This window comes from Dermochelys coriacea, chromosome 9 (assembly GCF_009764565.3).
Source record: "Dermochelys coriacea isolate rDerCor1 chromosome 9, rDerCor1.pri.v4, whole genome shotgun sequence".
In the NCBI taxonomy this organism is placed as follows: Eukaryota; Metazoa; Chordata; order Testudines; family Dermochelyidae; genus Dermochelys; species Dermochelys coriacea.
In genome coordinates, this window is record NC_050076.1 from 84,354,041 (window position 1) to 84,571,085 (window position 217,045).

General features: G+C 40.8%; 2 protein-coding genes and 1 long non-coding RNA gene across 12 annotated transcripts; 1 reads left to right on the top strand and 2 right to left on the bottom strand.

Annotated features, from left to right (window-relative positions):
• Positions 1-13,438: 13,438 nt before the first annotated feature.
• Positions 13,439-17,076, bottom strand: LOC122455859. Its single transcript, XR_006274361.1, has 2 exons — positions 16,739-17,076; positions 13,439-13,584 (listed from the first exon to the last, which is right to left on the bottom strand). It is a non-coding gene; the product is annotated as an uncharacterized LOC122455859 (long non-coding RNA).
• A 28,302-nt stretch (positions 17,077-45,378) lies between these two features.
• FGF16 (fibroblast growth factor 16) lies at positions 45,379-60,862 on the top strand. Its single transcript, XM_038416842.2, has 4 exons — positions 45,379-46,410; positions 53,915-54,018; positions 59,873-60,114; positions 60,455-60,862. Exons 1-4 carry the CDS (start codon positions 46,137-46,139, stop codon positions 60,516-60,518), a joined length of 684 nt encoding a protein of 227 aa, XP_038272770.2. The 5' UTR covers positions 45,379-46,136; the 3' UTR covers positions 60,519-60,862.
• A 5,522-nt stretch (positions 60,863-66,384) lies between these two features.
• Positions 66,385-206,326, bottom strand: ATRX (ATRX chromatin remodeler). 10 transcript variants are annotated; one of them, XM_043492948.1, is made up of 36 exons: positions 206,106-206,243; positions 196,162-196,304; positions 188,817-188,929; positions 182,517-182,572; positions 179,818-179,870; positions 178,739-178,863; positions 177,617-177,736; positions 164,716-164,825; positions 162,039-162,106; positions 158,081-161,022; positions 152,284-152,356; positions 145,618-145,748; positions 143,985-144,164; positions 139,284-139,377; positions 138,160-138,268; positions 134,167-134,346; positions 133,298-133,439; positions 132,928-133,037; positions 130,691-130,837; positions 130,265-130,442; positions 126,377-126,514; positions 125,506-125,681; positions 123,733-123,850; positions 118,343-118,473; positions 117,914-118,002; positions 117,558-117,730; positions 109,141-109,294; positions 108,703-108,806; positions 104,920-105,028; positions 97,262-97,439; positions 95,725-95,919; positions 75,821-75,970; positions 72,018-72,143; positions 71,244-71,339; positions 70,520-70,648; positions 66,385-69,374 (listed from the first exon to the last, which is right to left on the bottom strand). In XM_043492948.1, the coding sequence occupies exons 2-36, from the start codon at positions 196,209-196,211 to the stop codon at positions 69,102-69,104; spliced, it is 7,320 nt and encodes a 2,439-aa protein (XP_043348883.1). In that variant the 5' UTR covers positions 196,212-196,304; positions 206,106-206,243; the 3' UTR covers positions 66,385-69,101. The 10 variants fall into 10 exon arrangements, 9 of the variants coding, with proteins under 9 accessions (XP_043348883.1, XP_043348882.1, XP_038271103.1 ...); XM_043492947.1 differs by lacking the exon at positions 206,106-206,243 and adding an exon at positions 197,493-197,589; XM_038415175.2 differs by lacking the exon at positions 196,162-196,304 and having other exon boundaries at positions 206,106-206,326.
• Positions 206,327-217,045: the final 10,719 nt, after the last annotated feature.

The following is a 217,045-nucleotide window of genomic DNA, read 5'->3' on the forward strand; positions in this document are numbered from 1 at the left end:
TACTGGATTAAAAGTAATAGAAATAAACAAACTACTCCTTGATATTGTTTTATTATATTTTGGATCAGATGTATTACAAATGCAGAGATAGTAAACAAGAGATGATATTGTTTAAGCCTAAGGAATGTTTGATAATAATTAGTCTCTGTGTCAGGGTAAAGAATCAAATATTATACCCATGTGTCTTCTATGCAAAGTTTGAGATTGTGTTTTGGCAGATATATTTGTAATTTGTTTCCCTACAACTCACATAGACCTTGCATGTTCTTGTCCCTTTTTCAAACACACACACACACACCTGCTAAAAGAATCCTTTACCTAGAGAATTTTTTTCAAACTTACCTAAATGTGATAAACACTGGAGGACTGTTGAGCCCTTATTACTGACGAAGGGGACCTCATGTGGAAAGATGGGTTTTGTGCTGCGTTCTGAATAGCCAGTCTTTGTACATATTGGGTAAAATTTTCAAAAGCACTTTGATGACTAAGGAGCCCAAGTCCCATTGAATGGCTGGTACAAAATATAGTAACACACAGAAGAATAATTTATGTTACAAAGATAAAGACCATTTCCATCCTATGTGCTACCAGATTGAAGCCTGACTGTTATTGGTGAAGAATGTTGGCAAGGTCAGGCAGAGACAACCTGTGCCTGCTGACAGAGGAGACAGAGGGAGGGCAGCCGGCTTCGGCAGTGTTACCGAACATGCTTAGTCCATGTGAACATGCTCAGTACAAGCAAAGCAACAAATCTGGAGGGGGGAGGGGTGTGACCCCACATGACCCCCTCACACATCACCTCTGAAATCTTATTGAATCTTGGTCATCATGTTTTTGGGTGATTTTACCCTAGAAAATGGGGTTGGCAAGGCAACTGACATCAAGGGTTGATTTTAACTCAAACCTTTCCATAAAGCCCATGAGATAAGGTCATGAACTATTCTTATGAACTTAGTCCCTACCAAATTGTCATAGTCAGATTGATGGAGGTTAATGGCTATGGAGTTTGTATTTTCCTAATCAATCCAGTGTCTATATTTATGTTTTCAGTTTCTGATCACTTATGTGCATTATGGTAGTGCCTAGAGTCCTCAACTGGGATCAGAATCCCACTATGCTAGACACTTTACAAACACCTAATAATGAACAGTCCATATCAATAGTCATTTTAAACCTAAGAAGATTTTAGGTGAGAGTCAGGAAAGTGCTGGTTCAATACTTTCATTTTTGAAGGGAAAAATATTCTTTAAAGGAGAATAAAACTCAACTTTTTCCCCCATAGACTGAAATCTCTCTCCCAGGCAGCACCAAAAAAAGAGGGTTTAGGGGGAGGTTTTGGTATTCTGTACCACCCAGTGCCTGCCCACTTCTAGGCTTGATTACCACAATAAATCAGAAAACCTGTGTGTTTTACAGGCTTTCCTTCCATTACAGCTGTTGCTCTGGTTAACATCTTCTGAATCATCCAATTCATCAGGATCACATGCATAGGGTTTTAATCCTTTGATTTTTTTAAGTTACTTTGTTCTGAATTTTTCGCTTCATCCCCTCACTGACAGAGGAACTGGATAAAGATAAATAATTCAGAAAATCGTTGTTTTTCTTCTCTGCTTTTTATTTTGGAGGGGGAATAGGGTAGTTCTCCATTTCACGGGTCTTTAATAGCATCACTCAACGCTGACGTTGCAGCATGAAATTCAAAGAGAGTGTAAACCAGTGCTGAACTTCTGAAATACAGTTAGCCCTATTGTGTTCTCAAAGTCATTAAAATGGTATCTTTGACAAATGTTTATTAAATAGATCAACCGCCTGGTTGTTATTGCAGGGCCCTCCATCACTGCTATGCCCTTCAGTGCTAATTTCTGTACAAAGAGCAAAACTGGGAATTGAGTTACAACTGAAGTGTAATTACTACATAAATTATACCAAGTGTCAAGGATGGGAAAGGGAACTGGGGGCCTGAATTGGTTCAAGGGATTGCTAATGGACTATACAGTCATTCACCTGTTCAAATCCAACCCATGCTTAGGTACAAGAACTAAGAGGATATGAGGGAGATACGTTGCCCCACAACTCTGCACTGTCTCTCTCAATGTGGCTGTAGGATAATTGCACTCCCAAGTCCTGGTTCCTTTATTGTTTGTTACTACTTCACTGACCCTAGGTCAGTAGCAACTGAAAGGGGTTAGTATTTGATGACTGTACAGTGGCATGTGTGCAGTGAATTTGCCAGTCTCGGTCAAGTTCCCAGAGTCCAAATTACTTAGAACAAAAACAATTACAACAAAAATCAAAAAACTAGATAGCAAGCTCAGAAGCAAGGCCAAGAACTGAGTGGGCCATGAGAACCTAGCTTCTAAGTCAGGGTTGAAGCAATATGAAGGATAACATGCATTGCACTGTCTGTGCATTGTGAACTGAGATTTAAATTTAATAATTTCAATGCATGTTGTAAGCCCTTTGGGGCAGTGAATCTCTTATAGTACATTATCTAGCACACTGGAATCCTAGTCCTGGATGGGGCCTCTAAACACCACTATAATACAATTTAAAAAAAATACTTAAGACAATTTCAGTCTCCAGTGGTTTCAGTCCAACCCCTTTCCATAAGCACTAAATTCACACAAAAATAAAAATTATAAAAAAATACCTACGAATGATGACTGAACCCCAAAAGTCTCCAAGGTTTTGATGTTTATCTGAAATTCTGTTCTGAAAGTCATGCCAGACGTATCATAGGGCTCTACGGAGATTTCTGGAATTCTCTTTTTTTCCCAAATCAGAACTGTCTTTAGAACAGAAGGTTTTTGAATAAATCTAGATTACTTATGAAACCATTAAAGAGCTTTGATACAGAAGGGACACCCTTCCATATTTTAAACACCTAAATTTGTATAATTTTTGCTATTCACCATTGTAACATCCTGTAAGAAGGGTGAAAATACCACTTTTCCCCACCCCCTGCTTTGGTCCTTTCTAACCCTATTCCCCCCATAATGAAAAGACCTTATGGATTTCCAAGAAAGTAGTTTATTGACCAGTAAAATAGATTCAAGAATTGAATCTGAGGTTACCAAATGAAAAAGTATCTGTCTAGCCATATTATGTCAGAGGGATTAACAGAAACACTTGAATTTTGTTCCTAAAAATAGGATTTAACATTTTGTTTCAAATCAATTTCCCAACGACTATATAGGAATATTTGGATCTGAAAAGAAGAATCTATGGAAACAACAAAAGTACAACTTCTGGCCGCCTTCTTTAAAAAAAAAAATGGAAGAAAAGAGAAACCACACACAAAGCTTCCTTGAAAAATCTGTTTGGTATTTGTTAGAGAAAGATTTAAAGAGCAGTTTTCAATTGGATTTATCTGACGTACTGTGAAGGCATATAAAATACTTAGTATTAAAAGGCTTTGAGTTCTTGCCCTGCATTGGCATAGCTGCCAAGCATAAATCTCACTATTAATGGAAAACACTAAAATAATAAGCTTGAACAGACAGAATTTCATGAAGATCCAGCAAGAATCAAACAATGAAGTTTTAGATTATTCCCTATGAATTAGGGCCCTACAAGCAAAGATATCTGAAGCAGCAGGAATAAGTATAGGATCCAATCTGGCAAAATGTTGAAGTCAACGAGGCGCAGCTCATAAGAGGAATTCAGCACTTTCCAGGATCAGGCCTGCAGTCAGAGCAAATGCCGAGTGAACAATTTCCTTGAACTGATGAAGCCTGTCAGCTTTTGTATAGAGATCATTTTCATTAGTAAGGTAAGTGAAATAGTGAATAAAAACATCAACAGAATCAATTATCCCCACAGTATTTGGCATTTATAGATCACCTAGCAATAAACGATTGACAAGTGTTTTACAAACATTGGTTTCTTAAGCCTGATGTGCCTAAGAGTTGGGTATCATTATGCCCATTTGTAAGATGAGTAAGCTGAGGTATTGAAAAATTAATATCAGCATTTTCAAAACAGGTGCCTTCAAAAAGACATCTAAATAAATGGCCTGAATTCCAAAGATTCTAAGCATCCACAGTGCCAGAGACTTGAAGTACTAATAATATGAGTAGTCCCATTAAAACAACTGAAATTACATGCGTTAGTAAGCACTTACAGCAAATAGTGTTTGTAGTATCAGACTGTAAGGTCCCTAACTTTGAAAAGTGAGCCAGTGGCAAACTGAAGAACAGAACTCAAAAATCCCTTGCTCTGACTACTAGAAAATGCTGCCGATTTTGTTAGAACGAAATTAACCCAAAGTCAGAACAAATGAAAATCTTAAATGAAAGACTTTAAAAATAAATAAATAATAAATAATAATTTCATGTAGGGCTGGGAAAACTTCCACCACGTTGGTCTTCATTAGTGAGAAGGGACAGATCCTCAGCTGGTGGAGTCAGAACTAGGCCATTTTACATCAGCTAGAATCTGGCCCAAAATGTACACATTACAGGTGGATGGATAGATTGTTACCTCTGCTGAGTCTCTATGTCCTCCTGAAACAGCATTTATCAGATGCTGATCAAGTAGGTTAACATTTCACAAAAGAAAGACTGCAAAGAAATTAAGAGTTGGGCAACTGAAGTGGCATTGCTCAGAAAACAGGCCACTGTCCATTAGAATTGCTAATTGAAAAAATACCCCAACAGCAACACATCCCTGAATCCTGGGTTTTAAAAATAGGATTTGGACAAGGTAAAGGTCACTATTATTCTCCACTAAACAGAAAAGACTTTTTACTTTTAAGTCTATATTTAGACTTCATGGGAAAGTTGTGTTGTAACTTGAAGAAAATTGCCAAACTTTCAATATAATTTGGAGAATAGCACAATCTTTATCCAGGTCTGGTCTGAACACATGTTATGATTTTAACAAGTGCTTAGCATTGGAAAAGTTATCATTCACAGCAAACTTTTAGTACCATTGGAACAGATGTTTCAAAATATGTAAGGAAACAGATCATTGTAAAAGAGACATCAAAAGTTTTACCTTGAAGCTCTCAAAAGATGTCCAAGTATAACAGGGAAAAGTATATTGAGGCTCTACCGCCTACCTCCATACCCACTGCCCTGTGGGACCGTTTATTTTGCAGTCTTCCATTAAAATCATAGGGTCCTTAAATCCCCAGTGGACAATGGGTCCTCATCACAACTTTGTACACTTGGCAATGTTTGTTCCAAGGAAATAAAGGGCTGAGTTAGCTCAGACTGAATTTCCTTTCACTTCTCCAGAGTAAAGTCTTTCCAGCTCAGGGTTAAGCTAGTTGGCAATGCATGGGGAAAATGGATTGCTGTCATCTGCACTGTACATGGTTTGTGAACAAAAGACTTCAGCTTCTAGGGCTCCTGCGGCTCTTTAAACAGTCACTCCCTAAATGAAAATTGCCTGAAATCAGACCTTCAGATAGGAACCTCTTCAACACTGGGGCTGAGAAGTTTGGATTTAAATCCCCATATTGAAAGAAACTGCCTTTGTTTTTCTGGTTTCTTATCAGATCCAAATCCAGAAGGAACCCAATTCTAGAACCAGATATGATGTGCCCGACCCTCATGACAAGTTTTTACAAGATTTCAGCACCATTCAAGATGGAGGAAGTATCACAAAAGTGGTTTTGTCCTTGTCCTGCCATCTTGGGCCAAAATTTTGAGAGAACTAAAGGTAAGTTTTCACCGTCATACAATTCCAATCCTAACCTAGATTCAGCCTGAACTCCCAAATCTTAACTCAATATAGATCTGAACACCACCTCTGTCCTATTTCTGCACACTTGAGGACCCTTTGCATTGGATATCAGTAGGATTTGAACCTGGGCCTTTCAATACTGCAACACAGAACTCCTACCCTTTAGGCAATAGGAGTACCTTGATTACTCGGTAGCAGTAGTAGGAAGTTATCCTCTAGTTTAACATTATTATTAATGACTCTTCATAAACAATTGATTCTCCCCAAAACACTTTTGTTAATAGAGGGTACCAATAGGTATAAATATTACCATCCAAAAGTCTCCAGCTCCATTTCCAAAGACAGTTTCAATTTTCCAGACAGACAGGGATGACATATGCTGATGACAATCAGACAAGTACCACCTGTGGGGTCCTGCAGTCACCTCTCCAGCCAACATAAGCATAGCTTTGATGGTATCTAAGGGAAGCTGCATGCATCTGATCTTGATCTGCCCTGTGTTTGAGGTTTCAGAAGCAGCATGCAAAAAACAGTGAATATTGCAGGGTGCTGGGATTAAATAGGAAATATCCTTCATAAGCAGCCTGGTCTCCCTCGTCAAAGGAAAAAAAAAAGAAAACTTACATGTTTCATCTGACATACACAATGTTTTCCCCATTTCCAGAGGGTAAACTGAGTCACAAAGAAATATAGCGATTTCCCCAAGGTCATGCAGTGAGAAACTGCATCTCTAGACTGTCAGAACTCTAATCACTAGATCATGCTGCATGTCTTCTCTTAACAACTCTTTTTAAATTAAATGCAAAATAAAAATCATACTCCTCATTATCTGATTATGCTGTGCAAACAAGCAAATGTTACTGTGTGTAGATTTGCTGGATCATGACTTGAAAACTGCAGCACTTAGAAATACTTGTCTTTTCCGTTTCCAGTTGTGTTTGGTTCCAGCTAGCTGTTAAACTCCATAGTTTAAGTACATTATTTGTTGATGTGGGAGATACTGTTCTTACACAGCAATAGCCTGTGTAAGACTCCTGGCTGCCATCCCAATGACGAGGTGGATCCTCCTCTGCTGGCTACGCCTAACACCTGTTAAGGGACACTGACCTCATAACTAGGGGGTACATTGAGTCCTGGCTCCAACACTCTTTAAGCAAGGCTGTTCTTGCTGTGGTGTGGGGAGTGCTATTAAATCCAACACACAACAATTTATCTGAAGAATACTCAGAATAAAGAGTCAAGAGTCATTGCGTAACTAAATTGTGAGTTTGTCCAAGGACAAACCTTGGTTAATGGTTATGAATAACTGCTGATTTTTTTGTACCGTTGTAGTACTTTTGTCAGTTAAAAATCTCACTTTTTTGTGTGCAAAATGAAATTACTAGACATCAATGAAAAGGAAAACTCATCAGGCACTGGACTGCTGAAATGTCAGAAGTTTAGGCTCTTATTCAAAAATGAAAGGGATGCACATACATTTGCTGCCATAGAACCCATTTAATAGTTCCTCTTAATCACAGTAACGTCTAGTTAGCTGGGATGACTGCCAGTGAAGAGATTCAGTGCAATGCCTCTCAGTGGAGAAAGGTGGTGGTTTGACAGAACTGCATGAGCAGTGGTACTGTAAACTTCCCCCTCCCATCTTCCTCACATGCCTGAGTTCTATTTTGGAGGAACTACCTCTAGTGATAAAAGTAGTTCAGCTTCCATGGCCTAAGGCTCCTTAGCCTCCCAGATGCAACTATCAACAGGAGGGCAAACTGTGATAGTATCTTCCCTGCCCCCTCCAAATGATCCCCATTTGTTCCCTGGTAAAAGAATGTGGTGAGCAACACATTTCACATAATGCACAGAAAAGCCATTACACAGTTATGATTTGTCATCAACAGCTTTGGACCTGGGCTCAGACCAGTGACCTTAGGGTGACATATGAGCTAGAACTAGACCATGGGGAAAAAGTGACTCTAAAAATCTTAAATAGTTCTATTTTGAAGTAAGTTCTTATGTATCAGACACTGTATTCTGCTGTTGAAAGGCATACTGGCCTTGAGGCTTGCAATTACGTCCAAAATTAGCAAATCAGCAGCATAGAGATCCAATCTCAGTTTTCATCGCACCATTCCCAAGCCAGGTATATAGTGCCAAAGCTTCAAAGTAACTATGTCTCAGACTTATCAAACGAGGAGAAAGTAGTTACACACCAAAGGGCCTGTTCACTAAACAGTGGCTTATATGGATCAGCCAACCATGTAAGGGTCTATTTTTCTTCTTGCTTCAGTGGCAGAAATGTTGCATTACAAAGTCCCTGAATATTGGTCATGTGCCATTTAGGTGGGGTTCAGAATAGAATGGGATTAATTCATTTAGTTTAATTTCAAACCTACTTTGAATATTGTAAATTAGAAGATTTGACTCAAATGGTTTATACAAAATGTTATAAAGTTCACATTTTGCTTAGCAGAGACAGTGAGAAATAGAACAGAGAGCAGCAAATGGAACAAAACCGCACAATCTTATACAAAGCAGACTACTTTGGACAAAAAGAAAAGGAGTACTTGTGGCACCTTAGAGACTAAAATTTATTAGAGCATAAGCTTTCGTGAGCTACAGCTCACTTCATCAGATGAAGTGAGCTGTAGCTCACGAAAGCTTATGCTCTAATAAATTTGTTAGTCTCTAAGGTGCCACAAGTACTCCTTTTCTTTTTGCGAATACAGACTAACACGGCTGCTACTATGAAACCTACTTTGGACAAGTCAAACTTTTGCAGGATTCCTCTATCCCTCATACAGAGAACAAGATGCCTTTGGAATTTTTTTTTTAACAAATCATCCTTGAATTTTTGAATCACATTTGAAGGGAAAAAATAGATTTGAACTAGGAGAAACAGATCTATAAACTCAGAACCGAAAAACTGCAAGGCCTTCAGGGCAGGGACTATACCTCTCATTTGTGCTTATACCCACCATATCTTTTTTCAGTTTTCAAAGGATACTACCTGCATCTTTACTCACAAAATACATTAACTGCTGCTGTTTTGTTTCACGAGAGACCACATAAAAGACCCTGCTGTTGCTGACCTTTTAGTAAAAGGCTGCACTCGTTCACATACATCCCTAAAACTGTCATACCCGATTCCCAACCCTCTCTACTTCTGCTTTTCTTGTGATAATAAAATTGCAGCTTATTGTAGGTTTGATACACAAGTTAGGTGCAGTTTTCAGAGGACCTCAATGCAGCTTCTAAAATCTGCAAGACTAACATTGCACCTCCAAGTTTGCATGTGATTTTGTTCATCCACAAACTCAGTTTGTGAATAAAAAATGCATTTGTCATTCCACATCAGGCACAAAGACATCTTCCTACCTAACTCACATACATAAATGCCATTTGCACACATGAATATAAAACATGGGGCATTCCAAACTGCTCATCCATAAATATTTGGTACGCTGCTTTGAGGCTGCTTTTGAAAATATGGCCCTGTACATCTATGCTGTGGTTTGGAAATTTATTTAACACACACCATATAGATAGCATATAGCATGGTTTCACTTACCACATTAAAATGTAAATCAAAACGTAATCCTCGCCAGAGCCCCAAGCTAGGCTAGCTACTGCAGCATCATGTTCAAAAAGAGTTAAAAACAGATATGCTAGAAGCCTACTTGGCAACCTGTTTGAGCATAAAGAAAAGGAGTACTTGTGGCACCTTAGAGACTAACAAATTTATTAGAGCATAAGCTTTCGTGAGCTACAGCTCACTTCATCGGATGCATTTATGAAGTGAGCTGTAGCTCACGAAAGCTTATGCTCAAATAAATTTGTTAGTCTCTAAGGTGCCACAAGTACTCCTTTTCTTTTTTGCGAATACAGACTAACACGGCTGCTACTCTGAAACCTGTTTGAGCATAGTTTGTGCTCCAGGACAGACAGGTGTTTTACAGAATTAAACATAGATCATGTCTCAAATAAGACAGAATGAGGGTCCAGGGGTCCAAGGAGGGGAACAGGCTAGGGAAACCATATAGGGCAGAAGGGCATGAAGAGGAATCCATCCCACCCCACTCCTACCCCCCTTGAACTCCTGTTCCCACATCCCACTCTGGCCCTCACCTCTCTGCCAGCAAGGTCTTCCAGCCAGACCTCTTCCTGTCTCCTCACAGCGGCACCACACAGGCATGAGGCCCGCTCAGGGGAGCGTGAAGATAAGTTAGTCTCTTTGTCCTCAGTATTGGCCCCACAGCAGCTGCTGCTCCTGGTGGCCAGGAGGCCATACTGCAAGGGAGTCGCTGCAGCCCTGCACAGGCTCACAGGGCAATCTCACAGAATATCCCAGGTAGTCAGTTGCATTTTCTTATTTTCCAAGGCCATACCTGTATTGCTAGCTCTTGTGATTTTAATCGCAGCTCTAGCTATTTGGGGGTGTGTCACAGGGTCTGCACAAGTTTCCACTCTCTCGTGCCTGTGCCCTGTGTTGGCTGGTTAAATAAATAGAGTCCCCACACCGCCTTCGATGCTTCACCCTTGTGTCTTTATGTACAGTGCAACAGTGTTATCCCCCTTCCCCCCCCCCCCCCAACAGCTATCCCCAGTCAGACCCTTCCCAGAGTCTGCTGGCCCATGGGGCTCCTTTCCTTGGGTGAGGAGACAGAGATGTAACCCTCCTATCCCCTCCCAGGAAAGCCTCCTCACTGAGCTTTCCTCAGGGCTTTTATATCCCTCTCATCCTCAGCCCAGCTGTCACTATTTAACTCAACTCATAGCAGTGAGCCAGCCCTTGTTAGGGCCTGCAGCTGGGCTCTCTGCTGACTGCCTGGGCCCCTGCACCTGGCCTCCCTACCAGAAAGCAGGGCTTAGCCAGCAATTTAGCAGGGCATTCAAGGGGTTTACCCCTGTCCTGCCATAGGGTGTTTTACACTTGTTGAAATGACATGAGTAGGGTTGCCAACTTTCTGATTGCATAAAACCGAACACCCTTGCCCCACCTTCCCCAAGGCCCTGCCACTGCCCCACCCCTTCTCTGAGGCCACGCCCCCACTCACTCCACCACCCCCCTCCTTCCATCACTCACTCTCACTCACTTTCACTGGGCTGGGGTGTGGTCTCCAGGGTGGGGCCTGAAATGAGAGGTGAGGGCTCTGACTGGGAGTGCAAACTCCGGCATGGGGCCAGGGATGAGGGGTTTGGGGTGCAGGAGGAGCTCTAGGCTGGGGCCGAGTGGTTTGGAGTGCAAGAGTGGGTTCACGGCTGGGGCAGGGGGTTGGGTTGCGGGCTCTGGGAGGGGATTCTGACCTGGGCTCAGGGCTGGAGCCAGGGGTTGCGGTGCAGGTGAGGGTTTGGACTCCATCCAGGTGACCCTTACCTCAGGGAGTAATGACAGAGAGAGAGAGAGAAATGCATTTAGAGTCTGATCTCCAATTATCATAGGTGCTCGAACTAGGCATGCTGCCGCATCCCCTAGTTTGAAGTGGTTTCCATTATATACAGGCTTTACAGTTTGGTTCAATGGCTCTCAGAACCCGCACTATAAAAATTGTTCCAGCACTTCAGCCAGTCATCACAGAAAATGACCACTTGTTTTGAAATGCACAAGAATTAGCACTTTCCTGTTAAAATTTTCTTCATTTGCATTACGCAAGGCTTCTTTCTCATTTGATGGGTTATTTAGTTAGAGTATATAAAATGTAAATGTTGGCTATTACATTATAACAGGATACACATGAGTGAAAACAAAGAATGCCAGTAGTTTTCACCAAATACATTCAACAATCACAAACAAATGGGCCTGGTTTCAAGCTGCGAGTTTGTCAGTTCTCAGCCAATGCCTAGACTTTAACCAGAGCTGGCACTTGTCTTATCAGCATCTCATAGTTATATTTCCAGAATTTGGCAAAACTTTTCTTTTTCAGTTTACATTGTAAGTGACTAAAAAAATTTTATGCCCAGACCCTGCTCTTAACTACCCTGCCATAAATCTGGAGCAGATCAATCGATTTCAAGAGATCAGGTGATCAATCAAGAGACTTCTGCAATTTGATGGCAAAAAAATATATATATATATCCACATACCACTTGTTTGAGAGTATAATTCTGGCAAATCCAAACCCTATCTTTACTTCAACCTTGAACCCTAAATGCTAGTCTAAATCTAATCCAGATCCAGCCTCCCTCAAGCTATCTCGCTTACTAAATGACAGTATGATTATACGTGTACAGAGCATTCAGATACTCCGGTGAAGGGTGCTACATAAGTGCAAATTTTCATCACTGGCTAAATGTTCTATGTGGTACAATGCACGGAATGGAGATAGTGCTTGCCCTGAAGTGTTTATAGTCTAAAAGAGAAGAGATATGACATACACGGGGGCTAGAGGAATAATCTAGAGTTACAGAAATATGTTTTTGATTGGTTGGTTCACTTCTTATTGACCCTGCAGAATAAGTGAGCCTTAAGGAAGGTTTTGAAAGAAGGAAGGGAGTGGCTTGGAACACTGGAATAAGAAGAGCTTTCCATGCCTGGAGAAAGTAACAGAGATGGGAGCTGAAGAAGGAGAGCAATGGAGCATTGAAGCTGGAGGAGTGGAGAAAGCAGAAGATATGTGGGATAGTGATGCAAGACGAATCAAGAATTCAATGCATGCTAATGATGCATTAAGAGTTGTATAGGTTGGTCAGCAGGCCCTAAAGGATTGAGGCTTTAGAAATAAAAGTTAAAGTATAAAACAATTAACATGTAAATTTCCATCAAAACCACATTTTTGAAAGAGCACAAAGATTAAAACCTTAGACCAGAGTTACATATACATTAATGACTACACGTATAAAAGAACACAAGTCCCACAGGTTAGACATCCCAAGTACTAATTTTCTGGCTACTGCAATTACATTAGTATTATGCTGTAGAAAGACTTTCCTTCATAATTCAAGAATTTCAAAAACTGGTCGGTTTGTGGAGTTGGGACCTGTTCTTTCCAGTTGTTTCTATTTGAAGAAATTATTAGCACAACCATTGTGAGGAAGAGATAAACATAAGAATACTATGCACTTTAGTTAATATAAGTTCAGAAAGCAGAGAAACAGATCGGGTCAACACTGCAGTCTGGATTTGTTTGTTTTTATCCATAATAATGATTAATATTATGGCCCCACCCTACATTGAGGGTAAAAAACACAATCCTCTCCCAAGAAGTGACTCAGCGTCTTCACTCCCAGCTATCTGTGAGATTCCTTGGAAAGAATTTGAGGTCCTTAATATTCAGCTGTTTCATCCCAAAAAAAAACCTGTCAGACCTTTCAGAGCTGCAGAAGAGTAAATGCTTTATCACTATTCCACACCTGTCTTTGTGCCTCATAATTACCACTGCAATTCTGCAGCAGAGAAAACATCTCTTAGTTTCTGATTGTACTTCTAATATTCTTTAACATCTTTACCAAGAATCAGATAGACAGAAAGTTCAGAATATTAAGAGACAAATAAATGAACCATGGGTTTGAGACAAAAAGTGCATTAAAGTCAGTGGGAAGACTCCCATTGATTTAAGCAGGTTTTGGATTGGGCCTTTTTCTTTCTTGGTGGTTGATTTTCCACTAATCATGTAGCTTTTAGTCACTTGCATGGGACCACTCTCGAATGAGTGGAATTAAGCCCCATATTCTGTCATCACATTTTCTCCCCCTCACAGAAGTGACTTTAATATATTAATTGGAACTTTCACAGTATTTATGTCTGAAGGGGTTGACTCACCGCTGTCATCTCCTTGTGGCTGTGTGTGATGTAGCAGCTTTATCCCTGCTGGGTGTCTCCTGTTGACAGCTGCTGCTTGACCCGCCTCTTCCTGTGACTCAGCTTCCAGCCAGTTCACTTGAAAGTCTCTCCCTTTCCAGGGCAATCTGTGAATAAAAGACAAAGGGAATTAATGCAAATAAACAAAGTTAATAAGAAAGAGGAAAATTATTCTTTGTCAAGGTGCATCAGCATGAGGCCCTCTCTTCCCTAAAGGCAGTGGTCATTTGGGAAGCTCCTGCCTTCTGGAGCCGAGGACTGAAGGTCTGTTTTCTTCCCTGGTCTACCAACAAGTGAGCTGCTCTGCTCCCCTTTTAAGCTCCCCCTACAGCTTCTGCATTCCTTGAAGGTGTGGCAGGGTAGAGCTGCCTGCACCCAGAACAGATCTTTAACCACTTCTTGTCCCGTGTGGAGTTTGTATATCTCCATAATGCCTTACACAGCAACAAAGGGCTATATGATGTTCTTTTCCTCTATCTTTTAAAGGTTCTGCATCTATAGCCCCTATTAAACACAATGTTCATATCCACAACTGGTTCCTCTAACTCATTGTACTTTAAAATGGAGAAAGGCTGTTGTCCCCTGTGTTCGAACTTAAGTCGCTTCATAAAGCAATTCTGATTTTCTACTGAGCTCTCTAGTAGGCCAGTGAAGAGTCAGAGAGTTATATAGACATTGTAGTAACAGTTTCTCTTGATCCACTCAGCTACAAAGCTCTGTAAAGCAAAGCAGTTTAAGATCACTTAAAATGTCCCACAGATGAATGCAGGTTTTTTGGTTTGTTTTTTTTGCTGAAACAGAAAAATAGAAAGACTATGAGACCAATTCTACTCTCACTTACACCAATGTAGATCAGGAGTAACGCTACTGAAGTAAATGGTGTTATACATGTGTAAAACTGGTGTACTTAAGAGGAGAGTCAGCCCCCAAATCTTGGTTATTTGGAGCTAACTGAGGCACACTTTAATGCCTGATTGCACATGAAGTTGCCATCTGCCACATATTGTATACCAGTATTAAGCCATATTGCTTCTGAAAAGCAAAAGCACTTGCTAGCATAGGTTTTAGCCAAAGGATTTCAGATAACTACACTTGATAAAAGGACTGACTCTTCAACAATAATCAGCAAATCCACATTTGTAGAATTGTTAGCCCTTTCATATAAGATTTGGCTGCACAGGTAACTCTATTCATTAAGTTGGGCTGTCTAGCAGCTAGCCCAAACCTAAAGCAATTTCTATCCAAATTAACATAAGCCGAGTCCTCAGACTAGATAGAATATTTACGTACGTTTTGGATAGGATTCTGCAGATGGTAGGAGGATTGTACAAACACTGTGGTGTTAATCATCAGTGGTTAGCATTGTTTGAAGCGTTGTCAGGTTACTAGTAGTTGGCAATGCTAAAGAAATGTACAGAACTAAAAATTCTCTTTTTTTGGGGGGGCGGGAGGGAGGGAAGGTCTCCTACCTTCCAGAAATTACATGTACTGGTTGGAACTCTGGCTGTGTAATTATGAGTCATAATAAACCATGCAAGTACAAGCAGTCGTTATGGGTGTCTTCAAGTTACTGGCAGCCGGTCTGCTTGAATTTCTTCACTTTGCATGTACGTTTCACAGATGCCTCCTCCAGTTCTTTGAATTTCTAAGAGTTCTTAGAGTTAAGACACTTGCCAGTAGAATACTTATTATATTCTGCCTTATTTTACATTTTGAAGGAAAATAAGCTAATTAACAGCCCTCTTTCTGAGCTTGTTCAAGAAAGAAATGCCAGATTAGTCAGATGTCATATCTGCTTTTAAGGTAGATATCATGAATCAGGCAGCATGCAGTGTTGTTGTAGCAGGCAGATCATTCCCACATCCAAAGAAACTGTTCCTGTCTCGCGTGTAAATAATGGGCTAAATTAATCCCTTCTTTAACTCCAGTGAAGTGATCAGAGGTGGCTCTTTTCTTCCTTTCACACTACACTTTTTAAATGTAGAAATGTCTTTAGAGGGAGACACACTCCAAACAATCAAACTACCCAGAAATATTTAAAAGTAAAAGCCAACTAGGATACATTTGATCAAGAGAGGGCATGGCATGGCACCAGAATGAACATACAACTTGAGTCATTAGCACAGCAGCTTATTCAACTTGAAAGATAAAATTCATAAATAAACTAAGAATCAGCTTAAACAATACCTCCTCTTGAATGCCAGTGTTTTAAAGTGACTGTTACAGGTTGCTCTACTCACTACTGGGTGGCATCCCTTCTAGTGATTAGCTCCACCCAGTTCAGCTCCCCCTTTCTTCTCTTCCACTGTTGCAACTCTCCTCCAGCTCACAGAGTCACAGTACAGTGTCTTCGTGACTCAGCTCTCCGGTCAGGTCACACTGTGATTCCCCTTCTAGGGAAAAAGAAAAAGGAGGACTTGTGGCACCTTAGAGACTAACAAATTTATTTGAGCATAAGCTTTCGTGAGCTACAGCTTACTTGTCTTTCAAAGTCTCTCTGCACAAGCAGTCCTCACACCTGTTTCCCTGACTCCCACAGTGACTCAGGCAGTCTTCCCATTGACTGTCCCAAGCAATACCACTCTGCAGTGGATGGTAGGGAAACTCAGGCCCACCCTTTACTCTGGGTTCCAGTCCAGGACCCGGATGTGAGCATTTAAAATCTGATCCTTCACCAGCTTAACTTTACAGAAGCAAACCAGTTTGCGCACAGGGAAGCTTCCTTCTAATTAGTGCCCTCCACATAACCTAAATGTCCCCTGTGTTTGCAGCTTAATTGGCTGATTGGGCCTATCCAGCCTAATTCATCCTTTTCAAGGCCAGAATGGGGAGCACACCGCATCACAGTGATCACACAAAGCAATGTGATATTAATATTACAGAATCTGGAAAAAAGCAGACCAGTTAACATTGCCAACCTATAATATCTCAACATTCCCTTATATATGCAATTGCGACGTTAAGAGCACTCATTACAATGCCCACAACATCCATCATCCCATACCAAATGAGCAAGTATCAGTCCTATTGACATGTCATCTTGTACCTAAGAAATAATTCACATTACATGCTTCATTGACATAAATGGGTTTTGAACAGAGAAGTATGTGTGTTGCAAAGTTTGGATATGGATTTCAAAAACTTCAAAGCTCCGAAGCGTTCAGATTAGTGGCAGGGTCCGGGCTGATTAATTTCACTTGCTTTTGAAATCCTCAAATAAATTATTTATTTTTACTTTATTATTAGAAAGAGAAATATCACCTCTAGTCATGCCCTCTATCTATCTGTGCTTTTGTCTTCTTGTCATCAGACATAGGACACATTTTTGCAAACATTTTTATCACTTTCTCTTCAAATTACAGAATACCATGGAGGCTGCAAGGTTTCAAAACATAGCTGAGAAGGAAGTTGTTTTAAGGCCAGCCAAGTTGTGATACTTTATTTAATCTTTCACAGGGGTGAGCTCATCTTCCATTACCAAACTAATACTATAATCAAGACAAGTCCTTGTTCTAGGGAGGCTATGGCTGACGCATTCCTTCCTGCTGCCTTAAGGCCCTGATCCTGCTGTCATTGAATTCAATGAGAAAAACTTAATGAGGCAGCATCCTGCCCTAAATTATAATCTCTGCAATATTTAGAAAAAAAATATCAAAAAGAAACAGCTGCTTTCTACTTTATCTGAAAATTAGCTCCAGAAATAATGGAATGAGGAAGGAAATCAGGCTGGTGTAGTTGATAAAGGATCCCCAGGAGCTCCAATTCAAATCTTAGCTCCAGTGCAAACTTCTAATGAGTTTATTCCTCTGATTTCCACTATGGCCCACTTTGCAATAAACTCAGCAGAGCTGCCCCAATAACAGAACAGGATAATGAAGTTCAGGATATCTTCCAGATTAAGGCTTTAATCTGGCAGTCTATGAGGAATTTGCACTGCAGATCTTTCCACCTGATTTGTGGATGTAGTTTCCAGGTTTTCCCAAACAAACACTCACCAATCTGCACAGAGACAAATATGGTTGTAATTAACAAGCTCATTTTACTGTATATAAATCAGGAAAAGGGAGAAATTTTGTTAAATGAAGACAACTATCAAAGGAATTATTTTGCTTCCAATTAGGTAAATAAGAAGTAAACCTTTTCAATGACTGGCTTCCATTAGTTTTAACTCAATGCTCTAGTTTGTTTTGTGGAAGCCTGCAGATGGTCCTTTGTTAGTGCTGAGCTTAGTGCAATAGCTAATTTAAAACTCACTTCTGTACTCCATAGATTTTTGTCTTCCTTTTAACTAAAATGATTTTCTAGTACATCTTGGTCTTCTCTGACAGCTGTTGCTGTTTAACTTCTGATCATTTTGCTGAGCACATACACTCTGCAAAGATACATGATTGCGAGCAAGGTTTATAACCTGGAAATAAAACAAAACTACTGGCACTTTGAAAACAGTTGATTTTTTCTTAAAAAAAACCATTAACTGGACATATCCTACTTTCCTGTGTTAGTCTTTAGTAGTTACTTAGCTCACAGTTACATTTGATACATGTTTTCCCCCCCATTTCATCTTTTTAGTCTTATCTATTGTGACAAAGCTCTGTCCTTGCCTCCGTGGGTCCCGCATTTCCTGGCAGATTTCGCTAGCCTCACTGTGACCCTTCATGTAACCCTTCTTTCTCTAGAGACAAGGGTCACAGTCTACTGAGCCATTTTCATCATAAGCCAGCGAGGGAGGTGAGGAGAAGTCATCCTCCCTTGCACAGTCTCTGTTGTCTCCCAGTCTCAGTGATTAATCAGGGGCAAAGGTCGGGGGGGTGGAGAGCCCGGGCCCAACCTCTACTCTGGGCTCCAGCCCAGGGACCCTAATAGCATCAGCTATGGTAGCTGACCTTTTAGAAACATGACATGTACAATTCTCTGGGCTACTTCCCCCACAGCAGCCTTCACTTCCTCAAGCTCCACTTCACCCTTACCTCAGGGCCTCCTTCCTTGTACCTGATATGGTGTGTACTACTCAGCCTCTCCAACCACGCAACTTCTTCCCACAGCTCCTGACATGCACTCCCACCTGACTGACTGGAAGGCTTTTAACTAGTTTCAGCCAGCCCCTGATTGGCTTCAGGTGTCCCAATCAACCTAGCCTTCTCCCTGCCTTCTGGAAAGTTCTTAATTGGCCCCAGGTGTCTTAATTGACCTGGAGCAGCTTCCATTTCACTGATCCTGGTACTAGGGATTTGTTTAGCCTGGAGTGAATCTCTCTCTCTCTCTCTCCCACTGCTCTTCCATAGCCTTCTAGCTTGGAGGGAGGTGGGAAGCTGCTACTCCTGCTGCTAGGCCCTCAGCTCTCCCTGCTGCTCCAACTGCTCCCTTGGCTGGGCCAGACAACCCCCGTTCTCTGCTATCTGGTTGCTGGACCCCCCACTCTTGGGTGCTGCTACTGCTCCAACTGCAGCCCCGGGGGGGGCTGCTAGCCCACTCCCCAGAGAGGAGGAGTGAGGGACCCCAGCCACTGCTGTTGTGGACACCACCACCTGAGAAGGTCCTTTATGCCTCCCTGGACCACCACCTGGAGTTCCTGGAGCTGCTGCTACTGCTGCTGCTGTGGAGTCTGCTGGCTGGAGCTGCTGAAGCCTGAGGAGGAGAACAAGAGGACCATCTACCAGTGGGGGAGCACCTAGAGACTTTGCAGACCACCGTGGAGGGGGCCCTAAGACTAAGTAACTTTGTGCTCTTGTGGTGGAGGTTTTGACTGTGTTTCCAGGGACACAGGGGGTGTGGCGTGGAGCTGCCCCCCAATCCATCTGCGTGTCCCCCCCAACCCCCACCACTGCTACCACCACCGCTGCCCCCTCCACCACCCCCACCGGCTGTATACCATCTGCCTCAGCTCCTGCCTCTGGACTCAGCTTCTTGCTTTGTTTGCCATGCCCTATTACCACCCTTTGGGCCAGAAGCAGCAGCCAGCTTAAAAAAAAGACTTGTGAAAGTGCATGTGGGCACATGTGCCCCCCCCGGACTGCCTACACCCCAGCTTTGCCCTTTACTACCTGCCCCATTTGCCACTTATAGCTTTGCCCCCCCTTTTGCCCCAGCCCCGCTTACTAGCTTCAGTTTGTTTGCCTGCCCCACCCATTTCCTTCTGCAGACTTTGTTTGTTTGCCCCGCCCCAGCCTCTGAAGCTAGCCCCTTGGTTTCCCTGTTCTACCCCCAGACCGCTTAGCCCCTCGCTCCATGTGCCCATGCCCCCTCCCATGCGCTTGTGCAATTCCCCTTTTTAGTTGCAACCCTCTTCACTGCACCTTCGATGTTGTTGAATCCCCCCCCCCCCGTAGTGCACCAAGAGGAGCCGGAATTTCCACCTTGTGTCGGTGACTGACCCCTAACCCCTGATTGCCCCCCGTCCAGCCCACCACTTTTGGCGCCCTCCTCCCCTGCCTGCAGCCTAGCGGGGAGGAGTGGTCGACCTGCTTCCCCTCTCCCCTCCTCCTTTTGGTGTCCCCCTTTCCTCCTTGCTCATGATGGCGGGGGATGAGACGGGTGAGACCTCTCCAGTAGCCCGAGCTCTCCCTCCCCCGCCTACCCCTCTGTCACCCCCCCAAGCTTCTACGTCCGCTGCCAAACCATCTGCCATCGCCCCCGCTGGGGCACCAGCAGCGACGGGCACCGGGGTGACCTCCACTGCTGCCACGTCTATCACACCCTCAGATTTGGGGGGAGTCCTCCCAGCCGGCGGGAAGGGCCAGGGGAAGAAGAAGGGGAAGGGCCCCGCTAAAAAGACCAGGCCCTCCATGGCAGGGGCTGCCCCCAGTGCCCCGGCCCCATCTCCAGCTGGGGCGCCCCTCCCCGCTGTTCCCTCCACCAGCTCTGCAGGTGTCCCTCCCCCGGCCCCTAGAGCATACGCCCAGGTGGCGGCAGCCCCCCCGTCTGCCGCTACATCATTTCTCCAGCCCACCGCCTCCGCTACCATCTATAGCGGCCGGGGCCCCTTTCCCACCATGACCAGGAAGCACGGCGTCCGTTGCCTCCTGGTGCCCGCCTCACCCCACGTGGAAACCTATGTGCGGGCGTTGGCGAGGGTGGTGGGGCCCACGGCCATTGTGGCGGCCTCCAAAATGTATGGCAAGGTCGTCTTCTTCCTAGCATCGGAGGCCGCCGCCCAGGAGGCGGTGGAGAAGGGCCTGACGGTGGGGGGCGTGTTCGTCCCTTTAGAGCCACTAGAGGACCTGGGCGTCCGCCTGGTCCTGACCTCCGTCCCTCCCTTTCTCCCCAATGCCGCCCTGTTACCCGCCCTTTCTACCTTGGGGAAGCCCATCTCTGTCATCAGCCCTCTCCCGTTGGGCTGCAAAGACCCCGCCCTCCGTCACGTCCTCTCCTTCCGCCGGCAAGTGCAGCTTCAACTGCCGCCGGCGGCGCGCGACGGAGAGGCGCTGGAGGGGTCCTTCCTAGTCCCCTACCAGGGGACCCCTTACAGGGTACATTATTCCACGGGGGAGGCCCGGTGCTACCTCTGCCGGGCGATGGGGCACGTCCGGAGGGACTGCCCCCTGGCCCGGGAAGGAGGGGCATCCAGGACCCCCGAGCCCCGGCAGGACACCGGCCCCGTCATCTCCGACGCCCCTGGCTGCCCGGCACCCGAAACCGCCCCTCCTCCTTCACAATCCACCATTGCTCCCGCTCAGGCCCAAGGGGCACCTCCCCCACTATGCCCAGACGAGCGGGAGAACCCCGCCCCCGCTGCTTGCAATCTGGCGGGGCCTGTGGAGGAGGGTGCGACAGGGACACCGCCAAGTATGGGAGAGGGCCCGCCCCAAGGGGAATCTTCCCTCCCTTGTGCTGCCCCACCGTTACCCCCTCGAGTCCCTGAGCCATCGCCTCTGCCCCCTGCCACAACCCCTGCTAGCCAGCCCCCAGATGATGCCATGGAGGGCTGGGCCCTAATCCAGGGGAAGCGGGGCAAGCGGAAGGCTCGAGCTCCGCTCCTCCCATCTGACGCGGAGGCCCCCCGGAAGACCAGGAAGGGGGGCACCGATGCCGAGCCTTCCGCTCTACCCACGGGTGTGTTCCACCCACCAAAGCCGGCTGTGGAAGACGTGGCAGCACTGGAAGACGGTATCTCCCCTCCACGGGAGTCCCTCCCCTCCAAGACCCCCGAGGCACCATTTGAAACCCCAGTGTGCCCCGAAGTAACCGTCGCGTCAGGTACCGGCGGGGAGAATCCCGGGGTAGCGGAAAACAATTTCCGCTCTATATATGAGGAGATCGAGGCCCTGGGTCTGACCCCGGTCACCCAAGGGGAGGACGATCCTATGCCAGCGGGCCTCGATCTGGGCGACTTCTTTCCAGCCCCCCTTTCCCCATACTCCCTCCCCCTAACCGTTGCTTCTGCTCCCACCTCCGAGGAGCCCCTGGACTCCTCCATCAACCCGGCTGCAGAAGGCACCCTGCTGAGAGCCACCGAGCCAGTTGAGGCGACGGCCAGTGCCACGCGGCTGGAACCTGAGTCACCAGGGGCATCCCTCGCTGGTGAGGAGCATTCGACCTCCTTTCCGGGAGAGGACCCTACAGAAGAAAGTCCACCTCCTGATGCCGTGGCTGCCAAATCCACCAGACAGCTTGCGCCCGGCATCGGTGAGAGCCCTCTCTCGACCCAGACTCTCACCTCTACCCCTGCCCCTGCCCTTCTCCCGCCCACCTCCCGAGATATTATTGCCACCCCTGGGACAGTCTCCTTCCCCTTTCCAACAGATGACTCCCAGGGAATGGCCTTTGTGTTTGCCCGTCCCGACCCACCAGGGGCTGCTATCCTCCCTCCGCCGCCCCCTATCGCCCCAGCATTCAGGTCAACCCATCAAGAGCCCCGTCGGGGGTCCGCACCCTGTCTGCCCGTCCCGCTGGGCCAGGGGGCTGTACCAAGGGCCCCATCGGGAAGCAACCAGACCATAACCCCAGCCCCCCATGCGCTGCGAGAGGAGTTGCGGGAGTTCCTAGAAGACGTCCGTGGCTCCCGCAACAAAGTCCAGCTTGCCCTCCAGCGATGGGGGGACTTTAATCAAATCCTCCGGGCCGCAAGGGCCCTCATGGGGGAGGGGAAAAGGACCGGGAGACAGGGCGCCGCGGCCTACCAGCGGGTCCGCCACTTCCGTGACTCCTTACTCACCTACGGGGTGGGTCACGGACTGCTACGCGGCCCGCCGGGAGCCACGAGCATCCCTGCCGGCGAGGATCCCCCCCAGCCCTCCTCATGGCACCCTTTACCATCGCAACATTGAACACCCGTGGCTGTAAGATGGGTCTCCGCAGGTCCCAGGTGCTCTCCTTCCTTCGAGAGGGGAGGTACTCTGTGGTTTTCCTGCAGGAGACCCATACGGATCCGACCGCCGAAGACAGCTGGCGGCTGGATTGGGGGGACAGGGTCTACTTTAGCCACCTCACAGTTCATACGGGTGGAGTGGCGACCCTGTTCTCCCCCGACCTACGGCCCGAGGTGCTGGGGGTCGCCGAGGCTGTGCCGGGTCGCCTGCTGCACCTCCGGGTCCACATGGAGGGGCTCGTAATCAACCTCGTCAACATCTATGCCCCAGCAGCGAGCCCGGAGCGGCTGCAATTCTATCAGCAGGCATCCGCCTTCCTCGGCACCTTGGATCCTCAGGAGTGCCTGGTCCTGGGAGGGGACTTTAACATCACCCTTGAGGAACGGGACCGCTCGGGGACCGAGAAGAGCCCGGCCACCGTCGCCGTCCTCCAGGAGATAGTCGAACACCACTCCCTGGTGGACGTCTGGCGCGACCACCACCCGGATGACACTTCCACGTTCACCTTTGTCCGGGTGGAGGCCCATCGGTCGCGCCACTCCCGGTTGGACCGCATTTATTTATCACGCTTTCATCTTACACGAGCCCACTCCTCCAGCATCCGGCCGGCCCCATTTTCGGACCATCACATAGCCACCGTGACAGCCTCCCTCTGCGCGGAGAGGCCGGGGCCGGCCTATTGGCATTTTAACAACAGCTTGCTGGAGGATGCGGGCTTCGTGGCGTCCTTCCGGGAGTTCTGGCTGGCCTGGCGAGGGCAGCGGCGTGCCTTTCCCTCGGCACGGCGGTGGTGGGACGTAGGGAAGGTGCGCGCCCGGCTCTTCTGCCGTGACTACACCCGGGGCACCAGCCGACGGAGGGATGCAGCGATAGAGCAGTTGGAACGGGAGGTCTTAGAGCTGGAGAGGCGTCTGGCCGCCAGCCCCGAGGATCCACCCCTCTCCGGAGCGTGCCGGGAGAAGCGGGAGGAGCTCCGGAGCCTCGAGGACCATCGGGCCCGGGGTGCCTTTGTTCGATCCCGCATCCGTCTCCTTCGGGAGATGGATTGCGGCTCCCGCTTCTTCTACGCCCTGGAAAAAAAGAGGGGGGCTAAGAAACATATCATCTGCCTACTGACTGAGGATGGCACCCCCCTCACGGATCCGGTGGAGATGTGCGAGAGGGCGAGAGCCTTCTACGCAAGCCTTTTCTCCCCGGAGCCGACCGATCCTAACGCTTGCAGAGTGCTGTGGGAGGAGCTCCCGACGGTCAGCGTGGGCGACCGAGACCGGCTAGAGCTGCCTCTCACTCTGGCCGAGTTCTCGGAAGCCCTCCGTCGCATGCCCACCAATAAATCTCCGGGCATGGACGGGCTGACCGTGGAGTTCTACCGTGTGTTCTGGGACGTCCTGGGCCCAGACCTAGTCACCGTCTGGGCCGAGTCTTTGCAGAGCGGGGTCCTCCCTCTTTCGTGCAGGCGAGCCGTGCTCGCCTTATTGCCGAAGAAGGGGGACCTCCGCGATTTACGAAATTGGCGTCCCGTCTCGCTCCTCAGCACGGACTACAAAATCGTGGCAAAAGCCATCTCCCTGAGGCTAGGGTCCGTGCTGGCGGACGTGGTCCACCCAGACCAGACCTACACCGTCCCGGGCCGCAGTATCTTCGACAACCTCTATCTGGTCCGGGACCTATTGGAACTTGGGTGTAGGGATGGTCTGTCGTTCGCCCTCCTGTCTTTAGATCAGGAGAAGGCGTTCGACAGGATGGATCACGGGTATCTAATGAGCACTCTGCAGGCATTTGGCTTCGGACGCAGGTTTGTGAACTTTCTCCGGGTGCTGTACGCTTCCGCAGAGTGTCTGGTAAGACTCAACTGGACCCTGACCGAACCGGTCAACTTCGGGCGAGGAGTACGGCAGGGGTGCCCCCTCTCAGGCCAGCTCTACGCTCTGGCGATCGAGCCCTTCCTCTGTCTCCTCCGAAGGAGGTTGACAGGGTTGGTGCTGAGGGAGCCGGAGCTGCGGCTGGTCCTGTCGGCGTATGCTGATGACGTGCTCCTCATGGTCCAGGACCCGGGCGACTTGGTGCGAGTGGAGGCTTGCCAGGCCATCTATTCAGCAGCCTCCTCCGCGCGGGTCAACTGGGTCAAGAGCTCTGGCTTGGTGGTAGGGGACTGGCGGCAGGCGAGCCCCCGCCCACCCGCGCTTCAAGCCATCCGGTGGAGCACGGGTCCGCTGCTCTATCTGGGCGTTTACCTTTCTGCCACGCATCCCTCTCCGCCGGAGAACTGGCAGAATTTAGAGGGCGGGGTGATAGAGCGGCTCCGGAAATGGACAGGACTGCTCCGGTGCCTCTCCCTTCGAGGGAGAGCGTTAGTGCTTAATCAACTAGTCCTGTCCATGCTTTGGTACCGGCTCAACACCCTGGTCCCAGCCCCGGCTTTCCTGACCAACCTGCGGACATCGATTCTGGAGTTCTTTTGGTCAGGACTGCACTGGGTCCCTGCAGGGGTTCTCCATCTACCTGTGGAGGAGGGAGGGCAGGGCCTCAAATGTCTGCTTACTCAGGTCCATGTCTTCCGCCTCCAGACCCTGCAGAGGCTCCTTTATGGTGCAGGTAGTCCGGCGTGGAGCATACTGGCGCACGCCTTCCTGCGCCGCTTCCGAGGGCTCCGATACGACCGGCAGCTCCTTTATCTCCATCCGAGAGGTCTTCCGCGAGACCTCTCCGGGCTGCCGGTCTTCTACCAGGACCTCCTCCGGACCTGGAAACTCTTTACAACGAGCAGGTCCGTGGCGGCCACCGAGGGGGCAGATCTCCTCGCGGAGCCCCTGCTACACAACCCCCAGCTCCGTTTGCAGGTGGCGGAGTCCCGCTCGGTGCACCAGAGGTTGGTCCTGGCAGAGGTCACAAGAGTCGGAGACCTCCTGGACTATGACCGGGGAGACTGGCTGGATCCCCTAACCTTCGCTCAGCGCATGGGGCTTTCCAGACCTTGTACTCCCCGATGCATACTTCAGGAGGTGAAGGCCGCTTTGCCGCCCGCTGCTCGGGTTTATCTCGACCGGGTCCTGCACGAGGGCACGCCCCGCCCACCCACTACCCCAGGCCCGCCGGACCTTTTAATTGGACCCCTCCTCCGTGGACCCAATCGATCCCTTCACCCCTTCACTAGAAGCCGGCTGCACGAGATGCAGCCGGTCTGTTTTCAAACCGCGCCAAGAAAACATCTCTACACGCTCGTGTTCCACACCCTTCACGCCCGCACCCTCGTGTCCCGCCCCGATACAAAATGGCGGGACCTCCTGCCACCTTTAGAGGGTGAAGAGCCCCGGTGGGCCAGCCTATATTCCATCTTAGTCCCAAAGCCCGCCGGGGATGTCAGTTGGCGGCTCCTTCACGGAGCCGTGAGCACGGGCGTGTACTTGGCGCGGCTCACCACAATCACGGACACCTGCCCCTTTTGCGGCGTGAGGGATACCCTGGCACATGTCTACCTGGAGTGTGCCAGGCTGCAGCCCCTATTCCGGCTCCTCACCAATATCTTACTAGGTTTTTGGTTGCACTTCTCCCCTCACCTTCTCATTTATGCACTCCCTATCCGTGGCACCACAAAGTCACGGGATCTCCTGGTCAACCTCCTCCTGGCCCTAGCTAAAATGGCCATCTACAAAACCAGAGTGAGGAGGTTGGCCGATGGAGTCTCCTGTGACTGTGGGGCCTATTTCCGATCCTCGGTCCGTTCACGTATCTGGGCAGAGTTCCTCTGGGCGGCGTCCTCTGACTCCCTTGACGCCTTTGAGGAGCAGTGGGCGCTGTCCGGGGTTCTCTGCTCGGTGTCCCCATCCGGTTCCCTTCTTTTGACCCTTTGACTGCACTCCTGTCCCTGTTATTTTATTAGTTGTCCCCCGGAATTTTTTGGGCATCTAGGTCCTGTGGATCCCCCTTTTAGGCTGGGGGGGATCCTTTAGCAGTGGACGGGCTTCGCCCGCCCAATTCCCGGATCCCAATAAGACTACTCTTCCATAGCCATCTGGCCTTGCCCCATCACACTAGAAGTCACCTACTACAGGACAGGCCCAACAAAGAAAATAACAGAACGCCACGAGCCATCACCTTCAGCCCCCAACTAAAACCTCTCCAATGCATCATCAAGGATCTACAACCTATCCTGAAGGACGACCCATCACTCTCACAGATCTTGGGAGACAGACCAGTCCTTGCTTACAGACAGCCCCCCAATCTGAAGCAAATACTCACCAGCAACCACACACCACACAACAGAACCCATAACCCAGGAACCTATCCTTGCAACAAAGCCCGTTGCCAACTCTGTCCACATATCTATTCAGGGGATACCATCATAGGGCCTAATCACATCAGCCACACTATCAGAGGCTCGTTCACCTGCGCATCTACCAATGTGATATATGCCATCATGTGCCAGCAATGCCCCTCTGCCATGTACATTGGCCAAACTGGACAGTCTCTACGTAAAAGAATGAATGGACACAAATCAGACGTCAAGAATTATAACATTCAAAAACCAGTTGGAGAACACTTCAATCTCTCTGGTCACTCGATCACAGACCTAAGAGTGGCTATACTTCAACAAAAAAGCTTCAAAAACAGACTCCAACGAGAGACTGCTGAATTGGAATTAATTTGCAAACTGGATACAATTAACTTAGGCTTGAATAGAGACTGGGAATGGATGAGTCATTACACAAAGTAAAACTATTTCCCCATGGTATTTCTCCCCCCCCACCCCACCCCCCACTGTTCCTCTGATATTCTTGTTAACTGCTGGAATTAGCCTACCTTGCTTGTCACCATGAAAGGTTTTCCTCCTTCCCCCCCCTGCTGCTGGTGATGGCTTATCTTAAGTGATCACTCTCCTTACAGTGTGTATGATAAACCCATTGTTTCATGTTCTCTGTGTGTGTATATAAATCTCTCCTCTGTTTTTTCCACCAAATGCATCCGATGAAGTGAGCTGTAGCTCATGAAAGCTTATGCTCTAATAAATTTGTTAGTCTCTAAGGTGCCACAAGTACTCCTTTTCATTATGGTTAAGTGATATGACAGGTCTCACAAGCTAAGGACAGTCATGTCTAGCCAGTATTTGAAGAAGGGCAGACCTCCAAGAAGCACTGGAGGATATCATAGAAAATGGTACAAGCTATTCAGTGTGCGGCACTCTGCCCTCTGATTCAGTACTGAACAAAAAAGTGCTGCTACAGGTGTCATCTTTAAGAGCAGATGTACAATAATGGCCCTGACCACTTATGGTCACTAATACAATATAATGTTATTTTGTATACCATCTTTCATACAACCTCCATCTCAAAATGCTTTACAGAACTAAACAAACAAAAAAGATGATCCCAGATCACTTTTTGCAAATGGGAGACAATTCCAAAGTGTTAATTAAATTGCATTTGGAATAATTAAGTCTTCTTAAACTTGCCTTCTTAAACTTTACCCCTTTAGTTTTATTTTAATAAAGTATTCTAAATCACTACATAGTTATTACATATGAGCAAGACTAGGCAAGGTTGCAGGGGTGGGGGATAGCAGGAGAAACAACAAACAAAAAAACCCAGCTAAAAAAAGTCAATGGCCTTTGAGTCAGCAATGTTCCATTTGCTAAGACCTCCAGAGAGCCCAACACAAAAACCAACCATCAAGACTGCATGCACCATTCACCACAGACATACAAGGGGTTGTCTTGGATGCCCCAGGCATGGATGGTCTTGGCACAGAAAATATGTCACATCTGAACCTGTTAAGCTGGCTCCAGAGGTGGCATGAGAGCCCAAAGCCAGGTAGTAATGCATCTGGTCTGATGATGATCTGGCAGTTCCTGGTAGTGGCAGAGGCTTGTTCCCATTCTGCCCACCATTGTAAGCTGATGACATTATTAGCTAGATGGAAAGTATACAACATTATCCAGACAGAATTTCTGCTATGCAGTCGGTGGAAAGGTGCATCCCATATATCCCTGAAATGTGTCATTTTCTGTACCTTAGTGATCAGTTTGTTGGCTGCATTCAGACACTGGATATTAGGTGGAGGATTATTGGCTAGGACTGGGAACCATAAAGTTTGTTGTTGGCTTTGGTGTGCCTGTGATAATTCTTATGGTATGAGTAAGACATGGTGCGTCTACTAGTCTAGCATGGGCAGAAATTAACCAAATTGGGGCATATTATTCACCAACTGAATAGCAGAGAGCAAGCCCCAAACTATACAGTGTTGGCACATTTGCTCCCCAGATAGACCCCACTAATTTGTTCAGGAGAATTTTGCTCCTGATCTTTTGAATAACTTTAGTAAGTTGGTATTTGTATGCAAGTGTGCAATTTAGGGGGACCCCTAAATACAGCATCTTTGTATCCTGTGCCAAAAAGATAAGCTCAAGCTGGCTCTGAGCATGGTGTCAGTGAACGCATGTTGGCACAGTTTTGGATGTACCTGGTTTCAATCATCATTTCTTGCAATAGTCACCTATGGCAACCACATATCACAGTTCAGGTTCTCTTCAATCTTTTAGAAATCATGGTCTCTTAAGGCCAGATTTCATTGTGTATGTGAGCCGCCTGGAGATGGTGTTTGGTACGTTATTGGTTAATACATTATATAAATAAAGCTGGTGCCAGCACAGAGTCTTGCAGGAGTCTGTTCTTCTGGAATCTCCAGGTGCTGGTTTTGTGGCCCAGAGCCACCTGAAAATCTCTACTTTGGCACATCAGCTCAGTTGCCATGACAACCCATTTTAAAGAACTGCTGACATCTTGTACAGCAGACCAGTGTGCCAGATGGTGTCATAGGCTGCACTAAGGTCAAAAGAGACAGTTCTAATTTTCTGCATCTGTTGAAATGTACTGTCAATGTTCATAGGAAGTGCTATCACTGGATCACGGGGGCTTCAGTTTGTTCAGAAACCTGCCTGATCATCATGCAAAAGTTGTTCTATCTTGAGCATAATTCTCTGTAGGATCATCTGCTTGTAGGAGTTTGTAGCTATAATTCAGAAGTGATATTTGGGCAATAGTTGGCTACTAAAAACAGTGGGCTTTACCAAGTTTTGGTAAAGTTATAACTTCAGATTTTCACCATATCTTGGGTATCATGTTCTTCTGTATGATGCGGGTCAGGAAGGTCACCACCACGAAGTCCATCCCATGTGGGTGCCAAAAATAAACTACACACGATATCTGGACAAAAAAATGTGCAGGCCTCCTTAAACAGGAAGAAAAATCCAGCGATCAAGAAATAGACAACCATCTCCTAGAGAGCCTGAATGTAGCCCAAAGAGCACACTGGAGAAAAGCAATCTTGGAAGTGGATATGTCAAGATTTATCATGAAAGCCTGGACACTCATCAGGAAGTTTAGTGCAGCAAAAATCCAGAAGATATGTAGCAAAAAAGATCTTCTTTTCTCCCATCCTGAACTGCTAGGAACTGAGTGCTGTTAAACAACTCCTGAATTACCACACAAAGGTGACTGTATTTCAGAGGTGACTGGTGTGATATGTCTTTGTAGGTGTAAATTGCTTATGGATTGATCTAGATCAGGGGTGGGCAAACTATGGCCCATGGGCAGGGTCTGGATTTTAAGCCAGCGCTCTAGCTCCCACTCAGGAGCAGGGTCTGGGGCTTGCTCTGCTCCAGCGCTTCAGTCGGGGAGCAAGATCAGGGGCCGCTCTATGCAGTTCCCAGAAGTAGTGGCCTGGCATGGCCCCCATCCGGTGCTCCAGCCGGGGAGCAGGGTCGGGGGCTGCTCCATGCCGCTTCCGGAAGCGGGAGCATGGCCCCACTCTGGCTCCTACGTGTAGGGGCAGCCAGGGGGCTCCACTTTGCACACTGCCCCCACCCCAAGTGCCACCCCCGCAGCTCCCATTGGCTGGGACCTGCGGCCAATAGGAGTTGCAGGGGTGGCACCTGTGGACAGGGCAGCACACAGAGCCGTCTGGCAATGCTTCCGCATAGGAGGCAGAGTTGGGACATGGCTGCTGCTTCCGGGAGCTGCTTGAGGTAAGCACTATCCAGAGCCTGCACCTCTGAACCTCTCCCCATGCCCCAACCCCTGCCCCAGCCTCCGAACCCCTCAGTCACAGCCCGGAGCAACCTCCTGCACCTCAAACTCCTCATCCCCAGCCCCACCACAGAGCCCGCACCCCCAGCCGGCATAATTACCACTCCACATTCCCCCGTCCCAGCCCAGAGCCCCCTCCCGTACCCTGAACTTCTCATTTCTGGCCCCACCCCAGAGCCCCCAACCCCAACCAGAGCCCTCACTCCCTCCCACACCCCCAATCCCAATTTTGTGAGCATTCATGGCCAGCCATACAATTTCTACTCTCAGTTGCGGCCCTCGGGCCATAAAGTTTGCCCACCCCTGATCTAGCTGAAGCTATTATTGTGTTAATTAACATAACCAAGGCTGTCACACTTAATGAAATGATTCGACTTCATTACTTATTGTGTTCTGTAACTCCACAGTGTGGACCCAAACAGCCTATTATTAAACATTAGTTCTCTTCTCCAGCTTACATTACATGGGATGAAGTAAGAGGGATTGTTTTACCAAAAGGAGAGCACAGTAAGAATTTTTGGATGTTATTTTGCAGCTACATTCTATTTGGTTAAATCCCCATTTATTTAGTTAGATTAGTACCAATTTTTCAAGGCTCTGTCACACAGCTGTTTAGTACTGGGTTTGGAAATCTGTGCTGAGCCTCAAGAAGCTAGTGCCCTGACAATTTCTGCCTTACAGAGGCAAGCTGAGACATGCCCTTTGTGCGGCACCTGCTGAGGGCATGGCACCTTTTACTGCTTTCATAACATGGAACAGGAATTGGGCCCCAAGGGGATACTGCAGCTATAGTTATTTGTTACCAATTAACTTGTTTCCTGTGGGAGTTATGAGCAGGCCAACTGAGAAAAATTTGGGGCCCTGTTGGCTGGGGCCCTCCCTCCCGCCGTCCCCCCATTTCATCCCAGTTACAACTTTTTGCGGGGCAGGACCCTGGTACATTTGTCTTCCCTTCCCCCCCCCCATCCTCGTCAGCCCTGGCTATGAGGAGGACATCTTGTGAATGGAAAGATTCATGCTTTAAGTTGTGCAAAACTTTATGATATTAATTAAATACTATGTAAGTACATTATTTTATACTCTCATCATGCTTTTCATCATACACCCCAAAACTCTTTACAAAGGTCGGATAAAAGTATCATTATCCCCCATTTTACTGATGGGCCAACAGAGGCACAGACTAGCTTGACCATGATCACATAACAAGTCAGTTGAAGAGTCCATAAGAAAACCCAGGTCTCCTGACTCATCATACTATGCTCCGTCAGCTTGACCACAGTTGCCTCGGTTTGTCCAGGTACAAAAATTCAAGAACTTATTTTAACATATCTTACAAAGGGGTATTGGAAATATTAATTCTTGAAAATGTTCTGAGTTTTAGAATGTATATCCCTCCTTTGTGAATTACCAATAGCTCATTTGAAAACTCTATATGATGCATCATCCAACATAATCCATTGGCAGCATCTGCAGCAACAATAAGATATTCCTTTTATAATTAACTCTAAGAAGGGGAGGGGGGGGAAATCATTAGTAATATAAAAATGCCTGAAATAAAAATTGTCCACTAAATACATTATGTAATGCTCAAAGAATATTTCATACAGGCTGCACACATGATGTAGCAAATACCTACGAAGTGTTAACCTCTGCTACTGTAATAAAACTGTCAGCCCTGATTATTTAAAAGGTGACTACCTGCAGGCTTTGCTTTCATTCTTTCTTGTAATTAGTACATCCCACATGCCTGAGCTGACTGGCTAATGCTCCATTGTGCTCTGTGCATATTGCACTTGGCTCCTGCTCATGATTCATCAGCCATGCAGAGACAAAAGTTTGGCTTCCCTTTTCTGAATAGTGATTTATTCCCAAGGGCATCCCTCTGCAGTCAAATAAAATTAATGTAGGCATTCTTCATCAGAGCAGAGATAATGCCCTAAACATCAATCAGTGCTCCAGCTAATACAAAGGATCATTGTCGTGATAAAAGACACACATGATACAACTCTGTTTCAGTTGAGTTTGCCACATCCTATGGATATTATATTGCATGGTCTTTTGTTTCAAATCCTGTCTGTCCTTATCCACCCCATTCCCCTTTTTGAGATAAAGATTTCCTGTATTCTGTTTTTGGGCCTGATCTTGTGATGGCCCAAGCAACTTCAACTTCCACTTGACTTTATGTCTAGCCAGTGTTTATTTTCTTCATCATTGAGAAAAGAAATATAGTCAATCCCTAAATTAGAATGAAACAATTAATACTGTTTTCACCTCATGGCAAGAAGTGGGAGTAAAGAAGCTGTATGCTTCCATTAAAGAATAAGCATGAAATAAAGTGGGCTAGGTTCTGAGTTCAGTTTATATGGTGTAAATCTGGAGTAATCCCATTCACTTCAATGGAGTTACTCCAGATCTACACTAGAGTTACTCAGCTTTGTCTATATTACAGGGAAAAGTCTATCTAAGTTACGCAATTTGAGTTACGTGAATAGCATAACTCAAGTCAACGTAGCTTAGATCTGCCTACCGCGGGGTCCACACTACACGTTGTTGATGGGAGACATTCTCCTGTCGACTATCTTTACTCTTCTCGATCTGGTGGAGTACAAAGAGTCGATGGGAGAGCGATCTGCGGTCGATTTAGCGGGTCTTCACTAGACCCGCTAAATCAACCACTGATGCATCGATCGCTACACATTGATCCCCCAGTAAGTGTAGACAATACCTGAGTTCACAATCTGGCCTGTCATACACACTCTAAGGGTTTTAAAGTTTAAGGGAACTTTTGCTGATTTAACTGTTAATATCAAGAGCTCCTTTAGACTCTAAATATGTTCTAAAATAAGCATCACATTATCTTTGAGTTTAAAACTTTTATCTTACTTTTGTCATTTTGATTCTTTAATGGTCTGTGGATTAATTAGTTTAGACAATTTGCTTTTAAAAACCCACAATTTTTGCATTTTTACATAAAGAGGGATGCCAGGATTTAATGCTGTACATATGAGCCATTGCCCACAATGAAGTTCTTCACTCTAATCTACACTGAAGGTTGCTGTTGCATATTCCATACTGGTTTTGCATTAGGAGCAGAATCACAATAGTTTACACTTATATAGGGCCTTTTACTTAAGGATCTCAGAGCACTTTACAAGGATGGGTAAATATTATTACTTTATCTCCATTTTAAATATGGGATAAACAGAAGTACAGAGAGTTTAAATGACTTGCACAAGGTAAAACATCAAGTTAGTGGCAGAATCAGAAATAAAACCCAGATCTTCCAACTCCCAAGCCCCTGTTCTAACCACTAAGTTGCATTATCCCTTGTATGTACATGCAGTTGAGATCTGTCATGCTGAGAGAATTTTTCTATTATTTAAACTAATAAGCCACATTGGGATTTTGTTCTTTTTTATTATACACACACACACACACACACACACACACACACACACACACAAGCATGCGCACACACCCACACGCGTGCTGTCCTCCCAACACCTTCCATCCCAAACCTTTAGGGAGCTCTTACATGTCACAAGAGAATAAATGCCTGAGACATTATCTTCCCATACTGAGAGTTCAGAGAATTTGCATGACATCATGGGCATGACCCCCTCACTAATCACATTATATGCTGTTTAACTTAACACTGCTAAGCTTTGTCTGATAACATTGTAAATACCATTTTATTGTAAATTAGATTATTCAAACCTCCTTGGCGTTTAGGTCAGTTCTTGTGTGAGGTCCTTGCTCTTCCTCCCCCTTCCCCCCGCCCTGAATTAAATCTTTTGGTCTGTGAGCCAGGGCATTTCTTCAGCAGGAAGCACAATAAGAAAAGAAGTCTAGGCTATTATCTGCTTCTAACTCAGCACTGCTGATTGCATTTTGTGTATGGACAGAAGAACGCATGCATCTGTTCTTTTTCCCTTTCTTCTCTTGGAATAAAATCAGTAGGTTTTGTTTTCTTTCTTATAGCTGGCTGGGTCTCATTACAATCTTCCTGTGAGGTACTGTATACCTGAGACCCTATCATTTCCTTCTACCAAACCTAGACCTAGCTATTCCAGTTAGGCATCATTGTGCTGTTATCGAGCCTGTTTGCAAAGTAATGTGTCAACATGCTACTTTTTTTTGTTTTGTTTGCATTTGTTTTTGTTTTCCATAAGGAAAGGAAATGGTGCAGACTAAGATAAATCATCATCCCAACATCAGTCACAAGTCACAGCTGTCACTACATCATGTATAAAGCATGGCAATGTTTCCAAGGATATGTCTACACAGCATTTTGGACCAAGCGTCTCAGTCGACACTCTTCAGCTAACAGAACTAGCTTTCTAAAAATAGCTGCAACTTCAAAGCGCTATCTATACAGCTGTTTTTAGAACACTAGCATCACTCTAGGAGCACAAGTCCATTGACCTAGGCTGGGAAATTCACTCCTGCTGGGTCCAAAATGCCATGTCGATAAGCCAAGTGTCTGGAAAGGGGCAAGGATTACTTTCACTTTCAATTTTTGGTACATTTATTGTGAGGTTGAGGGAGACACAATGGGAGGTTTCTAATCTAGAGGAGTCCCCAGCAACAGGATTTTTCCATCATGTTCCGATATGACTATCTGAGAAGATCCTCCTCTTCTCCTTCCCTTATTGAAGTCTGTTGTAAGTGAATTTTGCGGTTTTCAGGAGTGGACTAGGAGTTAAGATTCCTGGGTTCTAGCTCAGCTGTGCCACTGACTCTGTGTCTAAGTTAACATGAGCTCTGACTTGGGTATTGCTCCTAAGCCTCCTCCTGTCCACATACAAAACGCTCTCTCCCAACTTTGGTGGTCCTTTCAACCCAGCTTATCTGAGGCTCGAGGGTCAAACCCAAGTGAGACTTTAATTCCAGATGGTACATCACCCACTTCTCAGTACTGAGATTCCTCCAATGCCTTCCCACAATTGTGTGTGTGCCCAGAAGGACAGACTATTGTCCCACAGTTGACTGGGGAAGAATCATATAGCTGCTCAGCTTACTGCAGCATAAGATGTACCCCCAGAAGTCCTAGCAGACACTCAAGGGGGAGGACACCACAAGTATTGGCACAGTAACTAAGGGAGGGCTTTGCGGTGTGGCTGCTCACAAACAGGGTAGGCTAACCTTGGGTGCCAATCACTCAACTCCGCTCTGCTGGGAAGACATACCCTGTGTGTCCTTGGCTAAATCACTAAACTTTTCTGTTCCTAAATTTTCCAATCTGTAAAAAAGTGATAATAATGCATAGCCATCTCTAAGAGATGTTGTAAGACCTAGTTAAACATTTGTAAAACATTTTCGGATCTTGAAACTCCCCTCTAAAAGTCTAGTCATTACTGCATGCTGAATTTATTCCAGCCTTGATGATTGTACATTCATTTGGCCATTTGTTCTGACCTAGTTATTCCTCCCTCCCCGCCCCCAAATTTCTTTTTAAAAGATGTGTAAGAATGATCGCAGAAACTGGAATCCAGCACACACAGTTATGACCTTGTATGATGTAACAGCGATACATGGTATCAGCATTTGTCATTAGTGTGGCACCCCATATTTAAAAAAAAAATGCCTGTTAATTAATGGTCACTTAAAACTCATGTACTTTTCACCATTTCTGCGATTCATTCTCTTCTTGAATTTCACTTAGGCAGGACAGTGAAACTATGTGAGATTATTTAATTTTAAATTTCTACTCAGGTTCACTTTCTGGTTCTCATAAATTAGTCCAATGCTGTAGTGTTGGGGTTTGCAACACAGCAAATGAATTTTTATATTAAGACTATTTAAATGAAGAACAATGTTTCCTGAAATTATTTTTAATTAATTTTGTAAAATTTTTCTTTTGTAACAAAACTTGACTTTTAGGTTTTCATTATCTAAGAGTAGCTCTGTAAATCTCCATCATATAGCAGTCAAAGAGAAACCTTGTGTAAGTAAAATGAGAAATATTTGGTCCCATTGCATAGAATGTAGATTTTCCTTTGAACTGAAGCACTGCACTTTGTTCTTTGTCCCCTTTTCCCAACCCAAATTTTGTCCTTAAACTGAAGTGGGGGTGTTTTTTTTTTTCCAAATTTGGCTTCAGCGGAACACTTTTAAGGGCAATACAGGATTCAGTCTTAAATTAAATTCTCTATCCACTTGTCTGGTAGTATACACATTACTCTGCAACTGAGAAAGTTTGTGTCAACGTATTCATTTCTAATTAATATTTATTAGGACCCCAGTTCAGCAATGCACTTAATTTTAAGCTTGTACTTAAGTCCTATTGAAATGTAGTTTCATTTAAGTCAATGCAACTTAAAGTACGTGCTTATGTGCTATGCTGTATCAGGGCTTAGAACTGAACAGCGCTGTGAAGAGTCTACATTTGTAAATAATGCAGCGTCATTGATTGATGCTTGGTTATGCTTACCATTCAGTATGACACAAAAAGAAAATAGTTTTGAATAAGTGCAATTTTAATTGTTCCATTATTATTCCCAGTTAGGAGCCCTTGGCCATTTTGCAGGCCAGGGTGGAAAATGTTTTCAGACTACCTCACCCCAAAATGGCATAGGAAAAAAAAAGGCAGTACAGAGCCCCTTGGAAATTGGTGCCCATGGCAACTGCTCTGCTCATCCACCCCTAGAACTGGCCCTGAATAAAGAATTCTCCCCCAAACCATAGTGGGAGGTAACGACCCTCCTGGACGTTACAAATTGACTTCACTCACTTGTATTGTCAGATGAGATATAGCGAAATATTTGCATTATTATTTCTTCTTAGCTTCTCTTTCCCATTTTTAAAAAGCTCTACTAAGATGAGCCTCGTGTCATAAAAGAATTCATCTTACACTAATTTTTCACTGTTCTGAAAAGGAACTTATCACATCTTGCAAGGGGCTCGATCTGGACTTTATTGGGAGTAGAAACAACTTGCAAGATCAAGCCCTCAGTGTAGGACAAAGCTGCAGGGCCTCCACGGAATACCTCCCTCCCTATCCATTGGCTGTTTTCGGGTCTCAGCACAGGCATGCTTGTTTGGGTTGGCTTTTCATATCTATTTAACTCCCCTCTGCACAGATATGGTGCTGGGGCAGAGTGGGAGCTGGGCATTTGATTACTTGCCATTAATGGTTTAAACACAGATTTATTTTAGTTTCAAAAGTGCCCAGGTGCCTTTTTAGCAGTGGGAATGCAATACATTATTTAAAGAAATTTAGTAAAGAAAAGAACTCTCACATTATTTAGAATTCTAGAAAGGAATGTACTTAATAATTAGCAAAACCAAGAATCCTATTTACAGAGTTTTAAAAAACATCTTCCTTAGTATAAATGTGTCACCTTGTAATTATCTGGGCCAATCCTCCGTGAATGCATGTGAGCAATTTTACTCATGTGAAAACAATGAGGAGTACTTGTGGCACCTTAGAGACTAACACATTTATTTGGGCATAAGCTTTCGTGGGCTAAAACCCACTTCATCAGATGCATGGAGTGGAAAATACAGTAGGAAGATATATATACATAGTACGTGAAATATATACATAGTACTCATGTGGAATGTTTGCAAGGTTTAGCCCAAAAACTGCAGTGTCATAAGCGTAAGATCAAATTAACCTGCAGAACTGAAAAGCTCAGAGAAGACTGCAGATGCCCACACATGCTTGTACGTACACATGCTCTCAACTGTAAAGGCATACAAACTCAAACATGTATGTTCACATCCCAGCATGCATTCTCACTCTCCTTCCCCTGTCCCCCCATGCTCATTAATAAATGAAAAAGGAAAGCTGGGAAAGATTTTTAAAAAAAAACAAACATGCTCTTTGATTCCTTTCCTCCTTGAGCTGCGAGGATCACTTAACAGAGACATTATCATCTGCATAATGTACAGGTCAAGAAAGAATAAATGGCTTATTACCCTGCCTTAAAAATCACATAAGCCAAAGCAATAGGTGAGCAATGACAAAATATGCTTGTATTTTTGTGTCATTGCACAATGAATATAAGCCTAACAGTACAACCACAATGACAGAGAATCATGAAAATAGAAACTGCAGTGTCTCTGTTAATTCCTTCCTAGCAGGAGGTTTCCTGTTGCCCAAGATCTCTGAGCAGCAAGTTGCCAACTTGGCCATAGAGCAATGCAATGTTAGCCTTCCAGATTTTTAGCTTCGTTCAGTCTCTGCCATTTCTGGGTCCCGCAAAGAACGCCAGTTCTGACTCCCAATCCTTTGCCTTAATGGCAACACCATCTATCAACTAATATATTTACTGTACAGACATGCTCCCAATAGGCATTTCTATGCATATCTGAAATAGGAAAGGATAGAAACTTAAGCAGAAAAGAAGAGTAACAATCATACAGGGCAACAGTCATCTTATTTGCATTGGAATAGAACTTTCTTTATGTTTCTCTGGGATTTCCTCATGTATTCTCTCACCTGCAGAGAAATTAGGATTTTAAATTCTGTTTCGTTATATGTCATGAATATTAGCAATAAGGTCAGGTGAACCCACTCAAAGAACTAGATCCAGTCTTGCCCCAGATTCCATCTTTAAACCAAAACATCTGGGTGAGCGAGAACTTCTTAACTTGATGCACTAAGATTGGGTATTAAAGTAACCATCAGCTTTGCTGAATGTGGCAACACTCACAAGCATCTGCACAACACAAGCCAAAACTCCTCAAGTCTTGCCCTAGCATACAACAAGGCCTAGGGTAAAACTTGAGGTCAGGGGCAACCTTACACACAAACCAACCAAACAACCTCTTGAGGCCCTGTTTCGCTGGGACTCCTGCAACCTATGCATGCTTTGCAACTCCGAGGCTATCCTTCTCCCTCTTCAGCAGTGAAATCAGAGAGGGAACTGACTCACTTGTAATTCAGCACTCTCTGCAGCAGTTTAGGTCCTCATGTGTCATGAGACACCCTACTAGAATGGATTATTTGAGGCTCTCCCTTCTTAGTTGTTACTAGGTTTAGTCAAGAAACTGGAGGGGATTTTACCAGGACACTACACTGCCATCCACCAACACTACCCCAGCTTGAGCAAGTTAACAATGAACCACAGCTACATTGGCCTGGTATTATGCCATAAACTCATAGTAGGTAGATATGTGAGTTACATACAGAGGGAAAGCAAAGAAGATAAATTTTCTCCTTTGTCAGAGCATAAAAGCCAGTGCACATATTCTACCAGGAAATAGTTACAAGATTGGATGTAGACTGGTACAACGAGGAAAGAAGATACAGTTTTTTCTTTAATATCACCAGCTTCTGAACTCAGGCCACTGGCAGGTAAAAACATCCTACACAAGTCTCCAAAGTCAGGACATATCAAAGTGCTAAATCACATTTTTAAACGCCTTTAAGCAACAGAGCTCTGCATGTTTATTCAACTCCTCCTCACAGCCATAATTCAGATACTAGAACAAAGGGGTCACACTTTTACGGTGGGCTTGTCTACATGGGGAAATTTTCCAGCATAACTATAGTGGTATAATTATACCAGTAAATTTCCCAGTGTAGACAAGCCTGGCCTATTAACACAAAAGGCAGTGGGTCTGTTACTTGAATTATCAAGGCTCATGTTATTCTAACACGGATACCACTAAAACACTTAGAAATGGAGCCCACTGTAACATGCAGTGCTCTCCTTGAGTAAAGAAGCATGCCCTTTTCCTGATTGAGATTCTCATACCACACTAATTATCAAGGGATTGGAGCAGGGGAGTTTGGATATACAGATCAAAATTCTTTAGGCTCCTGAGGTGTATTAGCTTGAGTGCCTCAAGCCAGATTCTTAAATCCACATTTACCCACCTAAATAAGAAGCCTGATTTTCAGAGGTGCTGAGCACTTGCAACTCCCAAATAGAGTGGAACTAAGAAGGAGCTGTCATTCATAGAGTGCCTCCTTCACGAGGATATAGATTTCCTAGTCACCAGGTAGCAATAATTCCTCTTCACAGGGGAGATAATAATATCATGGCTTCTGAATGAGCTGTGCTACCTGGCGAGTTGAGTTTCCTAAATGTTAATGCCACTATTTTAAAACTTATCCATGTCTGGGTGCCTAAATAAATGAGAGTGTGGGCGCTCATCACCTGTGAAAATCAGGCCACTTAATTAGGTGCCTAGTTACAGATTTGTCTCCTAAACTTAGGCACCCAAATGTGACAGGTTTAGCATTGGATTCTAATCCTGGCTCTGCCACCAACTCTAACCATAATTAAATAAAATATGAGGTACTCACCTTGTTCATGTCATGTACATCAATAGGACTCCTTCCGTAAGTAAAGTCCCTAGGATTCCTTGGGGCAGGGGCTGTATTTTTGTTTTGTGTTTGTAGAGGACCTAGCACAATAGAGTCCTCATTTGAGATTGGAGCTTTTAAATGATACCGCAATAATTACACTCATAAATTAAACAACAAATTGAATCAAGGTCAATTAAAGGATTTAATAAAATCTCCCCATTAAGAAAATGTGTTTATTCACTACTTCACAGAATGGGGTTGTGAGTCTTAATTCAGAAAAAATGTGTACAGTGCACTCAGATCCTTGGATGGGAGGTGCTAGAGAGGTGAAGGTATTATTATAATACAGTGAAAAGGGTCTCCACGATGTTTCCTTATTCTCTAAATTGTCTTGTTCCTCATATATCTGATTTCTTATATGTGGCCATAGCTATCAATGGTATTAAAAAAATGTTTATCCAGGCCTAGGTAGGGTTGCCAACCCTCCAGGATTGGCCTGGTGTCTTCAGGAGTTAAAGATTATGTCATGTGATAAAATCTCTAGGAAAAGATCTAACCAAAACTGGCAACCCTACCTGGATTCTTTATCAATGACATTGTCTTGGGCAGAGGATTTACAGTATAAGGGTGTGATTATTTTATTTATTTTACTCTTTTCTAACTAATTTATAAGTCTATAAATATATCAGAGGGATAAATACAGGAGAGGGAGAGGAATTATTTAAGCTCAGCACCAATGTGGACACAAGAACAAAATGGGTATAAACTGGCCACCAGGAAGTTTAGACTTGAAATTAGACGAAGGTTTCTAACCATCAGAGGAGTGAAGTTTTGGAATAGCCTTCCAAGGGAAGCAGTGGGGGCAAAAGATCTATCTGGTTTTAAGATTCTACTCGATAAGTTTATGGAGGAGATGGTATGATGGGATAATGGGATTTTAGTAAGTAATTGATCTTTAAATATTCAGGGTAAATAGGACTAATCCCCTGAGATGGGATATTAGATGGATGGGATCTGAGTTACCCAGGAAAGAATTTTCTTTAGTATCTGGTTGGTGAATCTTGCCCATATGTTCAGGGTTTAGCTGATCGCCATATTTGCGGTCGGGAAGGAATTTTCCTCCAGGGCAGATTGGAGAGGCCCTGGAGGTTTTTCGCCTCCCTCTGTAGCATGGGGCACGGGTCACTTGAGGGAGGCTTCTCTGCTCCTTGAAGTCTTTAAACCACGATTTGAGGACTTAAATAGCTCAGACATAGGTGAGGTTTTTCATAGGAGTGGGTGGGTGAGATTCTGTGGCCTGCGCTGTGCAGGAGGTCAGACTAGATGATCAGAATGGACCCTTCTGACCTTAGTATCTATGAATCTATAACTCTGACCCCCTGTCCTGCAATTTGTTGCAGATGGGTGCAGTCCTGTGCCTGTGAAGAGTCAATTGCAGGATCAAAGCCTTTGATTTTACAATCAGTAGGTGAGATATCAAATGTTGCTGTTGCCTATGAACAGTAATTATTTAACAAATAAATGTAATTAGGAGTTTTACTACTGGGCTAAATGTGCATTCCCACAATAGATGGTAATTGCTCTGAAAGATCCATTATGCTCAAATGAATATAAATATTGCGGCAAACTTGTTTAAATAGAAAGAGATTAATTTGGCTGTAATCACTCCAATTCTCCCAGTAGACAATATACACTTCAATCAATGCATAAACCTGGGGGAAACTAGATGGATTATAACATATATGCAACGTATTATATAGAATTATAGTTTTCCCCTGTATTGTGGCACATGTTGTATATAATTTTCTCCTGCATTTTAAGAAATAAATTAATACAAAATTATATTCTATACAATACATGGGAAAATAGCTAACTGTGTGTTCCTCCTTTAAAGACATCAATCCAGACCCTCAAATTTAAATTATATATATTTTGTAACACTGCAGGAAACAAATTTCTCTACTCTTTTTTCATCCTCTTAGCAAAAAACAGGAAATTAAAGACAAAAAAGGAAGTGAAAGCTACCTTCCCATCACTCTATTGTGCCTAAACATCCTGCATTGTTTTAGTGGGCTATATAATTTCCTACAGACCATATTGCAGACACTGCAAAAGCTAATCATAATCACCAGAGTTAAGAGAGGAATGTCAGCCTGGGCTGGGGATTTCCCTGCTTTTGTTTTACATTAAACATGTAGGTTTGTGTTTTTTATTAAATACTGGATTTTACTGTAATGTAATTGAACCCTAGTACCCCTAGTCAGTTTCCTGAATGCTCCTCTAGTCCTCCTTTTGATTTGGTTTAAGGATATTGGACCTGATCCAAAGCCCCTTGAAGTCCATGGAAAGAGAAGCCTATTACCTTTGGTGGGGTATGGATCAGGCCCATTATGAAGGAGTCTCTCTCTCTCCTTTTTCTAATATATCTAGGCCCTGACTCTTTAAACACTTACTTCCAGAAATAAGAGGAAATCCTGGCCCCAGTTAAATCAGTGACAAAACTCCTATTAACTTCAGTGGGACCAAGATTTCACTCACAGTGTTCTCCATTGTGAGTATCCCTGTTGACTGTTAGCATTACACCTAGTAGAGTTTGCACTATTAGACCTTAATGATTATTTAACTTGATAGGGTTTGTTTTTATCTTGGACTTTTGCCATTTTCACCCTGTACAGTCTATTCTTCAGTCATCCACCAACAGAATTTTTTGCCCACCAAGAGATAATTTCTCCAATGTAAGAACAGACAGTGAAAGGCAATTGTTAAATTTCTGTTACATTCCAGGAAGATATTTAAAAAAAAATCCTTTTATGCTTCAAATATCACTGTTAACATCAGCCCAAATTCCAGTCATCCACTGACAGCCATATCTCTTGGACACAATAGCCCTCATTTAAAACCTGTTTCTACCTCTGCTCCAGACAAAAACTTGGGCTGTTATTTCACTTTTATTGTTAGTGATTTATTATATTTCACATAAGAAAAGACGAGTCTAGGGAGGCGTAGAGCAGCAGACTGCCAATCAGGACTCCTGGCTTCTGTTCCTCTTGTTTTTTGTCCTTCAGCAAGTCGCTGCACCACTTTGTGCCTTGGTTTACCCCTCCATACAATGGGGATAATGCTCCCCTCCCCTCACAGCGATGTTGGGAGGTTCTAGTCATGTCTGTTAAGGGGTGTGATGGGCTTGGCTGGACAGTGGGAGGGGAAGGACAAAGTGTTGTTGGAAGGAATTATTTTCCTCGGAAAAGCTGACATTAAATAGTGGGGGGGGGGTTGGTTGACGGGGGGGGAGTTGTTTTAGGGACATTAATCTCCCAGCATTTTCAGCTCCCTGTAGCTATTGTTTTTAATCCCCTTTGCTGTGTCTCCATGGCAGGCTGTCTGCTTCCCCTGGCTCTAAGCGCTGCCCTGCTGCTCTCCAGCGGGCGGCGGTAGAGAGCAGATCGCCTTGACCCTCCCCACTCCAAGCCGACTTGGGGAGGGGGACGGCGAGGTCCCCGCACCACACACAGGCCAAGTGGAAGGACAGGAGCGCTGCTACCAAGCAATACAGCGAGCGACAGCGCCTTCTAGTGGTCAAGAGCACACACACTCCTTGCCTTTGGGAGTCCTCTGCTGTCTGCCCGTGCAGCCCAGAAAGTGGGGGTGGTAGGGCTAAAGCGGGGGGACGGAGAGGGAAAAGGAGCTCTGAAAAAATGTCCATTTTATTGCATCAAAGCAGGGTTCAAGCTCTCCTCCTGTGCAGTTTTTTTTTCCACGCATTTTCTGGTCCCCATGTCTCCCTGTGCCTGACTCTGTCTGTCTGCAGCTCGCCCCGCAGCTGCTGTTACAGATACAGTGTCACAGGGCAAGAGAGAGCTAGGAAACACCTGTTTCCAACATGAAAAAGGTGGGGAGAAAGCCCACAACAGGCTTGGAAACTCCTTCCATATATTCTTCTCTCAAGTGGCTTGTAAAATCAAGTAATAAAATCTGAAGTATCATTTTTCAAAAAGATCTCTTTCAGTTTTTACATATTTAGCTGAAAAATGCTTCTAAAGTTTTCTCCTTACATGTTATCTTCCCTCCCCCACTACCACTATGTCTGTTGTGCAGGGCAAAAAATTACAGATGGGTCTAATGTTGCAAAAAAAGTGTCTGAAATGTATTCCCCTTCCAAACCCCAACCTCAGCCCCACAAAATAAAACCTTTGACTGAAATACAGATTTCTGAATAGGAAAGGGTTTTTAATGTGATTAATTTAGGGTGGGTGTGAAAAATAGGAGATGGGGGATGGGAAAGTTGGTTTCTTTGTGAAAGTAGTATGCTTGGTATAACTAAACAGACACACTGAACTGAAGGAAGGGGAAAGACAAACTGCTACACGCGCACAAAGTGTTTTGGATAGCCAGCAGCAATGCGCAGTCTGTGTATCAGTAGGGTTGCATACACAGGGCTCCATGATTTCATCAGCAGTTTTACAAGAACCTGCCAAAAACTGTTATGCCTCAGTGCAATGTGTAGCCTTTTCCTGCCATTTTTTCATAATAAAAGAGGGAGTGAAGCTTTTTTTCCCTCTTCTCTCTCTCTCTCTCTCTTTAAAAAAAAAAAGCCAAATGGATCAGAGAAGAAGAAAAAGAAAAAAAAAAAAAAGCAATAGCCAAAGGGGATGCCAGTGAGGTGTGGCTTGCATTTAAATATCCAATATGTCAATGTAAGGGGAGTGTGTATGTATATAAAGTGCAGTTTGCATCTGATAGCTGGACATATCCAGCTATGAAAGGCAAGAGGAGATCAATGCAAAGGAAAAACAATACTTTTATTCAAAGCAAGGTCAGGCGTTCAAATCAGACACTGTGAGAGGGTAGAGAAGTTACTTGAAGGCAGCCAAGCTCACAGCTGGTTAGTTATATATAATACACTCACACACACACATTTTTTTAAAAGACCAGCAATTTTTTATTGTTTGCACGGACATTCACTATTCTCACTCTTTCACACATACACACACGCTCTCTCTGCTATTGCGATGGCTGAGGTAGGGGGCTTTCTTGGATCTCTGGATTTGGATTTGCATGGATTTTCCTCCTCTCTTGGGAATGTTGCTTTAGCTGATTCTCCTGGTTTTTTGAATGAGAGATTGGGACAGATTGAAGGAAGGCTCCAGAGGGGATCTCCCACTGACTTTGCCCACCTTAAAGGTATCCTCAGGCGGAGGCAGCTTTACTGCAGGACGGGCTTCCATCTGGAAATCTTCCCCAATGGCACGGTGCATGGCACCAGGCAGGACCACAGCAGATTCGGTAAGAAAGGGGCTTATATTCTTTATCACTGATTTTTCCTTATACGTGTGGGAGCTGCTGGGGGGGGGGGGGGGAGAGAGAATGCAAGGGCGGGGTGTTCCAGTCTCGCTTTTCCACTGATTGCTTAGGGTCTGGTCTGAGTTTCCTGCTGTCCCAGACAAAGCAGGTTGAGGATCCTGAGTTCACCTCCATTTGCCTCCACATTCTTTTTGCATGTGCCAAATATGCTTTTTGCACTTCTTCCCCCTGCGTTTGAGCAGAAGACAAGCTCCGCATTCTTTGCATTGCTACAGGCGTATCAGGGAATCTTCTCTGCCTGCCTGGTCCGACTGGGGTTCACGGATTCAAACGCCAAATCAAGATTCCCACACTGGGAAGCGGAGGAAGGAGGGGGAGAGATGCAGTGAGGATTCTGGGGAGAGATCTGTCCTGCCTGAACACAGCCAGGGAAACTGGGGAGGGTGCAAAAGCTTTTGTGGGCGCAGGTTAATCCCTAGGGGTTTCGGTGCCTGGCTCCGAGTCCTTTCCTGGCGGTGAGACAGTAGGTGAGGGCACCTTATCTTGCGGAAAAGTTCCCTGGAGTCGTGCAGAAGAATAGCGAGTCACCTTGTTAACACTGTTTACAGCCTTAAAATCCCGAACTTGGTTAGCTTCCAAACCACGTGTTTGCCTCGGCTCATTCCTGTTTCTTTTCGACCTTTTATAAAATTCCTCATTGAACACGATGCAATGCATCCTTGTGATCTCCCCCCCCCCCGAAAGTGAGGGGTTGACCCCCTTTTCTCCCCCCTCCAAGTGGGAGAGTTGTCTCCACATCTTCCCCCATCCAAGAAACAGGTGTCTTTTCTCTGCTCAATACACGGGATGGCTCTGAGGCTGCCTGTTTTCTTTATGAACTTGTTCAAAGAGCCCAGCCGCCTGTCTCACATGCAAAACTAATTACACTATTAATATAAATCATCCCTGGAATGGATATAATTAGAATTCTAAACAAATGCGCTCACTCCCCAGAAATTTGGGCATTTTTATTTTCAATTTCCTATTCTACCAGTGCTAAGTCATTCTGCAGGTGCACAAAAACATGATTTTTTTTAAAAAAGCAACTTGCTGGCTACTTCAGCTCTTTTGGAACCTCTGAAGCACAGCGCAGCTCTAAAGGCAAAAGAAAGAAGAGACAGCACTCTGGGAAAACAAACAAAAACAAATCTTGTGGGTTTTTTGCCTTTGCAGAGTTTGTGGGCTAAAGTCCTTTCTTTTGCCTTACTTCCATAGCCATTAAGAATGTCCCCAAAGCAGAATCAGCAGGGCAGAAAGATTTTTTTTTGAGAAAATATTTGGTGACCTTAACCTTCAGAAGGAGGAAAAATGAAATGAGAATAGACAGAACATTGCTGATTTACCTAGCATCCAGGGCAAAGATGGAAAAGACTTCAGAGTCTGTATTAGTATCACAGAAACTCACAGATCTCTAATGAGACTGTTATGTAATCTTTGAAAAATGCATCTCAAGCCACAGGCACAGAAGTACAGTAAGTCTGAACAGAGTTAAGAAAAACTCCTGCTACTTTGGCAAATTGTGCAGGTGTCTGTGTAAACTATCAACAAGTCCCAAGTTGGTAATCTCAAGTGTACAGTCAGCAGGTTGCAAGAAACATTCTTGTGACTTTTTGTGGCTTGCAATAATTTAATTCCTCACTGAAAGGATTTCTATTCTGTCTTCTAAGCTTTGTTACTCATACATTTGATCTGAGAAATAATAGTTTATGAATATTTTTGTTGTTGTTTGAAGGCAAGGATTTTGAAGTGATTGGAATCAAACAAAAAAACCAAAACCCCTGACTGTATACCGTACCTTGCATAAACACCAGGTGCAGGTAGCATGTCCTTGCCTAAATCAACAAAAAAGTCATAACCCACAGGTCAGAGTAAGGTAGTAATAGGCTCATGGGGCAAGTGCTCTTTAATTACCTCCCGAAAGACACATACCTTTTCCCTTTCATCTCACAGCATGTGATGGGTTCCCATATTAAGAGGAACTGAAAGAAAGTCCTTTGTATCTATTGTATATTTTTTATCTACTTCTGCCACTTTATTGCTACTTTTCTGCTCACTTTTTACACATCTTTAGACAAATAAACTATCAGCATCTAATGACAGAACCTCACCCAGTTCCACTTTTTGAAGCTTAAGATAAAATAAATTTGTCCCTAAACAAAGTTTGGAAACTGCAGATATTAAAACAAGCAAATACGTTTCATTAGTTTTGCAAGGTTAAGATTAAGAGTTAATCATAGTATGTGTGCAATAAATTGAAACGTTAGCATTCCATAAGTGTTTTACTAGTCGGCATCCAGCTACGTAAACTAGACCAGACGTCAGATATAAAATATTACAGATTTCTCCTTCGGGGTTTTCCCAAAGGCAGCGTAAAATAAATAGTTATTTGTTATAATTGCAGGGCAAGACCCCAGAGGATTACACTGGAATCCTCATGTTCAGATAAAGTTGGACTGAGCTTAGCTGCAACAGAGACGCGAAGTAATAATGTATTGGCACACTGTATTCACCATCTGCATTCAGTAGCCATGAATATTTAAATTCCAATGTAACTGGTCTGGTTTCCATTAGAATTTCATGTACCAATGCATTCCTGAATTTTGCTTGCACCAGTCAGAAGACAATGAATTATTACAGAAATAGGCAAACTACACAATTCTTGGGAAGTGGAAAAGCATGGTGAAGGACCTAGATTACAGCCAAAGATGGGGTTTACTTTAGGGTACTAAGTTTAATGTGGCCAGATTTAGAAACTCCTGAGATTTGGGTGCTAGCTTGACAGGACCCATAGACTGGGAAGGTGCACCCTGACCTCCTAAGCAGATAATTAGATCCACTCCAAGGATAACACTCTGGGACACCACAGCCATGGCATCTATCCAACTGCAGCTGGAATAAGGGGTGGAACTGGACTTGTTATCTATCTCATAATGTTGGATGGGGTTCAGGAAAAAGTGTACTGTGTCTGCACCATCCTCTATTGATCCATCCCCAAAGTGCAGAGTCTAAATCTGTACAAGACTTAAAAGTTTTCTTTAAAGTAAGACAACAAAGCAAAATGCTATCAGAGTAATATGATGGGGAGCTCCTAGCCTCTGGGGGCAAAGGGAGGGAGGCCTAGTGTGGGATTCAAGAGATATGTCCATAGGAAATAAAGAAGGTAACAGGGTCATATTTATGGAGAATACTGTAGCCTATAGGTTGAAGCACATTCCTCTTTGAATAGGATTAGCTCAGGATCCTGGAGAAAGACTCTCCAGGATTTGTAGAGCAAAGCTAGGTCTCATGTTGGAGAAGTTCCCAGATGTCAGCCAAAACTAGTAGCCCTACCTAAAGAATCATAGATGAAACTGGAAGAATTTGAAACCATATCTCAGTTATTACTGGTCTACCAAGACCTTTTCCTATACCAAAGAAATGGATGATTAGCAGAAATCTGGAAGGGATTTTGAATTGATATCAGTTCCCCAGGGAGAAACACTCCTTATGTGAAAGCTAGACCTACTGGGGAACTCCTTGCAACCAGGGATCAATTCTCTTCTGACTTATGCCAGTTTTACACTAGTGTTACTCCACTGACTTCAACAAAGTTACAGGTAATCTAATCTACAAGTGTAGCTTTAACGTGGCTTGTGTGGTGATGGCGCAGTACTGGGAGAGAGCTCGCCCAGCGCTCTAAAAAAACCCCACCTCCACGAGTGGTGTAGCTCCCAGTGCTGGGAGCGCGGCTCCCAGTTCTAGTGACTGTCTACACTGGCGCTTTTACAGTGCTGAAACTTGCACTCAAGGGGGTGTTTTTTCACACCCCTGAGTGAGAAAGTTGCCCTGCTGTAAATTGCCAGTGTAGACAAGCCCTGAAAAAAGAATCAGGCTGTCGAAGTTTAGACTTAAGAGTAATAAGGACAGCAAACAGAACTCCCCCAGGCACGGATCTAAAAAGTCTGTATTGAAGTGTTTTTGTTTTTTTTTTGAGGGGAAGCTAGTGAAATCTGTAGAGGAAGCTCCTCTGAAGACTTTGACATTCATACTTTAGTGCACCTGTTCCCAAACAGTTGTTGAGGTTTTTAGCTGAAGCTTTAGGTTTGTAGAGATCAGTACAACATCTGATATTTCTACACCCAGGCACATGGATATAGTTGTGCAAAAAGAGACAGGTGCAGCCAGCTGAACAGTTCCTTAAACATTCATTTAGTAATGTAACAGTGAGTGGGATCTGGCCATTAAAAAGGAGGCTAGAAGATTATTCATCCCTTCAGTATTTACTTCATCCAGCAATAGTTCTAGTTAAATCTCTCTGAATATTATGTAGAGGGGCTCAAAGAGCAAGCAGAATGAATAATCAAGCAACAAAAGAAGAGACAAGTGTTGGAAAAGAAAATCACGTACTTCCATAAACACACCCCACTACAGTTAGAAAGTAAATTCTTGATCTAACCCCAGTGGCCACTCCCTGTGCTGGTGGAGATCAGAGGCATAAAGCTGCAATTTTGTCTAGCAATTGGAGTGAGTTAAGGACAAGATGGATGTCTGCCCACATTTTTTTTCAGCCTTCACTCTCTCTCCTGACTTTTGTGGGTTTAAGTTACACTCTTAATGTTATTTCAACATAGTTGTCTTTGGTTCGCTTCTCTAAGTGCCACTCGAATGATCAGAAAAGAAGAATATTACAAGTGACATTGTCAGAAGAGTTTGTCATGAGTATACCAGAAGAGAGTTAAGTGCCTGCAAAAATAGAGGTAGACATCTACCCCAGAGTAGGATAAGTATTTGTTTACCCATCCATTTTGGAAAGGAGAAGGAGAGTTTAGTGCGTAAGATGCTAGTCTATGACTTGGGAAATTATGGTTCAATTCCCAGCTGTGTTATAGTCTTCCTGTTGTACCTTGGACAAGTCACTTAGACTTTCTGTGCTTCACTTCCCCATCTGTAAAGCGGGGGTAATAGTACATCTCTCACAAGGGTGTTATGAGGCACTTAGATGCTATGGAAATGGGGGGGTGGTATAAGTACTTAAGATAGATTCACGGTTCTCAAACATTTTCAGGCATTTCTCACTCAGATAAAAATGAATCTTACTGGGTGAGAAAGAGGCTCCTAGTTTCTAAGATAGTGCTATATTCCTATTCCCTTATGTGAGCATCTCATTCAGACTTTGCCCAGTCAATTTAAAACTCCCTCCCACCCTTTTATTTATTAATCCCCTTGGCCTCATGTCCCATCCCAAATGTTGCTGATTGTGAAACTGCAAGAGGATAAATGTGCTCAACACAAATGCAATAAACCCCCAAAGTATTATAAATTGGTGAACTGAATTTGTTGCTTCAGCAACAAAAAAATAGAATAAATAAAAATAGTCTCATTCAGTATGGTCTCTACATCTAGGAAAGGGATTCTTATGGATTAAAGGTCAGTATGTACAATAAGAAAACAAAATGGTGTAGCATAACAGTTATATAGCCCTTTACACCCGGACATCTTAAAGCGCTTTGCAAAGGAACAGAGGTTAAGTAACTTGCCCCACGTTACAGAATTAGCGACTTACAGAGGAAGAAATAGAAGCTAGGCCTCGACTCCCAGTTCACTGGATCGTGCCACCTCCCAGAAAACATATCAGTAGTGAGCAGAAAACCTCCGCAGTCTAGAGCACAAGCCAGTCTGTGTCCAATGGGCCTTCTAAAAAGCCCCCCGCCCACCCTTGCTGAGTACCAAAGGCCTGTTCTTAAAGAGTCCCCTGTATTGCCCCAGACTGTCTGACTGAGACTTTTGTCTAAGGTAGGAGTTAACTCCCTGCTTGCTAGAAAACAAGCACTGGTAATTTCTGGATCCTGCCACATATCCCTTTGTAGAAAGCACAGAATGTAAGGAAACAATTTGTATTCTTCCATTTTTTTGTACTAGAGTCACAACAAGGTGACTCACTTCAGTGGCAGAAGCGAGTCTGGGGTCATAGGAAGGATAGGTTTTCCCAAACGGAATATAGCTGCAGATTTAACCCTCTAGAAAATGTGTGTGCCAATCCATTAAGAACATTTAGGTCAAGATTTAAAAAAAAACAGAAGTCTACATTTTGGCTCTGAAGTCCATATTTCAACTCCTAAATAAGTGACTGGTTTCCAAAAGTGCTCAACACCCAGCAGCTCTTGCTGACTTTATTGGAAGTTGGATCGGGTCCCCGGTATGTTAGTCAATAGGGTGGAGAGATTAAATTGGGACTACATTCACAGCTAGCAAATGTAACAGAAGGGCACTAAGCTGCCAGTCTTATAGCTGCTGGTGGAATAATTCTAACACCACACAAGTGTCAAGGCACGAGCTGGGAAGTAAAACCAAAAAACAGCTTATCTGTGGGAGCAAAATTTAAGTTAAACTAGGAAGTCTACCTTATTGCCACTAGTTTAGCTGCCAGCATAGCTGAGTGAGAAGGCTACCCACCCTATGATTGAGGGAGTGGAGGGAAAGTGGGACATCTGTCCTATATTTAGCCATACCGTCCTTGTTATATGAGCGATGCACCGGACATACTGGAAGGTACATTTCCAAAGAGTCAAAAGCAGGTGCAGCTGGAGGGATGGGTTTCAAGCCACGCAACTCCCAGTAAAGTCAGCAGGTGGTAGATGACCGAACTCACCCCACGTGGTGCCTTGAGAATTCCGGGGCACACGCACATGAGGAGCCGTGTGAGGTAACGTGAGCGGGGTGCGGGAGGTGTGCTCATCCCGGGCTGGACGTTCTAGGAGCTGTGGTAATAGATTCAGAGCTGTATGAAAGGTTAGAAGGAGGGAGATGTTCTGTCAGTGGAAATCTCTCTCCCATCAGTTTAAACAGAAGCTTGGACTGGGGGAGTGAACACACTCTTCTCTTCCATGCCATAGCTCCCAGTGAATTCGTTGAGATGCCTGCGCGCGCACACACACGCAGACACAAGTACATAACCAACCTCTGAACCAAGAGAGAGGGAAATCGTCCGTAGCCCTGCCATGCCGTCCCTGCAAACCTCCAAAGGGGTTTCCGCTGAGCCAGTCCCCTCAGACTGTCCACAAACAGAAAGCATGGTGGGGATCATCACCACCTAACTTTCAGTGGATAATAAACATTGTTCCTGTAGAGCCTTCCAGAATGTTAAGGACAGTTATCAGACCAGGCCCAAAATACTCACCTGTCCCATCCTGCAGGGACTGGTAAGGAAACTAATGATACTTTACTAATAAAGGATTACTCTCCCTGAGGAAGTTAAACTTTGTAAGGCTATCGTAATGCTTCACAGGTGAGGATTTCAGAGTGCAAGTCAGTGGGTTACATTTGTGTGAGCAAGAGGAGAGTCAGGGCCCATAGAAACGCCCTGTAAACAAAGAGCTCTTCCAACAGGCCGGGGAAGGCTGATTTATTTTTGTCACTTGTACCTGGTGTCAGTTCTGTTCTCTGAATGATCTGTATTCCTCTTCTTTAGGGATTCTGGAGTTCATTAGCCTGGCGGTGGGGCTGGTTAGTATCCGTGGGGTGGATTCAGGACTCTACCTCGGAATGAATGAGAGAGGCGAGCTGTATGGGTCGGTAAGTTTGAGGTTTCATAATCATTGTAATACTATAAAACTTGCACAGTGCCTTCCGAGAGCTGGGCTAGCCTGCGTACTGCCCACATAACGTACGAGAGTCCAACAGGGTCACCACATAAGCTGCCAGCCTTCCCTAAGTACATGGTCATCTGCAAGCCTGTTACAACCAATCAAATGACTCTGTACTGCATCTGTGGATGTCATGTAGCTCCACCCATATCAATTATTCCATTGTTGTCATAGTTGTCATAGTTCAACCAAAGTTGAAGTAGAAAAAAGCAGAGAGAGAGACCAACCCAAGCTCTAACAAAACCTGACAAATATTTGGGATAAAGAAAACAGACAAGAACATGATGGGTATACAGCTTTTATTATTAGCCTTTGTTTGGGAGCTTTGTGTGGCTCACTTGTGGTTCTGCCATTCAGGGATATTGTGGTGATCATAAACTAAAGGCCAGGCAATAAATTATAGCACACCATCAGGGTGTGTGTTTGTGTTCTCTCATCTGAACAGTGTGTCACTTTGAATGATCTGGGTTCACACAGGAATATATATTTACATCTGCAGATGCATACATTTATATTATAGCTTTTCAATAATGAAAGCTGTACTTAAAGCTATGGTGGGACTTTCATTACAACTCCTGTGTTCTCATAACATTCTAAAAAATGCCCCTTTGGCATTGACATTTTCCATGCTTGGTCTCATCCCATTGGAAAGTCACTTCAGCCTGTTTAAAATTGATGAAGAAGAGAGACTTGTTTTGCTTACCAATAACTCCAAAATAGCTGAAAAATCCCTCCAAACAATGCCTGTAAATGGTTCTTACAGAGGAATCAGGCCTTGGTAGCACTGATTTGGAGACAGGGAAGGATAGAAAGTTCTGTGATTGAAAAATCCTTTGGCACAGACATCAGCTAAGACTTTTAGTAGAAGTTAATGAAGCTCCACCCCCTTTGTGACATTCCCATAGTATAGTGTCTCTGCCTGATGAAACAGGTCCCTGGGCTGCGGCAGAATCGAGACTGTAAATGTCTTACTAAAATACACCCAGCACAATCCATCAAAATTAGACTGAGTCTACATGAGAAAACTGCATCAATTTTAACTTAAATCAGGTTTTAAACTGATTCGTTAAACCAGTGCAAATCTCTTTGTGGATGCTCCAGATGATAACCTAACCCCGATTGAAGTCAATAGCAAAATTGCCATTGACTTCAATATGGCCAGGGTTTCAGCCTTTAATTTCAGTTTAAGAGTGTGTTCTTTCAGTTCAGGAATTGGTTTGAGCTAATTGACTTAAACTAAAGCAAAATAAATCCCCTTCAGGCATTTTCTATACACACAAATTTGCACTGGTTTAGTTAAAACAATGCAAACCCATGTGTGGACACACTTATATTTCTGTTTAAAAGGAGCTTATTTCAGTATAATTTAAATCCATTCCTAATCAATTTAACCCAAATTGAAGTTAAGTGCCTTCAAACAAACAGGACAACCCAGCTTTTTACACTATTGAACCAAATCATTTTAGAATCACACTGTACATTAAACTGGTGTAATCCGGATGTATAAACCTTCATAGAAAACCAGCCCCCACACACTACCACTTGCACAAACCCCATTTCTCTTCATGAGGTGTGAACTTCAAAGCCTAAGAGAGATAATTTAACTGCTTCTGTGCATAGGTATTTTCCCCTTTTCCCCCTCACATCCTTTAAAATACTCCTCCAAATAAAATCCCCCAAAATTTAAATGCAGAGAGCTATGTGTTAAGTTTAAACATTTAAATTACACATTTTAGTAAAATTAATTCACCTATATTGCATATATTTAACTGACTGATAAGCTATTAACTGCATGTCTAAATATATAGGGCATGTGCAATGTAGGCGATACAGGGTTTATGATATGGTGATGCTCAAACCTTAGCCTTGTTTCTCAAAATCAAAACCTGCCACATCATCATTATTATGAACTATTTAAATCATCCTAGTGAGCAAAAGCCTCCATTAGGATTGGGGCCCCATTATGCTAGTATGCATCCCTGCACACACTCTCTGCCCTGAAGACTTATCTAATTTGAAATAAAATGCACCAAATGAGTATAACAAATAAAAGGAGGAAAGAGGAGAGCAACAATGATCAGTTCACACATTTATGTAGGTTAGTGATGAGCAGGACTCAATGGTTCCAAATTACTGGCAGTTTGGGTTGTTGGTTTTTTTCTTTTATAACCTATACATTAATAATTATCCACTGCCTTCAAGTGTCATAGAATATCAGGGTTGGAAGGGATCTCAGGAGGTCATCTAGTCCAACCCCCTGCTCAAAGCAGGGCCAATCTCCAATTTTTGCCCCAGATCCTTAAATGGCCCCCTCAAGGATTGAACTCACAATCCTGGGTTTAGCAGGCCAATGCTCAAACCACTCCCTCTGCCTTCAAGCTACTGAGCTATCCCTCCCCACTTCAACCTACCCCACCTTAGATGGTTGATTTTTGCTAAGCATCTTGGTAGAAGCGAGGATAGTATATCAATGTCCTTTGTGGCATTACACATGCATAGAGTAGGGCAAAAGGAAGAAAGCTTCTTCTCTCGACTGATGTGCCGCATGTTCACAGATTAGGAAGACAGCCCAGAAGGATGGAATGTGCAGTTACACTTGTTGTAAAAGGCATATGCAGAGCCCTCAGGGGGTAATGTCTAGGGAAACATTATGAGATCCTGTTGGAGTCTATTGGCATATAAGTACTGAGAAAAATGTTGGCTGAAAAATTTAAACCACACAATAGCAGGGACCCTAAATCTGCATTCTTGTCACTCTTGTTTTTCATTTGGTATTAATTTAATTTTAATTTAATTTAAACAACAGTTATACCAGATAACAAAAAATGAGATTGTACTTCAGGAAGTAGTAGGGCTTGCTTCTGAAAAGAGTTCAGCTACTACAACTCCTATTGAAGTCAGTAGGAGTTGGGTGCTCACCATCTCTTGGTGTCAGAACCTTAAGCTGTACTATTGAAATGTAGGAAACTAACCTGCATTCTGCTTGTTTTGCTTTGAAGTGATGAACTTGCCATTTTAAAGCAACAGACAGTCCCACAAACTACAGAATCCATTAATTTCATGCCACAGAAATGTCAATATAATTGCATTTAATCGTAGATGGTAACAAGAGTTAATTTCAGTACAATATTATTGGAATTTTCCTTTCTGTCACCACAGACCAGTGCATTAGAAAATGTTCTTCATACTGGCCAGGTGGCTGTAACAGCAGTATCATCAAGCCCAAATGTTAAAAAACATGAGAATTTAAAACAAATAACACATAAAATATTTTTGTATTAATTTTATTTGGCTTCAGGGTCACATTTGCAAGCTTTTCTCTGCAATCATGAAGGCTAGAAACTTTCTTTAAAAAAATAATAAAAAGAAGGTGAAAACAGATTCTCTTGTAATCATAGGATTCCAAGAGCTAGGGCTTTAAGAAAAGTACCAAATATTGGAAGAGATGTCAACACTTTGACCAGGATTCCCTTATTAAAAGGTATAACAGTATTCTACAGTAAAGGCCCATTAAATGATCTCTTGTACTGGCTTTAGGGCCATATTTTGGGACGTGGCTGTAGAACAGTCTTTTGTAAGGGTTCAGTAAGGAAATCATTTTTCTCTGTGCTAGTCTTGCATAAATTTGTGTGTGTGAATTTAACAGCCCCAAAGATCAAAGCCACCTACTCCCTCAGCGCTTTCATTTTTTCTCCATTTAATAAATCTGTATGTTGCTAAATGTAGAAGGTTGATTGCAATCTTTCTGTGACAGATCTAACCTGTCCTTTTGCAGTTAGCAATATACTACTCTCCAGGCAACGCTGTCAACTTGGTGCATGTCACTTGCACGTTGTTTAACGTCAATGCCAGCAGCCAAAAGCCCCAAGATGCTGTTATGGCAGACAGATATCAATGGGAGAGAGGGAGGCCCCAGGTGTCCCCTATGTCCTAGTCACTCCAGTGACTCTGTGTCACCCTGAGAATTTCCCTGTGCTGAGATGATCCTCTGATGGCTGATTACACTGGCTCCATGCCAGACTAGAACAGCCTCCCAGTAGCAGTTGTGGGAGCAAACAACTTAAATAGTTTTAAGAGAGAGCTGGACAAATTCCTGGAGGGCAATTGCATGATGGGGTTGCTTGTGATGGTTGGGCAGAGGCTCAGCAGTCCGAGGGCTCACTTCCAGTTTATCTCTTATGTTCCTAAACCTCATGCTTCAGGGTTTTAGTGGACCACCAGCAGGAGTCAGGAAGGGATTCCCCCAATGTATTCTGGGAGGTGTTTTTTTTTTAAATCTCCTTCCTCTGAAGCATCAGGATGGCCACAGCTGGAGATAGGACACTGGAAGGGGGGACTGGGGCTCTGAAGTGACACCGAGTATTTGTGCTCTCAGGTGCTTAGCTGGCTATTTCTTGCTCACTGTCTAACTCGGGGTAGTCAAATAGGCAGACCGCAGGCCAAATCTGGAGTGCCACATTCTTTTGCATGGACCCCAAAATCTCTTTTTATTTACTTATTTTTTCAATTATTATTTTCTCTGGAGTCTGGACCTTGATTATACCTTGAGCAAGAAATTTGGACCTTGACAAAAAATAATTGACTACCCCAGGTCTAACTGATCAGCATATGTGGTATTGGGAGGAATTTCCCCCCAGGTCAGATTGGCAGTGACCTTTGGGGGGGGGTTGCTTTCTGCACCAAGTGGGTACAAGTTACTTGCAAGGATTATCTGGGTATATCTCACTTAATCATTTCCCTGGGACCTCAGTCCTTGTTATTCTCTGCCTGGGGCACACAACACTCTAGTCTCCTGTGGGCTGTAATACTTTGGTCACATTCGGATTGTTGGGTTTAATGTGCAGGTGTTGGGAGTGGACTGTGATATATAGGAGGTTCAGACTAAAGGATCAAGTGGTACCTTCTGGCCTTTGACCCTATGACTAAGATTTGGCTGGCAGTGTGGGCACACAGCAGCCACACTATGCTCCGGGATCTGGGCCCCAGTTCCCATTACAAACCATTATTGGTTGGTGTCATGGCTGTAGGACAATACTATGCAGCTGAGCACAAAGACCTTTTTCCATTATGTTTATGGCCTCAGACCACAGTTCTCTGGCTTTTCCAAAGATTATAGTCCTTTCATTATTGTATTTTATATGGTTGTGTGTTCTGAGAGTTCAAAGTGCATTTCAGGGTTATTTAAACCTTTGAAATTAACTGCCCCCTTTTCCACTTTTAATCACTGGTCAGCTAGAAATATCTGTACCTTTGACAAGTCTTGTGCTTAAGGTAATGGGCAAAATTGGATCTCCTTGTAGCAGCCCTTAATGCTGTGTATCATGCAGCATACAAAGCACAGTGATGCCATCTTAGGCCTGAGTCTTTCCCTGCGTTAAAGATGTAGCAAAGCTGCAACAGTCAAATACAGATCTCAAACACTCCTTATTCCAGGGATGTTCAGGTTTTGAGTTTTGGTTCACCCTATTTTTAAAACAGCAAAATTCAGATCCAGATCTCAGGTTGGATTTTGCTGCCTTCCCTCTCAAAGTTCAAGGGTATTTGAATTGGGGTTTTTATAATATTGGGCTTAGCTCTAGAATTAATGAATGGGAAATGAAGCATGTTGCAAGGGTGTACTTTACAATGAGCAGCAGCCAGCCTCAGGGGAGCCAAAATTAGGAAGCCAAGAAAGTTCAGGAAATTGAGGTGCAACATGAGGAGGAAATGCAATCTATAAAGAATTACAAGTATAAAGTTCATGCATGTGTCTTTTCTCTCTTTCTCGTCACTCCCCAACACAGAAAAAACTTACGAGGGAGTGCGTTTTCCGAGAGCAGTTTGAAGAAAACTGGTACAACACCTATGCCTCGACCCTCTACAAACATTCTGACTCTGAGAGACAGTATTATGTGGCTTTGAACAAGGATGGCTCACCTCGTGAAGGATATAGGACTAAGAGACACCAGAAGTTCACTCATTTTTTACCCAGACCCGTGGACCCTGCTAAAATACCTGCAACGTACAGAGATCTTTTCCACTATAGGTGATATTTCCTGCCGCTGTCCAATCAATGTACATACTTGGGTTCCCAAGCTTTTTCCTGGAGCACTATATTAATAGTCATTCCATCATTCCTATAAACTTAGATAACATAGAAAAGCACTTACCTTGAATTCAACACTGCCGTTCCTCATTGTTTAAAGTGTATATCAAAGCTGGGTTATTTGTGGGGGTGGGGGATAGGGTATGGGGAGGGAGCCCTCCGTATAATCTTTCATTTTCATTCACTGTCTTTACCTGGAGGTTATGAAAGAGGTGGAATATTCACATGCAATGATGATTCAAAACAAAAAAACAAACGAACCCCAACAACTTGATTACAGGAAAGAAAAAGACCACAGAACTGATACAGATGCTGCTGGTAAGCTTGGAATGGTTACGTTTTAAGAAGATGCCCTTCAAATGGTACCCTGTTGAAGTGGCCCTGGAATTTGCAACATGGATTATTATGGACTGGTTTTGATGTGTGTTTTTTTTCCTGCTGTTGAGGATGGGAGTGAGGGTGGGAAACATTATTAAGATGTAAGCATGGATACTGTGCATAAGGACAAAACTATTTATAAAATGTATATGATATTTATTTTATATATTTATTTATTTCAAAATAATTTTATTTTTAATGAGAGATGTTATGACCGGATTTTCATCAGGAAGAATAAGGTCCTACTGAAACAGGAAAAAAAAAGAGTTTTAAGAGCTTATTGGCAATAAAGTTGTCTTTATATTGTGGATTTCTTACTTTGTTTTGTTCGCTTACCATGAGAACGAACATTACAGTGTTTTGGGTTGAGGTGGAGGCAAAGAAACCATGAGAACCCTGTGACGGGCAGCACAAATCCATAAAACCGAGTGCTAATGAAAGGTGGCACTCAAAGGCAGCACATGATCAGGTCAAGATAAAGTTTTGTTGGGGGCAAAACTCCCAATGAATTCAGTGGAGCCAGGATTTCACTCAGACATTTCTCAGTTGCAGTAATATAGGCAAAATAAAACGATACGCTGGGAAAGATTTAGCTCCAAAAAGACTTCCAACAGAGGCACAAGGATGAGGAGCTCTCATTCATAACTGAAGTTAAGGCGAAACGATGTTCAACGCATCTTTACCACTTTTAGCATTTTAGCACTCCGTGCTTTGCGTCTTCAAAGTACTTTACAAATGTTAAACTAACCAATGCTGCAGGATAGCAAAGAGCTTGAAGGAATTCAAAGGAGTTTGGACAGATATGCGGTATTTACCCATATAGTGTTAATGAGGACTCCGGTACACATGACAGGATTCAGGAGTGATTACAGGTCCATTCTAAAAACTAAACAGAACACTGAGCAACCTTCCTGACTAACGAACCAGCCCAGCATTAATGCTGCAAAAAATAGTCAAACATGAGCACAGGCAGAGACATTGCAGAGAGAAAACACATAGCAAAACCTAAAACAGTCATTCTGGAGTATTTGGAAACATTTACTTTATCATAGTAATGACAATTTCAGCAATGGGCATTGCTGGAAGAATAACCTGTGTCCAGCATTAACATCTCAAGAAATGGGCAGCTCCTTCCCAGTCAACCTTCATTGCTACTGCTAAAAGGCCCTAATTCTGGGAAGCACTGGAGCACATGCTATTCTGACATGCTTTCGTGAATCAGCACCAACTCTGAAGGGTGCCCTCTGTGAAAACCGCCTTATGGGATGCTTTGTTAATTTTGTCCCATCGATTCCATGTCAAATGTGCTCAGTCTTCAAGTTAAGACTCTGATTTAGCACAGCACTTAACTATGATTAAATGCTGCACTGAAGAGAGCTGAACTTATTGGCTCATGGGCTAAAAGGTGGTTTTTCTACCTGCCAGACCTGCAAACTCAGCCTGAGCTCTGGAAAATTAAGTTAGTCTCTCTCTAGCTCTTGTCCCCCACCTGCACTATCACTGATAAAAGTTTTACAGTACAAATTGCCCAGTATCTTCTAAGCCCTTGATATCACCTGTTCAGTATTATACCCTCAACTGATGGAGAGTAAATTAACAAATTCTGCTGATTAAGCTCAAGATTCCAGCTCCCTTTCTCTTCAGTTGTATGGCCTCTATAGGGCTAACAGTCCAATTGATATTCTGACATTGACATTGGCAAGTTTGACTCTGAATACACATAGGGAGCAGGTCTGTTGAATAAGAACGTGCCATTTTTACATGGGCACTTTGTAGAGTTCACCTGCACTTTAAATCCAAAGAGCTAATAATGTCTGAGACACTTATGTCTCCATATGTAAAAGAAAATCAAGACCTGTAGCTTTAAAAATGTTTTGCTTGCAACCTCATCTTTAAGTGTTGTTTTTCAGTTTTGCCTTTAAGGAGCTGTATGAATAGCTATGGGGAAGCACAAACTCCTGTAGGTCTTAGCCTGCCACCCTTACTTGATTCCCAGGATAGTTTTACCAAAATAACGATGGTCAGATCAGCTGCTTCATGTGTATTATATTGTTAACACAGCTCTGTCTGACACACACAGGTTTTTTATCTAGTATCATTTCCCCTTCTTGACAATCTTGCCAGTTCCTTGCAACAGTACTCTGCTCTCCCAAACATTTCTGTCCTTGCAGCCGAGGGTACGCAATGCAACCACCACTATGGACAGCAGACTTCAAGTGGCAAGGTAAAGATTAAAAGAGCTTTACCCGAATGAGCTCGACATGAAGGAATTTTATCGAGTGTTTGAAATAAATTGTTTTTTTCCTTTATTCTCTGAGTCATCATTGAAACATCTAAGTCTCAGTACCTATATCAGAAGTCAGAGTCAGGCTCATTTATGAAAAGTGTAATAAGATGGACCTTTTACACTTGTAAATGTGTTGGAAATGCTCGTATTTTACATTGTGTCAATAGTTCCTATATCTTGTAGTCCTTTTGACAAGAATTGCAGATGGATTCTGAAATTAGTACAGTAGAGCAGCATGAAAGGCACTGGGTGAAATGTTTTTCCTACAATCATATAATTTCCATAATGAAAATTCCACACACCAATTACATTGACAGACAAGTTCCAAGGTTGCTGTGTAGCCCCTGGTCCACAGGAAAAAATGTTCGCAATGCTTCAACTTGAAACTTGTTTTGAATTAGTGAAAGAAAAAATAAATGTATACTGTATTTTTGTTTATATTGTTTCCTTATGTTGAAAGTTTAAATTTCTCATCTTAAAATCTCTCTGTAAAATAAGGCAGCTGGGTGGATGTCATCAGATGGGGGCTCCTTTCTCACTGCTCCATTTGAGCAAAGTCCTGAAGAAACCCATCTGGACAGTTACAGGTGCTACCGATAAACCTTAAAGAGTTTATTCCTGCTGAAGAGAGCTTCAGTATCAAGTGCCTCCCCCAACTAATGCTATTTTGCATGTAGAACACAACAGATTTGAAAATATTATAGTACCATGTAAGGAAAATGCTGTATTTTACATTTACAGGAGTAAATGACAGCACAGAGAGGTTAAAGTACTTGTTCAGTCACCCAGGAAGTAACAATTCCCAGTTCTGTTCCCTAATCACAAGACCACCTGCCCTTCTGCACCGATTTTAGCCTCACTTGGTTCAAAGGGAGCTGCATTTCAGAGGGTAGGGCTCTTCCCTGTAGGTTAGGGAGTGATAGAAGAGCCTTGCAGTCACAGTAGCCCCTGTTGCTATTCTCCTTCTGCTTCATAGGGGGCATCAGCCAATAGATTCATATAGCTAGGCTCCATAGCACCCAGAGAATACAGACCCACAGCCTATGCTCCAGAAAAATCTGCCTTCTAACCCTAACCTGTGCAGCAGAAAGGCACCAGTTCCATTGCGTGGGGGGCTGCACATTACCCTAACACAGTTGCTAATTTCTCTAGAATCCTTAATTCTAGAGTCACATGAATTGATCTTACACTGTTCCCCTGCACTTCTGACTCGCATGCATTTTAGCACCACTCTGAAAAACCGGTTGACTTCCCCTTTTTCTGCTAATTGCTGAAGAGCTGGACTTTTCACTGTACAGCTGTCTGGAGGTTTTAAACTCCTCACATTAGGTGATTTGGTCTACCCATACTGACTGACTCTTCGGCAGGCACAAGTAGTAATGGCTGAGGTGGTCCTGGATGGTGGAAAAATAACAGGACTGAAGGAGGGCAAAGTCTATGCATGGTATTGCAATTATTTCAACTCCAAGTCTGATCTGCTTCAGTACAGTTTAGGAATAAATTAATCCTGATGTCAAGCAAACTCAACTCCAAGGAGAGTGGAACTATTGAGGTCACAGGATACATCATGAGCAGAAGAATGGGGATGATGTGGACCATATAAATACTTATATGCATGTAGCTGTGTCGGTTACAGGATATTAGAGACAAGGTGGGTGAGGTAATGTCTTTTATTGGACCAACTAACTCCTATGCTAACTACTTAAGCTAAACAATCTGTTCCACCTTGCATTTTGCTTTGGCTGGGAGTTGCTTTCCCAGATCTTAAGAAGAGCTCTGTATGGCTTGAAAGCTCATCGCTCTCACCAACAGAAGTTGGTTCAATAAAAGATATTACCTCACCCACCTTGTCTCTCATATAAATATTTATTATCATAGGACCTAGGAATCCCAGTTACAGACTAGGACACCTTTGTGCTAGGCACTGAATAAACACAGAACAAAAGGACTTACAATCTAAATATAACACGAGACAGCCATGGCTACCTACAGGTGGTGGAGTACAAGGAAACAATGAGACAATATTGATTTGCATGACAGGCATGTGGTCTCTGCACACCAACAGCTTTTGTGTTTGTTTTATAGTTGTGATGGCAAAGGAGTTTTTAGGAGTAATACTTACAGTATGTACAGCACAGCCTTCCAAAGTTTTACTCACCTACAGCAAGTAACTGATTTTGAAAGGTTACACTTTTTTTCCCCATCATGGAGGGAAGAGGGTGAGGGATGTAGATTTTGTGCCTGTGTTGGCAGGTTTGCATAAAAGATTTGCAAGGCAGGCTTAATGCAAGATTTAAGAGTTTCAGATTTCTTCTTAACTACATCCCCAAAAAATTACCAAAATGCAACAAGCAGCATCAGCAGATCAATATGCTAGGTACAGCAGACACGCTTCCACCTGCTGTGCTGTTAACATGGATAGACAAGAGTCAGAAGAAAATTAAGATATACATTGTGTAATTCTTTGCTGTAATAAGTAGTAATTGTTATTGGATTAGGCTTTGATTAAAGTCACATGGATCACTTAATAGTTAATAGTTGGTATGTAATAAAACATGACTCTATATTTGCAGTCATCAAAACAAATATGAAAAACATACAACTTTAAATACCAAACTTAGAGGCCTAATACTAAGGGGGGGTTTGGGAGCCTGCAGCTCCCATGAAGTCAGTGAGTTTCAGGTGTTCAGCACCTCTTAGCATCAAGTACTTTATCTGCTACACTTCCCCCAAACTCAGTTTGAAAAATGTCTCTTTATATTACAATTTAGTTTATCTGATGTTGGGCAAAAGAGATCACTCTTGCACTCAGATCAAAGTCCCAGGAAGCTGTAATAGTTCCATTTGCAGAGATTCTTTAGGTCAGTGGTTCTCAAAGCTAGTCTGCCGCTTGTTCAGGGAAAGCCCCTGGTGCGCCGGACCGGATTATTTACCTGCTGCATCCGCAGGTTCGGCCAATTGCAGCTCCCACTGGCTCCAGGCCAATGGCGGCTGCGAGAAGCGGCGCAGGCCAAGGGACGTGCAGGCTGCCCTTCCCACAGCCCCCATTGGCCTGGAGCGATGAACTGCAGCCAGTGAGAGCTGCGATCAGCCGAACCTGCGGACGCGGCAGGTAAACAAACCCGTCTGGTCCGCTGGGGCTTCCCCTGAACAAGCAGTGGGCAGGCTTTGAGAACCACTGCTTTAGATGATGCATCATGAAAGGAGGTTGCAGTATTTTCTTTTCCAGCATCTGTGGAACTGACCAGGGTGGTGGTCATATGGCACACCACAGATTCTGAGTGTCAAACGAATCTCTGGAGAATCGCCAAAGGCAGGGGCTATTTATGTACAAGCGAATACTTCTGGAACTATCTCCTGGGTCCCCTATAAGTATTTTTCCTGAATCCTAAACTAAAAATGTGAAGAGAGAGATTATACCAGAGAGATGTCAGTTAAAGCACCACTCACAACTGTTAGTTTGTTATTTCTCAAATGACGAATTCCTCATGCACTGTAAACAACGTGGATCTAACAGCGTGTTAAAAATGCAGCACCACACACGCTTATGTATTTTGGTCACTTTATTAAATGAGATATTAAATAGTTTAAGTTTCAACTACTAAACAGCACTTTGAATGGTGAAAACACAGATAGTATATTGTCATACTTGAATGCTGCTTTTCTTTAAAAACACATTTCCAGTCCTTATATATATATTACAAAACAGCCTTATAGGAAGAGGTGACATCTTTTCTACAGTACTTAAGATATTTAATACAGAACTGAAAAGCCGTCTAACAGAAACAAAGGCAAGTCTTCACAGCTGTATGATTTCAGCAGCCAAAGCTGGTTGATGGACTGAAACATTACTATACAACTGGGACAAAACATATACAATATCACAATACTAAGCAAAAACGCTTTACATCCAAAGGAATAAACAGGTTACAAAATGTGGAGAATTTAGCAGGCAAAACTGTATTACAAGCAACATTTTTATTCGTCATCTTAAGCCATTTCAACTAGTTAAAACATCTAAAACAAATATAAAAATGAGCCTTTTATTACCTTATTGATGTAATGTTCTGTCTTTAAATATTTGTTAAAGCTTCATGTTATACACACATTATGTAGCTAAAATGTCAAGTGAGGAACATGTATACAAAGTGGTCCAAGTTTTATTTCAATGCTGCTTATCTTTGATTAATCTTCTTATGCATTAGTCTTCTGTTTTCCATAGTTTTGTCCACGGTGGAAAAAATGTGCCTTTAAATGTTGCCTAAAACTTCCACATTTAAGTCTTTGAGCGAGTTATCGTAGAACTCCATTGAAAATTCCCAGGTCTGGTAGAACACATTTGTCTTATTCACGACATGCAGGAATATCAGTGACAGTTACCCAGAGTACATTTGCATTCAAATGCTTGTCTCACAAAGTCTATTTTTTTTTAACTTCTTCTAAAATGAATGCACCTTTTCTGGCTCCCCTCCCCCCTCAAATTAAATAAATCTGATTACGAAGCTGGCAAAGGCTTAGAACATAGAGGGTTTTCTTGCGATGTCTTGTAAAAGGAAAAAATCCAAATCAACAATTTTGTTAGCTGGTTTTGCAGCAGATCTAACAAATTCTACACATATCACAAACCAAAATTCAATCCCCAAATGAAATATCTCACAAGATTTGTATATTTTAGATGTGGAAACACTTGTCTTTTGAGGACATAAAAACTCAAAAAAGTCCTTCAAGAGTAATTCAAGAAGCCAAAACACTTCTAGTTGATGTCAGCAAGTCATGTGAGTACAGCGATATCTACAGCAAATCCCTCCATCCAGCTTTCGTTTCTCAAAAATTCTGTTTTCAATACCTGATACAGCATCACCTCAAATATTCCTGTCATTTAATTTGTCTCTCGCATTCTAAAAACGTTTTCCTTTAAAAATAGTATCAGCCAAACTATATGCAAAGAAAAGTCGTGTGTGTGTGTGTGTGTGTGTGTGTAACTGGATTATCATAAGCACAGAAAATGTGTTACTATCCCATTAAAATGTTGGGAACGTAGGTATTAATGACATGTAACCAATCAGAAATGTACCTTGGTCTAGATTATTTTAAAAAAAAAAAAAAATCTAAGAATCAAGGTCTTTTTGGACTAATTTATATTCTTACAAAAATGAAAGAAGGGGTAGGGAGAAGAACATGGTAGGCAGAGATCCTTATCTATACAAGGAGAATTATTTCACAATTCTGGCAGAACTGGAAATTGTTAAAGCACATTCAGTGTATGAATTTAAAGTTGGCAATGGTTCTGCCATTGTGATGTTGTTTATAAAACAGGGAGTGACCCTAAGAACCACCACTATCTTAACCTCCAAAATACCAGTAATTTGATTTGTTTGGTCCCTATCCCATTGCCAGCAAACGGAAGAGACACTACTAGCACCAGCATCAAGGAGTTAACAGAAATGTGCTTTGTATCAGAGTCAGCAAACAATGAAATAATGTGTGAAGGATACAAAGCTGTAAATTTAAATTTACCAGTTATTCCATCACATAAAACTGAAAATAAAAAGTGGCAGAAGACTGGAGAAGAAAAAATTCTCTACTCAAGTCATGATTTAAGGCTGTATACACGGTTTCTATATAACTGCATGACAACGTTTCAGAGCCGTATTATTTAAGAATATTGCACTCAATTTTGTCTCAAGAGAATTTTCAGTTCCTATGTTTTATTCTGCACAGATGATATAGCATGACTCCAGACTTCAGTCAAAAGGAAACAATATCATTTTTCTCTGTTTTATCAAACTCATTAATTTCAAGAAATGGGTAAGTAGAAAAGTATTCCATAATTTGAGGAATCAACTCTAATCAAGAACTCAGCTGTGTACATTTTATATACAGAATACTGAAACATACAGATCTGTATTCTTTCCTAAGTTTCTCATGTTTGATGATGGTTTTATGGCTACTAAAAACAAGCATAGGACTCTAGACAGTAAACCTGTGGAGCTGCTACTACTATGGAAGGGCTTGTTTTCACTGAAAACAGTTTGATATCTCCTGTATTCAACACATGTAAGAAGATTCTAGGCAACATCACTGACATGAGAGGAAAAAAATGTTACATCCTATTTAAACACAGCTGAAACACTAATATGGAACATGGCATTTAAGGGATCCAAACTATTTATGCAGTTGAGTTCTGTTAAGCCATTGATTCCTAAAAAAATAAAAGAGTTCTCTCTCTGATTTTAACAATCCATTTAGTGCAAAATCACATTTATTTCCCTTGGGAAGGTCCTGGATTTTTGCTTCTCATTGGGGGTGGGGCACGCTGCAATGGCGGTGGCTGCATACCACCAGAAACTGCCTGATACATTCCTCTCATATCTATCTGCTGGTAGGTGGAAGGGTTCATGATTAAATTTGGAGGCTTTGGCATCATGAGATGACTCATTGCTGCTTGTTGGTAAGACATTTGCTGCTGCTGCTGCTGATTGTACTGCTGCTGTAGCCTTCTGTTCATAAGTATCCGCTGAACACAACTGATTAACTGTGCGGAGGGAAAGTGGAGCTGTTACAAGCGCACGGTCTGTCTTAATGCAGCAAGCATCAAATTTAGAGTTAAGAATCAATCTGTCAGGGGTACCATGGCTGAAGAAAAAAGCATTATTGTTATCACCATCACTAACGTGATGGCATTCACAAGCTGATTACAGGAGAACCAGTTAGTAACAACACCATTTAGGACTAAGTTCTCCTAATGACTTGCCTATTGCATTGCAGGCAGCATTTATGTTAGTTGCCATGGTGACATGCACTATACTGTGAAATTACTCCCATGTATTAGTTACAGCACTTGTTGTCAGATACTATTTAACATCCCTTTGAAAATCCCACAAGTTGATTGTCACTAAATGTTTATTTGCCCAACACCAAAGGAGAAAATACTTCCGGTTGGAGTAGCACCTATTGGGAAAGTTTCAAATTTCTCAAGATTACTTAGAAAGTCCTAATGAGTTATGTGGTTTTAAGTTATGTGCATTCTGCATAAAATAATTCCTTAGTGCCAGGAGTTAGAACTTTCCAGTACAAAGCCTGTGAATGGTAAAGGAACACACCAGGAAAGGGTGATGAGAAAGGTTTCAGAAAGAGCATTGGCATGGATTATTTTGGTTTCTGACTTGTTTTAAGGAAGATTTAATGCACGGAGGAGTACTGTTGATTTGTTTTCCCATAGAACTAAACTGCTGCAATCAGAACTATCCTGAAGAGATGCAAGTTCCTATATATGATTAGAAATTTAACATCTTTAAGGAGACTGGGTATTGTGTAAAGGTCATTGTATGCTACGTGCCTATTACCACTTTAGTATTTGGTTTTCCTTAAGACACTTAGTCTTCAAGCACTTCAAATACATGAATTAATAGCAGAATTCAGGAGATGGAATTTGCAATCTACTTTACACGACATCTCCCTAAATGAGCAATGCTAGTCCAAAACATTGTACGACTCAGCACTTTCTGGTGCGGAGGAGGAGCAAAACACACTGTTGGTAATTACTGGGCTCAAGGGATTTATAAGAAGCTGGCATTCTACAAAAACATCTTTAATATCATGTTCTAGTCCAGGTTGGTATCACTCATGCAGCCCAATCCAAATAAACATAACTATCTAACAGACATTCAGAATTCTTACCATCTGTTGTTTTGTCAAGACATCATTGTAGATGGCTTCTCGGCGCTTAACATCAAGCTCCTGGCTTGCCTGTCTGCTTAGGGCCAAGGCCTGCACTTGGGTCTCTGTCAGGGTCAGATTTTCCTTCCACTGAAAAGGAAAAAAATACATTTTATTAGTCACTCTGATAGAAAAGTAAGGGTAATCAAGTTCTCACAATTTTTTCAAGAGCTAGATTAATAGAGTTGGCATTGACTGACTGCCCAGTTTCCAGTAAATATTCTGGGGAAGTACAGTTTTATAACTATAATCAGAAGTTATTAGATCTTTATATTGCCAATAAAAACATGTTTTTCTAAATTTTCTTTTAAAAGGGGAAAATGTATGGAGAAGAAAATGGGGAAAAAATACTCAGCTGAGCCAATCAGTCTCATTTGCAGGGAGCCAACATTTTCACTGTCTGCTAAATACTGACATGGAGCTATGGACCAAATTGTTGGCACTATAAGATTCTACTATGCACACAGGTGCTATTACCCCACTACATCATTAATTAGCTGTTATTACAAATTGTGGTAACAGAAATCAGCACTAATTAAAAATACTGCTTTATTAATGAAGAAGAAATAATATGACAATTAACTGTATGACTATTTATAATCAGTAGTCACTTATTTGCTTGACACTGCTTCTTAACATTTTTCCAGCTCCTGACCAAATATGGATTAATATCTGTTTTACTTACTATAGTTGAAATTATATCTTCAAGGGGCTGAATTCTCACTGCAGTCACACTGTTGGTTGCTTCCACAACTTTTTCTCTTCCTTGATTAATGAGATCCTGAGAGAACAGCAGACAATGAATTATAAAGAATAGGTGCAAAGCAAGAGATTAAGTTGTCCACACATTTAGAAATGCTTTTCTCCATCTCCAATTTATGTAACTATATTTGAAACTTTTTTACACAAGTGAACACACAGAGTTGCGTAATAGGATGGAAATAAATTCACACACAATTAGACTTTGGAGGTAAGTAAATGAACAGAAAATACAAATAAGTCAACTGAAAACGATCTGCTCACTCAGTGCTTTTTAGATCAGAACTGTGTTAAACCTAAGTGACAAATTTTGCAACTAACAAACTTTTTGCAGTTGGTATTGTAAAATTATTACAATTGTCACATTCACACTCACTGTGACTGTGTTCAACGTTACTTCTTGTTTTAAATTATACTAGTACATTCCTAATATTATACATATGCTACAGTGATCAGCTTCCTATAATCAGAATACACTGTTGCTACAAGCATTTCAATATGCACACACAAGTTAATAGATTTCAACTAAACAGACATATCATAAACCTACTTTTCAAGAATGTTACATTCAACTAGAAGGTATTAATTATCACGATATTAAAAAAATTTCAGTAATTACTGATTTGTAACTTAATTTGAATATCTGAGACATGCTCAAAGCAATGTAGATACACTGTGCCATTTGGATTTCACTACGTACCTCTAGCTGTTGATTACTCATTGCCGACAATGCTCCCAAATTGAACGGAATATATGGAGTTTGAGAGTTGAAATTGATAGGGGGCATATTAGTCCCAGCTGGCATATTGAAGCGCATGGTCAGACCCTTAAAAACAAAAATTGTATTTAGGAATGTTCATAGTCGCTAAACCTAAGTGCTATAGCATGCCACTGCTGTCAATTCCAGGAAAGAATTGTACACACACAAACAAAACACACACTACAAGATAAATCAAAGATCCTCTAGATAAAGTTTTAACCCTTAGAAGTGTAACCATCTGAGTGTATTGAAAATTCTTTCCAAAGCATGGAATCAAAATGATTAAGTTTCCAACTACTCAGAGAAGCCTCAGTATGTGTCTTGAGATTTGAGTCTTGTTCATCTATAATTATTTGGTATAAACACAGTAAGAGAAGAAAATCCTAACAATGTCTTCCATTTGTCTAGTGATACATACTACACTAATGTAAGAGTGTGTATGTGATATGTATATAATCTGACAAAACACATTGTTTAAGGTTTATATGATAACTGATTTTTAAGCACATGCTGAAGTACTGCCATATGGATACAGTAGTACACGTTTGTCTAGCCAGACACCATTACAGATACATCAGCAACAGAGCAAGGACTTCAAAAATGAATTAATCAAATACAGAAAAACGAGCTGAACAGGGTTAGCCTGACTTGATAGAAATGCAGTATGCAGAGTTTTATTCATTGGAAGAAAGAAATACAAGACCCCTTGCAAGGAATAATTCTCAAATACACAAGTCTATTGTTGAAATAAAAGTCAAAAATACCAGTTAAATCACAAAAGTTATTGAAGCAGAAAAATAATTCCCCAAAATATTCAAACAAATTATACCACAAAGCAACTGAGAGGCATGTCAGATTACACAAAGCCATTAGGATATTCTGGCAAACCTATATTTCCAAAATGTAGGGACACCAATGCCTAAATAGGCATAGTGTAACCACCAATGTTCCTTATTAAAACAAATAATCCCACCCTCTGCAAAAAGCAAAAGACGAATACTTTTGCTGTAAATAAATTTGAATTACAGACACCAATACAGTAAAACCTTTCCTTTCGGATTGTTAAAAAAGCAGCTATGCCAAGCAGGTATAAAGCTATGCCTTTGCAAACAACTAGGTCTTCATAAATCAACCCTATATAATTTTATCTTGGATATCACAGAATCAATCCTGAATAGGTATTATTCTTTTTCTCTTAATCAGAGTCTGATCTGAAGTGGTTAACTTTCTCTCAGATTTCAAAATCTGGTATTTATATAATGAAGTTGGACAACTCTGAGGATGCTTCTTTCAGACTCTAGATGTATATAAACTGTTGCTCTGTTTTAGGAAGGGTATGATTTAAGTATTAAGAATAGTGACAATGTGCATTAATTAGTAACATTAGGAGCTGGTAACTAGCCAGGTGTATTAATAGCACTTTCAGCTTTGCCATAAACCATCCTGTGTTTGTTAAGGATTATCATATACTGTAATTCACATATAGCCTAATTTTTTAAAATTGAAAAAATGTCTTTTTACTACAGAATTCCTATTAAATACCAATGAACATAGAATTCTCAAAATTTTGGTAGGAATTACTCAACAATCTTCCAAAAAAATCTAAATTTTGCAGGGCTTCACATTTCAAAAAAAAATAGAGAAAACAGATTTTCAATTGCTTGATCATTCCAGTCCTTAGATTCTAACCCCCATGCATAGAGCCCCGCACGATACAAAATTTAGAACTACAGATATAAATTGGTATCCACAGAGCTGAAGGAACCACACTACCAAAAGTAGCAGCATGTCGGGCCGCTGGCAGCTCCTCCAGCATAGCAGTGACTTCCCCCCCCCCCCCAACCCACCCACTGGAGTGGGCACTAGGGTCACTGGCAGCTGTCCCTGGTCATGCTAGTGTGTACAAGCAGCTTGCAAGCTCCCAGACAGGAGTTGCACATCACACAGGGTTGTGCTCATGCATGATGTTCTTGTATCCTTCAGGCAGGTTGTTTTGTCTACTGGAAATGGTACTACTTTACACATTTTTAAAATAAATGGCATGAGCTATTATGCACTATACAAGATGATAAAACTGGAAAAAGACATTTCTAACAGGAAAAGAATTATTGAGAAGCCTTTCCCACCGCCCAGGCACGAATGAAAGGGTTTCTTGGGTATTTTTGTTCTAGGTCCTGTCCATAATTAAGTTTGGAAGACACATGAAATATAGTAAATTAAGGGGTTTTAATCCCTTTTGAGAGGGGACGAGACTCATAGGACATTTTCCTCTGATCATACTCCCCCACCCAGATGGGGTATGGTGTTCTTTCGTGAGAACTTTTGTCCTCAGGACAAGAAATTAAAAAAAACCAATTAGAAACAGATGACAGAAACAAGAAACAGTTCAAGACACGAGTTCATGGTCCATTTCTGGCCCTACACAACTTCATATAGATGACTGTTAAACTTGTATCTCCACTTGGAGCCATCCAGATGTTTTAGTGTCGTATCTCACACAGTACTTTGGTTCCCTCAGAGAAATTACATTGCTACCAAAAATCTCCAGCTACTCTTCATATCTGTGAACTCCTGAAATTCTCTCTGAGTCAGATGCCCACTTAAAATCTTCAGCAACTTTCCATATTTCCCACTTTGCGAATTCAAAAGAGAAAATATCTTAGTTATCAGATCTGATCACCCAGGTCCAACATCTTTCAGGCATTTTTCACTTCTGCTGCCTTTACATCCTTTAGAGGAGTACTCTAGCAACAATACTCCTATTTACACCAAACAAACCAATATTTAAGTTCTTATTCTCCTTGTATAGTATGATAATGGAGCTTAGTTTCAGTTTTCTCCGTTCTCCCACTGAATTAAGTGAAATGTAATTATTTTCAAGACTTTTGAACTAAGTCACAGATTTATAAGCATATTTTAAGAACAAAGATTTGTATTCTCTTAAACATTACAAAGTTCGTTCTACTTATTGCAATGACCATTCCCACTAAAACTTTGTCTTTCTGTCCATAATTCAAACCAAAGTAATTACATTACCATCAATAAATACATCCCTTTTTGACAGTTTATAAAATCCTTGTTATGCACCTAATTGCCTTCTCCCACTTTTTTAATCTAGTAATTCCTGGGTTTTAATTAAAAAAAACAAACAAACAAACAAACAAAACAAAAAAACCGTCTCTAGTTTAAGAATCTAGGACTTTGGGAATGAATGAACTGCAAACTCTCTGGCCAATTCCAGTATTTACTTATGCCTCAACTGGATTATATTTTCTGGGGTTGGGGGAGAGGCGGAGGGCTTGTTTTGAAATGAGATGCCCATTTTTCCATTAAAAAAATCTCAAAAGGTAGAGATTTTCCATACATTTTCAGAATGAAGTATACTAAAGAATGTCAGCTGGATGTATAATATAAAATGTGAAAACTACAAAGCTAATTATTAATAAAAAAAGTAACAAACACTAAGTAAAAATATCTTGAAGCAAATACATACAAAAGTCCAGCACCAAAACAGCATCTATCTTTTCATTTTTCATAGTCTGTTTAGCTTTTATATAGGAGATATTTAAAATGACCATTTTATATAATATTACTCAGATGCCCATTTTCAAGCCTGTAATAGAGCTATTTCTACAAAGATTCATTATGCTTACAGAACAATTATAATTTTTTTTTAAACTGTTTTTTTTTTTTCTTTTTAAACACACTTGACACCCACTTTACATTAGGGCAGGCATCTTTACCTTTTTTTCAGCTTCATATTCTGCCCAAGCTGCCTTCCTTTCCTCTTCGGTCAATTCTTCTTCCTCTTTATGGTCTAGGAGGGAATCATGCTCATGATAGCCCACTATATGTTCTTTGTGGATCTGAAGCAATTCTGCCAGAATTGTATCCTGTTTAAATGAAAAAGTAGCAAGAAATGAAGGTCACTTATTAAATATTTTTATCTGTAATAGTGCTACAGTATATTTTTGTTGAGCATGTGCAAGTCATATTTCTTTGACCTGACTTTCACAATAGAGCTCAAAGCACTTCATATATAAACAAAACTAAAAGAAATTAAACAAAAACAAATGCAGTTTTCCTGATGGGAAAGGTAATGGAAAAACAACCTCATGCAACAGATAGTCAAATCACTTAGTTCACCACTACAATATACCCAGATTCCACAATGACTGATGCAGTATAGAACCTAAATAGAATGAAATGTGCCAAATAATTGCTTCTTTAAGAGATGCTTGCACCCTGCCCCTGACGGGAGGCTATGATAATCTCCCTTGGTGATGAGGTAGAACCTCCCTGTTGGATTTTATGAGTTGGAAAGTATTTGAGTCTAAATTGCATGTTTCAACCTGAAACTCCAGGAACAGTTTCACTAATATATCACCAATAGCCCCTGGAGGAGGCCACCTTTTTCAAAATGGCAAGATGCATGTGTTGAGATATGTAGTCTCCACACCTCTATATTAAAACGTCACATGTCTGGGTTCCATGTGCTGGATTTGGCCAACAGGCCATGCTTTCGACACTCACTTTCTATACCATACTAATACTTTTACACTTTTATAATAACTAAAATATTTAAATGACCTCAGTTGCAAATTGTTTTATTCAAAGTCCTGAATATTAAAGGTCCCATGGAGCTGTGTTAAAAACTATTACTATTTTTCAAAAATCAGTCACTAACCTAAAAAGCCCTAATTTATTAATTAAGCAAATAAAAAAGAGAGAACGTGGCAGGTAACTAACGTATTTAGGTGCTATTGTCCTTGATAGGAATACAGATGCCACGTAATGAGATCATGTTATCTCAATTAAAAATGAAATAAAAACAAATGAAGGGGAAAAGAATGGTTGGAACGAAGCTGCTTGTATCTTAAAGTTAAAGGCTTAGCAGTCTTCATTTTTACTGAGTCAACATTTCCTTCTCCATGGGCACCCAGATGATGATGTTTGGTGTTGAAATGAAAGCAATGCCTCTAAGGATCAACAGAAACAAGGCCTGTGAAATTGCTAGATCCCGCTCCTGTTGGGATCACGAAGTGCAGACTGTGTTCCTACTCTGAAGAGCTCACAGTCTATATAAACCTAAGATGGGAGAAAGGGAAACAAATATAAGTAGAAGGTACGGCATTGATCCACAGAGAAAAAGTGACTTGTAGCCAAGATCACACAGGGAGCCCGTAGCAGAACCAGGAAGCGAACCCCGATATCCTGAATCTCAGTCCAATTCCTTAATCACAAGTGACAACTATCTGCTTCTACACTTTATACTGCTACACAGGCAAAAAACAAACCATAATTTTGAGTATTAAAGCAGTTAACATCTCTTTGTTTCATCCTTGTCCTATCAACTTGTCTCTTCATGTGGGAGCCACCACATTCTCCTTCAGCCCCTCAGGAGCAAACTCTGCGATATATCCGTGTGACTAAAGGGCACATGAATCAAATAATAGGATTTAGCGGAAGAGAAAGGATGTGGTAATAGGATACACAGAAAACATTTAAGGGAGGTGGGGGAAAGTCCAGAAGAGATTACAAAATTAAGTTAACACAATAAAAGCTTTCTCAACATACTGTAGCTGTACGCAAGTGTGTGGAGGGTTCTTATACATGTATGTGCATTAGTTTCCATGGTAACACTATTACTGAAAACAATAATGGAATATAATCCACACTCACTTGGCCAGCACAGTCATCAAAATGTGGTTTAAATTACATCCAACTGTGTATGTTTGTTTTTCTTTGTCTAAACTTTATTTTGTATTAAATAAAGCAATGACGATTGAAAGCTAAGATACCGCCATTACATTTTCTTAAATGTTTTTACACTGAAAAACTAATTAATTCAATTTTATGTGAAATTCAGCAAAAAAGTTTATTGATTTGAATTAGTATACTCTGAAATTTAAAAAAAAAAAAAGCATTTAGCAATATGGTTTATAGGTTTTTAAAACGATACTGAAATGCAATTTTGGTGCTGAACTGAAAATTTGCTGGAAAATGTTTCCAAACGTCAAAAATGTTTCTCCCAGTTGTCATTTTCAACTTTTCATGGAACTAAATGCAACAGAAGAATTACATCTAAAAGAAGACTAACCCAGGAGGGCACACAACCTATATACTGAGTCATAAAATAAAGACCTTTTCTCAACCAATTCAGTGACTGCTAGAAAAGGAGCAGTGAAATTTACTATTCTGGAGTTAGCAGCTGTTTAAGAATCCATAATTTTTCTCTTTTTAGACTACAGTGAAAAAGCAAACACTTGCTAAATCCCAGACAACTAACGCTCATATATTGCAAACTACTGCTAAAGAGATACTATGCCCAACTCAATCAGAACTATTAGTTTTATCTGATTTTCCAACCTGCATTAAATGACCTTAACTCAGCCAATCCTACATTTAACAACATAAATACTGTGGTATTAAGGCAGGAGTAGTCAATAGGTGGACCGTGGGCAAATCCAGACTGCCAGATGCTTTCAAACAGACCCCAAAATCTTTTGATGTACTTACTATAATCATTTTTTATTATTTTCTTTGGAGTCTGGATCTTGACTATATCTTGACAAAAAATAATTGACTACCCCCAGATTAAGGCATTGCTTACTTTTGCTGATAGGGGGGTGCTGCTGGTGATATTGGGGACATGACAACAACAAGAATAAATGATAGGGTACTGGATGCTACTGGGGACACTGTATCTGAGGCAGACACACTGCCTCTAGGAGCACAGGCTTAAGCAGTACCTCTCCCCACCTGGCCTTTGGTCTGCTCCTGCAACACCTCTTTGGGGAGTCTAGTGCCACTGGCCATAAGAGGTAAAATGACAACTGCTTGAACTTGTCACTTCGAACATACCTGTTACAAAATGAAGAAGCCAAGCCAACAATTGGGGAAAAATATTTTGAGAGTTACTTTAACATGCGCTAAATCAGGGGTTCTCAACCTTTTTCTTTCTGAGCGCCCCCCCCCATGACCCAACATGCTATAAGGCATAGTTTGACTTCTATTTTGGGGGGGCAGGGCCCAGCGGGGCTTGGGTGGGGTCAGGGAAGAGAGCACCACCTCCATCTCCTGACTCATCTTCTCAGCAGACCATCTGGCCTGTTTCGGTTGGGAGGGGCACACAACCAAAAATTATAACTCAAAGGGGGGAGGGGCTCAGCTCAAAAAGTTTGAAAATTGCTCAGGGTGCAGGCAGGGGGCAGCTCAGGGTGGAGGTAGATAGGGTTTCGGCCCCACGGAGGATGCTGGGGCTCAGGGCTTCAGCCCCGTGGCTCCCGGCTTCAGCCCCACGGCCCCTGTAAAAGGGCTTGTGGCCCAACAGGGGGCTGTGAACCCCCCACCACTGAGAATTGTTGCGCTAAATCTTTCCCCAAGCACATCATCCTATGGGAGTTCAGTGTAAAAATTTGTGGGAATCTATTTAAAAACACTATAATAGTACTCATAAGTCAATTTATTTAAAGCACCCACCTCCATTGCTGAAAAGCCCAACGCAAAGCAAAACATAACATCTGAAATATAATAAAAACATAGTAAACTGAGAGAGTTCTGTTTAAACTATCTCTTCCAAGGAAAGATAATAGCTCCAGTGTGCTTCTAACCTTATAATCTGCTGTTCTACAAAACTAAAAACTCTTTGAAGTGCCTAAAACGTCAGTCTGGATTAGATAACTAGTCACCAGCATAACAGAAATCTACACAAAGCCCACTGTATATACAGTAATTATTTCTATACTTACATCATCTAAATTTGAATCACTGATTAATCAGCCATAGTGCACCTTGTATGCTTTTCTTGGACTGACAGAGATAATTTTTAATACAGTCTTATTGGCAAAGATGCAGAAATAGTGGATTAATAAAAATCTACTTTTAATCAGTGAAAGTTAAGGCTAATTTAACAATTTTTGTGTACTTGTATACAGAACTTTTTAATAAATAAATAGCCTTTTAAACACAAAAATCAAGAACTGAATCTGCCTTCCTCATGTTCCTTTTCTTGTAATAGCACTATTAAAAAATAAACTAGTATCTAAATAACAAGATTCCAACAACGTTATTTTCTGCGTCACTCTGAAGCCACAAATGTCAACTGAGTCAGTGTAAAGCAAAGGTCCCCAAACTGTGGGATGTGCCCCCGCCCGCCCAGGAGGGCACAGCTAGGGCCCGGGCCAGTCCACACAGGGGGAGGGGGGCCCCACCCAGCTCTGCTCCTGCCCCTGGCCACATGTGCCGGCTCCACTCCTGGCCATGGCCCCAGCTGTAGCACCATCCTTTGCCCCTTTACCCCGTCTGCATCCCGCTCTCCCGGAGCTGTGGCCCCGCTCCCCAGGGTGTGTGGGGCAGATGGATGGGACATGGACAGGAGTAAGAGGTAGAGTGCGAGGTAAAAAGTTTGGGGACCACTGTTGTAAAGTGATGGACACAGCTAGAAGCATGGCTGAGAGCTCTTTTTGTTTAGAGTATCACCAGGTTCAATCATCAATGCATGCTGAGAACACAAGACTGATTTTGGTTTTGTGGAGGTTGGAATATGACAGTTGATCAGGAAAGATGGGAGTAACAGCTATGTGAGGCAAGAGGTGACTGTGCCTCCAGCCAAGGGGCAGCTCTGTGTACAAACTAGAAATACTGCTCACTACAAACACAGCGCATAGAAACAAGAGCTCAATTTTTAGCTTTTTTTTTTAACACATGAATTTATTAATTATACCTGTGTGACAGCGGGGGCTTTCAGCAACTAGTGTGAAATTAAAATTCTAGCAATAGTGCTCTGCCTTACAGAGAACCTGGACTTCAGAAAAGCAGACTTTGACTCCGTCAGGGAACTGATGGGCAGGATCCCCTGGGAGAATAACATGAGGGGGAAAGGAGTTGGCTGTATTTTAAAGAATCCCTACTGAGGTTACAGGGACAAACCATCCCGATGTGTAGAAAGAATAGCAAATATGGCAGGCGACCAGCTTGGCTTAACAGTGAAATCCTTGCTGATCTTAAACACAAAAAAGAAGCTTACAAGAAATGGAAGATTGGACAAATGACCAGGGAAGAGTATAAAAATATTGCTTGGGCATGCAGTAGTGAAATCAGGAAGGCCAAATCACACCTGGAGTTGCAGCTAGCAAGAGATGTTAAGAGTAACAAGAAGGGTTTCTTCAGGTATGTTAGCAACAAGAAGAAAGTCAAGGGAAGTGTGGGCCCCTTACTGAATGAGGGAGGCAACCTAGTGACAGAGGATGTGGAAAAAGCTAATGTACTCAATGCTTTTTTTTGCCTTTGTCTTCACGAACAAGGTCAGCTCCCAGACTACTGCACTGGGCAGCACAGCATGGGGAGGAGGTGACCAGCCCTTTGTGGAGAAAGAAGTGGTTCGGGAATATTTAGAAAAGCTGGACGAGCACAAGTCCATGGGGCCGGATGCACTGCATCCGAGAGTGCTAAAGGAGTTGGCGGATGTGATTGCAGAGCCATTGGCCATTATCTTTGAAAACTCATGACGATCGGGGGAAGTCCTGGACAACTGGAAAAAGGCTAATGTAGTGCCCATCTTTAAAAAAGGGAAGGAGGAGGATCCTGGGAACTACAGGCCAGTCAGCCTCACCTCAGTCCCTGGAAAAAATCATGGAGCAGGTCCTCAAGGAATGAATTCTGAAGCACTTAGAGAAGAGGAAAGTGATCAGGAACAGTCAGCATGGATTCACCAAGGGCAAGTCATGCCTGACTAATCTAATTGCCTTCTATGACGAGATAACTGTCTCTGTGGATGAAGGGAAAGCAGTGGACGTGTTGTTCCTTGACTTTAGCAAAGCTTTTGACACGGCCTCCCACAGTACTCTTGTCAGCAAGTTAAAGAAGTATGGGCTGGATGAATGGACTATAAGGTGGATAGAAAGTTGGCTAGATTGTCGGGCTCAACTGGTAGCAATCAATGGCTCTATGTCTAGTTGGCAGCCGGTATCAAGTGGAGTGCCCCCAGGGTCAGTCCTCGGGTCGATTTTGTTCAATATCTTCATAAATGATCTGGGGATGGTGTGGATTGCACCCTCAGCAATTGCACCTTCAGATGACACTAAACTGGGAGGAGAGGTAGATACGCTGGAGGGTAGGGATAGGATACAGAGGGCCCTAGACAAATTAGAGAGTTGGGCCAAAATAAATCTGATGAGATTCAACAAGGACAAGTGCAAAGTCCTGCACTTAGGATGAAAGAATCCCATGCACCGCTATAGACTAGGGACCGAATGGCTCGGCAGCAGTTCTGCAGAAAAGGACCTAGGGGTTACGGTGGACGAGAAGCTGGATATGAGTCAACAGTGTGCCCTTGTTGCCAAGAAGGTCAATGGCATTTTGGGATGTATAAGTAGGGGCATTGCCAGCAGATCGAGGGACGTGATCGTTCCTCTCTATTCGACATTGGTGAGGCCTCATCTGGAGTATTGTGTCCAATTTTGGGCCCCACACTACAAGAAGGATGTGGAAAAATTGGAAAGAATCCAGCGGAGGGCAACAAAAACGATTAGGGGGCTGGAGCACATGACTTATAAGGAGAAGCTGAGAGAACTGGGATTGTTTAGTCTACAGAAGAGAAGAATGAAGGGGGGATTTGCTGGCCGCTTTCAACTACCTGAAAGGGGGTTCCAAAGAGGATGGATCTAGACTGTTCTCAGTGGTAGCAGATGACAGAACAAGGAGTAATGGTCTCAAGTTGCAGTGGGGGAGGTTTACGTTGGATATTAGGAAAAACTTTTTCACTAGGAGGGTGGTGAAACACTGGAATGCGTTACCTAGGGAGGTGGTGGAATCTCCTTCCTTAGAACTTTTTAAGGTCAGGCTTGACAAAGCCCTGGCTGGGATGATTTAGTTGGGGATTGGTCCTGCTTTGAGCAGGGGGTTGGACGAGATGACCTCCTGAGGTCCCTTCCAACTCTGAGATTCTATGATTCTATGAACCAGACTCTCAATCCTCAAGCTGACTAGGAGTACTGAACCGTCAATGTATGCATTCCTTGGAAAACACATTATACCACAACAGCAGCCTGCCTGTGAGATAAAAAGGTAGTACTGATGGGGACTGAAGAAGAATATAGTCCCCCAACTATAGTCCACCAAAAATTGCATAGTAGCTACATGTTAATTCTTTTGAAGGTGACAATAGTTACACAATCACTAGCATACATACTATATCATAAACAAAACACAAGAAAGTTCTAGCAGTCATGCCATCTTTAATCCAAAACAAACACAAATTGCTATGCAACAGTTAGGTCAGTACTGTTAAGTGCTAATCAAAAAGAAGATGTAGCAGTATAATTATATTTTAAAAAAGAAATATTAATGGGCATTAACAGTCTAAATACTTTTAAAAATCCAGCCTTATGTAAATAAGCAGTTCAAATACCATGCTCACCACAGTATTTATTTGCACACACCAGTGAACTGAAAATTTATGTTCTGGGCAATTTCTTAATATTCTCCCTGTAGTGACATCTGCCTCTAATCTTTCTTTATTATATTTCATACCAAGGATCCGAGCCTTCAAACCCTTATGTGATTAAAGGTGGTAAAATGAGGCTATGAGTGTAAGTCTGACCTTTTTCTAGTAGCACTTTACAACTATAACTATAGCTCAACTAAGTTTTTTGTCCTGAATTTCTATGATTTTTGTAGGAGCAATATGTTTTTGGATTACACATATAGATCTCATGAAATTGAAGCCAGTTGAATTTTTAAAACAATTCAAATTACACAATCACTTGGATGATTTCTTAAAAAAAATCCAAAAGACTAAAAATTTTGAGACAAATTTCCACCTCCTTCCAGTTAACCTTTGAATCATGTAAATGTTGCTAGCTATGTTAATGAAACATACATGTTATATATGCAAATTTTGCATAAATATTTCCAATGCCAAGTATATGCCTAGAAGCAGTGGTTATATTTCAAGTTGTGTCATTGCTTTTGTTTAGTGAGAAGGCTAAAAATGTACACAAGTTATGACAAATGCCTTGATATCCATCAATACAGAAATCTGTAAGGTGGCTTTTCCCCTGTTCAGTATCTGATTAGAAGAACTACTTGTCTTGCCTTTGTGAAAGTTTTGTGATTTTTCTTCATTTTTACATAATCTAAATGATGATAAAATTTTGCACAATAGAGCATGTGTACACTGCAAAAAATAACCAACAGCGAGTCTTGTAGTCAGGGTCAACTGACTCAGGTTTGAGCTATGGGGCTAAAAATATCCACGTAGATGTTCAGGATCGCGCCGGAGCCTGGTTCCGAGGACCATCCCCCTCACTGGGTTTCAGAGTCCAGGCTCCAGCCCAAGCCTGAATGTGTACACTGCTAATTTTAGCTCTGTAGTATGATCCCCAGTCAGTTGACTCAGGTTCTGAGTGTTGCTGGCATGGGTTCTTTTTAACAGCATAAAAATCCCCATTGTTGATAGATGTTCGGCTGCATGAGTTCTTTTAGCATGGTGTCCCAACTCTGTGCAGACAGCAGATTTTGACTCACCTGCCCAATAAATTCAGACTCGGTTTTTAGCGAAGGAACTTGGTCAGGTTTATTGCCGATGAAGCATAGTGCTAATGCCATGGCTCAATGGTTATAGGTACACTAACACATGTATGCTTGAGATAATGGCCTGGCTCATTGAATGGCAGGACTTTCCATTTTCCCCTCGGCCAGACAAAGACACTTCCTCTGAGATACATTTTTATACACACACATACAAACTAGTTATGTGTTGCCCCCTTGACGTGGCTAATTACTGCCCTCTGACGTACCTAGAGACCACTCTCTGACTTAGCTAACCACCACCCATTACCTTGTACCTGTTGGTTTGATTAAAACATTTCTATCCCTCATGCTGTTATCCTGACCTTATTTTTAAAACGGGTCAGTGTGTTTTTGTTACCTTTGGGAATGTATTGGTATTGAGGTGCTCTGGTACCACCCTTCTGGAATGTGTCTGTGTGCGAGCTTTGTGCCTAGCACCTTTTAGGAATGTGTGGTTTTGCAATATCAGCCCTATTTTTGCCAAATTCTGTGAGCAGGCCCTGCCTAGCTCACAGCCGGACTTTGCTTTATATCAGCAAAGCTTTGACCACTACTTGAGCCCAGGCCTCACCTCATACCAGGCCTCTGATACAAGGGCTTATGTCTCAGGCCCTCTTACTGCTACACGCATAATGCCCCCAAATATTGCTCTTTATTTGGAAGCAATATTGTTATATTAGAAAAATCTGACATTAAAACATTCCTTGTAACACTGATGTTTTGTACTTTTATTATTGACGATCTCTTAAAATGCAACACCCGAGTAATGAGATATTGTAAAAACAGTATGGTGAAAACAGTATTTAATGTATTTAACTACTAGTAAAATTTTACATGGCATAATGTTTAAAAATGTAAATGTTAGCTATATACAGATTACTTTTGCTAATTGCCAGGCAAATGTATATACTCCTGCTTTTTTCCCCATGTGGATCTGGCACATAAACTGTCTGTCTGTCTCTGTGTGTGTGTGTGTGCGCGCATGTGTGTAGATATACATCTCAAATGTAGAGCACAAAAAACAAGCCAAAAATTCACAGACATTGAGAATATCAGAAAACAGGCAATTTTTGTTTATCTAACATATAAAGTCTTTAATTATAAAATTTCCAAAAGCACCAGAAAAATCTTATCATATTTAAAGCAAAAGAATTTACAAACAAATCAGCTGCTCAAATCAAAAGTTAGAGGCGCTAAAGATAAAGTTTATATAGGAAGTCTAGACTCAATTTAACTATGGAGTTCTGAACAATTCCTTCCTAATGTAAGCAACTCCTCCTGGCAGAGATGGAAAAGCCCTGCTATTGGGCTTTATGAAGTCAACAAGTGTGCTGGGTCTGCACTCAACTAGCAAGTAACCTTTTCATGAGGAGACCTGAGAGAGAGAAAGATGGTTAATCTATGTTTAGATGGTTGTAGAGGAAGATGGAAGAGAAAACACACCATCCAATTCACAATCTACCCCCTTTAAAGAACTAGCCTTCAGGGTCTGACTATATATTCACTTAGATTCCAAAATCCATGTTTTCAACTTTCGGTCATGTATTAGGGTTTTGGGGGTGGGGGAAGGGAAGGGGGTTTTGTTTTTCTGGATTCTAGCTGTAGTTCCACATATTGCTTCTAGTACATTTGCATGAGTGCTGGTGCATTTCTTGCCAATACCAAGCATTACAGAGGCAAAAGTTCCTTATCCTACCATCTGCATGGTAATAAAATTGCACAATGATATCATTGTTCAGCAAACTATTCTTTGAAGAAATAAAAGCTGAAGGGGCCTGAACACAAGGGGGAAAATTATACCCCAAACTTGTAAAAAAACAAAACTAAAGCCTCACGTTAGCTTACATGCCTATCTTGCTTTTCTGATAATTACAAAGGAACAGTTCTGTCTTTGTAAGAAAGCTATAGGCAGTTCAGTGTCAAAAAGAAGGAATGCAGGTAAATGTCTGTAATAGGTTACTGGCCTTTGTTCCCTACTAAAGGCTGTAGAGATCAGATCGTGTATGCTAAATTTATCAGGAACAAAATAACTAATTATGCAACATGACTGACCAAGATTTTCCTCTCTGATTACTGTGCAATTCATGATTATAATAAAATGTTTTCCTAAATATAATTAATATTAGATGCCTCTTACTTCTGTTTTGATTTTTGCAAAACACCGACGCATGAACCAGATATTGAATTTGTCTCATTGTTAATATTGCAGGTATTACAATTATAAAGCCAGAAATAGGTATTGCTATTAAAATTACACTGAAATAAGGACACTACCAATATAGCAGGAAGGTAACAAAGAAACTGTAATGCTAGCAAAGTACCTGAATTCAAATTATTAAAGAAAGAATTACAGAATCCTAAAAATATAGGTCTCGGAAGGACCTCGAGAGATCATCTAGTCCAGTCCCCTGCACTGCAGTAGGACTAAGTATTATCTAGACCATCCCTGACAGGTATTTGTGTAACCCAGTAATGGGCAACCTGTGACCTGTCAGGGTAATCCGCTCACGGGCTGCGAGACAGTTTGTTTATATTGATCATCCGCAGGCACAGCTGCCTACAGCTCCCAGTGGCTGCACCTGTGGACAGTCAATGTAAACAAACTATCCTGCGGCCCACCAGAGGATTACCCTGACAGGCTGCGGGTTGCCCACTACTGATCTAACCTGTTCTTAAAAACCTCCAAAGATTCCACAACATCCTTGTAATAAGAGGCCCTGAAACATAAACCCTTCCATCAGAGGCCTGGTCTGAGGCCTAAAGCCTGAACGAAAGTACTTCCAGGCATTACTAAGCAAAGCTGGGCTGTGAGCCAGAGGCAAGCCCTAATTACAGAACTTGGCAAGAAAAGGGTTCCTAGAAAGCACACACTAATAATATAAGTAGTAATAAGAGGAATGTGTGCCAAGATGGCACCTTGACATCCCAACACGAGGACACTTCACAGATATAACAAGGAACAGCCAGGTGCATCCCAAAGACAGGGTCAAAAGAACAGCATGATGGACAGATCTGTTTGTTTGAACCAACATGATCAAAGTGGGAGACAGCATCCTAATGAGTCAAGGGGCTGTACCTCAATGTGTCAGTAGGGATGAGTAATCTATCCTGAAACTGTATAAAAACAGGTCCGGGAGCGCATATCTTTGTCCAGCCTAGGGGGCAGTGGAGTGTCCTGCCACTGACTGAGCTGTGTCCATTGCCGGGGGGGCACATTTTCGTAGTATGTCCTGTAGAGTCTATAGGAAACTATTACTGTGCTTCGTTGGACAATAAACCTGGCCGGGTGCCTTTATACCTTAATAGAGTCTGTGGCCTTTGGGGGTTCTCTCAGGACCTGCTGTGTCAGCTATCTGCGCAGAGCTGGGGCAGCACACAGAGGGAACAGACACGCAGCCGACTGTTATCATCAAACCAGAGCAGAGCACCTCACCAGTAGCTACTAACAACACTCCTTAGGTAATTTGTTCCAGTGCTTAACTACCCTTACTGTTAGGAAGTTTTTCCTAATGCGTAACCTAAATCTCCCTTGCTGGCATTAAGCCCATTACTTCCTGTCCTGTCCTCAGCGGATAAGGAGAACAATTTATCACCCTCCTCTCTATAACAACTTTTTATGGCCTCCCCTCAGTCTTCTATTCTTCAGACTAAACAAAAAATTTTTTCAATCTTCCCCAGTAGGTTGTGCTTTCTAGACTTTTATCATTTTTGTTGCTCTCCTCTAGACTTTCCTCAATTTGTTCACATCTGTCCCAAGTGTGCTGCCCAGAACTGGACACAATATTCCAGTTGAGGCCTGCTGAGTAGAGTGGAAAAATTACTTCTCATGTCTTGCTTACAACATTCCTGGTGATACATCCCAGATTGACGTTCATTTTTTTGCAACAGTATTGTACTGTTGACTCAGAGTTTGTGATACACAATAGCCCCCCCGATCCTTTTTCTGCAGTATTCCTTCCTAGGCAGTCGTATCCCATTTTGTATTTGTGCAAATTATTGTTCCTTCCTAAATGTAGTACTTTGCATTTGTCCTTATGGAATTTCATCCGATTTATTTCAGACAATTTCTTCTGTTTGTCAAAATCATTTTAAATTCTAATCCTGTCCTCCAAAGCACTTGCAACTCCTCCCATCTTGGTATTATCTGCAAATTTTGTAAGTGTACTCTCTCTGCCATTATCAAAATCACTGAGGAAGATACTGAATAGAACCAAACCCAGGAAAGATCCTTGCAGGACCTCACTCAATATGCCCTTCCTGCTTAACTGTGGACCATTGATATTTACTTTGGTTATGGTTTTCCAATCAGTTGTGCATCCATCTTATAGTTGGTTTGTTTAGGCTGTATTTCCCTAATTTGCTTATGAGAAGGTCGTGTGAGATTGTATCAAAAGTCTTATGAAATAAAGTTGATAAATATCACATTTACTCCCTCCCTCCCCCCATCCACAAGACTTGTTACCTTGTCAAAGAAGGATATTAGGTTGGTTTGACATGATTTGTTCTTGACAAATCCATGTTGACTGTTACTTATATTATCCTCTAGGAGCTTGCAAATTCATTGTTTGATTATCTTTCTGGGTACCAAAGTTAGCTGACTGGCCTATAATTCCCTGGGTTGTCTTTATTTCCCTTTTTATAGACAGGTTCTATATTTGTCCTTTTCTGCTGATGGGCTCTCTCCTCTCCTCCACACATTCTAAGAGCTCTAACACCTGAGAGATCTCTTCAGCCAGTTCCTTAAGTATTCTAGGATGTATTTCATCAGGCCTACCGACTTGAAGACATCTAGCCTATCAAAGTAATTCTTAACTTGTTCTTTCCCTATTTTAGCTTCTGATCCTACCCCCTTTTCATGGACATTTGTTAGTCATCCGATAACTGCTAACCTTTTAGGTGAAAAGTGAAACAAAAATGACATTTAAAACTCCGGCCATTGCTGCATTTTCTGTTAATTGTCTTTCCCTCCTCATTGAGTAATGGGCCAACCCTTTCCTTAGACTTCCTCTTGCTTTTCATGAACAATAAATTCACAGAACACCAAAAAGAAAAGGAGTACTTGTGGCACCTTAGAGACTAATATTAGAAGGAAAACTGGTGAAATTACAATAATTAGGAAGCATAGTTATTACGATTGAAGGCTGGTGCATCCTAATTTTGTATAGATTTATGTTGATGTTTGTCTTTATGTTAAAGATGCCTAGAGCCTGAGATGTACCTTATTTTAAGAAGTGTCTAATTCAAAAAAGACAGCCAACAATGACATTTATATGTAAAATGTATGGATCAAGAAGCAGTCAAAATGGTTATTGGACTACTCAAGGATCTGTAGGTAAAATAACTCAGTGCTGGAAAGGATGGAACCAAAAATAATCAATCAATTAACAGTGAAGAAATAAATACAACTAAAAAAAGCGAAGTGAACTGAAGCCAAAAGAATTAAAGTAAAACTCCAGGGATTCATCTTCAATTTTTTCCATAGTAAACAAAACAAAACAAAAAAGAATGAAAAATATTTCACGTATACAATCCCCTAATATAAAACTGTACCTGAGAAATACCTGATGAAGTTGGAATATTCTGATTGATGTTAGAACCAGTCACAAATATCAAAAGAGGTTGCCAACTTATGATGGCAAAGTAGGACAGGAACAAAATCACTCTCCATTAGTTTTAATGAGAGAAAACAATTCAGTTTGAATCTTAAGTGATTTTTTTTCTCCCATGTGTAGTTTTGTTTTCTTTAACTATATATATTTTTGTAGGCAGACAGTGTCCCGGACTTTCAAGAGATGACAAGTAATTTGCATGCCCGTATCTGATGGTCCTGTAAAAGTCTTCTTTCCTTGCACACCTTAGCCCAATCCTCCTCGCCCTCTCCAGTGCTAGGCTGCTTGACTAAGTCCCAAAATTCTACTCATTGTAAATTTATAGCTACTTCCAGTTATTCACTGACCCTACAGCAAGGGTTTTGGGGTTGTGGCTGCTGATTTTGGAAGAGCAAAATATAGACTGTTCATTGGTGGGAAGAAGAGTGGTGGTTGAGGAATGCTATGAGAATAATGCAACATGCAGGCAAGGAACCTGGCACGTGTGAGAAAGATTAAGCAGAGGAGTATAAGGAAATAGCTGGTTTTGGAGGAGCATCCAGTTTGGAGAAAAGAGATCATCTGATTATGGAAAAAAAAATACAAAGTTAAGGCATAAAACAAAGCTACAGAAAAAATTATTGCAGAATCCAAAGTAGCTAAAAGTAGCAAACTGCCCAATTTCTCCCACTGAATCTAATGAAGATGGAATTTGATTCTGTCCTAATTTATGGACAGAAAAATGTCTTGCTCCATGTTCAAAGTAATTTTTCTTTTTTATGTTTAATTTTGAAATAAAGTGTCAAATTAATTGTACTTGAAAAAATATACAATTGTGAAATCATGGAAATACCCACAAGTTGTTTTTTAAGAAGGACTTGCACAAAAACTGATTTAAAAAAAAAGGTTTCTACTCCTCAAAACTTCACATTTTAAAACAGGTTTGTAAGGTTTCAGCATAAACTGACCCATGATACAAAGAGACAGTGGGTATCATCTATGCCAGGGGATCTCAATCTTTCTTTCTCAGCCGCACCCCCCCAAACATGCTATAAAAACTCCATGACCCACCTGTGCCACAACAACTATTTTTCTGCATATAAAAGCCAGGGCCGACGTTAGGGAGTACCAAGCTGGGCAATTGCTTGGGGTCCCATGTCACAGGGGGGTTCCACAAACCTAAGTTGCTCAGGCTTCAGCCCTGGTTGACAAGGCTCAAGGCCTCGGGCTTGAGCTTTCTGCCCCAGTGAATCTAACACTGGCCCTGCTTGGCGGACCCCCTGAAACCCGCTTGCAGCACCACAGGGGACCCCGGGACACTGACTGAGAACTGCTGATCTATGCCACACAGTGCTGATTGAAAACATACATTAAAAGTTATACACCTCCTTTGACAGATTCATGATTTGTGCAAGTTTGTGTCCACTGTGCAAGGCAATAAGTGTCTCCAGGGAGGTTCTGAGGACTCTTAATTCCCAACTTCAGTAGGGGCTGAGGGAACTCAGCACCTCACATGACTGGACCTTAAGCTATCCTACCCAAAAATCTAGTTGAGGAGGAGGGAGAAAAGGAAAGAGAAAGGACAGATGCATTACACGTTAACAGATCAACACTATTCTCAGTTAGTGTTGTGAGGATACAGGAAACAGCACACAAGAAATTATTCTGTGCAAGCCAAAAGTAGAAGCTGCTAAAACAAGGAGATAATTTGTTGATAATGTATAGCCTCTCAAGTGAAAAGTTATAAATACTTAGAAGTTTGTACATAGCATATAATGAAGTTTACATCCTTAAAAGAACACCAGACTGGCAACTGGACTGGAAAGAGAACCAAGGAACAGCCAAGCAGAATTACAATATTCAGAGATTTTCTTTTTTCTAGCAGGGGGGACTTGTGTATGAGCAGGAATTCACCCCCTGGCCCATCTGTCTCTATCTGGATGATAGGAAGATAACTAATGTGTGAAGTTTAATATTTAAAACTAAATGTTGACACATATTGTTCTGAATATTAAAACCAGCCCTGAATGAGGATGAAAACTGTTTGCTCTCAAGAAAGACTGCCTCAGCAAGCAATCTACTCACATATAAAATAATTAAAAAACCTAAACAAATAATTGAAATTAAATGTTTTCAATAAATGAATGTTTAAAGTCTTGTGCTGAGTTAAATCAGTACAACTTTCCTTTGAAATTGATTTTTAAGACATCTCTAGTTCCACATCCCATACGCTGAATGGGATATGTTTACCTGTTGCGTAAAGGTGGATAACCTAACTCCTGTTCAGTCTGTCTCTTCACAACTTGCCTATCATCACTTTAGTGGGATGAGGAATTTAGTTGATGTTTGCAAATTTTTTCTGAAGTATTATATCAGTTTGTCAACTTGTATGTGTGTTTTTTTTCTACACTCATATCTCTCTGTCAAGATATCCATTCTAATGACACAGACTTTTTATTTAAGCAAATCTATATTTTTGGAATTTATTTCCAACATTTAACTCCTTAGTGGTATTTTAATATTCACAACGGATAGACTCTTGTGAGCATTAATAAAATTGTACGTTAGAAAAGATGCAACTTTCAGAGTACGATTACTACAGAAGATGGTTTGCTCAAAATTCCAAAATCGCTAATCATAATCAGATCATTTCATGAAGACCAAAACCAGTCCAAATTTTACTGAAGAGCATTTTGATACATTATGAAGAAGTACTCTTAAGAATATACAAATATTCTGAGATGCATCAACTATTCTTTGTGGAGCTATCAACATACAGTAAATAAAATCAAAATAGGATAATATATTAACTTTAAAAATAATTTTCTTTTAAAGCAGATGTTAATTCTAAACTGGAGAAACAAATTAAATAACGAGAGAATTTAATTCACTGACAAAGTTACAATAAAACCACTATTAAGAAAATGATCTATGACTTACTGCTTGAACTGAAAAACCTCATAATAAGAAGGGTTTAGATAGAGTCAATAAAGTTTGTTTTCAAGTGTTTTAAAATGACCATGCTATAGTGGCTCTGTACTGGGCTAACATCGCCTAAAGTCCTCTGACAGCTGCATGGCACTCTAGGTGGTCTAGTAAAAATCCATCTAAAAAAATATAGTGTCTGGCCTAACAATTCAAGGAAAACCAGTCTGGTGTTTAACAATAATGAATCATATTCTAGTAACCTAAAAATAGATTCTTTAAAATGGAGAATATGCCATCTTTCATTGAAAAAGAAACAGGGTCACGATAAAGCAGGAGAAAAGCATTTCTCCCCCTCTAGACAGTTTACAATCAATTAAATACAACAGCAACCAAATCATTTAGAAATATCTATATTTTCCTCACATGTATGCTCGGAACATTTGCTCTTTAATTGCTTAAACAAATTTAAATTAATACCAAATTACATGATTTTGACATCATTTCTACGCTGTTGTATTCTTTTCAGGGTCTTATAGTGCCTTCATTACTGTATTCAGAGTAGCAGCCGTGTTAGTCTGTATTCGCAAAAAGAAAAGGAGTACTTGTGACACCTTAGAGACTAACAAATTTATTAGAGCATAAGCTTTCGTGAGCTACAGCTCACTTCATCGGATGCATCCGATGAAGTGAGCTGTAGCTCACGAAAGCTTATGCTCTAATAAATTTGTTAGTCTCTAAGGTGCCACAAGTACTCCTTTTCTTTTCATTACTGTAGTATCTCAGTGCCTAACAGAAATATATTAAGTTAAATGAGTAGCTTCTACCATGTGTGGTTTCTTTCTTTCTCCCTTCCTTTCCTCATGAATTGCATGGGAATAAAAAAAATTAAAAAATAAAAAATTAAATAGTACTTATTTTATTTGTTAATATTAGCAAATGCAAAGTCAAAAGAATGCGTCTTGCACTTGGTGGTGGGGTTTGTGGTGGTTCTTAGGTCCTGCAGAAGTTTGGTCCACTTTGTTTCAGTATTATGAAACCATTCAATACTAATTCAGCTGAAACTGAAAAAAAACCTACCTAAAAAAGCCCTAAATATTTTCCCCAACGGCCAACTACAAAAGTCTTACAAATAAAACAAAGAAATATGATCACTTTACTAAATAAAGAACCTACTTAAGTTATTTTATACATGGAAATGTGAAGTTGTATGAAATTATTGTTATATTAAGTGAAAGACTTAATTTCACAACAGGTTGGTTACTCAGAAATTAACCTTTATCAGACTACATTTAATGTTAAATTTATTTTTATTAACTGTGAACTTAAATATACTACAAACAGTAGCTATCTTACACTTACCTTATTTTCAAATCTGTTTTGCAAACAATGAATAAAACAAGGGCTCTGTGTATTTATGGCTATAACACATTGTCTTTACTTGAAGTTACTGTAAGACTGACATAGATTGACTTAAACCAGGGGTGGGCAAACCTTTTGGCCCGAGAACCACATTGGGATGCAAAACTATATGGAGGGCCGGGGTAGGGAAGTCTGTGCCCCCCAAACAGCCTGGCCCCGGTCCCCTATTCACCCCCTCCCACTTCCAGCCCGCTGACTGTCCCCCTCAGAACCCCCAACCCATCTAACCCCCCTGCTCCTTGTCCCCTGACTGCCCCTCCTGGGATCTCCCACCCCAAACCGCCCCCCCCCCGGGATCCCACCGCCTATCCAGCCGCCCCTGCTCCCTGACTGCCCCAACCTATCCACACCCCCGCCCCGACAGGCCCCCCCATCCAACCCCCCCCGTTCCCCGACCACCCCAGAACCTCCGCCCCATCCAACCGCCCCCTGCTCCCTGACTGACCCCCAGGAACTCCCGCCCCAACCGCTCCCTGACTGCCTCCCAGCATCCCCTACCCAACCCCCCCCACCGCCTCACCATGCCGCTCAGAGCGGCAGGAGCCTGCTGCCCGCGCGGCAGCGACATAACTGCGTGGGTGAGGGAAGGGCGGGGGAGGGGCTGGGGGTGAGCCTTCTGGGCCAGGAGCTCAGGGGCTGGGCAGAATGGTCCCGCAGGCTGGATGTGGCCCGTGGGCTGCAGTTTGCCCACCGATGACTTAAACCCTGAAGAACAAGGTTTAATAGCCGCTAAAAATTTATCATTCAGTGTGATAACTCTGTACATTCCTGACATCCATGTAAATATCCAATCCCTTTTTGAATCTTGGCCTCAATGACTTCTTCTGGCAACAAGTTCCACAGTTTAATCACATGTTGCGGGAAAAAGCCTTCCCTTTTTTTGGTATGAATTTCCAACCTTTTCAGTGAATTAAAGGTCCCCTTGATCTTGTGTTGAGGGTCAGGAGGAACAGAAGATCCATTTACCTTCTCTATATCATTCATTATCTTGTATACTTTTATCATGTCCCCTCTTATTTGTTTCCCTTTAAAAGTAAACAATCCCAATCTTTTCATAACACTCTTTCCCTCCTAAGAAAGAGAGCACTGTCCACTTAAACAGGCTTAAAGATTTATGAAAGATTTATGAATTATGTTACCTTTGGCAGCATGGGTGTATCCCTCTTCTTTTTCTTTTCTGAATTAGGGTCATCCAGCAAGTCCGGCTCAAAGGTATAGAGCTCTGTAAGCTCATTCATGGTAAAGTGACGCTCAACCTGCTGCTGGTCAACTACTCGGAAAGACAGTGACTGTTTTGTTACTTGACGATCATATATCTTGTCCTCCATTGTTCCCTAAAAAAACCCCAAATATTTGTTTTTATAAATCTAAACACACAAATGGGATCAAGTTATTCTGTCACTGAGAAAAAAAGCAATGGTAAGAACAACATTATTATATCATTAACGTTTGTTCAAAAAGCTAAAGAACTTTACTCCAATACATCTCCTGTAGTTTGCTAAATTGTTTAAAAATGAATGTAGTCCCTGAATGAAACACCACAAAGGAACATGAATTGCCAATGCAACTTATGGTGCATGTCTATTTATTAGAGTAATCAATATATTTTAACTTCTTTAGCTCCCTGAAGAAATCAGCTTTTGCACAACCTCCCTAAATTGTAGTTTTTAAAATATTAATATGAAAAAAATTGATAATTCTGTTGCATTGTTCACCTTATTTTAAGTTAAACAAAAACCACACTAAATAAGAAACAGATGGGTTACATTCAATGACAGCTTTAAAAAAAAAAAAACTTAGGGGACACGGGACTAGGCTCAACTGAACATGAGTTCTGGTGTGATATGGTGGGTAAGAAAATGTGATCCTTGAATGTATAAGCAGGAGAATAGAGAGCAGACGTAGGGAGTAGTACTGGCATTCTATATAGATTAAATGAAAATAGCACGTGTAGTTCTGGTGTTCACAATTTTAAAAAGGATGTTAAACTGAAAATGATTCAGATAAAAGCTACAAGAATGATTTAAGATCTGGAAAAACTATCTTACAGTAAGAGACTAAAGAAGTTCAAGCTATTAAGATAAATAATTAGAAGATTAAGATATGAATTGAAGACCTATAAGTACCTAAATTGGAAAAAATTCTTGTAGTAGAGGGCCTTGAATCTATCAGAAAAAAGGCACAAGATCCAATGGCTTGAAGCTGGAGCTAGACAAATTCAGACTAAAAATAAGGCACATATTTTTAAAACAGTGAGGTTAAACAAAAACAGGAACAAATTACCTATGGATATGGTGGATTCTCCATCACTTGGGAGTCTTTAAATCAGGACTGGACATCTTTCTAAAAGATATGCTCTGGCTCAACCAAAAGCTGTGAACTTGATGCAGGAATCATGAGTGAAAATCTACGGTATGTATTATGTTGTAGGTCAGACTAGCTGATCTTAATGGACCCTTCTGGACTTAATATACACATTTTTTTTCTTTTCTAATGGTCTGACAATCTTAAACCCCAATTCTGCTATCTGATCTACACCAGTGGACCCCTTTTCCTGTGTAGCCCCCCCACTGACTTCAAAAAGAGTCCATAAGGATGAAAGGGTCTGTCTTTACAGATAAGACATCAGGATCTGAGCCTGAAAGGATGAATGAGAAGCATCCAAATCATACGTACCTGAGCCAAGAACCTGTACACAAACACAGGTTTGTTCTGCCCAAAGCGGTAAACCCTAAAGATACTCTGAATATCATAGGATGGATTCCAAGAGGCATCAAAGATAATCACTCTATTAGCAGCCACCAGATTAATTCCAAGGGATCCTGCCTTAGTGGAAATAATAAACAAACGGCCTCTGGAACAACAAAAAATAAATTATGAAATGTAATATTTTACAAACTGACTTCTCTTACCTTGGGTTCCTTAACTATTATAAACATGAAGTTTTTGAAATGCTGTAACCTAAATTCTCTGGGGTCCTATTATGAATTATTCATAAATTATAATGATTCAAAATCTTTTAAAACCATGAAGTTGTAAAATTTGTATCTTATGTTCTAAATAAAAGGGCAAAGCTGCTAACCAGCTGTCAGAACTACAGGACAAGGACTTTAAGAAGTCATTTGTTACCAAGAATTGTTCTGAGAGAAAAAAAAAATCTTTTCTTTAGACATTTGAATTCAGGATCAAATGTAAGAAAATTAGTTATGCCAAGTTAAACCATCATTTAAAATGAATACATGCTGGTTGGTGTCATTGGAACTATTATCTGGAAAGCAGACTTTAAAAATTCCTTGGCATGAAACTGTTTCTAGGACATTTTTTATAAAATAATGCACCTTTGTTTCTTTACATGTCACTATCACCCAAGATTAACTTTAAATTAACAATGCAAAAAACTCATGTAAAGTTAAGATTGACATTTTAAAAAATACAAAATGCAGGGATTTTAAAGTTATAACAACAGTAATTGTACCTTTTTGCAAGTGTGTAATATTTTTATTACCGCATAAGTTTTAACTTGCAACTTAGCACGTAAGTAATGCCAGAATTTGGGGAATACAACTTAAAAGTCATTGATTAGTGCAGTTTTAACACTGCATGAATTAAGTTTATTCCATTTATTGCTTTTTAAATATACAATTGGCTGCATTACAGATATTAATTTGAATGTTGACATGTGTATTTGGGAAAATTCATGAAACAAAAGAGCTTCAATTAATATGTACAATTGCATATTATATATACACACACACACACGCACACACACGTATGTCTATCTATTTATCTGAGAGTAGAGGTAGTTCATGAGGCACCAGGGCTTGGTGATGCACTTTCTGCCTTTACTCCAGATATGAACTTCCAGTGCTTTATGGAAACTCTGAATCCTTATTAAATTAAATTAAACCACCATAATGCCTAATTCAACTATGTTAACTAAACAGATGGACCCACAGAGACCATCATCAACATACCTGAAAAACTCATCTTGAATGAAGTGGACATTGAGACAGGTCAGACCCAGAAAAGCAGTAATTTGGTAAATTTTCCATTCTCAATCCTGAAAGTTCCCCAAGTCCAAGACATTTGGGATGTAGTGAGCAGGAAGAAAATATTAGAGAGAGGAAGACATAAGTAGGATAGAAGCAAACTGTTTCCCCTTGCCTAAAATGGTATTAATCTATTTTGAGACAACATTGTTTGGAGACACTTTTCTGTCTGTACTGATATATAAAAGTATCCATGGATGACAAGGTGGTAGCTTCACAGATTTCCTCTGTGGTAGCTGATGTTCTTTCTGACCAGGATGTGATTTTGGAATAAGTTGAATCATGGTTTGTTTTTTTTCCCTCTCTCTCTTCTGGAATCAGTCTATCTGTGGCTTAATATGCTTCAGTGATACATTATTTGATCCACCTAGTCACAGAGTATTTGGATGCATTCAAGGCTAGACATTTAGGGTAAATGGAAATGAACAAAGATGATGTTTTTCTATACTGATCAGTTCCACTTAAGAATATTTTAACTGCTGTTCTGACATATGCTGTACTTATCCTGTCAGGTGTTGAAGATTCAAAGTAAATGAAGACAAAACGATTTCCTACGAGTTAACCTTGATTACCAATAACTACTTTGTTATCACAGAAGATACAGTAAGAAGATGTGTATTCCTAAAAGCAGAGATTTCCAAGACTGTTCTTGCCAACCTGGTTACAACCAAGAAGGAAGTTTTCATGGAAAAGAAAAAAAAAGGGCATTTCAAGCCACTGGATGGTTCATAAGAACTTGTACCACTCTGGGCCAATTCTAGATAAGAAAGATACACCTAATGGTTGGTTTGGACAGTTATACTACTATAAGCTACTTTGATGATATGAGGTATTTAGATGAGCATGAGTTTATGGCCTAGTTTAACACCGAGATATAAGACGCTGTGGAAGGAAATCTAAGACTCAAGTCAAGGCCACTGAAAAGAACTCCAAAAAGAGCTGGAATGCCTGATTTCCTGGTGCTGATTTTTGTATGTTAACATCCTTACGGGCATTCTGTTCAAAAGCTTGCAAAGGCAGAGAATATGACAGCCTGAATGAGGTTAAAAGAGTATACTTTAGAGAAGTATCCCATTTTGTTTAGGTCTTGCTACTCAAAGCAAAAGTTTTAGGCTTGGTCAGTCTGGATCAGAATGCAGGAGCAGACATCTACCTAATGGAAAGACAGAGCAGAGACTTTTGCAACTTTTCCACTAGTCTAAATACCTTCTTGGCCAATTTGCAGTGACAAGAATGATAGATTTCAGGAGTAGCAGCCGTGTTAGTCTGTATCCGCAAAAAGAAAAGGAGTACTTGTAGCACCTTAGAGACTAACAAATTTATTTGAGCATAAGCTTTCATGAGCTACAGCTCACTTCATCGGATGCATGCAGTGGAAAATACAGTGGGGAGATTTATATACACAGAGAACATGAAACAAGAGATGTTACCATACACACTGTAACAAAAGTGATCAGGTAAGGTGAGCTATTACCAGCAGGAGAGCGGGGGAGAAAAACCTTTTGTAGTGATAATCAAGGTGGGCCATTTCTAGCAGTTGACAAGAATGTGTGAGGAATAGATAGATGTTTCCTCTTTCATCTAATAAATCACTTTCTTCCTAGTGGCAGAAGGGGAGGGGGGGGAGAGAAGGAAAGAAACCAGTCTAGCTATCTGAGAGTCAGTGTGGCCTCAGTAATTTGTGGTCTGCTTCCCTGGTGAAGAAAAGCCACACCTCTGAGTTTCACCTGGATGCATATACTTGAACCTGGCTCTATGGATACCAGAAAGAATACTTCCTGATTCAGGGAGCATATAGAATATTGATGGTCTGCAGATAGTTTAACCAGTCTGGTTATGTGTTCAGTGACTTCTTTACATGGATCATTTTAACGGAGACCAGCTGAACTTCTGTCCAGGAAAACATCTGTATTGTTTCAGCATTTAGACTTGAAACTTTTGTATGTCACTACTGATTTATATATGCCACAGTTGTGGGGTTTCTTTTTTTGTCTGAACTAGGACATACTCTTTCCTTTGGCACTAATAAAATGCTGAAGAGCCAGCCTAACTCTATCTAGATCTTTCTGCCTCTGACCTTTTTATCTACTCTTTGCATTTTGATGGTCCATGTGTGCTCCGCAATCTGAAATATTGGTATCACTAGACAAGATTTCAGGGACTGGATAGTGGAAGGAGGATCCTGCCACCATATGGGTTTTTCTATCACCATGGAACCATAGATTTTAAGGGCCAGAAGTAACCACTAGATCATCTAATCTGACTTAACGTATATCACAAGCTGCCAACCCCACCCAGCACCCCCATACTAACCCCAACAACCAAAATTAGACCAAAGTATTACTGCCCACAGCAGACTAGACTACTATGTGCTACAGGCAAAGAATAGGAGGGAATACCAAAGAATACCATGCCCAAAGCCCCTGCAATTGCAGGGAAATGATTAACCGTGGAATTGTCATTCTTCTCTTTCCTTTACATCATCTCGTATTGGGAATAGGCCCCTAGAGGAATCCCTGAAGTTCTGTCATGTACTGTCATGTCTCTTGAACACGAATTACTCCTCAGACAGAAGATAAATGCAGGTGACAATAGATGGATGACCTTCGGTTCTGTAACACCTTCCAGAATACTTTTCAATCTCTACTGTTTCAGGAAGACTCTAGTTCTCCTTGGCTCTCCCTAGGTGGATGATCCTCCTGAAGAACAGCTAAGTTTACCAGGAACCCTTACGCTTGAAGTACAGAGAGGATCCTTAATGTAATTTCCTCTGTGGCCCCTCAAAACGATGCTATGATGAGTCTGCCTTTAATGAATGGGTATAGATAAATCCCTAGACTCCTTCAGTAAGTTAGTGTAACTAAATGGCTTTGTGAATACCAAAGGAGCAGAGAATAGATTGAAAGATAATGTTATTTATTAAAATTGGTGATTTTTTGTAGGCAAAATGAAGCAACTGGTAAAAATAGGGCCTGACTAGAAAATGCACGTAAGGTTCTGTTGAGTCCGTGAAGTCTTCCGAAGAGATTCCAATGGTAGCAAAAGCTAGAGTCTCCATTCTCAATTGTTTTCTTCGTCAACCTTTTCACTCTCTTGAGCTTGATCTCCTCTAGTTCTTTTTCATGCTTAGAAAAATCTGGAACAATACTTTGGAAGTGCTTGCTATTTCTTGAGGATGGAGAGACGCTGATGAAGGTGCTCAAAGTTCAAGAGTAACTAAGTATTCATCTTGCACTATCGCCGGTATCCTCCTGTCTGAAGCTGATTAAAATTAGATGTCTGAGAAGTGGAACAGCCTGTCGCTAAACCAATTTGTGGATGGAAGTAATCCTAGTTGGGTTAATACATTAATATTTGGATTGGAAAGAGGGACTGGACCCATTCTCTGATCTGGACTTCCACTTGGCATCCCTTTTCTGGTATTTTTTGGGGGGAGTGCAGGGGGGTAGGAATGAAAGGAGCTTATGCCCTTATACAAGGTTGTAGTCGTCCTTGACCTTCATTGGACTTCTCACCAGCCAGAATTCTATCTGCAAATTTTGAGGCACAGAGGATTTCCTTTGAATAGTTATCTGCTACTCAGGAACTAAGCTAGAGTCAATGCCAGGTCACTGCATTTGCTTCCATGGCTCTTGTTGCCAGCCTCCTGATGTCCCATGGATCTATTCACTATGAACACTCTACTTAACATATCACTTGAATCAATCATGGCTCTGGGAGTTAAGGATTTGTAGGTCATCTGCAGCATGTGGTTGCCCTGTAAGCCCTTACAGGCTGCTGAAATAACTTCAAGGTTCCCTCTGTGGATGGTTTCTATTTTTCCATCTAGGGAAGAAAACCCCCTCACAACAGATATTGACATATAATTTAACTTTGATGCCACTGATGCATGCGTCTTAGAGAGTTTAAAAAGAGAATATTTGTGTTCTAGATCCTGTAGATTTTCAAAACTGAGGCAGAGACTTTGGCATGAAAGCAGGAGTGTGGTCACGCTACAACGGCCTCACTGAGAAATCTGAACAGCCTCCCACATATGCAAGAAACATGACATGGCTCAAATGTTTCAGACTGGGGCAGTGTCAGGATCCAGAAATGTAAGCTTCCTGTATATTTGATATGCAATTTTCAAACATGTAATAAAAAAATTCAGACAGAAGTTCCATAACTGCTATTGTTACAAATAAAACTTAAGATGACTAAATTAGACTGGAGGAAAAAAAAAATCCGTTTTTCAGTTTGCTTTATTCATCTGATAAAAAACTTAGTGTATGGCTGGTTTCACTGTATAGCCAGTCTTCTTCCCCCTGTTTGTGTAGGCCTTTCCAATTGTAACAAAAGGAGAGAAATTTTAATAAAGAGGAAAATATAATTATAAAACCAAAACCAAATTGACAGAGAAATTGAGGGACAGGTTTCAGCCATATGGTTTGAAGTTTATATTTCAAACCTATCCACACACAACAAGGGGCCTGGAAAAACAAAACAAAACAAAAACAAAAAAGCCAGCTAGAATTTTACTAGAATTTCTCCACAAAAAACAATGTCAACAATCATGAAAAATATCAGCCAACAACTGTTATATGCATCTGAAAATAATCTTTTCCAACCATAACTAAATTATCCATGAAACAGTGCTACAGAAAGAGAACATTTATATTTATGAAAATTCAAAATTGTACACAAATAGCTGTGAAAATGCAATACAAAGCATACCTGTAACACTGAGAACTGTTTATTGGAGAAAACCTAACCTTGTTGAGGAGATATAAGGAATAACCTTTTCATTCACTTTAGAACTAATTTAGTAAATAAATATTAGTGAGATGCATTTATTGTCAGGTTAATGGGCCAATGCTGCAACAGAGTGATTCCCATTTGTTCCATTCAGAAGTTGGCTGAATATATTCAACATGTGCAAGGGATAGTAAGCTTGCCACATCAAAGGACAAGGCATGTGGCATAGAGTAAACCCTATAATCAACCAACTTAATAGGAAACCTTTAACAAAATGACAGAAGTCCTTTCTTCTCAAATAAAATCCCAACATCAAATGCATTTCTCCTCATTAAGGGCGGAACCACACACTATCAAACTCACAAGTCAAAACTAAAAGTTGATTTTCATTATTTCACTGATTTAACTCAAAGTTAAGAAAAATCAATAAGAAAGCTTATTTTGCTACCCCTTATTTAATTCATTAATTTTTGCAGCCTGGTCATCTGCATGTTTAGTGTAAATAGTTGTCTTTAAAATTCATTCACATTTGGCCAGTATTGAGAAAGAGTGTCTAGAGACAAACTACATTACTAATTTAAATGTTAGCAGGTTGGTGCAGTGGCCTTGCACATGCATAGTTTACATTACACACACACACACAAAATTCTCTCCTGGGTAAGACTAAAATTCCCAGACAAAAATTACATGAAAATAGAGTTAATGTTAAGAGTACATATTAGTAATGTAGGGTAATGTACATTATATGGATTTTGCAATTATCCCAAAGCCAGGTGTATATACCCATGAAATTCAGAGTTAATATTAAACTTAAAAGAAAACAAAAAAACTAAGGTACAAAAATACATAGTTAGGGTACTGAAATACCTTAACTCTGCCATACAGTGGCATCATGTAATAATCTCATGACTGAAGTTTAACATCCCCATGAGGTGCAGTGGTATCAATATTTTTTTACACAGGGGGAGCTGAGGCAAAGAGACTAAAGGCAAAATTGTCAGCTAATTCTGGGTGCTCAATTTGAGATACCTAGAGCCTACTATTTCAGCATAATTAGCATTTAATATCACTTTATATGTTCAGAACAGAATTCCCATTCATCTCTGTTGCAATTCTGAGTGCTCAGCACTGCTGCAAATCAAACCCCAGGTGTCTCAAGTTGGATACTAAGAAAATGAAGGAACACACTGGCCAACTGTGAAAGTTTTAGTTTACATGACTTGCCTATAATCAGAGGCAGACACCCGACATAGAAAATTTCAATTTAAGCAAAGTTATAAGCAACTGAAAACAGGATCTCGTAACAGAAAGTGCTGGGACACTTAGCTATAAAATATTACATACATACACACACACTACAGAGGAAGAAGGGGCAACAGTACAGGTACAAAACCTATGTAAAATATCTTTAAAAATAATTAAAGTTCTATCACTGGGAGGATATTTTGGTATCTGCACTATCTTAAAAAGAGTTCATAAGTTAGTATAAGTACAAAACAGATGTAGGAAGAAAAGAGATAGGAAATAAAAAGCTACACAGAATGATCTTACCTCACATTAGTTTCATCATTAAATTCTTCAGCCCATTTCTTTCTTGACTGAGCCGTGGTTGAACCATCTAAACGATAGTAGTCAATATTTCTGAACCATTTTCCTTCACCTAGAAATTTGAAGGTAAGGTGATTAAATGACACCAGCACAATATGAAAATATTAGCAGCACAATAATTTAAATACTGATCATTCAGGGCCAGATTGAGACTAAAAGTTAAGGGAGCAATCATGCAACCTCACATGAACCTGCTATTTTATAACAATCAAAATATTTTACTCCCAAGGAACTTGATCTCTATGATGTCCGTGCCCCAAAGTATATGTGCACAAATAAATGAAGAACTCATAAGGGGGTACCTGCCATTGATGCTCGTCTCAGTTGAGCTGTGAAAATGATGCAGTGTAACCTGAATTATGAAATATAATCCACAGAAGGATTACAGAAAAGAGTGGTAATCATAATTTGGGACAGTAAGTATCCAAAGCCTTTACTCTAATAGTTCATATCTTTTGTGATACTCCCCAATCCTCAGGTAGCCTTGCCCAAAATAAGAAGTGCAGAATTAGAGTTAACCAAGAATGAAATAAAATTTATTTTCTGAATAGGATTCTACCCCCTATGTAGGGTCCAGCAGTATTGTATTCTTCCCAAGAAAAAGTCTCAATTTTAAAAAAAATGAACTAAGTGAAACTTCTACAAGCAGCTTTACACAGCTTGCAATTTAGAGAGATTTATTAAGATTTATACACTGAGGGAAAGCTTTAATTGCAATATTTTCAGTAATCTTTAGTTAGCTCTTCTAAGATTTGCGTGTTTCCCAGCCTCCTTTGTCATATCAAATTTCTAGAGGTCTGGACACATTTGCAACAAAATCAATCGAGTTTCTTGTTTAACCTCAGTGCAAAAGTTAATTGTAAAAAGTAACTACATTTAACCTTTAGGCATTATGCCAGTAACCCTAATTTTCTAATTGATCTTTGGAGTCTGTATGTTTCCAATTACTCTAAGCTGCAGTCTCTCTTATACAAATTGTACCCCTTAGGTAAATGCTTGAAAGGGGATTTCAAAAAGTCAAGGTATAATCATTTTGGAACTGAAATTTAGAACAGCTGCTTGAGTTTAATTAGCCAGTGAGTTATGGCTACTTCTTTCCAAATGTAAAAAAAATTACAGCTGATAGAAGCAGATTTTTCTCTTCCCTTTTAGAACTAACCTTTCATTTTCTCTGGAGGTCAAGGGTTATTTACACAAAATGAACCCCACCGGGCCATCGATTAAAATCAGAGCAGCTCTTGTAGGAAGTAGTAATGCTGAGTGACAATGATTTATGAGAAACTGCATGCTAAGTCATGACAGAGATGTCTATATGGAATTGATGACCTAGTTGTACATCAACAGAACCATCACAAACAGGAAAAAACAAAGATCATGTAAAATTAGCTCAGGTTATATAGACAGGCTATAAAGATATATACAGCTCAGAGGTCACAGATGACCAATGTTCTGAAGCAAAATACTGGAAATACTCTTTAGAAGCTTGCTATATGGACAACAGAGTTCCGGGTAATACAGCAGCAGTGAGCAATAAAATACATATATAAATAGACAGCAGCTGGAGATCTATCTATTTCTAGCTAGCTAACTATGATATTGATATTTCTAAGTCCCTGTACTACTTGGTATTTAATTGCCCAACACCGTGCTGCCAAAAATCTTTAAAGGAATGTTATATGAATTCATATAAAAAATAGTGTGAAAGGTCTTTCACTGCAAGATTACAGAGATGGTGTAAAACAAAATGCTACAGTACACATGTAGATCTATGGTTAGAGAAAAAAGTTCACACTACCGATACATTACTAAGAAAATATGCGCTAATACAATATACCTTGTGTCATGTGTGAGAACACGAAAAAGCCTATTGAAATGCAACACAAGGGACCAGGTTTAGAAATGTGTGGTTGATTAAAATCTCAAAATGTTAAATTTTTCAGCACAGCCAGTGTCATTTCCTTTAATAACCCCCTCTTAAAAATGAGGATCAGACTCAGTGTTTTTCTATTTGTAAAAACTGTTTTCATTTTGTATGGCCCCTGACTAAACCTTCCTCTCCCTACTTCTAGAAGAAAGACATCCCATCTGCTTAGAATATAATAAATACATGAAATATAGCACACGCCTACAATCAGTAGCAACAGCCTAAGATCCACCGTAGGTGGGGTAGACAGCATGCAATCGGACCAATAGCCCTCCCATATTTGGTGATGTTGGGAAAAGAGTAGCAACTCTTCTGGTCTGAGAATGAATTAGCTATTTCATCTCCCTTCCATCTAGAATGAACAAAGAGCTAAAAAGGAATAATTAGCTTCACAATTTTGAAGTCTCTTGTACAGGTGACAAGTTGAAATTTGAAGGAAACGTGAGCATACTGTCACAGGAAAAGGGTGATAAGCAGCGTTCAACCTGAGTAACAGATCCATACTCTAAAGAGGGTTAATAAACTAGCTGTATAATGGACTCTTTCATCTGGACAACCCTAAATGATCAGGAGGAAAGATTTAGAGTATCACATTCTGGTTTCTATTTGCAAAGTTTAAGAAACTAATCTATTGTTTCCATTCAGAATGCTCTCTTCAAATATCCAGAACTTTTATTTCAAAAACAATGTTTTTTCAAACAAGACAAAGCACACAGCCCTTATTCAAGAGTATAAATGTACCAAATTGAAAGATTTAAAAAGGAGCTATTTTTGAGATAATCAAATGCAAAATAATTAAACATCTGAAATTTTTTTTTAGATAAAATATAGCCTCCTCAACATGTTCAATAAATTTAAAAATGAGGCACACATTTGAAATCAAGCCTGAGAAATGTTACCAGCGAATGTACATTTTTGGTGTTACGCATAGCGGACCACAGGGTTTAGGTTCAGATGTTAGTGCCATTCTAACAATTATTTACTTTTATATTTTACATGTCTGATTAATGTCTGTGCTTCAGTTTGATTCTCATAACACTCATGTGAGGTAGGTATTATCACCTCCTTCTTTTAGATGAGGTACAGTCAGGCAAGTTAAGTGACTTGCTGAAGGCCACCCAGTGAGACTGTGCCAGAGGTGGGACTAGTATGCAAGACTTCCTGGGCCTTAGGCTCATATTCAGTCCACAAAACCATAATACTTTTCCAACTACAGAATTAGCATACACATATTCAAGAACAAATACATTAAGGCGTTTAATAACTAATTTCCCTAATGACTTTCATAGGCAAAAAAGAATTCTTCCTTCTGCAGATGCCTCCATCACCAAATTAACTTTACAGAACAATTCTGAGGTGGAAAGATGGAAATATTACAGATGCTACACCAAGTTATACAATGTGTTGTCCCAAAAATACAAAAACTAGCTAAACATCAACTTATTATATTGGTTTTGGCAAGTCATTGGGAGAATTAAATCAATTTTACACAACTTTATCCTTTGAGAGAATGTTACAATAATCAAACAACATCTTGAGATAGACCCAATGTTTCACTTTTTCTTTAAAAAGGAGTTTGAACCACAATGTGTCAAATATTGGGTTTTCTACAGAGATAGACCCAGTGACGAGCAGGGAAACCAGAGGAATTGGCAATGGGTCACTTATGTGAAAAAAGAAAAAAGATCACTGTATCCTGGATTGGATTAAAATTCACACCTATACTATCTGTAGCAGGAAATGACATTAAGAAATTCTCTCCACTGTCACTGTTTTGGAAGATATAGAAATGCTATACTAACCTTTATAAATAACAGGTTTATCTTTGTCAGTTTTGTCCCTGCTTGCCAGTTCCAGAAAATCTTCTATCAAATCCAGTGATATTAGAGACTGGCTAAAAACTAGACTGAAAAGAGAAATACGGAAATATACAACATTTTCCACTAAAATTCATTCAATGCATGTAATTATTGTATTGTTTTGCTTTACTTCTCTTCCTTCACCCTGAACGTGATCTTTAAAATGGAGTGAATGTCTTTGGTGGAGTACTGAACAAGGATGGAATGCTCTTCTGATAAAAATAAGTTAAACACACACATCTCTAACACAAATTGAGCTACAGCTCTGAGCGCAAAATAAGTGTTAACAAAGGGTGGACAATAAAGAATGGTAAGGCGAATAATATATTTAAACAATTTAAAAAATTTCCACAAATCTATATATTATTTAACATGACTTACACTTTATCTCCAAGCTCCTCCGCCATACGAAGAATTTCAAAGAGAAGCACCATTTTCCCAGAATGTTCCAACACTTCAGCATCTGCATCAGTGACAAAATCTTTGTACCAGTCTGGAGCAGGGCTGCCTGGGTTGGAAGAGGATGTGGCTTTACCTGTAGAACAAAAATACTATTAAGCTAAAAAGAATCTCCTCAAAACTAAAGCATGAGACTTTTCCTAAAACGCAAATATTTAAAAACTCTTAAGATGCCAATTTTTAAAAGTGACACCAATTTTTAAAAAACGGCTCAAGAGGTGATCCTGGCAGTAACAGGATTGTAAGCCTGACTTCAGTACCAGGCAAACTGGATGAAAATATAGTAAAGAACAACATTGTCAGACACACAGATGAACATAACTTGTTGGAGAAGAGTCAACATGGTTTTTGTAAAGGGAAATTATGCCTCACCAGTCTACCAGAATTCTTTGACGGGATCAACAAGCATGTGGACAAAGGGGATCCAGTGGCTATAGTGTATTTAGATTTTCAGAAAGCCTTTAACAAAGTCTCTCACCAAAGGCTCATGAGCAAAGTAAGCTGTCATCATAAGAGGGAAGGTCCTCTCATGGATTGGTAATTGGTTAAAAGATAGGAAACAAAGAGTAAGAATAAATGGTCAGTTTTCAGAATGAGAGAGGTAAATAGTGGTGTCCCCCATGGGTCTGTACCGGGGCCAGTCCTATTCAATATATTCATAAATGATCTGGTAAAAGGGGAAAACAGTGAGATGGCAAAATTTGCAGATGATACAAAATTGCGCAAGATAGTTAAATCCCAGGCAGACTGCGAAGAGCTACATAAGGCTCTCTCAATACTGGGTGACTGGGCAACAAAATGGCAGATGAAATTCAGTGTTGATAAATGCAAAGTAATGCACATTGGAAAACATAATCCCAACTATATGTATAAAACGATGGGTCTAAATTGGCTGTTACCACTCAAGAAAGATCTTGGAGTCATTGTGGATAGTGCTCTGAAAACATCAACTCAATGTGCCGTGGCAGTCAAAAAAGCTAACAAAATGTTGGGAATCATTAAGAAAAGGATAAATAAGACAGAAAATATCATATTCCCTCTATATAAATCCATGGTATGCTCACATCTTGAATACTGCATGCAAATGTGGTTGCCCCATCTCAAAAAAGATATGTTGGAATTGGAAAAGGTTCAGAAAAGGGCAACAAAAATGACTAGGGGTATGGAACGGTTGACTTATGAGGAGAGATTAATAAGACTGGGACTTTTCAGTTTGGTAAAGAGATGAATAAGTGGGGATAGGATAGAGGTCTATAAAATCAAGACTGGTGTGGAGACAGTAAATAAGAAAGTGTTCTTTACTCCTTCTCATAACACAAGAACTACAGGTCACCAAATGAAATTAATAGGCAGCAGGTTTAAAACAAACAAAAGGAAGTATTTTTTCACACAACGTACAGTCAACCTGTGGAACTCCTTGCCAGAGGATGTTGTGAAGGCCAAGACTATAACATCTACTTCTTTTTTTGAAGAAAAAAGAAAATCCTAAATTCATGGAGAATAGGTCCATCAATGGCTATTAGTCAGAATGGACAGGAATGGTGTCCCTAGCCTCTGTTTACCAGAGGCTGGGAATGGGTGATGGGATGGATCACTTGGTGATTACCTGTTCCGTTCATTTCCTCTGCGGCACCTGTCATTGGCCACTGTCGAAAGATAGGATACTGGTCTAGATGGACATTTGGTCTCACCCAGTATGGACATTCTTATGTTCTAAGATATAGATCTTATCCCTTCAACCAAAGGTTCTGCCAGTTAGTGGTATGGAATTAAAGAAAAAAAATGCAGAGACTAGTGTGTTATCCTTAGAGGGTCACTATCTGCCACACACTTTTTCTGTGTTACATACTGTTTTAACACACAGTCTTGTCACCTTCCATTTTCCTAAAGTAGCATTCAACTTCTTCACCCACAACTAATATTTGCTTCCTAAAACTCAATCACAGATTTTACAAGAATGATATAACTGCTTTTAAAATACTGATCTTAAATCCCAAGCAAATATCTACAACCCTTAGAAAGGGCACTGTACTTGGGCCTTGGGGTTATCTAGTTCATCAAACCAGAGCTATGCAGGATTGTTCCCAAGAATACATTTATTTATTTATTTTATTTTTGCATTTAGGGGGTAGGGGTCTGGGAAAATAGTTTTAAATTATCTCAGTGATGAGACTTTAAAAAAAACAAACAAACAAACAAACAAAAAACTCTTTGCAAAAGGCACCATATACAGGAAGTACCATCAAAACTAGAGTTCTGGATATATTTTTTTTTTTTTGCAATAGTTAACATTAAGTGCAAAACACCATTATTTTTTTAAACACATTCTTGTTAATGGTGTCATCCACATTTGCCTACAAAAGGGATTCTAGTATTTAGTTGTTTAACAAAAAAAAGCAAAGGAGGAGACAATTTTCATACGATTATTAAAAATCCATACTGAGGTAATACTTAGAGGCCTTCATCAGGAAAGATCCTTTATACTAGGCACTGTACAAGTACACACAGAGTCTCTCCCCAAAGAGTTTACATTTTGTTTTGGAATGTAAATGTATTCCTAATTTAAGTCTATATAATGTTATTGACTTGAGATCATAAATAGCTGTCTAATCTGCTATTTGCATAAAACTTTTAGTTAACTTGCCACTTCTATACCCTAATAAGCTGACTTCAGTCAAACTTCAAGCAAGTGATGATACTTTATATCCAAGTCACTCCTCCTAAAAATGTAGAAGATTAAAAGTGGTAAACCTGACAAGCTAGAGAGAATTATGAAAGTCTGTATCTCACTCTATTTCTATGCCAAAATAACTGAATACCCAACAAAACAAGCAACATTTATTTAGCTCTAGGATTTGTCATTCAACAACACCTGGTTGTGAACTATTTGAAATACAGCATGCTCTCCTTCCAAGGTATCAGTATTCTCTTTATCTATTGTGAAACACTTTTGAATTCAAATATACATGAAGGTTTATTTGCAACCTTATCATTTGATCCTGAAATGTAGACAGGAATCAGGAGCTGACTTTATTTATGTTACCTAAATTCTTTTTGTATGTTTCTGCCTTTAATCTCCTTTGCGTTAGTGTGATAAATATTGATTTATTAGAATTACAATACAAACCACCTTTCACTTAAAAACTTTGATCTTACTGAGGTATTTACTTATACAGAATATTTTTCTCCTATCATCTTGCTACTAATTCAAAACATTCAACTTTTAAGACCACATATAGCAAACTAGCTGAAAGGCAACTTCATGACAGAATAGTCATCTTCACCATTTCTGCAAATAACCTCCTTTAGTGCAGAGGAAGGAATTAACTTGCAAAAGAACTCTCATTGGAAAATTTCTTTGTACAGATTTTTTTAAGCATACTTTTAAATGAATGCTGAATTCTGTCCCTAATATAGGCTGGTGTGACTGTGTTTAAGTCATGTTAGTGACATTGTTTGGTGTTAATACCTGTCAATGCAGCATGTAAAGGATGCAGGCTGCGCATGCCTCAACTAGAAATTTCCTTTTTTGAAAGTATCATCACACAACATTTAGTTGTACTGCTGCTATATGAATTCTTTAAAGGGTTAAATAAAACTGAAATTGGCATAAGTGTATGAAAGAGCCATTGTATGCATCAGGGGTGGGCAAACTTTTTGGACCGAGGGACACATCAGGGAATAGAAATTGTATGGCGGGCCATGAATGCTCACAAAATTGGGGTTGAGGTGCAGGGCGGTGTAGGGGTGTGGGCTGGGGCTGAGAAGTTTGGGGTATAGGAGGATGCTTTGGGCTGGGACTGGGGCGGGGTGCAGGAAAGGGTGCAGTTCTGACTGGGGGTGAGAGATTTGGAGGACGGTACTCTGGGCTGGGATCGAGGGGTTTGGAGAGCTGGAAGGGGATCAGGACTGGGACAGGGGAGAGGCTCAGGGGTGCAGGCTCCAAGCGGCGCTTACCTCAAACGTGGTGCGGCCCCCGACTTAGCGCCCCGGCCGGAGCGGGGCCGAGCCGCTGGTGCGGCCCCCGACTTAGCGCCCCGGCCGGAGTGGGGCCGAGCCGCTGGTGCGGCCCCCGACTTAGCGCCCCGGCTGGAGCGGGGCCGTGCCGCGTGGTGCGGTCCTGACCCAGCGCCCCGGTGGGAGTGCTGGAGCAGGGCCGAGCTGCATCATGCGGCTCCCGGGCTGGCTCTGGCCCGCAGGCCATAATTTGCCCACCCATGGTATATATGGTCAAGAACAAGAGACAAATGAATGTCCTACCAGGTCACGGAAAGAGTGCCTGCCCCTCAAAAGCACACACACACACACTCTCTCTCTCTCCCCCCTGCCGGCCAGAAGGTCAAACTAAAGTGAGTTTCAGTTTACACTGGAGACCCACTGAAATAGGTCCACTCCTAGTGGGAGAAAAGGTGGTCTATAACCTCAAATTGCAGGAGATGATCTGAATATGATGAAGGGGAACTGTTATTGTTTTTTATGTATTTATTGGACCAGGACCTCATTTGTGCTAAGTGCTGAACAAACAGAAGAAAAGGATGGTCCCTGCCCCAAAGAGCTTACAATCCAAGTATAAGTCAACAGAGGGACAGACAGACAGGGGAGTACAAAGAAACAATGAGACAATATTGGTCAGCATGCCAGACAGTGGTTTCAACACAGCAGCAGCCTAATCTTCATTAAGCATTTTGTACCCATGGCAAAGGAGTGTTTAAGAAGGGTTTTGAAGGCGTGTGAAGAAGTAGGTGTTGAAGATGTTTACAGGGAGGTCCTCCCAAGCATGGGAGGATGTATAAGAGGTCCTTGTTTGAAAATTTAACAAGTGGGTGATGGAGGCTGGCAGCATGGGCCGACTGAAAGCAGGAGTTGACATCTCAATAGTGAATGAGTAAAGATAGGCAGGGTGAGGATAGGTTGTGAAGAACCTTGAAAGAGAGGACAAGTAGCTTATGTTTGATGCAAAAGCATAAAGAGAGCTAGTGGAGGAATGCAAAGATGGGGGACATGGTCAAAGTGACGGGCTAGGAAAAATATCTTTACAATAGCATTTTAAATGGATATGAGAAGGGCAAGATTACATTTATCACTGCCACAGAAAAGGATACAAAGCAACAAAGCCCGTTGCCAACTCTGTCCACATATCTATTCGGGGATACCATCATAGGGCCTAATCACATCAGCCACACTATCAGAGGCTCGTTCACCTGCGCATCTACCAATGTGATATATGCCATCATGTGCCAGCAATGCCCCTCTGCCATGTACATTGGCCAAACTGGACAGTCTCTACGTAAAAGAATGAATGGACACAAATCAGACGTCAAGAATTATAACATTCAAAAACCAGTTGGAGAACACTTCAATCTCTCTGGTCACTCGATCACAGACCTAAGAGTGGCTATACTTCAACAAAAAAGCTTCAAACCAGACTCCAACGAGAGACTGCTGAATTGGAATTAATTTGCAAACTGGATACAATTAACTTAGGCTTGAATAGAGACTGGGAATGGATGAGTCATTACACAAAGTAAAACTATTTCCCCATGGTATTTCTCCCTCCCACCCCACCCCCCACTGTTCCTCTGATATTCTTGTTAACTGCTGGAATTAGCCTACCTTGCTTGTCACCATGAAAGGTTTTCCTCCCCCCCCCCCCCGTCGCCCCCCGCTGCTGGTGATGGCTTATCTTAAGTGATCACTCTCCTTACAGTGTGTATGATAAGCCCATTGTTTCATGTTCTCTGTGTGTGTGTATATAAATCTCTCCTCTGTTTTTTCCACCAAATGCATCCAATGAAGTGAGCTGTAGCTCACGAAAGCTTATGCTCTAATAAATTTGTTAGTCTCCAAGGTGCCACAAGTACTCCTTTTCTTTTTGCGAATACAGACTAACACGGCTGCTACTCTGAAACAGAAAAGGATGTTGCAGAAATCAAGATGCGAGATGAGGCAGCCTGGATGAGTTTAATTGTGTGGATGGAGAGGAAAGGCCACACCTTAGAGATGTTATGCAGAGAGAATGTGCAAGATTTAGATACAGCTTGGATGTGAGAAACTAGAGGTCAAATCTTAGTGAAAGTGAATGAGAAAGCAGTTAGTGGGGAGGCCTTGGAAGAGGGGTTCTGATTAAGAGCTCTGTTGAGCTTCAGCTGAAAGACATCCATGCCCGAGAGGCTGAGATTTTAGTTTTGACATAAGGAGGCAGATCTGGAGTAGAGGTAGATCTAGGAGAAATAAGGTGTAGAGGGAGAAGAGAAGGCAAACAAGGACAGAGCCCTGTGGAATACCACAAAAAACTGGGAGGAGGGTGGAGGTGAGGAGAATTTTCCAAAGGACATGCTGAAGGAGCAATCAGAGAAGTAGGAGAACTATGAAAGAGCAGAGTCACAGAAGCCAAGGGAAGATAAGATTTCTAGAAGAACACGGTCAATAGTGTCAAAATCAGCTGACAGCTCAAGGAGGACAAGGATAGAGTATTAGTGCAGAGCTCTGGCTAGAAAGAGGTCATTAGAGAGTCTTTGTCAAGAGTGGTTTCAGTGGAGTGCAAGGATCAGAAGGTAGACTGGAGAAGAACTCCAGAGACTGACTGTAGACAGCACGTTCAAGAACTTAGAGATGAAAGGAAGAAAGGAGAGGGGGCAGTAGTTGGAAAGGCAAATGGATCAAAGGTGTTGTTTTTTTAAGATGAGAGAAACTGAAGTATGCTTGAATTGAGGAGAAAAAACCAGAGGAGAGTCAGAGTATCGGAGAAGAGTAAGGAAATGGATGACAATGAGGGAAGGTGAGCAGGAGATGGGAGGGCATGGGGTCACCGGGGAATTAGAGGAGGACAGTAGATGAGAAACGTCTGTGTCTTTGAGAGAGGAAGAGGGTAGAACTATAGGAAGAGAAGGGAAGGCACGCCTAGCAGAGGGGGAAGGTCACATTGTATTTTATCAACTTTTTCTTGGAAGAAATCAGCAAGATCCTGTATGGGAAGAGAAGTGAAGACACAAAGGAAGGCAGTCTTCATCCCTTCTGTTACTGAACCCCATCCTTTCAGACAAGACCCGGGACACGATCCAAGATCCACCAATAAATCCAGATGAGTCAAATGCCACTCAATGAGCTACTTAGTTCAAAATGATACCTGCATGTGCGAGGGGACAAGCCTATACTTATGTGTGTGATGGGATCACATCTATTCCCATCTTAATCTCATTCCAGGACTTGCACACAGGAGACATACTCACAGCAGTCTACAGTGCAGGCGGACCTTTTATATCTGAAGCAAGATGGAAACAGGGCAAACCCTCCTCAAACTCACACTGTACCAAGCATCCATTTTAAAACTATGCATATGAAGTTAGATGAGGTCGTGGATAGTAGAACCTTTAGTATTACCCACTAACAATGTAGTGATTTGTGATTAGTAAGAAATGGTATGACAGATTGTTTTTTTTCTTATTATAAATTAAAGCTGGTAATATATTCCTATATATATTATCTCTATATAAAAGGACCACCACCCTTTTACAACTGTATTTTAATCACAACTGTTCATAAAAACAAGGGAGAACATAAATTTACAAATGTATTTAAATTATGAATTCAACTTCATTGTCATAAGAGTAATGTATCTAGGAAAGTTATTAAACCCATAAAATGAACCTGCCAAAACATTTACCTACAAATGATTCCCATCACTCAGCAGAAACAGAAAACAAGATTATTTAAAAACAACCATTTGAAAGCGACGTTTACAGATGTTTGCAGGCTGAACAATAATCTCAAAACAGCCACCTAATTCTAGATCTATTACAGCCATCTGCTAGCTCAACATCCAAATAAAATTCCAGATGCATCAATGCATTATGTAGAATATTGTTGTTACTAATCTTTCCATTCAGGATTTCCTCATAGACCCCATTTAGAAGGTGAAAATTAACACATATATCTATCATCCAGCAGCATTGTTCACTTCTAAATTCTACTCCGAATCAACCTTAAGTTTTACAAGAATGAAACTGTTGGTTTGTGTCACCTGAAGCAGGCTTGCAAGGTATTTTGCTCAAAAATAAAAGAAAAACAATTGTTAGTTGCTCTGTCACAACACAAACTCACCCTTAGGCTGATTCTACCTTTGTTTTCTAAAAGATATATCATTACAAGTATATCTATATTAGGGTTTGTTTTGGGGGGAGGGGAATTGGTGGGGAGAATGGCTTTATTGAACTGAGGAATCATCAGTTGTAACCAGGCATAGCATAAGCATGGACTGCACTAATTCCCAGCCTTGTCAAGATCATCTTTTTCAACATGATGCAGCATCATATCCCGGTTTACTTGTGCATTACACTCACCTTCATCTGACTTTACAGCCGAAGGAGGGTTGTTTGCAAGTTCCTCTGTATTTCCTTCTCCACCCCCACGAGATCTTGAATTCCAGACTTTAATCACTTCAACATCATTATCACTTCCACTTCCACTTGAGCTACTCTCTTTCTTCGCTTTCTTCCCCTTGGATTTTTTTTTCCTAGAAACATAACATTGTATGTTCACTATTTAAAAATCTGCAGGTGAGAGATCCAACAGCTGTAACAGTAAAAAAAACAAAAAACCCCACAAATATTGCTTAAATTTTTGTAACTTTAAAAGAAAAGAAATCTAACAGAATTTAAGTTAAGCACGTATGTTTCACACAGAAAAGCTCAATTACTTAGCATAATCATCAGAGCTTAAACTCATTGAAGTTTCATCTGAATCTGAAGCTATGAACTCATCCAAACTGTCTTCATCAAAGTAGCCCTGAAAAACAAAATTAATATTCTTAGAATACAGACTTTTATCAAGTACCATCATCTAGACCAAAGCCTCTATTAAAACACTTAAACATCTATTTATTCTTCATTTAAACAAACCAAGAGTTCAGCGAAAGATCAACATTTCAAAATGTTTTAATGATGACAAAATTTCCGAGGGGGGGGGAGAATTACTGGCCATAAGTGAAATAGCTGGCAAAATCACTGTGCCCCACAGCAACAGAGATTTTCATTAATTTGCCAAAAATCTACCTAGCATTCGTCACGTCTTATTTGGAAAGATTTCAATAGAAGCAGAAGTATGTATTTTGATGTATCTAATTTACCTTATTTTCTTTACTAATATAGTCGAGCTGCAAACACCAAGGGTGAGTCCAGATTCTGCTTAACATCTGGAAGTCCTGGAAGAGCTTAGCTCCAGCTTTGCCTCTTCCACCTTCACTGCTATTACCTACACCTGACAATAAAATTTATATTATAGAATGAAAGCTTGAAGTAAGTTTGCCATATACTGTTCCCCCTTTGAACGACACATTTGTTTAGTATAGAGTGTTCTCTCCAGGTGCACATCTCACATTGTAATTTCTCTTTTAAAGAGGTGAAATTACCTAGTTACAGGATTCTTTTCTAGTTAAAACGGTCAAAATTAGATTTCCATCTTTTTCTTGATAATGAGTTACATGATAACATTTTTACAAAGGAGTGCATTCTCTCTTCAATGGGAATTATTTATAAACCCTAAGATTAATATAAATGTTATGATTTTGTAAAGTTTCAATTAATTCAGATCATTGTTAAATGTAACTATTTCCTTGCATATTTTGTAACTTTAAAATTGTGCTAATGTAAAACAGCCAGAAGATGTAAATATCTTGTCTATTTTCATTGACTAAGCTGAATTTGCTGCAAAAAGTGAACAGCATTTGTGGTGAACGACTGGATTAAAAAAATCCTTTTATTTTTAATAGCCTAAAGCAGGGGTATCCAACCTATGGCCCACCAGAGCATTTCATAAGGCTTGCGGGCTGCTTCAACACAATATACTAACAGATGATTCATTAGCGTTTTGTCATCAGGTTTACATCATTTGTGTGTTCTTTGCTGTTTTTTTCCTGTTTTCTATAATGCTGATACACATTTTATGCACTGGATTTCTTTATTTATTTTTAAATAGACAATACTGTACATAGAAACAACATATCTAAATACATACAAACAGAATCTGTTGGCTCTCACAAGTTTGTGCTTAGGTTTATGTGGCCCTCCTGTGTAATAAGGTTGGGCACCACAGGCATAAAGTGTTGACAAAGAAACAATGTCAACTTGAAGTTTTTGAAACTGACTTATCTGTACAGTGAAGCCTGTTTAAACAAAATAACTGAAAAAATCATACATTTTCTGAATAAAAAAAATGCCTGTGGCTGAACCAGGCTCAAAAACTTATTCAAGAATTTCAGTCAACAGGCTATATAAAGAAGACTGTAGTAAAATGAAGGCATAAGGGAAAGTATGATAGCAAGCTGCTTTTTGCCACATTATAAGGAGTTACTCTACAGTTAGCTCTGTGTAATAATTATTCCTTTATGTTCCTAATAAAAGGTAAAAATAACACTGTGATAGCTGGGATGGCTCTTATGGATTTGGAAGGGTCCCTACAAAAGTGCTAAGTTCAGATGTCCTAACTCCATGATACAGAAACAGAGAAGAGACCACCTCCTCTAAAATCTGTCATGCAATTAAAAAAATTATTACAGATACATTTTCTTCTACATTAATGAAAAGTAGAAAAACTATTTTCATATTTGGAGTAAAAGCTAACTTTCTAAGATTATGTATTCTAGTGGCAACTTGTACCACACAGAATATCAGGGTTGGAAGGGACCTCAGGAGGTCATCTAGTCCAACCCCCTGCTCAAGCAGGACCAATCCCCAACTCCCCAGATTCCTAATGACCCCCTCAAGGATTGAACTCACAACCCTAGGTTTAGCAGGCCAATGCTCAAACCACTGAGCTATCCCTCCCCCCAAGTACATCTGAAAGTACTTCAATAAAACACTGAACTTTTTACTTTTATTTGTATTTGCAGGTAAAAAGAAATTTCTTCTACTGGAACTTCATCCTCAGCAGTAGGATTCATTTTTCAGATATTTAAACTAATACAAATGAGAAGGTACTTTGCTTAGCTGAAACTGCTGGAATACCAAATGCAGAGAGTGGCACTTAACTTAGGGACCAGTCAAATGGCTTAGAAGATAGCAATATGGATGGATATTAACAAGGAAGACTCAAGATCTAGACAGATTTGTGACACTGTCAGTCCTTGAGTGAGCTGGGGAGATTTAGTCTTCAAAAAAAAAAAAAAACAAAAAAACCAACAACAAAAACACCCCACTAATGACTTATCACAGAACATCGTACATCCCTGGGGTGTGATTCAAAGCCCACTGAAGTACATGAGAACCTTTCTATTGACTTCAGTGGGCACTGGATCAGGCTGTTTGCCTTCTATCAGCTACAAAGTAAACGGTGTGCAAGCAACTGCTGTCCAGTAAACGAATAGGGAATTCTTCAGTGGCAGCACAGAATAAGAACAAAGTAATAGCACTAAAAGATTAGTCACACTGGGCTAATTTTTCAGTCAGTATGTGCCCCATGAGATACATATTTTTAAGGGTATGTTGTTTGTAACATGGTAGGTAAAACACAGTTTATACCAGGAAGCCTAAAAATTTCAGCAGACAAACACACACGTATAAGAAGCCAGCAAAAGTTTTGAAGACTTCACAAAACTTCTTCTATTGCTTTCATAGAAAATAGTTGTTCTGAGGAAGCAGTGTGTTTTCACCTACTGAGCTGTTTCGATGAAACTTACAGCTGACTTATTTTTAAGCACACTGATAACTTTAGGAGGATATGCATTTGAAATGTTGTAGTAACAAACAGAATACAAATATATTTTTCTTCAGTGCATTTATATAGGTGAGAGCCAATATTGAATAGAGGTTTCAGAGTGGTAGCCATGTTATTCCGTAACAGGAGTCCTTGAGGCACCTTAGAGTCTAAAATTTATTTGGGCATAAGCTTTTGTGGGCTAAAACCCACTTCATCAGATGCATGGAGTGAAAAATACAGTAGGCAGTACATATATTACAGCACTTGAAAAGATGGGAGTTGCTTTACCATGTGGGGGGTCAGTGTTAACGAGGCCAATTCAATTAAGGTGGAAGTGGCCTATTCTCAACAGTTGACAAGAAGGGGTGAATATCAGAGGGAAAATTACTTTTGTAGTGCTAATGAGGCCAATGCAATCAAAGTGGACGTTGCCCATTCCCAACAGTTGACAAGGTGTGAGTATCAGCAGAGGGAAAATTACTTTTTGTAGTGACCCATCCACTCCCAGTCTTTATTCAGTCCCAGTTTGCAAATTCATTCCAGTTTTGCAGTTTCTCACTGAAGTCTGTTTTCAAATTTTTTGAAGAATTGCCGCTTTTAAGTCTGTTATTGAGTATCCAGGGAGACTGAAGTGTTCTCTACTGATTTTTGAATATTACAATTCTTGGTGTCTGATTTGTGTCCATTTATTCTTTTGCGTAGAGACTGTCCGGTTTGGCCAATATAAATGGTAGAGGGGCACTGCTGGCATATATCACATTGGTAGATGTGCAGATGAATGAGCCCCTGATGGTGTGGCTGATGTGGTTAGGTCCTATGATGGTGTCCCTTGAATAGATATGCAGAAAGAGTTGGCAACGGGGTTTGTTGCAGGGATTGGTTCCTGGGTTAGTGTTTCTGTTGTGTGGTGTGTAGTTGCTGGTGAGTATTTGCTTCAGGTTGGGGAGCTGTCTGTAAGTAAGGATTAGCCTGTTTCTCAAGGTCTGCGAGAGTGAGGGATCATCCTTCAGGATAGGTTGTAGAGCCTTGATGATGCTGACCCCCTACTTGGTAAGGCAACTCCCATCTTTTCATGTGCTGTAATACATATACTGCTTACTATATTTTTCATTCCAGGCATCTGCTAAAGTGGGTTTTAGCCCACAAAAACTTATGCTCAAATAAATTTGTTAATACAGAATAAACCAAGTTATAGGGTTGATTAGTGATGAGCTCTACAAGACTATTAAAACACTGTATGTGTTCTGCTTTGAAAAACACTCATGTAGGGTTGTTGTTGTTTTTTTTTAAATAAAGGTTTTACTCCTTATTAAAAAAAAAAAAAAAAAAAAGCAAACAAAACCTGAAAAAGAGCTTTTGGTTTTTAGACCTGCAATTTTTAGAAATGAAATTACCAACACTGGTTCCTGATGACTGTTTAGATTAGCATCTTAACTGAAATAAAGGAAACAGCCCACACAAAGTTTGAAAAAGAAAACCTACCTGGCAATTTAGTTAAGACACCGCAAACTACACACAACTATAATCCAAGCAAGTAAGACAACACTCTGAATATCATATCCAAGTTGAACATCTGCTGTAAATCACAGTTTGATACAAAATGCAATTAATCTTTTATCATCCTTTTCTTTAATTAAACTTGGGAGGGTAACAGCAACAGCAAAACAAATCATGAACAGTAACTGCAGCAGCTATATACAATCAATTTAAATTGTGCCACATACTTCAGCCTATCTAATGCTAAAAAGATTAAGTTAGTACATTTGCATGATGGACTAATTTAGTAGCAGTTCTAAAAAGCAAATGTATGCTAAGTTATTCATTGGATAAAAATATGACTGTATCATCATCATGACCCCATGTATTCTGCAACTACAGAATTTAACACGAAGAATATTTCATTATGATAGAATAAATTAGTGTTGCTACAGAGTTTAGGGATTGTTGCTGTAGAACTTTAGAGCTGCTGCTGTGGAATTTGGTCCAGTTGTGCCACTGAGTACATAAGGCCTTTGCTAGCTCCTTGAGTTACCATTATTGATGGTAAATACAACACTATCACTTTAGAAGTGTTGCTGACACTTGCAGATCTTGCAAGATGCTGAACTGCAAGCCCCAAGAAAACCAGCAACGTTTTACAGTCAAGAGCACAGCAGTTCACAGCATTTGAACATACCTTTGCTCAAGCTGTAAGATTTTTTAAATTCAACAAGTTTGTGTATGGCCTTGCTTCTTCTAAAATACTAAGGAAGTTAAAAATTAGAAAGGCAAACTGGTCCTGAGACATCACGGAAATCTAATGACAAACTTAAGTCTCTTCACTACCAGATCAGTGGGATGTGGAATGAGACAGAGAGGGCAACTCCATATCATGCTTGCAAATGAATAATGTGAAAGATTAACAAATACTGTCCTTGGAACAAAGGCATGCTGAAAGATTCTGAGAACAAACCAGGTCTGGGATCAAATCAACTAATTTTCTCATGAAACAAATGTGGGTCTCCAAATGTAAAAGACTTGTGTAATAATCCAAAGTCCACTTGAAATAACATGTTTGCCTAAAGAGTACCAGCAATTAATCCACATAATGTATGAATTACTTAAATTATATTTGTGGGGAGGAAGAGAAAGGAAAGGAGTAATGAACCACAAACAAGAAATGTAAGTATTCGTATTCTTCAGTAAATATTTAGTTATATGTAACCATCTGCGCCAAAATGGACTTCTACAGCAAACCAAAAGGGACCATTTATAGCGTGTTATGAAAACATTAAAAAAAAACTGATTAAATGATGATTACCTAAGTGTACTTTAGTTACCTACCTGTCAAGTGATCCAAGTAGTACTGATACAGCTTACACTGAATAGATGTCATTCTAACTGCTAAAACATATTCATATTTTGGTGGCAGGAACTTCGTTAATGCTGTGTAATCTTTCCTCTGTAATTTTACAAAAGGATGTTAGTCAAACAGATAAGTGTGTACAAAGCAAGTGGATTCTTACTCGGAGTTTAAAAACTTGTGGCACCTTAAGAGACCAAATGTACCACAAAGCCACCTCTAGGATGTTTTCTAACCACAGAGAAAAAACTATAATACACAATGAAAGCCAATTATACCAGCCCATCTGCACAGGACCATTTAATCTAGTGCATCTGGTTGCAGACTACACATATCTCCTCTATGCACACATTTTAAGTCTCTGCTGTGTCAAATGCAATTTCAATAGTTGTTTCCAGTGACTGCTTCTCTTCAGCATAGTTACCTTTCTTCAGGTCTGGGTGAACGAGCCCCAAATGACAGTGTTTGTATTATGGACACTGAATGTGACTCCACAGGAAAGCCACTCATGATTTTGGAAGGTGGGTATGATTCATGATTTTTGAATGCTTGTTTGGCAATGCTATTTCTAATCCCTTTCCTCATTCACTTGCCTACAGTCTCTGCTTCTCTTCATCTGCCTCCTCACCCTCAAAATGGTGTGTGTTGACAGTTTGGGGGCTAACAAACTCCCCATGGTTTGTCACAGGCTACTCCCTTTGTGGCAAACCAAGAGAAGTTTGTTGGACCCAGGGACTAGTTTAGGACATCTAATGATGTTTAAATATTACGTTATTTGTGTATTAAGATTTTCATAGTTGCTGCCTTCCTTCTTTCTGATATGACCAGGACAGCTCAGTGGGAATGGCTTGTTTTTCATTACTGTACTACTGTATATTTAGCTTCAGCTGGGTAAGGCCCCTCTTGCTACTGTGTATCTTCGAGTGGCTTTCCATTTTCAGATGTACTGGTGCAGGAGATACCAAAAAAAATTTCCAGTGTGGACCATTTTTATTTTTTTGTATTATTATTATTATTTTTTTTTAAATAGAGACATTGCCTGATGGACCAGCCCCCTTCCCTATTTATGACCACATGACTCACCATCACGCCCCTTCATAATCATTTATAACTTCTCTGTGGCAATGATAGCAACTGCCTAAACATGAAAAAGTAATATCAGGGAAAGATTTACTTATTTTTAGTTGTCTTTCGGGCAACAGGTGTTTCGTCCTTTTAAAAAAAGCTAATTGGTCTTCATCCCCCCTGCCTCCTCTTCCATCTGTTTTGATTCTCTCAAATGGAAACAGGAGAGCCAGCTTCAACAGTTAGACAGTTCTCTATGGACCACCATCTTACCATACATTTTAGGAACAGTAAAAGGCAGGCTGTTTTTTCAGTTTAAATTCAGAATATTTCAAAACTGAAGTACTCATATCCTACCCGATAATACAGATTACTTGTCCAGTAAGTCAGGAAAACAATTCTCCAAGTTGTATGTGTCCTGCCTAAGATGCACTGACAGGGTTTGTAAAGACGGTGAAGCTTTTACAGATTTTCTGTTTATATGGGATTTCTGAATTATTTACAATTCAAACTAGTTATGAAAACTATATATTGAGTCAAAATGATAATGAAATTACTGGACTATGTATATAGCAATTGTAGATGCAAATTTAGAGGACCCAGACCATAACATTTTTTAATTCAAAGGAAAACAGATTACTATAATATTAAGTTGCTTGAGTTAACGTGAAGGTAAAGTATTTCCATACCTGAACACATCCAGCTAGCATCTCATACAGTATGTGGGCACGCTTCTTCATTACTCTAACATCTACCAAGGTGGAGTCTGCACACTGACCATTCTGGATTGGATTTATAAACCGATTTCTGAATTCCTTAATTGACCCAAGCAAATTTTCCTTGATAAAATTAACCATGCAGTGATCTGGAAGAGAAAGATCAACTCCGGTTCTTTAAAATTAAATAGTTCCTATGGAAAGGTTTGTTTTAAGAAAAGCAGAGAATGGGTGTGTGTACACCTTTCAGAAACTCTTTTCTGTTAAGCAAGGTAATTTAAGGCCAAAATTTTCCCAAGTGACTCCTTAAAGTAAAACATCTACCATCCATATTTAGGTACCTATGTACTTAGATTTTCAGAAGGTATTAACCATTTTTGAAAAATTGGCATAAATGTTGATCTGACGCATTGATGTAAGACTTATTTGGAATTATTATTTGCCTGTGGGCTTAAACATGCAGAGAAGCAATGATTTAACAAAATTATATTTATAGTAGGTTTTGTAATAGTTGAAAACAAAATTATGGCAGTCAGTAGAGGCACACATTATCGGGGGATTTCATTCTAAATTAACTAGACTTCCAAGAGTGACTTAGTATGTAAGCATCAGATTTCTAAAACAGTTTACATAGCTAAAACATCTCTAATACATTTATCCAGAAGGTAAACTAAAAAGTAATGAAAATTATTCTACTAGCTGTAAGGTGTGGTCTGGTACCACCAGGAACACATTATTTTCTCCTACTTCAAAACTAAATATATTTATAATAATATATTACTATACTGGCAGAAATGTATTGAAGAAAATGTTTTCTGCACTGACTACAGAAGCATTTACTTACATTCTATAAGATTATTTTGCAGGGGTGTTCCTGTAAGAATTATCCTCCTCCTGGATCGTATAGAATTCATAGCCTTAGAAACAGCAGAAGCTTCATTTTTTAATATGTGCCCTTCATCACAAATAACAAAGTCAGGGCCTAGAAGAAAATCAAGATGTCTAATGCAATTAACTTTATTTTCTGTAACCACTAGGACGTTCGCGGACTACAAGAGTCTGACTTTGCTCTATTAACAGGCAACCATATGCTATTTTTAACTAAAGCTCTTTAGATTTAAGGGCATTAAAGCCATATTCTTGGCTTGCAAATGCATTCACAGTAGTTAATTTTTCCAAGATACATAGCATAGTGCACAATGTATTAGTGGGCAGAATTAAGCAAAACATTTTACAGTACATTCCTATTAAAAATGTCTAAACGTACACTATAGAGACAAGATGAGTGAGGGAATATGTTTTATTGAACCTAAGGAAGAGCTCTGGGTAGCTCAAAAGCTTGTCTCTCTCACCAACAGAAGTTGGTCCTATAAAAGATATTATCTCACCCACCTTGTTTCTCTAATATCCTGGAATCAACACAACTACAACACTGTAAAATGTATATTAGTAATGCACGTTTTCCCTGTCAAGTTTCATAAGCACACATTTTTAAAGTCACGTTACACTGCCATCTATTGGTGACTGATAAGAAGTTATAAAGAGAACCAAAGTCCAACAGCAACATTCTGTATGAAGACAACGGAACAGTATGCAATATCCTACTTGACAACAGATAGAGTTGAAAGCCTGATGAGTTATCCAAGTGGTAAACTTGATTTGCCCACTGGTAAAAGGCAAATTTTATTTGATGTCAAATAATATCGAAGGCCCAGCTCAAAGTTCCCCCAAACTTTTTTTTTTATAACATTAATTTCATAATTTCAAGCAAAGCAACAACTTCATTTTTATTGGGTTTAATGCCAAACACATCTCAATCACTTCTTGATACTTAACTTGCACAAAAATTCTTAAGATTTAAATTTACAGCTACCTCTATAAATTCGGATGCCAAGATAACGAGAGAAAAAAATATATGAAAAACTTTTTGAAGCCCAGCCGCCTGATCAATCCCTCACAAAGATAGTTTGTTTCCAATACAGCTTTGCAAAATTCTACCTGCCCGTTCATCCACGACAAGCAGACTTTTCTAACAAGTAACATACAATTTGTTTCTTTCATTATCACAGTCAAAGCCAAATAACTAGGTTTTGTGCTTAGACTAGTACGTTTTCATGACAAATATGCATGTCTGATCTAGGCCATTGTAGAATAGATCCTCATCATTCTCCTAGAAGCTAAGGCTGGGATCAGAGACCCATCGCTCAAGGTGTACCTATTAAATAACACAATGCATTTGTATTGTATTTTCCATTAAAGAATCTCAAAATGCTTGAGAAGTATTAATTCAGCTTTAGAAATGGAGAAAACTGAGGCACAAAGAAGCCCAAAATCAAATAGAGACAGATCTCAGGGCTACTAATCATGTGTTTTAGTCACAAGACCATTCTTTCCTCATCAGTAAGAATAAGCTGGCAACTCCTTTATGACTAAATGTATCTTGCCCAATGCACCTTCATGAAGCCAAAGACTTAGAATTTAAAATTAATTTGTCTTGCTTTGTAGTCACTGTCATTTGATCAGCCATTAATTTTTCCCATGCTGCTGTGAAGGACCAACTCAGAAAAAGGACAGGAGTTTGGACATGATGGAGACAAGGTAGAACACAATGAGCCATTAGAAAGCCAAGAACTATTTAGGGTCTATTCATCAGAAGAGTGGTGCAGGTCCGCTACACTCAAAAGACAATGCCTCTATTCTTAATAAGGATAAAACATGACATCCACAGACCATCTTTTATTAACTAGCCCATAACTCAAGGTAAGATTCATATCTTTGCCTTAGCTTCAGCTGAAGAGAGTTCACAGCTTTTCTTCACTCGTGTTATACTTCAGTGGCCACCCTACTGGATGAAACAGGGAAGCCAAGGCTGTCTGTAGCAGGGAGATTACATATTAGGTAAACAGTTTCGCCATGGTTCTCTACTTTAGGTAACTGGCAGATTTCCAGACTCCCAACCCACTCAGAATATCTAGTTCGTTGTTGACGTCTTCCCTCCCACAGATACTGATTTTTCCTTAACTTTTAATTTCCCTACTCGTAGAAAAAGAAGCATTCAGGGATTTGAGCTTCCCAATTAGTAGAACTGCACATTAATCAAACACTGGGGCTGCACATAAGTTTCGTCAGTATATCTTTAAATGTCTTTTCACCCTGTTTTAGGTTTTTGAACTAGATCCTCCTTTCCATTTCCCCCCGCCCAATCTCTTGTGTTACCCATTCATTTAAAATTGTTGGAGGAGCAGTTTCTGCATGGCAATCACGGAGGAGTGGCTCCCACTGGTGCCAGTGACCAATGCCAGGGTGGGGAAGACAAGGACTGAGCCAACATGGCCAGTTTCCCTTTAAATGGCACTGAAGGCCCCAGTACCAAATAGTAACCAGTGGCCACATGCTCTCTTCCACCAGCCAGCACCAACACTACCAAACTCTTGTACTGTCTGCAACTCTGGTACCAACAGCGAGAGCAAGTTTCTGGTCGAAGCTAAAGCCTCAGCCGTGGACGGCATCGCAATAGTCCCGGCACCATTCTGACCTTCCAGTGCTGACAGTTCGGCTGGTACCAGACTCAAAGGAGCCCACAAAGGGGCCGGAATCAAAGCATTAACTGAGCTGCCAGAGCCGAGAAGTGACCTGATACAGGTCACACTCCGCTCTGGTCTCCATGTCTGGCCATCCTTAGGGTTGGAGAATATCCTCTCTCGGTCAGCAGCTTCTTCTGTTTCTTCCTTGGCACTGGGGATGTTAAACGGCTCTGTGACTCCTGGACAGTGGAAGGAGCACTCCTCACTGACGCTGAGGTACTCTGTGCCAAGTTCGAATGGCACGCTTCTAAGGAGGGTCTCAGCTCTGCTTCCATTAGCAGGGACTTTAGTCTAGCCTCTCCATCCTTTTTGGTATGGGGCTTAGAGTCTCTGCAAATTTTGCAGAAGTCCCCAATATGAGCTTCACCCAAGCACTTAAGACAACTGGAGTGCAGGTCACTCAGGGGCATAGCCTAGTTGCAAAAAGCACAAGGCTTGAAGCCTGGCGACTGAGGCATGCCTCGGTACTGAGAGCGGACGCTAAACAGAGAACTAACTACCAAGACGTAACTATCAACAGCAAATTCTGAGAAGACAAAGACCACTGAGAACTTGCAAGAGAGAGGGGAACAGTCCCAGCAACTGTCATGGGTGGTAAGAACGAACTCAGGAGGTGTGGGGTTGGCAAGGCCCTTTATACCGGTGCAGTGGATAAGCAGCACCAGAGCTGACCCGATGGATACCACTGAAGAAAAAATTTCTGGTGACTGTGCTCAGGGCGTGCACATACCTGCACTGGAATGGACATGTGTAATCACTTGAAGAAAAAACAAGGTTGACCAAAAGGGATATTTAACAGATGAGGAAAGGTCATCAACATATTTTTTGTACCTTGTATCTTTTTTCATATGAATACATCTCATTCATATCCACAAGAGAGTCCTAGCTTAAAATACTCTGAGTCATAACTGAAAATTTTTTTAAGATACCTGTGTTACAGAAATCACCCGTGCAGAAACTAAGTTAACTGTAAATAAAACAGCTTAATGGGTTCATTAATACATCATTAAATGATTTTCCTAAAAGTATATTTAAAAAGAAAAATACTAAAACATTTCCCACTTGCTAGAGTTCTAAATTCAGCCCATACCCTTAAATGGACAGCTTAATTGCTACTCTGAGTCCTTACATTAACAACATTCACTTACCTGGATCAACCAGAGCCTTGTTAAATATTTCCTTAAGTTTTCTACTTTTCACATTCCTGCCTTGTGCAAGATTACGGTACATCTCATAACCTATGATCATAACTCCTCCATCTTCCTGCCATCGCTGCAGCATATAGGATCTTTCTTGAGGGCGTTTTACAGTTGCTAATTCAGAAACCTTTTGAAAGAGAATACTGGATGTTGGACTCTGCTTTTAACCAAGACAAAACAGGAGTCTTACAGAGTACTACACAACTTTTACATACCTAGATCACACCTACTACATCAGTACAAGTAAATTTTCTGTATACATAAAACACAATCTCTAGTGTGCACTTCGAATGGTGTAATTTTGCCATAATTACTCAAACTGTTCACCTATATAAGGGACTTTTAAAAAAAAGAGAATTCTTAAAAATGAAATACCTCTAGTTTCTCATCATCTTCTAAACCTTCTTGCCATTTTTCAAACTCATTCAGCCAGTTCAAGGCAGTGTTCAGTGGACACACCACAAGAGCTGTGCTGAAATCCAGTTTATCACACAACAGAACTGTATGGAGAAAACTCACAACCTGTAAAGGGAACCAAGCAAAATACTACTTAGTAGGAGAATACTTAAGGAAAAAAAAAAAAGTTGCACAAAGACACACACAGCACCACCATCATTACACACACATCCATGTCCAGTCTTCATTTTCTCCAAATAATGTATAAAGTTTACAAACAACAACCTTCCTACCCAAACAGCCTCACCCTTTTTCGGGGAGTAGTAGTTAAAACTTTGGGAAGAGGCAGGACAGAGCAGGGGCGGGAGTTTGGGGGAAGGGATGGAGTGGGGGCCGGGCCTGGGGTGGAGTGGGGGTTGTCCTGGCCCCACACACCACTAAGGACCGCCCTGTGTGTTTGAGCCTCCTTTCTTCCCCAGTGAGAATAAGCCCAACTCCTTAAATTATTTTAAGGAAAGACTGGAGTTTCTTGAAACTTGGCAATCTTGCATTACATGCTTTCCAAGTTAACAATTCCTTCAGTATGGTGACCAGTTCTGTACACCATATAACAGTTCATTCCAAACTTCAGGACTGTGCTGCAAATATGCAATGTTCAATGGAAACTAAGCTGCTTTTAGTCCTTGGAACTATGCTGCCATCACCGGGGGAGAACTAGTATACCTGCTCTTATTAAGATAAGAGTTGCTGTTAACATCTTATGCTAAAAATACTCACGTGTGAAAGAAAAGAGTGCCCAAAGAAATTGGTCATTTAAGCCATCCTGGAGACTTTGACCTCATTTTACTTGACTTTCATCTCCTTGTTATTTCAAGGTATTATAGAAAATCTCTTAAAACCTGTCTTAAATCTACTTCTTACAATGGAAATAAGTGGAGGACAAAAGAACACAGAAGCAGCTGAAGGTTAGAGAGGAAGTACTGAAAAATAATTGTAAAGGGACGGGGGGAAATCAATTGTGATTAGATTATAAAGAATGCCCATGAAGACACAATGTATGTTTGTTACTGGCCTTCTGTCCAATTATAGGAAAAAAGTTACACCCATTAATTCCTTGATCATATGAGCAGTTATAGATGACAGAGAAAAAGAAACCTTCTGCTGTAAAAATATTTCGTAATGATAGATAACTCTCTTCTTTATCATCCGGATTATCAGATGATCCAACTAGCACATTTGTGTCATTAACAGACTCCAATATTTTGCAATGTCCAGTATAAGGTACTAAAGGTTTGCCTAAAAGTCAGATTATGCCAATTCAGAATTCAGAATTGTTTTAGGAAATACTTAAAGGTCAATTTCAGGATTTATGTGAAACCATAACACTTCCTATGATTTAAGATTGACAAAATAATCGTGTGTGACATCCATAAATGTTGATACTCTTAGAAGCATCATATCTTCCAAAAGGATGCTACTTCTAAAGACAGCAGTCTCTTCACACTAGAGATGAGACTTTTTTTAATATATTGAAACCTATACTGCATTTGACTTGCCTGACTTTAATACAACTTCCCCTTGAGAAAATAAGGACTAAATCTCTATAGAACTCTGCTATAGTAGTACTACAAATGAAATCACTAATAGTGAACAGACAGGTATCTCAGACATGACCAGGGGATAATCCGGAGCCACTGAGGAAAGGAACCAATTTAAATAGCACACACACTGAAGAAGGAATGTTTTAGAGAGCACAGCCTACTTGAAAAATAAGAGTAATGTTAAATAAATTCAGAAATATGGGTTTCAAATGAACATAACATTCATCCCCCTGGAGCTACGTATTATTTTGGAATGCAAAGAAGCTGTATGTATTAACTCTATACAGATCATACGCTTTTAAACGAAGACCAAATTTATTATCTAATTTAGTTATTTTTAGGCAAGTATAATATGCACATTGATAGAGCTCAGGGTGCATGAACATATTTTATAAATGGCAAATACATGTTAATGCCAACTCTTTCAGAAAAGAGGACCAATCTCTACCAACACGCACTTCCTCTTTTTAAGCAACCTCATCAGGCCATTGCCTAGGGGAAGGGGTGGGTCTTACACTGTGTTCTGAAAGTGATAAAAACTTGGCCTCTGGTTGGACCAGCTGAGTGAGTTCCAGAGTACAGAACATGCCTCACCAAAAGTCCTTTGCCACTTACCTGCAATGTTTTTCCTAGACCCATACAGTGGGCAAGAATGCATCCGGAACCTGCAGATTTCTTTGTTTTTTTCACAGATTCACAACAGCAATCCCACATGAACTGAACACCTGGAGAGAATTTTTTTTTTTAAGAGCTCCTTTAAAAAGTATTAAATGTTTTAAATTTACTAAAGAAAATATCTGAAAAGATATTTTTATATAAATCAGCAATCAGATTAAGATATTTCCAACACAATAAAATAAAAACTCAAAGTTAACAGCATTTCCCAAGTAATCGTACATAAGATACCAGTTCAACATGTAGGCCCTGCCAGCACAAGGAAAAAAAAAAAAGTTCAATTAACATAATTGTCTTTATATTGTCTTACCATCTACTTGATGTGGTTTCAGTTTGGTAACTATGTTTCTGTGAACCTGTACTATAGGTTCTTTGGTTTCTTCATCTTCATCTAAAACCAGTTTAGTTGTGATCGGACACTTTAGAGGTGAAGCATCTTCTATTTCTATCACCTAGAAGCAAACAATGTAATGTATTATAGGAATGTTTTGCACATGACTAATCCAGGCCCTTTTAAACACACAAGTTCAATGAAATAGCAAGGCCCTATTTACTAAATCCAAAAGGAAAGATTTTAAGCAATCTGCCCCTTTTATCCCCTAACATCTCAGTTCAAGATTTGTCTCCACAAAAAATAATTTAAACAGTTGAGACACGAAACAATAATTCCTTATTTATTGATTATTAACCTTAAACAAAAAAGCTTTATTCTGCAACAAATTACAAGTTTAAGTATGAATGTGTGATTCATGGTGTGACTGTCCCTTTCAGGGAGATCAGTCAACATCTGGTCTGTGGTGTGTCCCTTTAAGACGGTGGTTCTCAACCTGTGGCCCACTTGCGGCCCAATCAGCATGAGCTGTGGCCCATGCAACATCCTCAGGGCCATAGAGGTAGTACGTATGTTGTGTGGATGTGGCCCCTTAACACAGAGAGCTGCATACGCGGCCCACAATGGTAAACAGGTTGAGAACCAGCAGTTTAAGATGCCTGACCACTAATCCTTACTATCCTTAAGGGGACTGTCATCCTATTACACATGGTTCCATAAATCTATACCTTCTAAACACTTAAAATTCCTTACCCTCAGCTAAATTTATGATGTCTTTAAACACCATCAGCGATTAAACTTTCAATCAATATCTCATGCAAAAGTAAAAATAAATAAATGAGATGTACCTCTCTTAATTTCTCTCTCTCTCTTTCTCTTTCTGCAATACGTTTTCTTCTCTCTTCCTCCTCCTTCAGTGCATTTTGTGTTTCTGTTCTAAGCTTATCATCTTTAAGAATCTTTCGTATTTTCTTCCGGCCTTTTCCAGGAGATTTTGAATCATTGTCATCTTCATCCTCAGAATTACTCTATTACAATTCAAAACAATTAATCATTAGTATTTAACCTGAGACACAAGGACTATTATAATCCTGACTTTTGAATAAATGATCAAACTTTGTGACACAGTTCTTACCTAAACAGAAAAAGGAGTTTTCAAATTGAATTATCCAGCATAATTTGAAAGATCCTTTACCACCTGGTGTTGACAGTTTAACACATTTAAAAAACACAGGTTACATTATTTTAAATTATGCCTACACAAAAATATTAAGAGGCATTTTCAAATGATGTTGCTAAAAATGAAAAAAGCACTCTTTCCCTCTTCAGCTAGACATACCCATACCTGGACCTAAATCCACTTCTACTACCAGTGATTTCAGTTGTGATAACACAAAGGGAAGCTTATAATATTTTCCTCCCCATTACTGCTATTCAATGTGGTATAACCAGCAAAATCCTACAAGACCTGGTTGACTCCTCGCTCCAGCTATTGCCACTGGTCAGGTGGATAATGACTCTTCCAAGTTTGGTTAAGAAATTCCATTTTACTTAAAAGTAATAGCTGTGTGTCTTCACATAACTCCAAAACATAGCTGGTTTTAGTTTCTATGAATGGAATTTTATCTAGTCTAGTCAACAGTTTTCTTATTTAAGAAAAAATAATTATGTAACAAAGAGTTCTGTTTTGGTTTGTTTTACTTAAAGTATTTGTTTTTACTGTTCGTATATTCTCCTATTTGGTCTGTTTTATGGCTTGAAAGAATATAAATCAAAATCTAAAGAGAAATCAAGTATGTCCTAAATCAAATAGTTTATCATCAGGAACACCTGATTTTAAAATAAAGTCTGATATCTGAAATGTCCTTCATTCACAGGGCTAAGTAGCTACTTCTAAAACAGAAAAAAAAAAAACAAACAAAAAAAACAAACATTAGACAGTCTAAGGACAATGAAAGAAAAAAAAAATTCTTCCACTGTATAATCCATAGGTTTAAAATCTGAGTATTCTGTAAAGCAGTTAGAGGAAAAAAAGGATTATTCTGATTGAAAAGTGATCTCTTTAGATCAGCAGGTTGGAAATCTGCAGGCGAAATCAAAAATTGGGAAGAACTCTCTCACTCCTTCACTGTAATGGCTGCAAACTGGACTGTTCACTGTAAGAAAACGATGTTTCTTTGAGCTGTAAATGTGAACCCTTGGGAAATATTCTAAAAAATAGAAATGTAACAAAAACGTTGGATTTTCCCCCTCACAAACAATATATTGAGACAAGTTTTAACTGAGACCTGAAATAATAATCCAATTGACAGAGCCTTTTAAATCTCCCTTATGAATATAAACTAAAAATATCTGGATCCTGAAGTAGAAAATATGCCAGCTGAACTATTTTCTTCAGACACTAATTCACACAAGTTTCATTATTTCTAAAGTGAAAAAGTTGTAAGGGCTTTATTTAAAGTTGTGAAATACCTACTAACTAGTCTAACCAACACTATGTAAGGGCGTTACTGTCAATTCCTGCATTTTAAAAAAATACCTACAGAGTTACTATGTGTTATACTCTGTTAAATTAAGGGACAAAACTTCAAATAATAAATGTATTTTTTAAGTTTGTGACCAAACAATTATGGAGAACAGCTTTATTAAAAACAGCCAGGACTCTCTTTGAACTGATTTTGATGGTTTAAACAGCCTGTATCTATCCCTTAGATAGCTATACAAACTATTCATCAGAATAATTCCCTTTCTCTTCCATTACCTAAGATTATGATGACCTCTAAAATAGCTAGCAATTATAACTTGTGTGCTAATTAATTCTCTGTTTCTGTGAATTAAATAAAGATACTAAACTCAACAATCTGCTTAGTACTTATTTTATTTTACTTTACACTATTGCACCTGGAAGAAATTAATATAGTTTTTTTTATTTTTTATTTCTTTCCACTTGAATAAACTGAGGATCTTTCTGCATATACAAGACAAACATATTTGGTGGTTTCCCTTTTTAATCTTGAATATTTACTATTACTGCATGCCTGTATCTTTCAAAAAATGTCCACTGATTAAACAAAATGTACATATTATTCTATAGGTAGTCATATACAGAAATATATTATCTGTGCATTCATAAAGAGGACATTCCAAAAAAAGTAAGACATTTTAAATCATCTGCTTTACATTTTTTCCTCACACTGTTCAGAGTCAGACACTATAATTGCACATATTGTGAGACATAATGAAAGGTGTTCAACTGTTACTTAATGTGTGTTTTCGAATTTTGTCTAAAATGCAAAATATATGTACTGTTCAATATTTAAAAGATCAAACCATTGTCTAGAATCAGGCCTACTGCAGACAGCTTCTCCCCACAGAAGTCTGCCACTGCTCCTCAAATTGATCTCTTAATAATCCGTATCCCTACCATTCCAGCACAGGGTCTCTGACTAAAGGGTAGAAATAAAAAACAAACAAACAAAAATCAAGTGTATAGAGGTTTATATTACGTATTGTTAGTGTTAGAATAACATCCTATTTGAGGTTGTCTGGACATGTGATAAGAATGGAAATGGGAAAAGAATGACCAGCAAAGAAAATGTGGGAGGAAGTTTGAAGAGAAAGGGACTGGAAGTCGAAGACCTACAAACAACTGCTATGGACCAGAAGGTGTGGCGAAGAATGGTGGGCACTTCCGACCCCATGTAAACAGGGAAAAGAATCAAGAAGTCAAGTTTACATTAGAATAGCACCCAGAAGGTCACCCAAATTAGGACTGGTGTCCCAATGCACTGGGATTATACAAACATCTATGAGACCACCTCTAACCCCAACGGATTACAATTTAGTTTAAAACAAGATGCAACAATGGAAATATTAGAGGTATGGGGGACAGAGGATGTGAGTGACACTGACAAGAAAATATGATTATAAAAACAAGCTGCATGTAAAATTAACAGGTTTTAAGTATTTTTTAATGAAGAATGAATGAATAAAGTACTGAATTGATAGAGAACTGAATATTATTAATATCAGTAATTCTATTTGGTACCTATTATCAACTAGTTATATATTGGAAGTGTCACAGAAGAAGAGAATCTCAAATACGAATTTGAAGGCTGCCAGAGTACTGGGCTTTATGTATTAGTTTGTAGTGTATAAAAAAATGCCATCAGCAAGTAGGATCATTTAGACCAAACTTTTTTCACTGTAATTTAGGTTTGGACTGAAGCATCATAAGGCAGAACAAGTGCCAAAAATAAAGACTCTTGAAAGACTTCAGAAGCTTAGGAATACAGTCATCTGCGTTTGAAGTTTGAGTCTGCCAAACCAGATTAATCAGTTACATTTTACAGTTTAATGTAAAAATGTAATTTTAATAAAGAGAATATTTGAGTTAAAAATTTTAAAATGTTACAAGATGTACAGAAAATGAAGACTCCCTAATTGCACTCTGCAAAAGCAAAATCTAGTTATCATTAAGGTTACAATTTTTTCCACGAAGGCCGCAGAAGTCACAGGATCTTCCAGTGTCACTTCCAGTGACACCAGTGACTTCAGCCCGTGGTGGCTGGGAGTTGTGGGCTACTGTGGGTGGTGGGGGCACCCGGAGCTCTGAGCGGTCCCCTGCAGCTGCCTAATCACTGCGGGTGGTGTAGGGACCCCCAAGTTGAGCTCCCCATTTTGTCGTGGATATTTGTAGGAAAAGTCCCAGACAGGTCACAGGCTTCTGTGAATTCTTCTTTATTGCCCATGACCTGTCCGTGATTTTTCATAAAAACATCTGTGATAAAATCTTCGGTTTCAACAATTTGGTCAGAAGATAAGGCATTGCTATATGGTACCTTATTATTGTTTTCACTAGAAGAATCCTCCTGAACCTTTATGCGTCGTCTTTTCTTTTTCTGCTTGTAACTGCGCTGATTTTCTTCTGCCTCAGCTTTCTTAGCAGATCTGAGAAATGGGAAAAAATTTCATTGATAAAAAGGAGAACACTGATGGATCAAACGTTTAGTTTTCCTCTTATAAAATACTCTACTACTCAATACAATGGTGTATTTCTCTCTTTTCACCCTATAGACTAACATCCTCTTACAAGAGGAGCATTACTATTATATCAATTCTCTAGATTAAACTGTTTATTCCTTAACAGAAATGCAAAACAATATGTTCTTCTGTATTGTGGACTCCTTTACTATCTTCAGATATGCAATAATGATGAATTATTGACTTTATCAGGCAATAATGGAGTAGATTGCACAGTTTACCAATGAGGTCCTATCATTTCTAAAGGGGTAAAGGAAAATGCCATATCGTAGTTTTGTATTGAGTATTGTGACACCTATATTGTAACTGGTTTGTACACACATCACTTCCATAGCAAAATAGTATCAATGTTAGTAATTTTCCACCTGTCTCTTTCACACTACACAAACAATAAGATTACATCTTAGACAACTTCCCATAACCTCACTAAAACTCAATCCTTAATTAGAAGCCATTGTTCCTTGACTGCAGCGAACTTGTTAGAAAAATACCAAGTGTTTTTAATGATCTTATCTTCTCGTATCCCAACTCTCCTAATTATACTGAGACATAGAAGAGGAAGTTCAAACTCTCACACTCAACTCAACTTCCAGGCTTTTGAAATAAATGAAATTGTAGATACCGAAATTCTGTAACACAAACAACTAAAATTTGTTTCAACTCCAATGAAGTGAGCTGTAGCTCACGAAAGCTTATGCTCAAATAAATTTGTTAGTCTCTAAGATGCCACAAGTACTCCTTTTCTTTTAACTAAAATTTAGTGTCTGATCTAAAAACCATTGAAGTCAATGGCAGTCTTTGGATCAGGTTCTTAGAACACATCTAAACATTTCAGACATGACATGTGGCAGTATTGTACCTTCCCAATAATCAGTTTTTAAAAAGTTCACCTGAGATGATTAGAACGAAAGTTTATTTATACCTTGTTCTAGGACGTTGCTCATCTTCAGATTCACTGACTTCTTCACTAACTCCAGATTCATGAAATTCTGAGTCATCTGAATCATCACTGCTCACTTTAAGAATTAAAAAAAAGAACATATCGACCTCTGTTGTAACCTAAAGTAATATCAATATAGCTTTACTAATAATACAAAAGTAATTTGTTTGAAATTAGTTTCTGCTGCTCGTAGCACTTGTAAATTCTTGGTCAATAAATGCCCTCATGTGCAGCTAATAAAATATCTCAGTAAGGTAGTGAAGCAATAGTTGTTTCAATAGACAGAGCAGAGAAGATGGCATGAAACGCCTGAAATGCAATTGAAACACACATGGCTTTGAACTGCTACATATTAAAAATCCAATGCAAATTTTTAAAAAATAACTCAAAAGGTAATAAAGAGGTCTTTCAAAGGTATATTGTAAGTAATATGTTTTGTTAGAAACCCTAATATTAATAGTAATATTTTATGATTCTTTTTAATTCACTGAATAGTTTTGTTTGGATTTGATTTTCCCTTATTGGTCTAGTACAGTGGTCACCAACCAGTCTGTCGCAATCGACTGGTCGATCCTGGAAACTCTCCCAGTTGAACGCGATCTCAGACGGTGCACCAGGGCTGCCGCTAAGGTAGGCTCCTTGTCTGCCCTGACCCCATGCCACTCCCATAAGTGGCCAGCACTCCCCAATGCGGGCGGGGATGCGGGGGAGGGCGGAAGAGAGAAGGGAGAGAGGTCTCCGGCTTGCTGCTCCTGCCTGCAAGCTCCGCCCCCGCAGCTCCCATTAGCCTGCACCCAAACTCCTTCCTAGAACCCACACCCCCTCCTGCACCCCAACCCCCTGCCCTGACCCCCCTCTCCGAGCCAGCACCTCATACCCTCTCCTGCACCCCAGCCCTGACCCCATTCCTAGAGCCAGCATCCCCCCTGCACCCCAACACACTGCCCCAGCCCTGAGCTCCCCCCTGCACCGCAACCTGCTACCCCAGGCTCAGCCCGGAGCCCCCTCCCACACTGCAAACCCCTCAGCCCCAGCCCAGAGCCTGCACCCCCTCCTGAACCCCAACCCCTTACCCCAGCCCGGTGAAAGTGAGTGAGGGTGGGGGAGACAGAGCAAAAGTGAGGGGGGAATAGAGTGAGTGGAGCGGGGCTTTGGGGAAGTGGCAGGGCCCTCAGGGAAGGGAAGGGGTAGATCCTGGGTTGCCCTTAAATTCAAAAAGTGATCTTGGGAGTAAAAACCGTTGGAGACCACTCGTCTAGTACATGAAAATGGAAAAGTGAAAACCAACTGATGAGAATCACACATGATGAAAAGCAAGGCTTTGATTACACGAAGCAGCAATTCACACTACAGAGGTATGTTTTCTAAAGCACACTAAATGTGCTGTGCTTTTATAGGTCCACGTAGACTCTGCTGGTGTGCACTAAAAATTCCCTAGTGTTTTATAACTCTGTGCTTGGGATAGGTTAAAGCGCAGTAGGAAACTTTTAATGAGCACCATGAGGATCTACACAGACCAATTAATGTGCAAAACATTAGTTCACTTTAGAAACCACACCCCTGTAGCGTGCATTACTCCACCATACAGACAACCCCTAAAGTAGATTAAAATATGAACAGTCTACACTGTTAGTAACATAGATAATAAACTGTTGTATAAAAAAAGTGTATGAATTTTTTGCCCGACACTGTCCATTCAATGGAACATTTCTTGAAAATTACAAACATGAGGATAGTTTCACATTTCTCCCTTTTCCCCCCATCACCAAAATAAAAAGCTTTACAGATGGCCTTCAGCTATGTCCCAAATAAGATTTCTATATTTCATTAATTTATCCACTACCCAAGAGTTGGACCTCATTGCTTCAAAGTTTCAGACCAATTTGGATTGACTTTTCACACATCAGATCAAAAAATTTATTGGATATAAGCTAACTTTTGAAAAAAGATTTAATATATATTTGCAACGGATAGAAAGTTAAACAGTTTTTCCCATTAAAATGGGAGACGGGGTAGTTGAAAATGAGGTGTACATAAATAGATACTTATTCAAAACAACTAAATACTCCCAGGGATGTTGAAGCCAATCAAGGTTCCCCAATCCTGATAATGACAATGCAGATTCAGGGTGCATTCAGAGGTCACAGCTGTTACTTGAGAGCTGGAAGAGCAGGCACAGAGGATCTACAGAGCCATCCTGCACTGCTTCTAAGGGTTGATAGTAGTGTTTCCTTCAAGCCCTGTACATTTCCTTATTTATAGCCATTGTATTCACGCTTCGTGCATATGAAGTGGAATGTAGTATTTATCCAATTCATATTAAAATAAGTACTACAAAAATCAAGTTAGAGATATAGAAAATAATCCCAGATTAAGACTTTTCTAGCTCAAAGGAGTTATAAACAGAGTCAACCATAACACCATTAAAAGTTGATATACATAACCAAGTTTTAAAATATGCACAAATCTGATTATTTTATATGAAAACAAGAGCTCAACCCAGATTGAGATACTGTAATTTTTGGTGAAGTGTGTGGATTTAATATGCTGATGCAAAGACTAAGTTAGAATATAGTTGCTTTACTCAGTCACACTAAACGTTCACTGCAAGGGCTAGTTTGTTATCTCCTTTTTATGGATGTCAGTGTTTTCGGATAACAGCACTGCCAACGCCAACGAGCACTGTCAGGATCAGCAACTTCTAAGAAATAAAAAAAGGTAAATCTAAATCCTTTGTGCTGAGAGTTCATTTCATTTCTCCCATCTCATGCTAAGTGTGCTACCTCTTTATACCTGATTGCCATGTTTAATGATTTTACCATGAGCTCATTATGTTTAAGTCATGAAGACTCAAAAAGAGGCCAGTATCTATAGTTCATAATTTTTGGGGGGCTGACTCATGATTTTTTAATGTTTGACATTTATAAGCAGCTAAAAATATAGTATGCTATTCTGTCCTATTTTATCATTTAAGATTAATTTTGAACACACTGGAAAGCTATAAGAGTTTCTTACTAAATGGTATATGTTGCAATAAGTAAAAAAAAATGCTACTCAGTAAATCACAGAATATGAGTAACTGGGAGTTAGGTTTTTGTTTGTTTTATGAACTTGGGGAGGTATAATAACGGAGGACCAAGTCACTGAGCTATTTGAAGTGAAAGAAATTTTACTGCTCCAGGTCAGGATTGAGGTAATTGAGGAGACTTATGACCAAAGGGTTCCAGAGATTGGTCTGGCCATGCTGTGGTCTGGCATTTTATTTGCTAAAATACTGTAAAAGTTGCAACAGTATCACAGAAGACGCAAAAATGAGACTTTTATGGGGGAAACACTATAAATATAATACAATACAGGATAATTCATCCTTAGGTACATGGAAGACTACACATGTATGGTATCCTGGCATTACTGCAACACTAAAAATATACCTATACTTTCAAATTGTGCAATAGGGATAATTTGCTTCCAATGTAAATAAACCATTTACACTCTGAAATGCCATGGTTACTGGAGTTTGCAGTGGCCTTGCTATAGCAGTGTTGGTCCCAGTTGGTCCCATGGTTATTAGATGTAAGAAATCTGCACTAACAGTCATTCCTTTGCTCCTCAACCCAGAAAAAGCTAGAAGAGCTGCATTCTTAGCTTCTTAAGAAAAGAAAAGAAAAGAAAAGAAAAGAAAAGAAAAGAAAAGAAAAGAAAAGAAAAGAAAAGAAAAGAAAAGAAAAATGAGAAATAAACCCAAGTTTTCATTTAAGAGTTCCATCTGCCGTCCCATTGTGAACCACTTTAGAAGAACTTGGAGGGATGTAGAGTTTAACTTTCTAGGATAAAGGAAATTTCTGGTGACACAAGGGCCTATATATAGTGTGAGGAAGAGATAGCAGTTGAAGGAGGAAGAGGAGGAAAATTTGGGTTTTCCTGAATTATACCTATTTGATTTGGTATTAAAAATTTCATGACTCAACCAGATTAACCCAATTTTTAGAGGGTGGGGAGAAGAGAGGAGGGAGATTAAATAGAGGGAAGGGGATTAAATAAGAGTAAACTATCATGGAATAGTCAATGTGTTATAATAAACCTAGTAAATGAACAAAAACAGACAACAGTCTGGGATGACAGCACAGGAGGAGATGTGTAAAAAATATATTTTAAAATTCCTCATTCAAAATCTGAGTTCTTTCCAAATTGTTCTAGTTTTAGATATATTGATTTAGTTTAAATGGACTTTAAGAAAATCTGTTTGAGTTAACATCATTATCTTTGAATTTGCTAGTTTTTGCCCTTGTAAATAAATCTTTCAAATTAGTTAGTTTTTTTAATTATTATTTAATCAAAAACTTACCAAATAACTTCATGGGGAGTTCACTGTCCCATGATTTAAGATTATAATTAGAGTATTTTGAAAACAAAAACAAACAAACCTTACTGACAAAAATTCAATGACAACAACACTGTTTTCCCTTATCTGCCTGTAGAGAGTTGATGGCACTAATTTCCTCTATATCAGCTGCAAAACAAGAAACAACTATAGCTGTGAAAGGGTAAGAGGCGGTGTGAGGAAGACAATATGGAATTCCAGGAAATCTTTTGTTCATTGGAAATCTCCATTACGTCACATAACTGAACATATTTCATCCAATCACAAATACATTCTGCCACATAAACATTTAAATGTTATACCTTTCCTTCTATTTCTGCGTTTGCCTTCTTTTGCATCTTTAGATTTTCCCTTTTTTTCTTCCTCAGATTCTCCATCACTCATACTTAGCTTGTGTCTCAGCAGTCTGTGTCTATATCTAGGCTTCTTAGACTCTTCATCATCTGAATCTGATTCAGAATTATCTTCCTTTTCATTCTCCTCTGTCAGAGAGAAGAAAAATCAGCACAGAACTCATACAGGTAGCTATTTGCTCATTTAAGTTGCATTTCATCTATTAAGTATTTCCAGGAAGATGTGATCGAATGAATGCACATATGCACTTCCCCCCCCACTTTGTCTTTGCAATGGAAATGGTTTGATCTTACAGTTATCACATAGATTATCAACTGAAGCAATTTTGTTTTCGTCATACATATCTCAAATACTTTACTCCTGGGGGAATTTTACATCACTGTGCGTGCACATAATTCATATCCCCATCAGATTTCTTTGTTTCCCTGCGGAAAAATGAATTCTCATGGGGAAACAAAGGGAAGCTATAAGAGTGGTCACGTGCCCCTCCCCGGCAGCGCAGGCAGGTCAGTTTGGGCTCCTGGAGCAGCCAGTAGAGATGTCAATCTCTGGGGGGGAGGGAAGGAAGGGAGGGCTTGGCAGTCATAGCTGTGTGAGAGAGAGACTCTGTCCCTCTCACTTGCTATTGCGGCATGCTCAGCATGGAGGGGCTGGGCATTGGGGTGTTTCTGAGGAGGTAGGCTCTGTCCCCTAAAGCAGAGCAGAATGCAGCAGCCGGCCTGCTTAGTGAATTGTTCGCATTGTCTCTGTGAATTCCCCCAGGAGTATAAAACAGGTATAAAAGTTTTAAGGCTCCTTTACACATTGCCAGAGTGGTGTAAAGGACCGTATGGCCTTATAAAAGCTTATGGTGCTTTAGGGATTAGAACTGAACTAAGTTTTTGGACTGAAAAAATTTCCATCAAAATGTACTCCATGAACTGTTTCCTAATGACCTATCTGCACATAGTCAGTAGCCAATATAAATTGTGAGTTTGATTCCACAGCCCTCACTTGCTCTTCAGTTGCCTACGATGTATCACTGAGCATATGGCTGCATATATTTGTCGTCTAGTAACTAGAAATAAAAGGTCAAACCTAGTTACATTACTATTAGGCAAGGGGGTTTAGGGATTTTCTCCAATGCTCCCCACTCCCATTCTCCATCCATTGTATTGTAGTTTAAATAAATTACCAAAATAATTGAAACCAGGGTGATTATATTGCATTATTTTGACAAATAAAATATGCAGAATTTTAAAATGTTGTGCACAGAATTTTTAATTTTTTGGTGTAGAATTCCCCCAGAAGTAATACTTGTATATCTTATTGTCTTTTATTAATCAAATATTGCTTAGCACATACTCTGTTCTAAATTGGTTATAACGATATGATCACAAAGTAAAAGTACACTTTTACAGAAGTCAAACAGAGAAACCCACAGACCGATACTAACTGAGTTCAGTTTGGCAGTTGGTATCAAAAAATGCATGATGTTTGGGGATTGTTTACTGATTTTGCTGTTATCTTTCCCTGAAAGACTTCTGAAATTATGACAGATTCTAAAGCACCACTTTTTTCCTGCCACATTTTGGTGCTCACCATCATCTTCTGCGTTTTCATTTTTCTTTCCCATCTTCTTTTTTCCTTCATCTGATTCTTCATCTGAAGATGCTTCTTCATCAGAGGAAAGATTTGCTTTGATTTCTTCTAAAAGCATTTTCTTGGCAATTCTTTGAAGTAAAACAAAAAATACTATGTATTCCATCGCTTACACAATAAATCAATGAATGACAAATGTAATCTTCTATAATTCAGAACTTCAGTAACAGGGTTGTGAGCTCAGAAAGAATTAGGAATGGAGAGCAATCATGGTGGTAATGAGAGGATATTCTAACTGACATTTCATATGTTAAACATGGTAATCTGCTTTGAAAGAAGTGCTTTGCAGTGCTCCCAAATAAGCACTTTCCAATTTTAAACCATGTTTACTGCAGGTTTTGCTCAAATGTGTTTTTTTAAAGCAACATATAACAACTTGGGCCCATTTTATTCCTCCCGACCTGTCCCATCTTCCATGTCACTCATCTTTTCTAATAAACTGTGATGCACTATTAAGCTGAAATTTTTTGTATTATTATTTTAGTTCTAATGGCCTCAGGAACACTAAGTGTTTTGGGCCAAGTCTCTAAATGATTAGAGACAAAAAAGAGTGTTAAAGCAACAGTCAATCTCTGGACACTTTCTTCTATGCATTTAATTCGTGGTAAAGGCAGTGCATACTGAAGACCTTAAATTCTGAAGACAAATGATATGCACTAAAACAATTTTTTATACTATAACTCCACATTTTGCTCAAGACAGCTGTTCCTGAGGTATAGGTTACAATCCTTTATGTCTGTGCCCTTGTACTTCAAAGGAGATGCCGCAGGAATAAGTGCAGTGTTTTATAGGGCACACACGGTTTCTCAAGAAGATGTGGTTGCAAACGGCTGGGAAAATCTACATCAGTAGAAGACCAGAGAAAGGGGATGAGAGCAGTCTCACATCCCCTCAAACATCTGCCAGCAACCCTCTTAGGCACTGTGACCCACAGATGAAGAAAACAGTGATTTGTCAAAAGTTACGGGTCTATATAAACTTGCAGAGTCAGACTATTATCCCACTTCCTGTAGAACAAAAAAGAGGTTGATCAACTTCTCATAGCCTCCCATTCCAACCCAAAAATATTTTCAGTTAAAATACAATAATTTAGACTATGAAAAACGCATTATTTACAGGATCTTTCAACAAAGGAAAATCAAGTATGAAAATACATACAGGGAAAAGTGATGTACAAATGGACAAGAATATTGTGGACTTAATCTGATACTGTACTTCAAGGGGGAAAAAAAAGAATTGTCCCTCATAGGGGATCAGGTCCTATGGAACTGAGGAATAAAAATAATAATATTTTTTTAAATATATTTCTCCCGTCTGCAATGTTAACTGCAAGACTTCATGTATTTTCCTCTATCAGATCTAATCATTTTAGCAGTAATGATGAAAAGCATTTTATTATATATATAGATATTATTCAGGAAAGGGAAGTATCTATACCTAATCAGAAACCCAGTTCAAAAGCCAGGAATTTGAACAGTTCTATTCTTCATTTGGAACTGGCACAGAAATAACTGACCCTAATGTGTTGCTTTTTATGTTACACAATTCAAGTAATAAGTAGTCACAGTGAACTATAAAATATATTTTATTTTATTTATACTTTATTTAAATTTTCCAGGAATTAATTTGTGCCCCCAAAAACCAATGCCAAATTTTCCAAGACCACTATTTTATTTCCCCACGGTTTTTGCAATTACACTTCAACCATACAATATTTTCCATCTTTTAATACATGTTAATATAATTTCAAATAAGAATTCACGACAGGCATATGTTCAACTGTTATTATTTAAAAGAAAAGAAAGGGGGGATATTAAAAATTATCCAAGAGCATGAAGATGTTTATGGTTGGTGCACTAAGTCACACTGATCTGCAGCATCCACAGAGGAAATATTAAGACATTAAAGAATTCTGACCCATATATAACTAGATGAGTCATGATATAAAGCTATTTTTCAAAACAAGTTTACCTAAAAAGTTGCTTTTAATTACTTATATCAACAGAACTCATTTTGTGGACCTGACCCAACATTTATTAAAGTTCATATGGACAAAGTCTCATTAATTTCAATTAGCTTTGAATCAGTCCATGTAGGAGAAATAAGAGAAGAGAGTAAATTTTAAATATTAATGAATGTGTATAATATCTGACAGGAGGAATAAATAGTTACCTGTATTTGAAAATTAAATCTTCCCCCTTTTGTAGTTTTTTTGAATACTGTACTTATTTGCTCATATCAGTTGTAATTTTCTTCAGAATACAATGGTTTGGATTTCCAAAAAAGGGGAACTATTTCCTTATTTTTAATTATTTTGTAACTTTCATATACAAAAGTTATTTTAACCTTAAAGTATAATCTAAGTAATGTGGACTTCACCAGTAGATTTACTAGCTTTTACATAAGAAACACACTCAACACCGGGAAAGGAATAAGGTACTGATGAAAAAAAAATTGCAAAAAACTTAAAATTAAGTTCACAGGTCTCAACATACTGCCCTGTACCAGTGCACCTAAATGATTTCACATTATCCTCAATAATGCTAAAAGAGTTAATAAAACTTGAAATTGGATAACAAATTCTTACCTGCATTGCAAGCCATCTTTTAAAATATATCAATATTTATATATTTATTTAAATAAAGTGGATTTTGACTCTTAAAAAGAAGGGTTTTTTCACATTTACAGAATAATGTTTGCTGAGAGAAATCTAAAGAATACATTCAGCAGAATTTCTTCACAAGTACAAACTTGAGTATGCACACATAGAATACTATTTCTTCTCTATTCCAGACTTCTCCTAAGGATACCCAGGTCACTGTCCACAGTACCATCATCATCTGAACTTCCTTAAGCTGAATAATTTTAATTATTACTAATTAAATAATACTAATTAATAAGCATTTCTGAAGTTGGCAGATTAATAACTAAATACTTTTCTGTTCCACAAGACATTAAACACACTAATTTTTAAGATAGTGAAAGAAAGTTCAAACACTGCACATCAACAGGGGATGCAACTATTTATTTAGTAGAAATAAGACAGAAAATTATGGTCCTCAAAAACTAGATTTTCTCTAGTATGTTCCACTGAAGTGGTGCTCTAGTCTGAAAATGTAAAGCATGTTTAGAAATTAGGACTATTTTTCCACTTTTGATGTAATCAAAGGATTATATATAATGAAATTGGTAAACAATACCGAAAAGACAGACAGTGCGGAACAGATCAAACCCTATAAATACTTCTGGTAAATATTTGGCATACCAGTATTCACATCATCATGTGAAACTGGATGTTTAGTTCTTGAAATCAGTTTTATTAAGTTAAATTATATCTGACCTCAAAGTAATAAAATTTATTCCAACTTCAAGTTCAACTTCCAAATCTTTTGAAAGTAATTAAGACTGAAGATGAACAGTTACCTACACTGACAAACTTTTATTCTTTTCAGCACTTGTTTAACCATCAAACTGCAGATGCGCCAAGACAATAGAGATTATGATAGTGTACAAATCTGTTTCCCCCAACAAATCTCTGGGGGATTTTTATTTATTTTCCTGGGATCCTGGGAACTGAGGTGGATTCTTAGCCAACATCAATTACAATTAAATGCTATAAAACTTTTAAATAAAAATAAAAACAAAACAAAAAAACTGGGGCCATGTGATCCACTCAATAGTACACTGGGCTGCAAGTGAGGAGACCCGGATGCTATTCCCAGCTCTGTCACAGACTTGCTGTGTGATCTTTAGCAAGTTATTTCACATCTTTGTGACTCTGATCCCCACGACCGTGCCTGTCTAAATAGGCAGTAACCCTTTGGCAAGGACTGACTCATTTATAGCTTGTCAAAAACCTTGAGGATACAATGTTGCAACTGTAAAACAAATTTAGCTAAGAATTTAACTAAAAATAATGATTAACACTATGTGTTAACATGCTTAATTAAATCAAATCAACTCACAGGTGGTTTCCATAAACACATATTAGTTATATGTATAATCAAATTGTCCAAAATAAGCCACTAAAGAGACAAAACCATAAGGCTGCGCTAATAGAAAGCCGCATCCTTTAAGAGTATTAGAAATTTAATTGAATTTCACCGTTAGCATATTTTTAATATTTAGTTGTATTTGTATTTATAGTTTTATATATGTATGTTTGACTGACATTTAGTGCGCACACAAAAATACTTTCCTTCAGATTAATAATTTACCAAATACTTTGTTCTATAGATTGTATTATGCCTTTGTTTCAACGATCTGATTTTCCATCTCTCGTAGAGGTATTACAATTAAATTAAATGCTTGGACAAGAAAAATGTTTTACAAAAATTTATTGCATCCATCAAATACTTAAAGGCATTCTGCATTAATACACTATTTACCTCTTAATAAACAAAAACTACTGCGAACATATTAACAGTACCATTTAAAAGATCAGAAGGACCAACAATAAACAAATACACAACATACGATGACAGCATACAGCACTGCCTGTCATATTGTGACCAACTCAGATATTGCACTTTGGCAAAGATGATTTCAAAACTTATTAAAAAAATTATTCATGTCATTCACATTCAAATGTATTCAAACAATAGAACTTCTAAACTAGAGACTTGCAACCATGAGTGCCCATACTATAAATATCTCACTGGATACTAGGTACCCTCTTTGGTCTGGTAGAAAAGAGGCCGCTTGTCTGAGTAACAGAAAATATTTTTTTAAAGTTGTGTTGAGTAAAGGAAAAAAAATGTTTTTTTAAATCTTCTCAAAATGTTTTCCATCTTTTTACAATTTTGTACCAGTGATTACGGTACAAAGTACAATGAGTGTTGAATGTAATATTAGTGAGTTCAGTTATCATTTACTTCCTGAAGGCTGAAAAGTGTATTTGGTAACAGATACCTCCCCCTACACCTCAGAAATTTATATTCAGAATATTTCCTAGATAAAAAATTTAAACAATGAGTCAGTTTGAAAAGTTACACAAACTGATTTTAAAACCTAAAAGAAAATATAATGATATTTCATGATCAAATCTATTTTGTTCAAGATCTGTTGAGGTTGTATTGAGAAACATGATAATCCCCTCCACACTAATAGGTCAAATCTACCAGTTAACATTTGTACTGTAAAAAGCTGAGTTTATTTTGATGATAAATATTTGCTTTAAATCAGCTGAATCATCAACCAGAAATTCTTAAAAACGTAACAAAGGTAGAGTGAAATTAAAGTATATTTAAATAAAAGTAAGGTTAACAATGTTTAAATGTTGTGCTTATGGACCTGTGCTGTCAGTCCCTTAAAAGTTGTTTTTTAAAAAGTGAATTAAAATGCTTAAATTTTAAAACTGAACATACAGAAGAGCTAGATTAGCAGCAATATTTCTGCACCCAACTGAGGTCCATATAACAAAATTCTGTTTTTAAATTCACTTCAGCTATGTAACAAAACGCAGCTACTTTGTGGAACAGACACAATATTCTATGCTAATAAGGCTCAGAAGCAGAAAAGCAGACTCCATCAACAGTTGTACTGCAAAGTTACAAAGTCGGTCCCACATTTACTACAGGACAAAAAATTCAGTTTCAGAAATACTGTATAAAGTTTTCTTGGAAAAACTTAATCTAACTACAATAGCTTCCAAAAAGAAACTCCTTCTCATAATTGAGTGTTTAGCATAGAGTCCCTTTAAATTAATACTTTGTTTATGCTGTTACTAATTAAAAAGCCAAAAACTTTTACATTTTATTGCATTCGCTATCCAAGCTACTTTTTGAGGACTACATTGTAATAGTAAAATATGACATACTTTTAAAAAAACAACCACCTAAAAGTAAAATTACATCTATTAGTTTTTATAAATTTAAATTTTAAAACTAAATAATATATAGGCCCAGATCCTAAAATCACTCATTCACATGATTCACTACACATGTGAGTATTTCCCTTCATGGCAAGTAAGCCTATGTATGAGTGCCTGTAGCATCAAGACCTTAACCATCACATAGGTGATTTCAGGTACTCATCAATTAATTAAACCTCAACTTCATTAACAGTCCAGAAAATCCATGAAAATGTTTTCTCCATAAACGTGTTCCCATACTTTTGCTTTATCTTTTTAATGAGAAAAGGTGTTTTAATAAAAAAAAAAAAACAAATTATGTAGCTCTAATAATCAAGATCCACTATAAAGATTTTATCATTGTATATTGCACAGATGCCAATTTTTATCATCTATTCATGTAAGTAGCTGAAATTCACATTTATCAAAGCAGGCTTTTACTTGCCTCAATGAAGAGCTTATCACAAAACCCACATTTTACATAGGAATATAAAACAGACAGTGCTGCAATGCATTTATAACACACCCTATGCAAGGTGTGTTAGTTAACACTTCTAAATATTTTCTTTACATTTCTGGATTTTGGCCTCTGTTTTCTGGCCTCTCGTTCAAACTTGCGGGAAGCCTGTGAGCGAGTCTTTACAAGGCAGGCAGTCCTGGTTTTTACAACCTGCTTGCTGTTCCGTTGCGCCGGTTTGCGCCCACGCCTAGGGTGTGTTATAATCTTTTTAAAGTCCTTATGGATGGAATCATACCTATTCTCAGGATCGTCGTCATCCTCCTCCTCCTCCATTGGAGCAGCCCCCGATTTAGTATCTCCTTCATCCCCTGGGGAAAAAAGTCAGAGATTTGACATAAGGATAGAACCAACAATGCACATATCAATTTTCTATTATATGTGACCTGTTGCAGCACACACTCAATTTAAAGATAACTTGGTACTAAATATCACAACCCAACCTTTTAAAAAAAAAAAAAAAAGCAATCTTGAATAGACAAAGTATTCCCCTATACAATATCTAATAGTAGAACGCTCTTTGAAGCAAGAGCCTTGTTAACATCTATATCTACTGTTGTAATTTTCAAGCAAATCTTTAATACCATATAAAATGAAGCCATAATCTGTATAGATTTTACTTTAAAATGCACAATAATTGAATGCTCCACTCTTCAGGTATTTTAAAAATGAAAATTTAAGATTTTCTTGTCCACTTCACAACTGGATTCCCATCACCAAATTCACAGAGACTGAAAAGATGATGGCAAATAAGTTACAGTACTTTCAACTTTCAAGTATACAAGAGCTTGCTTACTCATAACTAAGCTGCCTATTCACAAGAAATATTTCAGTAGGAAAAAGTTTCTCTTGCTGATCTACTTCCCTCTCTGTACTACCACGGAAAACCATGCAACATCCATCCATCTTAGAACATGCACATTTATGTATGAAGACTTGTATTTTGAGAACTATGCTCATTAGCCTCAGAGCAACAATATCAAAATTCAGCTTATTATATAACATACCTCACAAATGCAGGAAGTTAATATACCTAATTTATCTATTAAAACCAGAAGTCAACTTAAGCAGGAGGAAATTTTTTCCTTCCTTAAAATTACACGAGAGAAGGGAGTTATACATTCTAATCTTGACCCTGCCACCTACCTTTTTAGTTCACACACACTATTTTTCCCTAAAATGTTGTTAATTTTTAAACTTTTAAAAGTTGGCTTGCAAATGGAATTATAATGACACAAGAGTATCCGGCAATGTGTGCTAAACTACTTCCAGTATAGTCTATGGACATTGAGTCTACCCACTGAAAATTCATTTTTTAAAAACAAATTTCTGATCGTCCAGTAATGTCTAGCCAATGAAAAGAGGAATTGGTCCACAAGTGGTCAAGTAAGTATTCTTTGTTGCTACTTCATATGGCTTTCAAGGTTCTCTAGTTGATGTAACATTGCCATAGAATGGGAGCCAGCCAGCAATCAGCAGTAGGACTGGATATCAGGGGACCTGCTAAAGAAGGGTGAAGTGTCAGTAGTTCTTGCATTCAATACGTCCCTCTGCTTGGTTAGTAGGGACTTTCAACAGATATTGGTAGTATGTTGGTGGATTACTTTTAAATTCCACTTGTAGGTCACCTTTAATATGTTAATAGTTGAAGCATCTCTTCCTTTAGAAGTCCACCCCACACACAAATTATTTTCTCCTCTGCTTAAAGTCCCTTAAGGCCCAATTCTATTCCCATGGGAATCAAAGGTGTAAAGAAATCCGAGAGAGCAGGACAATTCCTTAGTACCCAATTCTTTTAACTTCATGCCATCATGTGCTTGAGCCTCATCCACCCTTTCCATATGATTCAATCTCCCCCCCACCTCCAATACCCTTTTTTAATCCACAGGTATAAGCTTCAGATACTCTCTCATTCCTATTGTTGCCTGACCCTTTTTAAGGTTGATGTTTAGATTAATGACCAATTGATCTGGCTGCAATAAGGCTCTTCCCCCCAGAATAAGGCTACACAGAATTCACACTATGGAGTTCAATATTTTGTGGGGCGTCTCGGTGTGGGTAACAAGGATACTCACACTGAGGGCAAAATAAAACCTTAGATACCTTTATTAAAATAATGGAGAAAGCTAGAAATGATCCAAGCCACACAAGAAAGATAATACAGGATCAGGGTAATCTTTGTTATCATTCTATGTATAAGCTTTAGAATTTCATGCTCACACCCTTAGTTGGGGACAAAAGGACCAACTCTATCTCCGTCATGCAGTGTCCAATGATACAAGTCTCCCAATGAGTTGAAGGGTCAAGTAGAAAAGCAGCAGACAGCAATGGAAGAGGTCCAGGGAAAGAATAGCCCCGGGCCACATGGTGACTGCCCTGTTACAGGGCCTGAGCATCATATACCCACATGTAGCCTTTTTACCAGTATAATACTGACGTGTACTTATTTTATATGTTAACATATTGATGTGTGTGACTAACATTTCAGCACATGATCATGCCATCATCCCTTGCTTAAGTGGATTTGCAGTTATTACTTCCATGTTCCTTGTAGTAGCACTTACTGGAACATTCTAGCTCCTACTGTTGAGCAAACTCTTCTTAGTTCCCCAAATCTAAAGATAACCGCTGATCTGTGCTAAGGGAGACGGCCTACTTAACCATACTTATGCTAACTTATGCTCCAGCTAATGTCTTACAGGATATAGGCCTAATGGTTTCTTGCATTACAGCAGAATAGAATAGAAGGCAAGCCAGTGCATGTAATGGGGTGAATATCATTGGGCAAACTTGCCCTATGGGCTACACTGCTACTTACTGCTTTATAATTCTTTGATATCATTTATGTAATATGATTCACAAAATGATGAACCATTTTTCTTATAGGGTATCACTATTAGATTATTTGATGTAATTTTATGTAAGGATTTGGGGAAGAGGAGTCTCTCTTTAAACTGTATAAAATGCTTCACCTTGCACTTTCGTGAAGCTGCAGAAATGATGTTTTCTTGTACATTACCATTACGGTTTGTGGTATACTCCTCTACTATATACGTATTCTTGAATTCCTAAATGCTGCCAGACATTGACATAATTGTTTAAGTTTCCATTTGTCACCCATAAATCCTTGTCTGAGTAGTGTCTTGAAGTTTATGGCCCATTTAAGGAAAAACATTCTATATCTTTAATGCTATTCTCTTTACATTTTTATATTAAATGGCATGAACTTATGTAAATTTCATAGCCCACTGAAAAATGGACTAATAGTACTGGCAAAAAAGTCAGGTATAGTGAAATCTTTTATTAATGCTCCACAATACTGAGCTATATATCAAGCAGCTTCACTTTTGAACCTCTGCTTAACAAAGACTGTATATGTCATGTCAAACTGTGTAGTGGTTTTGCAATGTAAAAAAATACTCTTTTGGAGACTAAGATTTCCTACTAGTTAGGTATATGATTGGCACGATAAGAATTGTTGGGTAGTATAATCAGCAAACGTAAATTAGTAGCAACTCAACTCAAAGTGTTCAATGTCACTGCCATGGGTGGTAAGAGGAATTGAGGAATGGGCTGCAGCCTTTCTCACTGGCATTCTAGCATAGTAGACACAGGGCACATACATGGCTCCAAGACATTTCTAGTCCAAAGACTCCAATCTCACATGTATGCGATGCATGCACAACTACACTGGAATCCATACTTACACATACTTGAAGAATTGGTTACCCTAAGATGACCTCTTGAATTTGGATAATGGCTCAGTGTTAAGTAGCTCTTAACATACCAAATCTCCTCTAAGGTATTCTTGAGGTGGAACACAAGAGAGCGGTACAGAAAACTTTATGTTAAATTTTGTGCTTACTGCATACTCAGAGCAGAGTTAATCGCACTATTCCAAATCAAAGTAGCTTCAAAGAGGGAACATATCTTATAAATAGAAAAGTCTCTTGAACTATCTGTAGTTGCCAGACTTTCTGAACAGTCTAAATTTTTTATACAAGACCAGCAAAAAGCCTTACATTTTTAATTTAAGAATGGTTAACATTAATCCATTGATACTAGGTAGATTAGAAGCTCCTACATTAACACTGAGCATATTATCATCTCTCCCTAAAGCAGAAAATTTAAAAAACAAAAACCTCTAGAAGACCGAATCTTCAGATCCATTACACCACTGCTTGTTAGGTAAATTAGCATTTTCCAGCTCCACTCTAACTGTACATGAAAATCAACTTTTTTACAAGATTTCTGCATAACTGTTTTAGATTTTGACCCTATTATAATCAGAATAGTAATATATGAACAAGATGCATCAGTAACAACTACTCTAAAAACAATAGCTCAATATATTGTTAACAAAACTGTGCTCTTTTATAGTGCCTTCTATCCAAAGAATTCAAAGTAATTTACAAACATTACTGAATAAAGTACTGTTGGCAAGTATTCTCTCCATTTTACATATAGGGAAAATAAAAGACAAAGGTTCAGTAATTCCCCTGAAGTCAAACAGTCTGTGGCAGAACTTGAAACAGAACTTGGAAGTTCCTGAGGTCTGTGCTTTACAGGAACATTGTCCACTTGAATTTTCTGAATTAACTCATTTAAATAAATAAATCAATCTTCTGATTCAGTATCTTTGAAATACATTTTCAATTTTTTTTTTTTGTTACTTTTTTGAGAAGGAAGACCCAGAAGCAACAATGCCCTCTTGTCCCCATCCTTTCCCTTTCTGTGCATACTCCTGCCTACTCAGGGGCAGCTCTACCAATTTTGCTGCCCCAAGCAACCGCTGCCGAATTGCTGCCGCTGCAACAGTGGCAGAGCTGCTGCCAAATTGCCGCCGTGCCCGGAAGAGCAGCGGGGCTCTGCCGAATTGCCGCCGTGGGACAAGGACTGCCGTCCCATTCACAATGCTGCCCCTGCTTGGAAAGCTGGTACCTGGAGCCAGCCCTGTGCCTACTGAATCTTCTGTTTCAGCTTCAGTCTCACAAGCCATGGGGAAGGATGTGCATCAACTATAATGCAGTGAAATCAAGTACAGAAAAATGTACTGTAGAATGCCAATGGAAACAGTCTGGAAAAAGTTTCTCTCTCAGAGTAATCTTAGTAACAACCGTAGATATAAATTGTTCATCTGGAAATTAAATTTGATAGTGCCCCTTTTAACCTCAAGATCACCCTTCCTCTTTATTTTTAGGTTCTCCAAGCCTAAAAGTTCCAGCTGTGCTGCTTTGAATTTTTTAAAGAATAAAGGACTAATCAGATGCTGATCAAAGGGGGTCCTCCCTTCAAGTCTGGGCAAGAAAAAGAATTAGCCCCCATGCTCTCAGAAGCACTTTTAAAATGCATAAAAATCTGCTCAAATAATAAATAGCAGCCTGATAGACTTTAGCAACAGTTGTCATTTTAGTTAAATAAAATTATTAGAATCTATTTCATGGGACACACAGATAATCTGGCCCACTTTAAAAAGTGCACATGCATAAACTATAGCTAATTCTCCAAAGGACACATTATACCACAAGGCTTGATACTCTTCTCCATTACATGACCCAAAGCTAGAAGATCTGATGTGAGCTCTCCTGTTCTCTACTACCTAAACCCAATTCATGTTCTGTATTCATTAGACAGACAAAAGCAACTAAGAATAGGCATAAGAAAGCCAACTTACAATGCAACAAACTTGGTATTACAGACTATGGCTCTAGTTTCTCAAATATCTTCTGAGAAAACATATTAAAATTAATAAAAAGTCCAAGGTGATTTGTAAATTAAATTAAATGGCTGTTTGCCGAGGTTAGCACAAGTCAAATGGTAACTGGTTGCAAGTGACATCACAAAACTTCTGAACACATCACATTAGAAAACAGGTTTTAGAAATATGGCTTAAATTTTGGAATGCACAGTCACATTTACAGATATTTTCACTTAAGCATTTGCACTACTAGATTATTAAATTAATATGACTACCCAACTCATACTATCGACCTCCCTGTATTAATATGCAAATCAAATTGTAGACCTTTGCACACCTGAAGACTGACAAAATCCTGTGTTGGAGGACAGTATTAAGCTTTCAGTCACGGGCTTAATCTTCTGCTCATCACTGCTTCCATCGCCTGCCGAATTCTGGTCCTCATTTTCTTCCTCATCTGATGAGGAGGAACAGGTGATGTCATCCTTCTGTTTTTTAGAAATTCTTTTTTCCACTTTTAAGTTACCCTTTTTATTCTCCTTAGCTGAACTCTTTTTACTCTTTTTTTTATTGTCTTCACAAGGCTCCTCATCAGAAGAGGACAATGAATCATTCTGTTCTTTCTTGGAAGTTTTCTTTTTGTGGCTTACTTTTTTCTTTTCTTTAGCTTCTATTCGTTTTTTATTCTGTTTATCATCTTCAGAAGAACTCTCCTCTTTCTTTGGGGACTTCTCAGCATCTGAAGAGGAATCATTCTGCAACTTCTTCGATGTTCTCTCTCTCAAATTTCTCTCTCTCTTTTCCTCAACAGCCATTTCCTTTTTATTCTTATTTTCAGAGGAAATGCAACTCTTTTTCTCTGGGGATGATTTATCTCCATCAGAAGAACCACCATCCTGTTCTTTCTTATAATTTTTCTTTTTCAAGTTTTCTTTTTTGTTTTCTTTACCTTCTGTTTCTTTTTTATTCTTGGTTTTGTCTTCTGAAGAATCACAACTCTGCTCCTTCTCTGCAGACTTCTCAGTTCCGTCCAAAGAAGAATCATTCTGTACCTTTCTCTTTTTCAAATTTCTGTTTTTCTTTTCTTTTGCTTCTGGTCTCTTTTTACCATCAGAAGAATGACAACTCTCCTCTTTCTCCAGGGATGATTTCTCAGTATCAGATGATCCGTCATGCTTCCCCTTCAAAGTTCTTTCTTGTAAATCTCTGTTTTTCTTTTCATTGACTGCTTGCCCCTTCCTAATTTTTTTATCTTCAGAAGAATGACTAATCTCTTTTTCTGGGGATGACTTCTCAGCATCATCAGATGATTCAACCTGCCGTTTCATCAAATTTATTTTTTTCTTACTAGTAGATCCTTTTTTATTCTGCTCATCTTCAGAAGAATCATAATTCTCTTCTTTTATGGGGTATTTCTTTTTGGCTTTTTTTGCAGACTCTATTTTACTCAAACTCTTTATCTCTCTTTCTAACTCTGAGTCATAATTTGAAGAATCTGAAGGGTTCTGTCGTTTCTTTTTTGCAGAAGTGGAGCCTTTAGTTGATTTGCCTTTTTTGGCAACTAAATCTGAACCAGAAGTGGAGCTTTTTCTTTTGCGCTTTCCATTCTCATACTTCACTGTTTGTTTCGTTAGATCATTTAAAGCATTCTTCTGATTACTGGATGTCTCACTATTGCTATCAATATCTGAGGAACTAGGACTCATCATGGCTACTTCTTTAAGGACTGCTGGCATCTCATCTGAATCCGAACTTTGGTCCAATATGTCTGCTTTTTTTGATTTAGAAAGCTTATTAGGTTTAGGATGATCAGTAGTACTGTCAGAAGAATGTCTTTTATCTTTTTTTCTCCTTGACTGGGTTGATGATTTTTGCTTGCGCTTCTCACAGTATGCATCATTGCTGTCCTCTTCTGAATTAGATGTTAAAGGATTCATGTCTGTTTGACGCCTCAGAGGTGTAGTCTTCACACGTGGAGACCTCCTGAGATCAGATTCCTCTACCAAGAGGACAGTTTCGTTTTCAGGTGAGCGTTCATTACCAATGTAATGATTTTCTTTTCCAGAATCACAGTTTTCTGCCTTGGGTGTTGCATCAGCATTCTGATCTCCCTTTACTGGATTACTGTCTTGATCTTCAGCTTTAACTGGAGAATCAGAAAGGGAAACAGGAGTAAGTTTTACAAACAATTCTTTTCTTACTTTAGCTGATGCTTTCAACTTGGTACCTCCTTTAATGTCTTTTGAAGGTGTAGTACATTTTATATTTGCATTTACTGTCTCCAGCTCTGTTGCTTTACTTCCAGTGCCCTGTTCATCTGCTGCACTCTGAGTTTCCATAGCCGATTCTAGAGTTTCAAAAATATCTTCAGGGACTGATGAAGGAACAGACACAATATCCATGTCTAAAGCCTCAGTACTATTAGGTTCATACTGAGGCTCTTCATTTGTCTCAGACTTTTTATCTTCACTGCTAGTATTCTTGTTTTCTGTTTGTTGTGTTGCTGGAACATTTTGGTCCATGGGCTCATTGTTAGGATGCTCTGACACAGCTTTTTTCACTGACTTTACAGTGTCCTCTTTCAACTCTACATGTTCCTTTATTTCATCTCTTTTCACCTCACTTTTTTCTAGTTTAATATCAGTTTTTTTCTCTTTGGTATTCTTCTCTTTGATTTTAACATCCAAAGCTTGAATCTCTTGATTCAGATCTTCTTCTAATGCTAAATGAGCTTTTTTTATGTCACTTAACACAGATTTAAAAGCTTTCAGCTGACGTAGCTGTATGGTAGAGTTTATTTCTGAATTGTCTACTGCCGTTTTCAAAAAACTTACAAAACTAGCGTTCATATTAGTTGTGGTCTCAACCAGTTTTTTTGTCTTTTTAAGCATGTCTTTTGGCACCATTAGTGCTTTATAGGAATAGGTTAAAGAACCAGAATATGAGTCATCTAATTTCTTTTCTTCTCCATTACAATTTGAAATGTTTCTCTTTGGAGAACATTTGAGTGTATGATCATATATTTTACTTTTTTCACTCTCAACTCTGATCTTCTTCTTGTTTTGTTGCAATAACTGTTCTAAATTTTCAAAAACACTGTCACATGCAGTGACCAAGTCCAACAAAGGTTCTGGGTGGCAAATGTAGCAATGCCATTGGTTATTTTCATCCATTATGGCTGACAGCTCCTTTCGGCCCAGGTTGCGCAAAATGCACTTTTTGCAGAAGGCATTATGGCAAAAGTCGCAGCAAATTAAATTTCCACCTTCAGCACACCATCTGAAATGATGATTGGGAAATGTTAAAAATGCTACCCCAAAACAAATTACATCAAAGGCAAAATTTTCATTTCAAAAGATGGCAAGCAGATATTTACTAATTTAGAACATTACTGAAGCACAATAATTAACAAAAGACATTGAAAGCCAGTAGATTAAAATGTTGAACTAACAGTTCAGAAAACCAGAAATATTCAAGTACAGCTCCAAAAAGCCTTGCCTAGCTTCCAGGAGAACTTGCCTAGCAGGAGAACCTAAAAAATTGCCACATGAAAGAAACTTAAGTCTTCCCTGTTCAGTACGAGAATTATAAAAGAGTATGGTCTTTTGTAATACAATGATACAAACTGCACCTCCCTTTCTGACCCATATAACAGGTACAGGGCTACTGAGGCCCATTTTGCAGGGGTTCTGGATGGGGGGACGAAGGTGTCCTGAATTGTGTACACTCCGTGTATGTAGGAGAAAATTTTTCTTTTTGGAACACGTCTGGAGCGCACAGTCTGACCAAGACCAGAAAGTGAACGGGATAGAATAAACCTATTCTTGGTTTACTGGACAGATGCAAAGTTCTGACTGGACCATATCTGGATAGTAATATGAGATAATGTGGCCTCTGGTTGATGACATAAGAGTGAGTGAGGGTTTCAGCTTCTACCTCTTACATATATATTAGTTGCTTTGCAGTTTACAGACCAATATATCAAGTTTTCTCTGGGAAAGTGAGCTTCAGTGGCCCACAGATAAATGCTATTTATGGGATAATGATCAGAAGACATATATGGAAACTTAACTAAGTATACATAAACTGATGTTTAGGTTTTAGTCATGTGATATTCAACTTTAAACTAAAAGGGCTAATTACTGGATTTCTTTATATTTATGTTTTCCTAGTTTGTACTAAAATTTGAAATTGAAATACCAACATAATATTATGGGTCTGTTGGCTGGACAGTGGGCATTTCATTATTGTTTTAATTGACGTGGGTAATATTATAATAGTGTTTACATACTTACCTACACTGTTCATCCATTCCATCTGAATCACGGCTAATGTCATCACTCATATAATATTTGTAACAAGTCTGCAAGGAAAATAGGTGGACAAGGAATTTTTTTTCAATTAAAGTGAGATGGATTTTAATAAATCTTTATGACTTAATCTAATGAACGCATTAAAGTCAGACTCTTAAAATGTTCTTAGAACTTCAGATCACCGTCTATAAATGAAAACTAGAAATCCCTTTAAGATGCGCGCTCTCTCTCTCAATCTCTCTCTCTCTCTCTCTCTCTCTCTCATTTTCACCTGCTGTTTACAAAATTGTAACTAATCTTAACACTCCAAAGACACAGCAGCACCTAAACAATGACTTTTCTGAATTGAATGGTACAAGCCTTATTTGAAAATTAAATATGTTTGCCTTCTTTTGAAGGCCACAGGTTTTGTCTTTTATTCTAAAACTTCCAAGTTGACTATTATTTTTATTTTCAGTATTGGTCTACACTTATGTCTGCATAGCTACATTGGTCAGGGGCGTGGAAGGAAGCAAAAAACAAACAAAAAAAACCCTGACCACGATAGCTAAACTAACAAAACCCCCTGCGTAGCTGCAACTATCATTTCAACCTCATGTTGTTGCTGTTGATGTTAGCAAGCAACAATTTGTACAGGAACAGAGTTTATGAAATTAAGTTTAAAACGTTTTAAATAAGATTTGTGCACTACCAAAAGCTGCTAAACATTAAGCCCACTTGATTAATAGTAATGACTGCGGTTCCTGAATTGGTTAGGTCAAATTCTGAAGTCCTTATTCAGTCTTTATTTAAGTAGAGCTCCAGTGACTTATCAGTTTTCCTTGAACAAGGGCTGACAAAAGACTGTAGACCAAATGCTGACCTCACTTGTACCCACTGTCATCACAATCCTGAAAAACAGTTTCAGGATCTATCTACATATGGTGTGTGTAAAGTAATGATGCACCCTAAGAGACATAGGAAAACACCCCATGATGAGATATTGAAAAGTCTGGAACTGTTACCTTAGTTAGGAGACAAATAAGAAAGGAAATGATACAGGGATAGAAAATAATGAAAGGTATAGAGAATTCCTGATCTGTTCTCCCTTCTTATAATATTAAAAAACAAGGCAGCATTCAATGAATTTAAAAGAAAGGAAATGTAAAACTGATAAAAGTAAATATCACCTCACAATTAACCAGCAGAACTCACTGACAAAAGGCATAATTGAGATTAAGAGTTTAGCGAGATTAAAAAAAATAGATTGGACGAATATACAAAACTAGTTTCAGAGTAGCAGCTGTGTTAGTCTGTATCCGCAAAAAGATGGAAGTGAGCTGTAGCTCACAAAAGCTTATGCTCAGATAAATATATATAACTTGACTATTCAGAGTTACAATGGGACTGGAAGCAATGTTCCTTGTGGACTGGTTATTCTGTAGCTACTTTCTTCAGAGATTTTGTAATTTCCTGAGAAGCAGCTGGTATTGGCCCATTGTCCGAGTCAGGATACTGGACAAGATAGACCTCAGTTCAGATCCAGTGTGTCAATCCTTAAGGATATAGTACTAGACCAACTTAAATACCTGAAGGCCAAATACAGCCCACATCACAGACTCTACATGCCACTCTGCCCATTGGCGCCGACTTCCCCTCTCCCAGTGGGTGCTCAACCCCTCCCCTGGCCCCGCCCTCACCCTGCCCCCATTCCACCCGTTCCCCAAAGTCCCAACCCCCTTCCCGCCTTCTCCCCTGAGCACACCACGTCCCCGCTCCTCCTCCTCCTCCCCCTCCCTCCCGGAAAGTCTTAAGCACCGCCAAACAGCTGTTAGGCAGTGGGAGAGTGGGGGTGGGGCCGGGAAGCACTGGGAGGGAGGGAGGGAGGGGGAGCAGTGGGTATGCAGCGCGCTGGGGGCAGGGGAAGGAGGAGTCGGGGCAGGGGGAGCTTGGCTGCCAGTGGGCCTATGACTCCACCAGTTTAAAGAATTGACACAACAGGGCATGGGTGAATTCCCCCATGGCAGGCACAGCATTGGGCAAACATAGGCCACCCTATACTGCCTCCTTCAAAGGCTTTAATGTAGGGGCATGATGGAATGGACACAGGTTGGAGGTGATCTCCCCATAGTGGTCAGTGCTACAGAATTCTGGACTGTGGTGCTGCCCATACCCAGCCAGTGGGAAAGTTGCCATAAGGTAGAGCGGACCCTGTCATTGATCTAATTTATATCAGGGGCTGTTTGAACTCCAGGTAGCTGCCTAGTTCCAAGTGGTGCAAAGGAGACCTTAAAGTCACCTCTTCTTCCTTACCTTGGTGCTGAGCCTTCTGTGCTATGCCTCTTAGGAGAGGCAGACTGATTTGGAGCCCCATTATAGCATATAACACCATAAACACCAAAATGAGAGTAATTTTGTGATATATTCCAAAATTATTAACACTTTAAAACTAATTCCCAAGAAACCACAATAAATTAAACATTTGTGGTGTATAAGCTTTATCAAAGTAACTTCACATTTTAATACTTGCTTTTCCCTTTTCTGCTACCAGTTTCCTTGTTTATGTACATTGCAAAGTTTAACAGGCTAACAAGAGAAAACAATACACAGAGAACAAGTAGTGATAGATCACTTTTTTTAAGAAATGAGAAGGCACATGGAGGCACTGTTTATTACATACCTTACAGATAAGAACTTTCAGTGTAGGATGTCTATAGATGGAATCCTTTTGAAAATGGTTCACCTGTTGCCCACAGGCTGTACAGCTTACAATTCCATGCAGTCCTTCCTCTATAGAGGATTATAAATGACATATTAGTTTTTAAAAGAAATCTATGAACAACTATTGTGTTTCCTTGTTACAACATTTTGGTTTGTCAAATTATTTGTTTACTTCAAAACCCACTTCAAAACCCACCCAGCTTTAGAGGAAGCTTTCTATAACCACTCACCTTTTTTTAAAAGGCTAATGAAGAGTTTTTGGGCCATTAGCTGCTTTCTGGTTAAAATTTATCCAGGGGAAAAAAATTCTTCCTTTGTGAGATTATATACTTGGATTAAATTGTTATTTTATGAGGACATACTTGAACTGTCAGTAAAAATATATTTAATCATGGTCCTGCATTGTACAGTAAAATCCCTCAACTTTCAGTTCTTCTTCTTCTTCATAAAATACCATGGCAGTTTATAAATAAATTCCATAGTTGACATCTTGTTACTAAGAAACTCCATGCCCACTCAAGCCTCATCCTTTAGGACCTTAAGCGTGGTTCACTAGATTGATATGAATACAAACTGTGAAAAGCAGCTCTTGACGGAGGTGTGCCACTTTGAAAATGGTAATTAAAATCCTGAATTTCACCTAGAAGTTCCTCGCTGCCAAAGCCGAGTACGAAGTATATGTTTAATACTCTTTTGCTCAGAAGGTAAATAGCCACCACTTGTACTAAGGTGTGTGCCAGATACAGCCTATTTCAATACTGTAGACTAGTAGTATGGATGACCATGACAAGATCTGAATCAAAGAATATTGCCATTAGTATATCTGGTCAGTAATTTTATACTACATATGCTATTATAAGTAAGTGTTCTATTTTCATGAATATCAGAGTGTTCAAAACTCTGTCTATCCTGACAGAAATTTCACCAGATTTGCATAGTATATAAATACCTGGTTATATCAATATTCTGACTGTTATGCTAGTTTTTATTCAAGCTATACTGCAAGGTTATTTTTTTAAAATAAAGTTACATGTCTGTTCTTGCTCAAATGGTTTACATTACCATCACTAAAAATATTTCAAGATAAAAAGTAAGGCCATGTCTATCAGTACAGCTGCAAGCAGCAAGGGTCTCTGAAACATTCGGTTTAACCAAAACTTGTATTTTAGGGGAAAGGAGGAATAGTTAAGGAAGACAGGAGCTAGATGGTTATGGGGCAATCACTAATAAAATACAGAGCCTTTGACAACTAGGTCACAAGACCAAATGTGGCCCAAGATGATAGTTGTCAAAAGTCATCATCAGCCAATGAGTGCTTGCTGTCTAATGTAAGATGAGTTGCTAGTCTCTGTCCATTATACAGTGGACAGGAAGCAACACACAAAACATTACCAAAACTGTCACATTTAGAAGACAGCCAAAGATACATTGGACACTATCTAGAGGTTAAGAGGCTAGTGCAGACATAATCCCTCCAAAATATGGTGCAAGCATACTACCATGTCAGCGTGGGGAAAATCTGCACTGCTACAGCCTATGCTATGCTTGTTTCATGGATAGAACTAGGATTTTCATTTCCAGGGGTACCAACTTGGCAGTTTTCACAAGTACTATATTCATTTAAATATGTTAGAAAAATACACAATTAAGTTTCCACAAACTAATGAATGCTACTCACTATGTAAAATTTTACATAACACCGCACTGTTTTTATAGTGTTTTGCAATCAACAAAAAGCAATCACTGGCCCATCAGCTGGACATGAAACAGTAGAAAGCACCAGCAAACAACACAAAGGCTCTCTCTATACACAAAGTTGCACCTTTTTAACTAGAGATGTGACACTGCACCAATTTACCATCATATACCGTACAGACATTAATATCATCACACCTTTAGTTAAACCCATGCATCATCTTAGTTCATACAAGCCTAATGATTCTGAGACAAAATAAATATCTTTTGGAATCAAAACTATGAAGGAATTCCAATGTGAAGCAATACAGAATTTTCAGGAAGACATGAAAAACTGTAGAATTGCTGCAAAACTATCCTCTCCACATCCCACTCACCCGTTGCATGTATTAGGACCTTTAGATATTTCTGTAGGAACAAATACCACCACACTCGGCAGTTTGGAGGCAGCTATTTAAATACATCATATAAAGAAGACATGAAACATTGCAAAACAGAAGGCTACTACCCCAAAAACTGAGTTGTCCAAACATGTTACCGCTGAAGAACCACAATGTAGGCATCATGTATCGCGCTCAGGAGCCAAGAAACCTTTAACTGCATAACTATTATGGGATCCTTGGATCTGAGCATTCTAGAAAATGGTACTATAAAAGATCACATAACCCTTCTACCCACTCTCTGACCCTCACTCTTCTTGAGTATTTATAGACTCTGAAGAAGGAAGGGCTGATATATGACTCTTCAGAAGCAATATATTAGGAAAACTCCATTTAACAGAAGGTAACCTTCTGAAGGGAGTGCTTATTTTACTCCTGGGGGAATTCTGCACCACTGCGCACATGCAGAATTCATGTCCTGCGCAGAATATTTTTTTCTCCACAGAAAATACTTTCTGCCGGAGAAGTCCTGCAATTACGTCTTTCACTGACCAGGAGCTGCTGTGGCGCCAGGACAGCAGCTGCTCCCAGGAGGAAGCAGCCTCAGCTGCACATAGAAGGAAAAGAAGGACTGCACTCCTCATAGCACGCTGCCTGTGGGGCCAGGTCAAGAGGCATGGGATATAGGTGGATGGACAGCATGGGGCACATCGGGCTGCTGGGGGAAGGGAAGGGTGTCATAGACTGTGGTTCAGAAGGGCTGATGGGGAAAAGATGGGGGGGAATCGAATGGGAGTGGGGGTGCAGGGACACGAGGACAGGGGAGGGGATGGATGAGTGAGGGTGCAGAGACACATGGAGACAGGAGGAGAAAGTGGCTGCGTGGGGATGCAGGGCCACATGGGAACAGGAGGGTAGAGGGACACTTGGGGCAGTGGCAGATGTGCCTGACTGAATGAGAGGCTAGGGGTCAACCAGAGTCTGCAGGGGGAAGACTTCCTAATAATCCCTTTACCCCACACAAAAAAAACAAAACAAAAAAAAAAAAAACAACTGTTCCATACTCCTCCTACCCACATCCAACAACCCTCAAGGTTCAATCCCAAGCTCCTTCCCTCTTCCTCAGCTCCTCCATTACCCCCGACTCCCCCAAGCCTTTAAACTGCTTCTGAAGCATGTAGGAAATACGTTTCTGTATTATAGTTTAAATGAATTATTCAAAGTTTTGTATTAATATGCCTAGTAAGGAATCTATTTGTCAAAAAAACATTTCCCTCAATCTTATTTGTTGCCTGTAACAGTTACAGACATACTTGTTGACAGGTATTGTGAAATAAATTACCAAAGTAATTGAAACTGACATGACTGTATTGTGTGATTTTGACAAATAAAATAGCCAGAATTTTGCAGAATTTTAAAATGTGTGCAGAATTTTTCATTTTTCGACACAGCATTCACCCAGGAGTATTATTTAAACAAGGACAGAAGCAACCCCTAGTAAACCATTCTTTTGATCTTGCTCCAGACTCAAGAGAAGAATGCTTTGTGAACTGAACACAAAAAAGCAGATCTTTTTTTCCAACGGAAGCTGCAGACACTCCGTAAGTCTGAAAGGTCACTTCTATTTAAGAAGCTAAGCAAGAATTTAGGAGCCTAACTTTAGGCACTTAGGTTTCAAAATTTTGACCCAAGCCCAGGACAAAACTGAATAACATGGCCTGCATTCTTATTAAATTGATGTAAGCCTCCCTTTGAAATTTCTGGGCAAAAGTTCAACATTCTTTCTTCAAAGACTGCCCCCCGGTAACCACATCAGAAAGTGATGTTAGTAAGGAAGAGGGGGTTATGGCTAATCCCCGTTACACTGTATTCCACAAGGATGGTGGAACTGCCCGAAGTAATAACATGTAATAGTTATTTAATATCAGTATATAACGCTGCCTGTATTTTTTCTTAAAACTTATAACTTGCTAGGAAATGGAAGAATTTTTTCTTGGATCAAATTAACAGGCAATCAGTTAACTAACCGCCTTTATAAATAGTAATCTAGATGCTCCACAAATGTTTGTTACAGAACACAAAGTTGCATCATTTACCCATGGCAAATTAAAACAGGACTACAAACTCTAGTCCAGATATATTCCCTGTATTTTATGGTGTAGGTGTGAGGGCAAAAGACTCTCCAAAAAGCTCAGAGGTCAGAAAAAGTAGAATCACCTCACCACTGGTACATGGCAGGCAGAAGCTGCTTATAAATGTATACATATTGAGGATACAAACTTTTTTATTTTAAAGGTAAAGGGATTGAACAAATCTTAGGTTTAACACTGTTAAATCACCTGCAAAAGCTTGACATTTTTAAAGCATATGTTTTCCTTGGTTCCTGCCATTCTAAAAAAGAAATTTCTTAACTCTAAAGAGAAATGAAATGGTTTAACCTGCAAGTACTCAGAAACCAAGATGACTGATGAAAAGATTAAAAAATTGGATGAAAATGGCTGCTGTTCTTTTAAAATAAGAGATGTATTACTGATGAGAAAAGATAAGGGATTCCTTGTAAAGGCCATTGAATACCTAACTGACCCAGGTTGGAGAAGTCAAATTAATCTGGTCCCTGCCCTATCTTTAAGACTTTTGGAAACTAAATGAAAGAGGGAGAAGGCATGTAACAGTCCTTTCACCCACAACATACCAGGAAAGCATGCAAGCCCAAATCTTGGTCCTTGGCTGCCCTGGAACAAGATAGTTTACATTTGCTGATCTTTCCTCCAGGTTAAAACAAACAACCAAATCTAATCAATGTTTGCTCTGGTGAAGAAAAGCAGACCAAGCTATGGAAAGTTTCATAGATTCCAAAGCCAGAAGGGACCTTTGTGATGATCTAGTCTGACCTCCTGCATAACACAGGTCACAGGACCTCACTGAATTAGTTCCTGTTTCAACTAGACCACATCTTTTAGAAAAAGATACAATCTTGATTTAAACATTTCCAGTGACGGAAAGTCGACCAAAACCCTTGGCAGGCTGTTTCAATGGTTAATTACCCTCACTGTTAAAAATGTGCACATTATTTTGAGATTGAATTTGTTTAGCTTCAACTTCCAGCCACTGGATACTAGGTTTGCCTTTGTATGCTAGAAGGAAGATCATTCTAGTAACAAATGTATCTTCCTTATTTAGGTACTTACAGATTGTGATCTAGTTACCAGTTAACCATCACTGAAAGCATGGTTCCTTTGGTCTCATGTTTTCCAATCCTTCAGTTATTCTTATGGGTCTTCTCGGAACCCTCTCCAATTTTTCAACATCTTTCTTGTATTGTGGAGACCAGAACTAGACACCCAGTATTCCAAGAAATGTTGCACCAGCACCAAACACACAGGTAAAATAACTTCTCTATTCCTGGATATTTCCGTTTGTACATCCAAGTATCACATTAGCCCTTTTGGCCTCAGTCTCTCACTGGAAGCTCACATTTAGCTGATTATCCACCATGATTCCCAAATCTTTTTCACTGGCACTGTCTCCCAGGTCCTCATCCTATAAGCATGGCCTGCACTCTTTGTTCCTAGATGTGTGACTTTATATTGGACTGTATTGAAAAACCAGTTCACGCTTAAACTCAGTTCATGAAGCAACCCAGATTGCTCTGTATCAGTGTCATCTTTATTATTTTACCACTCCCCTAGTCTTTAAGTAATTTGCAAACATTCTCTGTAATTCTGTTTTCTTTCAGGTCACTGATAAACGTTAAATAGCATAGGGCCAAGAACCAGTCCCTATGGGACCCCCGGTACAAAAAACACCTGCCTGATGACAGATTCCCCCATTTACAATTACATTTTGAGACCTATCAGACAGTTTTAAATCATTTAACATGTGCCATGTTGATTTTATATCATTTTAGGATTTTTTTTTAATCAAAATGTTGTACGGATCCAAGTCAAATGCCTTTCACAGAAGTCTAGTAAATCAATACTATTACCTTTATGAACCAACCTTCTAGTCTCACCCCCCTCCCCCAAAAAAGATAATTTGATAAGATTTATTTGCAATAAAAGGAAGTTACATAAATGTAACTGGAGGTTCTTCAAGATGTGCGGTCCCTCTGTATTCCACTGAGGGGTTATATAAATGCGCCATGCATCCAAATCAGAGATTTTGAAAGTAGTAGCGTCCGTTGGTCCATGCACGTGCTCTTGCTCCACCTCATAGTTTCGTCTGAGGCGATAAAGGGCGGCGCGGACCAACCATGCCCTCAGTTCTTTCTCCACTGCAAACCAAGAAATCCCCAGCAAAGGAGGAGGAGGGCGGGACTGGAACATAGATAGGGACCACACATCTCGAAGAACGTCCAGTTACACGTAAGTAACCTCCTCCTCTTCTAGCAATGGTCCCTAGTGTATTCCACTGAGGGTGATTAACAAGCAGTATCTAGCTAAGTGAAGGGTGTGAAGAAGATGATGGAACTGTGGAACGGAGAACAGCTGCACAGAATGAGGCATCCGTCGCAGAGTCTCGCGTCAAAGCGTAATAGAAAGAGAATGTATGTACTGAAATCCATGTTGCCTCCCTACATATGTCCATAAGCAGTACGTCATGAAGCACAGCTTGGTCAATGCTTGCGCTCTCATGGTGTGGGCTTGTACCCCAAGGAGTGGAGACAGTTCTGATAACTGATAATAGGGCATAATGCACCCTGAAACCCACTTAGAAGCCCTCTGAGCGGAGATCACTTGCCCTTTAATTCTTCCCACTCTAGCGATAAAAAGTCTAGTTCTCTGCAGATAGACAGTCAGGTCCCAGGAGATCTCGTCCTCTGCAGACAGACAGTCAAGGCCCGGCAGACGTCAAGGGAGTGAAGGCAGTATTCTTCCGGAACGAAAGAGGTTAAGTGTACAAACTGGTTAAGATGAAAGTAGGATACAACCTTTGGCAGAAACTTTGGCAGAGCCACAACTGTAGGCAGCAAAAGTGGAGACAAGTGAAGGCGGTATCATATGTGCAAGCCGCCAAGTGGCCGAGAAAGGTAAGTCTTGGCCTGAACAGAAGGACTCAAAATCACCTTGGAAACTCAGGTTTCAGAGTAGCAGCCGTGTTAGTCTGTATTCGTAAAAAGAAAAGAAGTACTTGTGGCACCTTAGAGACTAACATTTACTTGAGCATAAGCTTTCATGAGCTACAGCTCACTTCATCGGATGCAGTGAGCTGTAGCTCACGAAAGCTTATGCTCAAATAAATTTGTTAGTCTCTCAGGTGCAACAAGTACTCCTTTTCTTCTTGGAAACTCAGCTCTTGTAGGGTCTGGAACCTGTCCTCCAGTAGGTAGGCGCATGCCAAGATTGCATGGATGTTGGCCCCAATGAATTCCAGGAACTGTATAGGATCCAAAGTCAACTTTTCAGTGTTTACACTCACCCCCAAAGAGGAGTGGAGTGTGAGCAACATGGAGGTCAAGGCGCAACTCTCCCCTTTTCATTATGCTGCTAGCAGCCAATCATCAAGATTCTCTTGGCACAGGAGATGGGCTGCCAGTACCGAGAAAACTTTGGTGAAGACCCATGGAGCAGTGATTTGGAACGGTAAAATCCTGTATCGGAAGTGACAGAGGTCTGCCGTGAATCTCAGGAAACGTCTGTGGGAGGATGGATATCCACGTAGAAGTAAGCGTCCTACAGATCAAGGGCCATAAACAATATGCCCCTTTCTAACAAAGTAATCGTGGCTGCTATGGTGACCATATGAAGCTTTGGCTTGCATATGAAGCGGTTGAGATGACAGAGGTTTAAGATCGGTTTTCTTCTTCAGCATGGGCAGAGGGTGGAGCCCCGCTTCGGGAAGGCCAGCCCCCAGCTCTGCCACTTCCACCCGCGCTCCCACAGCTGGAGACACAAGCACCCCCTCCCCACTGCCCAGAGAAGCCCTGAGCATCGTCCCTCTGCCCCCCGGCCAGAGGAGCCCTGGGCTTATTGAAGCTCTGAGCACCCTGCCCCTTGGCCAGAGAAGCCCCAGGCTGGCTGAAGGCCAGAACGCATCCTCACCCCCCACATCCCTGGCCGGAAGAGCTCTGGACTGGCCAAAGCCCTGAGCGCCCCCCACATTCTTGGCCAGAGGAGCACTGGGTGGGCAAAGCCACAAGCATCCGCCCCCCCTTGGCTAGAGCAGCCCTGGGCTGAAGCCCCGAGCCCCCGTTCCACTTGCCCGGAGCACCCCCATCCCCACCCAAAGAAGCCCCAGGGCAGCTATAGCTGCACCTTCCCTCCCCAGACCACAAGCCACCCAAGGGAAAAGCGTCTCCCAATGCTTTTGATATGCCCAATGCAGGTTCCGGGGCGGCTGAGATAATATTTCAAATTCAGCTTCGTGGGTTCCTCAGTAATCTCTCTGGAGTCAAGTGATATTACCAATGAACCCGGGAAGCTGAATAGCACATACCGCCTCCTCAGCCACCCCAGAACCTGCACGGGGCCTAATGAAGCAAAAACTTCATCACCAAACATCGCAACCAGGGGTCTGGTGGCCGCGACAGGAGAGACAGAGCCTCCCCAGGCCTATTATACCCACCGCCTATGTTCTTGGGGACTAGGAAATAAGTAGAATAAAACCCTGCGTCCAGTCTGGCCACAGGAACATGTTCTATCGCTCCCCTTTGCAGTAGGGAGACCACTTCTAGAGTAAGGTTACTGTCGTGAGAGTGGTCCCTGAGGCGAAGCCAGAGGACGTGGATGAGGTAACATCACAAACTTAATCATATAGCCATGTCAAATGACATCCAGAACCCATTTGTCCATTGTTATTGCACTCCAAACTGGAAACAAGTATCACAGACACTCCCTGAAGGGGGGACTCAGAAGTATAGCATGAGGTAGGGTGGTTACTGGCTCTCTAGGTGCCCTCAGAAGTATTGCTTCTGCAAAGACTGAGTACAAGATGCTGTAGGTTGTGATGAAGAACCCAGAGGGTGGGGCCATTGGTCTTGCCATTTACAAGGCAGCTCACAGGACTGCTGGTGGAAGAAATGGGGAGCTCTAGAATGTTGACCGGTTGCTGGTGGTAAAACCTGCACTTGGATGCTGGTATGTAGATACCCAGAGACAGCAGAGTGGCGCTGAAGTCTTTAATGGAGTGGAGGGACTCATCAGTCTTCCAATTAAAGAGATTAGATTCATTGAAAGGGAGGTCCTCTATGGCAGTGGTGCCCAAACTTTTCCTGTCTCACCCCCCTTACCGGTAATGGAATATGTCTAAGCCCCACCAACACCACCATTACTGCATAATTGGCTCACCAGATGAGACGTGGCCGAAGGCAGAGCTGGAGGCAGAACCGGGGATGGGGGAGGAGCTGGTCTGGGGCCAGACCTGTGACTGGGGTTGGCGCTGCGACTGGGTGGTGCTCCCTCCCTACCTAGCATAGGGGCTGATCCAGGCTTCTCCATGCACCCCCTCAAACATTCCTCCATATCCCCCCAGGGGGGCATGCCACACAGTTTGGGGACCACTGTTCTATACTGTTCGGGACTTCCCTTGGGAAACCTGACGAAGGCAGCCATGACTCCCTCCGCATAGCAATTCCATAGCCATCATCCGTGAAGAAGTGTCTGCTACGTCCAGGAGTCTCGTTCTCAAAACTAGTTTCCCCTCCTGTAGGATAGCCTGGAAGCAAGCTCAGTCCTGCTGGAGAAGTTTGTCTGCAAAGTCTCCCAGCTTCCTGTAGGTAAGAAAACTGTATTTAGCTAATAGAGCCAAGTATCTGGAGATATGAAATTGGAGGCTGGCAGAGGAGAATACCTTGCAACCCAGGTCCAGTTGCTTGCCCTCTTTGTCTGCTGGGTGGAGTATGCATGATGTTGCTGGGCCCACTCCATCGCAGCCTGTATGATGAGGGAATTGGGTGGGGGGATGAGAGAACAGAAACTCAGACCCCTTTTCAGGTACATAGTACTTCATCTCCACCCCCTTGGGGGTGGGTGTGCAAGTGGCTAGAGTGTGCCAGACAATCTGGGCTGGTTGAAGAATGGCATTTTTGATCAGTAGAGCCACTCTGGCTGGTACCGAGGTACATAAGATATCAAGCAGCTGGTGCTGTTTGTCCTGTACTTCCTCCAGTGGAACATGGAGAGCAGCAGCCACCCTACATAAAAATTCCTGGAATTGACAGTAGTCATCCAGGGGTGAGGAGGGAGTCAAAGACATTGCAGCGTCTGGAGTTCCAGCAGTACCTTTGGAGTCAGACTAAGTGAAACAGCTTCCAACATTGGTTTGGAATTCCAACTCCATGATGGTCAAAGAGACAAGATAAAAAGATACCTCTCAAGTGGAGCGGGAAGGTTCTGAAGGCGGATACTGCAGCCACAACCCCCAGTAGGACCAACCAGGCAGATCCGGCAGTTGCTATGGAGAGCCCCGAGGAGCAGAGTACCAATGGCTCCATTGCTGGGGAAAGAGAGGGTACTGCCACTGAGTCAGCAGAGCCTTGGGGTACTTATATTGGCAGTATGGGAGGCCCAGACCCTGCACTCTGTCAGAGTCCTCCAATGCTGAAAAGTCAGGCTGGTACAAATGGTGGTGCCATTGGAACCAGCGGACCCATGGAAACCATAGAGTAACAGGCAAGTCTAATGTAAGAGAGCATACTCCCCTAGAAGGCGATGGCACTTGAAAACACGGAGATTTTACCTCCTCCATGACAAAGAGCTCATGAGCCAACTCAAGTCTCCCTGGTGTCAGCAGTACACACTGTAGTCAGAACCAGAGCCGGAACAGGAGCCAAACAGAGGACTGCCTGAGAACCGAAGATTCCATTGACTTCAGCAGTGCCAACCTGGAAGGAGTACGTGGCTCAGTGGATGGAACTGGCGGATCCAAAGGTCTATACAACTTTTTATCATGCTTGTGAGCTTTGGAACATGTTGCTTCCCTGTGGACAGAACTCGTGGAAAGAGCACTATCCTTCTTGGGCTTGGAGGAAGCTTACTGCCACGCTTATATTCACTCACGACTAGGCCTCGGCCTGAGGTCCATAGCACTGGTACCAGCAGAACCAGACTGGAGCTCCGTGATAGGAGGCACACTCCTTGATTGGTCTGAGCAATCCCTTGTCTGGATCCTACTGCAGCTTCATGGCAACCTCCATGAGGTGCTTCTTGAAGTGGAGAGCACAGCCTTCTCAGGTATGCTTGGGAAGGAGAGGCAGATACTGCACTTGGACGCAAAGTGGGCTTCCCCCATGCAGTAAAGGCAGCGTTGGTGCTTGTCGTTGACTGAGAATGAGCAAGGGCAGAAAGCGCAGATTTTGAACCCCAGTATCTTCAACATAATCCAGTACCCAGGAAGGAGACCAGCAAAACGGCATCCCAAAGTCCTTAAAATCCTAAAAACTAAAACGCACACTAAAACTACTATAAAAATAACAAAAATACCATTTACAAGAACAAAACAGTCTTTTTTCCTGTGTTTTAGAAAGTACATCACAAGACACCATGTGGTGGTGAGCAGGAACAACCTCAGTGATCGCACTTTATCACTTCAGACAAAACCATGAGATTCAGTCCTGAATGTAACATCTAATAATATAATTAAAAATGAACCAGGTGGCCCTTCAATTAGCCAATCTAGTTAGAGGAGAGATCAATGTCCAAAAAAAAACCCTAAAAAACCTCACACATGCACACACAAAAGAGTAAGTAAACTTTTTCACGGTCATTATTTTTTGTTCCTATTAAATACCCAAACTACATATGAGAAAAAAAAAAGTTATTTATTTCAACTATTATACTAAAAAAGAAGTAACTAGGCTGGAGTAAGTTACTGATTACTATTTTTTATATGTAAATTACAGAACTGCCTGTACTATAAGGCGGGAAAGGAATGTAAAGTCACTTATTTTTATTTTTTCAGAGTAGTTTATGCATGGCCTCTTGATTGTTCTTTTCTGTTTTCCAACTCCATAAAAGATGAATTTATATTATCCATTAGCATCTATGTACTTGCATATCAATTCTAGTAGAGGTCAAAAAAAATTGGCTGGCATAGCAACTTTCCACAGATGACCTAAAGTATATAACTAATAGCCAGGGAAGTGCCAAGAAATTAAATTAATCTGGGATTTCAAAACAAAAACATCTTCCTTACCAACTAACATTCTGTCTCTGCTTACATCTGTATGGATTTCTTGGAGCCTCAGAAAATACATTCAGTGGAGTTCCAACATCATTCCCTAGCAGTAGCATGCATGACATTTTTAATAAGGCATGCAGTTATACTTGCATGCCTTAGGAAGTCTAAAATGGCACCCTCCACTCAATGACCTTGGATGAACCGTATGTACAAGGTCACACTAGGCGGAAGATCCCATTTTGTTCTACACTAGGTGTTCAGGAGCCAGATGGAACTAACCTCCAGGTGAGATTCAGCCCACAGGCTACTAGATCGACCATGTTTTTTTTAAATTCTGGGGTGTGCAATGGTATGCCACTATTCCCTAGAAAAGGATATGGCAAAATTGCAGAATGGAATCAAACTCTTGGGAATAGAGTGAAGAAGATTTACACAGAATACCTAATGAAGCATGCTATGGCTACCCAAGGCAGGAGGAGATTAGTTTCTGTAAAATCTTAGCTTTCACTGCTGCACTGCAGGGACAGCAATGGAGGCTAATTTCAGCAGGACAGAACCCTTAATGAACTAAAAGCCAGAAGAGTGGAGGTATTTTTAGGAAATATGTACCAAATGTGGCTATAAACAGCAGTTTAAACCCATTTTAAACATGTCATAAAATGTATTTACCTCCACGCTTTTTGGGAGCTTCAGGTTTCATTTTAACGATATTTCTGCTTCTAAATTCAGGCCCTTTAAAATCATCTTTGTCTTCATTCAGCACTGGCTCTGGTTGTACAACCACTGTACCTAGAATGATTTCATTTAAAAGGTGGAAACCATTACATATCCAAGTGACATTCCAGTGAAGTGCTAGACTCCTGTTTAAATAAAAGCCAACATTGCATATATTTTCCCCCAACAAGCTATATGATGATTGACTGATAAACAACATATCCTACTGCACAGGTGTCCATATTACAAATACCAATACTCACACACCTCAAACTGGCACTGATATTGCAATTGTAGGACAGAGATCAAAGACTGACTGGACCCTGGAGAGTGAACTACTCTCTCTACCCCCAGATGCAGTACATGAAGAACAGAATAAAGCATAACAGTGAGACAATGTGGGTGAGCTTGCAATCCTTAAACAGCCCCCTCAAGGACTGAGCTCACAACGCTGGGTTTAACAGGCCAATGCTCAAACCACTGAGCTATGCCTCCCCCCATGGTATAGAGAGTGTTTTAAAAGTATTGCATCTAAAAATAACCCAATAATGATCAGCTTTTTCTGTTTTGTTTTTAAACATATGTCAAGATCTGGCCTAACCTCTAATACTTTTAAGCAAAGGGTAAAATTTTCAAAATCAGTAACTTATAAGAACTAAATCCCATTCTCAAATGGGACTTAGGTACTTCTGAATTTTTTACCCAGAATGTTTACAAAAGAACAAAAGCAAAATACCATGTCCTGTTTCATGTTGTCTCTATTTCCACAAAAATATGGATTCAAAGCATATTTTGAATTAAGTAATCAGTGCATCCTGGTAGATCCAGTGATTTATGTATGTGGGGTTCAAAGTAGACATTTAAAAACAAAATATTTTAACCTTTTGAATGCTATAATCATAGTAGGTCCTCAAGATACTGCTTGCTAAGGTTGGCACTTTACAAAAAAAAAATAAAAATAAAAAAAAAAACAGACAAAGTATACAACGTTTCCCTTTGTGGCTATTCTGCATATTCCATCATATAGTCTTGACACTAATTCGCAGAATTCAGACACACAGAAAATGCATGATCTACCTTTAGGTAAGCTTTTCATATCAACATCATTTTCTGAGTTTTCATTTGAAACATCTTCATTTACAGTTTCAGGTAAGGTTTGTTCATCATCTGATCCAACATATTTTGTTACAACTGTAGGTTTCCTGTATGAACAGAAAAAAAAATCCACATTTGTGATAAATATTTTATAGCAATTTAGGTGTACATGGTGCTTTGCAATCAAATACAATCTCCCTTGGGTCAGGAACCTGATAATGTTAAATTCTATTTTTTAATCTAATTTAAACTGCATGAGATGATGAAGCAGAGAGAAATAGACTGGGCAAGCGTGACAACAGTAAACAGAAGAGGAATTTTGTTCTTAGAGAGATGCATAATTTTTTTTTATTCCCCCCAGAGAAAAGATTATATGTTGTTTTGTTTTACATATTTTAAAAGGACCTGAAAGACAGAACCGTAAGGTTCCCGAAAGATGGCAAAAGACAAGAAGGAATGTGATCAGTGTAAGGTTGCTAAAATGCAGTGATTTTTGGCCACACAGAGAATTTGTTTTCTTTAGGCACAAACTGAGAAACTATTACCTTAGTGCATTACTTCTTGAAAGACAGCAAAAAAAACATGAATAAACTGAAGTGCATCAGACAGTGTTTGCCTGAAACACCTCATACTGTTACCAAGTACTGATTTTATGGTAAAGTACTGATTTTATTGGGTATTAGTGACTCACTGAGAAAGGGTAAACTCATTACCCCACTTGGATACAAAGAAATGACTTTTCCAAGGGAAAAAAATCCTGGGTGTAGGGTGATAGTCCTGAAGGAGGAACCCAACTAGCATTTATGTTGGATGAGCCTTGAGATAGAAAACAAGATACCATCAAGACTTTGTTAATAAAGCCATACTCCAGGAAGGGGGTAAATTTGGACTTGACACAGTGAGCCTCCTCAGCAGATGTAAATCAGCCTGAAGTTACATGGCTCCATGCCAATCTACACTATATAGTAATCTTTCCCTGCGTGCATTGTTTCTGTAGACCCAAGTTAGGGAAGGCACCTAGTTACAAATAATATTATTCACATTTTCCTTTTCAAACTAACCTTTTTGAACGTGATGATCCTAAAGATTTGGATCTTTCTGAAGAGCTATTGCCCTAAAAACAAGGAAAAATTTGCAGTCACAAACATCTGTTAGTGTGTGACCAGAACATACATCAACAAAAAATTATTTTCTTGGATTCTTAGGTATACAGCAGCAACTCAAAAGTCAATTTCTAGTTGGGTTTAAATCATATCCCATTTCTTGTTCATACTACATTTCATATCAAGGGTAGCAGAACAAAAATTCAAGTTTTGCTTGTAAACGTAGTGTTGTAATTAGTTGGATTCAATTATGAGACTTTTTCGTTTATAAATTACTACCTGGATTAAGATCTCTTAAAATAAATATATACTTTGAACCCCTCCAAGCATACACTGCATCAGAAATTATAAAGAAATATTATTGTGATCTGAGAAATTCACAGAATCACACACCATATTTCTTATGCACCAAATTTGCAGGAAATTGAGGAAGTATTAAAAATAGTAGAGGACCCCTTCATAAGATTTTATTTCCCTGCAATCCTCCATCCCAAAGAGTCCATTTAACAGTTACGGCTGGCACTTCGAACTTTCTGGGCTAAGGACTGGGTGTGGCTCACTCAAGAGCATATCATCAATATTTGTGGGTCACCTGAGGATGTGATTAATTGCACTCTTAATAATAGAATACCAATTGAAATGACAAATATTTTTGGATTTTTTTTTTACATTTTCAAATATATTGATTTCAATTATAACAGAATACAAAGTGTACAGTGCTCACTTTATATTATTTTTATCAGATATTTGCACTGTAAAAAAGGTAAACAGAAGATACTGTTTTTCAGTTCACCTCATAGAAGTACTGAAGTGCGATCTCTTTATCGTGAAAGTGTAACTTACAAATGTAGACTGTTTTGTTATACAACTGCACTCAAAAATAAAACAATGTAAAATTTAGAGTCTACAAGTCCACTCCATTCTACTTCTTATTCAGCCAATCGCTAAGACAAACAAGTTTGTTTACATTTATGGGAGATAATGCTGCCCACTTTACACGTGAGATATGCTAAACCTTTGTATGTCCCTTCATCCTTCGGCCACAACTCCAGAGAACATGCTTCCACGCTGATGATGCTCACTAAAAAAAATAAAGCATTAATTAAATATGTGATTGAACTCCTTGGGGGAGAATTCTGTATCTCCTGCTTGGTGTTTTACCTGCATTCTGCCATATATTTCATGTTATAGTAGTCTCGGATGATGACCCAGCACGCTGTTCAATTTAAGAACATTGCAGGTTTGACAAAACACAAAGAAAGAACCAATGTGAGATTTCTAAAGATAGCTACAGCATTCGATCCAAGGTTTAAGAATCTGAAGTGCCATCCAAAATCTGAGAGGGACAAGATGTGGAGCATGCTGTCAGAAGTCTTAAAAGAGCAACGCTACTATGCAGAAACTACAGAACCCGAACCACCAAAAAAGAAAATCAACTTTCTGTTTGTGGCATCTGACTCAGATGATGAAAATGAACAAGCATCAGTCCGAATAGCTTTGGATCATTATTGAGCAGAACCCGTCATCAGCATGAAAGCACATCCTCTGGAACGGTGGCCAAAGCATGAAGGGGCATATGAATGTTTAGCATATCTCGCACATAAATATCTTGCAATGCCAGCTACAAAAGTGCCACATGAACACCTGTTCTCACTTTCAGGTGACATTGCAAATAAGAAGTGGGCAGCATTATCTCCCATAAATGTAAACAAACTTGTTTCTCTTCGCGACTGGCTGAACAAGAAGAAGAACTAAATGGACTATTTTGGTTCTAAAGGTTTACATTCTTTTGTTTCTGAGTGCAGTTATGTAACAAAACAAAATCTACATTTGTAAGCTGCACTTTTATGATAAAAAGAGATCGCACTACAGTACTTGTATGAAGTGAACTGAAACACACTATCTTTTGTTTCTTTTTTACAGTGCAAATATCTGTCATCAAAAATAATATAAAGTGAACACTGAACACTTTGTATTGTAATTGAAATCAATATATTTGCAAATGTAGAAAAACATCCAAAAATATTTATAAAAAATGTCAATTGGTATTCTATTAACAACAATGCGATTAAAACTGCAAATAATCAATTTTTTTTTAAACGCGATTTGTTTTTGTTTTTAGTTAATTGCATGAATTAACTGTGATTAATTGACAGCCCTAATACTTTCATGAAAAGGGGTATAACTTACTGTTACGTAATTTGCCAATTCCCAACCATGATAATTCACAAAATTGCAGCAGCTCCCCACTTCTCAGCAAAGATTTAATAGTGGTTAGAAGCCTCATGATAGTACAATGTGATACCTTCCACAAAGTATACATTTACTCATGCATTATGAAATACCATAGGAAAAATACAAAAGTAGTCAAAACTATGAAAGTACATTGAATTTATTATTTTACTTTTTATTTTTAAATTGTGATTGCTTAATTGCTTGCCTAGTCATAATGGATGTCATTCATGTACGTTTAAAAGGTTATATTGTGGTTTTTTAATTCAACTTTTAGAAAAAGTTCCCTAATCAACTTTCACATTCAGCAGATATGGTACTGTAATCAAATACAGATTTTAATTCAAATGTAATCAATCTATACCAGCCATTTTTGAATTACCAGCATTACTGTAAATCAAATGCACCATATACTTTATTCCTACCTCTTCCCTGTTATTTTCCATTGGAGTTGGACTATTTTCAGGCCCACTACTTTTACCTGTACAGGGAGGGAAAAAATGTAATTCACTGAATGGTAGAAATTACTAACAATTCTTTAAATTATAAATGATTGGTATAAACTTTTTTACAGCATTATTAAAACATTACTAAATGGACAATTAGTTAGTGGGGATGAGGAGCGAGTTTTATATAGAATCACAATAAAACCTTTGCATAACACCATGGCATCATCTATTGCACATATGCCAAATAATTTACAGAAAATTTTATTTAGATTTTTTTTTTTAAAATACCACTGCTCTATTTTTCAACCTTTTCCCACCAATAAAGAAATCATACTAGAGGAGCTAGAGTGCAACTACACATGCGTCACACGAAAAGCAGTAACAACCAATACATTCCTGAAACTTCTGTACATAACATTATGATTTCAAGGACTGATATATCAAGGACCTAGCTAGCACAGCTAAAAGTAAGTAATGTATCTCATTTGATATTGTGGATTCTCCTTTTTCAAGATATACAGACCTCCTATTTCTAGCCCTAATGGGCTGTAGGATATTAAACCTTAAACATGTCATTGATCCAGGACTGAACCCCCATCAAGTGTAATTTTGAGAGAAATGTTATAGGTTTTTTGAGGGGAAGAAGGGAATATTTCTGTTTCAGTATTCTTTATAATGCAGTTATATGAAGTTGCTCAAAGGCTTAGAATGTTAGAAGGAGCCTCACAGGAAATGGATTAATGCGAAGTACAAAAATGTTATTTTTCATACGGATATCATGTGATTATTATAGATTAGGCTCGTAGCACTCTTTACACTGTAAGACCCTATTTTCAGTTGCTTATAATTTTGCAAACTGTTTGGGCTGAATTTTTCCACACTGGTGTGTCTGCCTCAGGCTTAATGTTTTTTGGAAAATTTCAGCCAATACAATGCAGGTGTTTATGAAAATGACAGTAAAGAAAAATATGTTTTCTCTGTATTAAATTCTTCAGACCATTTCTCTGAAGTGCTCTCGTGTCCCTGTTTTGCAGCAAGATATTTAGCTGGATTTTTCTTGCTAACATCCTCAGGCTGTGATCACCATGTGGCGTCAGGAAGGAATTTTCCCCCCAAATCACCTTCCTTTGCAGCATGCGGTGCATGTCACTTGCTGGGGTCATGTAGGTATCTCTCACTTAATTCCCTGCCATTGCAGGGGTTTGAGGCATTGGTGCACCTCAATCCCTCCTATTCTCTGCCTGTGGCACATAACCATTTAGTGTCCTGCGGGCTGTAACATTTTGGTCACATTTCAATTGTTGGGTTTAGCATGTGGGCGCTGGGTGGTGTTGGTGGCACATGACATACGGGAGGTCAGGCTAGCTTATCTGGTGGTCCCTTCTGGCCTTAAACCCTGTGACTATTGTGACAGATATTGCAACCATATGCAGTGTCTTTGGGGGAACATAATATATTATGCTTATGTATCACTGTGGCTCAGGAATTATATGTATGATTGTGTTCTACTCCATGGGGGTGAATTACTACAGCTCCTTCAGGAACTAAAACACTGTAGGGTGATTAAGGAGAATCACTCATTGTACCAGACAGGTACCACCCACTGGGGTATTTACATATAGGGACTCAAACTGGGTTACAAGAGACTAGGAAAACAAAGAAAGGGCTTTTGGCTTAAAAGGGCTGCATTTAAACTGACTCAAAGCCTTCTTTCTGATCCAGCAAACAGACAGGACCTTCTGTCCAAGCGGGCCCGAACCCTTGTGGAGGGTTGCAAAGACTTTGGCCTACCAGGGCCCTATAAGAATAATGGGTGACTTATCGTAAGCTTTTAGCATGCCTGAAGGAACTTTTGTTTTGTTTTCTCTAAAATGCTTTTACCTTAAGAATAAACATGCTTGCTTAGAAAGAGCAGTATGGTAAGTTGTAGCTGATGGTTATATGCTGTTCATAGCCTTTGGAGAGAAAGCAAAGCACAGGTAGACTGGCCTTTAAGTAGACTGGCTTGCTAGGGATATCAAAGTGCAGAGAGTTGAGAAGAGAAGCCTTAAAATCCCCCGTCAAGAGGAAGAGAGATGCAGGTCTCCACTTAAGAGAGGCGATGGCTGAGTACTGAAAACCTTAAGCGGGTGCCCTTAAGAGACCAAGGGAAGGGTATACGGTACACTCAAGTCAAAATTGTGACAACTAATTACTTGAAATTTGGCTGAGGGGTGATGTGCTAAGGATGTGCCTCTTGGCATCCTCATTAAAATTCGCCTAACTTTGGGTAAATTGTAACAATTTCGGTCTGCACGTGCTCAGTAGAAAATACTTTGATTTTAGCAGCTAAAATTTCGGAAGATTCCATCTTCACTGGGCATGCTCAAATCTCACTGCGCCAGTGTGTGACCCGACTGTCACCAGGCCCACAAACTGACTGAGCATGTTGCACCCCCTTGTATCACAGTGCTGACCAGACTGAACATGCCGTCACCAAACAGTAACTGAGCATGTTCTCTCCAGTCTAGGGGTACAGAGCTGAGAGAGAACCAAGATGGGGAATTGAGAGCAGGGAGCCTGTCTTTCCTATGCTCTCAATGACACCTCTACTCCCTTGTAACACATCCAGGCAGTGCAGTATGAAGAAGGAAGCTGTCCAATTCAAATACACAGGAGACAGAAGCCATACTGGTCAGGAAGGAGAGAATATTGGCACACAAAGTCTGGTGAGACTGAGACAACAGTTATGCAGTTGGAGGTGAAGAGGCTGGAGCAGGAAGCTGGGGGGGAGAGGGGGATACGACAGACTTGCTGGGCAAGAAGACTAGGAGTCAGGGTGGGGAAGGGATAGACTAAGACTGGCTGGACGAGGAGAATGCAATGAGGAGTAGGAGGGGTTGGGAGGACAGATTGTGGGCAAGGAGCTCAAAAGGGAGTGAAATCAGAACTGGCTGGGAAGAGACCATGACTAGGTGTGAAGACGGGATGAGAGAATAATGAAGTCAGAGATCCGAACTATGACAGCAAGCCTGGAGGGGGAAATAAGAACTTGCTGGGCAAAAAGACTGGAACGAGAAGCTTGAGTAGAGTCTGGGACTGGGAAGATAAGGATATTAGGACTGGTGCAAGGAACTGGGGGGGAGGAGACAGGAGGGGACAGGATGGGAGATGACTGGAACACCTTGGAAGGGATGAGGCAGAAGGGGGTCAAGTGTGGAGGAAATGAGCAGAAATGGTTGTGACCACTAGAAAACACTCCCCTCCAGAGCCTGGAATGGCAGATTCCTGAGTCTCACTATTCCTCCTCTGCCAGCAAATATCTGTGAAAACCACTGGTTAAATGTGTGTCTGATGTCCCTCTAGTACTGATCCACAAAGAGGATAACAACTTACTATTGCTATCAGTTACTCCACTAGTTCAAGTGGCAGAAGTCTGTGTAGTGTATCTAAAGGTTCCACCCATGTGGTGTTGTGATGCCACATGACAGCAAACTGAAAAAACAGAAGTTCTTCTTTTAAAAAAAAAAAGAGAAAGTTACACACACACACACAAACTAAAAGACCACTAAGGTTGCATAATCAGGCACACAAAACTTAGGAACTTCCAAGATTAAGGCTGCCCGAATAAGCTTCATTCAGCCCCCTTGCGTGTATGCATTGCGATATAGCGATAAACTATATGATCACATAGTATTTTTCTACAGGACTGCAGTCTCATTCAGTGCACTGGATAAACAGTGATTAATGAGCAGCTATTCAATATATTGTTTTCTCCTCATTGTTCAATTTATTTTAGACTGTTCAAATCCTGTTATGAAGAAAAAATTATTTCCACGTGGCTTTTTTATGGTGCTCATCACTATAGTAAGCCAAATGCTTCAAAGAAAAAATAAATTAGTCTTCTCAAAACTTCTCTGAAATGAGGGGGCGGTATTATCTCGCTTTTACAGATGGGGAACCGACGCACAGAGAATATGGTCAAAAGCATTCCCTAATTTTGGGGACCCAACTTGAAAATCTTAGGACCTGATTTTTCAGAATACTTTCAGAATATGTTCTAAGGACAACTCCCCTTGATTTCAATTATGAGTGGTCAGCACTTCTGCCAATCAGACTTGAAGATATCAAGCTAGGCCAGGGGTTCTCAAACTGGGGGTCAGGATCCCTCAAGAGGTCACGAGCTGTCAGCCTCCACCCAAAACCCCACTTTGCCTCCAGCATTTATAATGGTGTTAAATACATATAAAAAAGTGTTTTTAATGTATGGGGGGGATCGCACTCAGAGGCTTGCGGTGTGAAAGGGGTCGCCAGTACAAAAGTCTGAGAACCCCTGAGCTAAACACACAATTAGCGAGCACCTCAAGAGTTTGGTTTAAGTGACTTGTTTAGCATCACACAGGAACTCTGTGGCAGAGGCAGGGCCAAAATCCAGTTCTCCAGGACAACAATGAAGACCATGAGACCCTCCTTTCTCTTTCTGCAATCCTCTGCCTCATTCACTAGACACCTTCCAACAAATGAGGAAGGGGTGTTTAAAGACAATCTGTTTTATTACACAATTCATCCCCAGAGCAGGGCATTGCATGAGGCAAAGGTCCTATGGAAAAACAGCATGCAACCAAATGATTAAAGACTATCATAATTCATACACACAAAGGGGCAGTAGTTTTTTGTAATTATATATAATGTATATGTGTGTGATATCACACACATACACCCTTGAAATTTGTCAAAAGGACTAAGCAATTGGTGTATCTCTGCTCCACAGTAATTCTCTATTTCACCAACAAGAGCTAGAGTCACATTTGTAACTACACAGGACTGGGAGAGAGGTGCTGCAAACAGTATCCTCCCCGGAACAACTTCACAATGACAGATATCTGTTTATCCATGTCACAGTTTGGTTTTGGCAAAGGTGCCCTGAAATAAAGTACCGAAGCACCAAACAGGAATTGAATCGTACAGTCAGTGTTGACACTACAATGCAGTAATAAGGTGACAATATTGTCATAGATGCTATACTTAAGATGAAATTTTAAGCAGAACTCCAGTTAAATCAAAGGGATATTATCAAGTATAGCAGAAGTTTGTGACTTTAACAGAAGTTTTACATAACCCAATATGAATATAAAGATCTTCAGTTGATGTAAATTGTCTTAGCTCCATTGAAATCAATGCTGTGTATCTGACAGAGCACTTATTTTTTTGTATAAAAAGAATAATTCAAATATTCCTAAACAACATTAGAAATGCAAAACAATTGCATCCTGTTATATAAGGAGAATAAGAAAGCTGAAGTAACTACAAAGTGAAAATGACCAGTCTTATTTCACTATATGATCTGAGAAATATAAGAAAAAACACAGGTGATAATCAAGTAAAATTAGATTTTAAATTTCTGTCAATTTTAATAAGGTAATGAGTTGTTAGTGAAAAGTTAACTATTTCTTTTGACAGCATCCTTTTAGAGATCCCATGGATCTGTCTGAAAATAGAAGAAAATACATTCCTCGGCTAATACAATCCCAATTTTCTTCACACAGTCACTTCATTGCTATGGAAAGTGTTTTAGGAAAGTTGGAGTCTGAAAAGTTCTATATCTGTAACAAATCCAGATTCCTATTATACATTAGATTATAATTTTCTGCTGTGTGTTTATTTTAAAAGCTTTCATTATTGACAGTAGTTAAAATGAAGTTGTTGTTTTTTAAATCCAATACTTACCTATTAGATTTTCTGGAGATACCAATAATTTTCAAGAAGAAACCTAATCATTTGCTTTAGAAAAGCCCTTTTTTTTTCAGTGGTTTCTGACTTAATTCACAAAGTGTTCCCATAATTAACATGAAAACAACTCCCCCACACTCTATTCCACAATTGTGAGGGTCAAAAGATCTTAACTTCAGCAGAAAAACAAGATATGTCTATTATGCACTGTTAATATAGGGAACCATGAGAAATCTGAACCAAAAGCATCCCGGAGGAGATACAAACATCCCCCACCCCAAGGACACATAGATAGTTTAACTTCCATGTAACGGAATACTGAATACTTTGTTGGTTTAAAAGTGTTATAACATACAGAACATTTATATTCACAAATGAAAAGCAATTTATACTACTACTACTAAAGAATCTACCGTGTATTTATCCAGATATCTCCACTTAAGAAGGAAACAGCAAGAACAAGAACAATATTGCATATCTGTATATCAAAATGCATTTTATTGCACTACATTCCAAGATGTTGAATAAGAGTGTACATTTAAAAGAGAAAATATATATATATTTTACCTATACTTTTGCTCACAGATAGTCTTGGAGGTGAGTTTGCGTCCTCAGATTCTTCGGAAGAGTGAGCCAAAAAGTCATGAAGCTTCTGCACCAACGTATTCAACTTGCTTTCACTGATAAAACACAGAAGTGTCACTTGAAATTAGTCTCACTATCTCATGCTACTTTATTAATATTGGTTGAAATGAATGCTGCTTGTTCTTAAGAACTACATATCAATAAAGGAACTGAAGTTCTTCCAAAGCAAGGCTTTGTTTTTACCAAAACATCTATCTCAAAACGGGATACCAAAATATGCAAAAATAACCCCTTTGTAATTTTGATAAAAAAAATCTGTAAGTGCAGATTTGGCACTGAAATATAACCATTTAGGACAACATTAGTATAAAGTTTACAATAAAGAATGTCACATTTTAAAAAGCCGTATTTCATGTAATTAAAAAAATGAAATATTTAAGAAGCCAAGAAAAGTGCACTGCTATTCAAAGAAATTAAAAGGAAAGAACATAGCTAAAACATTGTGCTTAAGTAAGAGATTCATTAAATAATAGCTAAAAATGTGAATCACTTCTATTGGTCTGTCTGTGGATACAGAACCCAAACAGAAATTGCAAGCAGTTTCTCTACATGGCCCAAAGAAAAAAAATTGTAAAGATGCATGCAATCAGACATTATTTTAACTTACCCATACAAAGCTTACATCAAACCAACCATCCCAATTATTTACTGAGTGTCTTGGAAGATAACCAGCAACATGTGTATCTTGTCAAAAGACAATTGTGTAGGAACAGATGACTGCCCGATATCTTTATTTGAATTAGTTTACTGATACTATTGCCAACAGAATTTTCAATTAGCCAGTTTTATAGAGCAGGAGCCATTGGTCATTTCTCTCCCATGTACACAATTTTTCTTAAGAATAAGACAAGGCTCTAATTCATCAGTTACCTTATTAGCACTACTTTTAAAAAGATTTCTTGTCTCAGGCTCTCCACATATTTTTCTCCCACCTCCTAAAGCAGTGGTCACCAACCAGTCAATCGTGATCAACTGACTGGCAGAGGCTCCAGGATCGACCAATTGCCGTCTGGTGGCGCAGCAGGGCTCAGCAGGCTGCTTCCCTGCCCAGGCCCCATGCCGCTCCTGGAAGTGGCTGGCATGGGTCTCTGCGTGCTGCCCGCGCCCGCTGCCCCCATTGACCGCAGCTCCCAGCCAATGGGAGCTGCGGAGTCGGCACTGGAGAGCAGGGGCAGAGGCAGCACGCAGAACAGCCTGCTGGCCCCTGGGCCGCAGAGACATGCCAGCCACTTCTGGGAGCAGCATGAGGCCAGGGCAGGCAGGCAGCCTGTCTTAGCCCTGTTGCACCGCCGACCAGAAGCTGTCTGTGGTAAGCGCCTCCTGGCCAGAGCCTGCACCTTGCACGTCCTCCTTCACCCCAATCCCCTGCCCCAGTCTTCAGCATGCGCCCCAACTCCCTCCCAGAGCCCACACCCCTCACCCCCTATTGCACCCCAACACTCTGGGTGCAGGAGGGGCTCTTGGCTGGGGCAAACTCCCTCCCAGACCCCACACCCCAACCTCCTGCCCCAGCCCTGAGCCTGCACCCCTCATCCTCTCCTGCATCCCATCCCCCTACCCTAGCCAGGAGCCCCCTCCTGCACCCAAACTCCCTCCCAGAGCCCACACCCCTCACCCCCTCCTGCAGCCCAACCCCCTGCCCCAGGCTCAGCCCTGAGCCCCCTCCCACACTCCAAGCCCCTCAACTCCAGCCCAGCGCCTGCATCCCCTCACATGCCCCAGCCTGGTGAAAGTGAGTGAGGGTGGGGTAGAGCGAGCAACGGAGGGAGGGAAGGAATGGAGGGAGGGGCGGGGTAGATCCTGGGTTGATCTTAATTTCAAAAAGTGATCTTGCCCATAAAAAGGTTGGAGACCACCGTCCAAAAGCTTTCCTTGCTCATATGCGTTTTTCCAGCTGTTAGTACGTATGAAAAATCATACATAATCAACTAGACTAACCCCTGTGTAAGAGAGAAGGTTGAGGGGAGATATGATTGCTCTCTATAAGTATATCAGAGGGATAAATACAGGAGAGGGAGAGGAATTCTTTCAGCTCAGCACCAATGTGGACACAAGAACAAATGGATATAAAGTGGCCACCAGGAAGTTTTGACTTGAAATTAGACGACGGTTTCTAACCATCAGAGGAGTGAAGTTTTGGAATAGCCTTCCAAGGGAAGCAGTGGGGGCAAAAGATCTATCTGGCTTTAAGATTAAACTCGATAAGTTTATGGAGGAGATGGTATGATGGGATAATGTGATGTTGGTAATTAATTGATCTTTAAATATTCAGGGTAAATAGGCCTAATCCCCGAGATGGGATATTAGATGGGATCTGAGTTACCCAGGAAAGAATTTTCTGTAGTATCTGGCTGGTGAATCTTGCCCATATGCTCAGGGTTTAGCTGATTGCCATATTTGGGGTCGGGAAGGAATTTTCCTCCAGGGCAGATTGGAAGAGGCCCTGGAGGTTTTTCACCTTTCTCTGTAGCATGGGGCACGGGTCATTTGAGGGAGGCTTCTCTGCTCCGTGAAGTCTTTAAACCACGATTTGAGGACTTCAATAGCTCAGACATAGGTGAGGTTTTTCGTAGGAGTGGGTGGGTGAGATTCTGTGGCCTGCGTTGTGCAGGAGGTCGGACTAGATGATCAGAATGGTCCCTTCTGACCTTAGTATCTATGAATCTATAATCCTTCAACACTGCCATTAAAGGGGCACATCCAAATTGAGTTTAAAACTATTTTCAGGACATCAAATTTTCTGATAGTGCACACTTTAAATGGTAATTTTTAAAAATTTCTTAAGAAAAAAAATCAGAGCTAGAATAGAACCACTAAGTCCTACAATCTATTCCTTTGCATGTAGCATTGTTCCCTACAGAATATTTGCTAGTGACCTGCATTCACAGTGGTGTTGTAAGTCTTAATTCTATAAGGGTAATTTATGATCGGATAAAACCTTTTTTTATATCAATTAATATGTTTTACAACCTTAGCGTAGACAGAGAAAGTTAAAATAAACTAGGGTTTTAAAACTAGTTAAAGTGCCTTACAAACATTTAAGGTATATCTAGACTAAGATAAATGAGTAAAAAATTTTTCCTAATCTAGATATACCCCAAAAATTTTGAGATCCTTAGATGGAAGTGCTTTAAAAATACAAACTATTAATTTGTTACCTTCCAAACTGTATTATTTAGAATTACTTTCCTCATGCATCTTCAAAATACAGGTATGGACTATCACATAGAGTAATTAATTATTCTAACTATAAAAGTTATCCACACATATAACATATTGAATTTTTAATGGTTCCTGACAGCCAATGGTGTAGGAACCACTGTAAAATTAAAAATCTTTCAAGAACATCTCTGAGGGCAATGTTTGTGTTCTTCGTTAGTTTACTTTATCAGAGCACTAGCTCACATGTCTGCAGATTCTTTAGTCAGTTGTAGCTTTTTTAATATTTACTTAAAGTACACAAGATTTTCACTACCTTATTAGGCAACTATAAAATGTTAAATGATTATCACTTTATTTATCATTTATCACTAAATGATTCCACTTTAAAAAGGTAAAATGGCATCTTGCAGCATAATGAGAACTCAGTGGCCACAATTTAAGTAGCCCTTTACTGATTCTAAAAATCTATGCAGATTTTTTTTTTAAATTGCAGCCAGATGTTAGGTAAATTGTTGTGAACAGGAGTATTAATTCACTTTACTCTTCCATCCTCTATAACTTCCATTTAACATAACAGAGACACAAGGTGGACGAGGTAGTATCTTTGACCTGAAAGAGTACTGTATAGCTCAAAATCTTGTCTCTTTCACCAACAAAAGTTGGTCCAATAAAAGATATTACCTCACCCACCTTGTCTCTTTCATATGCTGAACCAACATGGCTACAACACTGCAATTTCACACAATTAAAATTCTGGGGAGCTGGATGGCGAAAGCGATTGGTAACAAGAGTGATTTTCTTCTCCTCAAAATCTATATTGCATATAGCCTATGTCAATAGTGACCAATCTCTGTCCAGTATTAAGTACTTACAACATTTAAATATGTTTACTTCCAAAAATGTCAGTTAAGTGGTAAAGTCAATTATAATGTGATGGATTTTGCATCTGTAAATTCATATTTCATCTACAGTTGGGATTCTGATAAGATGATTAAGAGAAATATAACTATTTCTTTAAGGGGCTGAAAATTAACTGATTTCAAAGTTAACACCTTTGGTTAAGACAAGCATACAGGGGACAGAGGAGATGCAAACAAGGGCTGAAAAAATCTATTGTGGCAGGAACACACTTTCCAATAAATATATGAAAAAGAAAGGCAAAGTAAATAAAATAAAACCCCTCGAATCAGTTTAAACAAGACCAGTGGACATTAGAATATATGACTTTAAAATATACAATTGTTATTTCATAAAAGGCAATGGATGACCCCATCAGAGAGAACATTTATGTAAATACCAGGCACACTTCAGAGTTAAGGTAGCCATAGCCAGAGTGAAAGGGGAGAGAGGAAAAGTGAAAGAGACCCTGAGGTTATGTCTCCAAAATGTTCCCTGATCTAAAGGATAGCAGACAAAAATTGAAATTATTCTTATTTCATTGTAAGTAAAACCATAGTGAGGCTAATTAGTTAAGGTTTTCAGTTTCAAACTGGACTTTATGCATACAGTTATTGATTTTTCTCTCTAGTTTTTATGAATCTTGTTTTATGAGACCATTACTTTCAGACAGTTGTTTCAGAACTTTCACATAAATAACCCTGAAGAGACACTACACTCAGAAGAAAAGATGTCTGGAGCCTTACCCCAATTCAGAAGTCCCCCATCAAAAGGCCAGAGACTACATAGTACTCTCCTATAAAATGTATCAAGGCTGTGGTCTGAGAGTTGTACACATGAAAAATGACTCAAGAACATGGAACAGACAAACTGAAAGGGCTGAAGTAGACAATGTATACAATTAAATATATTTTACTCATTTACTGATAACCAGTCATAGCAGAAGTGAACAAATCTGCCTTGTACTAAGTAAATAACACATCATACAGTATACAAATAGTAGTCCAAAATACATTGTAAAAAAATCAAACCATCTTATAACATTAAAAATATGTTTTTACTACTATATTTTTATAAAACAATTTAAGGTTATGTCCTTTGTGGTAGTTAATTTCAATGTTCAAAACTCATTAACAGTTTTCAACTGGGGCGGCAGTTATGTGGTAGCTCAAAATATTGGGCTAAAACTGAACATTTTTGTAAATGATTTCAAATGTATATGCTAATTAAGCAATTTCAAGTCAGTCCTTGCCTACGTCCGTTACCAGGGCAATTTAAATTACTGTATATACTCGTTCATAAGCCGAATTTTTTTAGTTAAAAAAAAGGAAGCATCAGAGAAGGGGGTCGGCTTATGAACAGGTATAGATAGGGAGAGGTGGGACACAGCCCCACCACACAACAGAGGGAGCAAGGAGAGGCAGCACAGCCAGCAGAGCCAGAAGGGAAGAGGCGGGGGCCATAGTCTCTCCGCTTCTGGTCATACTGCTCTCCCCAGAGCAGCTGCAGTTCCAGGGCTGGCAGGCTGCGGCCACGCCGCCCAGCCCTGCCCACCGGAGCAGGCTGCGGCCGCACCAGAGACATTCTCCCCTGGCCCTCCCCAAATAAGGTGGGAGAAGATGGGATGGGGAGAGTGTGGGGGGCTAGTGGTGGGGTCATGTGGGGCGTGGTCACAAGGGTTATTCCCCTGACCCCCAGCTTCTCCCCACAAAAAAGTTTCCCCACTAGCTGCTGTCCCGGCCCGTCAGAGTAAGCAGCTAGCGCGCTGGGACACTTTGTTTACTTAGGTTTACATCCATGCCTGCGGACACTCAAAGAAAACAAACTAAGCCCGCCAGCGGCTTATCCTGATGGCCCAGGAGCCAAAGTTTGCTGACCCCTGAATTATAGGGTTGGCTTATGAATGGGTCATAAAAATTGTCCATTTTTACTTGTCCATCGTGGGGGGCGGGGGGGGAGTGTCAGCTTATAAACCAACTGGCTTATAATTGAGTATATACAGTAAGTTAAATGTGGTAGCAACCTGAAAATTCAAACCATGAATGTCCTCAAAAATAGCAGACTATCAAAGTACTAATTTTTTAAAAAGGACAACACAGGCATCATGTCCCATATTACCATATTATATCCTGAGGTGCTATTCTTAGATTTCATTAACTCATTACTTGATTAATATCTTATTTTGGTAAGAATTGACTTTATAATCACAGGGGTTTAATCAAAGGATACCCAGCAAACTTTAGGACATTTGGGGACATGAATGAAATGCCCTCAGAGTATACTGAGTAAGGAAAGCAAACATCACAAAAGACTCTCTAGAGGCACTAACTGTTCATAAAAAGGGAAATGGAGAACAGGTGAACAAAAGTTCACTAAAAGAATCTGTACTCTGTTCAAGGAAGAACAAACAATTTAGTTTTATTCAGACGGTATCCAAACTATCTGACAATAGAATGGGTTTTCCTGAAGGTTGCACTGTTGCACTAAAAGGCTAAATATTTTTGTTTTCAAATAACCAAGCTGAGAAGTTGATAACTAGGAAAACTACCTAGGACAAGCTTGAGAATAGAAAAAATAGGTACTGGAGAACAAGTGAAGGAATGTTAAGCAACAGAGAGCTTTGATAGGTAAAAATACTATATAGCAGTGTTTCTCAACCTGGGGGCTGTGACCCCCACAAGGGTTGGTGGAGGGATTTGGGGCGGGGTCACAAGCAGGGCTGGTGTTAGGGGGTAGGAATCAGGGCAATTGCCTAGGGCCCCAAGCCACAGGAGACCCTGCAAAGCTAATTTACATGTTTCAGCCTCATGCTGGGCTGAAGCCCTGAGCTCTGAGAAGTTGAAGCTGAAGCCCCAAGCTTAAAATGTGCGTTGGGGGGAGCGAGGGGGGCCAGAAGGAGGAGACAATTTTTTTTTAAAATGTCCAAAGGAGGTCGCCGGCACAAAAAGGTTAAGAAACACTGCTATATGGTAATGCTAGATTCCCCCAACAAAAGCATAATCAAAGCAAAAGTTTAACATAAAAACACAAACAGGAACAGACAAGCAATAGTAATTTTCATGTAAAATAGTTTTAGATATACAAAAGCAAGGATTACATCCAATGACAGATAAATACTTCACTGCTTTAATAAAGAAATTGCTTTTATTATTTTCTGTTTTTTCCTCTGAATTGTTTACAACAATTCTCTATGATGCTGCATCATTACCTCATTTTGAATGAACGCCTCCCTATGACATTGCCAAATATCTTTGTCATGGACTAGCGACAGCCAAATAGGTCCGGCAAAGGTTCCCAGGTTAGTGTTTCCTCACATTAAAGTCTAAATGTTGGTCTGTATTTCATTTATGCCTGCAACAAGGACACACCAGTTCTTAAGATATCGGTTGTCTTGGTTTGCTCTATTTTTGCTCCAGAGTTTTGTACAATTTTCATTCCTGCCCAGTTTTCTTGGGAGCCCTATGTTTCTGTTAAATGTGCAACTGCTTGATAGTAAACGAGCAATAAAAACTGTTTAAGCAGAGGCACCTTTGGTCTACATAATATTTATTTCACAGTTTTATCCAGGCTCAAGTCTCTTCCCTTCACCTTGAGCTTGGATAATATAAACTAACCACCACAATTCCTCCCTCCCACGCTCCCCTCCCTAGCCCCAATCTATTTTAGTCTTTAATACAGTACACATTTGCACTGAGCTTAATTTCATCCTAAAACCACACATACTCCTATCTCTGAAGAGTTTCATTTTTCAATCAATGCTTCAAAAAATTAGCGTTTCAGCAAAAAACAAAAAAAATTAATGATAACTAAGGCAACTCAGATACTATTTTGAAGACTTCTTCCTATTCAGTGTTTCTGAAGATGTTTCCCAAATAAGATTAAGTTTATCCTATCACATTCTTTGTGGAGACTGTTACTGTTAAATTCATTTAGATATATGTCTGAACTGATCTTGTTCTGTCCTGATCCAGTGCTCCAGCACTGTCTGTTTCCACAAAGGTGGCAACCAATTCATAGTCCACAAAATAAATATATGATCCCTTTCTCTCAGCTACGCATTCCTGAGTTTTAGTTATCATTTCACTAATACGTATATGACTAAGGTTTGTTTTTGGAGAACAAAAAATCAACATTTGAGGACTTGTAATTCTTCTCAATATTCAGCCTGTTAAAAGGAAAGGGGGAAGCTAAATGGACTTAGAAACAAATTCTGTATGTTCTTATACTTAGTGTGCTTTTATCCATCTGAATTGCCTTGGTGATGTTGTGCAATTCTTTCATACATACCCTCAGCTACAACCATTCTTCCTGACTTCTACTTTCTCTTCACTTCTTTCAAGTAGAGAAGCACCTCTTTCCTGTTAAACTGGGTGCAGGTTGTACTATATACATTCACAATTCCATCTGATGAATGAACCTGCTTTGTTGATGAATGATATTTCAGACAAAATGGAATTGGGACCATACAATTCTACTTCACTTTCAATAGACAGGCAGTTGTGATAAAAAAAATTGCCACAGAAAAGAAACCTGACTTACGGAAATAAGGGATGAAGTTGATATTAAAACTTCCGTGGCTTCTGCAACTAAAGAAGGCTGGCGATTCCTTCAGAAGACAGACAAGTCTATGGAGTTTCTGCTAGAGAAAAGTTAGTTGTGGGTTTTGGCCCAAGAGTGGTCTGTCAGTTTGTTTTGCAATGACTCAGTCAGCATCAATACCACCAAGGGTAAACTTCTTTCCACAACTAAGGGACAGTAGAAAAAGAGTCTAATAATTAAGTCCTAAGTTCCCTTCAAAGGTGATTTATGAGTACTTGATAGTCTGATAGCCTCCTAAATTCCCTCAAAGAAGATAAAAATGACTGTGATGGGATCCCCGGGGTGCAGCCTGGGACTTTGAGACTGCTGTGCCCCCTAAACGCTCTTCAACATGGGCTGTCTCATAATACTTTGCTAGTAACCAACAGCAAACCCCTCTGGGCGCTGTGATCACTCAGCACAAACACATGTGGAGCCCCACAGCCAGCTAGATTGCATGAATGCTCCCAGAGACACTCATGAATCACACAGAGAAAAGCACCAGAGCCAAAGTCCCCAGCTCCCAGCACTGTACCTCAGGAATATACTGTCTTGCATTGCTCAAGATGAGCAGTGCCAATTTATTAATTGGTTCACCACTTCATCAATGGAAAATGGATCTACACCAGCTTTTGCAAAACCTGAGCAGATTTGCCACACATTTCATAAAAATGAATGTATTGGCTACAAGAAATAGATTTTAAGTGACAGGCAAAAAAGTCAGAGTTAGTTACCAAAAAAAAAAAAAGAAAATGTAAGCATGCAGTCTAAACTCTCAACCTTATTAGACTGGGCAACATCTAGATTAAGCAATTTTTCTCACCCCACAATTCATAGTACAGAGATTTCACCCTTGAAATCTGGGTCAGTCCCTTCAGTTGGAGTCTTCAGTCTTCTGAGTGTCCTTGTTGCTTGCAGTACAGGTGGGTGAAGGAGAAAGGCCAAGCATGAGCCCCTTGTGTTTGGTTATATACCCTTAGTCCACATGCTTGGAAAACACAAGTCCCGGCATGTCTGGGTTGGCATTGCTGAGTCTCCAGGCAAGGTTGAGCAATTCCTTTGGTGTGGCCTCATGCAGGTAAATCATTGCATTGTAGCTTCCTTGCTGGACAATGGCTGGTGATGGGTTGTTTGACACCCCACCTGGGTGTTGGCTACTTTCCTTTCTGTTGCCTCTGGGGAGCTAATATCTAGCTGATTCCCCAATTTATAGAATGTTTTAGTGACAACCATACAACACAATTCTCATAATTTCATATGCACTAATGATATAGGTACACCTCTACCCCAATATAATGCTGTCCTCGGGAGCCAAAAAAAATCTTACTGTGTTATAGGTAAAAAGAAAAAGGAGTACTTGTGGCACCTTAGACACTAACAAATTTATTTGAGCATAAGCTTTCGTGAGCTACACTCACTTCAGCATCTGATGAAGTGAGCTGTAGCTCACGAAAGCTTATGCTCAAATAAATTTGTTAGTCTCTAAGGTGCCACAAGTACTCCTTTTCTTTTTGCGAATACAGACTAACATGGCTGCTACTCTGAAACCCGTGTTATAGGTGAAACCGCGTTATATCAAACTTGCTTTGATACACCAGAGCGTGCAGCCCCGCCCCCCCACGGAGCGCTGCTTTACCACATTATATCCGAATTCGTGTTATATCAGGGTTGTGTTATGTCAGGGTAGAGGTTATATGGATAGAGAAATTACTTTCAGCAGATCATAACCTTTCCCCCGATACTCACAGGACCTGCTTTATATGCAAGATCACAATCATATATAAATGAGGAATATGGGAGTTACAGGACACTCCCCCAAGGTACAGAATGTCACGACTCCAGGTTTTCCGTGCACTTGGGAAGAACAAATTTACTAAAGAATGTTTCTACCCTGTTTGTGCAGGCAGAATCATTCATATTCTGCCCTGAAATAAGTGTTCAGTGGGTTCAGGTGATCAATGACGTTAATAAGGTAGGCTAAATATGCCACCCCTATGAATGAATTAGAGTGTCAGCAAGTGGAGTGTAGGAGGTTGGGTTCATCCCTCCCTGTCCATCTGGGAGGAAGGCTACGTCCCCTTGCTGTAGGCGTCAAGTTCAGGGGGAATTAGCACTGGCCATCTGAGCCTCCGGCAGGACAGAACACCAAACAGTTAAGTAGCCATGCCTTGCTGTCAGGGCAAAGCAGCAAAGGACTCTAGGGACCCTGCCCCTAAGCAGGGAGGAACAACAAACAGTTAGGGGTTCAGCTCTCTGGCTGGGCAGACCGCAAACAGTCTGATGTCCTAGCTCTGGCAGACAGCAGACCAATGCAGGCCTCTTGGCCTGAGGTGGGAAGGCTGCCACCCCAGAGGTGGAGTGGTAGGGGGACCCGAGCCCACCCAACTCGATCGGGTCCCAGCCCAGGGCTGGGCGGAGGGTTCTGTCACTGATCAGCAGGGATCTTCCCAAAACATGCTGTCTGAGTTTCAAGTCACAATACAGCCGGATTATCACCTGGTTCCCATGGGCTACTTCCTACGCTCTCACTGTGTGGTACTCGGATCTCAAGGTCATCATCAGTCTTCCCAGGGTAGACAGCTAATAGCAGCCCCTACAGCTCCCAGGCATCCCCGGCAGCTCCTCTGGGGCTTTGGTGCTGTAGTGGTGTCTGTCAGGCTCAAGCTCTAGCAGCAGATGGGAGACGTCCTGCGGCTCTGGCCCAACTGAGCTTGAAGACCCACCCATTATATTCTGATTCCTGTCCCGCCCTTCTATTTCTAGCGGGATGGGTGTGGATGCCTTGGCTCTGCCCACCAGGGGGTGCATGAGGGAGTTTCCCTGTCCATCTGGGAGGGATGCCATCCCCCCTCACTACAGGGAGATTTATTATTATGGGAAAACTCCACTTTTGCTTGTAATTAAAAGAATTAAGTTAACACTTTACTTGTCACTAAATCTCTTTCCCATCTGTGAGACAGGAGGAAAATAGTCTCACAACTCTTCAGTCTGAAAGCATTGTTGGTAGTTCCAGAGCAATGCAAAAGTTCTGAATTCATCTATGACCTGACACAGACATTCAGGCATTTTCTTATCATCAAGAGTTTAGCAGTTTTTGAAACAGTGAGGCAGGGATGTATTTGGTGTGATGTTCTGGATCAGTGGACTAGTACACTACCCTTATCTGTCACCACTTTGGCACTATGCATCCAGATTATCATACACAGCTCCTACTAAATGTGGAAGACTAAACACGTTTTGAAATGTCTTGAATAGCATTCTGCTGTTGTGCTTTACAGAAGATCAAGTCTCCAACAGAACCATCAGAAACCTACCTCACAAATATTAGCTGTGTAGCACTAGAGATATCAAACAACCCCTCAGATCAGGCAGTATCTTAGGGCTTGTCTACACCACGCAGCTTTTAGCAGCAAGACTGTGTCGACACAGCCTTGTCATTAAAAGTCAGCGTGTGTAAACACTCTGTCAGTACTTTGTTGGCACTTTTGCCCTCAAAATACTTCCAGACTCGTGAGCAGCGTTAGCTTTGTCAGCAGGAGACAAAGCAGTGTTCGCACTGCCACTTACGTCGGCAAAGCTTTTGTCTTTCGTGCGCTGGGGCAGGGGAGAGGAGGGCTTTAAGTACAAAAGTTTTGTAGACATCTTCAGACTTCTTTTGACTCATCAAGCTGAATTGCCAGCTAGAGACTTTTCCAAAGTTATTAAAGCAGTTTGTCTCATATATCGTTACCCATGTGACAAACATGAGAAACCATGTTATCTGGTAGGTGTTTCTAACCCTAACAAAATTCTGAAACAATTATATACCCCATATACAACTGTGTGATTTGCAGTTTGCAGACACACAAATAAGTCACCTGAAGGGCACTGGTATTGACACTGCTAGTCTGAGTAATCAAGCCTTGTTGATTTTTCAAGGCTTCAAGCTTTCTCTGAAAAAAAGCCTTCCTTTTATCTTTAAGTGACAGCTGTCTGGTTTCTAAATGTTACAAGAACTTTGAAGGCACCATATACTCCACAGCTAGAACTTCAGAGCACACTACATACCATGGTTTCAAATCAGTGTAAAATACATCATTTTTTTTCCCTTTCCGAGCCATGATTGGAACAACTTGCTACTGCCCTATTCACAAACCAGTTCATCTTTCTGTATCACCCGTCAGCCAGAACTGAGGTCCAATGACATGAAATACGGTCAGGTGAGGCTCAGCAGTACACTAAGGCCTTCATGATTACTGCAGATACATCCAATATTCCAATTCAGTGACATGTTTTGTCATGGACTATGTGCATTTGCACTTTGCCTCACACAAAATACACTTAATAAAGACATACTGTCTTTCCTAAGAAATTCAGGCACAGATAGATACAGGTTTTATACTGTTTTTTTCAGCAGAGAGTTAACACACACTTATTCTGCACTAGTCTACAGTGAAAATATGCTCCTCTCCTTATTTGGGCTGCTACTGTTTCTATCCTTTGTTTTTCTTCCTTTTTTACCCTTATTTCTCTGTTTCTCTCCCGCTTCCTTGTCTTTTTATATCTCCTCTACTTTTTCCTCCGTCTTTCCTTTCCTGCAGCAACTTCTATTCCCTGTACCCCTCCTGTGAGCTTCACTCCCATCCCTTTCCATCTGTTAAAATGATCAGCAGTGCAATAGCTAGTGTTCACATTAAAATATTTTTGTTGCCATTCCATTGAGATTAATAGGGAATACGGGAGTTCACTGTTCGGAGCCATTGTTTTAGGTTGTTTGCAGATTCAGGAAGGCATCACTACATCTCTTTACTGTTGTTTTTCACATTTGGAAGGTTTTCTTCAAAACCAGGAGGGCCAGAAACATTTTTTTTTTTTAAATAAAAGCTGGTATTTTGTACAATCTGAATGTCACGTAGGCTACATAAATACATTAATTGGGCTGGATCTGACCCTTTGCCCATATGTTTGATGCCTGTTCTAAACAGAAAGAAAATAAGTAGTTAAGTCATTCGATGCCCAGCTCTGATCCACTTAACTCCCCTTCTCAGCCTGAACTACCTGCTTTTCATAATCCATAGCCCAAATATATTTCAACTTGAACAACTTGCAGCCTTTGTTCTACAGGTGAGTAAGGTTGTGTATGAGGCATGAGGTTGTAGGCACCATGGGAAGTAAGCAGGGAATATGATTAAAAAGTTGGGCTTAAGCTGACTTGAACCAGCGGAAGAGGTGGAGAGGAGAGCTGGAATATGACGGTAACCCTTGATGCACTAATGCCTTGGCACAGAAACTGTGCCACAGGTGACTCTTCCTTTAATCATCCCATTCTCTCCCACAAGGCCCATTCTCTCTCCCCGACTCCTGCATCTCTGCTCACCGCCTGACATCAGTCCACAGTCCACCCCAGCGCCTACTGCTGTCCAGCAAGCTTTTCTGGTTCACCTTTTCTGGTACAGAGCACAGCTGGCAAGTCAGGGATAGAACTGATTGGAAACCCAGACAAAAATGAAATTTTATTGAAAATAAGACTTTCTGGGGGTCATGATTTTGGAACCCAGGTTGCCAGTGTATAAAATGAAAGTAACTGAGCAGTTCTGCCGCTAATCTTGGAGGGACTAAGGTTATGACAAATAAGGAGAATAACGAGCTAGAAGTTTAATGTTAAACATTCAGAAGTGGCCTGCGTCCAAGATATTACCAGAACAGATGTGAAGTTTGAGTTGACTATGTGGAAGTCAAAGAAATATGAAGACAGAGAAAACTTTGAAAGGGAGCTATTTTAAAATGTTTCTTCTGCAGTTAGAAGAGACTTCATACAACATCTCTGTAGAAAATTCACCTGTCATCTGCTGAGTAAAGGGGCCTTTTTCAATGCAGCCTTAATGATGCTATAGATGAATAATGCATAGTTCAACAGAACTAACAACTTTGCTTTAGCTTTTAAGTTAATACATTCAGTATTTGTCTTGTACAGAGAATATGTTGACAGATTTGCCCTAAAATCTTGGTGGGAAACCTGATCTCATTTTTTTTTCTTAAGGTAACCTGCATCCATTCACTCTGAATGAGTGATGTTGCAGCATGACATGATGCATGTTGTGTAATGCAGCAATAATTTAATTTGAAAGAAGCCAGTAGTAGATATCTTGTACTCAATAAATTATCTTTAGTATTGTTTGACTTTTTGTAAATATTTCTACGTACATTCCAAAGTTATCAATCTTTCACCCCATACTACGAGAACAGAACAATTCCATGACTGATTTCTTCCTCTAGGAAAGTAACTTCAAGTTTGTTACCCTCTCCCATACCAGATCACCCCCCCCCCCAAAACCAGTGTGTTACCACTACTCATGAAGGTAACCCTTTAAGACAGTGATCCTCAACCAGTCGTCCAGGGGCCCCTAGGAGGCCGCAAGCAAGCTTCAGGGGGTCCGCCAAGCAGGGCCAGCATTCGACTCACTGGGGCCCAGGGCGCAAAGCTGAAGCCTCACCGCATGGGTCTGAAGCCCAGAGTCCTGAACCCCGTCACTGGGGGTTGAAGCAGAAGCCTGAGCAGTGTAGCTTCGTGGGGGCCCCAAGCAAATACCCTGTTTGCTACCCCCTAATGCTGGCCCTGGCTTTTATATGCAGAAAAACAGTTGTTGTGGCAGAGGTGGGCCATGGAGTTTTTATAGCATGTTGAGGGGGCCTCAGAAAGAAAAAAGTTGAGAACCCCTGCTTTAAGAGGTAATTAGTTCTAGTGACTACACTGCTTCTGTTTTATATTCTCACACTGAACTTTTCAAACCAGTGTTTCCCAAACTTTGGAGATCATGACCCAAAGGGTCATGGAGGGTGTCTGAGAGGAGGAGTGGGGGGTCTGAAGAGATCACTCCTTCTGTAAAATAATCAATTAATTTAAAATAAAAAATGTATATACACAACAGACCCTCTGACAGTTTATCTGTTTAAGGTCACCCTATTTTATGTTAGGGACAGCTTGTTTGTTGTAGTTTCTGCTCCTGGATTTGATCAGTCTGCTTTATGTTAACTTTGTTAATATTTTTGTTTACACTGCTAGAGGCCTTCAGGCACAGCTAAATAAGAAATTAAAAAGACTTTCAGGGCCGGGAACATATAAGGGGAGAAAATTACCATTCCTATCAGTACTGGCAGAAACCCTACTGGGAGTTTATGGTAAATTACGCACAACTATGCAAACAAGGGAAAGTAAAGGAAAAAATCAGCCCCGTCTTATGTTTTGACTGAAAAATAATACAAACAAATTGAAATGTAATCAAACCCAAACTTCACTAAGAGGATGCTGTACCGTAAATGTGCTACCAACTGCAAAGATGCCAAAAAGAGTTTAGAGACACAGAAGAAAAAAATCCATGTGAACAACTATGATTGCTTAAGAATCTTTACTGAGGATCATAATACAAGTTCATGTGATGCTACTTTTCCTTCAATTTTTGTTTTGATTTTGTGAACAAGGCTAGTCAACATTCATGAAGGTTAACTGACAATCATTTATTATTCATATCACATCTTAAGCATTCAAAGTGCTGTGCAGTTGATGGACCATGCTCCTTGGTCACCTTCCCCTGAAATGTCTGTATGATGGAAGGCACACAAAACTAATTATGTATTAATGGTAAAACATAGCACCTGTTCGTCAGCACTGAAGCTGATTTGTGGCCTGGCATAGTACTGTATACAGCAAGGAAAGGAATTTAACACAGCAGACAAGAGTAGGTCTTAGAAAGCAAAGAACTGCAAGAAGCCTCCCCTGCTGGGAGGGAGGAGAGAACGTTTCCAGTCTGCAAGCTAGAGAAAAGTCTGCCTATAGACTAAGATGCTTAGAGCGAACACCTTGTATGAAGATCAGCTTTCCTGCGGCCGCAAACACTGATTGTGCTGTAAAAATAGATCCTTTACTGTGGAGGGCCAATAAAGGAGAAGGAACTTTCACTGTGGATAAACACGCTGGAGGAGGAGGAGGGAGAGGAGGCAGCACCGCTATGGTACCAAGACAGTCGCTGACGCAAAAACTCCATCCAGGGCTGGGGGTCAGGAGAGGGCACCGCCCCTCAACCTGGTCCGCCAAGCCAGGTCCCGCTCCGGGTCTCTCCAGACAAGGCAGAATGGAAACGAAGCATCAACGCCCCCCACCTTAAGAACGCGGGCTTCCGAGCGGGGCCCCCTCCGCCCCGCGGCGGGACGGGACCGGCCCGGCCGAGCCGGGGGCGCATCACGGCCCCCAAGCACACCGGCGAGGGGAATATAAGCGCCCACGGACCCCTCTCCCTCAGGCCGGCCGGGTTAAGCCCCGCGCACACAGACAGCAGCCAGACCCCACTTAACCTCCGTCCCGCCGGTCCCCTCCCCCTGCCCGGCCTCTCTCCCGCGATCCCTTGCTCTGCCCCGCGGCCTTCTCTGCCGATGCCTTCCCCAGCCTCCCCTCCACCCTCCTGCGGTACCGGCCCGCAGCGGGGAGCGGCGCTGCCGCCTCCGCTGCCTGGGTGGGAAGAAAGTGATTACAGGATCCGCAGCCGCCTCTCCTCAGCGGAGGCTCCTCAGACCCAAGCGGGAGAGTGTTTCGGTCCGTACCTCATGGGCTCCGCGGTCATGTCGCCGCTGCTCGGTACCCCCGGCCAGGCCGGAACCGAGCTCAGGCGGTGAAGGGACACAAAGCCGTTAGCGCCGCCATCGCCAGCGCCGCCGCCATCTTGTCGGAGGGAAGATGAGGGAGACGACCGGCCTCCTGCCGCCTTCCTCCCTCGCCGTATCCCATTGGCTGCCTGCCACCCCCATCGATTTTCTAATTGGGCCGCTCGGTCTGGGCCTGTTGCTAAGGTCGTTTACGTCATCTTTCGAGCTGTGATTGGCTGGATGAATGGTTACGTCATCCTTGAGGGCTTGACGTCAGGCATGGAATGGTATGACGTTACCCATGAAAAGGAGAAGAAAGCTTGTTCGCTTTGTCTTCTCTGTGCCTACATTGGTCATTCGCCCAAGCAAAGAGCTAGTGGCAGCTGCCACCACAGGCACTTAGCAAGGCAAGAGTGTCTCTGGCTCTAGCTATTTTTTGTACACGATCATCACCATGATTCTTAAACATAGTGTCACTCATAACCGAAGGAGAGAACGTCCTGTCAAAAAGCACATCGGTGTACTAATGTGTCAAACATCAATATAGATAACGTCTGTGCACTGCAGCATTTACAGATTTAAAAATTAAAACTCAAAATAAAAAAATGGATTGATACTTCAAGTCATTACATCACTCTGCTGGTATGTTATGTCCCTTTCCTCACACGTTTTGCATAAATTAGGCCCTGATATGACCACTTACGTACATGATTAACTTTACTATTGTACAATCAATGCAACTACTAGTAAATTTAAATGAGTAGAAACATGGAGAATCAGGACCTTAGACTGTCATCTATTCAGAATCTCTTACTCTTTGTATAGGCCCTAGCCCAATGGATCTTCAGCTCAGTTAAAGTCTCTAGGCATAATTATAATATTAATAATTTCTTGGGAACATAAAATATTTTTGGGGATTCATTAACATGCCACAAATTAGGTTCACAAGAATTCCTGAATTAAATCAGTTTGAATTAATGGACTATAGAAATATGGCATCTGCAAGGGAAATCCAAATGCCACTTTACTCACCAACACTGGAGATGTCAATTATCTGGCCTCAGTGTACAACTATGGGCATCTTTCCTGTCAATTGAGAAATCAGTGACAAAGAGCAAAATCATGGAAATAACACGAGTCAATAATATATTTATTCACAATAATAATAACTCATGTTATTTCCATGATGGCCTATCCCAGTAGATATAAGTATATAAGTATGTTTATAACATTTTAAATATTCAAAGATCATAAACAGAATCCAGCAAATACCCAATACGCTGTATACAAAAGCATCCTTGCTAAAATACTTGCCCAGCATCATTAATTAACTTCAGCTAAGATAACACTTAAAATAGAGCGTCAGCTGCAGCTTTGTAGCTTTTGATTTGCTGCCAGCCTCTCACCCTTTGATGAGAGCAACAGACTTGTTGCCCTGATTTGGTATCTGGGACAAAGCTCAGTGGAGGACTCTATCCTGCACCTATTGAAGTCAATGGTGCAGGATCAGGCCTTAAAAGAACGGATAATTTTTCTAAAGCTGAATAAAAAAAGTTGAGAAATACAAGGGGCATAAGCCTGTGAGAAACAAGTAATAACCAAGTGTGATGGGATCCCCGGAGCGCCCCCTGAACTTTCTCAAGCCTGGTGTGTCTCTCACAATGTCTTGCTAGTGACCAGCAGCAAACCCATCCAGGTGCTGTGATCACTCAGCACAATCGCATGTGGAGCCCCACAGCCAGCTAGATTGCATGAATACTCCTAGAGACACTCATGAATCACACAGCGAGGAATCAACTAAATCCCACAAGCTCCTAGCACTGTAGCTCAGGAATATGCTGTCTTGTACTGCTCAAGATGAGCAGTGCAAATTTATTAATTGGTTCACCATTTCATCAATGGAAAGTGGACATACACCAGCCTTTGCAAAACCTGAGCAGATTTGCCACACACTTCATACAAACTCACTGGTAAAGATAGACAGTAAAACAAATTTATTAACTGCAAAAGATAGATTTTAAGTGATAGGCAAAAAGTCAGAGTTAGTTACCAAAAGAAAATATAAACATGCAGTCTACCTTATTAGAGTGGGTAACATCTAGATTAAGCAGTTTTTCTCACCCCACTGGACATTTGGCAGTCCTTAATATACAGATTTGTCCCTTAAATCTGGGCCAGTCCTCTCAGTTGGAGTCTTCAGAGTGTCCTCATTGCTTGCAGCATAGGTGGGGTGAAGGAGAAAGGCTAAGCATGGGCCCCATATGTTTGGTTTTATACCCTGAGTCCATGTGCTTGGAAAACACAAGTCCAGGCATGTCTGGGTGGGCATTGCTGTCTCCAGGCAAGGTTGAGAAATTCCCTTGGTGTGGCCTCATGCAGGTAGGGGCATGTCTTCACTCGCAACGTTAAAGCACCGCCACCGCAGCGCTTTAACATGGCTGTGTAGTCACAGCACCAGTGTTGGGAGAGAGCTCTCCCAGCGCTTTAGAACACCCACCTCCATGAGGGGAATAGCTACTAGTGCTGGGAGCGCGGCTCCCAGTGCTGGTGCACTGCCTACACTGGCACTTTACAGCACTGAAACTTGCAGTGCTCAGGGGGGTGTTTTTTCAGTTGCAGCACTGTAAAGTGCCAGTGTAGACAAGCCCTAAGTTTTTGCATTGTAGCTCCCTTGCTGGACAATGGTTGTTGATGGGCTGATTGACAACCCATCCGGGTGTTGATTACTTTCCTTGCTGTTGCCTCTGGGGAGCTCATATGTGGCTGATCTCCCAACTTAGAGAATGTTTTAGTGACAACCATACAACAATTCTCATAACTTCATATGCATGATATCCATATATGGATAGAGAAATGACTTTCAGCAGATCATAACCTTTCCCCGATACCTTTACATGTAAGATCATGATTATACAAAAATGAGGAATATGGGGGTTCCAGGATGCTCCGCCAAGGTATAGAATGTCACACCAGGGATGAAACTGTAGGGAGGAAAAGAAAAACCACATGACATGCTCCACCTTGTTACACTACTGTAGTATTTTAATATATATTGAAAGTACTGTATGTTCCATGGCAAACTAGATCTATTTTTTCCCCTTCTTGCGTTAACAGTTTCTCATAAGAGGGGTCCCTGAACAGAGACAGGGAAGCAGGGTTGGGTAGAAAGGGACTCAGATTGAATGGAATACTCCAAGTTTATTAATTTCTAAGATCCAGTAGTCTAAAGTAATGAGGTTCCAGGCGTTTTTAAAATAAAAAATGTTGTTGCCAAAAAGAGGTTGGGGGAGAAGGGCATAGTTCTTTCAGACTTTCTGTGCAGCTCTTGATGATGTTATCAAACTTGCTGTCATGAGGTGGACACAGGGTGTGCAGTAAAAGAAGAGTTCTATATTGGAATATCTGCTCCTTTCTTGGTGGCTCTAATGATCTTTAGGGATTGTAATAATTTAATATGTAATATGTAATAATAAAATGGCATTGTTACCTGTCCTGCTTTATCCTAGGAGCTGGCATGTAGACTCCCAAGAAACAGAGACTGGCTCTCACATCTTTCAGAGAACTCAGGACTTCATCAGTTTTGTATTAAGCAGATCACAACCTTTGAATAGGAGGTCCTCAACTGTTGCTTGGACCTTCTTTGTTATTTCTGAAGATTAAAGCCAGGAAGTCCTGTGCATGGTGATGGATGTGGCCATTGAGTATGGCGTGGTATCCAACACATCAAACGCTGCCTGTAGCAGTGTGTGAACTACCAAATGTACCTCAGATACAATAGATTTCCGTTCCTCCCAATGTTCTTGAGGGAATTTCTCTATACCCTGTGATACCTTGTCACAATTAAGGTAATCATACTTTAACAGAAGTGCCTGGTAATTTGAGATGCAGGCTTCATTATGAGTAAATTTTCCTGCCAAATAAACCTATTTCTGGGGAGGAATCCATGTCTCTTCAAGTAATTTTTTGAATCCTTGCTATCTGGACCTTTCATGCACTATCAGCATTACCAGAGATCCAGGAACTAGATATGTCTTTAAAATATTCAAACCCCTTTCAAGGGAGTTCATAATATCTACCTACCATTTTTAAAGGCAAGTGCCAAAGATGCTGGAGTCTGCCACAAATGTTTTTCTTGTTCTAGTAGCCGCTCAGCAATGATCATGGTAATCTGTCCAGGCATAAGAGGAGTGCAGAATATCTAGTGGCTTATGCAGTTTTTCTTGCACGAGCACCACAGGGATTTCTAAAGTCTCTTCTATGTGACACAAAAAATCCTGAAATATTTTAAAATTATCTGGCTGAGTAGGAGTGGAAGGTGTCAAGGTGTCCTGCAGTGGCTCAAGTCAAGTGTGAGTACCAACCTCAGGACAGACTGTTAAGAAGCAGGGCACAAACTCCAAATAAGTTGCGAGTTCTGTACTTAGATTTCAACAATGAATTAGCAAGTGTAAACCCCTCAGACACTATAAGAGCCCTTACATGGAGTCACAGACTTGGGTACTCTGATCTGTTTTGCCACCCAGGTAAGCCTATCTTTGTGACAGATGGTCCTTTGCACCAAAGATCACAGCAACATACTGGTTACTCCAAGTCCCAAAGGACCAGTCATTGCTGTTCCCAAACATGTGGAGGCCTTTGCAGCCAGAAGGGACCTTCTAAGCTTCTCAGTACCGATATCCTCAGCAGCACAAGAAGTACTTTACACTCAATACCAATGCTTGTGGTGCCTCCCTCACTGCATCAGGAACCCATAGTACCTCCCAAACTTCTGCAAAGGCTGGTGCAGTCCAAGAGCAAGCCTCGGATGATAGCTGTGATACCAGGCTACCTATTCCCAGTCCCAGCTGTTTCTGGTCCCTATGTCCCATTGTCCAATATTTCAGATTCTTCCTCGTCGGACTCAGAGGTGCATTCATCTTTATGAAATCCAACACAGAGGTCATACTGTCCATCAGAGACGGGGACCATAGGTCATGCGACAGTCACAGCACTGGCTTCCTCCTAAGGAGTAATTGCCCAGTCAAGGATGGGTCTCAGGTCCATATGAATGACCATTCTGGACATGTGGGGCAGCCCTCTTCCCACTAGACCCCTCCTCAACCACCTAGTTCTTTGTCATTGAGACTGCTCTCAGGGCATCTGCACCAAGAGCATCATTCTCCGGTACCCACTGCTGAGCAGCCAGAAGTCATTCAGGCAGCTTCCCCCAGGACAAGTCACAGAGCAGCCACCACCTCAGAATCTTGTGTCATCCTCTTCCTCATCGTCAGATGAGGCTATTGAGGCAGCAAGCAATCCACCACCACCAGAAGACCACAGAACTCATCAAGATCTATTGAGAAGGGTGTCCTCTATTCTTGACATTCAGGCAGAGGAGATGCGTGAAAGCTGTCTCAAGTTAGTGGACATTCTTCTAGAGTGACTCTCCCAATTAATGAAGCCATTATGGAGCCAGTCAAGGCACTGTGACAGAACCATCCTCCTTACCCCCACAGCAAAGCAAGCTAAACAGAGATACTATATCCCCTCTAAGGGGTATGGCCATTTGTACTTTCTCCCTTCCGCAAGTTCCTTGATGGTGGCAGCTGCTAATGAATAGGAGAGCATGCTAATGAACAAGGACACCAACCACTGACAGCCAAAGGCAAAGTTTTGAAGAGGCTGAACTTGTTGGATGCAACCTTTCTTCTACAGGGAATTTGCAACTCACGATTGCAAACCAACAGGCACTGCTGAGCTACTATGACTTCACCCTTTGGGATGGCATTATAAAATTTGAAGACAAGTTACCAGAGGATTGTAGGCAGAATTTTGAAGTAATAGTCGATGAGGGCAAGTGTCAAGGTTCCTTCCCCACTATGAACTCTAGGGTACAGATGTGGGGACCTACATGAAAGACCCCCTAAACTTATTCTTACCAGCTTAGGTTAAAAACTTCCTCAAGGTACAAACTTTGCCTTGTCCTTGAACCCTATGCTGCCACCACCAAGTGTGTTAAACAAAGAACAGGGAAAGAACCCACTTGGAGACTCCCCCCCAAAATATCCCCCTAAGCCCTACACTCCCTTTCCTGGGGAAGGCTTGATAAAAATCCTCACCAATTTGCATAGGTGAATACAGACCCAAACCCTTGGATCTTAAGAACAATGAAAAATCAATCAGGTTCTTAAAAGAAGAATTTTAATTAAAGAAAAAGTAAAAGAATCACCTTTGTAAAATCAGGATGGTAAATACCTTACAGGGTAATCAGATTCAAAACATAGAGAATCCCTCTAGGCAAAACCTTAAGTTACAAAAAGACACAAAAACAGGAATATACATTCCATTCAGCACAGCTATTTTACCAGCCATTAAACAAAAGAAAATCTAACGCATTTCTAGCTAGATTACTTACTAACTTAACAGAAGTTCTGAAGAGCATTCCTGACCTGGTCCCAGCAAAAGCATCACACAGACAGACAGACCCTTTGTCTCCACCCCCCCCCCCCAGCTTTGAAAGTATCTTGTCTCCTCATTGGTCATTTTGGTCAGGTGCCAGCGAGGTTATCCTAGCTTCTTAACCCTTTACAAGTGAAAGGGTTTTGCCTCTCGCCAGGAGGGATTTTATAGTTCTGTATACAGAAAGGTGGTTACCCTTCCCTTTATATTTATGACAGCAAGCTAGTTGGCAGAACTGCTATTCAGGACAGTTTAGATGGCACAAACGTGGCAGCTCAAACTCTGGAATCACCCATTTCTATGAGATGTTCATGGTTACAGTCATTTGGGATCTCCTCAGAAGTCCAGCAGATCATTGAGGACCTAGAAGCCTAAAAGATTCGAGGGAAACATTAAAATCTATAGGATACTATACTTAGGCAATGAAGAGGAAACCGTTCAATCCTCAACCACCATGCAGATACCAGGATTTTGCTTCCAAGCCTCAAGATCCGCTGAGGAGAAAGTACAGGGGTATAGAAGACAACATACACTGCTGCTCTTCAGCATCAGTGGGCTCATCCTGTCCAGCCCCCTCATCCAAACAGACAAATTTGATGCATTGATCAAAGGCGGTGTACCAGTTCCATTTGTTTCCCACCTTTTGTTTACAAATTGTTTATCCCACTTCCTAAGTGCTTGGGCCCAGATAACATCAGATTCATGGGTCTTAAGCAGTGTTCCCTCTAATTTTTTACATCCATATGCGGAATGAATTTTGTTATATGCACCAATACAGAGGTGATGTGTGGTGGGGGTGGGGCCAAGGGGTTTGGAGTCTGGGAGGGGGCTCAGGGCTGGAGCAAAGGGTTGAGGTGTGGGGGTGTGAGGGATCTGGCTGGGGGTGTGGACTCTGGGTTGGGGCTGGGGAGGAGGGGTTTGGGGTGTAGGAAGGGGCTCAGGGTTTGGGCAGAGGGTTCGGTGTAGGGAGTGAGGACTGACTAGGGGTGAAGGCTCTGGGGTGGGGCTAGGGATGAGGGATTCGGGGTATATGAAGGGGCTCAGGGCTGGGGCAGAGGGTTGGAGTGCGGGGGGTGCAGGCTTTTGGGATGAGTGGTTTGGGGTACAGGCTGCCCTGGTGCTATGGTGGGAAGAGAGGACTCCCCCCAGCCCTCTCTCGCTGCAGCAGCACAGGGCCGGATGAGAAGCACCTCTCCCCAGCCGCAACAGCTCTGGTGGGGCGGGGCTGGGCGAGAGGTACCTCTCCTGGGCAGTTCTGGTGGGGATGGACTGGGCCAAGGTAGGGGCTCCTCTCCCTGGCAGCTCTAACAGGGCTTGGCCAGGCTGCCAGAGGGGCTCCTCTCCCTGGAAGCTGTGGGGGGCCTGGGTAGGGAGATCTCTCCCCGCCTGCGTGGCCCTTGATAGCCTGCTGCGCAACTGCACAGCTTACAGGGAACTTAGGTCTTAACTATGGTGTTGTTCTTTGAGATACATTGCAACTGTCCATTTCACAACCCTCCCCTCCCTCTATCAGTGTCTATCCCGTATGAAGGAACTGAGGGGACTAAGGATAGCTCCATCTCTTATACTAGCACAGGTGATGAAAAAGGGTGCTCAAGCCACCCCAAGAGGTACTGCTGAGGGAAAAAGTTCTCTGACAACTGTGCACAAGATATGCATAAACCTACAGTGGAACAGATATATGCAATATCTTGAAGAACAACAGTTATAGAAAGGTAGGTAACTATTTTATATGTATTTGAACAAGTTTAGAATGAGCTATGCTATGCAATTGGATATGCCTTCTATTCCTTGGCTGGGAACTTCTATTCTTATATCATAAAGCCCTTGGGACAGAAACTGTATCTTCTACAAGCACAATACTATTCAACAAGCAAATCTCATCTATGCATTAATCTTCACATCTTACTGATGTGAATTGGAGAGGTTTGTTTGGAGAGAACCAATTTCCTGCATAACTGGGAGGAGAAAGAAATGTTATAATATTTTAGCCCCACACAAAATTTCACAATATTTAGGTGTTCTTACTGAAACAGTCAGTGACATTAATGTTAGGTTTCAGAGCAAACATTCCATTAAGAGGATTGGGGAAGACAGGGCTTCAGACTCTGGAAGAGAGCATTTAATTGACTAGTGTTCAGAAGATTATCTTCAAAAGCATCCAACCTAAAACATTAACGCTTAAATTCTGGAGAAACTGATAGGGACAGCAGAGTCCTTGTTTGTGACCCCCTTGTCTTGGTTCATGCTAGTCCCTCTCCATAACAGGTGAAATCCTGGTCCCATTGACTATAATAGGAGTAGGAATTCACTTTTTTCAAAAAATGAAAGTTTAGGTTCTATGCATTTGGTAACTTTTACTACACAAGCACTAAAAATAATGGGATTCCAAAGTTTGAGCTGATTTTTTAACCTATTACTATGTTTAATCATAAGGATATTATAGTTGCTAGTTAAACTTCACAACACCTCTGTAAGTGAATTTCTATTGGTCTCCATTTTACAGAAAAGGAAATGGAAGCAGTACTCTTTGATGGCCATTGAGACAAATGATCCAAATTTAGTGTTAAAGTACAGTTGCATAATGGTTTTGTCTTGCTTGTGTAGATGGAACCAGATTTAAAGTCATTTGGATGCTTCCCTTTCTGTAGGGCAACCACCTACTTTAGCACCCAAAGGGCTCCTAAAAATTGCATTCAATTACTATTATTCTAAAAGCAGTGTCTAGTATACACAAAGAATTCACACTCACTCGTTTCTTCAAAGGAGGAAACCAGTAAATTCTGTTGTCTGCCATACTGAGGAATCACACTTTCATTGTCAGGTCTTGTTTACATAAACAAAATCACTCCAGTTGTTCATTTTCCACTCAATTTCCTATTTCATTAGAGAAAAAACTGCCCTCCCTCCCCTTTTCTACTTTTTTTTTTTTTTTAAATTTTGTGAATTGTTCTCTTAATTGCAGCACTTCTGCTACATAAAATGCTCTCACTTTGGTTTGTGGACACAAACTTGCTCTGTCGGCAGGAAATTTAATTTATAAGAACTTCCCTTCAAAGCATGACTGTCTTGATCTCCTGCAAAGAGGAAAAGGTAACGTGAAATGTGGCCACCGCTGTATTATACGAGCCCAGTGATGAGCTCCCAAAATCTTAACGGGTTCCCTCCTCACCCCACGAGGGGGTCGTTGCCCACCCCCGCTCCCCGGGACTCCTGCCCCATCAAACCCCCCTGCGTTCCTTGACACCCCCCCCGGACCCATGCCCCATCCACCCCCTCCCCTGTCCCCAGAACCAGACAGGAGGGTCTCGTGGGCCACCGTAGTGGGTGCCCACCCCTAAGAGCCAGAGGCACCTGTCGGGGGGTGAGGTGGGGAATCCAGGAGGTGCTTACCTGGGGCAGCTCCCAGGAAGCATCTGGCAGGTCCCTCTGACTCCTGGGGGCAAGGGAGTGTAGCTGAGGGGGGAGCAGGGAGAGTGGCTCCCCCACTGATCACATCAAAAGTGGTGTCTTAGTCACCGACTCCCTGGATGCTCCGGGGTTGGAGCACCCCCAGGGAAAGTTTGGTGGGTGCAGAGCCCCCACCGGCAACTCCCCATCCCACACCCAGCCCCAGATCACCTCACCTCCGCTCCACCTCCTCTGCTGAACACGCTGCCCTGCTCTGCTTCTCTGTGCCCCCCGCCCCCGGCTTCCCACGGATCAGCTGTTTGGCGGGAAGCCGGGGAGGGCTGAGAAGCAGGCGGAGCTTCCCGCTCAGGCTGAGGGTAGTGGAGGTAAGCTGGGGTGGGGAGTGGTTCCCCTGCGCCCCCCCGCCCCAGGTTACCTGCTGCGGCACGGGCGGCCCTCCTCGCGCCCCCCCCCCGCCCCAGCTCACCTCCGCCTCCCTGGGCCTGAGCAGGAAGCCATGGCCTGCTTCTCAGCCCGCCCTGACTTCCCGCACGAACAGCTGATTAATGGGAAGCCTGGGGGGGGTGGAGAAGCAGAGCGGGGCGGCGCATTCAGGGGAGGCGGAGTGGAGGTGAGCTGGGACTGGGGCTGGGGAGCTGCCGGTGGATGCTCTGCACCCACCAAATTTTCCCCTTGGGTGCTCCAGGGCTGGAGCACCCATGGAGTCGGCACCTAAGGCGCCATTTTTGGCCGGTTAAATTTAGAAGCCCTTTTAAAACCGGTTGTCCCACGTGGAACAACCAGTTCTAAAAGGGCTTCTAAATTTAACAACCGGTTCTATCGATCCGGTGAGAACCGGCTCCAGCTCACCGCTGCATGAGCCCCTATGTTCACTGCTGCTGCATTACCCAGATAAAGCTATTTGATTTCTCTCCACCTCCAAAGGAGAAGTGGTTTTGTTTGTTTTTTTAAAGAAGCAGAATTAAAATTTAAGACTAGAAATGCTTAGTCTGACAGTCTGGTTACATGATTAGGTAAACACAATTTGCATAGCAGTCTACAGCCAAGCC

Coding starts and splice junctions, on each gene's coding strand:
- ATRX (XM_043492948.1), bottom strand. CDS start 196,211: ATGACAAAGATATTTGGCAATGTCATAGGGAGGCGTTCATTCAAAATG. Junction 139,378..143,984: donor ACGCAGAAATAGAAGGAAAG/GTATAACATTTA, acceptor TAATTCTTAAAG/TGAGCAGTGATGATTCAGAT. Junction 130,443..130,690: donor AAGATGATGAGAAACTAGAG/GTATTTCATTTT, acceptor CTCTTTCAAAAG/GTTTCTGAATTAGCAACTGT.
- FGF16 (XM_038416842.2), top strand. CDS start 46,137: ATGGCTGAGGTAGGGGGCTTTCTTGGATCTCTGGATTTGGATTTGCAT. Junction 46,411..53,914: donor GCAGGACCACAGCAGATTCG/GTAAGAAAGGGG, acceptor CCTCTTCTTTAG/GGATTCTGGAGTTCATTAGC. Junction 60,115..60,454: donor AGAGATCTTTTCCACTATAG/GTGATATTTCCT, acceptor ACTTGATTACAG/GAAAGAAAAAGACCACAGAA.